The 216,832-nt window shown below is 25.8% G+C and overlaps 49 protein-coding genes across 49 annotated transcripts; 38 read left to right on the top strand and 11 right to left on the bottom strand.

Annotated features, from left to right (window-relative positions):
- Positions 1-1,637: 1,637 nt before the first annotated feature.
- Positions 1,638-3,000, bottom strand: OCT59_012727 (uncharacterized protein; the record flags this gene model as incomplete). The annotated part of the gene is made up of 3 exons (XM_066140317.1): positions 2,596-3,000; positions 2,164-2,503; positions 1,638-1,763 (listed from the first exon to the last, which is right to left on the bottom strand). Exons 1-3 carry the CDS (start codon positions 2,685-2,687, stop codon positions 1,638-1,640), a joined length of 558 nt encoding a protein of 185 aa, XP_066001203.1. The 5' UTR covers positions 2,688-3,000.
- Positions 3,001-12,412: 9,412 nt separating this feature from the next.
- OCT59_012726 (uncharacterized protein) lies at positions 12,413-13,169 on the top strand (the record flags this gene model as incomplete). Its single annotated transcript, XM_025331214.2, has 3 exons — positions 12,413-12,857; positions 12,929-13,045; positions 13,114-13,169. 3 exons carry the CDS (start codon positions 12,413-12,415, stop codon positions 13,167-13,169), a joined length of 618 nt encoding a protein of 205 aa, XP_025169896.2.
- Positions 13,170-21,686: 8,517 nt separating this feature from the next.
- Positions 21,687-22,594, top strand: OCT59_012725 (uncharacterized protein; the record flags this gene model as incomplete). Its single annotated transcript, XM_066140315.1, has 8 exons — positions 21,687-21,783; positions 21,863-21,874; positions 21,950-21,991; positions 22,062-22,130; positions 22,198-22,251; positions 22,330-22,365; positions 22,432-22,500; positions 22,584-22,594. The coding sequence occupies 8 exons, from the start codon at positions 21,687-21,689 to the stop codon at positions 22,592-22,594; spliced, it is 390 nt and encodes a 129-aa protein (XP_066001202.1).
- Positions 22,595-24,570: 1,976 nt separating this feature from the next.
- Positions 24,571-26,061, top strand: OCT59_012724 (uncharacterized protein; the record flags this gene model as incomplete). Its single annotated transcript, XM_066140314.1, has 1 exon — positions 24,571-26,061. One exon carries the CDS (start codon positions 24,571-24,573, stop codon positions 26,059-26,061), a length of 1,491 nt encoding a protein of 496 aa, XP_066001201.1.
- Positions 26,062-27,227: 1,166 nt separating this feature from the next.
- On the top strand, positions 27,228-28,724 carry OCT59_012723 (uncharacterized protein; the record flags this gene model as incomplete). Its single annotated transcript, XM_066140313.1, has 1 exon — positions 27,228-28,724. One exon carries the CDS (start codon positions 27,228-27,230, stop codon positions 28,722-28,724), a length of 1,497 nt encoding a protein of 498 aa, XP_066001200.1.
- Positions 28,725-30,129: 1,405 nt separating this feature from the next.
- Positions 30,130-30,647, bottom strand: OCT59_012722 (uncharacterized protein; the record flags this gene model as incomplete). Its single annotated transcript, XM_066140312.1, has 1 exon — positions 30,130-30,647. The coding sequence occupies one exon, from the start codon at positions 30,645-30,647 to the stop codon at positions 30,246-30,248; it is 402 nt and encodes a 133-aa protein (XP_066001199.1). The 3' UTR covers positions 30,130-30,245.
- Positions 30,648-35,302: 4,655 nt separating this feature from the next.
- Positions 35,303-37,531, bottom strand: OCT59_012721 (uncharacterized protein; the record flags this gene model as incomplete). The annotated part of the gene is made up of 8 exons (XM_066140311.1): positions 35,303-35,520; positions 36,017-36,108; positions 36,177-36,351; positions 36,430-36,560; positions 36,657-36,867; positions 36,939-37,022; positions 37,253-37,388; positions 37,466-37,531. The coding sequence occupies 8 exons, from the start codon at positions 37,529-37,531 to the stop codon at positions 35,303-35,305; spliced, it is 1,113 nt and encodes a 370-aa protein (XP_066001198.1).
- A 1,845-nt stretch (positions 37,532-39,376) lies between these two features.
- OCT59_012720 (uncharacterized protein) lies at positions 39,377-41,005 on the bottom strand (the record flags this gene model as incomplete). The annotated part of the gene is made up of 1 exon (XM_025332595.2): positions 39,377-41,005. One exon carries the CDS (start codon positions 41,003-41,005, stop codon positions 39,539-39,541), a length of 1,467 nt encoding a protein of 488 aa, XP_025169891.1. The 3' UTR covers positions 39,377-39,538.
- Positions 41,006-46,250: 5,245 nt separating this feature from the next.
- OCT59_012719 (uncharacterized protein) lies at positions 46,251-47,273 on the top strand (the record flags this gene model as incomplete). Its single annotated transcript, XM_066140310.1, has 2 exons — positions 46,251-46,805; positions 47,070-47,273. 2 exons carry the CDS (start codon positions 46,251-46,253, stop codon positions 47,271-47,273), a joined length of 759 nt encoding a protein of 252 aa, XP_066001197.1.
- Positions 47,274-49,068: 1,795 nt separating this feature from the next.
- OCT59_012718 (uncharacterized protein) lies at positions 49,069-49,443 on the top strand (the record flags this gene model as incomplete). Its single annotated transcript, XM_066140309.1, has 1 exon — positions 49,069-49,443. One exon carries the CDS (start codon positions 49,069-49,071, stop codon positions 49,441-49,443), a length of 375 nt encoding a protein of 124 aa, XP_066001196.1.
- A 160-nt stretch (positions 49,444-49,603) lies between these two features.
- Positions 49,604-50,113, top strand: OCT59_012717 (uncharacterized protein; the record flags this gene model as incomplete). Its single annotated transcript, XM_066140308.1, has 1 exon — positions 49,604-50,113. The coding sequence occupies one exon, from the start codon at positions 49,604-49,606 to the stop codon at positions 50,111-50,113; it is 510 nt and encodes a 169-aa protein (XP_066001195.1).
- A 2,793-nt stretch (positions 50,114-52,906) lies between these two features.
- Positions 52,907-54,501, top strand: OCT59_012716 (uncharacterized protein; the record flags this gene model as incomplete). The annotated part of the gene is made up of 1 exon (XM_066140307.1): positions 52,907-54,501. One exon carries the CDS (start codon positions 52,907-52,909, stop codon positions 54,386-54,388), a length of 1,482 nt encoding a protein of 493 aa, XP_066001194.1. The 3' UTR covers positions 54,389-54,501.
- A 2,409-nt stretch (positions 54,502-56,910) lies between these two features.
- Positions 56,911-58,576, top strand: OCT59_012715 (uncharacterized protein). Its single transcript, XM_066140306.1, has one exon. It carries the CDS (start codon positions 56,988-56,990, stop codon positions 58,470-58,472), a length of 1,485 nt encoding a protein of 494 aa, XP_066001193.1. The 5' UTR covers positions 56,911-56,987; the 3' UTR covers positions 58,473-58,576.
- A 969-nt stretch (positions 58,577-59,545) lies between these two features.
- On the top strand, positions 59,546-61,069 carry OCT59_012714 (uncharacterized protein; the record flags this gene model as incomplete). The annotated part of the gene is made up of 1 exon (XM_066140305.1): positions 59,546-61,069. The coding sequence occupies one exon, from the start codon at positions 59,546-59,548 to the stop codon at positions 61,067-61,069; it is 1,524 nt and encodes a 507-aa protein (XP_066001192.1).
- Positions 61,070-63,263: 2,194 nt separating this feature from the next.
- On the bottom strand, positions 63,264-63,793 carry OCT59_012713 (uncharacterized protein; the record flags this gene model as incomplete). The annotated part of the gene is made up of 2 exons (XM_025327701.2): positions 63,264-63,562; positions 63,700-63,793. The coding sequence occupies 2 exons, from the start codon at positions 63,791-63,793 to the stop codon at positions 63,264-63,266; spliced, it is 393 nt and encodes a 130-aa protein (XP_025169889.2).
- An 11,230-nt stretch (positions 63,794-75,023) lies between these two features.
- On the top strand, positions 75,024-76,928 carry OCT59_012712 (uncharacterized protein; the record flags this gene model as incomplete). The annotated part of the gene is made up of 6 exons (XM_066140304.1): positions 75,024-75,218; positions 75,307-75,360; positions 75,441-75,545; positions 75,626-76,031; positions 76,144-76,194; positions 76,276-76,928. The coding sequence occupies 6 exons, from the start codon at positions 75,024-75,026 to the stop codon at positions 76,926-76,928; spliced, it is 1,464 nt and encodes a 487-aa protein (XP_066001191.1).
- A 254-nt stretch (positions 76,929-77,182) lies between these two features.
- Positions 77,183-78,716, top strand: OCT59_012711 (uncharacterized protein; the record flags this gene model as incomplete). The annotated part of the gene is made up of 7 exons (XM_066140303.1): positions 77,183-77,222; positions 77,433-77,545; positions 77,611-77,710; positions 77,787-77,986; positions 78,052-78,229; positions 78,309-78,473; positions 78,541-78,716. The coding sequence occupies 7 exons, from the start codon at positions 77,183-77,185 to the stop codon at positions 78,714-78,716; spliced, it is 972 nt and encodes a 323-aa protein (XP_066001190.1).
- Positions 78,717-80,785: 2,069 nt separating this feature from the next.
- Positions 80,786-81,061, top strand: OCT59_012710 (uncharacterized protein; the record flags this gene model as incomplete). Its single annotated transcript, XM_066140302.1, has 1 exon — positions 80,786-81,061. The coding sequence occupies one exon, from the start codon at positions 80,786-80,788 to the stop codon at positions 81,059-81,061; it is 276 nt and encodes a 91-aa protein (XP_066001189.1).
- Positions 81,062-81,286: 225 nt separating this feature from the next.
- Positions 81,287-82,816, top strand: OCT59_012709 (uncharacterized protein; the record flags this gene model as incomplete). Its single annotated transcript, XM_066140301.1, has 1 exon — positions 81,287-82,816. The coding sequence occupies exon 1, from the start codon at positions 81,335-81,337 to the stop codon at positions 82,814-82,816; it is 1,482 nt and encodes a 493-aa protein (XP_066001188.1). The 5' UTR covers positions 81,287-81,334.
- Positions 82,817-83,978: 1,162 nt separating this feature from the next.
- OCT59_012708 (uncharacterized protein) lies at positions 83,979-85,463 on the top strand (the record flags this gene model as incomplete). The annotated part of the gene is made up of 1 exon (XM_066140300.1): positions 83,979-85,463. The coding sequence occupies one exon, from the start codon at positions 83,979-83,981 to the stop codon at positions 85,461-85,463; it is 1,485 nt and encodes a 494-aa protein (XP_066001187.1).
- A 1,209-nt stretch (positions 85,464-86,672) lies between these two features.
- On the top strand, positions 86,673-88,166 carry OCT59_012707 (uncharacterized protein; the record flags this gene model as incomplete). Its single annotated transcript, XM_066140298.1, has 1 exon — positions 86,673-88,166. One exon carries the CDS (start codon positions 86,673-86,675, stop codon positions 88,164-88,166), a length of 1,494 nt encoding a protein of 497 aa, XP_066001186.1.
- A 1,375-nt stretch (positions 88,167-89,541) lies between these two features.
- Positions 89,542-91,329, bottom strand: OCT59_012706 (uncharacterized protein; the record flags this gene model as incomplete). The annotated part of the gene is made up of 7 exons (XM_066140297.1): positions 89,542-89,552; positions 89,675-89,749; positions 89,835-90,119; positions 90,569-90,680; positions 90,829-90,988; positions 91,201-91,226; positions 91,327-91,329. 7 exons carry the CDS (start codon positions 91,327-91,329, stop codon positions 89,542-89,544), a joined length of 672 nt encoding a protein of 223 aa, XP_066001185.1.
- Positions 91,330-108,997: 17,668 nt separating this feature from the next.
- On the bottom strand, positions 108,998-109,446 carry OCT59_012705 (uncharacterized protein; the record flags this gene model as incomplete). Its single annotated transcript, XM_066140296.1, has 2 exons — positions 108,998-109,011; positions 109,152-109,446. The coding sequence occupies 2 exons, from the start codon at positions 109,444-109,446 to the stop codon at positions 108,998-109,000; spliced, it is 309 nt and encodes a 102-aa protein (XP_066001184.1).
- A 5,111-nt stretch (positions 109,447-114,557) lies between these two features.
- Positions 114,558-114,821, top strand: OCT59_012704 (uncharacterized protein; the record flags this gene model as incomplete). The annotated part of the gene is made up of 1 exon (XM_066140295.1): positions 114,558-114,821. The coding sequence occupies one exon, from the start codon at positions 114,558-114,560 to the stop codon at positions 114,819-114,821; it is 264 nt and encodes an 87-aa protein (XP_066001183.1).
- Positions 114,822-115,371: 550 nt separating this feature from the next.
- OCT59_012703 (uncharacterized protein) lies at positions 115,372-116,877 on the top strand (the record flags this gene model as incomplete). Its single annotated transcript, XM_066140294.1, has 1 exon — positions 115,372-116,877. The coding sequence occupies one exon, from the start codon at positions 115,372-115,374 to the stop codon at positions 116,875-116,877; it is 1,506 nt and encodes a 501-aa protein (XP_066001182.1).
- A 2,505-nt stretch (positions 116,878-119,382) lies between these two features.
- On the top strand, positions 119,383-120,861 carry OCT59_012702 (uncharacterized protein; the record flags this gene model as incomplete). Its single annotated transcript, XM_066140293.1, has 1 exon — positions 119,383-120,861. One exon carries the CDS (start codon positions 119,383-119,385, stop codon positions 120,859-120,861), a length of 1,479 nt encoding a protein of 492 aa, XP_066001181.1.
- A 1,546-nt stretch (positions 120,862-122,407) lies between these two features.
- On the top strand, positions 122,408-123,931 carry OCT59_012701 (uncharacterized protein; the record flags this gene model as incomplete). Its single annotated transcript, XM_066140292.1, has 1 exon — positions 122,408-123,931. One exon carries the CDS (start codon positions 122,408-122,410, stop codon positions 123,929-123,931), a length of 1,524 nt encoding a protein of 507 aa, XP_066001180.1.
- Positions 123,932-127,377: 3,446 nt separating this feature from the next.
- OCT59_012700 (uncharacterized protein) lies at positions 127,378-129,089 on the top strand. The gene has a single exon (XM_066140291.1). It carries the CDS (start codon positions 127,452-127,454, stop codon positions 128,937-128,939), a length of 1,488 nt encoding a protein of 495 aa, XP_066001179.1. The 5' UTR covers positions 127,378-127,451; the 3' UTR covers positions 128,940-129,089.
- A 2,670-nt stretch (positions 129,090-131,759) lies between these two features.
- Positions 131,760-133,512, top strand: OCT59_012699 (uncharacterized protein; the record flags this gene model as incomplete). Its single annotated transcript, XM_025326393.2, has 3 exons — positions 131,760-131,976; positions 132,263-132,351; positions 132,415-133,512. The coding sequence occupies 3 exons, from the start codon at positions 131,760-131,762 to the stop codon at positions 133,510-133,512; spliced, it is 1,404 nt and encodes a 467-aa protein (XP_025176341.2).
- A 1,967-nt stretch (positions 133,513-135,479) lies between these two features.
- OCT59_012698 (uncharacterized protein) lies at positions 135,480-136,045 on the bottom strand (the record flags this gene model as incomplete). The annotated part of the gene is made up of 2 exons (XM_066140289.1): positions 135,480-135,959; positions 136,028-136,045. The coding sequence occupies 2 exons, from the start codon at positions 136,043-136,045 to the stop codon at positions 135,480-135,482; spliced, it is 498 nt and encodes a 165-aa protein (XP_066001178.1).
- Positions 136,046-137,368: 1,323 nt separating this feature from the next.
- On the bottom strand, positions 137,369-138,947 carry OCT59_012697 (uncharacterized protein; the record flags this gene model as incomplete). Its single annotated transcript, XM_025330446.2, has 4 exons — positions 137,369-137,409; positions 137,486-137,539; positions 137,603-138,446; positions 138,540-138,947. 4 exons carry the CDS (start codon positions 138,945-138,947, stop codon positions 137,369-137,371), a joined length of 1,347 nt encoding a protein of 448 aa, XP_025176340.1.
- Positions 138,948-142,600: 3,653 nt separating this feature from the next.
- OCT59_012696 (uncharacterized protein) lies at positions 142,601-144,166 on the top strand (the record flags this gene model as incomplete). Its single annotated transcript, XM_025326392.1, has 1 exon — positions 142,601-144,166. One exon carries the CDS (start codon positions 142,601-142,603, stop codon positions 144,164-144,166), a length of 1,566 nt encoding a protein of 521 aa, XP_025176339.1.
- Positions 144,167-145,514: 1,348 nt separating this feature from the next.
- OCT59_012695 (uncharacterized protein) lies at positions 145,515-146,990 on the bottom strand (the record flags this gene model as incomplete). The annotated part of the gene is made up of 1 exon (XM_066140288.1): positions 145,515-146,990. One exon carries the CDS (start codon positions 146,988-146,990, stop codon positions 145,515-145,517), a length of 1,476 nt encoding a protein of 491 aa, XP_066001177.1.
- Positions 146,991-151,075: 4,085 nt separating this feature from the next.
- Positions 151,076-152,065, top strand: OCT59_012694 (uncharacterized protein; the record flags this gene model as incomplete). The annotated part of the gene is made up of 6 exons (XM_066140287.1): positions 151,076-151,206; positions 151,345-151,363; positions 151,435-151,476; positions 151,626-151,667; positions 151,822-151,863; positions 152,012-152,065. The coding sequence occupies 6 exons, from the start codon at positions 151,076-151,078 to the stop codon at positions 152,063-152,065; spliced, it is 330 nt and encodes a 109-aa protein (XP_066001176.1).
- Positions 152,066-154,094: 2,029 nt separating this feature from the next.
- On the top strand, positions 154,095-155,600 carry OCT59_012693 (uncharacterized protein; the record flags this gene model as incomplete). Its single annotated transcript, XM_066140286.1, has 1 exon — positions 154,095-155,600. The coding sequence occupies one exon, from the start codon at positions 154,095-154,097 to the stop codon at positions 155,598-155,600; it is 1,506 nt and encodes a 501-aa protein (XP_066001175.1).
- Positions 155,601-156,918: 1,318 nt separating this feature from the next.
- On the top strand, positions 156,919-157,511 carry OCT59_012692 (uncharacterized protein; the record flags this gene model as incomplete). The annotated part of the gene is made up of 4 exons (XM_025310979.2): positions 156,919-157,044; positions 157,178-157,228; positions 157,359-157,431; positions 157,504-157,511. The coding sequence occupies 4 exons, from the start codon at positions 156,919-156,921 to the stop codon at positions 157,509-157,511; spliced, it is 258 nt and encodes an 85-aa protein (XP_025176336.2).
- Positions 157,512-159,349: 1,838 nt separating this feature from the next.
- OCT59_012691 (uncharacterized protein) lies at positions 159,350-165,193 on the top strand (the record flags this gene model as incomplete). The annotated part of the gene is made up of 4 exons (XM_066140285.1): positions 159,350-159,748; positions 160,905-161,378; positions 161,447-161,679; positions 165,175-165,193. The coding sequence occupies 4 exons, from the start codon at positions 159,350-159,352 to the stop codon at positions 165,191-165,193; spliced, it is 1,125 nt and encodes a 374-aa protein (XP_066001174.1).
- Positions 165,194-167,301: 2,108 nt separating this feature from the next.
- Positions 167,302-168,357, bottom strand: OCT59_012690 (uncharacterized protein; the record flags this gene model as incomplete). The annotated part of the gene is made up of 1 exon (XM_066140284.1): positions 167,302-168,357. The coding sequence occupies one exon, from the start codon at positions 168,355-168,357 to the stop codon at positions 167,302-167,304; it is 1,056 nt and encodes a 351-aa protein (XP_066001173.1).
- A 2,534-nt stretch (positions 168,358-170,891) lies between these two features.
- On the top strand, positions 170,892-172,361 carry OCT59_012689 (uncharacterized protein; the record flags this gene model as incomplete). The annotated part of the gene is made up of 1 exon (XM_066140283.1): positions 170,892-172,361. The coding sequence occupies one exon, from the start codon at positions 170,892-170,894 to the stop codon at positions 172,359-172,361; it is 1,470 nt and encodes a 489-aa protein (XP_066001172.1).
- Positions 172,362-175,775: 3,414 nt separating this feature from the next.
- OCT59_012688 (uncharacterized protein) lies at positions 175,776-177,583 on the top strand. The gene has a single exon (XM_066140282.1). The coding sequence runs from the start codon at positions 175,907-175,909 to the stop codon at positions 177,392-177,394; it is 1,488 nt and encodes a 495-aa protein (XP_066001171.1). The 5' UTR covers positions 175,776-175,906; the 3' UTR covers positions 177,395-177,583.
- A 670-nt stretch (positions 177,584-178,253) lies between these two features.
- OCT59_012687 (uncharacterized protein) lies at positions 178,254-179,336 on the top strand (the record flags this gene model as incomplete). The annotated part of the gene is made up of 8 exons (XM_066140281.1): positions 178,254-178,288; positions 178,493-178,519; positions 178,573-178,579; positions 178,661-178,706; positions 178,774-178,796; positions 178,967-178,998; positions 179,198-179,244; positions 179,317-179,336. The coding sequence occupies 8 exons, from the start codon at positions 178,254-178,256 to the stop codon at positions 179,334-179,336; spliced, it is 237 nt and encodes a 78-aa protein (XP_066001170.1).
- A 1,830-nt stretch (positions 179,337-181,166) lies between these two features.
- Positions 181,167-184,010, top strand: OCT59_012686 (uncharacterized protein; the record flags this gene model as incomplete). The annotated part of the gene is made up of 7 exons (XM_025318378.2): positions 181,167-182,181; positions 182,311-182,619; positions 182,836-182,914; positions 183,077-183,315; positions 183,395-183,570; positions 183,633-183,706; positions 183,776-184,010. 7 exons carry the CDS (start codon positions 181,167-181,169, stop codon positions 184,008-184,010), a joined length of 2,127 nt encoding a protein of 708 aa, XP_025176334.2.
- Positions 184,011-187,365: 3,355 nt separating this feature from the next.
- Positions 187,366-188,853, top strand: OCT59_012685 (uncharacterized protein; the record flags this gene model as incomplete). The annotated part of the gene is made up of 1 exon (XM_066140280.1): positions 187,366-188,853. The coding sequence occupies one exon, from the start codon at positions 187,366-187,368 to the stop codon at positions 188,851-188,853; it is 1,488 nt and encodes a 495-aa protein (XP_066001169.1).
- A 4,533-nt stretch (positions 188,854-193,386) lies between these two features.
- OCT59_012684 (uncharacterized protein) lies at positions 193,387-194,877 on the top strand (the record flags this gene model as incomplete). The annotated part of the gene is made up of 1 exon (XM_066140279.1): positions 193,387-194,877. The coding sequence occupies one exon, from the start codon at positions 193,387-193,389 to the stop codon at positions 194,875-194,877; it is 1,491 nt and encodes a 496-aa protein (XP_066001168.1).
- Positions 194,878-196,849: 1,972 nt separating this feature from the next.
- On the top strand, positions 196,850-198,346 carry OCT59_012683 (uncharacterized protein; the record flags this gene model as incomplete). The annotated part of the gene is made up of 1 exon (XM_066140278.1): positions 196,850-198,346. The coding sequence occupies one exon, from the start codon at positions 196,850-196,852 to the stop codon at positions 198,344-198,346; it is 1,497 nt and encodes a 498-aa protein (XP_066001167.1).
- A 1,284-nt stretch (positions 198,347-199,630) lies between these two features.
- OCT59_012682 (uncharacterized protein) lies at positions 199,631-199,867 on the top strand (the record flags this gene model as incomplete). The annotated part of the gene is made up of 1 exon (XM_066140277.1): positions 199,631-199,867. The coding sequence occupies one exon, from the start codon at positions 199,631-199,633 to the stop codon at positions 199,865-199,867; it is 237 nt and encodes a 78-aa protein (XP_066001166.1).
- Positions 199,868-203,836: 3,969 nt separating this feature from the next.
- OCT59_012681 (uncharacterized protein) lies at positions 203,837-204,755 on the top strand (the record flags this gene model as incomplete). The annotated part of the gene is made up of 8 exons (XM_066140276.1): positions 203,837-203,909; positions 203,998-204,009; positions 204,092-204,136; positions 204,204-204,254; positions 204,324-204,377; positions 204,477-204,536; positions 204,606-204,665; positions 204,745-204,755. The coding sequence occupies 8 exons, from the start codon at positions 203,837-203,839 to the stop codon at positions 204,753-204,755; spliced, it is 366 nt and encodes a 121-aa protein (XP_066001165.1).
- A 6,937-nt stretch (positions 204,756-211,692) lies between these two features.
- Positions 211,693-211,977, top strand: OCT59_012680 (uncharacterized protein; the record flags this gene model as incomplete). Its single annotated transcript, XM_066140275.1, has 1 exon — positions 211,693-211,977. The coding sequence occupies one exon, from the start codon at positions 211,693-211,695 to the stop codon at positions 211,975-211,977; it is 285 nt and encodes a 94-aa protein (XP_066001164.1).
- Positions 211,978-212,665: 688 nt separating this feature from the next.
- OCT59_012679 (uncharacterized protein) lies at positions 212,666-213,010 on the top strand (the record flags this gene model as incomplete). The annotated part of the gene is made up of 1 exon (XM_025330442.2): positions 212,666-213,010. One exon carries the CDS (start codon positions 212,666-212,668, stop codon positions 213,008-213,010), a length of 345 nt encoding a protein of 114 aa, XP_025176330.2.
- Between the last annotated feature and the right edge of the window lie 3,822 nt (positions 213,011-216,832).

The following is a 216,832-nucleotide window of genomic DNA, read 5'->3' as shown; positions in this document are numbered from 1 at the left end:
ATAGAAATCATTTCTATGTAGTTATTAACGTCAAAATCTTTAATTATTATGTCTCAATTCAAATATTTGTTTGTATTATTTTTGAGATCAATGCAATTAATAATTAGAAGATATAATAAAATTACAAATAATTGTATATTTATGATATTTATGTATATTTAACCAGGAATCAAGTTGGCACGCCCTTTAATATTTTTTCAGTTAATATGTTATTTATTGTGAGTTGTATATTTATGTTTTTGTTTGTAATAATGTAGAATGAATATATTAAGAAAAAGAATCTGTTTATGGATTTTTTTCACATTATTATCAATTCTAATTCTCTCATTCGCTTTTAAGTATCTACATTTTATATTAAATTTGCCAGCAACATTTCCCTTTCCAACAAATTCATTAATATTAAGTTCAATACTTTTAAATAAATCATGTACTTGTCTTATAACGTAACCAATGAGAAAAACACTAATCGTCAAATGATCACTTGCATTAGCTATCATCTAATTTATTTTTTTATTTTTTAATTTTTAAAAAAAGAATTAACAATTATTTTCTTTGGGTATTTTTTTTTTTTTTACATAAATAATTAAAAATTACCTCCAAAATATCATCATGGGGAGGCTCCTTATTGAGAGAAAATTTTCCTGTAAACCTAACTACATCACAGATGTAAAATGGGAATCCTGATGGATTTTTTGGAAAAAGGAAATTATTTTTAAATTCATTGTTTTATTATCTTCTTTTCTTATAATACCAATAGTTTCTTTTATAATTAAATTATTATTACTTTCTCGTTCAACAATTGAATGAATTACACAAATTAAAGTGAGCTTTGCTGGTATAGTATTTATTTATTTAATTTAATATGAAATAATTTATTTTATTTATTTTTTATGTAAGAAATAGATATTTTTTTAATATATTTTTCTTAATCAATTTTTTTTTTCCTTTTTTCGCTCTTTTTTTTTCGAAAAAAAGAGATACTTATTAAATATTTTTCATTAAATTAAAAATGAAGTCAATATTTCTTCATAAATAGAGTCTTTTTTTCTTTATGATTAAATATTTTTTGATGTAATTATATTTGTATCTTGTAAAAAAAACTATTTTTTTTATAGATGTGCCAATTCTATATCATTTGTCCGAATTTTTTAACTTTTATAATAAATTTTTCCTTTGTTAAAAAAAAAAAAAAAAAAAAAAAAAGAAAATATACAAAATTGAACTAATCTAGTTTAAATACAAGATCGAATAAAAACTAATAAAAAATTTGGTGACTTAAGAATATGTGTTCAAAAGAACTATCTACCATCATGCCTGCCCAAATACTTTCACATGCATAAAACATCCTACCGGTATTTGTACATCCTTTGGTGACTAGCTCAAAGATATTTCTCTATAAAAAAAAAATAAAACTATAACATAAAACAATTCTAAAACCTAAAAAAATCTAGTATATCCTAAATTAATTTACGTAAAACATCTAAAATTTCCGCTAAGACCTTAGATCGTGATGTTTTACGGGACTTATCTTTTTTCTGCTTTTTATGCTTCTCAGATTTTGTCTCTTGTGGTTTCTTTTTAGAATTCTTAGAATTCTTTTGACTTTTATCAGTCTGTCGACTTCCTGAAGTTCTTTTCTAATCCTTGTTGGCATTATTGCCAAATGACCTTGTTCGTTGCATTGGAGGATCATGTCGATTCCAAGACAGGTGCTGTTGCTCCCAATCATATTGATTATCTAATGCTGTACGCATATCAACCCACTTTTCAAAATAACCAATAAGCTTACGATCCCCTTTTGCTGTTTGTACAATTTTAAAGCTTTTCAAACCATTAATTGCAGTAAGGAATGAATGTGGGCGATGGTCTTTCCATAAGGTTGCTACTGTCATCGAATCTGGAATTTTTCGAATTGTAGCTTGAAACTTCTCACGTTGTTTTCTTTCTTTGAGTGTCCACCTTGCTGGAAACCACTGAACTGGTATCCCCCTAAATCCGTAGTCCAAACTGGACCATCATTACCTTCAAACTGGGCTAGACGAAAGGAAGTTAATTCTATCTTCAAACGAACTGTCTGGTATTTCTTTTGTTGTTTCGTTTGTAACGAGATAATCTTTCCCACAGAGTTAACTGTTGCAGAATTTCTTCTGGTGTCAAGGATACTGGAATATCATAAACCAATATATCTCTAATCCATGATGTACCATCATCATCTGGTTTATGACCTGTAATAACTTGCTGAATAATATTTTTATTTGACTTCTTTTTTTTATTCGAAGATTTTGTCAAATTAGATGAATTGTCAACTGGTTGTTTTACAAGTTGCAGCTGAGGCGTTACATCCAGTTCAGAAATAGGTTGTACTGTTGAGATGTCCATATCAATATGTTGATCAACATGTGATTGTGATCCAGAGGCATCCGCAATCGACCGATTTATAATAACATCTTGATCAACACCCAATTGATCATCATCATCATCAGTATTTCTCATTATTCTACATCTGTAAGCACATCAGAATCGGAATCTTCAGATTGGTGTTTTTTCTTCTTATTTTTTTTAGCCTTCTTGCCCTTTTTAGACTTTTCCTCATACTTTCTCACTAAACGTAACATTTGCTTTCTTCCTTCACTGCGCTCTTTTATTCCAGAGTATACTGCGTTAAAACCCTGAGAAGCAGAGTACATAGCAACATGTAAAAAAAAGAAAAACTTTGAGGTGTCATTTTATAGCGAGCGGCTCTATTCTCCCAACTGAGTATTTCTTCATTTGATAGACCAAAATTTGCTTTTAAAATATTATTTTGAACTAGAAAAAAATGAAGTAAAAAGACTTTCACAATATTGAAAATAATGTGTATATGTAAAATGTAAAAATCTATGTTCTTCGCCAGTTCCATAAGGAAACCTATTTTCGGCTATTTGTATATTTCTACTATCTTCCATATTAATAAAAACGAGAGTAAAAAATTTATTTTTTACTGCGGAATTATTATGTTTTTAAGAAATTGAGGAAGAAGTTTTTTTTTTACATCCTGAATTTTTTAACTTTAAATGGTACATAATGATTGACATTTGAAATCTTCCATGTTTTTTTTATTTAACTGATAATGGTAAAAGAATATTTTTTTTTTAATTAAAAAAAAAGAAAAAAATAATTTATTTTATTTATTTGTGATATTATCTTATGGTAATAAATTTTTTTTTCAATAGCTTTCATAGTACTTTTTTTTTATCATAGTAAATAAATTATTAATAAATAATTTGAAAAGAATATGTCTTTTTTTTTTAATTTTCTTCTTTTTTTAAAAAAAAAATACATATTAACCTGCTATCCGTAGAGAAGCTAATTGCGGATCCAATACTTGAAGCTTAAAGCTTGAAGCTTATGCTTAAGCTTACACTTAAGTATATGCTTCAAGCTTCAAGCTTCAAGCTTAATATAAAAAATGCTGGAAAGTTTAAGCTATATTTGGCCATCAAACTAACCATATATTGAATTTCATGGTTAGTACGATCAACAAATTTATTAAAATTAAAGCCAGACACATTACACGGGCTTTTGAATTTTATCGCTTAAATTTATTATTAGTTTTTAGTCTTGGTATTTCTTTTAATTCCATTTTTTTTTTTGTTTTGTTTTATTTGTTTTATATTAATAATCTAAAATTTTCTTTAGTTTGGTATTTTTTAATTCCATTTTTAACTTTAATTTTTAGCATTTTTTTTTATATAATCATATAATATTCATATATAACATAAATTAAAAGGTTTTTAACTTTAAAAAAAAGTATATAGCAGAAATTTGTTTGAAGTGTTTTCACTTTTTTTCATTAGTAATATTAAATAAAAACATTTTTTGAAAATCTACTATTTTAAGTAATAAATAAAAACTGGGGATTGCTAAACGTCACCTGGGCTGGGGTTTTTTTTTTTTCAAATACGTCATATGATGTAAACTCTTGATCGGTTAAACTTAAATTTTATTGCAAAAGACATTTTTAAAAAAAATTCTTACTTAATGAAATTTTATTTGCAAATATTAAAATTTAAGTCACACATTTACGATTTTAAAGAAAAAAATAACCATATTTATTTTATTGAATTGATACAAATAAAAAAGATAAGTAAATTACAATGATCAAGGAGAAAGATGCTAATAAAAAAAATGAAATAACAATGGAGTAGTGGAAAGTAATAGAAGATGAAAGGGTGTAAAAAAGAGTAATGAGAAGTGATAGGAAACAAAAAGGAGAAATAGGATATGATGAGAGATGAAAATGAGTGATGGGAGACGACAGAAGTGATGGGAGACGAAGAGAAGTGATGGGAGACGAAAAGGAGTGATGGGAGACGAAAATAAGTGATGGGAGACGAAGAGGAGTGGTTAGAGACGAAGAGAAGTGATGAGAGACAAAAAGAAGTGATGGGAAGATGAAGAGGAGTGATGGGAGACGAAAAGGAGTAACGAGAGACAAAAAGATAATGGGAAGTAAACAGGAGAGAAAAAGAGATAATGGAAAAAAAAAACGATGTAATAGAAAATGATGGAGACGAAAGGATGGAATGATGAGAAGTAATGAGAAAAATGATGAGAGACAAAAAATAAAAAAATGATCATGATAGGAAGCCAAGTAAAAAATAAAACCATAAAGTAAAAAAAAAATGAAGTTAGTATGAAACGAAATATAAGATAGAAACGAAATAAGTAAAAAATAAATAAAAAATAAAAAAACATGCCTTTATTAATTGTAGAACTGAAAGAACTAAAATATCTAAAAAAAAATGAAATAAAATTAGTGAAAAACAAAATATGAAACAGAAACAAAATAAATAAAAAATAAAAAAATGAGTAAGAAACGAAACGTAAAGTGAAAAACAACTGAACCTTAATTGCAGAACTGGAAGGACTAAAGGACCTAAAAATAATGAAATAAGTTAGTGAAAAACAAAGTGCAAGAGAAATAAAAATAAAAGAAAAAAAGAGAAAAAGAAATATACCTGGAGACCGAAAGAACGAAACGAACCTATGACACGATCATGTGGCCAATTTGGCCAATCAAAAATATTAAATCTGTCACGTGATCGAAGACCCTCGCCCAGCAATTCACTTATATGAATATTATATGATTATATAATAAAAAAATTGTAAAAAATTTTCATGAAATTAAGAAAATATTAAATTAAAAAAAAAATGCTAAAAATTAAGTTAAAAATGGAATCAAAAATACCAAACTAAAGAAAATTGTTTAATAAAGTAATTTTTTTAAAAAATACCATAAAAATAAATTTTATAAATCTAAAATTATTAAATAAAACAAATAAAACAAAAAAAAATGAAATTAAAAGAAATACCAAAACTAAAAATTAATAATAAATTTAAGAAAATAATTATAAAGATAAAATTGATAAAATTAAAAAGTATGCTAATATAGATCAAAAAGAATATTAATTATATTAATTAAACAAAAAAAATACAGTACTATGAAATAAAATAAAAATTAAAAAAAAAACTGAATCATATACCTAGAATAAAATTAAAAAAATATTAAATTACATTAATAAGGTTAAGATAAATTTAAGAAAAACTATGTTAGAATCCTAAATAGTATAGTAAATTAAGCAAATTTTTATATACTACTAGCGAACCATAAAAATTTATAAATTTAATAAATAAATTTTCAATAAAAAAAAGATCTCTAATGAAATTCTTTATTAAAAAAAAAATTTCAAGCCAAAATTCTCGATACCCTTATTAAAAAAAAACTATTTTCAATAAAATTTTCTATTAAGATTTCTAAACAAAATTCTCCATCAAAAAAAATAAAAAAAAATTTCAACAAACAATTCTCTAATAACATTCTCAATCAAAAAAATTATCCCCTATTAAAGAAAATTTCTAACGAAAATCTCCCGTCAAAAAACACATTTTCCCTATTAAAAAAAAATTCAAAGGTTCTTATTAAAAAAAATTCTCAAAAGAATTTCTTATATCAAAAAAAACTCCCCTCCTACTAAAAAAAAAAATCTTTACCGAAATTCCCTATCAAAAAAAAATTCTCCCCTGTTAAAAAAAATTTACTAACGAAATGATCCATCAAAAAAAAATATTTTACCAATTAAAAAAAAAATTCTATCAAAAAAAAAAATTCTCAGCGAAATTATTTATTTTCCTATTAAAGAAAAACTCTTTAATGAAATTCTCTATCAAAACAATCCACCTATTAAAAAAAAATTCTCTAATAAATTCTCCGTCAAAAAATACTTTCACCTATTAAAAAAAAATTCCCAAAAGAAATTCTTTATCAAGGAAAATTCCCTCTTATTAAAAAAAAAAATTCTTAACGAAATTCTCTATCAAAAAAAATCTCACTTGTTAAAAAAATTTCTGACAAAATTAGGCATACAGTATGTCAAAAAAAAAAATCTTATTAAAAAAAAAATTCTCCAATGAATTTCTATCAAATAAATTTTTTAACGAAATTATCCATCAAAAAAAAAAACTCAGAAATGTCCCTATCAATGAAAAAAATATCTAACGAAATTTTTTATCAAAAAAATCTTTTTATTAAAAAAATTCCCAAAGAATTCTATCAAAAAAAGCCTTTGCCTATATTAAAAATAAAAATTCTCTACAAAAATTGTTTATAAAAAAAAGCCAATAAAAAAAAAATTTTTTTAAACTACGCTAAACTTAAAAAATGTGATCTACAAATTACAAAATATCAACCCTGTGCTGACAAACTAATTTTTGACAAAGATAAAATTATCGAGTATAGTTGGACACAATCAAACACAGTGTTAGACAAAAACATCAAGCACAGACGGACAAAATATCAAGCACAGATGGATAAAAACATCAAGCACGGACGGATAAAAATGTCAAGCACGTGATAGATAAATATCAAACATGAACAGATAAAAATATCAAGCACGTACAGAACTACAGATGAACATCAAGCATAAACAGGCAAATGTCATGTCATAGATTAATGCATTGCATCACTCCTGCATGTATGAAAATCCATAATATTTACCTGTGATTATTATATAATTTGTTTGCCAAAATATTTTTTACCCACAGTATATAACAACTTTTCATCTTTTATTATTTTAAATCTGTTTTATTAATTTATAAAAGTCTTATGGACACATTAATTAAAAAACTAAAACTTGATAAGAAATGCAAAAAATGCAAATTTAAATGTAATGCAATATATTTTCAACAAAATTTCAAAAATTGGACAAGTGGTAATGAATATATTGATAAATTCATTCAAGGTACTCAGCTATCGGCTCATTATAACACAAAAGGGGCATTGGAATGGATACCTTATGATAGATTTCGTGATATTAAATATATTGAGGAAAAAAAAGTGTATAGAGCAAATTGGATTGATGGATATATTTACGAATGGGATAATGAAAATCAAAATTGGAGAAAAAATGGCGAAAATATGTCAGTAGGTTTAGTAGACTTAAAAAGTTCAAATAATCCAAAAAATATTAAATTAGAATTAACTAACAAGGTACTATAATAAATTTATTATTTTTAATTAAATTTTGAAAATTTATAATTTTTCATTTTTGCTGTGTATTATATTTGTAGGTTAACAGAATTTATGGTATAACACAAGATCCTCAAACAAAAAATTATATGATGGTTTTGAGTGACAATTGTAAATTATGTAATCATGTATGTAGTTCAATTCACTTTCAACAAAACTTTGAAAGTTGGACTAGTGGTAATGATGAAATTGATAATATTATTCAAGATACTCAGCTATTATCTCATGATACTCTGCTATCATCCCATTATATTGATATAAAAGGAGTATTAGAATGGATACCTTATGATAAATTTCATGATATTAAATATATTAAGAAAAAAAAAATGTATGGAGCAAATTGGATTGATGGATATATCTATAAATGGGATTATGAAAATCAAAATTGGCTAAGATATGGTAAAAATATGTCAGTAGATCTGAAAAGTTTAAATAATCCAAAAAGTATCAAATTAGGATTTACTGATGAGGTATAATAAATTTATTATTTTTTAATTAAATTTTTAAAATTTTTAATTTTACTGTGTATTATTATATTTGTAGGTTAATAGATTTTATGGAATAACTCAAGATCCAAAAACAAAAAATTATATGATGGTTCTGAGTGATATATGTAAAAATTGTAAGTTTGTATGTAATGCAATATACTTTCAACAAAACTTTGAACGTTGGACCAGTGGTAATGATAATATTGATAAATTTATTCAAGATACTCAGCTATCATCTCATTATAGTGACATAAAAGAAGTATTAGAATGGATACCTTATGACAGATTTCGTAATATTATATATATTGCAGAAAAAAAAGTGTATAGAGCAAATTGGATTGATGGATATATCTATAAATGGGATAGTAGAAATAAAAATTGGAAAAGATATGATAAAAACATGTTGGTAGTTTTGAAAAGTTTAATTAATCCAAAAGATATTAAATTAGAATTTAAGAATAAGGTAAAATATGTTATTTATTTAGAATTATGAAAAGTCTAATTTTTGCTAATAATGACTTATACTCGTAGATTAATAGGCTTTATGGAATAACTCAAGATCCACAAACAAAAAATTATATGATGATGATGGTTTTAAGTGATAAATGTAAATTATGTAATCATGTATGTAGTTCAATTCACTTTCAACAAAACTTTGAAAGTTGGACTAGTGGTAATGATGAAATTGATAATATTATTCAAGATACTCAGCTATTATCCCATTATAATAACATAAAAGGAGTATTAGAATGGATACCTTATGATAGATTTCATAATATTAAATATACTGTGAAAAAAACAGTGTATAGAGCAAATTGGATTGATGGATATATATATGATTGGGATAATGAAAATCAAAATTGGAGAAGAAATGACGAAAATATGTCAGTAGGTTTGGTAGACTTGAAAAGTTCAAAAAATATTAAATTAGAAATAACTAATAAGGTATTATAATAAATTTATTATTTTTAATTAAATTTTGAAAATTTATAATTTTTCATTTTTGCTGTGTATTATATTTGTAGGTTAACAGAATTTATGGTATAACTCAGGACCCTCAAACAAAAAATTATATGACGGTTTTGGGTGATAAATGTGAAATATGTAATTATATATGTAATGCAATACACTTTCAACAAAATTTTGATAGTTGGACTAGTGGTAATGATGATATTGATAAATTTATTCAAGATACTCAACTATCAGCCCATAAATATACTTCAAATGTATTAGAATGGATATTTTATGATAGATTTTGTAACATCAAATATATTGAAAAAAAAAAAGTTTATAGAGCAAATTGGATTGATGGATATATATATGAATGGGATAATGAAAATCAAAATTGGAAGAGAAATGGTGAAAATATGTCAGTAGATTTGGTAGATTTGGAAAGTACAAATAATCCAAAAAATATTAAATTAGAATTAACTAATAAGGTACTATAATAATAAATTCATTATTTTTAATTAAATTTTTAAATTTTTAATTTTTATATTGTATTATATTTGTAGGTTAATAGACTTTATGGAATAACTCAAGATCCAAAAACAAAAAATTATATGATGGTTCTGATTGGTAAATGTAAAGAATGTAATTATTTATGTGGTGCAAAATATTTTCAACAAAATTTTAAAAGTTGGACTAGTGGAAATGATGTTATTGATAAATTTATTCAAGACACTCAGCTATTGGCTCATTATAGCACAAAAGAAGCATTAGAATGGATACCTTATGATAGATTTCATGATATTAAATATATTGAAAAAATTGGAGTATATAGAGCAAATTGGATTGATGGATATATTTATGAATGGGATAATAAAATTCAAAATTGGAAAAGGTTCAACCAAAACATGTTGATAGATTTGAAATATTTAAATGACCCAAAAAATGCTACATTGGAATTTATGGATAAGGTATTATTGAAATTTTGAAGTTTTAATTTTGCTATTTTTGCTAACATGTTATATTTTATAGCTTAAAATAGATTATATAGTTTATGGAGTGACTCAAAATCCACAAACAAAAGATTATATGATGGTATTGAATAATAAATGTAAAGAATGTAACCGTGTATGTTATGCAATACACTTTCAACGAAATTTTAAAAGTTGGACTAGTGGTAGTGATGATATTGATAAATTTATTCAAGACACTCAGCTAATGGCTCATTATAGCACACAAGGAGCATTAGAATGGATACCTTATGATAAATTTCATGATATTAAATATATTGAAGAAAAAAAAGTGTATAGAGCAAATTGGATTGATGGATGTATTATTTATTGGAATAGTAGAAGTGAAAATTGGAAAAGACATGATAGAAACATATTGGTAGTTTTGAAAAGTTTAAATAATCCAAAAAATATTAATTTAGAAAGTACTAATGAGGTAAAATAAATTTACTATTTTTAATTAAATTTTTAAAATTTTTAATTTTTACTATGTATTATATAATTGTAGATTAATAGACTTTATGGAATAACTCAAGATCCAAAAACAAAAAATTATATAATGGTTCTAATTAATAAATGTAAAAGGTGTAATTATGTATGTAATGCAATACACTTTCAACAAAACTTTGAAAGTTGGACAAGTGGTAATGATGATATTGATAAATTTATTCAAGACACTCAGCTATTGACTCATTTTAGCATAAAGGAAGCATTAGAATGGATACCTTATGATAAATTTCATGATATTAAATATATTGCAGAAAAAAAAGTGTATAGAGCAAATTGGATTGATGGATATATTTGTGAATGGGATCATAAAAATCAAAATTGGAAGAGAAATGGTGAAAATATGTCAGTAGATTTAGTAGATTTGAAAAGTTCAAATAATCCAAAAAATATTGAGTTAGAATTGACTAATAAGGTACTATAATAAATTTATTATTTTAATTAAATTTTGAAAATTTATAATTTTTCATGTTTGCTATGTATTATATTTGTAGGTTAATAGAATTTATGGTATAACTCAGGACTCTCAAACAAAAAATTATATGATTATTTTGAGTGATGAATGCAAAAAATGTAATTATATATGTAATGCAATATACTTTCAACAAAATTTCGAAAGTTGGACCAGTGGTAATGATGATATTGATAAATTTATTCAAGGAACTCAGCTTTCAGCTCATTATAGCACAAAAGGGGCATTGGAATGGATTCCATATAATAGATTTAATGATATTAAGTATATTGAAAAAATTGGAGTGTATATAACAAATTGGATTGATGGATATGTATATGATTGGGATTATAAAAATCAAAGTTGGGAAAGAAAAGATCAAAATATATATGTGATTCTGAAATGTTTTAACATTATAGAAACTATTGTATCAGAATTTGAGAATAGTAAGGTATAATAAATTTATTATTTGTAAAGTTTTAAGTAATTTGATTTCACTAATGTACTATATTTGTAGACTACAATACATAAAATTTATGGAATAACTCAGGAACCACAAACAAAGAATTATATGATGATTTTGAATAATACTTGTAAAAAATGTAATTATGAATGTAATGTAACACATTATCAACAAGATTTTAAAAATTGGACTAGCAGTAATAATGATATCGATAGATTTATTCAAGATACACAGCTATCAGCCCATAAATATACTACAAGTGCATTAGAATGGATACCTTATGATAGATTTTACAATATTAAATATATTGCAAAAGGTGGATTTAGCAAAATATATAAAGCAAACTGGATTGATGGGTATATTCATAAATGGGATAAATATAATAATAACTGGGAAAGACAAGATAAAAATATGTTTGTAGCTCTGAAAAATTTAAATGATTCAAAAAATATTACATTAGACTTTATGAATGAGGTATGAATACTTATTACTTAATAAAATTTTTAATAATTTTAATTTTCTAATATCATTTTTCATGCTTTTTATATGTACTAGTTGATATTTCATCATGAAGTAGAATTTGATCATGGAAGTGTCAAATTTTATGGGATAACTCAAGATCCAGAAACAAATAATTATGTAATGGTTTTGGAATATGCAGATGATGGAAGTTTACGAAAATATTTAGACAAAAATTTCAATAAATTAAATTGGAAAAGTAAAATTATTTGCTTAAATGAAATTATAACTGAACTTGAATTTATTCATGAAAATGATTTGATTCATCGAGACTTGCATATTGGCAATATATTAAAGTTTCAATATAAAACTGCTATAACTGATATGGGATTGTGTAAACCTGCAAATTGTGATATGCAAAAAAATAACGTATATGGTGTTTTGACTTATATAGCTCCTGAAATTTTACAGGGAAAAATTTATACAAAAGCTGCAGATATCTATAGTTTTGGTATAATTATGTATGAAGTAATTTCTGGATTACCTCCATATCATGATATGAGACATGATGAATGTTTAGCAATAAAAATTTGTAATGGAATTAGACCAAGGTTTAATATTAAAGTACCTCAATTAATTGTGCATTTAATTAAAAGATGCTTGGATGCAAATCCATCAAATAGACCAAAAGCGGAAGAAATTAGAGATATTTTATACATATGGCAATATAAATCAACTAACAAACAAACGATAGAATTACAAGCACAAATTAAAGAAGCAGATGTAGTAAACAATAATTCATCAAATAATATTAAACTTGCAACTTGTTCAGGATTATCATATAAAACACACTCGGAAGATACTTATACAAGTAGATTACTTAATTTTAATAATCTTCCTGAACCAAAAAATTCTGATGATTATTATAAACAAAATGATAATATAATTAGCATTGAAACTGCAGGTATTGTTTAATAAAAAATATTTAAAATAATTATAAAAGAATGCTAATAAAATATTATTTATTATAAATAGTATCATTATCTCAACGAAATGATGTTTCTCGATTGAACATTAGTGATAATAATCTTTCTGAACAAAAAAATTCTGTTTACGAACAAAATGATGACATAATAAGCATGGAATGTTCAGGTAACAATTAAATATTTATAGAATATATTGAGATTTATAAATATTAATAAATTTGTTTTGTTAAATAGAATCTTTACAGATTGATATTTCTCAATTGAATAATAACAAAGATGGTAAATTGTAAGTGATAACGGATGAAAAAAATCAGTATAGGATAATTATACGTATTATTTACATTATTTAGCTATTTTTTAATAGTATTATTTTTCGCATTATAATTTAAATTCTATTTAATGCTTAGTTTTTTTTAGCACTATGATTTAGAATTTGGTGTATTTTTTTTTCTTTGCTTTTCAGCATTAGCAATTTTTTTTTTCTAGACTAGATTGAGGATAAGAGTAGCATTAAATAGAACTTTAAATTGTAATGTTTTTTTCAATTAAATAAAATATTATATTTATATTATAAAAATGTAACAAAATGAAATATATGATAGATTCCGTTCTTTGTACTGTATATAAAAATTTATTTGTGTTAGTATGCTGATATGAAAGATTCCAATGCAAATTTCCCTTTGTATTTAAGGTTTTTTTTTTACCAGAATTATGATGCTTATTTAATCGGTCTAGTTATCCCCGTATGTATCCGAGGTGGGCACATCGCGTCGTACTGATCGAAATTTTAGGGCGGACTATCGACCACAGACAGATTTGGTACGAATTTAATCGATCGTGATAATAGCGATAAAATCATAGTCGTTGTTAAAATTCTTTGATTTAGTACAGTTTGTTATACAGTATGTATATTTTATTTTTTTTAAAAAAATTAGTTAGATTTAGTCATAATTTCTTAGAAATAAAAATACAACCCATCTTTCATAAAAAAAAAACATGTTATTTTACTTTTTTGAATATTTTTTTTGACCAAATCAATTGAAAATATTTAAAATAATTTACTAAACTATTTTATAAAAAGGGTAAATTTAGATCTCGCACCCATATGTGATGTTTAAATCTCGCCTTTATTCCAAAAAAGGATATTTTGTATGCCGATCATTTAATTCTGACCAGAATTAAATACGTCACGTGATTTAACGGGGAAAGACCCGAAAAAAAAATTTTGTTAAATAAGTCAAAAATGACATTCAAAGCCATCTTTGATGCTTTAAGTAAACTTGCAGAGCAGGGGAAAATACACATAGTAGACATTTTTTAAAAAGTTTGTATATTAAATTTTCTTTTTTTGTTACAGAAAGCGAGATTTTAACATCATACAACAGGGGGGCGAGATATACATTTTCCCTTATAAAAATACAATTTATTTTTACTTTGAAGATAGAAGGTATTTTAGTGAAATTTTTTCGATCAAACTATTTGAAAAAACATATTTAAAATAATTCATTCTATGTTTAACTTTGAAAATAGATTGATCCGTTAATGAATTATAAATTATCAGTAATAAATTTAATGACTTTAAGACTTAAATCTCGTGATTTTTTTCTTCTAGTTTATAATAAATAGGTTAGATTGTCAAATTACCTCTTGTTATTTTAATTTTACGTTAAAACTATTAGAAACTTATAAGATAGTTAAGATCACAAATAAAATAAAATTATGATCTTCAGTTATAATCCTAATATTAGATCAGAATTTTTTCATTAAGATTAGAATAATAAGATTTCATATATAAATTTCTTAGCTTATAATTTGTTATCAAATAAATTCTTTTTTGTAATAAACTCTTAATGAATTAGTAATTACTAGTAATATAAATTATTCAAATTTTTTTAACGTTGATTTTGATTTTTCTATTATAATAAGAAACAAGATAAATATTTCGATAATAGTACAAATTTACTTGCTAAAGTTTAGATTCGTGTATTCAATAAAATTTATTTTTTCAAAAAAAAATCAATAAATACTAGTAGTAGGAACTGTTGGAGCGTCCGAAGCGTTATATTCAAATAACCATCTAAAAAAATATATTACTAAAAAATGCAACACTAAAAAAAAATTGCTTCCCTAAAAAATGTATAGTTAAATAATCGATAAAAAAAGTTTCTATTTATTTTTATTTTATATCGTAACGTAACACAATTTTTATTTTACCCAGAAATACTAGTTGACAATTTGGTATTATATGGCCAAATTTTGAGGAATCATAGAGATTAACCTTAAGTTTATTCATCTCTGTTCGAAACTTATACAGAAGTTCTCGATCAGTTTCGGAAAGCTGCGGGTTGATAGCATCCTGATTCTGGTTTTCATTCTGTCTATTGATGTGGTCATTATCATTTTTTGAAACACCCCTCATTCTTTTACTACACTTTCATTCACGTTCTCTTCTCAGTCGTGCATCACGCTAATCTGGTGTTTCTGATGAACTTTTCATTCGTTTATTTTCTCGATCTTTTTAATGGCGTATCACGATGTTCAACGGTTTCATTTTCTCTGGACTTACGTTTATGAAGTGTTGATAGGTTTGTCATCTGTTCATTTTATTTTTGCTATTTTGATTGATTTGTCGAATTGTTTATTATGGGCCCTATAAAAAATTTTTATCCGAATATTTCCATTATTTCTCCGTGTCTTCCGTAAAAATTCCGTGAAAATGATACATTCACGGATATCCGTGTTAGCGAGATGAAAATTTCCATGATTTAAGGTTATTAATTCCATGAAAATGATACATTTACGGAAAAAACATGGAAAGATAAAACACGGATCAGATTTTTTACAGGGGGGTTTTCATCAATTTTTTTTTTTGAATGTACAATTTATAGATAGACTGACACTTTAAAAGTAATGGTTTATTTACTTATTTTCGAATTTTTATTTATAAAAAAAAAAAAATTTTACTTAAAAAATCATAAAAATATTAGTTTCTTAAAAATTATGTAAACCCGATTTCTTTAAATTAATCTATTTTTAAAAACTATTTTAAGATTTTTTTTGTGTTGATTCCATTATATATTCCTAATGCAGTAGTATCGATCCCATTATATTTTCCTAATACAATTTTATAACATTAATACTATAACTAAAAGTAATAATATAATCACTATTTTATTATTGCCTATGATACAATTAAAAAGGTTTGACGCAACAACTTCCCCTGCCATACATGGGTAATTAATTGACTTGATATTTCCCTGATAGTATTATTATGGTCATTTTTCTAGACTATTTTTGGCTGCTTTCCAAGCTTGATACTTTCGTGTAAATCTTCATGCTAAATTTAGATATCTAGCCTTAATTCTAACTCGTTTTGCGACCAAAACATTTTAAAGTTAATTTAATTCCCGAATAACAGAGTTACGTTTCTAAATTTGAAATATCTTACCAATTAATGAAAAAATAACCTTCTTTTTACTCAATATTAGTATAGATAGAGGTTTTACAGGGCATTGATTTTAAAGATGAATAATAATACAAAAATAACCAACGTAACTTTGTCAGAGATATGTATGAGAATGGATATTTATAAAAAAAAAGTAATAAATAATAAGATAATAAATAATAAGAAAGTTCACTCTAGACGTCTAAAAATTCGCGAACTATTCTTTTATTGTTGTCTATTGTTACGCAAGAATAAGTTCATGATCACATGATGTCGATCTATGATAGTGGATAAATGCAATATATTAAATATGATTCATGTAGTTTATATATTTCATATAGTTTCATAAATTTCATACAGTTTATACATTTCATATAATATATATATTTATATATTTTATATAGTACATATATAGCATATATTCAATATATTGTTATTAGTGTAAATTTTATTATAAATATATTCGCAAGGTTGAATAAAGGCGCGCACTCATGCCATGTATTAAGGGTCAAAAATCCTAAAGTTTAATGATGATAATAAAGTCTATATTCTAAATATACACCTTGTCCTTGAATTATGTCTTATACACTTTATTTCTTATTTCTTATTGTTTATTTTTGATTGTTTGTAAATCCTTCATTTGCGTCTGATCGTATAGGCTAATTGAGAAGCTATACTTTATTTGCACCTGGTCGGATTTGTTAGAATTGATTGTTTTGTATAAGATTTATGTTAATCATCTTAATTACTGACCTCTCCGATCCTTCTGCTTAATACATTTTTAATTAAATTTACTGCTTAATTTTTTTAAGCAACTAAAGAACTGACGTTAACACTATGTAAAAGAGACTTTATTAAGTATTTAAAAAATTCTTCTATTAATAGTTTAATTAAGCTACCTGATAGTTTTGATTTACATAGTTGACCGATCACCCCAACGCAGCATGACAGACGGACATTGCATGGCTCGCTTCAGACATTTACTAATATAATGTTTGACTTTAATTTCAAGCTTACTGACATAGGGTTGACACAAATCTCTGCATTTACTGACATGAATTTTTTTTTTTAATAATTAGATTTATTAATTATTTGCCTAACATTATACAAGAACCATAATTACATCAAGAAATACATAGAGAAATAAGTACCTGCCCTTATAACTAATCATTTATCTAATAAGCGAAAACAAAAACAACTACAAAACATTGAAGAGAAAAAAGAAAAGAAAAAAAAGTTTGTTTGCGCCAATTTTCGTATTCCTCAACGAAAGATACTCATAGCATCATCGATGTACACATCAACTAGCGCACAACCACGAACTTCAACGTGTCAGACCTCTGCTTCCTATTAGGTTTGGTCCCAGCAAAGACCGGTCCTGTATCGGTTTTGGGACCGGTCTTCATGGTCTTCAGTCCGAGATTTGAGGACCGGTCCGGACTGGGACCGATTATACAAAATTTATCATTTAATATAAGAATGTTAAATTATATATTATTAATAAAGTTTTCAATTTCGAAATATCAAAATTTTCATATTTTGGTATTTTGTAATATCAATATCATTTGATTTCTCATTGATGCTTTAAAATGTTAAAGTACGATATACAATTATTTTGTGTTACTTGATCAGCATCAATTATAATTTATTTTTATTCCCATTCTTTCATATTTTTGATAGTCGTATAAGGCTTTAAAATTATATCTAGTATTTTTACTCTTAAACTTTAAGATTTTATATATTTGGGTCATACTTAGTTTACAATGACAACAAAGGTAACTGGTAATAAATAATAAATTAATGTCATAATTTTTAGTGCGACCTGCATTTCATTATCAACCCAACAATACCGCTATTATAAATAATTTAAAAAATTTTAAGGACCGGTCAAAAGACCGGACCGGTCCGGTCCTGGCTGAAAGACCGGTATTTTTGGGTCCAGGCCAGACTGGACTAATCAACCCTACTTCCTATGCTATGCATTTGTTATAGAGTAATAATTCTTTTTTTCAACGTTAAACTTACCAATTCTTTAAATCCACAATTCCTTGAACCATTAGTAGACCCTAAACAGTCTCCACTCTCCAGACATACTATGGGGCAAGTACCATCAGACAGCAGTTCCGAACATCGTACAAGAATCCATTAATCCTAAGAAAAAAAACTGAGGGTAGAAAACTTTCCGAAATCTAAATCCTCTATGAAAGCGTAATCGAAATTGGGCGAAGATTCTTCTCTCGTCCACGCATCTAATATCCCTTTACTGGATTCAATTCCAATTAATTTTCCACAGGTTGTATATTTGGTTTCAATTTCCACAATCATAATCCTCTAATTAAACTAAAAGAGACTTTATATTTATTTACTTTTGAACATTTTTTACATGAAATCATCTTTTTCCAAGGACGTTAGCCTAACTCCCTCGAAAATTAAATTCAGACCACCATAAGAATAACGATCTGCCGTAGCTACAGTGTTAAGCCTACAATTTAAATCTTTACGTGACGATTGCTGCGGTCATTTGTCATCAGATTCCGGAAATTTTTTTGCCAAATTGTGTACCACAATATCATCCAACCGCGTGCTGAATTTTTACTGCGCCGATCGAAAAAAACAAGGCAACGAAAATTCCAAAAGACCGAAAAAATCCTCAAAATAAAGCTCATAGTCGTCTTTTTTGTAGTCCTAAACCTCTGTTACTTCTTCCTCTTAAGCACTGACACCTAGCCCTCCTTGACACTTTTTTGAGTCTACACTTTTGGCAACGCATACGAGCTGAGATAACTTTTTGGAAAAAAGATTTCAAATTACTATTTACTAACGTGAAAATTTTATATCTACAAAACAGTTCGTGATGTCGAAATGCGTTAAAAATGTAAACTCTACATACTTTTTTGAATTCTTCTTTTGTTACATCCTAAAATTTTTGGACATGATGATCAGCGGAAAGAGTTCCCCTATAAAAAAAATTTCCAACTCCAATTTTACAATTCACATTTCTGTTTCACCAAAAATTAATAATATTTTAAGATTTTTCAATTAAACACCTTTTTCAACAATAAATTAATCTTATAAATTTTTCTGAATGCATCAATTACTTGATGCAGAAATTCCTCAAAAAATTTCTCATATTAGTTTTCTCAAACAAAAATCTATATCAAAGATTTTTTAAAATGAATTTTATTAAATAAAAAGATTTTAGATTGACATTTAAAAAATAAATATCTTAAATTGAGTCATAACCCTATCTGTTATTTTATTAACTAAAAAAAAAATCTTTTAACGTTTAAAATAGTCTCCATATAAATAAATAATTTGAATTGTGTAACACGAAACCCATGATTATTTAATATTACACTAAATTGTTTTAAGTACATTATGACGTAATAATTTCTTTCATTTATTCAATTCCATTTTTTTTTTAAACCATATATTTTATTCAATATTTGCGATCCTTAAAAAAGAAAGTAATAAAGAAAATAATTATAATTCTACAAAATGCTTCTCTTAGAAATAATAAATTGAATAGTTTCTATAATTTTTCATTTTCATTATTAACCACGTTGTTTATTTAAAATAAATTCAACTGAAAATGACTAAAGAAAATTGGCTTTTCATCAATCATATTTACATTGATTTTTAAGTGAGATTTAAAAATAACTGCAAATTATTACAAATTAATAATTTATTGAATAACAATCATTGATTTTTGTTTATCAAATTATTTGAAAATTAATAATATAATCAAGAATACTATCTATTCAATATTAAGTTTGACAATCAAATTTGTTAAACATAAATTGTATTGGAAAAAAAAAAAATAATTTAAATTATCATACTAAATAAAATTGAAATAGTTAAATGGTTTTCTTTTTTTGGTTACGAGGCGTAAAATATTACGCCTCAAGTTATGTGGGCACAACATGAAGTTTTGATCATCAATTTGCATTTTACTAATTTATCACGGAATTCAAGTGAACCGAACTTAAAATAATTCATTCATTATGTCCACTCTTCGATATGAATTAATTCATGCAACAATTAATAGAGCAATGACATTAACAGATACTAGTATTTACAATGATATACACAAACAATTTCAAAAGCAAACAGTCTTTGCCGATAAAATTCTTACAAATGATGAAAAAACTTATGCAATAAGATGGTTAACTAAAAGTTATGATCGAGATAAAGTTAGCTATAATTCAGGAACAAAAAGAGTTTGTGAAAATTGTAAGCAAGAATGTTTAGCCACATTATATTGTGAATATTGTGTTCGAAATTATTTAAAAGAAGATTTTTCAAATTGGACATCTGGAAATGATGATATTGATAATTTAATACAGAAATGTCAAATGGAATCACTTAATCCACAAACGATTGTTGAATGGATCCCATATAGTAATTTAGAAGATATTAAATATTTAACAAAAGGTGGATTTTCTGAAATTTATACAGCAGGTTGGATTGATGGACATTATGATGAATGGGATTCTGAAAAAAAACAATTAACGAGACTTGGAAATCGTGCTATAGTGCTTAAAAAATTAGAAAATGTTGAAAGTGCAAATCAAAGTTGGTTTGAAGAGGTTTGTATTATTGTATTCTATATTTTATAAAATTGTTGTAATTTTTTGTATTAACACTTGTATCTTTACAAATTATTATCTTTTAGGCTAAATCACATTTAACAATAAGTAATAAATGGCCGAGAGTTATTCAATGTTTTGGTTTAACGCAAAATCCATCAAATGGAAATTATATGCTTGTAATGAATGAAATGAGTGTAGATTTAAGAAAATATTTACAACAAAATCATAAACAACTTACATGGAAAGATAGAATGATAATTATTAATGAAATAATTTGTGCACTTTATTTTATTCATAAAGAGAAAGCAATTCATAGAGATTTGCATTCTGGAAATATATTATATTCTCAACTTAATAATTCCTGGCGTGTCAGTGATCTTGGATTTTGTGGACCTGCTGATAAACCATCAGAAAGTATATATGGAAATCTTCCTTACATAGCACCCGAAGTTATTGTTGGAAGAGAATATACTTTTGCATCTGATATTTATAGTATTGCAATTCTTATGTGGGAAATTTCATCTGGACAACCACCATTTGTAAATTATGAACATGAAAATGATATTGTAATGAATATTATTAACGGTATAAGACCAAAAATTGTGCCAGGAACTCCATTAGAATATAAAAATTTAATGAAAGAATGTTGGGATGCTGATCCATTAAAAAGACCTGACGCTTATACACTTTGTAAAAAAATAGAAAAAATTAATTTATATTATCAAAATATGTCAGATGAATTATTCAAATCAGAAATGGATAATTTAGAAATGAATAAAGTAGAAGAAAATTATACGAGTAGCAGATTATTTACAAGTAAAATTCATAACTTTGGAAATCTACATGAACCAAGAAATGCTACAGAAGGTACAAGTGTATATATTTTATTAATGAATATATTTATTTTAAAATACATTATTAATGTTATTTTTTTTTATTATAATAGAAGAACAAGAAGGTATAACCGTACAAATAATGATTTCTACCATTTTTTGATTTACTATAATAATTTAGTTTATTTTACTACTAATAGTGTTTCATAGTAAATCGTATGATTTTAACATTCCTAACAATAGTAAGTATTTAATAACATTATAGCGTTGAATTATCATATAATGATGTTTAATAATTAATTTTTATTTTAGTTAACGACTTTAATAAATCGAATGAGCAGAATAGTAGCAAATCATCAAAAGTAATTACTATTTTTAGAGGTAATATATTTTAATTATTGATGAATCGAGATTGATTTATATATTAAATCTATATCTTAATATTTAGATAGTAATAAAAAATTATCTAAATTATTTAAAAAGTTGCAAATAAAGTCTAATAGTAAGTAAATTACTAACAAATAAAGTTACCATATATATCAATTTCATTTATTAAACGTGACTTTTATTTAAAATTTAGATGACAAAAAAGAAAAAACTCAAAAATATGTCGATGGTAGGTGAATATTTTACGTAATTACGAACGATTTTTAATACTGTTTTAATTTTTTTTCTCTTACAGATGATGACGATTTATATAATAATCCAAACCTTCATTCAAATGAACAAGATGAATTGGAAATTCCTGATGGTAAGCTCTTAAAATAAAGTAAAAAATGAATTTCTTTACAAAAGCAAATAAATAATCTATAATTTGTTATTTTTTATCTTTAGATGGATTTTGAATAATCATTTAACAATGTTTTTTTTATATTTTAAATTGTTATCATTTATTTATTTATTTATTTATTTATCATGGATTATTTAAACACTAAGACTAGAGTAGTAAATGTTTTACAAAATTCTTAGTTTGTAATTTAAATAATTTTAATAAATTTATTCAAATTATATGTATAAATACCGTATTTTGATTTGGGCGAAAATTTAGCCTTGACGTAAATTATGACAGATTATTCCATTCGTTATACATGAATTTATTAAAACAAGTTGAAAGAATAATCAAGCTTTTATCAACATGTCATCTTTAATCTCATGAAAGTATGACAATAAAATATTGTACACACGTTCTATGTCAAAAAATTTATTCTATTTATAATAAATAAGTTAGATTGTCAAATTTTTTTACAATAACCTCTTGTTATTTAATTTTACGTTAAAATTATTAAGAAACTTATAAGATAGTTAGGATTAAATTAGTAAACAAAATAAAATTATGATCTTAAGATGCAAAACAATTCACATAACAAGTAACGAAACATTTTTTATGAAAATCACGATAATCCTAATATTCAATCGGAATTACTTGATGCAAATGATAAAAAAATTTTTCAAAACATTTAGATACCGAAAAATTATCTTCAACACTAAGATTAGAATAATAAGATTTCAAATATAAAATTTCTTGGCTCATAATTGTTATCTGATAAATTTTAAGTTACGGTATTAGTAAATATACAGTATTGTAATAAACTTTTAATGTATTAATATACTATTTACATTATTCAAATTTTTTTAGCGTTGTTCTATTATACTAAGAAAAAAAAGATTAATATTCGATGGTAGTACAAATTTACTAGCTAAAGTTTAGATTCGAGTATTCAAAAGATTTAATTCTTCAAAAAAAAAAGAAAAGACAAGAAAAAAAATCAATAAATATTAATAAACAATGCTTTTAAATTATCGAGCGTTCTCTAATCTTATTACAATTTATTACAATTTATTCACGATATTAAACTTTAACTATGATAAAGATGATTTTAAAAATTTGTAATTAAAATTATTAATAATATTATTACATATGATAATAAAATTTGCTAGTATAAATCTAAAAAAAAGTTCTTCCCGCATGACAGATTATTTTTCTACACGTTTTTTTCTCTAAGTGATGGACAAATATCTCAAAAGAAATTCACAAGTATATATGTATAGTCATAAGAGGGGACAAAGTCCCCTAATAAATGTATTTCTAGCCAATTTACCATGCTGATTGATTTTTTTTTTTTGAAATATCTATTTGTTACATTTCACCATAACAAGCCACTAAAGAAATTAATTAGATTCAAATAGGAGGATATTCAGCGCGACACGATTTTGCAAATCATTATGGTACAGTTGATCATACTGATACTGGTGCTATTTGCCTTGATGCAGATCGTATTCGATAGCTTGCTGGGTTTCAAAATAGTAACGTACTGAATATTCTCCTAATGCTTAAGAATATATGTATATTCATTCTTAGGTAAACCTCCACTTTTCATACTTACGATTATAACAAAATTTAATAAAAATAATTGCTTGATCGAAGAATTTAGATTCGAACTTACCGTAATGGACTTAAAACATAAAATAAATACTAAGCACATCTTCAATAACGTCACAAAAAGTATTTTATTAGAAAGTAATGCTCATCACTAAAAATTCACCGGATAAACATCTTTACATGGGATTGTAAGACCCCCGTTATTTTGCGTGATAATTGTGAAACATTAGTTATATTGATCGTCATCACACGGTCGCACGGTCATACAGTCGCACGGTCACACAAAACAATCTAATTTGACCGGGAATTAATTCCGCCGTTTATTATTAATTCTTTTTTTTCCTAAAAAAAAAAAAATTTCGTCATTTTTATTATAAAATTATTCTAAAGTTTCCTTCTTAAAAAATATTTTACTTATTTTTCATTATTTTTGGATAAAGAATGTCAAAACTCAATAAAGATATTCTATTCTTATTATTCGAAGAATTACGAGATGACTCAAAATCCCTCTTTTCATGTCTAATGGTTAATAGACTTTGGTGTGAAACTGTGATTCCTGTTTTATGGAGGAATCCTTGGTGCTATGATATTAACTATCATAATAAAAATTATTTATTTACAATTATTGCTTCTTATTTATCTGATGATATTAAAGAATCCTTAACGAGACAAGGAATTCAATTACCGTCATTTTCATATCAACAATTTTTGTTTGATTATTTATCCTTTTGTAGAAGTATTAATATAGCTATTATAAACATTATAACTTCTATTGGATCACCGTTATCATATAATCAATTTATTTTGCAACAAGAATTTTATGGCCTCTTTATGAAAAAATTTCCAGAGTTAAAGTATTTGGATATGAGATCAATTGAACATCAAATATTTTATTTTCCGGACGCTAAGATTCGTTTTGAATCACTTTCTGAATTAACTTGTGATACATCAATAGATTCTTCATATTTTTATGGATTAGCACAGTTATGTCAATATATACAGAGGCTTATTATTATTAATGTAGACCCGACTGATTATCATTCAGTTGCTAAATTAATTGGAGTTCAGAAAAATTTAAATTATTTTGAATGGAAGGATGATCATGATATATATGCTCCTGGACCGGACCGTGATTCTTACAAAGAGATTCTTCTTGCTTTAGAAAAAAATGCAAATATTATCAATCATTTAAATATTTATTTTATATTTATTAGTCGTACATCACCAAAGGTACTCCCAAAATTTCATAAACTAAAATCATTGATAACCGATTTTTGGCCTTTTAGTGAAGAACAATTAAAAATGTGTGTTTATCGTGATCTTGAGATTCTTAAAATAAATTATTATGAATTAAAAGCAGCTTCTATTATAATTGAGAATAGCGAAGGTCATTTGAAGAAAATTTTTTTAGGACCAACTTATGAACTTGATGAATTTTATGATTATATAGATAATTTTAATGATGATTCTCTTATTTTTATTTGTAAAGTTTATCAAAAATGTCTTTTGATTGAATATTTATCTCTTACATTTCCACCATCAAAACAACATTTTGATGAATTTGAAAGATTATTAAAAATTTGTCAAAATTTGAAATCATTATTATTAGCTATATATATGAATGCATATGATGTAGAAACTGAAGAAAAATTAGAAAATGGAAAAAAATTATTGGAATTATTAATTAGATCAGCACCAACTAATTTAAAAGAAATTAGATTTCTTTATGATGTTGAATTTTCTTTGGAAGTTTTAGAAGAATTTTTTGAAAATTGGAGAGGTCGACCTGCAATTACCATACTTACATGTAGATTTATTTATAAAGAAGAAAATTATGTAAAATTGATTAATAAATATAAAAATGATGGAGTAATTAAAGATTTTAGATGTGAATCTTTTGAAAATGTAGTAAATGGGGATTTTAAGATATGAATTTACAAAGTTAATCACATTTTGTTATAATATCATGAACATTTAAATTAATTGTTAGTTTTATATTTTTATTTATTTTTATTAGAAATTATCATTTTATAGTAATGTATTTTATTTATTATATAATAAATATCATTTTTATTTAATATAAAAAATTCAATATACCATATATACCATATAATTATAAATTATTTAAATAATATAATTTAAATTACTAAATATATAACTTAACTGTTAAACCTTATCATATGAGTAATTAGATATTATTTCTTCTACAGTTCTTTATAAGATACTATACATCAAAAATCAACTACCATAATAACAAAACCACTTAATTTATTAATATTTTTGAACTAGAATAATCATTTGTTTAACCTTATCTGTTATGATGTATGTTTTAATTGATTCTAATATTTTTCCTCCGAGAATTTATTATCTTCGTGACCTTGAGATCTTTAAAATGTTGTACTGTGGATTAGGATTATCTGTTATATTTCATTAATATGCAACTTATAGTATAACGGAAGTAAGTTTTATCTATTTTTATTATGTATGTATCGAAGTCTATAATTGTTTTTTTGTATGTACAATTTATTTTTTTTTGTGACATAAGTATAATAGTAATAGCATATCAGATTATATCCTGAATAACCCGGCTATCGACAACCCTCGAGTGTCCGTATATTTTGAATTTTACTGTAAAGACTCGACTGACTCGTATGACCCAACCTGCATGACCTAACCTGTTGGTGACCCAGGTCAACCAGGTGACCTGGATGACGTATCTTTTCCAACGATAACAAGTATTAATTATCACAAATTTCTCTTAAATGTGGCAAATTTATAAATTTAAATGTTTATCACTTTTGTATTCGCTTTCGTGGGAATATTTTATTTGGCGTAATATTGTGAAACATTAGTTATTTGATTGGTTACATGGTCATACTGTCGTAAATGATCACACAGTCGCACAATCATAGTTTCGAAATTATACAGAACAATCTAATTTATCCGGAATTTAATTCCGCCATTTAGTATTATTATTATTTTTTTTTTAAAAAAAAAAATTTCGTTGTTTTGTAAAATCATTTTTAAAGGTTTTTTTTTTTATTAAAAAAATATTTTATAAAAGATTCCTTTTTTTCATTATTTTTGAATAATAAAAAATGTCAAAGTTCAATAAAAATATTCTCTTCCTAATATTTGAAGAATTTCAGAATGATTCAAAATCACTCTTTTCATGTCTAATGGTAAATAGACTTTGGTGTGAAGTTGCAATTCCAATTTTATGGAGGAATCCTTGGTGTTATGATATTAATTATAGTTATAAAAGTTATTTATTTATAATCATTGCTTCTTATTTATCTGATGATATTAAAGAATCCTTAACGAAACTAGGAGTTCAATTACCATCATTTTCATATCAACCACTTTTGTTTGATTATTTATCTTATTGTGAAAGTATTAATACAGAAACTATGAATACTATAACTTTTATTGAAACATCTTTAGCTTATAATCAATTTCTTTTGCAACAAGAATTTTATCGTCTCTTTATGAAGAAATTTCAAGATTTAAAGTATTTGGATATTAAATCCATTAAACATCAAATATTTTATTTACCAGAAGCTAAGCTTCGTTTTGAATCACTTTATGAATTAAAATGTGACACATCAATAGATAATTCATATTTTTATGGATTAGCACAGCTATGTCAATATATCCAGAGACTCATCATTTTAAATGAAAACCCAATTGATTATCATGGGATTGCTGAACTAATTGGAGTTCAGAAAAATTTAAAGTATTTTGAATGGATAGATGATGATTTACTTACACCATTTTCAAATAATGTTCCTGAACCAGACCATTACGAAGAGATTCTTTTAGCTCTGGAAAAAAATGCAAATATTATCAATCATTTAAATATTTACTTTGTATGTATTAGTCGCACATCACAAAAGGTACTCCCAAAATTTCATAAACTAAAAACTTTAAGAGTTAGTTTTAATAAGTTTAATGAAGAACAATTAAAAACGTGCGTTTATCATGATCTTGAGACGCTTGAAATAAAATATATTGAATTAAAAGCAGCCTCTATTATAATTGAAAATAGTGGAGGATATATAAAGAAAATCCTTTTAGAATCATATGAAATTGATGATCATTTCATTATTGAAAATTTTTATGATGATACTCTATATTTTATTCATAAAGTTTATGAAAAATGTTCTTCAATTGAATATTTGTCTCTTGTATTTCCACCATCAAAACAACATTATAATGAGTTTGAAAAATTATTAAAAATTTGTCAAAATATGAAGTCATTATGTTTTGCTATATATATGGATAAATATTTAGTGAGTAATAAAGAAAAATTAGAAAATGGAAAAGAATTATTAAAATTATTAATTAGATCAGCACCAACTAATTTAAGAGAAATTAGATTTCCTTATGATATGGGATTTTCTTTGGATATCTTGGAAGAATTTTTAGAAAAATGGAGAAGTCGACCTAAACTTTCTATACTTACATGTAATAATTTTATTTATGAAGAAGAAAATTTTGTAAAGTTGGTTAATAAATATAAAAATGATGGAGTAATTAAAGATTTTAGATGTGAATCTTTTGAAAATGTGATAAATATGGACTTTAAAATATGAATATTATTGTTATCAATCATTTGAATGTTAAACATTTTTAATTGTTAATTATATTTTATAGTAAATGTATTTCATATTAAATATTTAAATAAAAAAACATTTTTTTTAACTTAATATATGGTAGTTATTTGTGATTGAAACTTCTAATATTATCTTTCAGTTATTTTTCAATTTTTGCATGTACAATTTATTAATAAATAATGGTATAGTATATTATTGTGATTATTGTGAAAAAAAAGTTCCTTCTTTTTGAATTTTAAAAACTTAATTTAAAGAATTTTAAATAAAATATCACATGATACAAGAAAGCAATTAAAAATTTTTTTTATCAAAAACAGTATTCTAAACCCTTTTGATATACTACTAAGTAAAACTGTAAGCAGACAGAAATACACATACTATATGATTTTTAAAAGTGTGACAATAGGTACATAAAGATTTGTGCCAAAAATGTTGAAAAATCAAAAAAAAAAAATATTGAGAATTGTAGGGAGCGATATATCGCATATGCGAGAAAAATGTTAAATCCTTATTTTATATAGATATACTTATATCGGAATTCTGATATAAATAATAATAGCCTAGTTTTTATTATTGTCGCAGCAAAAGATCTGGATTACCAAAAGTTCGAAGTCGCAGTAACTGGTTGATCAGTTTGTATTACCAGTGAATAGATTTCAATAGAATTAGCTAGTTTTTTTTTTATTGTATTTTATTATTTTTTTATTATATTGTTTATTAGATAGCTTTTTTTATTACATTAAATTTTATTGTTTAGTTTATTTTTTTTATTACATTATTTTAGTTTTACAATTAATGATTAGATGGCGGATGATCATAATTATGTAAGCTAAATAATTAAAATAAATTGTCCCAATTTACCGGTGTACAAGTTGACCTATGATCAAATCGACTCCATTGGGTTTTTCACTATAAATGTCCTTCAGGATTGAGGAAGGAAACCAGTAGTTTTGCATAGTTTCTAGATAGTCCTTTTGTTTTACAAATTTTTATTTCGAGAAAAATTTGACAGAATATTTTATTTGTGCTTGTGAATAATAATAATATTGGATTTATTACAGAGCCGAGTGAGAAAGTAATAAAAATTATAGTATAAAATTTCGGATCCACTCATTGTAGACGTATAAACCACTATCTTTTTGATCGTTTATTTTCTGTTACAACTAATCCAAGTTAAGCACAGGGTGATAACAATACAAACCACGTGCGATGACACATAACGTTAAATTTATCTATATGGAATATATTAATCAAACGAAAACATGAAAAATAAAATGAGAGAATTACAATAGATAAAAACTGTGGGCGATAGTGGGTGATACTTTTAAACAGTTAAAGTTTGTCGTATTATTTAGTTTAGTTTAATAATATGATCATCCAATAATATATATATTTTATTTCAAAAAAAGAACTTTATAAAAATGGTTTTGTAATAAATTATTTAATGCACTCCCCAGAAGATAAATTTATCTATGATACTTTATGTATATTTTATTATAATTACACGTCAGGTGTCTTAACCGCATGTTCGTAGAAATCCATATCAACATAGTATTTTGCAAGCAGGTTTCTTAGCTCAGTAGATTGATTGGAGAGACTATTCGTTTCGATAGTATTATCTTCTTCCCCTATTTCTAAATTACTTAATTTTGAACTCCTATCATTTTTCATTTTATCTAATTCCTTACGAAGTTTTGCCTTATCCTGATTTATGAATATAAAGTCTGACACAAACCCGAACGGGTTTGCCTTTTTAACACCAAAGAGAAAGCCGAAAATTGCCCAGATGGAAAGGTAACCACCGACATTACTTAAAAGGTCAGCTAGTGTGAGGGATGGGTTTTCAACCTGTGCTATGACGTTTGTCGGTGCGATGAGTCCAATCCATGTTGATGACTGCATAGGGTTATCATCAACAGAAACTAAGTCAAATAGAAAATTTCCTATAGAGGTGATTTGGAAACCTCGATAGTTAATTCCATTTAAAGCTTTATGCCAAGTTTCTGTATATTGGAAAATACCACTACTACTGGCAAGTAGAAACCCTACATCACTAAATTTGTTCCCTTGAGGCATGGGTAAGTTCCAGTTCATCTCATTGTTTGTGTCACCAATGTAAATACTAATGATGCTGGCACTACCACTCATACCATTAAAGAGCTCTAATAAAACTTTACTAAAACCAAGGAGATAAAATCCTCCAGGATTATCCATTGTCATTGTACTATTAAAGAAAGTACAATTACCATCACTTTCTCTTTGAAAAAGTTTAAAATCACCGCTTAAATCAAAGTTTTGCTTAGGATAATTAACAAAAGAATTAAAACTGTTATAATATCTGACCGTATTAAACGTTATATCATCGGATTGGCAAATAAGTATAGATGGAGGTTCTTTACTCCTTTCTACAGTCACTAAAAACTTTGGGGGATCATTTTTCATTTTGTAAACATTGTATGAGATGACTCCTATCAAGCCGGCAGCCAAAAGCAAGAAAATGATCGTCTTAAGTATCCTTGTGGGAATGCTTTGAGTATTGTCATGCTGCCAATACTTTTGACGGAGGTGGGGAAATTGAAAAATTCGTACAATAAATATGACAATTATAATGATCCCAAAAAACATGGTTGCTGCGATGGCGAATAAGCCGGGTAGGCGATTGAGGGTTTCATACAACTTATAATCCATATTGTAAACTTTATATTATACTATAAAATTTGTGGATCTTTATATTTTGGATTTTTTTTTTTGCACAAAAAAAAAAAATGGAAAAAATGAAATAGTGAAAATATTTTTATTTTTTATTTCTTAATTTATACAGCTAATTTCTACGATATGGTTTTTTCTGTGTTCATAACGTTTTTATTAAAAAAGTAGATTATATTAAGTTATTTAACGACTTTTATATATTATGAGAAAAGTTCAGATCTTTCTCCTAAAGAATCTTGAATATTAGAAAATAGTGAAAATAGTGAAAATAGTCAATTTAGTTTGTTTGTCGTTTTCGAGATAGTTGAAATTGATGTCGATCATGTAAAAAAAATCAAAAAAATTGCGCAACCGTGATAAAAGCAGTAAACTATTTTTATCACAGGATGGATTACCTGCTCCGGGATTAACAGAATTAACTGCTTCAAAAAAATCTTTTACCATTTATAAAATAGATGCAAAGCCACAAATGATCAGCAATCCCGTGAATTAATCAACATTATTCTCTGTTGATAGAGCTGATAGAGCTGCGACCCGTTTTACAATTCGGGTATACTCGGGTATTTCCGAGTATCTGGTTATGGAATAACAATGGTAGTATCTTTTTAGTTAGTCTAAGGTTGTAATTTTTATTCTTTACATCGTATTGACTGAATTGTTATTAATAAAATTGAGTAAAGTTCTCTGTGATATTTAAGGATTGGCAGTTTTGAAGCATTATATTTTATTTAATTGTAAATAAATTTCTATATTTTTTTTTTATTGAAATAAAGATCTAAATACAGAATATTGCAATATAGCGTGAATGAGAACATGATAAATTTATTAATATAAATTTATTTAATACAAAAACGAATATTGAATTCATTTAAACGATTTAACAATGATTCAACTAAAATATTCCACTCTTTGTTTTGTTATAATAATCCAATGAGATGTAGGAATTTACATACTGCCGCAGACCACTTCTACACAAAAGGCCAAGATCAGAAAATCTAACAAACCTTAAATATATTTTATATTTCGTCTTTTTATCAGTTCTTTCTTTCCTTATATTCATCGTCGTAATTTTGCTGAGCAAGAAAATTTTATATAGTTCATGTAATTTCATTAGAAACTACAATAATTAATAGTCCTTGTTTAATTATTATTATCCTTGTCGAACCTAACAATGCTATCAATACATTTAACGTCGTCACTTTCTCATCCATCTTTTTATTCATTTTTTCACCAAACAATTAAAATCATTTTCAGACTTAATTAAAAGCGTTTTACTGCTAATAAGAATAACTTCATTATCTTTTATTTTATTTGATAATGAAAAATCTAAAATTAAAAATGTATTAGTAAATTTTTTTAAATTTTTTGAAATATAGTATATAACTTTTAACTATATTTACATTCGGATAAATCTGCTAATAATTTTTAATTAATAATATAATAGACATAATAGATAAAGATTACAAACACTAAAAATATAAAAGATAAAAATATTAATCATACTACATTAATATATAGTAACTTGCAATAAATAAATAAATAAAACAAAAAGGCATATTTAATACCATTCAGCACGTAAAGAAAGAAATATATTATTGGAAAAATCACGTGAATTCAACAAAGAAATTTCATGTGACAATAATGTTAGGTCCATTTTGACCGTAGACTGAGTTACAAGATCTACAAATTTTAAAAGAAGTAAATGTTACCTTCCTTGAGTTAGCTGATCAACAGACAAACACCAATGAAATTCACCTTAAAATACACAAGAATGACTATCATCATATAAACACCACAAGCAAACATATCAATCACAATTACCAAACGAGTAAATTTTCTCACGATTTGCATTTCTGTTAACCAATCTAAAAACATCATATACTTATACAAGTGTTACATCTAAGGAATTTAATATCTGAAAGAGCATCTTTCTGAATCAGGGATAAGATGTATTTTGTGTGTAAATATTGTATTTCATTAATAAAAGGATTGTGTATTTCTGAATTATTTATCAATTGAATCAATTGTATTTAAATTATTCAAATCTAAAAGTCTACTGATTAAAAATGTCTTCCTATATGATTAAGTTAAAAATCAAGTAACTTAATTTTTTGATCCATCAAAAATTATGTTTAAAAATTTAACTTTTTTTGGGTGCTTTAGGGAATTCCAAGTAGGATTTTTCTATAATGTTAGGAGTATAATTACACAAAATATTCCCATCAAATTTTCTAGTAAGCATTTACAACAATCAAGATAATACTTATGCAATATATTTTTAGACAAAATTCATAAACATTGTGATATTGTGTCATGATAATATTTGAATTACCTCCATACACCACTTTTATATATGTAATGCAAATGTTCTGTAATTATCTGTTATAAGAAAAAGGTTATTAGTAGTGTGTCAAAATTTTTATTTAGTGATTAAAGAAGGTACATAGCCAATTCCTCCTCCAGAATTAGCAGACTTTATCAACAACAAAGTAGGGCGCCTGAATTGAGAGCTTGGCTTGGTGACCAAGTGTGCCAATGCAGTAATTCTCCTAAATCAAACAGGAAATTCCTCAGCTAACTATTAAAGTTGTCCAACATAGTAAATTAACTCAGAAATTCCTCAGCTTGCTAATAAGGTTGTCAAATAAATGTCAATATAATCAGTCCAAAAGTTCCTCAACTTGCTGTTGGTTACCAGGGTTATCAACATGATAATTATCTCAATCAAACCAGGAATTCCCACTCGCTTAGGAGTTACCCTACTTTGCAAAATAAAAATTAAAAACACACCTTTTCTTTTAAGACTTTAATCAGGTCTAACCTTTCCACTTGATTAATTTCAAAAAAATAAAATAGAATATATATTTTTAGAATTGATTAATTTCAATATATATTTGTAGAATTAAATTTCAAAAAAAAGAATAGAATATATACTGTATTTGTAGAATTTAATTAATTTCAAAAAAAAGAATAGAATATATACTGTATTTGTAGAATTTAATTAATTTCAAAAAAAATTAAATAGAAAGGAAGATATACTATATATATAATAAAAAAAGATTTTTTTGTAGGCTGTATGACTTGGATTGACATATTTATGCAATAAGTAAATTGTATAACTGTATCAGTAATAAATGAACTTTTGACACATCAATGAGTCAATTCAAGTCATCAAAACTTATTTAGTAATTAAACTGATACATTAAATCAAATAATAACAAGGCAATTAGTCACAATTATAGTTAATATGATAGATGACTATGAAAAAAAATTGACTCATTTCTACCAAAAAAATAGACATTATGAAATGGGCTGACACATTGATGCAAATAAAATCGGTATTATTTAAATAGTTACGGTATCATCGATTGACTCTGTTACAGTATGATCATTTTTTTACCGGTATGAAGATCCATTTGTGCATCATACTGTACTTACACCTTTGGTTGTATAATATTAATACAACCAAAGTTACAGGTACGGTACAAGCTGCCATACAAATATCGTACCTGTATTGTAAATATTGTAAACCGCAGTAATACAATAAATCTTGCCAAAAAATAAACATGTTGAAAAGTCTAAAAGGAAAAATGAAATTAAAATCTATGTAAAAACTAATAAAAAAGATTTCGATTTGTATAAACAGTTGCTAATTTATGTATTAATTATTTTATTTACATTTATTTTACAATATATTGTTACATTAACTATTTTGATTTTAATAATTATCATTCTTCAACTGTAGCATATTGAAATTTGAAATATTTTTTTTTTAAAAAAAGCTCTACATATTATATTATACATATCAAATCTTATACAAATTTTTAGCATAGTAATAATAGCATATTTCATTGATTATTATTTAATTCCATTTCCAACTTTTTAATCTGCAACTCTTTTAATTTTAGATCAATTTCATTCTGTTTGAATTGCATTTTCCTCTCTTCTAATGCGATCTTGCACTCTTCAATTTCCATTTCAGTGTCGTCATCATCATAATCAATCTTTGCCTTTTTTGAAGCGCGTTGCTTTCCTTTACTGGTTGCTCTTTTGGATAGTTTTCTAACTATTTTTTTTTATAACATTAAAACATGATAATACCCATCATAAATAGCAATCAAATCATAAGGTTTATTACTTTACCTGATCTTTTATTAGCTTGCATTTTTTTACCATAGAGGTTGGAACCGACCAAAAAACCCTTAATCGATTAATAATCGATTAACCAAGGGCCCTAATCGATTAATAATCGATTAATATTAAAATATTAAAAAAATTTTTTTTTTGACCGCAGATTGCACCAAATTGTTTTTGATCATACATTTAGTTATAGGAAAGTCTTATTTATTATTATTATCATTAAAAAATTAATACAAATTCTTCCAAGTTCAGAGAACACGTGACCAAAAATTCACAGCTCTGGGCCGCATTAGATAATTTGACCAGAATTATGGGTTGATAATTTTAATCGATTAACCAATTTTTGAGATACCTTAATCGATTAACCGTCTTAGTCGATTAATTAATCGATTAACCTTAATCGATTCCAAACTCTATTTTACCAAAGTCACTTTTATCTTTACTAGACATAAGAATGCCTGTTTGTTGATGTATTTTTATTCTTTTATAGATGCACTCGTCATGTTTCCATCCCCTAAATATAAAAAATAAAATAGGTATTAAATTATTTATTATATAATTATGCAGATAATAAAAAATTACCTTAGAATTGCAATTTTTAATTTCAATGATTTGCCTGTTCGATTAATCATTGCATGAGCACTTTCAGCAATATTAGTATCAAATGGTGTTGTCTGCCAATCTTCATATGACATTAAGGAATAATGATATGTTAATGAACCCAGAACCCATGGTTTCTGATAATATTCTAGCCAATCTAAAAAAAATAAATTGACATAAATTAATATAATTAATATGATTAATAATCTAATAAAGCAAAACAATATATACTTACTTTGTATACCATCTTCATTACGCATTTTAATTTGTCCAAATATTTGATTAATTTCTTCAGAAGAATTTGCTTTAAGAATTTCAAGCATATCATGTTTTGTATCTGCACAATAAGGGTAATGGTCAACATTTCTATAAAATTATAAAATTATTAGCAAAAGTTATATTATTAATTTAAAAAATATAAAAATCTTACCTTTTATAATGGATACGACATGATTTAAATACATATTGTAAATGTTCTTTAGCTTTCGTGTAGGATGACTAGGATCCATCTTTTTCATAGCCTTTCCTAATCCAAGGGCTTGGGCTTGATCTAAATCAGCTAAAACACAAACCCAACCATCGCCATGTATATGCCGAAAATGGGAAGGCTTATTAGATAATTTATTTGCCTCTTTAGTTGCAATATTAGTAAAAATTCTACAAAATGTTAAAACTATAAAGAATGCATTTAAATTAATTAAGAATTATTAATAAATCAAATTGAAAAATTAAAAGTTAACTTACTAGTCCTAGATTTTTCTTCATATGTATTAAACTCGAATTCATTAATGTCACCATAAACACGTTTAAATGAAAGATCAACTTCGACTATTTAAATTCAATGCATTTTGCTGCTTGTTCATTAGTCATACATAAAATCATTATATGACCATTATTAAAAAAGCCTAAAAATATATATTAAATTATTTTATATTATGTGTAAAGTAAATAATATATATATTAATAACATTTTTACTTACTAATTTTTTGGATATAATTCTTTATTTCTTGAGTATTTTGATAAAAATCATATACCACTCCAAGAATCCCTTATATACGCAACTCCTTCTTCTGATGTTTTGGATATTCAATTGGAACTAAAGAGTGTCCAACATCTTTGATTTTAGTATCCCTTGTAAATACTGCTATTTCAGATTCTGTATCATCTTCTGCATCTAAGTTAGTTTCTGATGTCTAAATAAAATGTATTTATTATTTACATCTATTACAATTTTTTTATATAATGATAATTTAATATTAATTAAACTTACAAATGGATCAAAGTTTAATGGCTCATCAAATTCATCTAAATTTATATATTCATATGGTGTAGTCATTTTATTAAAAATTTAGAAAAAATGATAAAAAATAATAAAGTTAATAAGTTGGGAAAAAATTAAGGACGAAGAAGAAAAAGTTTAAATCAGCAAAATCATTATCGAGATTTAAGAAATCTAATCATTTTTGGTACTACATCTGCAGAAATGTTTCACAAATCGAATAAGAGCTAAGAGTACAGGTATTATTTGATTAACAATACCTAGAGGTTTGAAATTTTCCATTGTATATCAGTATGATCAGTATGATTAGCATAATTTTGTATCGTACCTATATCTTATCAATCGTACCTTACCTATCATATAATATAGTACCATAACTAAATACTATATACTCAAATAAAATAGTCTACTATTAGATGTATAAGTCTAATTTACATTTATTATAAATTGAACTATATATTATAATTTACTTTGACATAAAGTTACTTTATACTGGAATATTATGACTAAAGTCTTTTATACGTCATCAATTGATAGCTGACACATATCAGATATAGATTGATACCTGAAATGTATCATGACTATCCGTGCCAAACCATTCCCTATAAAAAATTTTGTCCGTTATTTCTGTAAAAACTCTGTAAAAATGAGCCTTTCATGATATAAAGTTATTAATTCCGGAAATATGAGCCTTTTGCGGAAAAAGATGGAATAAAAAAAACGGATAGACTTTTTTTACAGGGATTTTTGATCAAACATTTTATTGTGTTATCGGTAGCACATTATGATGAATACAGGGATTGGATAGGAGTATTCAATAAGAAGCTAAAAAATAAACTAGGAAGCAATACATTTAACAAATTAGAAGTTTTACTTGTAATACCCTTACATTAAAGATTTAGAGAAGATTTTAAAGAAGGTCAAAATGTTATTTGAAGAGTTTAAAATATTGTATGGAATCAGCGATGAAAATCTATAAAAGACACCAAGGAATGATTGAGGTAAGATTTATTTCCGGACGACCAAAAAAACTCATTGGTCCGTTATGTAAACTTTTTGATGCTTTAGAAGCATGACGTCCTATGTCTAGTTAGGTTTTATTTTATGGACTGTTTAATAAAGTTATGGTGATTATGTCATGTACAAAAAAATATATATATATATTTTTTATATATTCTTTTCATTATGCTATGTAATATTTATTACCATTAAGAAATTGCTAAAATAGCTGATTCCTTACAAGTTTAATTAAAAAGTTAACTACTTTATAATGATTAAAAATATAAGCTAATAAAATTGTAATAACTGTCAATGAAATGAAAAGCATCACAACATAATATATTTATGTTATACATCATACAATTTTTTGTGATTTATTTAATATGAAAAATTATACTTTTGGTGATAGATATTCTTTAAGATTATTATGCAAATGGACTGATTTCTGAAACGACAATACGTGAAACATTAAAGTATGTATTGCAATATATTTTTAGACAAAATTTATAAACACGGATTAGTGATATTGACATAAATAATACTTTACCTGCTTATATTATGATATGGGGTAATCCAAATATTACTTTAACAATTAGGATTTAGTTAATATTTAAAGTGATTCAATTGTAAAATAAATCAATTTACGATTTATTAATCAATATCTCTGTGTATCTATTTATACAGATGATGGTAAATGCGACTATATTTTTAATTAAACAAATTTTTCATGAATTAATTTAACATATATCTATTTTCAATAAATTATATTGTAATTATAAGGAAATTTTACGTATTTATTTAAAGAATATATTGAAATACAATATAAGGAAGAGTGAATTCTGTGAATTCTCATAAACAAAAAATTGCTTTGATATTTTAAATATAAAGAAAATTTTAGGACAATAATTTTTAATCTAATCCACCAATCAAATACATGAATAAAATTAATTTTACAACAGTTGACATTAATTTCTTGTTGTTTAGATATTTTTAAAATCAATTGTAATCAATTCAATTTCTTCTTACAGAACATTATCTATACATAATAATAAAGAATACTTATTTTTATACGCTATAACAACCAAAGAAATATTTTTTAATTATTCCTTTTGCTTTATATTCTTCAACTAAATCTTCTAATTGCTGCTCTATTTCATTACTAATAGAAATCCGTTGATACATTAATTTTAGTAACATAGGATTTCTGTCTTTCCAATTATCAAAAAATAATTTTATATCATCCGAATTAATCCTATAATCAATAAATTCAAACTTAAATAAAGTAATTGGTGAAAATTTAGTCAATAATATAAATAATTTATCCATATCAAAATTATTGAGTGCGTCAATAACCAATTCATTTAAAAATTGACAATTAATCAATAAATTTTCCAATTCCGAAATAAGTGATCCAATCTCACATAATAATTTAAGATATTGAAGATTTGAGCAATTTTGATATATTGCTTGTATAATTTTTTCAATTCCATTATCATGATAATCATCATAATCTAAACAAATTTCAGAAAGGTGTCCCTTTGTGTTTTCGATTATATTTATCACAATATTAGGAGAAACTAGTCGAACTTTTAAAGCTTTTAAAATAGGTAATGTTAAATTTTCTTTATCTGAATCGTCCCAAAATTTGTTAAATACAATTTCTAACCTTAATAAACTTACAAAATATGAAAGAAATTTTTTAAGTTTCAAAATAGGTATACGATTAATTTTCAAACATTGAATAGTATCTGCATGCTTAATCAATGATTCTTCAAGATATCTTATAAATAATCGATTATTGAAACGTACAAATTTGGAGAAATTGACATCAATTAAGTTTTTTTGTACTTCAATTAATTCAATGATTCCACTAGTAGTATTTTGGCAAATAATATCGAATTTCAATTCCTTAATTGATTTGCATATTTTCGCTAATTCCTTTAAAATATCCTGATTAAAATAATTATTACAATGAATAGATTCAAGTTTTGAAAAGCAACATTCAAATCCTGAAATAAGATGTGGTTGATAATCTAAATATATTGGAACACAAGTTAAATGATTTAAAATAGTAAGATGAACAAAATTTGTATTTTTGTTTATGAATAACTTTAATATCTCATTTTTTATAATAGATACTTTGGATTTATCAATTCCACTATCATAAATCAAATCTCTCATAAATAGGAAATTCAAATATTTCCAGTAGTTAATATAATTAAATAAAGGATGCTTATATTTTTCATCAATATTAATTCCTTGATTCTTCAAAATATCTCTAGATTCTTCCGATAAATGTAAAAGTATTGTATTAAATAAATTTCTCGGTTTACTGTAATAACAAAAGGAATTAAAGGTATGATAAATTAACGATGAAGGGAGAAAATAATAATGATGGTTAGGATTTCTCCATAAAATTGGTACAGTTATTGCGCACCAAAGTCTGTTAACTAAAAGACATGAATAGAGAGAATTTTTATCATCTTTTAATTCTTTAAATATTTGAGAAAGTACGTCTTCGTTGAGAGACATTTTTTTTTCCCTGGAGAAAAAAAAATTTTTTATGTGATTTTAGCATATTGTGTGACAAATATTACGTTTGTTTTAGATACTGCTGGGTGATCATTTCCATTATAGATTTAAAATATTATCTACTATTAACTAGATTAGGCAAGTCCTGTTACGTGACTTAATGATTTGCGTCAGAATATATGGGCGTGAGTTCGTTTTCAAAAATGAAAAGAATTGGTCATCTCCTTGTCGTACGTTTGCTAAATAAATCAATGACTGACAAATAATCATCTTGCTGCATAACCATCAGGAGCAAATCGAGGGGAAACACTTCTAAATAACAAAAAATATATATATAAATAAAAATAAAATAAAACATTAAGTAATAACATATTGAAAAAATCATTATGAATATGCATAAATTTTTTTTTGAATATATATTCAATAATCTACAATTTATAATCAGGATGCATTATTTTTCTATTCCATGTCGCTTGAAAAATTGTTTTATTATGATAATATTCTACTTCATTAACCATTTTCTTTATTCCGTTCCAATTGGATTTTACACTTTTTATCATTTTAAAGCATTTGAATTATCATCATTCATACTAAGAATATATCTTGCATTGTCCAATTGTCCATTAATAAAATTAATTTAAATTTTTTTTCTTCTTTTTCAGCATTAACAGCATCTGTTCCCAGGTTAATGTTTAGATCATTTGTTTCTTCAAATTCGTATTGTGTATTTTGCTCAACTGGTTCAAAAAAGTCTTGTTGCAAATTAAAAACTAAATTAAATAGATTAATATCGTCATCATAAATGAATGAATATTTTGTATTTCTTTTCACCTACTAGTGTTTTATTATAAGAAAAAATTAGAATATCTTTAAATATTATTTGGCGACCAAAGGTCACAGGCTCTGAAATGATTATAATATCTAATTATTTTGGAGCCTTTTGCTATTAAATCAAATTAAATACCTTTTAAAATAATTTGTATAAACCGCACTTACAAGATTTTTTTTTTTGTGGCAGTCTTGAAAAATTAAAATAATTGTACAACTAAAAAAATTGGGTCATATTTAGATTATCCCGTATAAATAATTTGAATTGTGTAACAATAAAAAGTGTGATATTCTTACGTCCAATCTATTTCGTATTTACATGTCATCATAGTTAATTAAAATTTTAATTTATTCTAATGGATTAATTACTAACAAAAAAAAAAATAATTTTTTTTACCACAACTAACCATTTCTATTATTGCCGTTTTCAAAATGGTGTACGCAGTTTATTTGTGATTGTATATTCGAATAGTATTCGAATACCAATATTCGCCCGGTTTTCATCCGTTTTTTGTCCATATTACGTCCGGTTTTCGTCCGGTTTTCGGTTTTCTTTTTTTTTATTCAAATTTAACTGCGTACATCATTTTGAAAACGGCGATAAATAGACAATAATAATTTTTTTTTTATTTTTCAGTTTTTATCGTAAAAACCGAAACTACCTTTTTAGTCTTTTTTTATTAATTTTTTTTTAACCCAAAAAATATTGTTTATTCTTTTTTGGTTTGGGTCAAGACTATAATCAGATTAGAACTATGTCCTACGGCTTTTTCGATATTTAGTGAAATTTTTTTTTAGTCAATGATATTGTTTCTGACTAATAAATTTGCGTGAAATTTATGATTTAGTGAGAACTTTTTATATTAATAACAATATTAATAATTTTTTAATTAAATAAATTTTTTGATAAATCTATATAACTAAAAAAATTTGTCTGACATTTGGATTAGTCCCGAAAAATAATTTAAATTGAATAACTTGAAATCTTATGCCATATAATTAATACCCATAACATGCCTCTACCTGATCTATTTATTCGATCCGACGATCCGTGTACATTTCGATCAACTAATACAATTTCAGTTAATGAAATTTTTTTTTTGATTAATTTTTTTTTTCAAACCGAAAAAAATTTTTCTCCCTTTCTTCTTTTGGTTTAGTTTTTTTCAAACTGAAAATTTTGTTTTTTCTCATTCCCTTTTGTTTTTTTTTTATTAAATAATCCTATTATTTCGGTCTTTTAAAACCGAATTTTTTTTATCGATCTTTTTTTTCAGACTGTATTGTTATTTGTTTTTAAAAAAGTTTTTTTTTCACTCTTTTTGGACCGAATTATTGTCCTTTTTTTTCGGAATTTTTTTCGGTACTTATTTTTTTTTCAGATTCCTTTTTTTTCAGAAATTTCCCTTTTTTGAACCAATTTCTTTCTTTATCCTTTTTCTTTCCCCCAAATTTTTTTTTTCTTTCAATTTTTTCTTATTATTAAACAAAGAAATAAAATATTATATTAAATAATTATATTTACAAATCAATATAACATTAGGAAAATTGACCGACGTTGGTAGAAAGATGATTAAGATTTTCAATTATTTTGAACGCCGGATAAATAGTTTTGATTCTTAAATTCATTAAAATCAAAAAAAAATTAATATTTTTACAATATTTTATAATTAATTAATTGAAGAAATTGTTAATTTAATAATAGACTATTATAACCAAATCCATATCCAAAATTCTCTAAATAATCACCAGATTTTTGAATAAAAATTTTAATTCAAATGGTTTGGTTATTAGATTACCTGTGTATGGAACAACACTTCAGTAGTTTGATTTAAATTATTGTAAAGATTGCGTAAAGATGATGTAAGTTTATCAGCAACGGAAGATCCACTTGTGAACCTATGTAAAAGTAAAACATAATGATGGAAATGTAATTGAAAAAACTTAAGTAAAACCAAAATATGAATAATTGTCGGTTATCAATTATTTCTTAAAATAAATTTACGTTTCAAATCATAAAATCATTTTGATTGGTTCTAGTAATTCTTGCAATCAGGTGTTCTTTAATACTTATTGCTTTCTTTACTTCAGTTATTATAATTATATACTTCACAATATTTTCAATTTACTAGATATCCAGAAAATAAATTTTTTTTGTTAGATCAATATTTTTATTTTATTATTATTAGTTGGTACATTATTTGTAATATATATATATATATGTAGATATTTATCCCTGTTTCTAGAAAAGTCTTATAAATGATTATTTTTATGGATTTTACTATTCCAGAAAACTTGTATATATAATCAACTAATAATAAAAATTTTTTATTGAATATAATTAAAAAATCATATTTTGTGCAAATATTTTTTACATAATCAATTATCAAATGTGAAGGCGTTAAGATTATTAAGATTTATTTAAAATTAGCTTACGAGACAAAGATAACCTCTATCTGAATTGAATAAGTAAATGTAAAATTAAATACTTTGTTGTAACTTAGATATGCTTAACATTTTCCATATGCATCTTTATTAAGAAATGTTAATATGATCTGAAGAAGAAAATTCATAATAAATTCATAAATGACTACTGAAATAATTTACAAATACTGTAAACAAAAAGTTCTAAAAAATATTTTATGATTTGACCATTAGACTACCTGTCAGTACTTATTGTAAAGGTAAATTTAATTATGTATAATTATGTATAATATCATCTTAATAATATAATTTCTTAAAAAGATAATTGCAGATTTTAAATAATATTATTAAGAAAAGTTGTGGGTGGAAAGGAAGTAGTAATTCTGCTCGGTGCCAACAGCAATTTGAAAGTTCCAAGAATGATAATGCACAGAAAAATCATTTATCGAATCGCTCGAAGAAATCGTCTAGCAAATAAGGAGGGGTCGAAAGACGCGTTGCAGGATTCTATGGTGCGGCGCATCTATACTCATCAACAGTCCAAAAATTTATTTTAGGCCGATCTTTACCAAATTAAGTAATAGTTTAGCCTTATTTGGTAACATCCCCATTGATCATTGCGTGATTTATTAAATTAGATTTACCTGATTGGCTCAAATCGTAATCACGTGGAAAATTGATTCCGAAATTTCACTATTTTACATAGACTTATATAAAAAATACTCCAACTTAAAAAGCTAATAACTTTTAATCTATAAAAGTTAGAGGAAATTAAATCCGATAAAATGAAAGAGAATCCTTTAATCTATAATTGTATCAGTTTACTTTTTCAGTTTAACATAAAATTTTAATGAGTTATTGAAGTTTAAAAATACCCAATTTTCATTTGATGAGTATAGATGCGCCGCACCATACCATGCTGAGAAAAGCTTATTGAGGAGTTGAATACATTACCCAGTTCTGTTGAGAATGTTTCAAAATCACAACCCAAAGCCCCAGGAAATTTTACTGAATTGTGTAATGCAATTATCAAAGCTGAGGAAAGAATTGGGAGAAATTATTAGAGTTAATTATTTGGTAAGGAACTTGAACCGCCTATAAAAAAAGTATGTATAGAGTGAGAACGATGAAGTATCAAAACAACTTCCAAATGATCTCTCTAAAAATGCAATTGAGAATAGCGAAGAAGATTTATAATCTTCAGTGGTATCGGGGTTGATAAAATATAAGGGTAAAAACTTGTTCCGCATTAAGTTGAGAGTAGCTTTATTGTATTAATGAAAAATTAATAAAAGCTATACATTTCATTTTCTGCCTCCATTTTATCAAAATATAATCAACCTTCGTATGAATCATTACATGATTGTGTTGCTGTCAAATCTAATGATGCATCAAAAAAAGGTATATAGAAATCAATTAGCATTCCTCATCAAAACTAAGTGGATCAACAAACTAAAATTAAAGAAACAATGGTATAAGTATGATACGAAAAATTGATTAACAATTAAACAATAAAGCAACAAAGTATTATTTACCTGATTCTTTGCTGTACTATCGTGCAATATATCAACATATGAAAGTTTTTGCGGCAACGTACTTACTTACTAATTTTGTGTCTTAATATTCTATTTGTAGAATCAATTGAAATTACGCTTATATGTTAATGATTGATGTAATCATTAATGATCTTCCGTCATAGAAGATATATAATAATGGGTATTTATTTACTTTTTCAACAAAAATACGTCCATCTCATCTCTTCTGGCGAAAATAATTGAAAGTTTTCCTTAAATACAGAAAATTTTATTGAAACCTAATCGCCAGTTTATAAGTAACGAAAAATTAATATTTTTGTTAGAAGATATAATTCCTGTAAAAGATTTATTCGTAATTACGTCATACATGTGGAGTAAGTAAGCTGGTCATTTGTGTAACGTAAAGTCATATAAATCACAAAAATTCTCTCACTGTATTAATCATGAACTTCATCAAAATGTCTAACAAACCAGAAGAAAAATTGGTGCCTGTTAAGTGGTCTAAAGAATCAGATGAAGAATTGAAAAGATTGATAGAGGAGTCGAAAGCCACTGTTAATTGGACTGAAGTAGCCAAGTGGGAAGCGAAAGGACGACCGTACGAAATAGACGAAGAAATCTTGCTGTTTTATAAAGATGAGCTTACTAACTTGGGATCTAATGGTAAATCTACTAATTTATATTCTACCTCATGTACATGTATATGTTTGACGAGCTTGTTAATTTTTAAGGAACCGGGTCTTGTGACATTAACGGAAGCAGAAAACAGATTCTTGGAGATGCTTCTTACACAAGTTCCAGGAAGAGAAGTTATTTATCCGGGAAAGGATGCGATTACAAACCTTCCACCAAGAAATCCACCACCACCGAAAGTTACCCTCGTCAATATCGTAATAAAGTTGTTGGATCCCATCAAATTTCCAGTTCAATCGCAAAACGCAAGAGGAATGATTAATGAACTGAGTATTTTAAGTTTCTTACATGGTGTGATTGGTTTAAACGTGATGGGAAGGGTTAGGGTCTTTAGAGACTTAGAACAATGCATTGTGCTTCAGGAAAAGTTTAAAAATATAGAAAGTTGAATTAGAAGATGAATTTTACTATAATTTCTGTTTAAATACTTTTCCCAAAGATACAGAAAAATATTATGGTACAAACTAGAAGGGTAGGTAATTATGTTTTATTATATTTTTCTATATAAAGTAGCTGTAAATATATTTGTATCTCCAGTATTAGCAGAATTCTATATTGCATAAATATGTCTGAATCAATTTAAGTGTAAAACTCCAACTCCAACTCCAACTGTGATTCCTTGTTGTCAACCTGGGAATCCTGGATTTAAAACTTCTGGCGAAATTCATGCCTTTTCTTCTCTGGATACTATAGAAACTATTGAAAATACAACTCCAGAAAAATGTTATGAAGAATCTTTTAATAAACCTGATTGTATTGAGCTCCTAATATTAATCAATGTCTTATGAGTACTAATAAAGATACTTGCAATAACAATATTATGATACCTATTAATAATATTACATTTTCTCATGGTGGAATTATGCGATGTGTGAAGCAGATGGTTGTTTGAAATCGAAATCGAATTAATCTGTTTCTAAATAATATTACGTAATATTTATCTTAAGATTTGTTTAGAATTTTAGTTTTTAGATATCACGTATATATTAAATAGGGGTTGTATCTTGTAGAATCCTGATACTTATAAATAAAAAATAGATCATTTACAATGTCTTAACTATGACATTTTGCTTATAATTCATTCACATGTTTCAAAGAATTTGGTAACGCATATTATTTTAAAGCAACGAAAATTTGAAAATTTGACGTAATTATTAATATCAAAAATTTTCATTTTCCGAAATGCAATGTCGTTATGAATGGATTGTTATATATTTAAATTGTAACAAGTCAAAAGAATATAAAAAAGTATCACAGAAAGGAGCGTTATTCTAACGAATTGAAACTAATTGCATCAATGAGACAAATGAGTAAAATATCAATACACACATATATTTCTTTTATATTAGTATTAAACATTTCTTTTCTCTAGACTCGTTGACAAGTTTAATATTCAACCCTATAAAAATTTATTCCGTGAATCTGTGTTATTTTATTCCATCGTAAATGTATCATATCATATTCACGGAATTCTTACAGAAATCACGGAATAAAATTTTTCATAGGGCAACCAGTACAAAAAAATCAGAAGGATCTAATTGATAGAGCGTCATGTAATTTTTTTTTTTACAAAAAAAAGCATTTTATTTAAATTAATTTATTTTTAGTTTAAAGAATTCAAAGGTATAAAAGAGATTTCTTATTTGTATTTAATTATATGATATTCTCTAATAAAGTTATTCAAGTATAATATACAGTATAATGTTTATGTCACAATGCCTTATTTTACATCGCCAATATTTAAAGAAGTAATTAAAATTTGAACATTTAAACATAATTATTTTTTTTATATTACAACATTTTTGTACACAATTTAAAATCAAGAAATTCTTTCATAACAAGAGTGGAATCGAATTTAAAAAAAAAATGGTTATGTATAATATAATTATAAATATATTAAATATATATTTTTTTATATGCATTATTTTATTTAAAAAAAAAAATTTTTTTACTTATAAAGAACATTTTTATTTGGCTTTTGCTAATAATGTAACAGTCTTTTTCTCTTTATTATTTGCAAATTTATTTATCCGAATGATAATGCATCATATGAAAGTCAACCTGTAACGCTCAACCCTGTGGTGTGGGTCATCACCACGTTGAGTCGTTGACAAAATATTTCTTTATTCAATAATAAAGTAACTATGCTATACAATAATATCATGCTATAATATTCTATCATAAACTAAATTTAAAAATCGAATTTCTAAATTCTCCCTTCATATACGTTCTATCAATCTTAAATTAATTAAGGAGGCACTTTTTCATCATAAGAAAAAGGCAAAAATAATCGAAATATAATAAAAATGGGTAATAGAATTATCTTCAAATGTTGAACAAGTTTAAGTTGAAATTAAAGAAGTTGAAGCAATATTAGAAGGTGTTAAAATATCTAGAAAGAAACATGATGGTGGTGGTGACAATCCTAGTCCTTTAGGTAGTGGTGTTATCGAATTATTAATGACATTTCTGTACTGGTGTGGTTATTTCATCATCTTTATTAGATAATGGTATGCCAAATTGTCGCAGTTGAAGAATTGGTTCAATATGTATATTCTAAAGAAATTATAAGTTTTCATTATCATGAAAGATTTCGTTCCCCAAAAAGATTTATTCGATCATATTAATAATATTATTAATAATGTCGTACCTGAATTAAAAAGTAATGTCACTTCCGAAAAACAAGCTTTAACTCACGATCGTCGTATAGCAAGATGGTTCGATGCCGCTAATTATGCTGATAAATCGATCAATGTTACTTTAAATCGATTGAAACAAATAAAAGTACCTGATTTTATTAATAAACGCGAATGGACCGATGAGGAACAAAATCTTGCATCTATAATTGATGATAAAATAAATGACATAAATCGATTTATCCAGAATCTCAAAAAAAGATCAAATCTTATAAAATTATTGATCTCGATAAAAAAGCCAATGAAATTATTACTACAATAAAAGATTTAACTGATAATGAAGATCAAACAGTTATTGATTTAATGAAAAAACAATTAAGAAATCTTAATGTTCGTCTTACAAGATTGGATAATTGTATTAAACTACTTTCATCACAAATTACTATTGATCGTTATTCTGTGTATTAAAGTTACTCGGTTCAATGGAAAGTATGCGTAATCAGATAACTCAAATAAGGAAGACACTTATTGAACATAATGATGCTGATTTGGTCATGGGTGATGTTATAGATGTTGAATCTCAAATAACTGAATTTGAAAGTGATCTTTTAAATGATGATTCCGCACTTGCGAAAGCTTTAAAGCAAAAGCATGCTAAATTACTACTAACAATTCAAAATATACGTGTTGCTTTGATCGAAAATAAACTTCACATTGCCGCATATTCAAGTCCTTCGTCTCTAAATTCTCCTACTTCTGCTGGTTCAAAATTTGATCGGGTTATCGTTAAAAATAATTTAGAAAATTTTTATGCACGTTTAATTTCTCCTCCAACTTACTATATGATTGATACAGAAAATGAAACTGAAGAACCTGAACGTATACATGGTCTTACTTGTAATGATGATCATGTTGCTGAAATTACTGAACGTTATGATAAGATTGAATCTGAATTAACTTCTTTTGAGAGAACCCTATGGGTCGAATTTTGATTAAAGGGTGATCCCGCAAAAAAACCACGTGATGAAGAAGTCGTCAAATTAATTGATAATTTAGAGAAAAAATTAGTTGAAATTAAAAACCTTATAAAAGATAGGAAAAAAGGCCTCGTTACTTATAAAAGAAGGAAGAGAATTTGCAAAAGGCATAAATTCTATATGTCTTCCTATGAGGAAATGTTCAGATTTGAAGTAATTGGACATAAGAAAAATGGAAAGACTATTAACTGAAGAAATTAATTTTAGAAAATGGGGAAAAATTATTAAAGGATCAGATTTCTTTATAGTTTTAAATTCTTTTTGCAAGCTTTGGATGAGTTCCTAAAAAAAATGGAAGGATTGTCCACTTTTAATATTTACAATGGACAGTACTTAATTAAGAGGAAATTATGCAAAATTATTTAATAAATATAAAAATAAGTCAAATTCATGCATTCTAGAATGTATTAGTACTAGAATAATTTGCACTTAAAATTATGGATAATTGAACCAAACAATTAGAAGATATAAATAATTGTGAAAGAACAAGATTACTAAATATTCTTCAGCAGCAATGGCCGAATTAAAATTATTATAGCAATTGAGTTAGGATTTTAAGAATAATAAAAAAATGGTCTATAAAAACTCTTTGATATTAAATATTAATTTTCAGATTATGATTTAATATTTAAAAGTTTAATATTTTTAACAAAAATTTTTGATAAGATATTTATAAGTCAATATATGTAATTAATATTTTATTGAAAATATTTTTCGATCTCTTTAATAAATATAAAAAGAAATTTGTAAATGTATAAATGAAAAAAGCGCTAAAAAATATAATTTCAAACTTATAATTTACTTTAACATATCTATTTTTAATCAGATTTGATTTCCTTCTGCCTTATTTTCATTCATTCTTTCATTCACTTTCCGCTATGGCCCATTATTTTATCATTTGCAATTTAATATATTTTTGGCGAAAATGTTTGAAAAAAATTATTAAAGTATTTGGCGACAAAAAATTAACATTTGGGAAATATAATAGGCGAACCTGGTACAAGAGTGCGGGGATTCCTAAGTATTGAATATGATCAAACATCATTAATTAGACTAATAATAATTTTAAATATTAATGTTGGAAATAAATAGTCTCGCAAATTTAATTCGAAAATTACAAAGTATCATAAATAAATAATTTCCATTGTGGAATTATGAATTTAACTTATACATAGACATTAAATTTATTATTAACAATTGTAAAAATATTTCAATGAAATTATTTATAAATTTTTCGAAAGAATTTTTTTTTCGCAATAGGTTTCGCCTGGTTCAAATTTTACAGACTGGAGTTAAGTAAAACTAAATCAATTCACTTTTATTAATATTAATGAATTAAAGTTTTGAATTTCTTACGTCTGCAATTGTTTTGGTGTAACCATGGCTCTCATCTTTATGACGTTTATCTTTACTCACCGTATATATAGATTGCTTTTATTTTTATATTTATATTTAGATTCCACGTGAACAAAGCCACGGAACAAATTACAAGGACAAACTATGCGTAAGCCAAAAGCAATTTACAATAACCGTGAGCCAAACCGTCAAAATCGACAGCCCCACCCTGGTGTGCTAAACTAAAGAACCAATGGAGGACCACTCCGAAAAGGACTCGCCCACACTAGAGAAAAAAGCTACAAGAAAATAAATAACTATAGGAACAAAAATGAAAAAACTCTACAATTGAAACCCGGACGCAGAACAAATTTCTATCATTTATATTGCGTAAAATAACTATATAAATTTTATAATAACTACCATCACGAAATAAAAAAGGAGGCCGAGAGCCGCCGATATTTCACGAGGGACTCTGTGATGGGTGTGTAGTTATATTGCAGGTTGGATTGTCGTAAGTGCAGTAGTCGAAGCCAGTGTCGCAATTCGCACAGAATCGGTTTTCGTGGTATGTAAGTTTAAATTTATCACGTGGTTGTCGTTCTGGAAGATTCTTTTTGTTGTATAAATTTTTACCTAAATGGGAGATTTCAAAAATGTCAGCGTGTGATTCAATTGGTTCTACTTGAACCCAAGGTCGATCAAATAGCGATGGTAGATTTCCGTTAAAAGTAGATTGTCATGATGTGCACGTGACCATGCTGCGTGCAAAGATGTTTGTCGAAGGTATGAACGAACGTGTTAGCTAACCAGCCGTCAAGGTCAGGAGGTATCGATATAGACTACTTTTACTCTTTTTTGGTAAACCAATATAGTTTAGTCGAGCTTGTTGTTTATGTGAACTTTGTGGATAAGTAATAAGTCATTATAGGTGTCGGTGCCTGGTAAGTAATTTTCAAAAGGCGGAGGGTCGTGAATAAGAAAGTCACCAAGAAAGTGAAACTCTTCTGTTCGAAAATATTCTAGAGAAGGGACCCAGTGGTGCGGTGTGTTCATCTTTCCTTAAGGTCTTGATGTTAATGTGGAGTGTTTCCCGTCAGAGGCCACCCCGTGGTCCTCTCTCCTCGAAAAAATATTTTTGTGTTTTCGAATATATATGTTACTGCGGAATTTTAATAAAAGTGACGAGTTTTTTTTTTGTATGCTATTCAGTGTCATGTACCACAATATGTAGCACATGATGTAGATGATATAAATACTAGCCAAATCAAGTTTTTGGCGTAAAATTTGAAACATTCACATTTATTCTAAAAAGAAACTTTTTTTTTTTTTACAATTAAATATTTCAATATTACGAAAAATTATAATTGAGGATACAAATTAATTATAAAAGACTAATTATTTTGATAAAGAATGTCCAAACTCGATAAACATATTCTTTTCTTAATATTCGAAGAATTACAAGATGATCCTAAATCTCTCTTTTCATGTCTAATGGTAAATAGACTTTGGTGTGAAACCGTGATTCCAATTTTATGGAGAAATCCTTGGAGTTATAACGATATTAATTATGATAATAAAAGTTATTTATTTACAATTATTGCTTCTTATTTATCTGATGATATTAAAGAATTCCTGACGAGACGAGGAATTCAATTACCGTTAGTTTCATGCCAAACTCTTTTGTTTGATTATTTGTCTTTTTGTAGTAGTATTAATGTAAATACTATAAACACTATAACTTCTATTGGGTCTTCTTTAATTTATAATCAATTTCTTTTGCAACAAGAATTTTATCGTCTCTTTATGAAGAAATTTTCAGAGTTAAAGTATTTGGATATGAAATCAATTAGACATCAAATATTTTATTTTCCGGAGGCTACACTTCGTTTTGAATCACTTTGTGAATTAAAATGTGATACGTCAGTAGATTCTTCATATTTTTATGGATTAGCACAGCTATGTCAATATATACAGAAACTCATTATTGCTAATGTAAGAATAAACAATTATAATGGTATTTCCGAATTAATTGGAGTTCAGAAAAATCTAAAGTATTTTGAATTGAGAGATGATAGGTCTCTTTTATATTCTTCTGGATCGGACCGTTACAAAGAGATTCTTTTTGCATTAGAAAAAAGTGCAAATAATATCATTCATTTAAATATTGTCTTTCAATTTATTAGTCGTTCATCACCAAAGGTATTCCCAAAATTTCATAAAATAAAATCATTGATAGCAAATTTTGAGTCCTTTGATAAAGAACAATTAAAAAAGTGTGTATATCGTGATCTTGAAATATTTATGATAGATTATGGTAATTTAGGAGCAGCTTCTATTATAATTGAAAATAGTGGAGGACATTTAAAGAAAATCTTGTTAGAACCTTATGAAATTGAAGATTTTGAAGATAACTTCAATGAAGATTCTCTTACTTTTATACGTAGTATTCATAAATTTTGTCCTTCAATTGAATGTTTATCACTTATGTTTCCACCATCGAATGAGCATCTTTCTGAACTTAAAAAATTACTAAAAATTTGTCATAATTTGAAATTATTAATATTAATTATGGTTGATATAAGCTATGAAGACATAACTCAAGAAATCTTTTTAGAAAATGGAGAAAATTTATTAGAAATATTAATTAGTTCTACGCCGATCAATATAAAGGAATTTAGATTTTGTGGTGATTTTGATTTCCCTTTGGAAACTTTAGAGAAATTCTTAGAAACACGGAAAGGTTGTGCACTTTCCTTAGTACTTACACCCGAATCTATTTATGAAGGAGATGATTACGTCACATTGATTAATAAATATAAAAATAATGGAGTGATCAAAGATTTTAGATATGATTCCTATACAAATATAGTAAATATGGACCTTAAGATATGAATGACATCTTAATAGTGTCAATATTTTAGAATTAACGTATTTTTTGTTAGAAACACAATATGTAAACACTTTATTGAGTTTAAAAATTTAATAAATGATTTTAACTTTCAAAATTTCACTTGATATACAGTACATTACAATTTGTAGGTTTAAAGTTCTTGTATTTGATTAAACACAAACATCATTCAACCATTATTATAGTCGCACAAAACAATTTAATTTGATTGGAGTTTGGTTCCGTTCTTTATTATATAAGAAATAGTAACCCTGTTCAAAATCATCAGTTATTAGGAATAAAGCAATCTTATTGGTAGAAAAAGTTCGATCCAAAAAACCTAAAAAATAGCCCTGTTCAATTCTAGATCGACCGGATTGATTGCAAAATGTGCCCCTAAATGATTGGTTACAAAAAACAATCAGCGGTCAGTCAAACCGATCCATCGATTTTGATTAACGTGACGCGTGCCAGCGACCAACAATATTTATTTTTTATGATATGATCCGATCGAGCTATACAAATTGTGCTCAATTGTAACTGCGGTTTGATCGGTTAATTTTTTTTTCCGATCTGAGCGATACGATCTTGAATTGAACAGGGCTAATATTGGTCTAAAAGATCGGTCGCGCAAACAAATGCAAGCAGTTCCGGCCAATCAAATTAAACCACAACCGACTAAAAAATGCGATCGAATAGGGCTAGTTTCTTTCTTTTTTTAAAAAAACAAACTAAAAATACCCATTACAATTATAAAGATTAATTATAAAATAGTTCATTATTAAAGAATGTCCAACTCAATAAAGATATTCTTTAAAGAATTACATAACAATACAAAAATCTCTTTTTTCATGTCTAATGGTCAATAGATTTTGGTCCGAAATATAGGGGTCAGATGGTGAAAATTTTCTTATTATATGTATAATTGACACCCGATATTGAAAATCCTGCAAAAATATGCAAATAAAATTTCAGAATTCAGACAATGATTTATTTTATTATGTCTTCTCTAATATCAATAATATTTTTCAAAATAATTTAAGAAAATTTCCTTCAATTAACGCTATATATTACAATACATATATATATATATGAATAATATGATTATCAAAATTTAAATCAACAAAGTAAAATTTTGATAAAAAATACATAACCTGATGGCCTAACTATGGACGAAAAAATTTTATTCCACTCTGCTCTTCATCTTTCCATCACGCTTCTTCATCATCTCATCACTCCTTTTCGTATCCCATCACTCCTTTTCATCTTTCCATCATCTTCCCATTATCTCCCATCATTCTTCTTCATCTTCCCATTACTCCTCTTCATCTTCTCATCACTTTTTTCGTTTCCCATCACTCCTTTCGTCTCCCATCACTCCTTTTCGTCTCTCATCACTCCTTTCGTCTCCTATCACTCCTTTTCGTCTTCCATCACTCCTTTTCGTCTCACATCACTCCTTTTCGTCTCCCATCACTCCTTTTCGTCTTCCATCACTCCCTTTCGTCTTCCATCACTCCTTTTCGTCTTCCATCACTCCTTTTCGTCTTCCATCACTCCTTTTCGTCTCCCATCACTCCTCTTCATCTACCATCATGCCATATTTATTCTTTTTGTCTCCTATCACTTCTCACTACTCTTTTTTACTCCCTTTCATCTTCTATTACCTTCCATTACTTCATTGTTATTTCATTTTTTATTAGCATCTTTCTTCTTGATCATTGTAATTTACTTATCTTTTTATTTATTGTTATTGTTTCTTTTATTTGTAACACTTTATTAAAAATATGATGATTTTTTTCTTTAAAATCGTAAATGTGTAACTCAAATTTTAATATTTGCAAATAAAATTTCATTAGATGAGATTATTTTGAATAAATATGTTTGCAAAATTTTTTTTTTTAATATCTTTTGCGATAAAATCTTAAGTTTAGCCGATCAAAAATTAGCTAAGTTAAAAAGATCCGATTAATAAATTTTGCTCTATATATTGTACATCATGTGACATATTTGGAAAAAATCCCCGCCCAGGACACGTTTAGCAATTCCCTTAAATTTTTGCTATTTTACTATTTTAACTTATAATAAACCGAAATCTGCCATTTCTCTATACTAAATTTACTCATTATAAATAGAAAAAGTCTTCATTTTATTTAAGAAAAAGCTGGATTTAAAAAAAAATTTTATTTTAACGAAACTTATTTATAAAGGAGAGATCAACAATTTGAATATTTATAAATTGAAGTCATTTTTTTTTTTACAATAACATCACTTAAAAGATCTTTTATACAATTTGCTTTGTTATTGCACTTTATTTAATAAAGAAATGCGTTTACGCTTGTAAAAAAAAAAAAGAAAAAATTACGTCATGACTTTCATATGCTACAGCATGTAACACATGATGCAGGTGATACAAACATCTGTTAAATCAAGTATTTGGCGTAAAATTTGCTCATTGTGAAACATTACTTAATGTACTTAATGTTCACATTTATAATTTTGTTAAAAAAAAAAAATTTTTTTTTTTACAATTAAATATTCCAATATTACGAAAAATTATAATTGAAGATAGAAACTAATTATAAAATATTATTTTGATAAATAATGTCCAAACTCAATAAAGATATTCTTTACTTAATATTTGAAGAATTACAAGATGATTCAAAATCCCTCTTTTCATGTCTAATGGTAAATAGACTTTGGTGTGAAACCGTGATTCCAATTTTATGGAGAAATCCTTGGAGCTATAACGATATTAATTATGATAATAAAAGTTATTTATTTGCAATTATTGCTTCTTATTTACCTAATGATATTAAAGAATTCTTGACGAGACGAGGAATTCAATTACCATTAGTTTCATGCCAAACTCTTTTGTTTGATTATATGTCTTTTTGCAGTAGTATTAATGTAAATAATATAAGCGATATAACTTTTATTGGGTCTTCTTTAGTTTATGATCAATTTCTTTTGCAACAAGAATTTTATCGTTTCTTTATGAAGAAATTTTCAGAGTTAAAGTATTTGGATATGAGAACAATTAGTCATCAAATATTTTATTTTCCAGAAGCTAGCCTTCGCTTTGAATCACTTTGCGAATTAATATGTGATACGTCAGTAGATTCTTCATATTTTTATGGATTAGCACAGCTATGTCAATATATACAGAAACTCATTGTTAATGGTGATGCAAAAGCAAACGATTATCATGGGATTACTGAATTAATTGAAGTTCAGAAAAATTTAAAGTATTTTGAATGGAGAGATGATGGGCATCCTTCACATAATCCTGGATTGGAACGTTACGAAAAGATTCTTTTTGCATTAGAAAAAAGTGCAAATATTATCATTCATTTAAAAATTTTCTCTTTATTTCATAGTGACTTATCACCAAGTATATTCCCAAAATTTCATAAACTAAAAACATTGATAGCCAATTTTGATTCCTATAGTGAAGAACAATTAAAAATGTGTGTATATCGTGATCTTGAGATATTTATGATAGATCATTATAATTTAAAAGCCGCTTCTATTATAATCGAAAATAGTGGAGAAAATATAAAGAGAATCTTGTTAGAATCTTATGAAATTGAAGAGTATGAAAATTACTTCGATGAAGATTCTCTTATTTTTATGCGTAATATTCATAAATTTTGTCCTTCAATTGAATGTCTATCGCTTATATTTCCACCATCGAATGAGCATCTGACTGAACTTGAAAAAATACTAAAAATTTGTCATAATTTGAAATCATTATTATTAATTATGCTTGATACAAACTTTGATGAATTAACTCATGAGGGGATGTTAGAAAATGGAGAATATTTATTAGAAATATTAATTAGTTCTACACCGATCAATATAAAGGAATTTAGATTTTGTGGTGATTTTGTATTTCCTTTGGAAGCTTTAGAGAAGTTCTTAGAAACACGGAAAGGTTGTGCACTTTCCATGATACTTACATCCGAATCTACTTATAAAGGAGATGATTACGTAAAATTGATTAATAGATATAAAAATAATGGAGTGATCAAAGATTTTAAATGTGGTTCTTATATAAATGTAGTAAATATGGAGCATATGATATGAATAATAGTGTCAACATTTTAGAATTAAAGTATTTTTTTTTAGAAACACAATATATAAACACTGTATTAAATCTAAGAATTTAATAAATGATTTTAGCCTTCAAAATTTTACTTGATATATTTGCAGTACATTTCTATTGCTTATTAGTTTCTTTCTTTTTTTAAAAAAAAAATTAAATACAATATAAAAATACCCATTACATTATAAAGATTAATTTTAAAACAGTTTCATTACTTTTTATTAAATAATGTCCAACTCAATAAAGATATTCTTTAAAGAATTACGGAACAATACAAAATCCCTTTTTTCATGTTTAATGGTCAATAGATTTTGGTCTGAAATATAGGGGTCTGATGGCAAAAAAAATTTTTATTATATGCATAATTGACACCTGATATTGAAAAACCTGCAAAAATATACAAATAAAATTTCCTTTTCAAAGCTAAGAAAATTTTCTTCAATTAACGCTAAATATTACAATGCAATCGGCCAAAAAAGTACATTAGATATAAATGTATATATGATTAGCAAAATTTAGGTCAACTAAGGCCGCTCCAATTGTTTAACGTCCAGAGTTTGAGTCTACAATAAAAAACAAATTCGGAAAATTCTGGAAAATCAAAATTTAAATTTAGAGGGGGGTATTAAACATATTTATTAGTATATATTTAATAGAATCCTAAAAATAGAGGTATGTTAAACAAATAATTAAATTGGAGCGGTTTAAGCAAAATTTTGATAAAAAATACATAACCTGATGGCCTAACTATCTATAGACGAAAAAATTTTAAATCAAAACCTTACTAATTCCAATCTGATGATGATTCATCTGTATACCTGCTCCTACATATATATTCCTGCGTCTTATTAATAGAATAAATCCCTTCCTTGTGAAAATTACAGTGTCATGACTGTCAACACATGATGCAGGTGATACAAACACTAGGATAAATCAAGTATTTGGCGTAAAATTTACTCATTGTGTTAAAAAAACTTTTTTTTTTACATTTCAATATTACGAAAAATTATAATTAAATATACAAACAAATTATAAAATATTATTTTGATGAAGAATGTCCAAACTCAATAAAGATATTCTTTTCTTAATATTTGAAGAACTACAAGATGATTCAAAATCCCTCTTTTCATGTCTAATGGTCAACAGACTTTGGTGTGAAAATGCGATTCCAATTTTATGGAAAAATCCTTGGAGTTATAACGATATTAATTATAAAAATAAAAATTATTTATTTACAATCATTGCTTCTTATTTATCTTATGATGTTAAAGAATCTCTAATGAGATACGGAATCCGACTGCCATCATTTTCATACCAAACACTTTTGTTTGATTATTTATCATTCTGTAGAAGTATTAATACAGATACTACGAAATCTATAACTTCTATTGGAATATCTTTAGCTCATGAGCAATATCTTTTGGAACACGAATTTTATTATCTCTTTATGAAGAAATTTCCAGAGCTAAAATATTTGGATATGAAATCAATTAGACATCAAATATTTCATTATCCAGATGCTATGCTTCGTTTTGAATCACTTTGCGAATTAAAATGTGACACATCAATAGATTCTTCATATTTTTATGGATTAGCACAGCTATGTCAATATATACAGAAACTCATAATTGCTAATGTAAACGTAGTAAACGATTATCATGGGATTGTTGAACTAATTGGAGTTCAGAAAAATTTAAAGTATTTTGAATGGAGAGATGTTGGGTATCATTCATATATTCCTGGATTGGACCATTACAAAAAGATTCTTTTTTCATTAGAAAAAAGTGCAAATAATATCATTCATTTAAATATTGTCTTTCAATATATTTGTCTCTCATCACCAAAGGTATTCCCAAAATTTCATAAACTAAAATCATTGATAACATATTTTGATTCCTTTAGTAAAGAACAATTAAAAAAGTGTGTATATCGTGATCTTGAGATATTTATGATAGATCATTATAATTTAGGAGCAGCTTCTATTATAATTGAAAATAGTGGAGGACATCTAAAGAAAATCTTGTTAGAACCTTATGAAATTGAAGAGTTTGGAGTTAACTTCAATGAAGATTCTCTTACTTTTATACGTAGTATTCATAAATTTTGTCCTTCAATTGAATGTTTATCACTTATATTTCCACCATTGAATGAGCATCTGACTGAACTTAAAATATTGCTAAAAATTTGTCATAATTTGAAATCATTATTATTAATTATGGTTGATACAAGCTATGAAGACTTAACTGAAGAAAACTTTTTAGAAAATGGAGAAAACTTATTAGAAAATAGAGAAAACTTATTAGAAAATGGAGAAAATTTATTAGAAATATTAATTAGCTCTGCGCCGATCAATATAAAGGAATTTAGATTTTGTGGTGATTTTGATTTTCCTTTGGAAACTTTAGAGAAATTCTTAGAAACATGGAAAGGCTGTACACTTTCCATATTTACATCCGAATCTATTTATGAAGGAGATGATTACGTAAAATTGATCAATAAATATAAAAATAATGGAGTGATCAAAGATTTTAGAATTGATTCTTTTATAAATGTAGTAAATATGAACCATAAGATATGAATGACATCTTAATAATGTCAACATTTTAGAATTATTGTATTTTTTTTAGAAACACAATATATAAACACTATTAAATCTAAGAATTTAATAAATGAATTTAACCTTCAAAATTTCACTTGATATACAGCACATTACATACACTTTGTAGGTTTAAAGTTTTTGTATTTTATTATTCAACCATTATTATTGTTGCACAAAACAATTTAATTAGATCGGAGCAAAGGTCTGCAAACGGGACCCGGAACCCGGAAACCCGGAAACCCGGCCTGGACCCGGATTCGGGATAAGGCCGGCAAGTTTTCTTTCAAAATTCACGCATATAATTTTCCGTTAAACCGGATTTTCGTAATTCTGACCCAAATTAAACTGGTCAATATTAAGTTGGCCAAAATTAAGTTGACCGATTTTTTTTTGTATTACAAAATAATAGTTTTGGTACGGTTCGGGCCGGGCATTTTAGGTTAATTTCCAAGTGCAGGCCAGGCCGAGTTGTAAAATAGGGGTTAATGCAGACCTCTAGCAAGCTTACAGCTTCATAAAAAAATTTTTTTTTACCGAATCCTCTAAATGATCCTTAAATGATAATAAACCATCAATTTTGATGTTCTGAGCCTATTGGTTTATTAATTTTATTATTGCATTTTGAAAGTAAATTAGCCTACAATTTTTTAGAAACTGTAAATTTTTTCTTTATTAGTCATAATTACAAAAGTATGTTATAAGAAGTTTACCCTAAAAAAATCAAGAGAGCGATTATCACGAATTCACGATCAAATAATTTGGAATTAAGGCGCAGTAAAGATATAAATTTTCGGTGAAATGGCAAGTTTGGTAATTTTTCTGTCCTAAGGATAAACCAAATTGCGATCTAAGAGAAAAAACAGCTTATATACTCGACGTTCTTGAAATTGTCCAGAAAATATTCTGTAAATTGTAGAATAAAATTAGAACTTAACATACTTTAAGCGTTAAAAAAATTCATAGTTATTATATAAATGAAACATGTTTGATGCATTAATTACTTCACGGACAATTGATTCAACTGTGACATCGTTGAAATCAAAAAAAAAATATTTTAATGCATGATTTTTGTGAGAATTCGCATGATAAACTTTTCCAAAGCTTACAAAAATTTTCAAACTTATAATATTAAGTTTTATTTTTTTAGAAATAGTTGCTTCAATCCAATTATTCCAATCCTGATCATTCCATTTATTAAAAAATTCAAAACTTCCATAATTGTTTATAATGATAAATATAAACTTATTCAAAGCGAATACTTTAAAAAATTCAACTGTATTTAAATAAGTAAATTAAAAGTTTTTTTAAATTAAATTCATCTATTTTAAACTTTTCTGGTTCATATTAATCCTGCTAATTATCATTGGCTTGAGATCGAATACATAGAGAAGAGATTGAACTTCCAGTTATTATTTGATTAAAATATTTGGGTTGTATTTTGAAAAAAAGTATAACTGATAATATAATGTAGTTTAAAAATGGAACTTTTATACAATTGTTTCAGTTGTCAGTATGTGAGTATGAATTTAACTTAGATATAGTGATAATTTTTATTAACAAATATAAAATTTTTCAATGAAATTTTTTATAAATTTCGTCAGAATTTTTTTTTTCGCAATATGTTTCGTCTGGTTCAAATCAATAAACTAGACTTTACAGACTGGAGTTAAGAAAACTAAATCAATTCGTTTCAATTTAATAACAATTGTTTTGTAAAAGTATTTTTACAAATATTATATCTATGATTTTATTTCCAATTTTAGAATTATTAGAATTATTACATAACTGATTAATAAATAATACAACTGACGTTTATCTTTACTTACTGTATATATAAAATTGCTCTATTTTATATCATTTTATTTAGTAATTCAAAATTGCAGAATAGTCAAAAAACTAGCCAAATCAAGTATTTGGCGTAAAATTTGAAACTTTTTTTTTTCTTTATTTAGTTTTGAAGAAAATTACAAAAGTAATCAATACATTGTGTTAATAAAGTATCTATCTAATACAAAATTTGAATCTATACTAAAGCTAATTTGAAACTCGTCTAATATAGTACTAAAATTTACAGTGTTAAAATCTTTATTCGTTATCATCCTCACAATCCGCTAGTCACCTGATCTAACGCTACACGATTATTGTTTTCATTTACAATCCCTCCATCTTTCTTTTATTTTGATACCTTACCCGTTGACACCCTGTGATTGTCGTTAATTTCATTAATTCTATCAATTCTACCACTAAAAACCTCGTTCAAATTGTTAAAAGTTGCAATCTTGTCATTTCCAAGTTCCTTCTGATTCCGTAGACTATTCCTTGTATCGTGAATTTGTTCGTCTTTGAACTTGTCCGACATCCCGTTGTTTGGCTTCGTCTTGTGGATCCTCCGAAACCTGAAAGTACCGTCCTTTCCTATAAGTTCATCTTGACTTTTTAATTGTAATCCTTTTCCTAACTCATCTTCCGTCCCTGATTTATCATTTATATATCGCGTTCGTCATATCATTTTCGTTGTTAAAGTATATTAAGATATATTCATTTTGTTAATCCTAATAACTTTACCGAAAAAGTCTACGTATTTTATATTATATTCTTTCACAATTTACCATCCGTTGTCTTATTTCTTATAGAAATTTGCTTGCACGCTTGCCAACAAAATTTTTTATTTATCTCCCGTGGTGTTAACTTAAAATCAAACATTCTGAAGAAATATTGATGATCGTTCTTATTAATTGTTATCTTGGCCCCTCCTCGCTTATAAATTTCTTCATAGATTATTGTGAATCAAAGTTTAGCCTTGACCGTCTTGTATTTATAACTTCGTTTGATGCTCATTTTCTCCACGTGACCTACACTTCTTAATTTGATCTTATATTTCCAATACCAAGGAAAATCGTAAAATGTAACCCAACGTGATGCTGCGGCATAATTACATTCCGGCCATTTCATCGGATTTGTTACGTCAATCGGAATTTCCACCCCATTCGCCTGATCGGCAAAGGATATAACCTTATCCATCGTGTCTCAAATGCATAGGTTATATCCTCCATGGAAACCACGGTTTTTATTGGCCAATACTAAGCAGTGATCATGTGACCTTATAAGTGTAGACATTTTATCCTCGTAACTTAAGGACATTATTGTCTTAATAAATTTGAGGACATTTTTGTCCTCATAATTTTGAGGGCATTGTTGTCCTTGTAAATTTTGAAGAGATTTTTGTCCTCATAATCTTGAGGACATTGCTGTCCTTGTAAATTTTGAGGACATTTTTGTCCTCGTAATCTTGAGGACATTGCTGTCCTTGTAAATTTTGAGGACATGTTTGTCCTCATAATCTTGAGGACATTGTTGTCCTTGTAAGTTGAGGACATGTTTGACCTCATAATATTGAGGACATCGTTGTCCTTGTAAATATTGAGGACACTGTTGTCCTTGTAAATTTTGAGAATACCATTGCCCTTGTAAATTTGAGGACATTTTTGTTCTTGTAATTTGAGGACATTCTTGTCCTTATAATTTTGAAGATTTTGCTGTCCTCAGGACATTGTTGTCTTTGTGGATTTTGAGAACATGCATTGTTGTCCTTATAAATTTGATGTCCTGACATATTTGTCCTCATAATTTTGATAATATTATTGTTCTCGTAATTTTAATGATATTGCTGTCCTCTACTGTTCTTATAAGTTTGAGGACATTTTTGTCCTTGTAATTTTGATAATATTGCTATTCTTATAATTTTGAGAACATTGTTGTCCTTGTAAATTTTGAGAACATACATACATTGTTGTCCTTGTAAATTTGAGAACATTTTTGTTCTCATGATATTTTGTCCTCATAATTTTGATGATATTTTTGTCCTCATAATTTGGATGATATTGTTGTCCTCATAATTTTGAGGACATTTTTGTCCTCATAATTTTGATGATATTATTTTCCTCATAATATTAATGTTATTGCTGTTCTCATAATTTGAGGACATTTTTGTCCTTGTAATTTGAGGATGTTGTTGTCCATATAATTTTAATGATATTGCTGTCCCCATAATTTTGAGACATTGTTGTTTTTGTAGATTTAGAACATACATTGTTGTCCTTATAAATTTGATGTCCTTGCAATTTAAGGACATTTTAGTCCTCATAATTTTGATAATATATATTATTGTTCTCATAATTTTGATGATATTGCTATCCTCATAATTTTGAGGACATTTTTGTCCTCATAATTTTGATGATATTGCTATCCTCATAATTTTGAGGACATTTTTGTCCTCATAATTTTGATGATATTGCTATCCTCATAATTTTGAGGACATTTTTGTCCTCATAATTTTGATGATATTGCTATCCTCATAATTTTTAGGACATTTTTGTCCTCATAATTTTGATGATATTATTGTCCTCATAATATTAATGTTATTGCTGTTCTCATAATTTGAGGACATTTTTGTCCTTGTAATTTGAGGATGTTGTTGTCCTTATAATTTTAATGATATTGCTGTCCCCATAATTTTGAGACATTGTTGTTTTTGTAGATTTAGAACATACATTGTTGTCCTTATAAATTTGATGTCCTTGCAATTTAAGGACATTTTAGTCCTCATAATTTTGATAATATATATTATTGTTCTCATAATTTTGATGATATTGCTATCCTCATAATTTTGAGGACATTTTTGTCCTCATAATTTTGATGATATTGCTATCCTCATAATTTTGAGGACATTTTTGTTCTCATAATTTTGATGATATTGCTATCCTCATAATTTTGAGGACATTTTTGTCCTCATAATTTTGATGATATTATTGTCCTCATAATATTAATGTTATTGCTGTTCTCATAATTTGAGGACATTTTTGTCCTTGTAATTTGAGGATGTTGTTGTCCTTATAATTTTAATGATATTGCTGTCCCCATAATTTTGAGACATTGTTGTTTTTGTAGATTTAGAACATACATTGCTGTCCTTATAAATTTGATGTCCTTGCAATTTAAGGACATTTTAGTCCTCATAATTTTAATAATATATATTATTGTTCTCATAATTTTGATGATATTGCTATCCTCATAATTTTGAGGACATTTTTGTCTTTATAATTTTGAGGACATTTTTGTCCTTATAATTTTGAGGACATTTTTGTCCTCATAATTTTGATGATATTATTGTCCTCATAATATTAATGTTATTGCTATTCTCATAATTTGAGGACATTTTTATCCTTGTAATTTGAGGATGTTTTTGTTCTTATAATTTTAATGATATTGCTGTCCCCATAATTTTGAGACATTGTTGTCCTTATAAATTTGATGTCCTTGTAATGAGAACATTTTAGTCCTCATAATTTTGATAATATATATTATTGTTCTCATAATTTTGATGATATTGCTGTCCTCATAATATTGAGGACATTTTTGTCTTTATAATTTTGATAATATTGCTATCCTTATAATTTTGAGAACATTGTTGTACTTGTAGATTTTGAGAATATACATTGCTGTACTTGTAAATTTGAGGCCATTTTTGTCCTTGTAATTTTAATGATATTGCTATCCTCATAATTTTGAGGATATTTTTATCCTTGTAATAATTTGAAGATATTGTATCCTTGTAACTTGTGTTTTCATAATTTTAAAAACATTTTGTCTTCATTACTTGAGTTGCCTCACATTTTTGGATTTAATTATTAGAGATTATTTTTATCTATATGTTGTATCTTAATTAAATAGACTACATTCATATATCATTTTCCATAATTCATATTAATCTTATGATCATTTACGTAGGTAACAGTTGGATTTGCATTTTTGTTTGCCGATCATTCATTAATATCATATAAAGAGATTATCTTAATAATTGATCTTTTTCGATTTTTTTTAATTAATAAAATGTCAGATTTCAACAAAGTATGTTTTAATAATGTTAAAAATAATTTATGAATACTAATATAAACATCTTTATTTATTAAATTTAAGGTTAAAGAGATAAATTCTATGAATTTTGAGAAAAATACTCTTAATACTAAAACAAAAAAAGGTCAGTCAATATAATTAAAGTTTAAATTTTTTAAGATGTAATAACAATTTTCCGCTTTATTTTACATTTAAAGGACCAAAATTTTATAGACCTTATAGAGTTTCCTTTAATAATAAAGATGCTGGAAGAGTTATAAACAATAAATTTTCTAAAGGAATAAATAAGTATAAAGCATCCAGTTATACAAAACTTCAAGTTAAGCAAATTTTAGAAGCAAAGAATGATGAATATGAAAATACTGGTGAAATAGAATTTGCTGATAATAATTCCAATCACAAAAATATTAGTTATCAACAAAGACAAATTACACTTTCAACAAATTGGAAAATGGGGATGGATGATATTTATAATATTATGTTAGAAAATGAAGCAATTCCAAGCAATGCAACTTGCATTAATTGTAATAATTTGGCTGTATTAAGGTGCTTGGATTGTGGAACAAAAATATTTTATTGTAATTCATGTTTTAATATTTTTCATCACAAGGTCAATTTATTTCATCGTACTCTTATATTTGAAAATTTTCAAATTCAATCAAATGATGTAAAATTGCCACAATTATGTGAAGGAAATTGTGAGCATTCTATAATTAGAATTTTAACAATTACATTAAAAGGTAACTAAAGTAACTTTAATTTTTCTAAACTTCAGTTATTTAATAATTTATAATTCTAATTGTTTATATTTTAGGATGGTTTTATATTCAGCTTCCAGCATGTGATGGAAATGTAAATTCATTAATCAAAAATGGATTATTTCCTGCAACACCTTGCAACCCTTCACTTGCTTTTGATTTTGAAGTATTTGAACTTTATTATAAATTACTTTTTGAAGCACATGTGCCATATTTGGCATTTTGCAAAGTTTTAGAAGCATTACAAAGTAAACAAATTATAACACAAGTAAGTTTTTCAGCTTTATATATTAAAATTTTATTGTAATAATTCTAATTTTATATAATTTGTAGAATATATATCATTCATTTATTTCTTCATTTCATCAATATCTTGGATTGAAATCAAGAATTCAGACTAATTTTAGAAAAGCTTATAAAAATAATGATAATGAGTTTGGATGTCCTGCATGTCCACAAGTATATTTTTATTTTTACTTATTTATAACAAAATAAATAATTCATATTTATAGTATAAAAATATTATATTCATTCTTTAGACCAATATTTTATTAAAACATTAATCAATATAATTAATAAAAGCTAACTATAATATTTTTACAACTTTTATTTAGCCAAATGAAGAAAATTCAAATACTATTATAGCATTTGATGGAAACTTTCAGCTAAAAAGATTAAAAAGTGCGGGAAATGATGTTGAAAATCGATTAGTTAATGATAGATTTATTATTTCTGAAGATAATTTTAGATGTTGGTTGTTATCAAATAATCAAGCTTCAACTACTAATATTCACTTAATGAATAATAACAATAAATCCGAGGTAAATATTAATTTATTTATAAGCTATATAAGTTGTTAATATATTTATTAACATATATAAGATTTTTAATTTTTATTTATTTATTTATTTATTTATTTTAAAAAAATAGACCGGGCCAACATCATGTGAATCCAATTTTAAGGCCACTAACCAAATAAAATCTCTTCAAAAATTTAAACATTTAGATGATACAGGAATATTTGGAAGTACATGTCGGCATGGAATTCCCTTAAAATTTTTAAATTTGCGTAATATGGGTGAAAGGTAATAAATAAATTTGACTATTATAATATTATTATTCATATTAATTTAATAATTATTAAATAATTTAATTAGATATGTTCTAGCAGAATGTTTAATTGATCATTTTCAACAGCAATTTTCAAAATCAAATCAGAAATTTATATTTTTATATGATATTGCTTGTTTTCTTGATGCTCATATTGCCAATCCAAACAATATCCTTTACCCTTATCATGAAAGATTTACATGGGCAGTTTCTATATTTCATGCATATGCCCATACATCAAAATGCCAACAAAAATACCATCCAAGGGTAATTAAATCAGTAGGTCTTACTGATGGTGAATCACTGGAGAGATTGTGGTCTTACCTTGGCAAATTTGCCAAAACTACTAAATATATGAAATTTGGTCATAGATTGGATATTATAGGAACAGCACTTGAATTTCATTATCAAAAATCTGTAGAAAAATTAGGTTTGAAATGTATATTATCGATTATAATTATTTTCTAAAAGTAAATTACTAATTATTATTTATTTATTATAGCAAATAATCTGTTCAAGAGATACAAAAATGCAAAAAAAGTAGAACATGAATCATTAGAAAAATTAAGTCTTCTAAATCAACAACATAATATAGATTTCAAGTTAATTGAAGAAACAATAGAAAAACAAAAGACTTCTGAATATGGTACAGTATAAATATTATTATTAAAATATGTTAGATTGTATATAACTAATATTTTTTTACCATTAGCATTTAAGCATCATTTAGAAGGAGAACATGCATACTTTGAATTATTAATGGAATTAAGAAGTATTAAGTTAGTGTATTGCATTATATATTGTAATAATTTGCAATTATTAATAGAATACTAAAATTTTATAATTCTACTATTAGCATTGAAACTACAAAGATTAATAATATAAAGAAGAAAGAACTTTTAAGAAAAAAACATGATAATATACTTAAAAAAATTGAAAATTATGAAATATCATTAAGTATACCTAAAACACATCGGTGGGATCCTATGGATTCAAAATATAGTGCATATCTTGAATTTTATTGTATTAATCAACTATCTAAATTTATTGATGGATTGAGAAAAGAAAGAAATGAATATTTATTCAATTCATCTTATTTATATAATGAATTTCACAAAGGTAATAAAATTTTTTTATATGTAATGTATAAATTGTTAATTATATATTAATTATAATATTATTTTTAAAAGGTCAAAAGTTAGCATCAAAAATTAAAAATTTGAATGCTAATGCATTAACCAATATAAATAAGACAATTGAAAATTATAATCAAACAAGAGAATTTTTATCGTCTACACAAAAGAAAAAATATCTAACAGCATCAATCAAGAATGTTTTAGATAATCAATCTAATTTTTGGATATCACTAGATATTATTTTAGATGAAAATTGCAATATACCACGAATTATTATGTACAATGCAATACAAAATTTCAATAACCTTAATAGAAGTAAAGAAGAGCAAGAACTTGTCAAATCTGAAATTACAAGACTTGTTATTTTTTGGTTAGAACAAAAGGAACTCATTGAAAAAGCTATTAAATTTCAGGAAAAAAAGGTAAATAAATTTATATGATTGAATTACTTTATTAATAAATTAATAAATTTTATTATTTTAGGATGGAATATATTGCAATTTAATGAAAGAGTTAGATAAGATATCATTAAATTTAGAAATAGCTAAAAATATGAAAAATAAGATTTTTGGAGACGATGATAATAATCAAAATATTATTTATGATGAGGATTTTAACTTTATTGAGGAAGATGAAGAAGAAAGATATGAAGAAGAGAATGAGGAAGTAGAGGATAAGGAAGAAGAAAATGAAGAAGAGGAGAGTGAAGAAGAGGAGAGTGAAGAAAAAGAAAATAAAGAAGAGGAAAATGAAGATTAAGATAAAATTAAAGAACAGAAAGAAGTAATAATATAATGATTATAAAAATATTGAAAGAGGTGGATACCAGAACTTTTACCTCAGTTGGACATTTTTACTTTTTCATTTTGTGATTTATTTGAATATTTAGCATAGTATACACAACAATAAATTTATACATATTATTGTATTATATATTATAAAAAAAGAAAATTTTGTATGAATTTTTCTTGCATACCAGTTTATACTATTAGAAAAAAAAATTAAAAAAATTTCAATAATGATTATTATTATGTGAACTCATTGTTATTAATTATTATTTGTTAAAAAATACTTAGAAAAAAATTTATTTAATGATATATCTGTATAATTTATTTTTTTAAATGATGGCATTCAAATGCCTTTTTTAATTAATAAAAATAAAAGATCAAGGTTTTAAATTTTAATGGGTACTAGGAATTATAAGAAATTCCTTGATGTGTCAAGAAAATACCATCTGATTGGTCAAGATCAATACTTTTGCATCCAAGCTAAAGCAGCCATATTTTAGATAACAAAAAAAGTAAACTTGCTATAAAACTCAAATTTAGATATATTTAATAAACTTTTATCTATTTATTAAATAATAATTATCAACTGATTAAATTACTAGTAATTATTGTATGAAAAATATGCTTTTAACACACTAAATAATATGCATTTAAATTCCTAATATTCAAATTTAAAATACTAATTTTTTTTCCTTTAATGTTGATTTTTTTATTATGAAGATATTAGTATTTTTAAAATTATTAAACAGTAAATAAATTTAATTAAATAAAATTAAATAAATGGAGTTAAAAAAATAAAATAAAAGTGTCATAAAAATAAAAATAAAAATGCTAAAATAATTTAAAAGAATTATTCAGGTAAATTAACTATAAATTTAAGAAAATAATAAATTACAAATATAATAAAATTAGTAAAATTAAAAAAAATCTGAAACTAAATAATACAAAAAAGGTTATTAATAATTAATTAAAGATAAATTAAAAAATATTATTATGAAATAAAATTAAAAAAAATCTGAAATAGATAATGAAAATAAAATTAAATTACATAACAGATTAACTAAAGATAAAATTAAAAGAATTTAAGCTAAAATAGAATTCTAATAAATAAGCTATATGGACAATAGACAATTTGTCTTTGCTTTTTTTATTGTGGTATATAAAGATATCAATTACAAAATAGATAGCAGAAACCTTTAAAAAGATTAGAAGTATAACAATAATTGCTATAAAAAGCATTTTTTTTACTCATTACAAACTGTTTTTAAATTTGTATCCTTTTTTTGATTTTTTCACATATTAGTAATTTATTTTTTAATATTTATTAAAACAATAATTAAAATTATAAATTTATTCAAATTATAAAATTTATCTTCTGACAAAAGAACTATTAGTAAAACAAATTCCTAAAAAAATTCCAATGAAATAATTCTTAAAAAAATTCTCTAACAAATTTATTAAACAAAACCATACTACCCTAATACTTATTAAAAAAAATAAAAGCCTGGTTAAAATTTTTTAAAAAGGATTGACTAGAAAACTTATAATCATATGCATTAGTATTAATGTTGTCTATTTTAAGCATAAAGAAAATATGCATTATATAGTGACCAATGTATGATGATGTACAGTAATGTATAATAATATGCAATACATTTTATAAATATACAATTAACAAAAACCTATTTACATTCCTCAAAAAAAGTATTTAGAAATTAGAATTACAAAAAAAAATGCAAAAAAATAAAAAACTGGTGATTAGGGCTTCTTCAAATTTTATAAATTTGTTATTAAATATACAAAGTTACAAACTTTATGTGTATAAAATTTCAACCTTCTATCTTGAAAAAAAATTTGTTAAAAATTTAAGCTATGAAAAATATTAAATTTTTATAAAGCATTCAATTTGCCAGTTTATTAAAAATTGAATAATTAAAATTTTGATTTATACTATCAATTTTATTAAAAAAAGTTTAACACTTTATTATTTGATAGTTATTGAAAATATCATGATGATCAACATTTATATTTAGTTTTAATCAATAATTTTCAAAATAAATAAAAAAAAAATTATTAATTTAAGTTTAATATATTAAAATTAATCATGATGATCAACATTTATATTTAGTTTTAATCAATAATTTTCAAAATAAATAAATAAAAAAAATATTAATTTAAGTTTAATATATTTAAATTTATCTTAATTTTAAAAATTTAAATTTTGAGTCAATTTTAATTTTAATTTAATAAAAAACTAGCAAAACAAATTTTTCAATAAATTAACCCTTTATGTTTATAGTTTTTTTAATAAAAATATAGGCAGATTGACAATATTTAAGTAAGTATTTAAGTATTTTTTAAAATTTTAACAAATTTGCAAAATTTAAAGGTATTCTAATTATGATTCTTTATTTTTTGCATTTTTTATAGTTCTGATTACTTTTTTTAAGAACTGTATATATGAATAATATTACTATACTAATAATATTATTACTTATTTTTATTTTATTGTAGCTTTCACGTTTTACAATGAATAAGAAATGTAAATAAATAATAAAAAATTAAAAATAATAATAATAAATTTGAGAAAAAAATTAATAAATGATAAAAAAAAAAAGGCCTAAGGAGGGGGTCTGGGGGGTCTTCAGACCCCAGAAAAAAATTTTTTTGTGTTAAAATTTTTTATATGTTTTTGAGCGAAATTTTATTAAAAATAAAAATATTTTAATTAATAAAAAATGCGAAAATAGTGATAAGGTAAATCAATGATATAGACACTAATATTATAGCTATTTCAGTAATTCATTCATGCATTTACATTTTGATAAACATTTATTTAGAGATAATTTAGAGTACTGGTCAAATTATATTTTTTTAATGTAATATTAAAAAAAAAAATGATTACTCCCAAAGATGAAGAACAACAAAAATCACATTCCAAAGATAAAAAATAACAAGATTAAAAAGTAATTATGTCTAAAAGGTAAAAGAACAATAAAATTCACATGCTTAAATTCTGTAGTCCTACAAACATTAGCTAACTTTTCATTCAAAAACAAAAAAACATTTTGGTATATACCTTTTAAATGTAGAAATACATATATAGAAATGTTCAAATATAAAATAAAATGTTATTTGACATTCTATTAAAAGAAGCAACAAAAAAAAATATTTTAGTCTAAATTCTTTCAAAATGTCAATATTGCTTCTAAAGAAATACCTAAAATCTAGAAAAAAAGAAACATTAGCAATATTTTGTTAAAATAATCATTTAAAAAGCTGTACAAATGTCTACAAAAAATTTACCATGTTTGCAGATTGGAATATGGAGTAAATAATTTTACACCTGTAATAAAAATAGTTTACTAATTTTAGTATCATCTCAAATAAATCTAATAAATCTGGGACAAGTTTATTGTCTGATATCTAATTAAACATGTTTTTTCAATACTAAAAATATAAAAATAGTCTCAAATGTTTATTGAGTTAAACGCGTTTTTCAATATTAAAATAGTAAACTGTTTTTAGTATTATCTCATTATTGAATTAAACGCGTTTTTTCAATATTAAAATAGTAAACTATTTTTAGTAGTATCTTAAATGTTTATTGAGTTAAACGCGTTTTTCAATACTAAAATAGTAAACTATTTTTAGTATTATCTCAAACGTTTATTGAGTTAAACGCGTTTTTCAATATTAAAATAGTAAACTATTTTTAGTATTATCTTAAATGTTTATTGAGTTAAACGCGTTTTTCAATACTAAAATAGTAAACGTTTATTGAGTTAAACGCGTTTTTACAATACTAAAATAGTAAACTATTTTTAGTATTATCTTAAATGTTTATTGAGTTAAACGCGTTTTTCAATACTAAAAATAGCAAACTATTTTTATCACAGGTGCGTAATGCTTCAGAATATGTATCATTTTGTGAAACATTTAAGAATATAAAATAAACATCACGTCTATTTTTTTTTGCTCTATTTGACCATAAACATCACGTCTATTTTTTTTTGCTCTATTTGACCATAAACATCACGTCTATTTTTTTTGCTCTATGCTCTATTTGATTAAAAGTTCAAAATAAAAGCTAAACTGGTAAGCTTTATATTTTGTATTGTGGATATGCATTATATACATAAAACCAAAAATTTTTAAAAGGAAATACTATGACCTTATTTTTTCTTAAGAGTATTATAAGCAAGTCTGTATTATTGATAACAAAAATATGGCAGAAATATTTACCTTAAGTGAAGATGACATAACTCAAATTAGCAAGGCATTATCACTAATTTGGAGAAGAACTAAATATCGGTTACGTAATGTTACTATAACAGATAATATTGCAAATATTTCTTATGGTAAACGTATTGACAGGATAACAGTTAACCTTGAAGATTCCAATTATATTATAACCGATCAGGTTCATATAATTAATATTTTAATTATATATATTGTAATTTTTTAATAAAAGTATTAAATGGTAATCATTTTAATAATTTAACTTCTAGGATTCTGAAAAAAATTGCGATGTTGAGCATGTAAAGAAAATAGATCAATTGCAAGTAAGGTTTACATATATAATAAACCTTGTTTATTAACGTTAATTTAAGCAGCTTATCTTTATAATTTAATTTTATATTAGGAAAAGTTGCTAATTGCCGAAAAAACTTATGAAAAATTAAAAATAAAAAATAAGCAACTTAATGATGAGTTAAATTCATTGCAAATTTATAATCATAATCTTGAGGTAAATGTAAATGCATATTAGATTTAGTTTTTACGTTTTAAAGATTAATTCAATTTAATGAAATTCTTAATTGCAAATAGAAAAAAATCAATAAGTTCAGAAGAAAATCCGACCAAATTAATATGTCAAAAAGCTCTTCAACAATAGTTTCTAGTTCAGATAGTGAAGATGAGGATAATACTTCACTACAAAGAAATAATGACCATATTAATATACTTGTAAATGATTTACATCAAATGGGATTTACGATAGAAAGCAATCCAGATGATGTTTGGGAGTCACTAAATAAACGTTGTCATGAAAAATTTGGTTTTGAAGAACTTATTAAAGAATCAACTGATATAGAAGAATTACGATGGGCAGAAAAAACATTACCTTCTTATACAATTTGGGATAAATTTAATCAATATTATTTACTTGTTGAACTTTGGATTAATAAAGTTAATATAACTCTTATGAAAAAAAGGAAGAAGGTAAGAATTTCAAGTAGCAATAATATTTATTTATATGGCTTATATTAATTTATTTGTTTTATTAAAATATATTGATATTATAAATTTACCATAATTAATCAATCTATATTCTTATATTAAAAAAGGTCGTAATATGGTAGTTGAAAATTTTGAGAAAAAAGTTATTGCTAGCAAAGGTAAATGACATTAAAATATTGATAATTCTAAATTTATTTTAATTTTTATAATTTGATTGAATTTTTTAAATTAAATAACAGAATCACAAGAAAGTGAAAAGAAAAAAAAATATTCTAATTTTGGAAAAAGTCTAAATAGTTTGGTAGTAAAAACCATTGAGAACAAGACTTTAGTAGAAATTAAAGACTACCAAATTCGCACAAATTTTAACCAGGCTTTAAAAGTTATGACTTCAGAACCAATTCAAATTACAGATGAAGAGTCTGCTAAGGAAAGAATTACGCAATGGGTCGATCAAAAAAATCATTCTAAACAAGTTGAGCTTGCTACTAAAGCTTATAAGCTTTATCATCGAATGTCACTTGTTTATATTTACAATGATTTACATATCATTTCAGTGGAAAAACATCCAAATGATGAGAGAGAACAAAGAAGATTTGAACGAAACTTTATGTGCACCCAATTAGGTATTCATACTAGAACTGAACGGCGACAAAAGAAAAGTGCTTTTAGAATATATAAATTAATTAATATTGGGATTACGCTTGATCAGTTAGTAAATACTGGTCTTAACATTTCAAATTTTGAAGTTACAGATTATTATTACGATATATTTTTGACTGATTTAAAACTAGGAACGATCAAAAATTTATTTCAAAATCCTAATATGCAAGATAATATGGATCTAGATACGGAAGATAGTGAAAGTAACGAAAGCAATGTTGCAAATTAAAGTAGTTAGACATTATTATTTACTTTTTTACATGTACTTTCTCTTTTTGTTTTATTCTATCTTGTTATTAAATAAAATCAATAAAATTTGGTGGATTTACTATGAGATAATACAATAAATTTGTTTAGATTGTAAATTTACATTAAGATATATAATTTTTTGAAATAACGTTTTATCACCTGACTGATCGGCAAATATATATATGTTATATTATGACGCATTGTTACGCGTTATTCTTGGCTTCGTTCATTGAGATGGAAAATAATAACTTTGACTTAGATTCTGACTTAAGTGGTAAATATTTATAAAATACAAGAATATATGCTAACAAAGAATAGAAAAATAGAATAAAAAAACTAAAATATATTTTTGGCTAAACAGTATAATGGGTTGATATACTAGATTTTATTAAATGCAAATTTTATAAATTTAATTTAATAAAATATTTTATTTAGTAATTTTTTTTAAAAAAGGAATAAATACTAATAATTTAACAATTTATAGTTTCAGAATTAAATGTAGAAGCATTTGCAAAAATTAAAAATTTGCAGCAACAGCATGATTCTGAAATTGAATTATTAGCTAATGAACTTAATGTGCATTCATATTTTATAAAGGTAGGCAAACTTAATAATGTTTAATCCTTAAAAATTTGATATTTAAAATGCTCATTTTATATTAGAGTGTAATGAAAGATTATAGAGAACCTGCTATTAGAAAACAAAGAAAAATCAGTGGATTTAATATTTGGCAATCTAATTGGTGGGCAACACATGGAAAAGGTGTGTATATATAAACTGATTTATATTACTTAAAATTTAAATTTCAATGTTTTAACAATTTTACTTTATTTTAAAGGCTTAAATATTAAAGATAAAGGGTCCCAAAAACTCTGTGCAGATGCATGGAATGCATTAAATAATGATACACGTAAATATTATGAAGAAGAAGCTAAAAATGCTGCAAATTTACGTGTTAAAGAGCAAAACTCATTTATTACAAATGCAAAATCACGAAAAACACAACTAAATAATGGAATTCAAGATATCCGAAAAATGGTAAATTAATATTATCTTGGTAGTATCTATCTAATTTTGTAATAATAATAAATTACAACTTGTAGTTTCGAACTTTACATGTTACTTGTGGCATGGAGTTTATTACATTGGCTGTATCCAATTATGATGAGCTTAGAAGTCATTGGTTTGGATCAAATATTGGTGAAGAATTTTATCAGACTTATAGCAACTTAAGTGATGCAATCATTCCATTTCGTTGTTTCTCTATTTTAAAAAAAAAAGGTATATAATGTTCATATATTATTATATATTACATTTGATTTTTTAACAACAACCTGTATGTATTTATTCTGTATATAAGAAAATGAAGGAGTAATCAAATCTGTTGCTGAAACTAAGTCATCTGAAATTTTGCCAGATGAATCTGAAACTGGACATACTTTTAATCTATCTGCTATCAATATTTCAAAACCTAATAGCATTGAAACAAGAAATAAAGTAAGATTTATTTTGCGGCAAAAGTTTGGTAAGTATTCAATTAATTTTAATTCAAGTTTAATTTAAAAATAACATTTACTGTAATTATATTATAGAACAAGATGTAAAAGGTAATAATATACCATATAAAAGATGGAAAACACAAACTTCATATAAAGTTATAGGATGGCCATTAGATGTTGAATTTCAGGATTATTCTAATCTTAAAGAAGAAGAAAGAATTAAAGTTCTGGATTCACTTTATAACATTAGATTTGAACAAAATGAATAGGATATTGGTGAACTAATTAGTGCAATAAGAATAATAATATTAATCAATAATAAATAAAATACTCAACAAGTTTAATTCATGTAATCAAATCTGTTGCTATATTATAATTTAATCAATACATTTGAATTAATTAATTTTTCATTAATAAACAGATGAAAAGAAATAATAATCTTAAAGATTGATTAAATAATCATAAAATTGATTTCCGCATTTCTTACATTACAGGTTGTTTATAAGAACAAATTTTTTTGCATTTATAAAGTCTTATTTTATGTAATATTTAGAGCTTTTCATATATATATGTGTATATATATGTGATATGTCCATTAAATCCCAGTAAATAGTTTTTGTATAAATTTATACCAAACGGGCTCATTGGCTCGAAATTAGCTCAAATTTATGCAAAAAATAATCCAAATTTAAGCCAAATTATATATGGATGAGCCCATTTGGTACAAATTAATACAAAAACTATTTACTGGGAATAATATTAATACATTTTAACATTTTAAATAATGAAATAAAAGTTAATTTTAAATTACCACTATACAAAAAATATGAATCATGAGGACATAAAAAAATGTCTCAAATTTACTAATGTCCTAAAATTTACAAGGACAACAATGTCATCAGCCCTATAAAAAAGGTTTGTGCTAAATTTGTGCCAAATGGGCTAATCATGCAATATTTATTCGAAATTTGTACTAAAAATTATATAAAATTCAAACAAATTCTAAATAAATATCATATGATTAACCCATTTGGCACAAATAAAGCACAAAATTTTTTTATAGGGCAAGACTACAAGGACAATAATGTCCTCAAATTATGAGGATAACAATATCATTAAAATTACGAGGACAAAAATGTCCTCAACTTATGAGGACAGCAATACCATCAAAATTACGAGTACAAAAATGTCTGTAAAATTATAAGGACAATAATATCCTTAAATTTACGAGGGCAACAATATCATCAAAATTATGAGGACAAAAATGTCCTCAAATTATGAGGACAGCAATATAATTAAAATTACAAGAACAAAAATGGTCTCAAATTTACAAGCTCAAATTACAAGTATAACAATATCATCAAACTATGAGGTCAAAAATGTCCTCGAAATTATGAGGACAAAAATATTCTCAAATTATAGGGACAATAATGTTCTCAAATTACAAGAACAAAAATGTTTTCAAATTATAAGGACAAAAATGTCCTCAAATTTATAAGGATATAGTGTCCTCAAAATTTACAAGAACAATCAAAATTATGAGAATAGCAATATCATCAAAATTACGAGAATCACAATTTCAAAATTTCTCAAAATTTACAAGAATAACAATGTCCTCAAGATTACAAGGACAAACATGTCCTCAAAATTTACAAGGACAACAATGTCCTCAAAATCTACAAGGACAGCAATGTCCTCAAGATTACAAGGACAAACATGTCCTCAAAATCTACAAGGACAGCAATGTCCTCAAGATTACAAGGACAAACATGTCCTCAAAATCTACAAGGACAGCAATGTCCTCAAGATTACAAGGACAAACATGTCCTCAAAATTTACAAGGACAACAATGCCCTCAACATTACAAGGACAAACATGTCCTCAAAATTTACAAGGACAGCAATGTCTTCAAGATTACAAGGACAAACATGTCCTCAAAATCTACAAGGACAGCAATGTCCTCAAGATTACAAGGACAAACATGTCCTCAAAATTTACAAGGACAACAATGTCCTCAAGATTACAAGGACAAACATGTCCTCAAAATTTACAAGGACAACAATGTCCTTCAAGATTATGAGGACAAACATGTCCTCAAAATTTACAAGGACAGAAATGTCCTCAAGATTATTACGAGGACAAAAATGTCCTCAACATTACAATTTACAAGGACAAACATGTCCTCAAAATTTACAAAAACAGCAATGTCCTCAAAATTTACAAGGACAGCAATATCCTCAAGATTACAAGGACAAACATGTCCTCAAAATTTACAAGGACAACAATGTCCTTCAAGATTATGAGGACAAACATGTCCTCAAAATTTACAAAAACAGCAATGTCCTCAAAATTTACAAGGACAGCAATATCCTCAAGATTACAAGGACAAACATGTCCTCAAAATTTACAAGGACAGAAATGTCCTCAAGATTATTACGAGGACAAAAATGTCCTCAACATTACAAGGACAAACATGTCCTCAAAATTTATTAAGACAATTATGTCCTTAAGTTACGAGGATAAAATGTCTACACTTATAAGGTCACATGATCACTGCTTAGTATTGGCCAATAAAAACCGTGGTTTCCATGGAGGATATAACCTATGCATTTGAGACACGATGGATAAGGTTATATCCTTTGCCGATCAGGCGAATGGGGTGGGAATTTCGTTGATCTTCCCATTTGGGTAGTTTTTTTTTTTGTGTATCCGATTTTTACGCCTTTTACTTAAAGAATTATTTTTCTTTGTTTGACAAATTTGAAACATTACTTTCACATTTATTTTAAAGAAAAAATTTTTTTTTTTTTACAATTAAATATTTCAATATTGCGTAAAATTATAATTGAAGATACAAACTAATTATATAAGATTATTTTAATAAAGAATGTCCAAACTCAATAAAGACATTCTTTTCTTAATATTTGAAGAATTACAAGATGACTCAAAATCCCTCTTTTCATGTTTAATGGTCAATAGACTTTGGTGTGAAAATGCGATTCCAATATTATGGAAAAATCCTTGGAGTTATAACGATATTAATTATAATAATAAAAATTATTTATTTACAATCGTTGCTTCCTATTTATCTTATGATGTTAAAGAATCTCTAATGAGACAAGGAATCCGACTGCCGCCATTTTCATACCAAACACTTTTGTTTGATTATTTATCATTCTGTAGAAGTATTAATACAGATACTACGAAATCTATAACTTCTATTGGAACATCTTTAGCTCATGGGCAATATCTTTTGGAACACGAATTTTATTATCTCTTTATGAAAAAATTTCCAGAGCTAAAATATTTGGATATGAAATCAATTAGACATCAAATATTTCATTATCCAGATGCTATGCTTCGTTTTGAATCACTTTGTGAATTAAAATGTGACACATCAATAGATTCTTCATATTTTTATGGATTAGCACAGCTATGTCAATATATACAGAAACTCATAATTGCTAATGTAAAAGTAAGCGATTATCATGGGATTGTTGAACTAATTGGAGTTCAGAAAAATTTAAAGTATTTTGAATGGAGAGATGTTGGGTATTATTCATATACTCCTGGAACGGACCATTACAAAGAGATTCTTTTTTCATTAGAAAAAAGTGCAAATACTATCATTCATTTAAATATTTTCTTTGAATTTATTAGTCGCTCATCACCAAAGGTATTCCCAAAATTTCATAAAATAAAATCATTGATAGCAAATTTTGAGTCCTTTGATAAAGAACAATTAAAAAAGTGTGTATATCGTGATCTTGAAATATTTATGATAGATTATGGTAATTTAGTAGCAGCTTCTATTATAATTGAAAATAGTGGAGGACATTTAAAGAAAATCTTGTTAGAACCTTATGAAATTGAATATTTTGAAGATAACTTCAATGAAGATTCTCTTACTTTTATACGTAATATTCCTAAATTTTGTCCTTCAATTGAATGTTTATCACTTATATTTCCACCATCGAATGAACATCTAGCTGAACTTGAAAAATTACTAAAAACTTGTCATAATTTGAAATCATTATTATTAATTATGTTTTATACAGACTATGAAGAATTAACTCATGAGGAAATTTTAGAAAATGGAGAAAATTTATTAAAAATTTTAATTAGTTCTACGCCGATCAATATAAGGGAATTTAGATTTTGTGGTGACCATTTTGAATTCCCTTTGGGAACTTTGGAGAAATTCTTAGAAACATGGAAAGGTTGTGCAATTTCCATACTTACAACCGAACCTATTTATGAAGAAGGTGATTACGTAAAATTGATTGATAAATATAAAAATAATGGAGTGATCAAAGATTTTAGAAGTGATACTTATACAAATGTAGTAAGGACCTTAAGATATGAATGACATCTTAATAGTGTCAACATTTTAGAATTAATATATTTTTGTATATATAAACACTATATTAAGTCTAAGAATTAATAAATGAATTTAACCTTAAAAATTTTACTTGATAAACGTACATTACACTTTGTTGGTTTAAAGTTCTTGTATTTAAGCTCACCACTTAGCAGAATCATTTTCGCTCTTTTATTTTTAATCACTTTATCATAATAAAAAAAATATATCAATTTCAAATGGAGATCCTAATTGAATAATGGAGTTGGATAAAAAATTATTAATAAATTTGTAAAGATAATTAACAAGTTTATATTTTTACCTTTAAGTTAAAGTACTATTATATTATATAAATGTGATGTTACATTTGACAATTTTAATTAACGAAATTTAGGCCGGTATTATTAATAAGCACAAACATTATTCAACCATTACTATGATTGCACAGAATAATTTAATTAAATCAGAGTTTGGTTCCGTCGTTTATTATATAAGCAAATTGTTTTTTTCTTTTTTTTTTAAAAAAAAATATCAAATGAAATATAAAATATCCTATTATTATAATTATGAAGATTAATATTAAAGTAGTTCATTATTAAAGAATGTCCAACTCAATAAAGATATTCTTTAAAGAATTATAAAACAACCTCTTTTCACGTCTAAAAGTCAATAGATTTTGGTCTGAAATATTGGGATCAGATTGTGAAAAATTTTCTTATTATACGCATAATTGACACCTGATATTAAAAATCCTGCAAAAATATGCAAATAAAACTTCAGACAATGATTTATTTTATCATGCTTCTAATATCAATAATATTTTTCAAAATAATTTTTCAGACCTAAGAAAATTTCCTTCAATTAACGCTAATACTGTATTACAGCCAAATAAGTGCATAAATATAATTCCACTATCTAGTACTAACAATGTCATGTGCTATAGCATGTCGGTAGCACATGATGCAGATGATACAAACATTAGCTAAATCAAGTATTTGGCGTAAAATTTGCTTATTGTGAAACGTTACTTGTCATTCACATTTATTTAGAATGTAATTTTGTCAAACCAAAAAATTTTTTTTTCTTACAACTAAATATTTCCAATATTACGAAAATTATAATTGAAGATACAATCATACAAACCAATTATAAAAAATTATTCTTATAAAGAATGTCCCAACTCAATAAAGATATTCTTTTCTTAATATTTGAAGAATTACAAGATGATTCAAAATCCCTCTTTTCATGTCTAATGGTCAATAGACTTTGGTGTGAAATTGTAATACCAATTTTATGGAGAAATCCTTGGTGTTATGATATTAATTATAGTAATAAAAGTTATTTATTTATAGTTATTGCTTCTTATTTATCTGATGATATTAAAAAATCCATAGCAAAACTAGGAATCCAATTACCATCATTTACACATCAATCACTCTTATTTGATTATTTATCTTTTTGTAGAAGTATTAATGTATATACTATAAGAATTATAACTTTTATTGGATCTTTTTTAGCTCATGATCAATTTCTATTACAGCAAGAATTTTATTATCTCTTTATGAAGAAATTTCCAGAATTAAAGTATTTAGATATGAGATCAATAAGACATCAAATATTTTATTTTCCAGAAGCTAGCCTTCGTTTTGAATCACTTTGTGAATTAAAATGTGATACGTCAATAGATTCTTCATATTTTTATGGATTGGCACAGCTATGTCAATATATACAGGAACTCATCATTATTAATGTTGATCCAACTAATCTTCATGGGGTTGTTAAATTAATTGAAGTTCAGAAAAATTTAAAGTATTTTGAATGGAAGGATGATCATAGTATGTTTGATATAGTACATGCTTCTGGTCCAGATCAAGATTTTTATAATGAGGTTCTTTTTGCACTAGAAAAAAATTCAAATAATATTACCCATTTAAATTTTTACTTTATATTTATTATTTATTCATCACTAAAGGTATTCCCAAAATTTTATAGACTGAAAACATTGATGACCAGTTTTGATTCCTATGATGAAGAACAATTAAAATTGTGTACATATCGTGATCTTGAGATATTTAAAATGAATAATTGCAATTTAAAAGCAGCTTCTATTATAATTGAAAATAGTGGAGGACATTTAAAGAAAATCTTGATAGAACCTTATGAACTTATAGAGTTTATAGATAGCTTCAGTAAAAATTCTTTTGATTTCATACGTAATATTCATAAATTTTGTCCTTTAATTGAATTTTTATCTCTTATATTTTTCCCGTTGGATATGTATTTTGCTGAACTTGAAAAATTATTGAAAACTTGTCATAATTTGAAGTCATTGCTATTATTTAGTATGCCTTATGGAGTATTATCTCGTAAGGAAATTTTAGATTATGGAGAAAATTTATTGGAAGTACTAATTATTTCAACACCAATCAATTTAAAGGAACTTAGATTTTGTGGTAATTTTGAATTCTCTTTGGAAACCTTAGAGGAATTCTTAGAAAGATGGGAAGGTAGTACACTTTCCATACTTATATCCAATGATACTTGTGAAGGAGAAGATTATAAAAAACTGATTAATAAATATAAAGACAGTAAAGTAATCAAAGATTTTAGACGCGAATCTTATGAGAATGTAATAGATATGGATTTTAAATTATGAATAAAATCTTAATTATAGCATAAAATAATAATAATAATTATAATTACATTTTAAAAGACCTTTGGTTAACTAAACTAAGTCAGGTTAAGAAACATTTATCAATAAAAAACATAATCTAAAACAATCCATAATATTTTTTTTAAAAAATTTTATTTAAAAAAAATAATCCTTTTTTTAGTTAAAACAGATGGTAAAGGAAATTTGTGGGCTTAAATCCAGTAAGCCAATTTTTAATTATAATTCAACCCTATATTAAAGCAAGCAGATAAACTAAATTTTCTTTTATTAATAAAATGATTTTTTTTTAGTATTTTATTAACAATTTCTTTTTTTTTTTTGAGATATTAGACCTGAACATCACATAATACAAATCCGGATTTTAGTAATTCCATAAAAATTAATAATATTAAATGATTTTAAAAAGCTTTTTGATATTCCCACTATAGAGAATTAATAATATATTGGTATGAATAAAATATAACTTAAATTGAAAAAAATAAACATATCATACTTCATTTAATAATTCATTGACTTATGCATTATATATAGTACTAAATCTTCCATTATCAAGATATTCAACATTTTTAATTTATTAAAAGAAATCCATTTTAATTTTTTTTTTTAAAAAAATAAATTTATCTTCCATTTCTTCCAAATCTACAAATTTAAATAAATAAAACCAGAATAAAGTTTATATAAATCTTATATTAAAATTTTTTTTAAAAAAATAATACAAATACTTACCAAATTTGATCGCCAGAAAAAGAAAGGAATGCACGCACGATCAACTAACAAGTAGTAATCCCAGACTGGAACCAAACTGATTCATCTCTAAAAAAATATACTATAGATGTCGGTGAGATGATTCTATTAGTAACATTAATGCTAATTAATCAAAGATGCTAATCTAATTCTGAATGTCTGTAATTTTATTAAATTAATTCAAAACTACGAAATTACCAGTTACGGTGCTTAAACAGTCACATGAAATTTCGTAATTAAAAGACTGCGGCATCATGTGCCATATCACATGACGTGATGAAATTTCGCCAAATCAAATGTTTGGCGTAATATTGTTTGTTTTTGTGAAACATTACTTGAGCATCATTCCGTCATTTCATTACACAAATTCATTGCTTTTTTAAATTTGTGCGCAATCAAATATTTTAAGAATAATCTTTAAGCCATAAGAAATTGTTTTAACAAAGAATGTCCAAACTCAATAAAGATATTCTTTTTTTAATATTTGAAGAATTACAAGATGATCCAAAATCTCTCTTTTCATGTCTAATGGTCAATAGACTTTGGTGTGAAAATGCGATTCCAATTTTATGGAAGAATCCTTGGTGCTATAACGATATTAATTATAATAATAAAAATTATTTATTTATAATTATTGCATCCTATTTACCTGATAATATTAAAGAATCCATATCAAAGCTAGGAATTCAATTACCATCATTTTCATATCAATCACTTTTATTTGATTATTTATCTTTTTGTAGAAGTATTAATATAAATACTATAAATACTATAATTTGTATTGGATCACCTTTAACCTATAATCAGTTTCTTTTACAACGAGAATTTTATGATCTCTTTACGAAGAAATTTCTAGAATTAAAGTATTTGGATTTGAAATCTATTAAACATCAAATATTTTATTTTCCAGAGGCTAGTAGATTTCGTTTTGAATCACTTTGCGAATTAAAATGTGACACGTCAACAGAATCTTCATTCTTTTATGGCTTAGCACATTTTTCTCAATATATACAGAGACTCATCATTGATAATAATATATTTTCAAAAGTTGATTTTGGAATTACTAAATTAATTGAAGTTCAGAAAAATTTAAAGTATTTTGAATGGAACGATATCTCTACCAATTCTAATGTTAGAAAAAATCCTTATAAAGAAATTCTTCTTGCATTAGGAAAAAAGGCAGATAATATCAACCACCTAAAATTATTCTTCATGTATCCTGATTGTACATTGCAAAAGGTATTTCCAAATTTTCATAAATTAAAAACGTTGATAATCAACCGTTTTAATGATTTTAATGAGGATCAATTAAGAATGTGTGTTTATCGTGATCTTGAGATTTTATATATAAATCATTATGAATTAAAAGCAGCTTCTATTATAATTGAAAATAGTGGAGAACATCTAAAGAAAATTTATATCGACCAAAATTATAATCATAGATTCCATCATGATAACTTTGAAGAGTACTCTCTCATTCTTATTCGTAAAATTTATAAAAATTGTTCTTCAATTGAGTACTTGTGTCTTCCATATTATCCATCAATGGATCATTTCATTGAAATTGAAAAATTACTGAAAGTTTGTCAAAATTTGAAGACATTATTAATATATAAAATTATGAATGAAATAGAAACTGAAGGAAAACTTTTAAATAATGGAGAAGAATTATTAAAAATATTAATTAAATCAACACCAACTAATCTAAGAGAAATTGTATTTCTTTATGATTTTAATTTTTCTTTGGAAGTCTTGGAAAAATTCTTAGGAAAATGGAAAGGTCATGCACTTTCTATACTTACAATTACTAACCCTGCTTATAAAGCAGAAAATTATGTGAAATTGATTAATAAATATAAAAATGATGGAGTAATTAAAGATTTTAGACACGAATCTTATAAAAATGCAGTAAATATAGTAAAAATTAACTTTAAAATATGAATACTATGTTACCACAATTTACAATGTTAACATTTTAATTGTTAATTAAATATTTTATCAAAAATAATTATTTTATAGTAATGTATTTCATTTTAAAGTATTTAATAAAAAACATTTTGTAATAAATAGAAATGATCATAAGTTTATATCGTTAGAAATTTTTTACTTAATAAACGGTATGGTTATGGTTTATGAACTTTTAACACCATCCTTCAATTATTCAATAAAGCTTTTTTCCTTGAAATTAAGTCCAGGATTGGGTTACGGCACGATTTTTTCAACATCCATCTTCCTAACCTTTTCTGGTAATTTCTCGACATGACAATTTCCCGAAATCAAATTACAAAAATGATTTGCAAAAATACTTGATTTTACTGCAAAAAATAAAAATAAAAATAAAAATAAATAATAAATTAATGATCATATGAAAACTTTTCAATCAATTCTTTATGGAATAATATTACGGCTAAAAATTTCATGAAATTTATTATAAATTATTTACAGTTTAGGAATATTATTGTCAAATTAATATAAATTTGAAATATTATAAATATAGCTAGACAATTTTTTTTATTTCACATGATATTCTTAGCTAAAACGATTGAATCACGTGATATTGAGATATTTCTCGATAAATACTTCTCATTTTTATCACCTAATCATCACTTAGTGCGACCATATATTATTTCATACAATATATATATGACGTCATTTATAACATATACACGTTAAATTTTCAATAAAATGTATACAAATTGTGATCATTTCTTATATTTTAATAGTTTTGTCTGTTTTATTCATGCTTCTATTGCTTTTATTCATTTATTTATCATTCGTTTATTGTTTGCTCATTTATTTCTTTATTCATTGATTTGTTTGTTTATTATTAATGATTTCTCAATTTTTTACACATAAAAAAAAAAGTATTAAGAATACTAATTAAAATAATAAATATTGAAAAAATAAAGTATAGGAAAAATTAAAAATCATATGAAATGAGGTGGGTCACCATGGTGACAAGGTCGCCAAATAATAATAGCCTTATATTATTATTTTGATAATTTATATCTCATAGTAATTGGAAAAGTTATAAAAATGATTTATTTAAATTACAAACTAAGAAACTTGTAAAAAATTTACTACTCTAGTCTTAGTGTTTAAATAATTCTAAGTATAATAAAAAAAGTGAAAAGCTAAAAAAAAAATGAATTATTTAAATTACAAACTAAGAAACTTGTAAAATATTTTACTACACTAGCCTTAGTGTTTAAATAAATCTAAAAAGAATAAAATAAAGAACAATTTCTTTTGAATGCGTAATATCAAATATCACTTAAAAAAAACCATAAATTTTTTAAAAACAAACAATGATTAATTAATTTTCATCTGTTTTAATAATTAAATATTAAATAAAATTAACATAAATAATTTGCAAGATTAACTCATTTATATATCATAGTACTGTACATACCTAATGACTTCAAATCCTTAATTATATAATCACTCACTTACTAGTATTTCATTTGCTGCTTGTGAATCTTCACTTTCAAGAATTTCATCCAACTTATCAGTATTCTCAACTGCTTTAATAATTAAGTAAATTAGTTAATTTCATATAAATAATTTGCAAGATTAAAATTTTATATATTATAGTACAGTATATACTACCTAATGTTCTCAAATCTTTAATTGCACAATCATTCAAATTTTCACTTTCAAGAATTTCATTCAATTTTTTACTAGTAAAATCAAGTAAGCGACTTGTATAACATGCATTAGGATGAGATTTAGTAGCAAGATTGTTACGCCCAATTGATGCATTTATAAATTCCATAATGTTGCTTTTTAATTCTTCATTAATTTCATCAGGACGGAAAATCCAATCATCAATAACATCTTTCACTTCTGAAGTAGATGGCCTTTTTAATGGATCTTCATTCCAACACTTTTTTACTAAATTTACATAACATTGTGGAGTATTTTCAATAATTTCAGGTCGTTCACCTTTACAAATATTTAAACTAAGTTGAAGATCATGTGCTCTATTATTAAATGGTGGTATCCCAGATGTAAATTCCCACATAATCATAGAAAACTATATATATCACTAGCTGGAGTATAAGATTTGCCTCTTAAAACTTCAGGTGCCATAAATGGTATAACACCATAAATATCATATTTTTTCAAAAACGATTTTACAGGTTGACATAATCCTAAATCACTAATATAAATTTTATCCTTATCCTTATCATTATGATTTAAAATATTACCATCATGAAAATCACAATGAATAAGATTTTCTCCATGTATTTCACTAAGTCCAGAAATAATTTCATATAACATAAATAACTTTTGATTCCAATTATTTTTGACTATTCTTGTTAAATTTTCTCTTAAATTACCTTTATTTGCATACTCCATTACTACCTTATATTTTGAAGTATTTGGATCTTCTGTGAATCCATAAACATCTATAATATCATTTGAAGTCAAAACACTTGTATGACATATCCACTATAAAAAATAATAATTATTATTAAATATAAAAAAATTTTAATTTAAATTAATAATAGAAAATAATATACTATCATATTTCTTTTAAAAATTCATTTAAATTTTCATTTAAATTATCATTTAAATTCTTGGGACATTTAAGAATTACTTCTTTATCTCCATTATCCTTTAACCAAGTAGCTTTGTATATAGTAACAAATCCTGCTTCATCAAGATATTCAACATTTTTAAATTTGTTATAAGGAATCCATTTTAATTTTTTTTCAAGAATAAGATCATCTATAATTGCATTTCCACTTTTCCCAAATCTATAAATTTAAATAATTAATGTATGTTGTATTATAATTTATACAAAATAAATTATTACTTACTCTAAAATTTAAATAGGAATTTAATGTAATACAAGTCTTAGTTTTTGGATAAATACATTAATAATCTATAATTTACAACTTACCAACTAAAGTAATAGATATTTTTTAAATGAAAGAATTAAATTAACAAATAAATATATAAAATATACAGTATAACAATAGAGATACTTACAGGCTAAATAATAAATAATTTTTTATATAAAGAAATTAGTTAGATTAAATTATATGTAAATATTATAACAATAAGTAATAATAGAATTAAATAAATAACTTACCATCTATGAAATAATTTTTTAAATAAAGAAATTAGATAGTTTAAATTATATGTAAATAAGTAATATAGAATTAAATAAATAACTTACCACCTATATTATTTAATAATGTTTTAAATAAAGATATTAAATAGTTTAAATTATATGTAAATATTATAACAATAAGTAATAATAGAATTAAATAAATAACTTACACCCTATATTATTTAATAATTTTTAAATAAAGTAATTAGATAGTTTAAATTATATGTAAATATTATAACAATAAGTAATAATAGAATTAAATAAATAACTTACACCCTATATTATTTAATAATTTTTTAAATTAAGAAATTAGTTAGTTTAAATTATATGTAAGGCTGCTCCAATTTAATAGTTTGTTTAACGTCCTAACTTTATATAAAAATTGAGGGGGGGGAGGGGGTCAAATTAAGTAAACATTTAAAAATAAACATAGTTTTTTCTTTATCACTCAATGCATTTTTACTAAAAATACATCTTAATTTATTACAGATAATGCAATTAATAAGTTTACATATATTACTTTTATTAATTATACCATTTTCTTTGGTAGATTCAATTATACTGGAAAGAAATTCTTTTAAATATTATACAGATCGGTGATGTTATTATAAGTCACGTGATATAACATATGTTTGTTTATTTTTAAAAATTTTTCAAAAATGAGGGGGGTGGGGTACGTTAAACAAACTATTAAATTGGAGTGGCCTAACTATTACAACAGTAAGTAATAATAAAATTAAATAAATAACTTACTCCCTATATTATTTAATAATTTTTTAAATAAAGAAATTAGATAGTTTAAATAATATGAAAATATTATAACAATATAAAGTAATAATAGAATTAAATAAATAACTTACGAACTAATAATTTTTTAAATAAAGAAATTAGTTAGTTTAAATTATATGTAAATATTATAACAATAAGTAATAATAGAATTAAATAAATAACTTACAGTACCCTATATTATTTAATAATTTTTTAAATAAAGAAATTGGATAGTTTAAATTATATGTAAATATTATAACAATAAGTAATAATAGAATTAAATAAATAACTTACTCCCTATATTATTTAATAATTTTTACATAAAGAAATTTCATAGTTTAAATTATATGAAATATTATAACAATAAGTAATATAGAATTAAATAAATACTTACTCCCTATATTATTTAATAATTTTTTAAATAAAGAAATTAGATAGTTTAAATTATATGTAAATATCATAACAATAAGTAATAATAGAATTAAATAAATAACTTACCATCTATGAAATAATTTTTTAAACAAATAAAGAAATTTAGTTAGATTGAATTGTACAAATAATATAAATATAGATATCATATAACTTACACCCTGTAGTATTATTAATTATTAATTATGGGCCGGTGCAAAAAGATTGGTACCTCAAATATTGCATCGATAAAAAAAATTTTATTTTATAAATATTTTTTTTATTATTTAAATATTATCTGTATGTATTAGGAAAGATATGATATAAATATTACGTCATGTCATGTGATCCTCATCGGAACTGCTATAAGCATCTTCGAATAATTGTATATTTTCATTGGACTCAAATTATTCCTTAGCATTTTTAAGAGCTCTTCTCCAAAGTCCTACAATAACCTTTGAAGAAATTTTTTCTTTAAATGCATTTAGAAGTGTATTCCTAATAGATAAAAGGTTTGGGTGTGGTCCTGAGCGCACAACTTCACCCTTTACAACTGACCAAACACCTTCAATAGGCTGGAGTTCGCAATGGTAAGGAGGGGTAAAATTAACTTCATGTCCATATTGTTCTGCAATTTTAACACAAGAAAATGGAACCTTTTCTTTATTTATTTTAACCAGCTCCAAAAGTTCTGGTTTTCTTAATTCATCAGAAAAAGCAATATCATGTGCATTTAACCATTCAATAATTTCTTGCTTTTTTGTGCTTGAAGTTGGAATACTTTCAACCCATCGTTTGTGATAGCTTGCTCCATCCATGTGAATACATACGGACCCATATTTTTCATAAAGTGTTTCGCAAAGAGTTGAAAAAAGGTCCTCAAAAATTTCTGCAGTAAAATTCCCATGATAATCTACTTGGTTAGGAACAATATTTGCTTCTTTAACTACATTGGGAATATCGTCCCATTCTTCTGCATTATTCCTTTTTCTCCTTCTATTTCCTGGAGGTTTAATTGTTGGATCCCAGATGTGAATAGAATTAGGAACAAGCTCACCACTTATCTTGTTAGAAGACGCATTTCGGAATACAATAATTGCTCCAAAAATCACTACTAACAGACCATGCCCAGGCATTAAAACAACACCATGATGAGCAGATGAGGAACCCAAGTATTGCGAGCATTATGGTGTAAATGACAGTAGGACTCATCAAGAAAAACTTCTGGATGGCGTGGAACATCATTTTGGCCTTCTAAATTTGCAAAACAAAAACGTAGGTAGTGACTATGGAATGCAACATTGTTAGGTAACTCATGAAGAATATTTCTCCGTTCTCCTTGACCATAATAAAAGCCCAATTTATGTAACACCCGAAGAAGTTTCCATTTAGAAAAGTTATACCCCTTTTCAGCAAGAAACTGTTGTAAGGTATGTGTAGAAAGAAGCTCGGCTGCTTTATTAGCATTTAAGATTTTTGTACGTAAAAGTTCTGAAATGACTTCATCAAGTTGTAATTTAAGACGTCCGAGCATTTTGTGTGGTGTAAAAGTATCATCTCCGCAGCTCTTGCAGTCTGAAATTACCCTCCCAATTGTACTTTCCCTATGCCCAACGCCTCAGCAACACGCTTGCGTAGTGTAACATTTGGATGATCCTCCTTTTTAAAGTTATCCCCTGAAAAATAATTGTAAACGCTAATTATCATCAACTTTTCGTTAGTGGTTAGTGGTGCGCCACTTCATTTTGTGGAGGAACTATCCATGGTAGAATAAAAAAATATTAATAAAAAATGTTAATTCGAAGTCATTTTAATACATATTTTTTTTTCAGCCCATTTTGTTTTGGTTACACATCATTTTTCTTGGCACAAATCTTTTCCTTTTGGGCGAGATACCAATCTTTTTGCACCGGCCCATAGTTAGATATAAAGATAATATAAAAGTAATTACTATAAATTATATGCACATTACTTACAATCTAGTTATTTAAATTAAGAATATAATTAGTTGTTATATAAAATATTAAACATGAATTGTTATAAACAAAAACTTAATATTTCACTAATTTCAGCTTGTTTGGCATACCTTTAATATGTTGGTCCATTACTATATCAAAATTATCTCTAATCGGAAAAGATAAAGTAAATATCTTTTTTTCTTTTTTTTTATTATTGAGTACCTTTATTAGAAGAAATTTGTATCGTTACATTATACCTCATGTCTCTTTATGTCATCTAATAAAAAATATCAAAGTAATTTCATATCTAATATACAATAAAAATTGATCTTTACCTATTTAAAAGTAATAAAGTGGGTGTAATATAAATAAATATGGTAACAATATTTATGCAAAATACATTATGTGCAAAAATAGTGATCACAAGTGCAAGCATTGCATCATTGCATATATGTCAAACAAACCAGAATGTAGATCAATTATTACAAAATATCAGTAACTGGTTCATCAGCAAGTTTTAAAAGTGTTAATTGATACTAGTATACATGTTGATCAACACTAGCTAGTTGTTCAATGTGATTTACAATATTAATCAACACCATATACTGGAGTATATCAACGCATAATGTTAATATACACATCATTTAACTCTTATGTGTAGTTCAACATATTATGCATTGTTGTTCAATGCCATATATTAATACATACTATATATATTTTAATTAAATTAAAATTATATTTATTTTTACTCACTTTAGGAACTGAACCAAACACCTCAAAACTTACACTATTAATTATCTCATGATCTAACAACTGTACTATTTAATTTAAGTATATATTTATATATATTAAAATTAATATTTAAAAAAAAAATTATTTTGGCAATACTAAGTATTGCGTAATGTATTCTATATCACGTGTATCATGTGATACTGGAGTAATAATTACCACTGTGGCTGCAATATAGCAAAAAAAAATTAAGCTTTTTCTGGCAAAGCTTAATTTTTTTTTGCTTTTTCCTCTTTCGTTCTCCTTTTGTTCGCCTCTTCCTTCTCCTTCCTTTTGTTTTCCTATTACCTTTTGTTCTTCCCTTCCCTTTCATTTCATTTCTCTTTCTCCCATTTCCTTTCAAAGTTTTATCTATTATTTCTGTAAAAACTCTGTAAAAATGAGCCTTTTCCGGATCCATTCATGGAAAATGTAAAGAATTTGATAAATTTTGTAATATAAGGTTATTGATTCTGAAGATATGAGCCTTTTACAGAAAAAATGAAATATTATCTTTTCCTTTCATTCTCCCCTTCCCTTTCATTTTTCCATTACCCTTTCGTCTTATTTTTCCCTTTTACTTTTTCCTTTCACTTTCCCCTTTCACTTTCTTTAACAAAATGTCAAAAAATGTTTTGAAAATTATTTTTTTCATATTTTTTCAATCAGAACATTGGCCAATATTCTGATTTTTCATTAAAATTATTAATTAAACATTTTTTAACATTTTGAAATAATTTTTTTATTTTTTTTTAATCAGAACATTGGCTAATGTTCTGATTTACATTTTTATTTCATTTTTTAACAAAACATTTTTAACGTTTTGAAAATAATTTTTTTCATCCTTTTTAATCAGAATATTAGCTAATGTTCTGATTTTATTATTTTTCTTTTTTTTAACAAAACGTTGTTAACCGATTTAGTACATTGAATAGATTAACTATGATTTGCAGTCAGAAAGTTTAAGTACATTTAACTATGACTGAAATCCAATCAAACAAGACACGCTTAAAATAGGGAGTTCGTTTATAGTGTAAAAGGTTATACTTTATTATAAAACTTTATAATTACAAGAATAAGAACTAAAGAAACTAAGATAAACTGAAGGAACTTCACTTATAATGAAGGAAAATACCAACGTTATTTATATAAAAGTTACTACATATAAAGATATAATAAATATAGTAGATATAAGAAATATAATTAATATAATAAATATAACTAATATAATAAATATAATAAATAAAATAATTATATTGATTATATAAATTATAATTAATATAATAAATATAATAGAAATAATAGGCTAAGCAAATAGGCTGCGGCTAGGTTGGCTTAGCACAGTTGGGTACAGTAGATCCTAATTTTCCACATGATCTTCTGGTGTAGTAAGTTGTAACTCTACACATGACTAGGAGTAACAGGTTCCTCCTCTTAATTTGCAGCTCCTGCGAATATCAATAAATTATTTCTAAGTCTCCTTATTTGAGGTCTAATAATTTTTCTAATAACCTGGACGTCTAGTTTCATCATCCTTAAGATTTGTTCTGGAAAAAACTCAAAAATATCAAAAGTTTTCTCTACAATTGTTGCATAATGTAGTGACATCTTATGCTTGTATTTCAATCGTTCACTAGGAGTTGATAGTTAGTCTAGGAGTTATCCTAAATAGAAAGAGTTAATCATCGCCAATTGTGTGTCTTTTAGTCATATTGACTTCGTTACACTTCTTAGAGTTACAGAAAATTTAACTTGGAAATCTTCTTCTTCCATGTAGGGTGGCGGTGGATAATTAATTTCTTCTGAAGTAGTTTGTTGAATATCTTCTAGTATTTCTGAAAAATCCATTTTTCTTCAAGCGGTTTAAACTCTTTTGTCAACTTATCCACATCTATATATATATTTTAAATTTCTGTAGATCATTTGGCTGATTAGATTTTTGTTTATTTCTGATGAGATTTTTGTATTACTGGTTATGTTTCACCATATCCATCAATTATTTTTAACGCTTAAATTATTTAACCACGTTTTTCTATTTTAAGATTATTTTCCTTGTTCTAAAAATATCTTCACATTTTTCTCTAGAACTTTCCAGAAATATTTTCAAAAGTGATTTTTGCATGTTGTCACCCATGTCTGCCACCTGTGAGTAAACACAATTTCTTATATTCACTTTATTATGCTTGGTTTAAGATTTTATAATTCCTTTACTTTCTTTCTGTTATATTCTTTTTCATGTATAATGCTTCATTCCTTTATAAATTCATAATCTTAACTTACAAACTACAATAGTTTCTCCTTACATTAAATAAACTTCACATAATAACTTTAATTTCACTCTGGACTGATATTTTCATATTGGAATCATTAATTATTAATCGTTGTTCATAGTGAAACCACTATGATAACTCTTTATTAATATCAATTTCATCCTGAGTCAAGACACAAAATCGAGACTGCGGAATTCCTTCTGAATTCCACTTGTATTTATACATTTTAAGAAAATCATTTCTAATATTATCTTTAATCTATGACTCAACTTGAATAATTATGACTCATAGATTATCATCTTTCCATCTGATTCCATCTATTTCCATCTAATCTTTGAGTCACACTAAACTATTTATAACCAAACTAATAATAACTAAACTAAATATAACTAATCTAAATATAAATAACTATAAATAACTAAACTATAAATAAATATTTATAAATAAATATTATATAATAATAACATCATGTTCTCTAATTATCTCAGTTAAATATTCTTCCATCGGCTAAATGTTTATCCATGTTCCATTCAGTCCTTTATTTATCCGATAACATGATTATCCCAATTTCACAGGTTACCACTTTTTACAGGTTATAGCATCTTACACGTACACATTTTTCATGATTTTTCGCATCATGATTTTTCGTGATATTTTGTTGTGCCTGATCTTAACGTGTTTTCGCGTCATGCCTATTTCTTATATAAGATCTAAATTTTTCCCCTTATCTTCACATAAAATCTTTGATATTATCCCAAAATTTTTCCAAAATTTTCTTTGTCAACCTATCTATCTATTTACCAATCTATCTATCATGACCTGTCATCAATCTAATACCTCACGTCAGAAATCTCGAGCAAGATTTCAAAGATTTAAAGAAGCACACAAAATGAAAGTTCATCAACTTAAAGGTGGGTATTGTACGCAAGATTCTTAAGATGTCTCTTGAATGGTATGATTGCCTGTAGACAGGGTTTCAGCCTTATATCCAGTTCTTGAAAAGTTGATTTTTGCGCAGCTTGTAGACAGGGTTAGTGTTTCGATCCGTTGCCGGGTTCAACCGGATAAACCCGGATAATTTTTTTTTTTAGGTATCCGGATAATTACGGTTTTTACCCGGATAAATATCCGGATAAAAAATGGTCGGATTGACCCGGAATCCGGATAAAAAATAAAAAAAAATTTTAAAAAAATTTAAATCATAACATTTCATATATTTTCAGATGAGTTAAAATATTATATATGATTACTTTAAATATTTTTTTTTATTGTTTTAATTATTCGTTAACCACAAGGAAAAATTTTAAGTTATGTCACAAGATTTGTCACATAATTTGAATTTAATATATTAAATTCGCGGCATTTATTATTGATTTGTTTTCAGATATAATGTGTTCTGTGGGTGGTGTTATTCCATGCTTAACAACAGATCCATCATATTTATAACTTTTTGTACATTTTCTCCATTATCTGATATAAACTGACAATATGCACGTATTTCTCCATTTTCACTTTGTTTTCTAACAAAATATTCCCATACCCAACTCACTTTTGTTTGTGGTTTAGTCATTGTAGTAGTTAGTTTAAAGGGATTTGGATTATTTGATATTTGACTTGTTAATTCAAGTATAGTTAACTTATTTTACTAGCACTTATCATCCTTTATTTTCCAAGTGTCCTAGATAATTTTTTAGGTCATCCTCTTTTTAGTATTAGAGTAATTTCTGTAACTTCATCACTGGACTCTTCATTTTCACTTAGAGTAATATAATCTTGAACGTTACTGTTTTCCATAATTTTATGAATTATTTTCCACTATTCAAAAATATGTTTCAAGTGAAATTACAAAAAAATCCAAGAAAATGATTACAGTATTTATTTATTTTGGTTAGGGCTTAGGACTACATTAACTAACTGTACTTAAATTTATAAATAAAAAAATAAATGCTATAAATAAATTTTTATATCAATCCCACGAAATTTAATTGTCATAAATTTAATAAATGCCACAAATTTAGTAGTTAATTAAATGCCATATATTTAATTAATTAAATGCCACATTAAATTAAATGAATGCCACGAATTTTATTTATTAAAAATGATCTACAGTAAAAAAAATTTAAATAATTTTATCTGGATTTCGGTTTCTACCCGGATATATCCGGATTTTTATCCGAGTCGGATAATCCGGATAGAAACCGGATATTTTTTTTAATTTATCCGGATGACGGTTTCTGCCCGGATCGAAACACTAGACAGGGTACTTGTACTTCTAGGATATTTAAGTCTTGAAAGGCCTTTACCTATAGAACTTTTTTGTACTATTGACCTTATTCACTTAGTTTTTAACTAACTTGGAGTGACCATAAATCTCCATTTTTATTTCTAATAGAGAACCTTATGAAAGCTAAGAAAGAAAATGAAGATCTTCAAGAGAAATTTGAAGGCTTCCTTGAAATGGGGACTCATAAGAATCTCGATACTGAGTTCCATAATAAAATCTGGGCTGAAGAATAACAAAAATTATGGGAAGCCCAAAAATTAATCATTGATCAGTGATGAACGATAGAAGGTCTTGAAGAGGGAGTATGTCAATTAATTGCACATAATATGAGGTTGGAAAGTAGCAAAGGTCATGCTGAAGCAGCATTTGAAGAAGCGAAACAAGCGCTTTTTGAGGAATGTAATATAATTTTGTCAAACATTTCTACTTTTGATCCTAGTATTGAAGAAGTTGATTAAATAAAAATTTTCTTCTTTTTGATTTTTTCTAAAATTTTCTAATATATTTTGTAACAAATTTTCATTAAGTTTTTCACAATAAAATTTCTAAAATTTTTCATCTTGTTAATAAATTTTTCTGGGACATTGAGTCGCAAATTCATTTTGATCGTCTGTAACACTTGTAAATCGTACTAAGTAAAATTGACTTTTTGCCACGAGTTGTAGATCTTAATCGTAACTAATTATACTACAATTATTGGTTCCCAATTTTGTCAATCATGATACAATTTTAATAAACTTCCATTTACAGGAGTTCATAAGACTTTTCCATCTATAGTTTGTAATTTGTACGCTCCTTTTTCTCCAACTTGATGAATATAGTATGGTCCTTTCCATTTTGGATTTAGTTTTCCAGTCCATTGCTTTTCTTTTACTGCGTCATAATATAAGACTTTATCTCCAATAGAAAATTTCATTTGATGATGTAATTTTCTATCATGTCGTTCTTTTTGTTTTTGTTGAGATATTTCAATATTTGTCTTAGCTATTTCAATTTCTTGAGGTAGTTGATCAACTAAGTTTTCTATATGATTTATTAAAGTTGGAGTTCCATTATTTTCTAATGAATCAGTTGGTAGTTTAGCATCTCATCCATATAATAAAAAGAAAGGTGCAATTTTTGTAGTTGAATGTTTTGTAGTACGATAAGCAAATAAAATTGGTGCAATATAATTATCCCAATTATCAATATGATCTGTTGATAATTTTGCTAAAGATTCTGATAAAGTACAATTAAATCTTTCTACAAGTCCATTTGTTTGAGGATGGTATGGCGTTGAAAATAAATGTTTTATCTGAAATTTTTCCATTAATTTTTCAATTATTTGATTTCTAAAATGAGTTCCTTGATCTGATAATATTTTTGCTGGACATCCATGTCAACAAATTATTTCTTCATAAATAAAATGTGCAGCTTGTTCTGCAGTAACTTCTTTTACAGATTGTGCTTCTAGCCATTTTGTTAAATAATCCATTGCTGTAATTATATATTTGTTTTCATTTGTAATTATAGGTAAAGGTCCTACAAAATCTATTCCTATTTGATAAAAAGGACTTTCTACTGGAATAGGATGTAAAGGTAACTTTGTCTTTTGTTTTCCTCTTCGTTGACAAGAGTCACATGACATGACATAAGATCTGATGTCATTGTACATTTGTGGCCAATAATATCTTGATTGAATTTTGTCAAACATTGTATCAACTGAAAAATGCGCAGCAGTAGGATCATTGTGGAACATAAAAAGAACTGGTACTAATTCATGTCTTCTGATTACTTGTAATAAATTATTTTGTTTCTTTTTATCTTTCTTATAAATAAAATTATTTTTGATAATAAAATATATTGATTGTTTTTGAATTTGTTGTTGTTGTTGGTTATTTAATGTAGAAGGTAATTGAATAATTATATATGTTATTGTAATGTTTGATATCCATTTTTGAAAATTTAGGCTGTCTCGTCATGATGCGGACACTTTCGCTTTCACTCTTTGAAATTTTGTTAATTATAATATGTAAAAGAGGTGGACTTTTAGTCCAAATTGGCAATGAAAGGTTCTAAAGATACTTTGTGAACTGGTAAATATTCATTAATCGTTTGATATATTTAAGATAATTGATATTATTTTCAAGTTGTACTGCTTGAGGTTCTTTCCACCATTGATTATTAATAAGAAATTTGGGATTCATATCTGGCTTAATTTTTCCTAAAGTGAATCCAATGATACAGTCGTGTATAGTAATTCCATAAAATAAATTCTTCTTGCACATTGTACAGTATGTATGCACGTGATGATTTTCTGTATCACATTCCATGGTACAACAACTTCCACCATGATTGATTGGTTAACCAGCAATTACTTGTTTAATTTTAATATTTTTGGCATATATGTTCTCTAAAGCTTGACGGTTCATGCCACACATGGTCCAGGTGATATATTCTTCAATATTGATCTGATTTTCTTCTGAATAATCAGAGAATACATTTCCATCTATTTGTCTTTCCCAAGAATTATTATATTCTTCTGTATCAATTGAATAGTTATCTTCATTACACTGACAAATAATCTCATTGCAGCAACTATATGGTAATGGTGAACGGGCTGGAGGAGGTTGGCAATCTTTACAAATACAATCTTCTGGATGGGGTCCATTGGGGTTAAGGATGGCAACGGTTGGTCATGTCGGTCATCGGTCAGTTATAACCAGTCAAGAACCTTTGACCGACTGACCGACTGTTTGACCAACCGGTTAACTGACCGTTTAACCGATCCTGAAAACATTTGCGAAATGTAATTTAATAAAAAAATGTTTGAAATACTTAATAAAAAATGTTTTCACAACATTTTCTATTAAAATAATTAAAAAAATGTTTGTGAAACATTTTTTTATTAAATTACGTTTCGCAAACATTTTCAGGATCGGTTAAACAGTTGGTTAAACGGTCGGTTAACCAGTTGATCAGACCGGTTGGTCAAACAGTCAGTCAGAAGTCTATGACCAACCGATATCGGTCACGGTCATGACCAGTCATAACCGGTTAATGACCGTGACCGTTGCCATCCCTAATTGGGGTTATCAAAATCATATCGAATTCCTGAAATAATATTGATAGGAGAACTATTTTCTGATCGTTCTTCAATGTAGCTTTGCATATCGTATAATAAATTATCACAACAATTTAACAAATCGATAGCTCTTTGAGCAGGTCTATCAGTATAATCATCTTCAGAATCTGCATCATACTCTTCATGTACTAGAGTAGAGCTTTCATTTACATTAGTTTGTTTTTCTTTTTCAATAGAAATCATGAAACAACTAAGAGTTTGGTTATCTTCTTCAAACATTTTGGATAATGCGTCTGCATTTGCATTTGCTTTTCCCACTCAATGCTTAATATTAAAGTCATACTGTTAAAGGTCCATGACCTACCTTGCATGGCGGCCTTTTGGATTTTAGATGTCTTTAACCATTTTAGAGCAGAGTGGTCGGTAACAATTGTAAAAGGTTTCAATCCTAAGTAGTGTTTAAAATGTTTGATAGCCCATACTATCGCAAAACATTTCTGGTCAGTTATAGGGTAATTGCATTCAGCCTTATTTAAAGATCTGCTGGCATAAGCGATTATATGTTCTTTTCCATCCTCTTTTATTTGTGATAACACAGCATCAAGTCCAGTACCAGATGCGTTTGTATGAATAATGAAGGGTTGTTCAAAGTCAGGGTATGTTAAGATCAGAGATTTAATTAGTCTTTCCTTCAAATAATCAAATGCAGTTTGCTGTTTCTCAGTCCAATGAAAAGGAGTTTCCTTCTTTAAAAGTAATAACATTGGTTTAGCTATTTTTGAGAAATCTTTGATGAACTTTTGATAGTAGGAGAATAAGCCTAATGCTGAGCGAAGTTGTGTTAGGTTTGTTGGAATTGGAAAGGTTCTAATTTTCTCAATTTTTTCTGGATCAGGTCTAATGCCTTCTCGTCCAACTATATATCCTAAGAAATGAATATTTCCAAGACAGAAGTAACATTTCTTAAGTTTAATTTTCAAATTTGCTCATCTAAGAGTTTCAAATACTTGTCTAAGGTAATCCAAGTGTTGCTCTAAAGTTCCTTTCGAGTAAATGATTACATCAGGGTGGGCTTCCTGATTCCAAAGAACAGAAAAGAACCAAGTATATACAAATCTTGATTTTTTTTTTTTATTATGAACGGTTGCTAATAACCATTCCTTTCTTTTTTATAGGTTCAGATGGACTTTGGACAAATGGAAGAACCAAGATTTGTAAATATAAGTACAAATCTTGGTTTTTGTTTTATTTATTATTATTTTAGAATGGTTTACTAACCATTCCTTTCTATTTTTTATAGGTTTGGGTGGTCTTCAGACAAACAAAGGAATCAAGATTTGTAAGTATAAATCTTGATTTTTATTTTTTTATTATTACAAATGGTTTATTTACTAACCATTCTTTTCTTTTTTATAGGTTCAGGTGGACTTCAGACAAATAGAAGAACTAAGATTTGTAATTACAAGTACAAATCTTGGTTTTTGTTTTTTTTATTATTATTTTGGAACGGTTTACTAACCGTTCTTTCTTTTTTTTTATAGGTTCGTGGGCTTCCAAATAATGAAAAATCCTGAAGATTAGTAAGTATGAATCTTTACTTTTTTTTATTTTTTTATTATTACAAATGATTTACTAACTGGTTTTTCTTTTTTTTTATAAGATCAGGTGGATTTCCAAGTTTCAAAGAACGGAAAAAAAACTAAGATTCATAAGTAAGTATGAATCTTAGTTTTATTCTTTTTGTTTTTTTTTAATTTTATTCTTTAAAAACATTCTAACTGAATATTTCTCTTTTTTTATAGGTTCAACCAATCTCTGAGACTTGGAATTTTGGATAATGGTAAGTTTTGTACATTTTGTTACGAAACTTCCATTTTTTTTGTTTTATTCTTTAAGAAATGTTCTATTAAACTGAATGTTTATTTTTTTTGTAGGTTAGGCTTCTAGAAATTTAGAAATTAGGAAAAATGGCAAGTTTTATACGTTTCATTAAAAAACTTCCATTTTTTTGATTTTACTTTTAATTTTTATGCTTTTTTTATTTGAAACTTTACCTTGTTATGGTTGTATTACTAGGGGCACTTTGTCAATGGAAATTTAGTACATTGATCACTTAAAAATCTGCAGCAATCCAATTATAATAAGAGGAATTAATTTTACATACAATTCTACATTAGATAATGTATTCAATATAAAATACATATGTTAATAATATACAATAGAATATATGTTAATAAATTAATACATACATATTATTGGATGGGGGAGTAGCTATATTGGTCACAGGACTGAATGATTGGATGAAAATGGGCCATGTAGTGGCCATTTTCACCAGGACCCCGGATATCTAATATAAAGGTCATAATGGACTTTTGGCCAAAAACACCCCTTTTTGCTGAAACTCAAAAAATCGTTTTTTGTAAATATCTCAGCATCCAGTAATTCAATTTTAATGAACGTTTTTTTATTTTGTAGCCCTCATTTAGCTCTACAATTTAAAAAAGAGTTCATCAAAATTGGACCACTGGATGCCGAGATATTTACAAAAAACGATTTTTTGAGCCCCTGAAAAATGGGCCAATCTGCCGAAAGTGTGACTTATGACCTGTTTTGGAGATATCCGGGGTCCTTTTTCACCAATCAATGAAGGGCTCTGTGACCGATATAGCCCCACATCCAATAAAAGTGTTATCATTCTGACGTTTTTGATCATGCATTAATTAATAACATCATAAATAAGTTTTCTATAAATTTCATTTTTATAAGCTTAATTTAAACTTTTCCTACAGAATATTCATTTACGCCATTTTTTTACTCCACTTTATTATATCAATATTTTGTTATTGCTATGGCTAATAAAAATATCGGTCTATGAAAATCTGCATGATCCTATTTGGCTGAACGATAATACAATGTAATATATGTTAATAAATTAATACTACAATTATACCATTGCTATATGCATTTTAATAGATATATATGTGTTTTTATACATTATTATACACATTTTTAAACTATCATTGATTTACTATGTGTAGCTTAGCTTTACACTTAAATTGGTGTTATTTTGTGCGTTTTTAAACATTTTTAAATGGTGTTGATTGACAAAGGGTTTGCATTTCTACACTTTTTGGCATTGAGCAACACATGGCATTTTTCAACACTTTATATGCCTGTATAAAACTTCCTGATGTTAATCATTTCATCTTAGGTAATTATTAAGTACCAATGAAATAATTATCATTCACTTTTATATAAAACTAGGGATTGTGATCATATGGAGGCTTTGTCTCCCATTTGTTAGCTATGCTCATAGTAAAATTTTTAATTATAATAATGTAATGTATTTAACTTTAATAAAAGTTGTATAGATATAAGTTTTGATATAATATATATGAAATTTGTGTGGAATTTAATCCTGACATTTTAAATAGATAATTTCTTCTAACCTAATATATTCTTTTTTGACTTTTTCATCTGCTTTAAATGCATCCAGTGTAAGAAAAAGAATTATTACATCATCCAAAAACCTACATCTGCTTATTGCAACTGATATGCCTGATCTGGTGCAAATATTTGGTCATCTAAATGAAGTGATGCTTTGTTAATGTTATTGCTTGTATTTTATGAACTGTTAGGCAAAAGTATTTTGTAGTGGAAATTGGATTCTGCATGCAGGTGTTCCATTAATGTTAAAATATACTAACTCTAGATATATTTCAACATCAACTATTCCTCTATTTATACAAAATGCTACTCTTACTATTTCTTGTTCCTTATTCATATCTGTGACAATACCAATTGTACCATTACAGATTTGTTTATCAATATATTTATTATTAAGGAACATCACTCAACAGCCTACTTGTAACCTTACAATAAAAGATAAGTTTGTTTTATATTTCATCAGATATTCTGAATTTTCATATTCTTGCACCTCTCCAATCTTCATTAATAATATCTTTTGAATGTGAAAGTAAGTATTTTTCAATTTCAATTGGAAGAGTATTGTAAATTTGAAAATTGATTTGCTCTGCTATTTCCCTATATCCAACAATGTGTGTTATATCTAGTAACATCTTTTAATGACAAATTATTTGTGCTTTCTTGAAGTTTCTTGTATAATAATTTTTTTGATGATTCTAAAATGTTTCCAAATCTTACTTCTTCCAATAATTTAAAATACTGAGGGTCATATTCTTGTCTTTTTGATTGTCTTAGAAAAAGTGGATAAAATAATTTTCATACTGGTAATTCAAAAACATAATTTTCATTTACTGGTGGTAGTTGAAACAAATCATCAAGAACTATAACACTTATTCCTCCAAATGGTTGAGAGTTTGAATGCAGTCTACACAGGTTGAAAAGTGAAAAATCAGGTATCAATCAGTCACCAATCGGCATTTTCACCAAATACCGTTACCAATCAGGCAGTTTGCTAACTTTTGATCTAGTGATCAGAAAAGAATGAAATATAGCTCATTGGAATCGACCAAATAGTCTCAATAAGACGAATCTAATAGTAGTAAAATCACATTTCTAGGATTAATACTTGATGAAAAATTAAGTAAAATATAAAAATAAAAAAATATCATTTATATTTTATTTAATTTTTTATTAACTATTAATCCTAGAAATGCAATTTTATTACCATTAGATTCGTCTTATTAAGACGATTCCAATGAGCTATACTTTATCTTTTTCTGATCACTGGATCAAAAGTTAGCAAACTGCCTGATTGGTGGCAGTATTTGGTGAAAATGCCAATCAGTCACCGATCAGTCGCCAATAAGCTACCTGATTGGTGGCTGATTTGTGACTGATTGATGCCTAATTTTTCACTTTCGACCTGTATTAGAAACATTTGAAAGATAACTGAATAGTTGATCTGAAACCATTATTTCATCTATTATAAGAATTTTTATTCTTTTAAGACTTTCTTTAAATGTTTTATCATTAAATGCCAATGTTTGAAAACCACCTGATGTAGCATGTATTTTTAGAACTGAGTGTATTATAGAACCTTTAACATTTTATGCAACTACTCCAGTTTGTGCTAGTAAAAGAGAAGGATCATTCCTCTTTTCAAATTCTTTTAGTAAAAAATATGTGACAAATGATTTACCAGTTCCTGCAGATCCAGTTATAAAAAAGTGTGGTCCAAATAGGACCCAGAAATATACATATAGGGGTCAGGTGGCGAAAAAAAAATTTACTATGAGCTGTACGCAAGGGTTTTTTATATGAACGGTACGCAAAATTGACACCTGATATTGAAAATCCTGCAAAAATACGCAAATAAAATTTCAGACCTCAAGATCACATGATTTATTGTATTACGAATTTTATCATTTACAAAAACAACCTATTTTACCATTTTTTCAATAATATCTTTTCTGCCAAAATAATCAAAATAATATTGTTTTCCATCTCCAACTAATCTTAGAAAATTTCCTTCAATTACTACTCTATTCTGTTTAATATGATATATAATGTTTGAAGGAATATGATGTGTGAGTATATAACAACCCTCTTTAACCATATCGGTAAATAATTCTAAATGTAAAGGAACAAATACATGTAATGAAATATATGAAATATCGTTCAAATCCTTAATAGGCATATCAGTATAACAATGGTGATTATAAGCCTCAAAATATAAAGCTTCTACTCGTCCGATGCACATCTGAGAACCATATCGAACAAATAAATAATCTCCCTTTATTAATGGAAATTCTTCAGTTATATTTGCAGTTTCAATATTTGGAACTATTTTTAAAATGTATGTTAATAGTTTAAACATAAATTTCTTTAATAAACTAATATAAAAAACTTACTTTTAATTAAACTTTCTTGGACATTTTTTTTATTTAATTTCTTTCTATTTTTAGATTTGGCTAATTCTTGATCGTGTAACTGTGCTAATGTTGTAGCAATATTTTTTCGATTATCCTTCCATCATTTTTCCCTTTGAGTTATGAATCTTTGTTCTGGATTTTCATTTTTAATGAAATATGCAACAAAATGACTGGCCATATTTGGTTGAATTGAATTTGGATCTTCTGTTATTATTCTTGAATTTGCTCCAACAATTTTAAATTTTCGTTCAAGAGGTCTTGAACTATATGATTCATGGAATTTTCGCTGATTATACAAGAATTCAAAATCCAATTTATTGAAGGATAAATACCGACATGATAAATCAACTGTAGTAAATATGGTAATATTAATATTAAATGTAATATAAATATAATTTTTATATTCATTGTTAATATAAAGCTTACCACTATCCCCATCATTTAAAATATACAAATTTTCAGGAGGCTTAGCAATTCCATCCAACTGTGAACGGCCTTCAGTAAAATCATCATTGAATTCACACCCATTATCATCACTAGTTTTAGCAATTTGTTTCATTTCTAAAGAAGCCTCACCAATAGCAGTTGATAAATTGTATTCATCATCATTATTATCATGGGATTGCTTGTCAACATCAGAACTTGAAATATCAATTTCATGTGATTCAATAAGGATCTGTGGGGTATCAATATCAACAGAGATATCAAATGGTTGAATCATGCCAACATATTCTGCAAGATCTTGAGCGAGATGATATGAATGATGAATAGTATCTGATATTTGCTTGTCATTAGGCCATAAGCGAAGTTTTTCTAAAGATAGCTTATCCAATTCAGAAGTATAGTCAAAAAGGTAGCCTAAAAATTTTTTTTTTCAGTTATTATTATTAATAATTAGAATTATAATACTAATTATAGTTAAATATATATACCCTCACGTACTGATCTTTCCTTATCAAAATTTAACTTTCCATTCCGTAGAGCTTTTGTGTATTGTGAAATCTTAGGCAACATTTGAATAAGTTCAGCAAAATCAAAGTCCGGATTTATCTGCCTTGCTACACCAAAGAAATGCTCGCATGACTCTGATCTATGCAACCAAGGAAGAAAAGGTACTTGAGAATAATAGTCTCGATGAGTTTTTACAAGTAATACCATTGATTCACAGAGAGAAGAAAAAATAGCAAAACTTTGGTCGGCCAGGAAATTTTGTTTAATAGATACAAAGTCCAGATATTTTTGGTGTAGAGTTGTAATGTGAAAGCGCCATAAATGAAGAAAAAAGTAACCTGTCATTGCCATACGTACTCTTTCAATTGGTGAAATAGTACGATTTAAATAGCAATCTACAATTTCTCCTAATTATGAAAAGTTAAAAAATTAATTAATTTAAAATAAAAATTAATTTAAATAATATTAATTATCAATTTTAATTTAATTTGTTTAATATTACGTACCCATGATAAATAAATATATTATAGTTCCTTTCATTCCTACTTTTACTTGAAAATCATGTGTAAGACATTGCTTAAAATTTGCAGAACAAAAAGTTCGATAAGCAGCAGCATCGTCTTGCTTATCTAATTTGATTACATCATTTTTGTACATAATTGAATCGTGCTGTTTAATTAAAGTAAGAAGATGATCATATCGGACTGAAGATATTCCAAAAGTTAAAAGCTGAGCTCCAGATATTATCGCATTTCTTGCAGTTTTTTTTGCGTGTTTTGGGTCTTGAACCCGAACTACTGGACCAATCTTATCAAAAATGGGGCAGGAAAAATTAATATTTAATGTTGGTTCACGAATAAAAAGTCTTTGGGAAGTTTGAATATCTATTATTGATTGTTGTGCTTGAAATTCAGTAATAGCACCATCAGAACCAATGGATAATATATGGATTTCAAGCTGAAAAGCAATTTCTTGAATAAGCTTCTTATGCAATTGACTAATGGTTTTTGAATTATCATTTCCTTTATTTGGTATTATTTCGACGGCGATAGGTGGAAATTTTGGTAAAGGAATCTATTACCATTAGAATATTAAATTAATTTTCTTATTAAATTTAAAAGAATAAAATTTAAACATTTTAATAATACCTGTAACATGTAAGCACGAACATCTTTAGCAATAGCCTTTTCATTTTTAATTTTACTAATTATATTGGGAATATCAGCATACACATTAATTTTTGTCTCTTCTACAGGAAATACGGATCCAATAATACATCCAAAAGTAGGTGAATATCGAAGACGAGATTTTAACTTGGTATTATCAGTCATCACTACTACTGGACCATTATATTGAATTGAATCAATTAACTGCTTAAACCTAGCAACATTTTCAAAACACAAATCTGGATTGGTTAAATGGTCTTCACTATTCCTTCTCAAATGTCTATAAACATGAAATTTAAAATCAAAATTATGTAAGATTAACAACATGCATATAAAATGATTTTCTTAACGTATCCATATATAAATTTGCTATTTACTGGAGTTTAAAAAAAAAATTAAAAATTAATATACCGGATTGACTGAATCGTTCTGCCTTCTAAATTTTGGCGAAACAAATCCAAGGCCCTTGTACTAAATCCTCCTAATATGACTAGAAAACTTGTAAACTCTTCACTATATTTCAAATTTCTTTTGCTTTTGTTTTTCATTTTTCTCTCAATTGCATTGCCCATTACTTCACAAAGACCAGTAAATACCGGTGTATCCTTAAAAGCACCTTTTAATGCCTTATCAGCAAGAACAATCCATGGGTTTTCTGGTACATTTTCTGATTCATTATTAAGTACATTCCACATATCACGAAGATCAAGATTTTGGAGAAAATATTTTAGAGGATTATCTTTCCAATAGTGTTTCGGAGTAAACTTGACATTAATAGGTAATGGTGAGGGACGAACAATTTTATTGCATAAAATTTGATTGTATCGAATAGCAAAGCATTCAGCACACACATTATCTTTTCCAGAAATTCCAGTACAACTTTTTGCACGAACAGCATTACCTTATTTAAAAGGATTGTTAATAATAATGTATTAATTATGACAAATAGAATATAATGCATACTTGCTCGATCAATTTTCCACACAGATTCTGCAAATAATGTACGATTCAATAGCTTTTTTTGTTTTGCATTCAATTTTTTCCTACTAAATTTCTGTGAAAATAAATTTGGAAAAAGTTCACGTGCAATAACCTCAACATGACGAGAACCACCAAATTGTGCAGGAGTTCGCTGAATATATCTTGATATTTCTGCAGATCGGAGACCAATACAATAATATCTTTTTTTAGTATTTTTTTCATTTATATTTAAAGTTTCGATAGCTGATAATTCTTGCATTTGATCTTTGCTTAATGTTTCATCAATTTGGATTAGATCATCATCATCCATATTATCATATACGTCAGAATCATATTCTTCTTCTTCATCAACATCTTTAGCTTCTTCAATTTGTCGCTCTTTTTTTGGTTTAAACCAATTATAAAGTGTCCTTTGTCCTTCATCAGCTTTACATCCAGAATGCCGAACATGACGGTCAAGATAATCTTCTTCCCATTTTCGGTTGAGTGTTATTGTTTTACCACAAATGCATATTACTTTCTTGGGATGTATAATATGTGCAACATATTTGTGTTTAGAAAGTCTTTCAAAATTATATTTCCAATTTGTCATACTATTTACATGTACAAACTAGAATAAAAAAATCTGAAAAATTTTTTTTCTTTTTGAAAAAGAACAAGAATGTCGCAATCAGTTGATTTACATTTCAATTAAAGTAAATATTACAATGCAGTTTGCCAAATAAGTACATGATATACTATATATATATGTGATCGGCCAAATATAGGCGAAAATATGCAAACTAAATCTCTTACATATAAAAATTTTGGTAAAAAATACGCAATCTGATGACCTAACTATGGACAAAAAATCCTAAATTATACGCAAATCAAAACCTTACTCTGCCCAACTCCACTATGATGGCGACTCATTGGTAAACCCTACCCCTATATATATATTTCTGGGTCCTGTCCAAATTTCAAAAAATGCAAATTCCACATTTTCCTGAAAAATGGTGGGAAATTGTGGAAAATGCTGCATTATGCTAAGCAATTTTTTGGAATAGTATTGTTACAACATTGTTCAATTTAGCAAATTTTAAGAAAATTTGGGAAAATGCTGCATTATACTTCAAATGTAATATATTATAACATTTCACAACATTGTTATACCACATTAACACTGTCAATTAAAATCAAATTTTGCTTTTTTTTGTCAAATATTCTGATTTTCTTGCAAATGGTGCATTTTTATGAAAATTCTACATTTTACCTCCAATGTAATAACATTTCATAAAATTGTTATAACATTGTCAATTAACAAGAGGTTATTTTCATGGGGAAGCTTGATATGCTTTTAAAAGATCTTTTAAGTGAATGTTATTGTAAAAAAAAATGACTTCAATTTATAAATATACAAATTGTTGATTTCTTCTTTATGAATAAGCTTTGTTAAAATAAATAAATTTTTAAATCCAGTTTTTTCTTAAATAAAATGAATAGACAAATGATTTTTTCCTATTTATAATGAGTAAATTTAGTATAGAGAAATGGCAGATTTCAGTTTATTATAAGTTAAAATAGTAAAATAGTAAAAATTTGAGGAAATTGCTAAAACATATCCTGGGCAATTGTCACCTGGGGGTTTTTTCCAAATATGTCACATGATGTACAATATATAGAGTAAATTTATTAATCGGCTGACAGCTGATTTTTTTAGCTTAGCTAATTTTTGATCAGCTAAAAATTTTATCGCAAAAGATATTTTAAAAAAAAAATTTTGCAAACATATTTCTTCAAAATAATCTTATCTAATGAAATTTTATTTGCAAATATTAAAATTTAAGTTACACATTTACGATTTTAAAGAATAAATCACTGTATTTTTAATGAAGTGATACAAATAAAAGAAACAATAGCAATAAATAAAAAGATAAGTAAATTATAATGATCAAGAAGAAAGATGCTAATAAATAATGAAATAATAATGAAGTAATGGAAAGTAATAGATGATGAAAGGGAGTAAAAAGAGTAGTGAGAAGTGATAGGAAACAAAAAGGAGAAATATGGCATGATGGTAGATGAAGAGGAGTGATGGGAGACGGAAAAGAGTGATGGGAGACGAAAAAGAGTGATGGGAGACGAAAAAGAGTGATGGGAGATGAAAAAGAGTGATGAGAGATAAAAAGGAGTGATGGGAGACGAAAAGGAGTGATGAGAAGAAGAAGAGGAATGATGGGAAGTTAAAAGTCGAAAAGGAGTAATGGGAAGATAAAGAGGAGTAATGGAAAGATGAAGAGGAGTGATGGGATATGAAAAGGAGTAATAAGAAGATGAAGAGGAGTGAGGAGTGATGGGAGATGAAAAGGAGTGATAGGAGGTAATGGGAGACGAAAAGAAGTAATGAGAAGATAAAGAGGAGTGATGGGAGATGAAAAGAAGTGATGAGAATATGAAGAGGAGTAATGAGAGATGAAAAGGAGCGATGAGAGACAAAAGGAAATGATGGGAAGTAAACAGGAGAGAAAAGAGAAAATGGAAAATGAAAAGATGTAATAGAAAATAATGGGAGATAAAAAGTAATAGAATAATGAGAAGTAATAGGAGGTGAAAAATGATGAGAGACAAAAAATAAAAAAAGATCATGATAGGAGGTTGGGTAACAAAAGATAGTAATGATAAGAAACCAAGTAAAAATAAAACTATGAAGTAAAAAAAAAAATAAAGTTAGTAAGAAATAAAATATAAGATAGAAATGAAAATAAACAATAAAAAATATACCTTTATTAATTATAGAATCAAAAAAGAAGGAAATGATAATGAAGAAAATAATAGAACGGATATTGAAGAAGAAAAGAAATATTCAAAAGAGTTTACAAAATTATATACAGAATTATCTCAAGTAGAAATGGGACAAGTCAATGGAATAGAAGAAGAATATGAAAATGAAATATACCGTATAGATAAAAAGCTATACTGGATAAAAACTATACTATATAGATTTTCGTCGTCAAATTGATACTGGTATTTTTATAGTTCCGTGCTGAATATACATATAATCATTAGATACCTAAGAGGAATTCATAGGCGGTAGAAGAATATTCAGTACGGGTATGCACAGTTGATCAAATTGATTGAATATCCCCTTACCGCATAAGAATATATATATACTCATTCTTATGAAACAACCTCCATCTTCCACACTTACTGCAAAAAATTGAAAAAATAATAGCGTTAGTTGTCATAGTCGAAGTATTTAAATTGGAATCTATCGCATGGACTTAAAAATCTAAATACTAGACACATCTTCAATAACTGGACGTCACCAACTTTACATGGGACTGTAAGATCTCGTCATTTGGCGTAATAATTTAGTTATTTGATCATCATCACAGTCGCACGAACAATCACATAAATGTCGAAAATTAGTTTTTTTTTTATTTTTTTCTTAAAAAAAAAGAAAAAAAATTTTTTTTGTTGTTTTATTAAACCATTTTTAAAGTTTCCTTTTTAAAAAATATTTTATAAGAAATTTATTCTAAGCCTTTTTCATTATTATTGCATAAAGAATGTCAAAACTCAATGAAGATATTCTTTTATTAATATTTAAAGAATTACGAGATGATTCAAAATCCCTCTTTTCATGTCTAATGGTCAATAGATTTTGGTGTAAAACAGTGATTCCAGTTTTATGGAGGAATCCTTGGAACTATTATATCAATTATAATAAGAAAAAGTATTTATTTGTAATCATTGTTTCCTATTTATCTGATAATGCTAAAGAATCTCTAATGAGATACAGAATCCGACTGCCGTCATTTTCATACCAAACACTTTTGTTTGATTATTTATCATTCTGTAGAAGTATTAATACAGATACTATGAAATCTATAATTTCTACTGCAACATCATTAGCTCATGCGCAATGTCTTTTGGAACAAGAATTTTATCATCTTTTTATGAAGAAATTCCCAGAGTTAAAGTATTTGGATATGAAATCAATTATTAGACATCAAATATTTCATCATCCAGAAGCTATGCTTCGTTCTGAATCACTTTGCGAATTAAAATGCGACACATCAATAGACTCTTCATACTTTTATAGCTTAGCACATATTTCTCAATATATACAAAGACTCATCATTGTTAATACAAAAGCAAACGGGTTTCATGGGATTGCTGAACTAATTGGAGTTCAGAAAAATTTAAAGTATTTTGAATGGAGAGATGTTGGGTATCTTCCAGTTATTATTCTCGAACCGGACCTATACAAAGAGATTCTTTTTGCATTAGAAAAAAGTGCAAACATTATCATTCATTTAAATATTATCTTTCAATTTATGAGTCGCTCATCACCAAAGGTATTCCCAAAATTTCATAAACTAAAAAGATTGAGAGTTGGATTAAATAGTTTCAGTGAAGAACAATTAAAAATTTGCGTTTATCATGATCTTGAGATTCTTGAAACAGATTATTATGAATTAAAAGCAGCTTCTATTATAATCGAAAATAGTGGAGGACATTTAAAGAAAATTTATCTTTACCGTCACCATGATATTGATGATGTAGACCATCATGAAAAATTTAATGAATACTCTCTCATGTTTATTCGCAAAGTTTATGAAAAGTGTCTTTCAATTGAATATTTGTCTCTTGAATTTCCATCATCAAAGCAGCATTTTAATGAATTTGAGAAATTATTAAAAATTTGTCAAAATTTGAAGTCATTAATATTAGCTATATATACAATGGATAATGTAAAAGGTGATGAACCACTTTTAGAAAATGGAAAAGAATTATTAAAATTATTGGTTAGATCAGCACCAACTAATTTAAGAGAAATTAGAATTCTTTTTGATGTTAAATTTTCTTTGGGCGCCTTGAAAGAATTTTTAGAAAAATGGAGAGGCCGACCTGCACTTTCCATACTTACATCTACTAGTAATGTTATTTATAAAAAAAATGAAAAAACAAAATTTATAAAATTGATTAATATATATAAAAATAATGGAGTAATTAAAGATCTTAGATGCGAATGTTTTAAAAATGTAGTAAATTTGGACTATAAGATATGAATACTATGTTACCACATTTACGATGTTAACATTTTAATTGTTAATTATATATTTTATCAGAATTAATCATTTTATAGAAATGTATTTCATTTAAGCATTTAATAAAAAACGTGTTATAATAAATAGGAATGATTATAATGTATGTTAGTATTTAGTAATGGTGTAATATGTCATTATGAAAAAAAAGTTCTTTTTTGTAGTATAAAACTTAATATAAAAGAATTTTATATAAAAAAATATCACATGACACGAAAAAGTGATTAATAGATATATATAAAGATAGAGTAATCATTTTAAATTATGTGTTTACCATGTCATTAGGATTTAATGTATTCCTTGTTATAGTTTATTGTTTCAAAATTATATATATTTTAAGGAAAAAAATTAGGTGATACCAAATTATTCCATCGGTATTATTTTTTTGTAAATTACTCCACCGGTATAAAAAAAGTATAAAAAATTATAAAATCCATCGGTGCGATGTACAATAAGATAAGTCTTTTATTTCATGGATATCTAATAAATACTCCATATACACTACTTCGGGGGGGCCTCAAGTCATCGGTGAATATTTCAGATACCTATGGAATAACAAGTATTTAGGCAATCCTGATGACAGAAATGATTTTATATGAGTTCGCCAATAATGATAAAACAGTTCAGTAACATTTGCCCTTGATAATATGATTAAATTGCTATTCAAAGGACAAAAAATGGAGTATTAAGAGAGAGGTTTATCTAAAAAAAAGATTCCTATTCGAATGCTCAAATGTAGCAATTATCATATGATCGTGATTATTACTGAATTTTTTTAAGACCATAAAAATAACCGAAGGTATAATATTTCAATGGCATAAATAAAGCTGTAATGTTAATAAATACAAATTTATTTAGTGAATTTAGTTTGGATAGATAGAATTAAGTTTTGTTTATTTGTGTTAAACTATATAAATTATAGACTAATCACGTTAAGAAATAAAATAAGAGAAAAACGTACTAAACATCATGTATTCTTTTTAAACTCTTCGCTACCTGCTACCATTTTCGCCTCAATAATTCTTATGCTTATTACTTGTCGCATAATGATATAAATTCTTTATCTAATAAGGTTAATAATGAATTTGTAACATTTTTTCTGTCTTTAACTTACGTCGATTCTCTTTTCACCCTCAGCCTGTTTATTTGCTAAACCAAGTTTCTGAAATTCTTTGTAACTTTGTTTAACAATCAAATTCCTTCGTCTTTTATCAATTTCTCAATTGCTTGCGTCATTTTTCTTTGTCTTTAAAATATCCCAAAAATATTTGTTTACCGTTAATTTCAAGTTTCAACAATCTTCGAAATGATCACGGAATGGTTTTTGTCAAAAAAAAAAAAAAAAAAAAAAAAAAAAAATCGTTCAGTTCGATATACAATGCATTAAGCATACCAGTAAGCATCCCGTTTTGCAATACTGCTTACAAAGATTATGACAGATATTAGTTGCAGACACTTGAAATTTTATGGTTACGTCTCTTTTTTCAGCGTCAGCGTCACATTTCCATGTGACTTCGCAAAATAACTTAAGCTAAAACTCCTGATGTAAAATGCCTTAGACATTTGAACTTTTAACATGAAATTCTTTATAATTATAAACTTGATACGTGTGTTTTCAAGTTTAATTTTTTTATATACTGCCATGATAATAAGAAAACAGACACTAATCTTCCTCTTACTCAATTAGAAACAAACATAAATATTCAATTAATGCTAATAGAGAGGATGATGATAATAGTATGGATTTCAATCCAATTAATTCAGTTATTAATGTTTTAAATAAATTAGAAGAATGAGCTAAGGAGATAAATATACTAATTAAGGAGGAATATATGCAATAAAAAAAAATGGAATTTATTTTTTAATACATAAAAATAAATAATAATTTTCGACTTAAGATACGTCTAGTCGTCTAGTCACGTCAATTAAGTAACACAATATGGCGCAACTTGAAATACGTCACTAGTTACAGTCTCAAAAAATAATTTAAAAGTATTATTGGCCAATACAAGCATTGAAACTCTTCAGGTGGTTCAAGCCACACTGTATGTATGATGCACTCTGCGTTAAAGTCATAGCTCTCATCCTTTGTAATATTCTTTATTTTCATGCATAATTTATTACAATATACCGTACATAATATATTATATGCATATTCCTATCATGATTGTAAAATTGCAAATAGACACGACTGCAGTATCATGTGGTACAGTATGCATATCACATGATATAAATAGTCAAAACACTAGTAAATTACAAAATTTTGGCAAATCAAATGTTTGGCGTAATATTTGTTTGTTGTGAAACGTTACTTGTGAATGATGGAATTTTATTCCCAATTGTATTTCATTATTTGGAATTTGTTTTGTGAAACTTAAAAATTTTTCTTTTTCTTTTAATTGTTGAAAAATTTTTTAAAAAGTTATTTATTATAATAACCATAAAAATAAGAAATTATTTTGCTAAAGAATGTCAAAACTCAATAAAGATATTCTTTTCTTAATATTTGAAGAATTTCAAGATGATTCGAAATCCCTCTTTTCATGTCTAATGATTAATAGACTTTGGTGTGAAACTGTAATTCCAATTTTATGGAGAAATCCTTGGTGCTATGATATTAAGTATAGTAATAAAAGTTATTTATTTTTAATCATTGCCTCTTATTTATCTGATGATACTAAAGAATCCCTAACGAAACAAGGAATTCAATTACCATCATTTTCATACAAACTACTTTTGTTTGATTATTTATCTTATTGTAGAAGTATTAATACAGATACTATGAATTCTATAACTTTAGTTGAAATATCTTTAGCTTATAATCAATTTCTTTTGCAACAAGAATTTTATCGTATCTTTATGAAGAAATTTCCAGAGTTAAAGTATTTGGATATTAAATCCATTAAACATCAAATATTTTATTTTCCAGAAGCTAAGCTTCGTTTTGAATCACTTTATGAACTAAAATGTGACACATCAATAGATATTTCATATTTTTATGGATTAGCACAGCTATGTCAATATATACAGAGACTCATCGTTGATAACGTAGACCCAAATGATTATCATGGGATTGCTGAATTAATCGAAGCTCAGAAAAATTTAAAGTATTTTGAATGGAAAGATAGCCATGATTTTTATATTCCCGGACTAGATTCTTACAAAGAGATACTTCATGCATTAGAGAAAAATGCAAATACTATCAACCATTTAAATGTATATTTTATGTTTGTTAATAATCCAACATTGTGTAAGGTACTTCCAAAATTTCGTAGATTAAAAACATTGATAACAAGTTTTTGGCCTTTTAATGATGAAGAACAAGTAAAGATGTGTGTTTATCATGACCTTGAGATCTTTAAAATAGATTATTATGGATTAAAAGAAGCTTCTATTATAATTGAAAATAGTGGAGGACATTTAAAGAAAATTTTCTTAGAATCACAATATGAAATTGATGATTATATAGATAATTTTAATGATGATTCCATCATTTTTATTCGTAAAGTTTATGAAAGATGTCTTTCAATTGAATACTTGTCTCTTATATTTCCACCATTAAAAGAGCATTTTGACGAATTTGAAAAATTACTAAAAATTTGTCAAAATTTGAAGTCATTATTATTGGCTGTATATTGGAATGATGTAGAAGGTGAAAACTCACTTTTAAAAAATGGAGAAAAATTATTAAAAATTTTAATTAGATCAGCACCAACTAACTTGAGAGAAATTAGATTTATTTGTGATGTTGAATTTTCTTTAGACGTCTTGGAAGAATTTTTGGAAAAATGGAGAGGTCGACCTGCACTTTCTATACTTACATATAAGTCTATTTATAAAGAAGAAAATTATGTAAAATTGATTAATAAATATAAAAATAATGGAATAATTAAAGATTTTAGATGTGAATCATTTATGAATGTAGTAAATATGGATTTTAAGTTGTGAAACATTATTTTATCAAATTTTTTTATCGAATTTGTTATAATATTAGAATTTTTTAATTATTTATTTATTATATGTATATTTTATTATCAGAAACATAAACATTTTTGTATCTAGTAGTGATGTATTTCATCTGTATTTAATAGGAAATATATATTATAATAAATAGAAATATTATAAGTTTATATTATTATAAATTTGTTACTTAATAAGCATTATATAATTGAACCATTCTAATATCGTTCTTATTGTCCAATTTTCACATGCACTGCTTATTAATAAATCTGATACAATGACGCAATATACTTTTTGTTGATAATTAGTAGTATACAACATAAATAAATTAATAAAACATCACATGATACGAGATGATTTTGAAAAATTATTTATTAAGACGGAAATAATATTGAATGATTCGTTTTTATAAAAATTAAAACACTAAATAATAAAAGACATGATTTATTTGAATTATTTTGTTATTTAAATGTCGACGCATTTCATTCTGTTGATTCACCGTTCTTTTATATATTTTATATAGCACGTATCTGACAATATATAAAGATTTCAAAAACTAGTAATCATAAAAAATTAATTTCGGAAGAATTAAAAGTATTCTAAATGAAAAGGTCAGCTCGAAGATCATTAAAATCTTATTATGAAAGAATTTTTGAACTAAAAAATAACGAATAATTTGATAAAATACTCTCAAAAACTTATAAATTAAGAAAATTACTATTAATTCAACTACTAAATTGATAATTTATTTTGTTTATCAAGAATCGTTAATTTATCGTGCGCTTGAGATCTCTAAAATAGATTATATTTCATTAAATGTGGTTTCTAGTATGATTAAAAATTGCGAAGGCAATTAAAACCTTATATGTTAATTATTGAGGTGATGATAGAATGAAAGTTTTCTTATTTTTATTCACAAAATTTATGAAACTATCCCCTCAAGGGAGCGTTTTGTGAATTTTAAAAATTTATTAAGGGCCTGTCAAGATTTAATCATTGTTATTTGTTATGAACAATGATGAATAGAAACAAACTGATGAAAAAAGGAAGAATTTTGAAACTAATTTGATCGACATCAATAATTTAAGAAAATTAGTTTCCCTTAGAGGAATTTTTAAGAAAATAGGAAGATCGACCTACACTTTTCATACTGAAGAAATAAATAAAATTATAATTTTTGTCTCAAAAATTGCGGAATTTTTCGAATGTAAAATAAATATCTCCAAATTCCTTATAATAAATATCAAACTTTACATGGGATTGTGAAAACCCTGCTATTTGACGTAATGTTGATTTTTCATGTGAAACATTATTTGATCATCGTTATGGTCGCATGGTCTCACGGTCGCACAGAACAACCGGAGTTTGATTCCGCCATTTATTAATAATTTTCATTTATTTATTATTTTTTTTTTTTAAAAAAAAAATATTTAACCGTTGTTGTAAAATTATATTTAAGATTATTTAAAAAACATTTTCTATTATAAGATATTTAATCCTTTAAAACATTTCTCTCATTATTTTTTGGATAAAAATGTCAAGACTCGATAAAGATGTTCTTTTCTTAATCTTTGAAGAATTAAAAGATGATTCGAAATCCCTATTTTCATGTCTAATGGTCAATAGACTTTGGTGTGAAACCGTGATTCCAATTTTATGGAGAAATCCTTGGTTTCATGATATTAATTATTATAGTAAAACATATTTATTTGCAATTATTGCTTCTTATTTATCCGATGATACAAAAAAATTCCTAATGAAACAATTACCGTCAGTTTCACATCAATCGCTTTTATTTGATTATGTATCTTTTTGTAGAAGTATTAATGTAAATATTATGAAATCTATAATTTCTGTTGGATCATCTTCAGCAAGTAATCGATTATTTTTGCAACAAGAATTTTACAATCTCTTTATGAAGAAATGTTCGGAATTGAAGTATTTGGATATGAGATCAATTGAACATCAAATATTTAATTTTCCAGAAGCAAAACTTCGTTTTGAATCACTTTATGAATTAAAATGTGATACTTCTATTGACTCTTCATACTTTTATGGATTAGCACATATTTCTCAATATATACAGAAGATTATCGTTGTTAATAATGCAAAAACAAAAGCTAATTTTGGAGTTGTTAAATTAATTGAAGTTCAGAAAAATTTAAAATATTTTGAATTGATAGATGAATTTTACACTTATAGTTCTTCAATTTATTATGTACCAGATAAAAAAAAGGCAGCTAATTCTATAGATCCAATTCTTCTTGCATTAGAAAAAAAGGCAGATATTATCAATCATTTAAAAATATACCTTGTATATATTGGTCAGACATTACACAAGGTACTTCCAAAGCTTTATAAATTAAAAACCTTAATAGTTAATGATTTTAGGTATACTAATGAAGAACAATTAAGAATGTGTGTCTATCATGATCTTGAAATCCTTAAAATAGATTATTGTAATTTGAAAACAGCTTCTATTATAATTGAAAATAGTGGAGGACACTTAAAGAAAATTTTATTAGGGACTTATGAACCTGATCATATAGATGACTTTTATGATGATTCTCTTACTTTTATCCGTAAAATTTATCAATATTGTCCTTCAATTGAATATTTGCCTCTTGCATTTTCACCATCAAAGGAGCACTTCGAAGAATTTGAAAAATTATTAAATGTTTGTCAAAATTTGAAGTCATTATCATTAATTATGTGTGACATGGAAGAGCAAGTAACTGAAAAAAACCTTTCAGAAAATGGAGAAGAATTATTAAAAATAATCATTAAATCAGCACCAACTAATCTAAGAGAAATTAGATTTCTTTATGATTTTAAATTTTCTTTAGGAACCTTTGAGGAATTCTTAGTAAAATGGAGAGGTCGACCTTCACTTTCCATACTTACATATAAACCTATTTTTAGAGAAGAAAATTATGTAAAATTGATCAATAAATATAAAAACAATGGAGTAATTAAGGATTTTAGATGTGAATCTTTTATTAATGTAGTAAAATATGGATTAAGTTGTGAATATTATATGTTACCACATTTGTTATAATGTTAACATTATGAAATTAATTTTTAAATTTTATATTTTTTATTAAGAAATTAATTCTATGTCTTATAAATCTTTATATTGTAATAAATTATTTTTATCAAATATATTTAAATAGGAAGTATTAACATTCAAAAAAATATTAAAGCGTTTTCCTTGTTATCCAATGTTTTATAATGATGTAAAAATATCATACTACAATATTATGAAAAAAATTTTATTTTCTATAGATCGTTCGGTCCAAAATTTTTGAGAAAAAGTAAAAGTCTCGGAGTTTTAAAAAAATATTATCGAAATAGACAAAAATTGAAGTCTTATCTGACAAGAATATAAACTTTTTTAACGAAACGAAACTGCACTTTTATTAATAAAAATTTCAAAATATTGATTTAACTTCAAAAGAGAGGTTGAAAAAGATATATATGAAACTTTCACATTTTCACGTTGTTAGCGAAGAATACGAAGAATACAGATCTTAGCTGCCGCAGAGTTATTAAGAATGGTCACGTGTCATTTGGGGTCATTTCAACATTAAATGACAAATGACCTATTCATTTCTAAATTCTTTCGAATAAAAATTGTAATTCGGGTTGGCTTCATAAATTTGGCCAGTATTAAATCTAAATGACTTAAACGACAAATGACCTGAATGGCTAGGTCATTCGAAAGTCATTCAGGCAGGGGTCGTTTCAAAATGGCTAAATGACCTTTTGCCATTACATATATATATAAATAGCATATTGAATAAGAAGGACACTGCTGCATTACGCTATTGGTTGAAGCAAGCGAATAAAGAATTGACAAAAAAGGATAATCAGATTGAGAAGTTGGAACGAATCGTTTTGCAGACAGATGAAGTCATAAAAAAAATCGGCTAACAAAAATAAGAAAACGAAACGATGATCAAAAAGAAGGACCCGGGAAAAATGGATCAACGAGTTACCGGATCCGGGAGTACTTTGTTCCGAGTCACATGAGATCCTTATATACGAATGTTCGGGAATCCCGAAACTCGAAATCCCGAAGGTACGTTATCCCAATCCCGAAATGTCATAATCCCAAATTTTAAATGTTCCGATTAATAGCTGTATCAAAATTTTTAAAGTAAAAAAAAACAACATAAGTGCGTTTCCATAAAAAGCTAATATATATATTTATCACGATAAAGAATTTGATAAAGCGGTTTGGTTTCATCTATAAAGAATAACATCTAAGTATTGCGTTGGTTTGCAGTAGAAAAAAAATTATTGGAAATATGTAATATACTCAAATGGACTGTATATAAAAAGGTTCCGGATGATTCTAAAAAGTTATCTTTCGTAGACTTATACAAGGAATACAAAAGAGATGTACTGTATAATTTTATTTTTTTTCAAATCGATTTTACAGAGGATCTAGGGACGAACAATTTTTCAAAGTTTAGAGAATGGAGATGTAGATGAAACGTGGATAATTCTGCCGAAAAAGAATAATTTTAATGGTTTTGTAGTAGATATGGGGAGAAAAGAATGTTACAACGTTACGAAAAGATAAGGAGAAGTTAGAAAGTCAACTACCGAACGAGGACGAGGTGGTCAACTTGGTGAATAAATACAGGTTGGTGAACAAACTCCAACGAATCCATCGGAAAAAATAAACTAGAATACAGGTCCTGAGAAGTAGTGGACGTTATAGAAGAATTCAAGAAGAAATAGTTAGAAAAGACTCCTAAACAAGGTGCTAAAGAGGTCAAACAGAAGCTGGAGTGATAATTACACCAAAGGGATCGGAAAACAAAAACCCTACAATGGAAAGATTGAAGGGCTTTTCAGAAGTTAACGAAGCTTGCTCGACAAGACTTCCTAACAAATCGGAAAAGGAAGATTCTAAGAATCCTAGGGCAAAACGCGTTAAAACTGGAAAGAACAAGCAGAAATTTAGAGGAAAGAATAATAATAACCGTGTACCAAAAGTAATTAATAAAATTTTTTAAGGACAACGCTTCGCATTACAAGAGGCGTTAATTCTGGATGAAAACATCGGGAGTTTTGAGTATATCGATATCAGTCGGGATGTCTTATTTCTTTGAATATGAATTAAGATAAAAAATCTTTAATAAATAATAATTTAGTTTTTTTCGTGTGAATCTTGCTACGACTACAAAAATGTAAATAGTTTTGTAGTTAATTACAAAAAGTTCTTATTTAGTAGTTAAAAAATTTTTTCATTGTATTTTGTTTTATTTTTTTTAGATAGGAAACTTTTGAATACATCTGTAAGGTATTATTATCGAACGAGTTTCGATAAATAAAATAACATAAAAAAAAAATATATATTTTTGTCAATAAAAAAAAGGATAAAAAATAATTTCAACCCGTAAAACTCTAATAACAAAATTTTAAGTATATACGAATAATTAATCGGAACGGAAATGTTACTATTGAATAAGTTTTTTTTTACAACAATTAAACCTTAAATATTTTATTAGTTTCGTTTTTTTGAATTACTTGTGAATTTAAAATGAGGTGCACTTTAACCCATACTTTATGGATTAACACGTATCTGTCGATATATATATATATATAACATTTCGTACAAAAGTTGATTATAAAATCGGTAAACAAAGTATTTTGAATGGAAAGGTGAATTCAAAGATGCCAAAAAACTCTTATTAAGAAAGTCTTCTTGAATTTGAAAAAAGGCAGATTACAAACAAACAAAATTTATGAATTAAAAATGATATATTGATCTTTACAAAAAATTTATTAAACATGTTGAAAACTTTTCATTAAATATGACTTCCAGTATAGCGGGTCATCTACATAAATTTTATCAAATATTACGTATACACATGTGTATTATGTATTAAATAACGAAATAAAGTAATCTTGATGACGCAAAATTTATGAAACTATCAATCAATTGAAAGTTTATCACTATCGTTAAGGAAAAATTTCACTGAATTTAAAAAACTACTAAAATCTGTCTAATAATGAAACAAAAAATTGATTAAATATTAGTCACATTTTCAATAACGTTAAAATTTTAGTGTATTTTTTGTTAAAGTTAACTGTTAATATTCACGTCCCATTGATTCTGGTCCGATTGATCAACATCTGAAATTCTTTGATTTGTAATCATTTGTAATCATCCGGTCCCATGTCTTCTGGCGTCATTACATCGGATCCAATGGGAACCTGGCGCGAAAAATACCAAATATACAATCAAAGACATGTGTATATGTGATATTCTAAATACATGTGACCATGCCAATATTTACTACTATAAACAAAAAAATTAAAGCATCAAACTTTACATGGATTGGTAGATCACCATCATTTGGCGTAATGTTTGATTTTGTCATATGAAACATCATTTGATCTTCATGGTCGCACAGAATAAATTTAAATTGTCCAGAAAATGATTCCGGTATTTAATTTTCCTTTTTTTTAAAAAAAAAAAAAAAAATTTTTTTTTGAACATTTTTGTGAAAAAATATCTAAATTTACCTTTAAAAAAATTTCAATTATTTTTTGGATAAAAGATGTCAAAACTAAATAAAGATGTTCTTTACTTAATATTTGAAGGATTACAAGATGATTCGAAATCTCTCTTTTCATGTCTAATGGTCAATAGACTTTGGTGTCAAACTGTGGTTCCAATTTTATGGAGAAATCCTTGGTGCTATGATATTAATTATTACACTAAAAAATATTTATTTGCAATTATTTCTTCTTACTTGTCTGATGATGTTAAAGAATCCCTAACGAGACAAGGAATTCAACTATTGACAGTTTCACGTCAACTACTTTTGTTTGATTATTTATCTTTTTGTAGAAGCATTAATGTTTATACTTTAAACGTTATAACTTCTATTGGATCATCTTTATCTTATAATAAATTTATTTTACAACAAGAATTTTATGGCATCTTTATGAAAAAATTCCCAGAATTAAAGTATTTGGATATGAGATTCATTAAACATCAAATATTTTATTTACCAGAAGCTAAGCTTCGTTTTGAATCACTTTGTGAATTAAAATGTGACACTTCGATAGATTCTTCATATTTTCATGGATTGGCATGGCAATGTCAATATATACAGAGACTCATTATTGATAATGTAGATTCAGAAAATGATTATCACGGGATTGTTAAATTAATTAAAGTTCAGAAAAATTTAAAGTATTTTGAATGGAATGATGATTATGATACTTTATATGTTCCTGGGCCAGATCAAGATTCTTACAAAGAGATTCTTTTTGCAATAGATAAAAAGGTAGATACTATCAACCATTTAAAATTAGACTTCTTATTTAGATGTCCCACATTGTACAAAGTACTCCCGAAATTTTATAAACTAAAAACATTGATAGTTAATATTGAGCCTTTAAGTGAAGAGCAATTAAAAATGTGTGTTTTTCGTGATCTCGAAATCTTTAGAATAGGTTATTACGAATTAAAAGCAGCTTCTATTATAATTGAAAATACTGGAGGTCATCTAAAGAAAATTTTTTTAGGATCACCCTATGAGCTTGATGAATATGTAAGGAATTTTGATGATGATTCCCTCATTTTTATTCGTAAAGTTTATGAAAAATGTCTTTCAATTGAATATTTGTCTCTTATATTTCCACCATCAAAAGAACATTTTAATGAATTTGAAAAATTACTAAAAATTTGTCAAAATTTGAAGTCATTATTATTAGCCATACATATAAATGATGATGTACTACCTGAAGAAGAACTACTTATAGAAAATGAAGAGATATTAAAAATATTAATTAGATCATCACCAACTAACTTGAAAGAAATTAGATTTATTTGTGATGTTGAATTTTCTTTGGAAACTTTGGAGGAATTTTTAGAAAAATGGAAAGGTCGACCTGCACTTTCCATACTTACATCCAATTATATTTATAGAGAAAAAAATTATAAAAAATTGATTAATAAATATAAAAATAATGGAGTAATTAAAGATTTTATATGCGACTATTTTGAAAAAATAGTAAATATGGACTTTAAGATATAAAATATTATGTATTACATTTTGTTATAAAAATATTTGTTTGATTATATATTTTATCAGAAATAATTACTTTGTAATTTGTTATTTCATTTTAAATTACTTAATATGAAATATATTTTAATAAATAAAAATGATTATAAGTTTATATTGTTCATTATTATATTTGTGGTTTATTATGTAATTGAGACATCTCGCTCTATCCTTTTATTAATAAGCTGTACAAGTGAAAAAAAAAAAGATTAAAAGTGTTGATAATAATACATACCCATTATGAAAAATTTTTTTTTTTGCCAATAATAAGTATGAAAATAATTTCAAATCATAAAACTTAATTTAAAAGGATTTAATTAGTAAAAATCATATAACACGAGAAAAACATTGAATGAGTTTGTTTTAACGAAAATTAAATACCAAATATTAAACTTAGGCTTCACTTGAATCACTATTTGCAAATTTAAAATGTATGCATCATAGTCTCCATAATTTTATGTAGCACGTATCTGTCAAACAGTATAATGAACTTTAGTTGTCATCACCAATGCAGAAACAAAAATTAATCATGAGTCGAATATTTGATTTGAAATTTATTATATATTAACAGAAAACTATTAGTAGATTGTAATTCTTTGATCAGATAATCTCAATCTTCTACAAACAAATACTCACAAAATTTGATAGTTCTTATCGAGAATTGGTTAAACATGCTAATCTATCTGTCTTATATTTCATCAAATGCGAATTTTATTATGATTAAAAACAGCACGCGAAAACAATTACGTAGCTATATAATGGATAAAAAGTATCTATTCAATGTGAATTTATTTTTATTTTCTTGTTGAAAGATAATTCTATATGAAGGCGGACCATATTATGATTGGATCTTCCTAAGATCAATCATATGTGAATTTTCGGCAGTTGACTCGTGGAGACAGTTAAAACCTTATGTATTATTATTGAATTGAAGATAATTTAACGAAGGTGAATTATAATCCTAACATTAGGAAAATCTTGCTTGGAATTAAAGCACCCAAAAAAAGTTAAATTTTTAAACGGAATTTTTGATGAATCAAAAAATAAATTAAAGGTACTTGATTTTTAAATTTACTCGTATAAGAAGACCTTTTTTTAATTAGTAAACTTTTGTAAACTTTTAGATTTAAATAATTTAAATAAAATTGTAAAATATCCAAGTATAAAAATGTTATTTGGATTATTTGATTATTTAAAAGCCAATTATACATTTCTTGTGAATTGTGATTACGATAATATGTTGCTTTCTTACAATATATATATATAGAATAATTAATCCTATTGATAAATAATTCAAAAATATACAATCTTTTTATTAAAGAAAATACAATATTTACACACAATTTGGAATCCAAAATACATCTTATTCCTGATTCAGAAAGATGCCCTTTCAGATATTAAATTCCTTAGACGTAATACTTGTATAAGTTATTACGTTTTAGATTGGTTAACAGAAAAATGTAAATTGATTGATGAATTAAAATTTATTGTTGATATGTATGTCCAAAAATAGTAATTACGTTTTTCTAAACTTGGTTAATATTTGTTACATAAAACAATTATAATAACTATTTTTTTATGATAATCCATCATTTTGCAAAATTTTTTGTTTAAGCTTACTTGTATAAGTATTGGCCAAGCCTTAGATTGCAGATTGAAAAAATAAATTTAAATGGTCGATCTAAGCTATTTACAGTCAAGGAAATTTTTCTTTCTGGAAACGGAATTTTATAAACAATAATTATACAGTATATTAACTTTAAATATGCGTAAGCTCATTAAAAGTTTTTAATCCACTTAATTTCATCATAAGCTTACATTAAGTAATTAAGCTACCAAATACCAATTATACTATATCTAATAAATAATAGTATTTAATTCACTAAATCATCAACCTTACTTTCACCGTCAATATATCTAAATATAATATCAGCAATATAAATATTATTTAAAATGTATAGTATAATATCAAATTATGTTTAATATAGTACCTCTGTATTGAATTAGATACTTCCAAATCGATTAATTAAGAGTCAAACTATTAAATCAATAAAAAGTTAATTAATAGTTATTTAAGTAAGAATAAAATTTTAAAAATAGAAAATACCTTCATTATTAACACATGATGTAGTACATAACAAACATAATCTCAAATTTGTATACTATATTCTTTATGTACTTAGATCCACTTTAATTTTTCCAGATCTACCTTTTTTAGGACTTCATACTATCCTAAATGTTGTATAATTATAATAAGGGGATATGTGTAGGGTTGGATTATTCTGGTCCGGTTCAACATCCCACCATAAATAATCTTAAATCTCAATTGCATATATTTGATGAATATCTAGTTGAAAACTTCCACAGCTTAGTCCGAAAGAATACATCTGGAAAAGTGACAGCTGGAGAATGGTTAAGGCGTAATGCAATTTTTATTGATTATAATCGATAATAATGAATTTGCATGGTCTTTTGCATCCAAAAGATCATATCCATATACAAAAAAGAATCTGGATTTGATGATATAACGTGCAGCAATATTACTTCTACAATTTTTTGAGAAATTTGGATTAATCAAGGAAAGGCAGAAAGAAGAATAGAAGAAGCAAGAATCAAAAAAATATACTATTATATTCCACCATTTGCTAAAAGATTACCTATTGAAGCGCTACCCATGGCTATAGTTCTTTTCACACACAAATTCAAGACCAATTTTGTGATTACTGTAATAATAATTTTAATAATTATGGATAAGTACTCAACTGCGGACATGCATATCATCAAGAATGTTTTATGAAGTTGGGATCAAAATGCATCTATTGCTATGAATATTTATCATCATCTATTGATAAATTAACAAGATCATTTAATGAACGCTTACAAATAGAATCTGACATTGAGAATGAATTCGACATACCATCTTCTGATGATATTTCACTTGAACAGGCAGAAAAAGTCGAATGTAACAATAATAAAGATATAGATAATAAACTAGAAGAAACAATTTCAGGTATTAAATAGTAATTATATATATGTTTAACTAACTTGAAATTGTCTTTATAATTATAGAAAACTTATAGAATTTGTATTTTATAGAATTTTGTATACTATAGATTTTTTTTACAATAAATGTATTGATTTTGATTGACTCATTATTCACGTGAAACCTTGTCATGTGAAATCTGACCAATAAATGGGATTTTTAACTATGCTATAATACTAAGTCACTGCCTTACTGGGGTGATTTTTTTTTAGTATTTGTCTTTTTTTTTTTAACCTGAAAAGCATTACTGTAGTTATGGAACTACTTAAAGAAACTTTTGAGGATGAGCGAAAATTTGAAAATTTTATACAAGACGTTTCTAGTACCTTACACTCCTTACAGGTATGGTTTAAATATTATGCCATATTTTATGTCACATTAATATATATTTGTATGATATTCCAGAGATTACCAACAAAGAATTCCAAGACGTCAGAATGGGAGTCCAAAATGTTTGGAAATGAATATAAACAGAGTGACAATCCCAGTTGCCACTATATGGAATGCTCTTGCCCTCTTCTATACGATCAACATTGGCAAACCTCTGAAATATTTGACTTCTCTCAATCAGCAGACAAAATGGCTGTTTTAACATCAAAACGAGTTGTTGAAGTGGATAATGATTTTAGAGCCAATACCCAAGGACCTGTTACTCAAGAACCTGCCACTCAAGAAACAATAATGGCCGACAGTAATAAGTGTATCATGGAAGTCGAAGTGCCAGAAAATTGTAAAGTCCTCATTCAGAGCATCGCTAATAGGAAACAAGAGTGCCAGAAAACAATTAATAAAGCCACATCAGAAAGTCAATTTAGAGAATTATCATCTCTTTCCTCAGAATGCGAATGGGAATTTGAAAAAGAATCAGAAGCCCTGGCAGTTAGGGTGTTGTGCCAAGATGTGCACATTGTTCCAACTAGCATCACAGAAACCCAAGCTACCAATCAAAACACATGCAATAATGACAACAACACAAGAAATGCAACCAATTTGCATGAATTGCCTCATGATCATGAACCACAGCAAGATCTGGTTTCACTTCTTAAGTTACTAAATAATAAATATCCATATCGCATTGAAACAAACAAAAATGTTTTGACTAATGTTGAGATCCGACTCTTTGCTGGAATGTATGGCATTACTGATTTTCATCTCATTCTTGTAACATGTGATTCTTCAGTCTTTTGGCTAGAAGATCCTGACAGCATCATTTATTTTTGGTCTCGCATAGATGATAGCATGATACGCGGAGGAAATAATCTGAAAGATGCTTTAACAAATTATCTTTTTCATCAGGAAAATCTTTATTATGTTGATGAGATTACTCATGAATTGGTACCAATAAATGCATATGATAAAGAAGCTGAAGAATGGGCAAAATCACCCGAAGCTTATTTTGATATTGATGAAATTAAGGCATCACTAAAGTATGAATCAAAAATGGGTGGAAAAAGGAAACAACAAAAAAAGAAAAAGAAAAAAAAGAAAAAAAAGAAACATTGACATGAAAATAATTCCGGTTTGTTTGATTTTAACACTTATTATACAATTAAATCTCATATATTCATGTATCTTATCATTTGTAGAGTAGGTTTTATTGGTAATTTGTATAAAAGCACTGTACAAGTAGTATTTGAAAAATAATAAAAATGAATGCAATTTATTAGAATTGTAGTAAATAATATATGTTTTATCCTTTGCAATTAAGAAAGGATAAGCAAAACATATGATGTTATCAAAGAAGGAGGGAGAATGCAGATCCTAGGCCATTCCCAGCATCAAGTTATTTCTTTGCTCTCTCACATTTATGTAGTATCTGTAATTTTTTTCTATCACTATATCTAACTACAAGATTCCCAAATACGAAATAACCTATATTTACAAGATCCCGCCAATATAAATCACTCTTACCAATACAGATTATATAGTAATTTTCAATTTTAGCTAAGTTCCGCAAGACAATTTTCAAGAGATTGAATAATTTCAAATCTACAGCATAAATTGGAAGATTAGCAACTGATGTAAAAAAGTAACTAATGTAATGTTACTGATTCACACTTACCATTACTTCTCATTGATTTTTAAGAAATTTGATGCATAATTTTTATCACCAGTATGATATTGCAAAGAATTTTGCACATGAAGATGTTTATATTTTTTGATGTACTGCGCAAGGCTTTTGCTGTGCCATTGCATGAGATGAGATTCATCATTTATGTGAATAATTTTACTGTGCTATTATACACATGATATTGTCAAGGAATTTTTCAGTGATCAAAATGCTGATATATAACAAGAAGAGTAATATGTCCATTTTATTTTGAAACATCTATAGAGATAGGAAATCGATTAACATCATAATGACATGTCTCAAGAAGCTAGCCAAACAATAAACCAACTTACATTATTATTATTTTACAGAAAATACAAGTTTGATTGATTAGAGATATTGTTGATGCAAATAATGGTAAGTTAGATTGGTTTGATTAGACTTGTTTGATTTATTTTACTTGCATGAGGCAGATAAAGGATTTACTAGTTGGGATACCTTTTTATACAATTTGCAGGATCAATCTTGGAATACACTTTGGGAAAAATTATGTTAATATGATCATATCACAAAAATCTGATCAATGGATCCCCTTAATTTAACAATAAAGAATTTAATGCTATCCATATATAAAGATCATCAAGGGGCTATACATAATTTTGAGAATGTGTAAGAAAGTTTGAGAATAAATTATTTCGAGCAATTACTTGTTTCCATAATGATTACTATAATATAACTGTACATTGATTTATCAAGTTATAATAAAACTTGTTCAAAAAATAATAGTATAAAACTTGTTTCATACAATCCCACAACCAACTTCATGCAAAAAAATTATAAAATGTCTGATAAATTTGCACCATTTCTTTATTGATCAAATTATCCAAGCCTCAAAGGACATTCACATCACTTAAATATTCCTTCTGCGACCTTTTTGCACCTTTTGCAATACAGATATGAGTAATGATCATATTCTTCACAAACCTTACAACCACGCTTCCATCCCCTCATTTTCAAATTAGTTCTGCTAGCACTCCTCCCTTGATCTGTTGATCTGCTGGAGATGACTTACCTAATAACTTTTCCTGATAGCATATCCTATTGGTTTTTTTTTTTTCAAATGTATATGAGAAAAAAACTTAATAAAGTCACAATTTTTCATGTACAGTATAAATAATAAGCAAGAAAACAAGGGTTAAATTGTTACTTGCCATGTCATTTGATAATCATGAAGGCTCTTCACAATAGAAGCAGAATAAGCAGAATCATAAAGAGTGGATCTACTGATGTTAGTGATATATCATCAATCAATCTGCAGGGTAAGAAAGAAAAAATCTATGATCCATTACCTCTGATAATTTTAACAGATTTTCTATGATATAATACTGTACATTTCAGGTGATCGGACCACATGACTGGTTCATGCTACAATTGCAAACTTGAGTTTATTGCTTGCAGTGTTGCAGGTAAGACAATATTCCAACTTATCTTGGGATAGTAACTTTGCTAACTTGGGATCATAAGGAAGCTGTTTCCCATTTTTGCAGTACCATGAGCCATGTAATCCATAATTCCCATGTTTTCCATCACAAATAGGGCATAGTGAGCTCCACAGCTGAGGCAATATGAAATTATAATTATCAATCCCTCTAAAACTATTTTGGAATTCCAAGTATGGGAAGTGCTCTAAGACTGATTTTATAATTAATTCTGGATCAGGTTTGACTTCAAAAGTGATAGGCCCTTTTTCTTCACATTGTTCAGAAAAAGATAAATAGGATACTTTGTTTTCTGGCCTCGGATTTATGAGAAGGCTGGCTTCTGATGCATGTGCTTCTGATAATTGCCATGGCTCATGTCCAGTTTCTTTTTTATATTTTCTATATAAACTGGAACGAATCTTGTCTGTCAAAACACTTGGTAATCCAGTTAATTTTGCTTGCCAATCCAGATACTCAGGGTTAATACTTTATCGGACTTGCTCATATTGCCTATTATATGACTGTAAACCTATAAATTCTAATTTAGTTAAGTTTTATAGTTTGTGATAATTATTGTTTTTGGGTTCTACAGCATATTAAGCTTCTCTAGTATTGTGTAGGATCGTTTCTATTGTGAAATTCGAGGAGAACAATTAATTGAATTGTGCAGTTCTATGGTAATATCATCTTTTTCAATAAATTTTTTCTTTTTTTCAAGGGATTTTTCAATGTAAAATAAAGTTACATTATTAAAGCATATATTCTATTTTTCAGGACTTCTACTAGTATCTAAAGATCGAATGCAAGTTGATTCCATTAATACTACTAAATAGATTTATTTTCTTTAGCGAAGGGATTTTCTTTTAATAAATTATTTCTGAATGTTATTATTTGACTCAGCCTTTCGAAAAAGTGTTATCAATAATTTCATGAGATCACGTCGTCAAATGTTGTATAGTACTAAATTGTTAACTGCGTAGTAACAAATCACAGGCTTCTGCAAAGTGCAAATTGATTTCATTTTTATTATTAATTTTAGGCGCCCTAATCTATTTCGGTCAAAATGATTTTGTTAGCTGCCAGGATTATTATGTGTACCGACGTACTGGTGACCAATCTTTTTTAAATACTTTTTTTTACCATTTCTTATAGAATAAAAATTTTTCTGATAATATTTTTTTTTATTTTTCGGTTCTTTTTTTTCAAAACTGAAAATTTTATTTTGATTTTCAGTTTTAATACCGAAAATAATTTTTTTAAATTATTTTTTCAGTTTAAACCAAAAAATAATTTTTTTAATTAGTTTTATTTTCAGTTGCTGAAAAATTTTTTATTATCATTTATTTTTGATTTTGTGATCTTTTTCTTATGTTAAATAGATTTTTTTATTATTATACATTTTGTTGAATTTTTGTTTATTAATTATCAATAATAACTAATAATGTCAATAAAGAAGGATTTTTTATTATTACGTTTTTTATTGTTCATTTTTTATTGCAATTTTTTTTTGTTACTATCTCCATTCTCTAAAAAGTTGTAGTAAATTTTAATGATATAAATAAAAAAATTTGATTATATTGATTATAAATTATAAATCGGATATGCTTCCATAATACTAATGTAATACAATATATGAAAGAAATATGGCAACTGCTTGAACAGTGCAAAAAAGATTATGTAAAGTAAGATAAGCCTGTAACAGAAAAAGAAAAAAGGCCATGGGTATAAATTTGTATATTACCATAAATTAATCCTATTGTAACGCAATAGGTTACAGCAGCTAGTGCATTATAGAGTAATTAAGCTATCAACTATAGCTAATAAATATTTAATTCACTAAATCATCAACCTTACTTTCATCGTCAATATCTAAATATCAGCAATACAAATATTGTTAGAATATTTAAAATGTATAGTATAATATTAATTATGTTTAATATAGTACCTCTTAATTGTATTGAATTAGATACTTCCAAGTCGATTAATTGAGAGTCACAAACTATTAAAACAATAAAGTTAATAATAATTTAAGTAAAAATAAAAATTTTAAAAATAAAAATACCTTCATTATTAATATATGATGTGATAATGGATGAATTAACAGGTTTTGATAATAAATTGCTAAATGTAAACGCTCTACTAGTAAATACAGCATCAGAATTCTTTTCATATGAAGTTGAGATGTTTGGTATTTCTTTATCAGCTTCTTCAAATGCTGCTTTGATTTCTTTTCCTTTATAACCGAATTTTTCTACTACACTATAACTACCTTCAATAGAATTTTTCCAAAACTTAAATATATCGTATAATTCAAAAGCTGTTGGTCTTTCATTTGGATTAGCATTCATGCATTTATAAGCTAATTTCTTGTAAAATTCAGGAGTTCCTTTTCCAAATTCTGGTCTGAGTCCATTACATATGGCTAATGCTAAGCTTAAATCATGTTTTTTATTGTAAAAAGGTGGTTTTCCTGATGATAATTCAGCCATAATTACACCTACACTATAAATATCAGATGATGATGTATATGGTTCTCCGTTTAAGATTTCTGGTGCAATATATGGCATTACTCCATAAACTTTACCATCTGATTTTTGTTCATTTGCTGGTCCTGATAATCCAAAGTCTGAAATATAAGTAGCGCTAGCTAGTAAAATATTCCCACTATGAAAATCTTTATGGCAATATCCTAATTCATGTAAATCATCTACGTCTATGAGTGCAATATATAAATACATAATTTTTGTTCCCCACATAATTTTGTTAAAGTTATTTGAAAGAGTACTTCTCAAATTTCCTTTATCAGCAAATTGTATAATCATCATAAATTCTTTAGTTTCTGGGCATTTAGTTAATCCATAAAATTTTAATCCATGTTTATTAGAAATTTCCCAATGTATTTTAAGCTATATTTTAATAAAATAAAAAATAAAATGATTTAATATTAAACACCTAAATGAAATAAATTAAATAAGATACAAAATAGTATAAAAACGTACTTCATTTAAATATTTATCTGACATATTCTGTGATCCATTCAGCCTTTTCAAGGCAATTTCCATAGATTCGGGTTCTTTTTTTTTCCAACTTCCATCATAATTTGATTTACCATCAATCCAAGTTGCAGTATATACTTTGGCGAATCCACCTTCACCAATTTCTTTTATATCTGTAAATCTATCAAATGGTACCCATTCAAGAATATTATAACTATATACTTGCTTATACATTGTATCTTTTATAAACTTATCAATATCTGAATTTCCACTGGTCCATCCTTCTATTTTTCTAAATGGGTCACATTCTTTACACCATGATTCTTCAGTAAAAGGTTTGTTACAATATGAACAACTTTTGTGATTGGAATCTTCACCTGAGATATTTAATTTACTAAATTCGGTTTCCATTAGGTTATTTTCGTAATATACAGTATTCAAAAAAAAAGAACTTTTTTTTTGAACGAAAATTTTTTTTTTTTATATTTACAAAGAGTTACTAAAAAAGATCAAAAGCGGGATTACTCCGATCATTGCACCAGGTGATCAGTTATTTCGGGCCGTAATTTTTCCGATTCATTGATCTACCTTTTTTTAGATTTCGAGACGTCATCAAAAATTCTATTATTATTTATAATTCTAAAATTTTTTTTATTATAATTTATAATAGTTTATTTATGAAAGCAACAGCGCGATCGTAAATGTTAATTCAAATTTGAAAAAAATAAAAGTTCTAGTCAACCTTATAATTAGGGAGTAAACTAAATTGGTATTTTTATTTTATTTTTTTCTAAAATTCTTGAGCAGTAAATATTGTTTATATATGAGTAAATATGAAATAAAGAATAATTACCAAGATCATATTAACATATTTTATGAAAGAAAACAAAAAATTACGTAATTAACTAAATTTACACAGGATATCTAAACCAAATTTTGTAGTTTCACATGTTTAAAAATTTTCTATTATGGTTATGTCAGCTGTGTGTCAATATCATCATAATTTGTGCATTATTTTTTTGCTCTTTTGTTATTATTTTTTTTTACTAAAACTTTGTACTCTTAATCATATAACAAGACGTCTAATGAAGTTTCTTTCTTGAACAATATCGATATATTGTCAACATTTCTTTTAATAATCAAAATTTTTGCTAATATTTCAGATTCACTTTTGTTCTTTTTTTGCTTTATATGCTCTTCAGTTACATGACATATTTTAAAAGTAGTCTAATCAAATGAATTTATTTTCTGTCCTCATAGTAGGCTTCTAAATTAAACTTATCAAGACAATCATCGCTGTACTTTAAATGGCAAAGTTGAGATAGTAATAATTTGATGGGACGATACTTAGTAATTGATTGGGAATCAACTTTTTGACATTTTATAAACAATGGAATCAAATTTCAAATTTCAAGAAACAAAGTAAAAAAAAAAATAAGCCAACAATTGAAACAAATGAAAAATTTCTTGTTTATCTGTAATAAAATAAAAAATTAGCAAAAAAAAAATATATATTTTTTTCTATTGTGAAATTAGGTAAATTCTGTTTTGTGATAGTGGTGGTTTTTTAGCATGATACTAAACAAATAACGTTCTATTCTTTTCTAGGAATAATGGCTTTATTATTCAAATCTAGAAGTTACGTGTAGATGTATTATTTTCAGAAGGTTTTACAGTAAAGTATCGTGTTTTTTTTTTCTTATTTAGGAATAAAATACACTACTTTGTTATTTTTAATGGTAATGTTTTGTTAGAAGTTATTAGTTGCTACAATAAATTATTTAACTAGGTACGGTTCTATCACTCACTTCTATGTGAAATTTAGGAAGGCTACTTCGGTATAGTTACGGTAAAGTTACTAAGGGTTATTGTTTTTTTTTTACATTATTTTTTTCAATTTAATAAGCTTTTTTTTCTTCCTTATAAATTCATGAGGAATATTTTAAAGCTTATATTGAAAAGATTTAAGGGAAAATATAACAAAGAAGCAGAAAATGGAAACGAAGAAACGCTATATAATTTAAGTACTTACAAATTGGGAGAGAAGAATTGAAAAAAAAATGAATTTAAAACTTTTTGAATTTTATTTTTTATTATATGTGAACGAAAAGGTTGGATTATTTTAACAATTTATTCAAATCAATATTTTTTATAAATTTTAATAATTTAATGAAGGAACTTATTAATTATTATATACGGACATGCGAACATTTCATCTTTATAAATAAAATTGCGAGGTTTTTTATTATTCATGGTAAATTGATAATTTCACGTGTCTTATTAATTTTATACTTTACAATTTAACTATCATGTAAACAATTGAATTTCCCAAAGAATAAACTAGTAATTATACAGACATGTGATTACTGACATGTGACTTATATATTAGTTGCGCTGTAAATAATTTTTTTTTTAAAAAAAAAAAAATCTTTATATTGTATAACCGAAAAAATATAAAATTATAATTTCAATTATTATCGTTATGAATCTTATAAACTTTAACTATAAAATTCCATTATTGAAATTTAAATCCATACAAATTTGGGTAATTTAAGTCGTGAAATATCAGGTATTGTTTTCTTAATCTGCGATTACCACCACCACGGCCTTTAAAATTTTTATTATGGTAAAGTATTTTAGTAGTTTCTCTATATATAACTCAAAATTGGCATTTTAACCTATCTTTAATCTTTTTTTGTAATTAATAAGAATTGTATAATGATAAAAAATACATATCAGTAATTCTAAAATTTTTGACACGCAAAACGCCCAATTTTTTAACATTTCTCTATTATATAACTTAAAATCGGCATTTTTAACCTATCTTTTATAATTAATAAAAATCGTAGAATAATAAAAAATACATATAATTCTAAATTTTGGGATTTATATAATAAATGTATCATGTACACGCCTAATTTTTATATCCAATTGTAACGATTTTGACAGTATCTCTATCACTCTATGTACAACTCAAAAAATCGGCATTTTTATCCTATCATTTATAATTAATGAAAGTTATAGAGTTGACAAAATAACTTATAATGATTGACTATAAAAGGTTTAACTTATGTAATACTGAAAATATTAAAAAAGTATAGAAAAGTCAAAAAAAGTCTCGTGTTACATAAATCATTGCTTCTAATTAGAGATCTACATGATGCATTTTCTTCGATTTCATATGAAAAAAAAAGCACTAACAGCTAACATCACTTTTACCATTATACTAACCTCATTTTTTAACAATTAAACTTTTTATTATTTTAATATATTAAATTATATCATGTTTTATTCTTTTTTGAAAATATCATTATAATTACAATAATGACGATAAGTTTAAAGTATCTTTCGATAAAAAGAAAAATAAAAATTTTTGTGGCACAGCAATTGTTGTTATCTGATTGGTACAATTATTATTATTACCGACAAAAAAATCCATTTTCAATAAATAATAGTTTGATTACTAAAATAAATTTGATTATAAATCGTTATTATAATTAAATTTTTAGAAACTCATTTTATTATGTATCATAAAATTATTTTTTTTCCGGTACATCACATTTCAAAACATCGTCGATAAATAATAATTTTATGATTAAAAAAAATAAATTTTCATTTTAAACTAAAATTGAAACTAAAATTGGTTAGTATTAAATTTGATTATCACTAAATAAAAATTTGTCTGGTAAGATTTACGGCATATCAAATTTCAAATATCGTTGATGAATAATAATTTTACGATTTACCAAATTAAAAAAAAAATTTGCTTTAACTGAATTTGAATGAATTTTCATTTTAAACTAAAAATAGGTTAATTTTAACATTAAACGCCAATTACTTTTTCAAAATGAATACTTGAACAGTATGATATTACGTTAAACTATATTCGGTGTATTTTTAATTTTGACCGGAATTAAGATTATCGAATTTTAATACTGGCCAAAATTAAGTTTACCAACTTAATTAATCATGTGTTCAATAATTAGGCGCAATCACTATCAACATAATATGTTGTCACAATTGCCGATATTATACTTTCTAACTCTCCCTTCGATATCAACGATATGTCTTGTTCAAAAATATTTTCAGGTGATTTACCTGAATTAATATATGAAATCATAAAATATTTTCGGGATGATTATTCAACTTTACATTCATGTGTTTTAGTTAACAGGTTATGGTGTCGTTTTGCGATTCCATTATTATGGGAAAATACATTTTCATTTCCTACAAAAAATTATAATGTTGTTGAAATTTATTTTCATAATTTAGAAGATGATTTAAAAACAGAATTAAATGAATATAAAATTAATAAAAATCCATTACCTTCAAATACATTATTTAATTATCCTAGTTTTTTAAAATATATGAATACAAGAAAAGTTATTTCTTCAATTGGAATGTGGAGATTTAAAAGAACTTCAATAGTTGGAAATAGATATTTTTCAAGAGATAATTTTAGAAAATCAATTTCTATGGCATTATTTAAAATATTTATTGATAATGAAATAAATTTACATACTTTTGAAATTGAGATAAATGCTTCTTTTGGTACATATTGTGATAATGTTCTTGAATTAATTTTACAAAATCCAAATTTTATTCATAATATTAAAAATTTAAACCTTTCTATCATTTCTTTAAATACACAAATTAAAAATCGTATATCACAAATAATTAATTCTCATCAAAATCTTAAAAAAATTATGTTTAGACGTGATTTTTCATCTTTATATCAACCTTTATTATTATCTAAATGTTTTAATTGTTCTAATACTTTAAATACAATCATTTTTTATTATATTGATTTTAAGAATATAAATAATTTAGATAATATATTTGAAAAATTATGTGTATTAGAATCTGTTCATATAATTTATTGTTCTGGTTTTACTCAACAAATTATTAATTTAACTAGACCATTTAAATTAAAATCTTTATTATTAGATAAAAGATCACAAATTGATGATTCATTATTATTATTATTACAAAAATCTGGTAATTATTTAGAAAATTTTGGTTTTAGTTCTGGTTATAATTTATCTTTATTATTTAAACAACAATTAATTAATTTATTTGAATTAATACCAAAATATTCTAAAAATATTAAATTTCTTAATTTATGTAAAATTGAACCTCATATTAATTCTTTAATATTTAATTTAATTGAAAGTATTAAAAATAATTTAAATTATCTTTCAATTTATTTTTGTTTACCAAATTATAATGTTGAATATATTAGTTCAATTATTTTACAAAATTTAGGTCAAATCCTTCCTTTTAAATTAGAATATTTAAATTTGGCTCTTAATATTAATATAATTGATTTTGAAATTTTCTTAAAAAATTCTCAAAATACTTTCTTTAAAAAATTATTAATTAATAATATAACACCAAAATATTGTCATGATATTGATATTTTACCTTTTATAAAAGAATATATTATGAAAAAGAAAAAAGTTAAAAATTTAGCTATTAAAAATACTTTTACTTCTGAACATCATATGAAAAGTGGTGATTTATCAAATTCAAAAGATGAATTGGAAGAATTTAAATTTTATAATATTAGAGTACAAAGTTATAATGAATTATTTATTGATATTAATACTTTTATAATGGATATTGATTAAAATTGTATTAAAATATAGGAACATTTCAATTTTTTATAAATAAAAAAAAATAATTAATAATTATGAAAATTTGGTAGAAATTTTGTGATTTTATAAATTTAAAAATCAGTAAAAAGTGGAGTAAAAACAAAACTTGTTAGGGAAGCAAAAAATTATTAATAAATTCATGTTATACAGTAATTGGATGAATATGGAGAAAGAGAAAACACTTTACTACACCTTTATCACATTTACCTTTTCCTCATATACTGTAACAAGGATAAGGATTTATCAGGTAAATACAAATTAGAAGCATTAAAATTAGAAGTTTTTTAATGATAAATATTTCAAATTTAATTGTAGTTACGCTTACGTAAATATAAATGTGACATAATGTTATAAAGTATAAACGCGAAAAAAATACTTATGTCTTGAAATAAAATAAATGTACGAAATCACAACAGCTTTCATGATATCACATGTAATAAACCCATCTTATAAGAACAGGTAATATCATATGTATATCTAATACAACTAAAAAAAACTACTTTTTAAATGTTACTTGATTTTTGTGAATACCGTATACACGTATACATAGTGTCTTGATAAAGTCCTTTCATCTCGTTAGGAAGATCAACTGTTCTGCTTGATATTCATTACCAATAGTAAAAGAATAATCAGCTTTTAATAAATCACTCCTTTCTCTTGTTGATTTTCTAACTAAAAGATTTAAATTATTGTGATTTTAATATAAAAGTGAAATAAAATGACAAATATACTGACCTTATTTCTTGTTTGTATAATGTGGATATAGAACCTCTTTGCTAGTTTCTCTAATCGTCTCTCCTACAATTTCATCCAAATAATAATTGGGACGTTCATTTATAACTCCACGTAAAATCTATAAAATAAAAATAAAAACATATAAATTTAATATTATTCCTTATCGCTTCTATATAGCAGACATGAAGTGAAAAAACAAAAAAGACAACCTTTATATGTTCATTAATCCGGTTCGTCCTCTTAATGGATTTACTATACATTTCCATTGCTGGTAAGTAAGTTTATAGTGTATAAAGGAACTTTAAAATCGAAGTATATATATTTTTATTTAATAATTTTACGTTTCATATACACGAAAATTGTGATAATTGTGGCTTAAAAAATTTTATAATAAAATCGGATCAACTAAAAAAACGGTATTTTTGGTATGTTTGTAAAATTATTTATTAATAAGAAAAATTAGATAATACAATTGCTATACACAGTAAAGCACGTTTATTTATCATAGAAATTATAATCAATCAACCCTATCTACTATAATATATATCCCTACTAGTTAAAATTAAAACAAAAAAATATTTATATCTCATATATTGAAGTTAATATTTACTACATTCATAAATGATTCACATCTAAAATCTTTAATTATTCCATTATTTTTATATTTATTAATCAATTTTACATAATTTTCTTCTTTATAAATAGGTCTACATGTAAGTATGGAAAGTATAGGTCGACCCCTCCATTTTTCTAAAAATTCTTCCAAAGCTTCCAAAGAAAATTCTACATCATAAAGAAATCTAATTTCTCTTAAATTAGTTGGTGCTGATCTGATTAATATTTTTAATAATTCTTCTCCATTTTCTAAAAGTAATTTTTTTTCAGGTTCTACTTCATTCATATATATTATTAAAAATAATGATTTCAAATTTTGACAAATTTTTAATAATTTTTCAAATTCATTAAAATGTTCCTTTGATGGTGGAAATACAAGTGATAAATATTCAACTAAAGGACAACTTTCATAAACTCTACGAATAAAAATACGTGAATCATCATCAAAATTATTTATATAATCATCAAGTTCATAAGATGATACAAAAAATATTTTCTTTAATTTCCCTCCACTATTTTCAATTATAATAGAAGCTGCTTTTAATTCATAATAATCTATTTCAAAGATTTCAAGATCACGATAAATAAAAAATTTTAATTGTTCTTCACTAAAAGGTCCAAAATCAGTTATTAATGTTTTTAATTTATGAAATTTTGGAAGTACCTTTTGTGATGTACGATCTTTATATATGAAGAATAATTTTAAATGGTTGATAGTATCTACCTTTTTTTCTAATGCAAGAAGAATCTCTTTATAAGGATCTGATCCGGTAGTGGGTAACCCATAATCATCTTCCCATTCAAAATATTTTAAATTTTTCTGTACCTTAATTAATTTAGCAATCGCATGATAAACTTGTGGGTTTACATTAACAACGATGAGTCTATGTATATGTTGACATATCCATGCCAGCCCATAAAAATATGAAGGGTCTATTGATGTGTCACATACTAATTCATAAAGTGATTCAAAACGAAACTTAGCTTCTGGAAAATAAAATATTTGATGTTTAATAGATTTCATATTCAAATACTTTAACTCTGGAAATTTCTTCATAAAGAGGCTATAAAATTCTTGTTGTAAAAGAAATTGATTATAAGTCATATAAGATCCAATAGAAGTTATACTTCTTATAGTCTTAACATTAATACTTCTACAAAAAGATAAATAATCAAATAAAAGTACTTGATATGAAACTAACGGTAATTGACTTCCTTGTTTCGTTAGAGATTCTTTAATATCATCTGATAAATAAGAAACAATAATTGCAAATAAATAACTTTTATTATAATACTTAATGTCATAACACCAAGGATTCCTCCATAAAATTGGAATTACAATTTCACACCAAGTTCTATTAACCATTAGACATGAAAAGAGGGATTTCGAATCATCTTGTAATTCTTCAAATATTAAGAAAAGAATATCTTTATTGAGTTTTGACATTTTTTTATCCAAAAATAACGAAAATTGATTTTTAAAAATAAATCTTCTATAATTGAAAATTTTTTCGGGTATTTATTATTACAAAATGTTATACAATAATTTTTCTTTCTTTTTTTTTAAAAAAAAAATAAAAAAGAAAGAAAAAAATTTCAAAAAAAGGAGTTAATAATAAATAGGCTCCCTGTGCGACCATTATGATGATCAGACGTTCCACATGACGTTCATGATCCAACTTCGGTTAAAAATATTAACATCTTTAATAAGGAAGTTTATCTTTAATATTTTAACTTAAGAATATTGATTTATTTAATTAATTGAATTAATAAATCTAATATAATCATTAAAAAATAATCATTATTATTTTTTACAATTATTATTGCAAATAATTTTATTACAGGCAATTTTATTTTTGAAAAATATATGTAATTAGAAAATTATGTAATCTTTATGGTGACATCGTTAACAATTCTAATACGTTCATTATTATCATCATATAATCATTATTACATATATTTATAATTGTCAAATGTTTTTGGTTCTAGCTCATATTTTGGTTCTTGCTACATCGGATGATCATTAATCGACGTAGCACCATATTATTCGAGTTCCGAACTCATTGTTTCCGGAACCGTTCCCCTGAGTATTGTTAAATAAGCATAAAAATATATAGAATAGAACGACACTTAATATAATAGAAGACATGAATCTGTAAATCTATAAACCATGATAAACTTGTGATACTGAAAGATAAGCTTAATATTTTTTTTTTTCAAAAAAAAATAATAGACTAATATAATAGTCTTTCAATACTGCATATACATGTGATTTATTTATACGATATGATGTGATAAGGGAATCATTCAAAATTCCGACGATCAGAATCCCGTTATTACAATTCCGACGATCAGATTCCCGTTATTACAATCCTGACCAAAAATTTAAAATCTCACACTCATTATCCCGAAATTTATTATCATTCTTTTTTTTTAAAAAAAAAAAAATTTTCAAACGTAATAATGTTATAACTATTAATATTTTTTATTGGTATGTAATAAATTTGAATGTTTCGCAAGAATTAACGTTTTTTATTTGTAAAATTTAAAATTTTTATATTAATACGTCATAAAAAATAAAGTAACAATTAAAAATATTTTTATTTTTTTTTATTTAATATTAAATATTTTAATAATTTTAATAATACTTTTGCAAATTTTAATATAATTTTTTTAAAATTTTTGTATTCATGAGGATATTATTGTCGGAAATGTCATGACTCGTGACTTTGAAATTTTGTGAAACGTCAGGTTTTGGGATTCCTGATCATCGGGATTTCGTAGTAAATCCGCAATAAGTAAGGTACGATGTGATCATAAATTTTGATCTTTGAGTATCATGTACAAACTTCCACAGCGTAATCACGAAAATTGTCCGGAATTATGACATTTTACCGGCACTAAGAAATCAACTATATGACAAATTATCGGCTTATAGAAAGTTGGTCATATGTCGGAATAAAAACTAGAAAAATGATCATTTATCGGAGTTTTTTCCAAAAGATTTTTTATGAGCGCGTGATTCACACTCCGTCCCCAGAATTTATAATAAAAATTAAAAAAAAGTGTAGAATGTGATGCAGCGTAATTTTATTAGCGTGATTTTATTACTCAGCAATATTAAATTTATTTTAGTTTAAATTCTGGCGGGTATGATCTTATGTAGATGGTTTCGTAACATACCTGCTGTAAATCTCGAAGTAATACAAAAAATATTTTAAAATTGTTTTGGCCAGATGATTTGACAAAATTAAATCCTGTTAATATAATTGACTGAAATAATCAATTTTTTAAAAAATAAGGCATTATGGTCTGCAAATAATTATCGTACATTCGTACCGTAAAATCGTACCTGATAAAAAAATACATAACAGCGCACTAAAATGACAAAACTATACCGTAACTAAAAATAGAATAACTCGAAATGAAGTTTCTGTTTGAGATTCTATTAGAGTATTTTTTCCAATGATATCCTAATAATAACCAGATTAAATTAATACATACTTATAAATTTTTAGTAATATGATATTTAAGTTAAAAATTTCAACCGTAGTGTAGAATACCATTTACGGCATTAGTAACTTTTACATTTTTTTATAGTATTTCCCAAAAGGTACAATCACATATTTACTAAAATATTGTGTCGAATATAACAAACTTTGTCTACAAATACTAAATCGGAAATCGGAACCTCAAATTGTGATTTTGATCAGTTAACAATTTCCTATTATAATTATACGCGACGCGTAACAATCATGAGTCATCTTTATGGAAAAACTTTTATACTCTATAAATTTATAAAGTATAAAAACTATAAAAACCCTCTATCCCTTTTCACTTATCACTTGTCCTTCTTCCTTCTTATTCTTTCTACCTTTTGCTCTTCTCTCTCTCACCTTTTTCCACTCTTGTTGTCTAGAACCACGGCTCTTCGGACGCCTCTTGGACAGGTAAACTTACGAAATTCTTTTTTTTTTTGTTTTTTTTTTTATTTAGTGAAACGTTTACTAACGTTACGTTCGGCTTTCTCTTTTGTAGGTTACGGACGTCGTCTCTCCCCTTTCCTCTAGCCCATAGTCGTCCTTTTCACCGTCTGTCTATGGAAATATTTAAGTAGACTTCTAGGTATTTTGTTGGGACCATATTAACTTTTTTTTTTTTTGCAACAATAAAATTAATACGAGTACATATATAATATTTAGAAATATTTAGAGACGCCAACCAAATAGTTGTGCGACTCTATAGCACGAACAAGCAAATAAATAAATCTCGTTTTCTCACAATAACTATAACAAAAATTAAAAATTTATTTATTTTTTTTTTTGTGCGTGGTTGTACCTAACGTGAAGAAATCTCAAAAAGAAAAAATTAAAATCAGTTCACAACCAACCCTAGCCCTATAAAAAACCCGTATCTGGAGAAAGTGTGATCAAACCAGACAAAATTACCAAACGGTTTACTCGCCCAGTTTTATCCCTCTTCTTTCTCACGGCCTTCCCTACAAAAAGTAAATCAATAAGTTTGTGAATTCTAAACTAATCAAGAACCACTATGTTAAACACTAAGCTAAAAGCAGTTCGACGCAATGATATGGTTGGTCTGGGAGGGTCGTCAATCCAAAATCCAGTTACTCAATTCTGCACCCTAATCATCGTCGTACCCGCATGAAATTTTGTTATCGGAAACTTTTTTTACGTGAAATCACGTGACTTCTATTGCGAGATCTCCTTCTTTCTGTCTTTTCTTTTCTCTTTCTCTCGCTCTCGAATCTCTCATCGCATTATTCTAGCTACTGCCGCTAGCGCTTCTGGACTGTTATAGGCTCCCTGTCTTAGGTCATTTTTCTCCTACCTCTCTCAAATCGTCGTACTAATCTCGTCTTTGAGTCATTTTGTGAAATAGTCGTTCAACATGGTGTATTCTTGCGAAATTTCACTTTGTTCCGCTTTTATAACCCATCCTCAAGAAGTTGTTATGTTTCATAGCCAGTCTTTCATCTGATCCAGGCTTCCTAGACCTTGTTCTTTGCTCAACGTGTACAAAGCCTCTGTTCTAATATGTTGCCATTCCATATCATTGGAAGTTGTTGTAAAGATCTCTTCCAGTTCCGTTAGCTTCGCTTTTACCTTCGAATTCCTTGCTGGACGCTTGGTATCGCACATACTCTATCTTTTTGGCCGCACGATAATACTTTATGACCTCCACAACTTTTTCTGGCGTAATATTATCTTATTTTAAAGGTGTTTTGGTCGAAGCTTCAGCCTTAACTACTCCCCATATTTGCTAACTCCATGTATATTCTGTCTGGAGGTGTCAGCGGCGTAGAAATGTTTGCCGATTAGTCAACTGGTGTTTGCATATCAGATGTTTTCATCTTCTTCTTTGAAACCCTTATATCATTTTGAAATTCTGCACCTTATATATCAGATCCGCACTATCTTTTTTCAGTGAAGTACCCACCGCCGTCTCCATCATTTCAGTAATTGCTCAGTAAAATACGCTATCACCTTCCAATTTTCCGTTATTTTAATGATGAAAGCTGCTTGGTCTTTATTAACTTTGTTTTCATCATCATACTTTAAACGTCTGGAAAGTAGTCTTTCGGGTATTTCGATGGAGCAGCATGATGCTATGCATGGGTGGGAGCATAGCATGCTTACTTTGTAAGCCTGTGAGTACCAGCTTTTGCTGCAGTCTCACAGTAGGGCTGGTTGGGAACTTGGAGCGGTATAGTACTATGCGAGGGTTGGAGCATAGACGCTTACTTTTAGTAAGCTCGTGGGTACCAGTTTTTGCTGCAGTCCTGCGATAGGACCGAAGGTAAGTGCACTTTTTTGTTATTTTTCAGTTTTTTTTCATCTTTATTTTTTATTTCTTCATTATATTTTTAGCTTTGGGTATTTCTTTTGGAGCAGCATGATGCTATGCGTTGGGTGGGAGCATAGTGTGCTTACTTTGTAAGCCTGTGAGTACCAGCTTTTGCTGCAGTCTCACAGTAGGGCTGAAGGTAAGAGCACTTTTTTATTTTTTCAGTTGTTTTTTATTTTTTTTATGATTTTTTTTATTTCTTCATTATTTTTAGCTTTGGGTATTTTTATTGGAGCAGCATGATGCTATGCATTGGGTGGGAGCATAGTGTGCTTACTTTGTAAGCCTGTGAGTACCAGCTTTTGCTGCAGTCTCACAGTAGGGCTGAAGGTAAGTGCACTTTTTTGTTATTTTTTCAGTTGTTTTTTATTTTTTTTTATGATTTTTTTTTATTTCTTCATTATTTTTAGCTTTGGGTATTTTTATTGGAGCAGCATGATGCTATGCGTTGGGTGGGAGCATAGTGTGCTTACTTTGTAAGCCTGTGAGTACCAGTTTTTGCTGCAGTCTCACAGTAGGGCTGAAGGTAAGTGCACTTTTTTATTTTTTCAGTTGTTCTATTTTTTTTTATGATTTTTTTTATTTCTTCATTATTTTTAGCTTTGGGTATTTTTATTGGAGCAGCATGATGCTATGCGTTGGGTGGGAGCATAGTGTGCTTACTTTGTAAGCCTGTGAGTACCAGCTTTTGCTGTAGTCTCATAGTAGGGCTGGTTGGTTGTGGTATGGCATGGTGCTATGCGTAATTTCATGGGAGGAGCATAGTGCACTTCTTAGGAAGTCCCTTGTGGCAGGGCCATAGTATAAATTAAATCATATAAATATAAATGATCATTTAAATAGCTGAAAATAAAGATATCTTTGAGTTATATATTATTTATTAAGAAATCTTATTGTAAACCAACCTCTACTGTATAATGATAATAAAAATACTTTTATTTTATGAAGTCATTATTTTGTTATTTTTTTATAATATTTGTGTAATATTGTGTTATATTATGTTATTTTTCTTATATTTCTTTCATATTCTATACAAGTATTTTATCAATATTTATTGATAAATTTGTTTATCAAAATTTTAATATGCTTACTATTGCTTTAATTTCTTTTTTTCTCTTTCTTTTTTTCTCTTCTTACAAATATAACTCTAAAAAGTAATTTACTGTAGACATTTGTGAATAAGTATTTTTTAAATTTCAAATAAAAGTATAAAAAAATATTTTTTTTATTTAAAATGATCAAAAAATCCAGCAAATTTGTATAAAGTTGTATATAGTTCACTAGTAATGGGAACCTGAAGGCTGAAACATTATAAATACATAATCACTTATGTTAACATGATCCCAAAATTTTTCATTTACCATAGGCGCAGCATGACAGAAGATATTATATGATCTTGAATGAGCCCTGCTAGTATGCTTCGGACAATGGTTATTTTGATATTCATAATATTTTTTTTTTTAACAAATTGTTAAAATTATGACTTAGCAAATATTACTATTTACAATGTAAATCCCAAATAAATACATGTAATAACATGGGTTTTACTATTATACAATTTGTTGAATTTTTATTTATTAATTATTAATAACTAATAATGTCAGTAAAGAAGGATTTTTTTGTTATTATGTTTTTTATTGTTCATTATTTATTGCAATTTTTTTTTTTGGTTATCTTTATCCTCTAATAAGCTGTAGTAAATTTTAATGATATAAAAAAAAATTGATTATATTGATTATAAATAATAAACCAGATATGCTTCCAAAATACTAATGAATAATATATGAAAGAAATATGGCAACTACTTAAAAAGATTATGTAAAAAGTAAGATAAGCCAGTAGCAAAAAAAAGGAAAAAGGCCATGGGTATAAATTGGTATAAACCTACTAGTAGTCCTACGCACTGTGTAATCCGGCATAAATTATCCTGTTGCAACGCAACAGGTTACAGCAGCTAGTACATTATAGAGTAATTAAGCTATCAATTATACTATAGCTAATAATTAATTTAATTCACTAAATCATCAACCTTACTTTCATCGTCAATATAATGGCAAAGTCGAGATAGTAATAACGTGATTGGATTATATTTAGTAATAATTGATTGGTTAAATTCTCATTTCTAATTGCATTTGCAAATGTTCACAATTATAATATACTATTATAGGTTATATTATTACCAAAAAAATTCAATAATGGTGTTTTTTTCAAATATACTAGTTGTAACCTGTTGCTTTGTACCAGAATTGGTGGCTGGGAATTATATGATCGGCGTATGAATTTCGCTTTTTTGAGTTTGTTTAACGTCACATAATAAACTGGCCAATGGAAGTAAGGTTGAAAAATTTAGAATTTATTTATACAGGTAATTTAAACGTTACAAAAGTTTTTAAATTTTTTTAATTATATGGATTTTAATAACCAATCACATGATGTTGATGGTTTATTAATTTTCGCTGTTGTGGAACATTACTTGTGTCATTTGATTAAATTAATGGTCACACAGAACAATCCAATTTAGCAAATTGATCGGAGTTGGATTTCCGGTAATATAAAAAAGTACTTTTATTTGTATTTTTTTTTTGTACTTGTAAAAATCATTTTGAAAATACTTTAAAGTTTTAGTTGTAAAAAGATTTTTTTTTTAAGCTATCTTATTTTTATTTTTTTTTCTGAATTAAGAATGTCCAAACTCAATAAAGATATTCTTTTCTTAATATTTGAAGAATTACAGGAAGATTCTAAATCTCTCTTTTCATGTCTAATGGTCAATAGACTTTGGTGTGAAACTGTGGTTCCAATTTTATGGAGGAATCCTTGGCGCTACAATGGTATTAATTATAATAATAAACGTTCTTTATTCATCATTATTTTTCACTATTTATTTGATGATATAAAAGAGTTCATAACAAATCAAAGAATCCAAATACCTTCAGGTTCAAACCAGTCACACTTGTTTGATTATTTTTCTTATTGTAGAAGTTTCAATGTAAATACTATTAATAGTATAATTTCTATTGGATCACCTTTGGTTTATAATCAATTTTTTATGCAACAAAAATTTTATTATTTCTTTATGAAAAGATGTCCAGAATTGAAGTATTTAGATATGAGATCAATTAAGCATCAAATATTTTATTTTCCAGAAGCTAAGGCTCGTCTGGATTCACTTTGTGAATTAAAATGTGATACGTCTATTGATTCTTCATACTTTTATGGATTGTCATCATTATGTCAATATATACAGAGTCTTATCATTATTAATACGGACCCAAAACCCAATCACGGAATTGTTAAGTTTATTGAAGTTCAGAATAACTTAAAACATTTTGAATGGAAAGATTATTTTGATGATGATATTCTTACAGAAGATCCTTATGAAGAAGTTTTTTGTGCGTTAGAAAAAAAGGCAGATAGTCTCAATTATTTAAGAATATATTTCCAATATGTAGATAATATTGAAGAGACATCACTTCAAAAGATACTTCCAAAATTATATAAATTAAAAATATTAACGCTTAATGATTATCGTTTGTTTACTAATGAACAATTAGAACAATTGAGAATACAGGTTTATCATGATCTTGAAATCCTTAGTTTAGAGTGGAATAGTTTTAGTGTAATTCCTAGTATGATTGAAAATAGTGGAAGATGTATCAAAAAAATTTTATTTAAACCCGAAAATGCTATTGAATATGAATGTAATAACTTTAATGAAGATTCTCTCAATTTTATTCGTAAAATTTATGAAAATTGTCCTTCAATTGAATATTTGACAATTACATTTCCACCATCAGAAGAACATTTCGCCGAATTTGAAAAATTATTAAAGATTTGTCAAAATATAAAATCACTATTAATAATTATATATAATGTGGATAAAATTGAAACTAGTGAAAAAATTTTGGAAAATGGGAAAATTTTATTAGAAATATTAGTTAGATCAGCACCGACTAATTTAAAAGAAATTAGGTTTTATGAGGATTTTAAATTTTCTTTAGAAAACTTGGAGGATTTCTTAGAAAAATGGAGAGGTAGACCTGCAATTTCCATACTTACATCTGATCCTATTTATGAAAGAGAAAATTATGAAAAACTGATCAATAAATATCAAGAATATGGAGTAATCAAAATTTTTAAACATAGTTTATTTGTAGATGAAATTGACTATCATTTTATGTATATATGAAAGAAGTTATAATAGGATCATGCAGATTTTCATTCATAGATTGATATTTTTATTAGGCATAGCAATAATATATGATTGATATAGTAAAGTGGAGTAAAAAATATGGTGTAAATGATATTTTATAAATAAAACTTATAAAGTGGATTAAAATAACATAAAAATGAAATTTATAGAAAGTTAAATAAAGCTTAATTATGATGTTCTAATTATTAAATGCGTCAGAACGATAACATTTTTATTGAATACGAGGCTATATCGTCACAGGGCCCTTCATTAAGGCCACTAAACCATTTTATCCAATCATTCGGACTGTGACCGACTGACCGCACTCCCCGTTCAATAATATATACTGTATACAAAATATTATTTCAAATTAAACACGAGCTATTAATATATTTATTATCGAGTTCAGATTTTTGTAAATATTCTATCAAATTGAAATATATAATCAGTTCCATTTAATTAATAAATTTGTTTTCATTTTGGATTTTCCTATTTTAGAAAAATACTAGGTTTCTTTCATAATATCACTTTTTCAAACTTTTTAGCTTTTTGCATAACTTTTTTTTTAAAAAAAAGCCAGAATGGAAAATTATTTAATAATTTGATCAAATAAATTATTTTATCGATATTATAATTCTTTGAAGACTCTTGTAATTAATTTATCAATATACTTTTAAACTTTAATTTTATTTTGTATATAGTAAATCTTAATAAATTATTTCATACTAATGTCATTAGACATTAATAATAATAATTTTACTAAAAACTCCCCTGAGGAAGTGTAAGTATAACTTTTATATATTTCTTCTTCCTAATCTTAACTTAGATTTTTGTTATTGGAGTGAAAAGGAATGGATTGCTGCACAAAATATGGGAGATCTCCACCATGTTTTCTTAATTTTTATTTTCTTATTTCTGATCCTTGATCGATTACATATTTTTTCCGTTAGATTCAATATCACTGATACTTCGTTAAGGCAAAGTGACTTTTAGAATAGACTAGCAGATACATTGACTGAGGTAAATCTAAATAAAAAATACAGAAATTTTTCTATTATTATTTGTCAGTAACTACGGTAATAAAAATATTTTTAATTCATGTCTTTAGCGTCAAAATTGAATGAAAAGATTAAAATAGATCTGCGGTAATTTAGATCTTTTTTTATATTTATTTAGGACTTTATCCCTTAATTGCCGGTCCGTCACTCAACGGTACAAAATTAATTTGTAGATCCGGCGCAGATTTTATATGAATTACGTTAATTGGCATATTTTGATGTTGATTTGTCCCACAAGGTCACGTTTAAATGTAACGATGACTCGCCAATCAATAACATTAAACGTGAATAAGCCACAAAAAAAAATTTTTTTATTGTTCGATATAAAATTTAACAAGTTTACCTTGGAGGAAGTCACCATTCCACCTTATATTTTAGTTAAGGTAAGATTTTTTATACACGAATTTTGCAAATTTTACGAGGTTTTTTTTACACTATTGAAAAATATATATTATTTTCTTTACCAAATTAACAAAATAACAAAAAAAAAATATATTTTTTTATTTTTCTTTTTAGTTTTTTTTTTTGGCACACCATGATCCTACCGGGTTTGGAAAATACACCCAGGTAATGTAATACCTTTTTCTAGTAAATTTTTGAAGTATTTATGTTGTTGTGACGTGTTTTTAAGATAGTGCAAACACCATTCCAGAGCAATAGTATTTAATATATAAAAGTCCGTCGAAATTAATTATAGATTGCCGATCATTTTGTACCGTTGAGTGGCGGACCAGCAATTAATTATACAGCTCCTAGTGAAAATAATGGTGGTATGAATAACACACGTTGTTTTGGCATTTTCCAGTTTAAATTAAAACTAATTATGCAAATTTGATCCTTAGAATACTAATTTGAAAAAAAGCAAATAAAAAAAGATGAAAATTCTATTTATCGTTTTTATCTATTATACAGTCGGACCTCTATGTACCGATACTGTTGTTTTGGGGAAAATATATCGGTATATCAAATTATCGTTACATAACCGTCATCAGTGAATCATAATGCGGGCCAAAATCCAATTCTTGCCAGCATTATGTAAACTCCAATATATTAAAATGTCATGTGATTTGGATGGAACCTTTATGTTAACTCCGGCCAAATTCATAGTGTTGACCCGAATTAATGCCAGTGTAACCTAAAGTATCGGTACATCTTACTATGTATTAATTATAAAGGGGCAAAGAAAAGTATCGTTACATCGTGAAACCATATATAATATCGGTACAACGAGATTTTTTTATTAATTGTGAAACGGGACATAGAAAATTTATCGGTACAGGCAATTATCGGTACATAGGATATCGGTACATAGAGGTCTGACTGTATAAGTTTAATAATATCGAAGCCTAAGCAATTTGCTATGAATTTCACTCAATTTTTTTTTTTTAAAAAAAACTATTTACATTTATCTATCTTATATTGCACCCTCATTTTGATGTATTATATCATTATTTTACTATTGAAAAGTGCTATTAACAAATTTTACATTATTTTTCATTTTTAATAATAAAGAGACTGATTGTTTTATATTTTAATGGAAAAATCATTTTTTTGATCGTTTTTAATAAAAGAGACCAATTTTATTTATCCTATTTAATGTTTGAGTAAGACCAAAACCTTTTGGCAGGCGAAACCCCCGAAACTTGGTGAAATTAGTTTACCGTCGATCAAGTATTGCCCGACTCCATAACGGGTATTACTCGTTTATACCCGTTTGCCTTTTTATCAGATATGACTCGAATAATATCCGGGTATTACCCGGATAAATATCAATTCTTTTTTACAATAAATATACAAATCTTGAATTTAGATATTGTTTAAACTTTGAAAAATAAAAAAAAAATTATAATTTCATTCGGATGAAAATCCATATAACCCTTTATAATTCTGGCCGGCATTAAAATTCTGGCCAGAGTTAACATCTTAACTCTGGCAAAATTTTCGGTTGGAGTAATTATCCCGAGTAATACCCGGGTATATGTGTATCAACACAAAACGGATACAAAATGGGTATTTACCCATTTTTGCCCATTTGCTATTCCATGACCCAGATACTCGAGTATACCCAGATATGTACCTGTGTAAACGGGTAACGGGTCGCAGCTCTATTTTGCACATCCGAAACTTCGAAAACTCCCTGGGGGCATTTTTTTTATGAACTAAGCTTACCGAAATTTCCCGTAACCTAAAAAGTAATTTGATTGGCAGATATTTCTATTACACCGTATTAATATTAAACAATTGAGTAATACATTAAATTTAGATGCAGAGACGTTTAACAGAAATTACTGATGCAACGTGAATTTTATGATAATAACACGATAATTACAAAGTTAATACCGCAACCATTTTAACACATTTTGTGTGTATTTCTAATATTTCCGGAGATTACGGAAGTTTGGGCACGTTTCAGAAGTTTGATCCAAGTTCCGGAATTTGTCTTCAAAAGGCGAAATTGTTTCGCCAATCATAAAACAGTTTCGTCTAGAATATTAAATTCTCCATTCATCCTCTTTTCAGTTCTATTTGTCACACAAATAAATTGGTGTAAATGTGAACAAAAGCTATTAATCATTAATTTGTTGATCAGTCGCACATCACACGAAATTTGTATGATGCAACTTCATTTTTATGCCGATCATAATACTAAACATATTTCTCTCTCGAAAAAAACAACTCGAAATCACAATGTCATCTCAAGATGATATTACATGTAGAAAATGTGGTGAGATATACACAGAAATTAACTATAAATGGTGCGAACCATGTCAAATAAATGATTTAAAGCAAAATTTTACAAACTGGACCAGTGGTAACGAAAAAATTGATGAATTAATTCAAGAAATGCAACTAAAAATTGAAAATTATGATGATATGATAGTTGAATGGATACCATATAATCAATTTAATGGTATTAAAGAAATGGACAAAGATAATTATAATATAATAAATTCAGCATTATGGGTTGATGGTCCATTAAAATTTAATTATGAGAAAATAGAACGGAATAGGATTCCTAATAAAAAGGTTGTTTTAAAATATTTAGTTGATTCACAAAATAATATTATTAATGAATTTTTAAGAGAGGTAAGAAATTTTTTTTTTGAAACTTTTATAATTTAATATAATTTAATCTGTTTTTATATTAAAGTAATTATTTTATATTTTAACAGGCTAAATCATATACTATTGAAAATGACGATCATAGTAATATGATTACTATATATGGAATATCTCAAAATATAGATACAAAAGATTATATCATGGTACTTCAAGATTGTTATTGTGACAACTGTGGTAAAATTTATACAGATATAAAGCATAAATGGTGTAAACCATGTCAAATAAATAATTTAAAACAAAATTTCGTAAATTGGACTAGTGGAGACGAAATAGTTGATAAATTGATTCAAGAAATCCAGTTAAAAATTGATAATCTAGATGATACAATATCTGAATGGATACCATATGACCAGTTTAATTATATCAAAGAAATAGGCATGTCACTATATTCAGCAATTTGGATGAATGGACCGTTATGCTACAATTATGATAAAATGGAATGGAAAAGGAAACCTAATGAAAAAATTAATTTAATAAATTTTGGTGATTCTTTAAATTATAATGAGGTATGAAAGTTTTAATTGCTACTTATTATTCATTTTAAGTACTTTATTAATTTTTTATATATTTTATCAGGATAAACCAAAGTTTATTGAAGATTATATTATTAAATTATATGGAATATCTCAAAACCCAGATACAAAAAATTATATTCTCATACTTCAAGATTGTTATTGTGAATACTGTGGTAAAATTTATACATATGTAAGATATAAATGGTGTAACCCATGTCAAATTAATAATTTAAAACAAAATTTTGCAAATTGGACTAGTGGAAATGAAAAAATTAATGAATTAATTCAAGAAATGCAATTAAAAATTAATAAACATGATGATGTAATAGTTGAATGGATACCATTTAATCAGTTTAATGATATCAAAAAACTTAATAAAGATAATTCCACTCCATTATATTCAGCAATATGGACAGATGGTTTATTAGAATATAATTATGATAAAATGGAACAAGAAAGAATGCCTAATAAAGAAATTGCCTTAAAATTTTTGAGTAATCAACAAAATAATGATATGACCAATAAATTTCTAAATGAGGTATAAATTTTAATCTTTCGTAATTTATTTTACGCACTTTTAATAATATTTTTATATATTATAATAGATTAAATCCTATTTTGTTGAATATGATGATATTATTAAAATATATGGAATATCCCAAAATCCGACTACAAGGGATTATATTATGGTACTTCAAAATGGTTATTGTGAAATCTGTAACAATATATTTAGTAGTATAAGGTATAAATGGTGCAAACAATGCCTAATAAATGATTTAAAACGAAATTTTACAAGCTGGACCAGTGAAAGTGAAAAAATTGACGAATTTATACAACAAATGCAATTAAAGATTGATAAATTAAATGATACAATAATCGAATGGATACCATTTAATCAGTTTAATAATATCGAGATGGAGGTGTTATATGAAGATGCTAAATTGTATTCAGTAATATTTATAAATGGTCCATTATATTATAATTATGATAAAATGAAATGGGAAAGGAAGCCTAATGAAAAAGTTACTTTAATAAGCTTAAATACTTTACAGTATAATACTGATAAATTTTTAAATGAGGTATGATTTCTGGTTTCTTTATCAATTTATTTACTTACTAATATTAATGATTTTCTTATATTTTACAGATAGAAACATATATTAATGAAAAACGTATACGTAATAAAGTTATTAGTGCGAGTAAATTATTTAATAAACATATAGAACTATCTAATATTGAAAATCATGAAAATTATGGTAATAATATTATTAAAGTATATGGAATTTCTCAAAACCCAGACTCAAAAGATTATATTATGGTACTTCAAGATTGGTGTTGTGAAAACTGTGGAATGTTGTATAAAGATAGAAGTTATAAATGGTGCAATCCATGTCAAATAAATAATTTAAAGCAAAATTTTGTAAATTGGACTAGTGGAAATGAAATAATTGATGAAGTTATCCAAGATATGCAATTAAGAATTAAAGAGCATAATAATAATGTAGTTGAATGGATACCATATAATCAGTTTAATAATATAGAAAAAATAATCCAAGGTGATTTTTTTACATTATATTCAGCAAATTGGATGAATGGTTTGTTAGATTATGACTATTATAAATGGAAAAGAATTCAGAACAAAGGAGTTACTTTAAAATACTTACATAATTCACAAGATATTACCAGTGAATGTTTAAATGAGGTATGAAATTTCAAATTTATTTATGATTCAATTTTAATACTTTACACATATAGTAAAAGTCTTTTATATTTTAGCAAATTAAACCATATGATATTGTAATAGATGAGGATAGTTATATTTATAATCCTCCTAAAATATATGGAATATCACAAAATCCAAATACAAAAAATTATGTTTTAGTTCTTGAAAACGAAAATCATTGTGAAACATGTGGTGAAATATATACATCAATATATATCAAATGGTGTGAATCATGTCAAATAAATAATTTAATAATGAATTTTAAAAATTGGACTAGTGGAAGTAAAATAATTGATAGATTCATTCAAGAAATTCAATTAGAACTTAAAAGTAATAATGATATAATAGTTGAATGGATACCATATAACCAATTTGATAATATCAAAAGAATAGGTGAAAGTGATTTTGCTATACTATATTCAGCAATATGGGTAAATGGCCCATTAAAATATAATAATGTAAAGTGGAAAAGAATGCCCAATGAAAAAGTTGCTTTAAAATATTTATGTAATTCACAAAACATTACCAATGAATTTTTAAATGAGGTATATAATTTCTAATTTCTTTGTATTTCAAATATTTTTAATATAATAATTCTTTATATATTTTAGGAAACTAATGTTTCTAAAATGTATGGAATATCTCAAAATCCAGATACAAAAAATTATATTTTGGTTTTTCAAGATGGAATCCTTTGTGATAAATGTGTTAAAATATATACTAATACTAGCAACGAATGGTGTAAATTATGTCAGATAAGTAATTTAAGGCAAAATTTTGCAAATTGGACTAGTGGGAATAAACAAATTGATGAATTGATCCAAGATATGCAATTAAAGATTAATACTAAATATGATGATATAGTTGAATGGATACCATATAATAAGTTTAATGATATTAAAAAAATGGGCAATTCTTCTGCATTATATTCAGCAATGTGGATAGATGATTCATCTGAATATAATTGTAATAAAATGAAACAAAATAGAATGCCTGATAAAAAAGTTACTTTAAAATATTTTGATAATTTACAAAATAATAATGAATGTTTAAATGAGGTGTGAATTTTTAATTCCTTTCAAACTTAAGCTCTTTTTACTATAAATAACTGAACTTCTTTATATTTTAACAGATTAAATCATATTTTATTGAATGTAATAATATCATTAAAATATATGGAATGTCTCAAAATCCAGATACAAAAGATTATATTATGGTTATTGAAAATGGAAAACATTGTGAAACGTGCAGTGAAATATATACAAGTATATGGGGAAAATGGTGTAAATCATGTCAAATAAATAGTCTAAAAAATAATTTTGTTAATTGGACTAGTGGAAATAAAAAAATTGATGAACTAATTCAAAAAATGCAATTAAAAATTAGTAAACAGAATGATACAATAGTTGAATGGATACCATACAATCAGTTTAATGATATTGAGAAAATAAGCAATAATGATTTTACTATTTTATATTCAACAATATGGATGGATGGTCCATTAAAATATGGAGAATGGAAAAGAGTGCCTAATAAAAAAGCTACTTTAAAATATATAAGTAATACACAAAATGTCAACAATGAATTTCTAAATGAAGTAAGAATTTCAATTCTTTGTAATTTAATTTAAGCACTTTAATTTTAATAACACTTTATATATTTTTATTAGGTTAAAACATATTTTATTAATGCAAATAACTTACAATTAAATCCTAAAACATACGGAATTTCTCAAGATCCAAATACAAAAGATTATGTTATAATTCTTGAAGATTGTTATTGTAAAAAATGTGGCAATCAATATACAGTTATTGAACATAAATGGTGTAAACAATGTCAAATAAAAGATTTAAAAAACGATTTTGCAAATTGGACCAGTGGAAATAAAAAAATTGATGAACTAATTCAAGAAATGCAGTTAAAAATTAATAAATGGAATGATATAATTGTTGAATGGATACCATATGATCAATTTAATCATATTATGAAAATAGGAAAAGGTGGTTTTTCTACAGTGTATTCAGCAATATGGGAGAATGGTCAATTACGATATAGTCCAAGTTACGAAGGGTTGGAAAGGGTCCATGGTATCAGTGTTGCTTTAAAATGTTTAAATAATTCACAAGATATTTCAGATGGGTTTTTAAATGAGGTAAAAATTTCTCTTTGAAATTAATTAAATTAATTTTTAATATAACTAATGTCTTATATTTAATTATTTTGATAGGTTAAAAATTACTCTATAAGTAATGATAATATTCTTAAGATATATGGAATATCCCAAAATCCATATACGAAAGATTATATCATAGTTCTTGAACTTGCAAGTAAAAATTTCGTTAATTATAAATATATCAAAAAACCTTGGTATTGGATTGAAAAATTATGTATCTTAGATAAAGTTATTGGCTGTCTTAAAAGTATTCATGACAATCAAATGGTCCATCGTGATTTACATACAGGAAATATATTAATATTACCTACATTTGAAATTTCTCTAATTGATTTTATTAGCGTTAACGGTTCTCGTATTGCTAACGTTAATAAAATATGTATTTCAGATATGGGATTAAGTAGAGAAGTAGGTAATATAAGTAATACAGAAGAAACAAAAGTTTATGGAGTTATGCCTTATGTAGCTCCTGAAGTATTGAGAGGAAAACCTTATACGCAAGCAGCAGATATATATAGTTTTGGTATGATTATGTATTTTGTAGCAACTAGAAAACAACCTTTTGCCGATTGTGCGCATGATGATATTTTAGCATTAAAGATATGTAATGGAATTAGGCCTGAAATTAATGGGCAGGAAGCACCAAAATGGTACATTGAATTGATGAAAAAATGTTGGAATTCAAATGCAAATAATAGACCAAAAGCAATTGAAATCAAAGAGGAAATTAATAAGCAAATCGAAGTAATAAAAAAAAATAGGAAATATAGATTTTTATACATTGGAAGTAATCAATCAATTCATCCAAATGCTTGTTATACTTCTCGATTACTTAATCCATTTACAAAGGATCTTCCAAAGTATGATAATATTAACAACGATTCAGTGGAAATTATTGATTTTACAAAGTAAGTTACAGTACCTTTATTGAAATTTTGATGATTTAACAAAGAATTTATTAGATTAAATTATTTAATAGGTTATCATCAGAAGAATAAAATGAATTTTAATTTGCCATTTTATTCATTATTTTTTATTTTTCATATTTGAGAATTAGGATATTAATTATAGGGTATTTTTACATAAATAAAAGATTGAATGATATTCAGTTTTATAAATTATTATGAGATTGCATGATGCAATTTTTAAATGTTGATATTTAACCTCAATTTTTAAAATATTTTTCCTGCATATCGTTAATAATAAATAAATTTAGGCTAAATTTACAAAGAATGTTAGAATATTATCCTCGAAAAAATTTAAAATTTTTTAAATTTTTTATTAACTCAGGCCAAAATTATAATTTACGGCCAGAATTAAGTGATGGATTGATGGTCATCATAAGTAATGCTTATTCTGTGAGACTTTTTTTTATTTTTAAAGTTTAAACAATATAAACAATATTAAAGTTTACAAATTCATATTTATTGAAAAAAAATAATTATTTTTATCCGAGTAATACCTGATATATTCGAGTCATCTTTGATAAAATGATAAAATGGTAAATGGGTAAAAAATGAGTAATGCCCGTTATGAACACTTTTTTTGTTTAGGGATCCAGAAATTCTGACGGGTCGCAGCTCTACGGAACGTAAAATATTTCTTACTACCAATATGAGAATCTTTATGGTAAAATGTATAAATGAGGCTGGTTAGTACTATAAATTTCTAGTATTCACGTTTACAACTTGTTATTCCCAAAATATTTAGCTCGTTTTGTGATTATAAACACATACAATTAATAATCTAATTATTTTATTGGAATATTACCTTTTCGGTTTGCAACCAAATCTAATATATAAGATTACGTTCTAAATAATATTTAATAGTTAATAAAAAGAGATTTTTATTATATGATTTCATTGTCCGGAGCGAAGCGAAGGACTATACTTTACAGAAACTTCAAGATAGTAGCGATGGCTTAATGCGCAGTAACTGCGTTATAAATACATAGTGACCACATTATGTAATCGTAAAGAAATTACATATATGTAGTTACTGTGCATTAAGCCATCGCTACGATCTTGAAGTTTCTGTAAAGTATATGTCTACGCACTATGGAAATAACGTGTAAATTTTCAATCACGTGAGTTTCTCTGTCCAGGAATTCCAAGGCGTTATGCTGCTAATTAGTACATCTTTATTTATTATACCTCACTCCGGACTTACAACGGTTCCCGTTTCCTGGTATATAATACATCAATCTTTATTGTTTGTGGATTTATTAAAATTTTTTCACATCTTTTCAAGATATAATTATTTATTTATTTTGTTTTTATTCACGATTACATTATATTACTGTCACTTGACGAAAACGAAGGGGACGTACTAGAAATAATTTACTTATATAAAGTGACTACGTCACGTTTAGTCAATCAGCGGAAAGTAATGATATTTTTATTATACGGCTTAAAAGAATATAATAAGTATTAAATGAAAGAATATTACATTGACAGTTGTATCTTACTAATTTATATAACCGGTAATTCGGTAATGCTAATTCACTTATCTGTATAGTTGTTTATTTATTTAAAAATTTTTTTTCACTTAACGGGTTAAAAATATTAGCTGTATTTATATTTATACTTTAAGTCTTTTAATTATACTATAAATAAAATATTAATTAAATTAATCTTGGAATCTTGGAACTTTAGAAAGTTGGATGACCTTTTAGCGAATTAAACTTATTGGTACAAATGTACAATTGTGATACCTTGATATCATCTTTAGATATCTAGATATCGTATAAAACTTGTAGTTAACTAATTTTGGACTTAATTGAAGAAGGGTTATTTCAAAATTTGAAAAAATTTTGGATACACTTCAAATAAATCTTTGTTATAAGAGTACATGTAAGAAGAAAAAAACCAAGAATCCGTTCTACTTAGAGTTTTATTAGTCATACTACCATTCATCATAATTACTACCTACAGAAACTTAACTACATATACTTTAATTAAACAAATAAACTTAGATTTCGATAAACTTAATTCAATGTCCCAGACGCAAAAATATGTTTGTTATAATGTTGCTCGCCATATTACAACTTACTAGGCGTATTTCTTGATAAACTAAAACTGTAATAATTTAAGATATCTTATAAATTTCAAATCTTAAAATCCATATTTTCTACATTCATTATAGTTTCAACTCTAAAATCTTTAATTACTCCATCATTTTTATATTTATCAATCAATATTTTATAATTTTCATTTTCATAAATATAATCAGTTGTAAGTATAGAAATTGCAGGTCGACCTCTCCATTTTTCTAAGAATTCTTCCAAGGCTTCCAAAGAAAATTTTAAATCATTAAAAAATCTAATTTCTCTTAAATTAATTGGTGCTGCTTTAATCAATACTTTTAATAAATCTTCTCCATAACTACTACTTTTACTATTTTTTATAACCAATAATAATGATTTCAAATTTTTACAAATGTTTAATAATCTTTCAAATTCAATTAAATGATCATTATATGGTAGAAATTTAAGTGATAGATATTCAACTGAAGGACTATATTTATAAACTTTACGAATAAAATTGATAGACTTTTCATCAAAATCAAAATAATCTTCATAATAATCAACAGGTTTTAATAAAATTTGTTTGAGATGTCCTCCACTATTTTCAATTATTTTAGAAGCTTCTTCCAATGTAATATAATTTATATTAAGAATTTCAGGATCATTATAAATTAATACTTTCAATAAATCTTCATTAACAAAACTAAATTCATTAATTACTAAGGTTTTTAATTTATAAAGTTTTGGAAGTAACTTTCTTGGAAATGTGTGTATTGTAGAATCATCATCCCAAAAAAATAATTTAAAATGATTAAGAGTATCCGCTTTTTTTTCTAATTCAAGAAAGATTTCTGTATAAGGACATTCTGTATAATGATTAAAATAATCATCATCAAATCTATCAATCCATTCAAAATATTTTAAATTCTTTTGAATTTCAATTAATTTAGCAATTCCATAATTTGATTTTGATTTTATATTAATAATTATAATTCTTTGTATATATTGACAATAACGTGCTAATCCATAAAAGTATGAAGGATCAATAGATGTATCACATTCTAATTCAATTAATGATTCAAAGTATGTACTATTAGCTTTTGGAAAATAAAATATTTGATGTTCAATTGATTTCATATCCAAATATTTTAATTCTGAACATTTATTCATAAAAAGATTATAAAATTCTTGTTGTAAAAGAAATTTATTATAAGTTAAAGGTGATCCATTAGAAATTATAAAATTTATAATATTTATTTTAATACTTTTACAAAATGATAAATAATCAAATAAAAGTGATTTGAATGAAATTGTAGATAATTGAATTCTTTGACTTATTAAAAATTCTTTAATATCATTAGATAAATAGAAAATAATAATTGCAAATAAATAACTTTTATTTTTATAATTAATATTGTAACGCCATGGGTTCTTCCATAGAATTGGAATTACAGTTTCACACCAAAGTTTACTTACGAAAGAATCGAGCGAGGGATCTTGTAATTCTTCAAATATTAAGTAAAAAATAACTTTATTGATTGGTCTTTTTATAAAAATAAAATACTTGAAAAATATTCCAATTTGGTATTTTTTTGTGCAATATTGAAATTATTTAATTGTAGGAAAATTCATGATAATATGAACTTGATCATATGACAGTAATTATCCAATCGTGTGGCTAATTTATTACAAGGAGTACAACTAGTACAACTACCCTGGAAAAAAAGCACTGTGTTACACGTGCTATATCACGTGATAATGTACCGAAAAAAATTATAAAAAATCTTGAAAAGTTTCTTGAGTGTGTCAATATGTCTCATTCCTTCATAGAATTTTCTCAAATAAAAATGTATTGAATTTTTTAAATTTCAGAATAATCCTTATTTTATTAATTAGTTAATAGTTATATCTCGTATTACCTTTCCGATTTTTGTAAACGTTGATATAACTTAATTTCCATAATTTTTTCAACACTTTTGGCCCATTTAAAATTTCTATTAGTTTATATCTAAATTGTATTTTCAGTAGCTGCAATTAATTGATTGAATAAATATTCACAATATTTATAATCATTAGGTTTATTTCCCGATGTACTTTTCAAAATGTTTGACCAAAAGTCCAAAACTTTTTATTGATTCTTTGGGGACTCAAAAAATAAAAGAATAGGAATTACTACCTTCCATTTTTTTGTTTAACCAAAATGTTTACATAAAAAAAAATGGCTCGCCAAAAAAATGTCAGCATCCATAAATCCAATTTGTATTTCCATAATACAATTTTCCAATGTAGTTTTCCATCCCAGGTTATCTGTTCAAAAATTTCCTTTTTGATGTTTAATTACTTTTTTGTTATTAATATATATCACTAAATAAAGTCATTGTACGAAAAAATTATGTTAGTTAAAAAGAGCGTGTTAATTCTGGTCAACGTTAGTGATTTATTCGCTAGTAAATTTTATTATCTCCTTTGCTTAATCATAGTTAAAAATAATTCTATTATTAATAAAAGATTACGTGATATTTTTTTTTAAAATAGCTGATGGCTGTAGTACAACCTAGTAATAAAAATTATGAACCTACTGTAATCTTGACCTATCAATTTTAAAATTACGAAACTATAAATTAATATTTATGAAGATATCGCTCAGTGATTGAGACTAATACGGGAACTAATTCTATTAATACTAATAATAATAATTAACAAAACCAAAATTCTTTTTATGGCCATAAAAACTAAGATGCACAAAGTTTTGGCGTAACTATACTTTGTTGCTGCGAAACTTAATTTGATCATCATTGCATAGCGGACATGCTTTATATATCCACTTTGCCAATCATTTGCCGATCACATTTTTCTTATTATTAAAAAAACAATTAAAAAAGTATATATATTTAGCAAAGTAAAATTCCTAAACAAAATAAATCATAAGTGTGGCACCTTAATTGTTACACAACTTAATTACATAATTTTAATAATTTTTGTATATTATACTATTATTAATATGTGATAATTTGAAATTTCGGCCGATCACCGGACAACCAGATCCGAATATGCAAACTTAAAACTTTGCACAAACAATCCTTTTATAATATATAATTTATAAAAAAAAATAAAACAGGGTTTGGCCTATAGTACAGGTTTTTTGTTTATAGAGAATTTAGCCAATTAATTGTTATTAATGAAATTTTAATAAAAGAACCAATTTTTTTTGTATAGATCTTGGAAATACAAGAGTAAATTATTTAATTTAATTTTTTTGCCATATATTAAGAAAATTTTTCCGGTCGATAAATAACGGTATTTATATAATGTGATAAGATCAAATAAATGATCGACAAATGATCGACAAAATTGTGATAAAATAGGGATGTCCGCTATGCTCATTATGGTCGTACAGAATTAATAAATAAGGATCACAAAAACACAAATAGATAATCACTAACCGAAAAAAAACACCAAGCCTTAAACAATGACACATATATTACGATTATCACGTAATTAATACTCCGCCTTAAATTAATTTGGTCAATTTTTAATTCCGAAATTCCGGAAAATCCTCCACAATTAAATATTTAAATACCCGGTATTGTGAAAAAATTATTTTTTTAAAAAAATATCATAATTATAAAAGATCTTTAAACATTATTTCGTAATTTATTTATTATTTAATAATGTCTAAACTCAATAAAGATATTCTTTTCTTAATATTTGAAGAATTACAAGATGATTCGAAATCCCTTTTTTCATGTTTAATTGTAAATAAACTTTGGTGTGAAACTGTTATTCCAATTTTATGGAGGAATCCTTGGCGTTATAATATTGATTATAGTAAAAAAAATTATTTATTTGCGATTATTTCTTCCTATTTAACCGATGATATAAAAGAATCCCTAATGAAACAATTACCATCAGTTTCATGTCAATCACTTTTGTTTGATTATTTATCTTTCTGTAGAAGTATTAATGTAAATATTATGAAGTCTATGATTTCTATTGGATCATCTTCAGAATATAATCAATTTCTTTTACAACAAGAATTTTACAATCTTTTTATGAGGAAATGTTTGAGATTTAGATATTTGGATTTGAGATCAGTTAAACATACAATATTTCATCTTCCAGAATTCAGACTTTGTTTTGAATCACTCTGTGAATTAAAATGTGACACATCAATAAATTCATCATACTTTTATGAATTAGCAAATATTTGTCAATATATACAGAAAATCGAAATTGTTAATTTAAGTTCAGAGTCCAATTATGGAATTGCTAAATTAATTGAAGTTCAGAAGAATTTAAAATATTTTGAATGGACTGAAGATCATTTTAGAGTAAATCCTTGTAAAGAAATTTTTCTTGAATTAGAAAAAAAGGCAGATCATCTCAATCATTTAAAATTATTTTTTCAATATTTCAACCATTTTGATTATACAATAATTCAAAGGTTATTACCAAAACTTCATAAAATTAAATCTTTAATAATTAATGAATTTAGTTTTATTAATGAAAATCTATTGAAAAGGTTAGCTTATAATGATCTTGAAATTCTTAATATAGATTATATTACAATAAATGAAGCTTCTATCATAATTGATAATAGTGGAGGTCATCTTAAAAGGGTTTCATTAAAACCTTGTGATTTTTTAAAATGTGGAGGTGATTTTGATGAAGATTCACTCATTTTCATTCGTAAAATTTATGAAAATTGTCCTTCGATTGAATATCTATCACTTGCATTTTCACCTTCAAATGATCATTTCGTAGAATTTGAAAAATTATTAAAAGTTTGTCAAAATTTAAAGTCATTATTATTAATTTCACCAAATATTTATAGACATGGAACTGAAGAAATAATTTCAAAAAATGGAGAAGAATTATTAAAAGTATTAATTAGATCAGCACCGAATAATTTAAGAGAACTTAGATTTTTTAATGATTTTAAATTCTCCTTGGATGTTTTGGAAAATTTCTTAGAAAAATGGAGAGGCCGGCCTGCACTTTCTATACTTACATCTAATCTTATTTATGAAAATTATAATTATAAAAATCTGATTAATAAATATAAAAATAATGGAGTAATTAAAACCTTTAGATATGAACCTTCTATAATGAATATAGAAAATATGAACTTTATTATATGAGTACTATATGTTGTCATAAATATCACCAAATTTAAATTTTAAATATTTTTAACACAATATAGTATATACTAGTACATAATGTATTATTTAATAGAAAATGTCTGTAATTATGATTTAACATTAATAAATTGAAGACTTTACCTACGAGAGTTTTATTACTATGACTGTAATAAAGACTTCCATGGCTTTTATTTATCCAATTTTTTTATACATGTAATATATATAATTTTATTTAATAATTTTAATACAGTTTCACAATTTTATTATATGATTTTGGTTTTATTTTACGCAGTGAATTTTTAATAAATCAATCTATTGACTCAAATCTAATTTATTAGGCATACTGTATTCTAAGATCATATTAATGATAAGTGATTAATAAAATAAATAAATTCAATTTGCTTTAAAGCAACCTGTAAATTTTTGGTGATTTTATACGAGTAAAGATACCAGTCGCCGCATTATTATTCCTTTTTTTTTTTAGAAGTTAAAGTTCATCATAAAAATCATAAAAAATGGAGAATGATACCATGTACTTTATACGAGTCAAATATTTTAACGTTTAGATCATCACATCTTGTCATAATACTTAACATCTTCCAAAACTACAATGTAAATTTGACTTAACCTTAAAAAAATTTGTAAGTGGCATCAAGCGTATGTTATGTAAAAAAATTTAACAATGACGTACTCATACTAATGAATTAATAATTCTAAAACGATTATGTACTGTACGTATATGAAAATAAATATATAATTAATTTGCAGATGCAAATTTTATTATTATTACAGCTGCAATTTCTTAGAGCTGTTTAATTGGCTGGTTTTCTTCAATTTTGTAGAAATCATATATGATATTAATTATTAACTACCCTTCTCGCGTATTTTCAAAAGCAGAAAAAGGACTTGTCACTTAAATAGAATTTAATTAAGTTAGACCTGTCATGTATTAGTCTAAACTTAGAGTTAAAAATATCCAAAAAATCTACCCAGTTAAAAATAGGTTACTTACCGGTTGATATTAAAAATTTTTTTGGCTGCAATTTGTATCATTTGATTTTTACTGATATAATGCTAATTCGCTAAGATTATTTTATTAAAAGATAAAGAAAAAACAGCATTAAAATTTTGAGTTTAGGAGCATGTAACTAAAATTGCATATCTTAGCCAGATTAATGAATAGGTTTGGATGAAAAATAATGTTAGGTCCTGGAACGTTAGTAAAAGAATTTTGTTTGGAAAAAAAATACAGAGGGTTTAAGCCTAAGAATTATATGCACAAAATACTTTAAAAACCCTGTTAAATTGTTACTGCTTTATTTGTAAGACAGACTTATAAAATTGTATAATTTAGTAATATGGTGATACATAAATTGAAAATAAAAAATGTTTATAGTAAAATATTATACTATATGTCTATATATACTATAATACTGGTAATATCAACTAAAATTTGATGTGACTTTTGTCAAAACTTTTCCTTTTTGTATAATTTTAAATTCGTTATTTGGACCTAAAGAAAACAAACAAAATAACATTTAATCATTAGCAAAAAATCTTATTAATCCATTAATCTTGTAAATTAAAATTTACATTTTAATTATTGACTAATAATATTCAATTGAGAAACATCAATTTGTAATGATTCTATTTAATAAAAAAAAATTAATTATCATCTTTAATAATTGATTCATATAATAACAAACTTATTAATTAAAGCAATTTACCTGAAAATTTCATGCTTATAATATTATCATTTTGTTTGTAATAATCATCGGAATTTTTTGGTTCAGGAAGACCATGACATTTCCGATTTTGATTTTTTAAAATATGGAAAAAAATTTAACTAATCAATATATCTAATAACAGATACTAAAGTAAGAGTTAAAATATAAAATTCCTAATTAAATTTTCGCAAAATAATGGTTAAATATAATATAAGAATTAAAATTTTGTTTTAACTCAGTTAATAATTCAACTTAACTTTTGATACAAAACTTTTAACTTTGATGTTGTTTTGAATAAATGTTAAAAAGCTGTTTATAATGACAAATTATATCCGTATATGTAAAAGATATAATTTGTCATTATAAACAGCTTTTTAACATTTGATTATGTAATACAGAAATCATACACATTTTATAAAAGAAAAGAACTTACCTATAAAGCAATGACTGAGTATCTATATAATTAAAAATTGAAACTCGGAATATGTCTGCGCCTGATCTTAGAATAGTTTGATTGACTGTCGAGGTCGAATCGAATTTATTTATTTTTTCTTATTAAAACTGAATTTTTTTTTTTGGTTATTTCACGGTTAAACCGAGATAACAGTTAATCCAAACTAAATTTTTTTTTCTTAAACCCAGATTTTTTAAAAAAATTTTTTTTTTCTTCCTTTTTCCATTCACCGGATTTTTAGTATATATTTTTTTATTTTTTCCTTTTTTATTTTTGTTCTTTTCCCCTTCAGGTTTGGATTGACGCTGCAGTGTCATGATGAGCTTCCATTTTTTATTTATAATAAAATTTTTTTTTTTTTAGCTTTTTCACCTTTTCGGTTTGGATCAGATCGAATAAATTTTTATTTGAATTAAATATAATTTGTAATATCTTTTTTTAAGCCAAAAAAATTTTTTAATTTTTTAATTTTTTATTTTTGGTTTTTTAGCTTAATGCCTATCTTTATGATTATTTTTTATTTTTTCGGTTCAAACCAGCAAAATAAATATTTTTTAATGGTTTTTTCAATTATTATTATACATTTCGTTGAAAAACGCTAACAAAAAAAAAGACTTTTTTTGCTAATATTTTTTTATTGTTCATTATTTGTCTCCATCCTCCATAAGTTGTAGTAAAATTTTAACTGTAACAGAAAAAGGAAAAGGCCATTTTATAGAGCAGCATATTAGTATATATTAATCCAAGCTTGTATGAATACGTCATCGTATCACCTGAGTTCAGTCGGCACTTAATCATTTGGATAGAATAAGAATTATAATGTCTAATTTTTAATATTATATACACAATAAGTTTAATCTCCAGAATTTACGTATATTATTTAGGAGAAAGACTTATAACTTTTCAAGTGAATACAAGACAAATAAATGCAATATTTCAAAGAAACATCAAAGTTAATTGAAGGTTAGTTACAAAATTAAGTTGAACTATTATGTCATTACGTTAAGATTAAATTACGATATTCTTATATTACATTTAAAGAAAATTTCAAACTAGGATTCTAAAATTAAAGTTTATTACATGGGATTGTGAGGTCCCCTGTTATTTGACGTAATGTTTGATTTTTTTGATCGTCATTATGGTCGCATGGTACCACAGTCGCACAGAACAATTTAATTTGTCCGGAATATTTGGTTCCGGTATTTATTTCTTTTATTTTACTTATTTGTTCTCTTATTATTATTTTTTTTTTTTAAAAAAAATAATTTTAACATTTTATAAAATTTTATTTAAATTTACCTTAAAATAATTTCAATTATAAAAGATTTATTCTAAACCATTTTTCATTATTTTTGGATAAAAGAATGTCAAAGCTCAATAAAGATATTCTTTTCTTAATATTTGAAGAATTACAGGACGATTCAAAATCTCTCTTTTCAAGTCTAATGGTCAATAGAATTTGGTGTGAAACGGTGATTCCAATTTTATGGAGGGATCCTTGGTGCTATGGGATAAATTATATTAATAAAAATTATTTATTTATGATAATTGCTTCATATTTATCTGATGATATTAAAGAATTCCTAACAAGACAAGGAATACAATTACAACCAGTTTTATTTCAACCACTTTTATTTGATTATTTATCATTCTGTAGAAGTATTAACGTAAATACTTTGAATATTGTAATTTCTATTGGATCCTCCTTAGCTTATAATCAATTTCTTTTACAACAAGAATTTTATTGTCTCTTTATGAAGAAATTTCCAGAGTTGAAGTATTTTGACATGAGATCAATTAAGCACCAAATATTATATTTTCCAGAAGCTAAAACTCGTCTTGAATCACTATGCGAACTAAAGTGTGATACATCTATTGATTCTTCATACTTTTATGGATTAGTGAGTATTTGTCAAAATATACAAAGACTCATCATTGTTAATGTAATATCAAAGACTAACTCTGGAATTGCTAAATTAATTGAAGTTCAAAAGAATTTAAAATATTTTGAGTGGACTGATAATTTTTATGATGATTTTTTTAATTATTCTCCTTATAAAGAAATCTTTCTTGAATTAGAGAAAAAGGCAGGATTTCTTAATCATCTAGAACTATTTTTCCTATGTTTTGAAGGTTTTGATTTTACAATAATGCAAGGATTACTTCCAAAACTTCATAAAATAAAAACTTTAAAAATTAATGAATTTGATTTTATTGATGAAAGTCTATTGAAGACATTAGTCTATAATGATCTTGAAATCCTTAATATAGATTATATTACAATAAATGAAGCTTCAATTATAATTGAAAATAGTGGAGGTCATCTTAAGAAGATTTCGTTAAAACCTTATGATTCTGTATATTATGAAGATAATTTTAGTGAAAATTCTCTCAATTTTATCCGTAGAATTTATGAAAAGTGTCCTTTGATTGAATATCTATCACTTGCATTTTTACCATCAAAAAATCATTTCATCGAATTTGAAAAATTATTACAAGTTTGTCAAAATTTGAAATCATTATTATTAATTACATCAAATTTTTATATGCAAAGAACTGACGAAAAAATTTTAGAAAATAGAGAAGAAATATTAAAAATATTGATTAAATCAGCACCAACTAATCTAAGAGAAATTAGATTTTTTGATGAATTTAATGTTTCTTTGGAAGTCTTGGGAGAATTCTTTGAAAAATGGAAAGGTCGTCCTGCACTTTCTATACTTACATCTAATTCTATTTATGAAGGAGAAGATTATAAAAATTTGATTAATAAATATAAAGATAATGGAGTAATTAGAAGTTTTAGATATGAATCTTACGTGAATGTAGAAGATATGAACTATAGGATATGAGTTTTAATATTTTTTAATAATATCAATATTTAGAAATTAACTATCCTTCAAACATAAATCATAATAAAGTATTATTAAATAGAGATTTGTGATTGTGATTTAGCGTTAAAAATGAAAAGATTTTATTATAAAAGTTTCATTGATTTCTATCTATCTCATTCAATAAATTTATTTTTAAATACTTTTGTCAATTATTATAGAATTTTATATAAGTAATATCTTACTTGTTAATAATCTTAATACAGCAGTTATGGCTTCTATAACAAATACTTTATGGTCATATAATTTGGTTTTATTTTACACATGAACCATTTTAATGCATCAATTTATTTAATTTAAAACTGGAGATATATTTTATACTTGAAATATAAACTATATCATATAAATTTTGGTTGACTACTTATTTAAGTTTACACAGTGGTTCATTTTCATTTTTTTAGTCTTTGGACTTATGAGATTTCATTTTTGGTAAGTTTTTTACTATTTTAATTTATTTATTCTAACTAAAAATATGTTAACATATATCAAATTTATCCTTTTTATTTAGACGGGCCTGGGACACTTGGATTTCATATTTCAAATTTTGGTGAACTATATTTTTTTCTTAATGAAACATTTCTCACATTTCATTTTCTTATTTTTTAAATGGCTAGGAAAGTTTTAAAGATGGGATTTTGGCAAGTAAAACAAAAAATTTTTTTTCAATAAATTTTACTAATAACAGTTTTTTTTCCCTCTTTTTAGGTAACTTTTCAATTCTTTGAATACGTGAGATAGGAGTTCATTCAGATTTTTTGACACGTTAAATTCTGTGGGTGAATTTCTTCTTTTTAATTTACAGTAACGAAACGTTTTACTAATGTTTCAATTTTTGGATGAGCATGTATTATTTTGGTAAGTGCTTAAATATATATATTTTTTAATTTATTTCTTTAGTGAAACATTTTCCAATTTTCTCTTTTTTTAGATGATCATGTCCCTGGGCGTGTATTGTCTCAGTAATTTCTGAAAAAAATATTTTTTTTCTTTTTAATTTATTTTATTAGCAAAATGTTTTACTAATGATTTCATTTTTATTGTTTTTATTCTTTTTTTAAGCAATTCTTTAGACATGCAGCTTAAGGTGTTGTTTATACTTAATTTGAGTTTTCTACTAGTCTCTTTGGATATGGATATAGAAATTTGGCAAGTGTTTTTTTCTAATTCTTTTTTATTATTAGTTTAATGAACAATCGCTAACTTTCATTTTCTTTCTTTTTTTTTTAGATGGTTCTTTCAGATTTCTCTGGATATTGCCATATTGGGATTTTTGGTAAATGTATGATTTCATTTTTTTTTTCTTTACTGCGCCTTTTAATGAACTGTTACAGTTTTTTTAGGTGATTCTCCAGATCTCATAAACGTAGATTTTGGTGAGTGGTGTTTCTTTTATTTTAAATTAACTCTTTCAACGAAACGTTTTTTAACATTACAGTTTTTTTCTTAGGTGATTCTTTCAAGATTCTCCCTTTTTTTCTTGAATTTTTTTTTTATTTTAATGAATAGTTTCTAATTGATTATATTTTTTTTTAGGCGTTTCTTTGGATTCTTGGATGTAGATTTTGGTGAGTATATTATTTATTTAAATTCTTTTATTTCCGTCTTAAAATGGTTACTAAATTTTATTTTCTCCTTTTTTAGATGGTATGAACACATAGGATCTTGGTTTAGATGAGTCTAGGCGCTTAGAACAGGCAAGTTTTGAAAAAGGAATTGTAACTTTTTTTATAAAAGTTTTTTTTTATTTTTTCTCCTTTTTTGTAGGAAAATCAGCTCAGGAATCAGCTCTGACGTGAGCACCATATTTCCAAGTGAGTTTCGAAAAAAGAAATTTGAAACTTTAACAAAACATTTTTTTAATCTTTTTTTTCTTTTTTTTGTAGGAAAATCAACTTCGACTTAGAACCAGATTTAAGATAAGTTTCAAAAATGAATTCAAAAGTTTAAAATTAAAATCAGTTTTTAATCTTTTTCCTATTTTCAGCTATAGAGAATCAGCTCTGATTTAAAACCAGGATCCCAGATAAGTTTCGAAAAAAAAAAATATTCAAAACTTGTAATATAACTCACCTGGAAATCTGTTGCCACCGATTTCTCTACATATTAATTTTTGATTCCACCGTTGAGTGATTTACCGCACCAATAAAAACTTGAACAATAATAGTGACATTAATATGAATTGTTAGAAGTATAATTTTTAGAGAAAAATGGAGGACCTGTACTTTCCATAAAAAAATTGATTAATAAATAAAAAAAAATAATGATAATGGATGTAACCAAAGAATTTTGATTTAAACTTAAATAAACACTGTATAGATTTTAAAATATAAAATCTTCGATAATAAATTTCTACAATCACGTGTTTAATAAACAAGCATCACATGATATTGTATGACTGTTTGATTAGGACCCCGGATAATTATAATAGAGGTCACATCCGCAGTACTAATTAAAAATTCAATGAAATATACATAATTTTTGCCGTTTTGATATACATTTTTATCATATGACCTTTATACGTATTAAAAATATCCTTTTTTATCATATGACTTTAATAATATTTTTTTTTACAATATTATATTTCATATTAAATTTATTCAGCATCATCATTTAATCGACTTTGTAGCAATAATCAATTGTAATTTATCTATAATTGAATTAAAAAAATTATAGATTGCCATTTCTTTTTTTCCTACAATTAAAAATCCCATATTTTCAGTAATATTTTCGCAATTTCCTAAATAATAATGATCAAATAACTAGGAATATGTAAAAACAAAACATATTTTGGTTCATCCATTGGAAAACATCCAAAAATATTTGGAATCTGTTCTATATAAACATGTACTGAAATATAAGAAAGTGAATCAATACAGCTAGTACTATCAACATAAGAATGATAATTTGTTAATTTATGATACATAGCCAAAAATTGAACAAGTCAAATTTTTAATCCCAAAAGTGCAAATGCATAACCACCACGATTGGTGGAATTTTCCAAAGTAACATTTGCAATGCTAATGCTTAGCAAAGCTAAATAAATTATAATATAAATTATAAATTAATATAAATTTGCAAACAATAACCAGTGAATTTTACCTGAGGCATTTGATATCTTTCCAATACTTCTAAACATGTTCTATTTTGCCATCTTTTAGTTTTTAAATTTCCAGTTTTTGTGCCATCATTTTGAGCCAAAGCAACTAAGTAAATTTGATAAATTATGATAAATTTATCTAATATAAAATGTATTTTTCTCATTTGCTATTTATATTGAAAATTGATGTAACATTGCATATGATATTTCCTAAATATACGCTTTTATTAGAAAAATCACATGTGACCTTAAAATTTTGTCTAAAATTATATACTTTTTTTACTGTGACCTAATTTGGCGGTACTCTATTTTGACATGTAACTTTTTTTTAAAATACCCGTTTTTTCATATGACCTTTCCATTAAAAATGCAAAATTATATACTTTTTTTGCATATGACCTTTATTATAATTATCCGGGGTCCTGTTTGATTATGGTCGCATGGTACCATGGTCGCACAGAACAATTTTAATTTGTCCGGAATTTGGTTCCGATATTCCTTTTATTTGTTTATTTTATTTTATTTTATTTTTTTTTTAAAAAAAAAAATTTTAACATTTTGTAAAATTATATTTAAAGTTATTTCAAAAAAATCCCAATTATAAAAGATTTATTCCAAACTATTTTTGGATAAAAAATGTCAAAACTCAATAAAGATATTCTTTTCTTAATATTTGAAGAATTACAAGATGATTCAAAATCTCTCTTTTCAAGTCTAATGGTTAATAGAATTTGGTGTGAAACGGTGATTCCAATTTTATGGAGAAATCCTTGGTGCTATAATATAAATTATAGTAATAAAAATTATTTATTTATGATCATTGCTTCATATTTATCTGATGATATTAAAGAATTCCTAACAAGACAAGGAATACAATTACAATCGAATTCATTTCAACCACTTTTATTTGATTATTTATCATTCTGTAGAAGTATTAATGTAAATACTTTGAATACTATAACTTCTATTGGATCCTCTTTAGCTTATAATCAATTTCTTTTACAACAAGAATTTTATTGTCTCTTTATGAAGAAATTTCCAGAGTTGAAGTGTTTAGATATGAACTTAATTAAACATCAAATATTTTATTTACCAGAAGCTAAAACTCGTCTTGAATCACTATGCGAACTAAAATGTGATACATCTATTGATTCTTCATACTTTTATGGATTAGCGAGTCTTTGTCAAAATATACAAAGACTCATCATTATTAATGAAATATCAAAGTCTAACTCTGGAATTGCTAAATTAATTGAAGTTCAAAAGAATTTAAAATATTTTGAATGGACTGATAATTTTGATGATGATTATTTTAATTATTCTTCTTATAATGAAATCTTTCTTGAATTAGAAAAAAAGGCAGGATTTCTTCATCATCTAGAACTATCTTTCCTATGTTTTGACGATTTTGATTTTACAATAATGCAAAGATTACTTCCAAAACTTTATAAAATAAAAACTTTAAACATTAATAAAATTAATGAATTTGATTTTATTAATGGAAGTCTATTGAAAATGTTAGTCTATAATGATCTTGAAATACTTAATATAGATTCTATTACAATATATAAAGCTTCAATTATAATTGAAAATAGTGGAGGGCATCTTAAAAAGATTTCGTTAAAACCTTATGATTCTATATATTGTGAAGGTGATTTTAGTGAAGTATCTCTCACTTTTATCCATTAAATTTATGAAAATTGTCCTTTGATTGAATATCTATCGCTTCCATTTTTACCATCAAAAAATCATTTAATCGAATTTGAAAAATTATTACAAGTTTGTCAAAATTTAAAATCATTAATATTAATTACATCAAATTATTATATACGTGAAATTTACGAAGAAATGTTAGAAAATAGAGGAGAAATATTAAAAATATTAGTTAGATCAGCACCAACTAATCTAAGAGAAATTAGATTTTTTGATGAATTTAATGTTTCTTTGGAAGTCTTAGAAGAATTTTTAGAAAAATGGAGAGACCGACCTGCACTTTCTGTACTTACATCTAATGATATTTATGAAGGAGAAGATTATAAAAATTTGATTAATAAGTATAAAAATAATGGAGTAATTAAAAGTTTTAGATGTGAATATTTTATATACGTAGAAGATATCAACTTTAAGATATGAATAGATATGAATACTGTATATTGTCACATTGTCACATTTCTTTAGAATTTTAAAATTAGATTCTTTATATTAGAAATTAATATGTAGAACATGTAATGTGTTTAATGTATTGGGTTCTTAATAAATTTAAATGAAAGGATTTTAATGCTTGATTATTTCCGCTGAGTCTAAGACTACAGTGGGATTGCTTATGTGCTTTCAATTTATGCTTCTATTTATTGGCTTCAAACAAATAATAAGAACAATAATAAGTATCTAATTTAATTGCTTTCTTTTTCATGCTTATTTTTGGATATAAAATTTTTGTTATTTTTTAGATCATTTGAATATTTTGGTGTATATTTTGCAATAATTATTAGCGTTGGAAAAAAGATTTTTTCTTTTTTATTAGTTTTATTCATTATTATAATAAGTTTTGCACATGCATTTTATATTTTATTATCACCAAAATCTGAAATTTCACTTGAACAATATAATACAAATAATAATGATGATTCAAATAATCCTTGGAATTTAGCTCCTAGTTATAGTCAAATTGATAATAATGGAAATATAAATTCCAATCCACTTATGATTCAAATTCCTGATAAAAATACAAACATGTTTATAGATATTAGAACTTCTCTTTTCGCTATATATTTATTTTTAATAGGTATATTTAAATTTTTCATAATTATGTAAATATACATAATTATTTTCTAATATTTTTAAGCAATTCTTTTTATCAATAGGTGATTCAAGTGCATTATCCAATTGGCCTTATACAGAAAATCCATCAATTGCAGTATTGATTGTTTTATTTTCCCTTTTAGTTGTTGTATATCTTATGAACTTGTTAATTGGATTACTTAATATTGCAATTGAAGAAGATAATAATAGAGTCTCATATTTGATGCAGAAGGCAGAGGTAAATAATAATATTATTAATTATTCATTTCTGTAAATATACTAATATATCTCAACTTTTAGATTTTGGCTGAGATTGAGTTATTTTATCTGTTACCAAATCAGAGACGTTGGCAAACATGGTTTCCTGAAGTAATGTATGTAATTTTACTTTTAAAACAAAACTTTGTTATGATTTTATTAATTATTCGAATTTATTTTTCAAGACATTATTATGCTGATGTTGATAAGACTCGAGTAGAAATTAAAAGATTGATTAAAGAGGGTGAATGGGATACTAAGGAATTCATAGAGATGCGGAAAAATTTATTCAAAGTACTTCAAATTGAACATAATCCTGTTGACAATGAGGTAGTATTGGAGAAATTAAAATCTCATGATGAAAAATTAGATAAATTAGAGGAATTAGAGAGATTATTGAAAGAAATACGTGCAAAATAATTTTATCATTAATATTATGTTAGTTTTATAATTCAGTTTGTAATTTAAAAATAATTCTTTTTTATATGGCTTATCCAAATATTAAATATATATATTCTTTTTTTTTTTATTTAGAATTATTTAAACACTAATATTAGAGTAGTGAATATTTCACAAAATTCTTAGTTTGTAATTTAAATAAATCTTGATTTTTTCTTAACGTATTCAATTATTAAATATAAATTATCAAAATGATGTATAGTACATTTCCAATGTGCGAAATCAAAATAAATAATGTAAAATTTTTTATATTCATCTTCAAGGCAGTGCTATGACATTAAAGTAACTAAAACTTTATTGGCTCCATAATTTCTAAATTAAGTAAAAGCTTATTGAATTCATAAATAATGACAGATTGTTAACATAAAAATCTCAGGTTAATTCCATGGTTGATTTTAAATATACATCTTTTTTTGAGTAGCCACCATAAATATTTAATATATCACGTAATAACGTAATAAGAGGTTGGAAAAATATATTTATTAATTGCATTTGTTAGTAATAGAATTATTATGATTTAGGGGAATCAGTTAAATCAAAAAAAAATTTTTATGAGGAAAAGTAGAATACCTTTACTATTTTATAAATTTTTTATTCTTTTTTATTTATTATTTTTATTTTTACAAATATTTATAAATTAATTTATTTTAAAAATAATAAGAAAATTAAACAGAAATAAAGATTAGAGTAAGGCCAGTTAATTTTCAAATTCCAAATATATATCAACCATACTTAATGCTATGCTAAAGGATAATCAAATGACTAATTAACAGAAACAATTAAAATCGGCTAGGAATAGAAGTTGCTTTTTCTCGAAATTCTTGGTGTTGTGTTTAAGGTTTATAATATGTAAATGTTCTATTATGGAATATTAATAGATCGTCGATTACTGGAGTTATGATTGATTGAAATAAATGAATAATCTCAAAATATTGTTATTTCCTCTGTACTTTGGTCAGATAAGAATAGATCATTTTTTTATTAAATGTTCTTACACTTCAAAAATAAAAGATTCATTTTTTCATTCAAGAAGATTATTTTTTCACTTGATTATAAAGAATTACGTTTTTAATTAATAACATAATAAAGGGTTTGTTTGCCAATTGCCAATTTAACATGGAGAAAAAAAAATTCTATTTGAATTTTTTCAAAAAGCCATAAATATTCATAATACATGTTCAAAGATCATTTTATATTATATCAACTGATTCATTCATTTATACATTATGGAAATTTGAACAAATATGGAATTAATCAAATGCCAGTGCCCACGCTGATAACATCTTCATCAAATATTGCCGTAAGTAAAGAGATAGTTGAAGAATTTACAAACTTAAATGAGGATTTAGTAAAAGATTGCCGTTAAGACCGTTAGTGTCAACGAAACCAAAAGATTATAGTCTAAGTTCAGATGACTTGGATGAGGCGAAAGAAGATAATAAAAAAAAACATAAGAAAAAGAAATCAATAACACGTGGCGATGTAGAATCGGAATCAGATTAGTTTGCATAGTTTACTGAAATCATTAGTTGATAGAGTTAATATAAAATATAAACTCACGTTGCCTATTATAGAGAATTTAAATAAAAAGCCGCAATTGCCAAAATTAAATAAATTTTGCCACATTTTTATAACTAAAGCAATTTTAGTTTAACGTTATTTTATTACATTTGTCACACACTCATGCCGATCCGAAATTCGAAAAAAATTTTGTTCCGAAGCACAAATTGTAGTAAATTTAGTAAATTTTTAAGTTAGACAAATAACTTTATTAACTTCTTTATATAATTTTATTACAACTTTCAATTTTTATTATAGGTTACGTTTAGTAGATTAGTTTAGCATAGTTTAGCCTTTTTAGAATAGACTGTTTAGTTATAGGGTTAATCAATTTTTATTGATTATTTCTAAAATTAAATGTAATCTATGTCAAATATGAATACGTTACTAAATTTATTTTTTAAAAATAAAAAAAAAATACTAAAGCCCTTAATTTAAAAGAATTTAAATAAAAACATTACGTGATACGAGAAAGCAATTGAAAATTTTGAAAAAAAGAATTTGTAAAAGCGTAACAATATTGAACGAACTCGTTTTCTATATTTTTCCGAATTTAAAAACTTTGAAACATACAAGACAAGACTAGATATTTAAAAAAAAAAAATTCACAGAATAAAATATCTAAAAATATAATTAAGGGGAGCTTATAAATAATATTAATTTTTGGAATGTCTAAATCTGGAAAATGTAAAGAAAAATCTTTAATAACCTAATGGAACAAATTATCCCATAGAATTTTCAGTATTTGAACAAGAATATCAATGGTTGATACTTGGTCTTTTTATTAAAAGACTTACAATGTTGAAAAAACTTGATGCTTATTCTGGATAGATCTAATTTAGTGACAAATAAAGAATCAATCTAAAGCGTGATTAACAATATCGTAATATAAATGTGTGATAAATCACATTATGTTGCACAAAATTCTTGCACGAAATTTTTCTTTATCATATCAATTTAAAAAGTTAAAGAGACAGTCTGTCCTTCATCACAAGATGAAGAAACAGTTAGTATATCCATTATAAAATTATTTGTCAAAAATTCAATAACGTACGGTTTATTTAATGACTTCATTTAAAATTGATAAAATTTCAGAATTTTTTTGGTTTTATAAAATAGAATTTCTTATAACACTATGAATGATTCTTAAATATCTCGAACCTTGAGATTGAAAATTTGACTATAATAATCCTTATAAACAATAAAAAGAATTTATAATCTATTATTTAATATTAAAATTAGATTACATGTTATTTTTTGATTCCGCTGTTGAGTGATTTATCGTACCAATAAAACTTGAACAATAATACTGTAATAGTAACATTAACAATTTAAAATTTAAATGATGTAAATTGTTAGTATCAGGTATAATTTTTAGAGAAAAATGGAAAGATCGACCTGCACTTTTCATAAAAAAATTGATTAATAAAATAATAATGATAATGTTAAATATTCATTACTACAATCACGTGTTCAATAAATAAGCATCACATGGTATTGTAAGACCCTGTTTGATCGTCATTATGGTTGCATGGTACTACGGTCACACAGAACAATTTAATTTGTCCGGAATTTGGTTCCGGTATTTATTAATACTGTAGTTTTCATTTCTTTTATTTCACTTATTTGTTTACTATTTTACTTATTTTTTTTTAAAAAAAAAATAATTTAACATTTTGTAAAATTATATTTAAAGTTATCTCAAAAAAATTCCAATTATAAAAGATTTATTCCAAACTATTTTTTGGATAAAAGGATGGCAAAACTCAATAAAGATATTCTTTTCTTAATATTCGAAGAATTACAAGTCGATTCAAAATCTCTCTTTTTTTGTCTAATGGTCAATAAAATTTGGTGTGAAACGGTAATTCCAATTTTATGGAGAAATCCTTGGTGCTATGATATAAATTATAGTAATAAAAATTATTTATTTATGATCATTGCTTCATATTTATCTGATGATACTAAAGAATTCCTGACAAGACAAGGAATACAATTACCATCAGTTTCATTTCAACCACTTTTGTTCGATTATTTATCATTCTGTAGAAGTATTAATGTAAAAACTTTGAATACTATAACTTCTATTGGATCCTCTTTAGCTTATAATCAATTTCTTTTACAACAAGAATTTTATTGTCTCTTTATGAAAAAATTTCAAGAGTTGAAGTATTTAGATATGAAACTAATTGAACACCAAATATTTTATATTCCAGAAGCTAAAAATCGTCTTGAATCATTATGTGAACTAAAATGTGATACATCTATTGATCCTTCATATTTTTATGGATTGGCTCGTATTTGTCAATATATACAGAGACTCATCATTGTTAATGTAGTATCAAAGTCCAACTCTGGAATTGCTAAATTAATTGAAGTTCAAAAGAATTTAAAATATTTTGAATGGACCGATGATTTTGATGTTGATTATCTTACAGATGATCCTTATAAGGAAACCTTTCTTGAATTAGAAAAAAAGGCAGGCTTTCTTAATCATCTTAAACTATCTTTCCTATATATGGATAGTTTTGATTATACAATAATGCGAAGATTACTTCCAAAACTTCATAATATAAAAACTTTAAAAATTAATGAACTTAGTTTTATTAATGAAAGTACATCGAAGACGTTAGTCTATAATGACCTTGAAATCCTTAATATAGATTATATTTCAATAGGTGAAACTTCAATTATAATTGAAAATAGTGGAGGACATCTTAAAGAAGTTTCATTAAAACCTCATGAATTTATATATTATCAAGAATATTTTAGTGATGAATCTCTCATTTTTATGCGTAAAATTTATGAAAATTGTCCTTCGATTGAATATCTATCACTTGCATTTTTACCATCAAGAAATCATTTCATTGAATTTGAAAAATTATTACAAGTTTGCCAAAATCTGAAGTCATTATTATTAATTACATCAAATTGTTATATATACGAAACTAAAGAAGAAATTTTAGAAAATAGAAAAGAAATATTAAAAATATTAATTAAATCAGCACCAACTAATCTAAGAGAAATTAGATTTTTTAATGATTTTAATGTCTCTTTGGAAGTCTTGGAAGAATTCTTAGAAAAATGGAGAGACCGACCTGCACTTTCTATACTTACATCTAATTACAATTATGAAGGAGAAGATTATAAAAATTTGATTAATAAATATAAAAATAATGGAGTAATTAAAAGTTTTAAATGTGAATCTGACGTGTATGTAGAAGATATGAACTTTAAAATATAAATCATTGTGACACTTTTAGTTGATTCTTTTATATTAGAAATTAGTATGTCATCAGGAGAATAAAATAAGCGTAGATCTACAAAATAATACACGTGTGAAAAAACTACGCAAATCTACACCACTCGCGACGATATACGAGTGTGAAAAATTTAGAGGAATTTTCAATAGTATAAAATGGTGTATTTTTAAAAATGACGAAGTTTTTTTAATAGTGAAAAATAATGTAATAAAAATTTTCTCTTAATTTTTTCACATTTTATATTTATTATTTTTTTTTACTCACATTAAGGAGTTAAACTGAATACATTTTATTATTTTTTACTTAGTACACTAAGAATCGAACCAATACCTCATAATTAATTACATTTTATTTATTTATTTTTTTTACTTATACTAAGGAATCGAACATAATTAATTACATTTTATTTATTTATTTTTTTTACTTATACTAAGAATCGAACCGAATACCTCGAGATAAACTATTAATATCGATATTAAGTCGACCACTACACTATTTGTTCTTTTTTTTAATTATTAATATTATATTTCATATTTATCTTAGAATAAAAATGTATTTATATAATTTTTTTTTACATTTGCTAATTTTCCTTGACTCAGTGTTAAAAATATTTTTAATTGTTATCATATATTATTAGAAATTTTTTTTTTAGCGTATATATATCTATTTGTGTAAATTTTAATCAACTTTTTTAAATAAAAATTTTTCAAAATATTTTAGGTTACATTTTCGCGTGGGTTATGCAAAATCATGTATTTATGCAAATTTCGAAAGTATAGATTGCTGAAACTATCTACTTATGTAGAATTTATGAAACTTTTTAATATACAAAATCAACGAAATATTTTTTTAAATTGTTTTTTTGTGTAGATTACTTAAATTACATGTTCAAGAAGTTATTTCAAGGTATAAAACTTCAAAACTACCTATTCGCGAAAATTTTATGACATTTTTTAAGATACGCCTTATTAAATAACTATGTTTTAAGTGTAAATTATGCAAAATTGTATATTTATAGATTTTTACGGAGCATAAATTTCCAGGGATTATACATATTTGACAACTCTACGCTAATATTCGCCTCATATAATCTCCTGATGGTAGAGTATTAAGTTCTTAATAAATTTAATAGACTAAGATGTTTTATTAGATCTTTTTTTAATAATAGTTGTGGGAATCAATGATATTGAGCATTGAATTATGTACTAGTACATCGTGAGTAATAAAAATTATGTATTTCATCCACAGAAAAAAAAATATCTGTTAATTTTGAAATTAAGAGGGTCATACATGATACATTTATAAAAATTTTTTCCAGAAGATAGTACTGAATTATTAGTTTCTTTCTTAATTCGATTTTTCAAATATTATCATGCCATAGTTCTACATAGTACAATTAGTACATGTACTTGAATAAAATACGTAACTTGTTATAAAATTTGATACTATAAAAATGACATTTAACACAGTTCACTTCGGTTTTTTAAGGTTTATCACATGCTTTCTCATATGATTATGTACTACGGTCCTACCACAATTAAGAAGTGCACTATATAATGACAATTACAACAAGCTTACAAAAAGTAGACACCTATGTCCCTCACATAGTATTATAACGCTCCAAACAATTTTCACACCACGCACCTAAACCAAGATTAGTGATTAGGGAAAGGGAAAAGTGATTAGGGAGCAATAAAGGAAGAATTAAGGTAAAGAAATTTTGTAGAAATATAAAGAAATGTAGAGGAATAGAAAAAATAGTTTTATAGAACAAGTAATGTTGTGAAAGATTTTTATAAATATAATTATGTAATAGAAGTAAAAAAATATACAAAAAAAAATATTTTAAGATTTTCCCACAGTTTTGAAAAATAAGTTCTATTGAAACGCGAAAAACAATCAGCCTCATTACTCAGATAGAAACCGGTGGTTATTGCAATATGAGTAAAACACAATTACTTTAAAATCTGTCACATATTAACAATCTTATGACTATTGAACCAATTTCACTTATTTTATTCATCCACGCCACTTATACTACAAAATAACCACGGCATCAATGAATTGGTAAATTCATTCAGTTAAAAAAAAAAATGATCTGCTAATTTAATAACAACATAACAGATAAATATTTTATTTTATATAAATTAAAAATTTACTGATGGTATTTCTCTATTAGTGTATATTATTAATTAATGAATAATAAAAAAAATTGAAACCAATTAAATAAATTTTTTTTAACTGAAAGAACTGGAAAAAAAAGTGGTATTTTTTTTTTCAAAAAAAAAATTTGACCTATAAAAATAAAAAAAAGGTAAAAAAAATAAAATTTCCAGTTTATAAAACCTGAAAAAATAAATATATTAAAAAAGTCCGTTATACTTTAGCTGCTGATGATATTAAGGATTCCTGACAAGGAAAGGAATCCAAATATCATCAGTTTCATTTCAACTACTTTTGTTTGATTTATTTTCCTGTAGAAATAATAATAATATAAATGCCGTGAATACTATAACTTCTATCAGATCCTCTTTAGCTTATAATCAATTCCTTTTACAACAAGAGTTTTATGGTCTCTTTATGAAGAAATTTCCAGAGTTGAAGTATTTAGATATTAGTTCAATTTAGGGATTGGAATCGATTCTGCGATAGTCTAATTAATCGAAAATCGATTCTGAATCGAATAATCGAAAATCGCATGAATAAATCGAATCTGACGCCTAAACAATTTTTTACCTTTTATGATTCGTTTCCATTGATGTTTGGCCTGAAGTACTAATATAAAAAATTTAAGTTTTTAACGATTAAATAAAATTCTAATTCCGGCCGAGCTTTAATTCCGGCCGGAATTAACTTCGTGTAACCTAAAAGTTTTCGACTTTTTTTTGGTTACAAGGTGGTATAAAACTTATACCAATACGTGTTTATAAGTGAATACTGTCAGCTATGTAGTCAAAATTTGTGTAATGTTACTGCACAAAGAAGGCCTTTGCTTAAGTGAAACTATTTCTAATGGTTAAAAGTGGTCAATTTGACTTAGAAAGTGGTCGATTTGACCTATTGAATGAAAAGTCATGTTTATTAGCTACTTCAAGGCTAGCTAGAATTAACCAGTGACAATGATGTAAATATTAAAAGAATAAAAAAAAATCGATTTTACGTAAAAACCATGATCATCTAAGTTGTGACACCCCAAATGTCATGATTTTTATGGTACATAATATCGAATTAGAATCGATTAATCGAAACCGAAAATCGAATTTTTAAATCGAATCTTGAGATTCAATTAATTGTGGTTAGTTGATTCTATAATCGATTCTCAAAATTAGAATGATCGCCTTGAATCACTCTGTGAATTAGAATGTAATACATCCGTTGATTTTACATACTTTTATGGATTAGCACGTTTTGTCAATGTATACAAAGACTCATCATTTTTAATGTAAACCAAAAAGACGTTCATGGAATTATTAAATTAATTGAAGTTCAGAAGAATTTAAAGTATTTTGAATTGAATGATAATTTTGAAGATATTGATTACTATTTTACAATGATCCTTATAAAGAAATTCTTCTTGAATTTAAAAAAAAGGCAAACATTCTTAAGCATTTATAAATGTACTTTAAATATGTAAATTTTAATTATAAGCACAAAATGCACTTCAAAACTTCTTAAACTAAAAACATTAGTAAATAGTACTTTATTTCATTATTTTTTGAAGAACTAGATGTAAAAATGTTGGTGTTTAATGATCCTGAAATTTTTAATGTAAATTAACATTAGCTTCTATTAATATGATCGAAACTAGTAGAGACCATGATCTCAAGGAAGTTATATTAAAGTTTTATGGTTCTTATATTTCTGATAATTAGTTTAATGAAAGCTCTCTTATTTTTATTATTCATAAAGTTTATAAGAATGATTGTCTTTCAGTTGAATGTCTATCACTTACATTTCCGCCATCAAAGGAGCATTTTAATGAATTTGAAAAACTATTAAAAATTGCCCACCGTTGAGTGGTTTATCGCACCAATAAAACTTTAAAAATTATACTTCTAACAATTTATATCACTTAAATTTTTAAATTATTGTTATTATTATTGTTCGAGAAAAGTGGAGAGATCGACTAATAATGGACTAACAAAGGAATTTAGATTTGAACTTAAATAAATACTGTATAGATATTAAAATATAAATACTAGGAATATTCATTACTACAATCACGTGTTCAATAATAAGCATCACATGGTATTGTAAGACCCTGTTTGATCGTCATTATGATTGCATGGTACTACGGTCGCACAAAACAATTTAATTTGTCCGGAATTTGGCTCCGGTATTTTATTATTAATAGTTTTCATTTCTTGTATTTCACTTATTTGTTTACTTATTTTGCTTATTTTTTTTTTTTTAAAAAAAATAATTTTAACATTTTGATAAAATTATATTTAAAGTTATCTCAAAAAAAAACACAATTATAAAAGATTTATTCCAAACTATTTTTGGATAAAAGGATGGCAAAACTCAATAAAGATATTCTTTTCTTAATATTTGAAGAATTAGAAGTCGATTCAAAATCTCTCTTTTCTTGTTTAATGGTCAATAGAATTTGGTGTGAAACGGTGATTCCAATTTTATGGAGAAATCCTTGGTGCTATGATATAAATTATAGTAATAAAAATTATTTATTTATAATCATTGCTTCATATTTATCTGATGATATTAAAGAATTCCTAACAAGACAAGGAATACAATTACAACCAGTTTTATTTCAACCACTTTTGTTCGATTATTTATCATTCTGTAGAAGTATTAATGTAAATACTTTGAATACTATAACTTCTATTGGATCCTCTTTAGCTTATAATCAATTTCTTTTACAACAAGAATTTTATTGTCTCTTTATGAAGAAATTTCAAGAGTTGAAGTATTTAGATATGAAACTAATTGAACACCAAATATTTTATATTCCGGAAGCTAAAAATCGTCTTGAATCATTATGTGAACTAAAATGTGATACATCCATTGATCCTTCATATTTTTATGGATTAGCTCGTATTTGTCAATATATACAGAGACTCATCATTGTTAATGTACTAGTATCAAAGTCCAACTCTGGAATTACTAAATTAATTGAAGTTCAAAAGAATTTAAAATATTTTGAATGGACTGATGATTTTGATGTTGATAATCTTACAGATGATCCTTATGAGGAAACCTTTCTTGAATTAGAAAAAAAGGCAGGCTTTCTCAATCATCTTAAACTATCTTTCCTATATATTGAAAGTTTTAATTATATAATAATGCGAAGATTACTTCTAAAACTTCATAATATAAAAACTTTAAAAATTAATGAGCTTAGTTTTATTAATGCAAGTACATTCAAGACGTTAGTCTATAATGACCTTGAAATCCTTAATATAGATTATATTTCAATAGGTGAAACTTCAATTATAATTGAAAATAGTGGAGGACATCTTAAAGAAGTTTCATTAAAACCTCATGAATTTATATATTATCAAGAATATTTTAGTAATGAATCTCTCATTTTTATACGTAAAATTTATGAAAATTGTCCTTCGATTGAATATCTATCGCTTGCATTTTTTCCATCAAGAAATCATTTCATTGAATTTGAAAAATTATTACAAGTTTGCCAAAATTTGAAGTCATTATTATTAATTACATCAAATTGTTATATATACGAAACTGAAGAAGAAGTTTTAGAAAATAGAAAAGAAATATTAAAAATATTAATTAGATCAGCACCAACTAATCTAAGAGAAATTAGATTTTTTAATGATTTTAATGTCTCTTTGGAAGCCTTGGAAGAATTCTTAGAAAAATGGAGTGACCGACCGGCACTTTCTATACTTACATCCAATCCTATTTATGAAGGAGAAGATTATAAAAATTTGATTAATAAATATAAAAATAATGGAGTAATTAAAAGTTTTAAATGTGAATCTGGCGTGTATGTAGAAGATATGAACTTTAAAATATGAATCATTGTCAACTTTTAGTTGATTCTTTTATATTAGAATTAGCATCATGTCAGTAGAGTATTAAGTTCTTAATAAATTTAATAGGCTAAGATGTTTTATTCACTAGTAATTTATTCGGCAGATCTTTTTTCAATAATAGTTATGGGAATCAATGATATTGAGCATTGAATTATGTACTAGTACATCGTGAGTAATAAAAATTATGAATTCATCCACAGAAAAAAAAATATCTGTTAATTTTGAAATTAAGAGAATAATATCTTTACATACATGAATATTATCATGCCATAGTTCTGCGACAGCGTTACATAGTACAATTAGTACATGTGCTTGAATAAAATACGTAACTTGTTATAAAATTTGATACTATAAAAATTGTTAAGGTTTATCACATGCTCTCTCATATGATTATGTACTACGATCCTACCACAATTAAGAAGTGCGCTATATCATGACAATTACCACATGCTTACAAAAAGTACTAGACACCCATGATGTCCCTCACATAGTACTATAACGCTCTAAACAATTAAGGAAAGGGAAGAGTGATTAGGGGAGCAATAAAGGAAGAACTAAATTAAAGAAATTTTGTAGAAATATAAAGAAATGTAGAGGAATAGAAAAAATAGTTTTATAGAATAACTAATGTTTGTTGTGAAAAATTTTTATATGAAAAATATAATTAGGTAAAATATGATCGAAAATAGTAGAGGGCATCTCAAAGAAATTATATTAAAGTTTTATGGTTCTTATATTTTTGATAATGAGTTTAATGAAAGTTCTCTAATTTTTAGGCCACACAAATTCGATTTTCGGTTCACTTCACCCGGCCGGGTCACTTTTTCAAATTTCAATAAAAAAAGTTTATGTATAAAAAGCTTATCACGTGATCATAACGCAATTTTATTGGCGGTTTATCACGTGGCTGAGAACTTCTGGAGCGAAAATCAATTCTTTAATTACCCCGCTATCAAAACGAAATGTGTTGAATTTGTTTTATATTTGCGCTCATGTGTAATAAATGTCTAAAAAAGCACCATTATGTCATATTACAAAAAAACAAAAATTAAACAAAATGGCACTTTTTTAGACATTTATTACACATGAGCACGAATTTAAAATAAATTTGACACATTTCGTTTTTATAGGGCCCTCCCCTTTAAAAGTCAACCAATCAGATGTCACGATTTTATATATAAACTTTTTTTATTAATAAACAATAAACCCTGGGTCCCGGGTCGATTTTAAATTTCAATGTTACGTGAACTGAAAAATTGAATTTGTGTGGCCTTATTATTCGTAAAGTTTATAAGAATTGTCTTTCAGTTGAGTGTCTATCACTTAAATTTCCGCCATTAAAGGAGCATTTTAATGAATTTGAAAAATTATTAAAAAATTGTCCGCCATTGAGTGGTTTATCGCACCAATAAAACTTGAACAATAATAATAACAATAATTTAAAAATTTAAGTGATATAAATTGTTAATAAATTTTTAGAGAGATCGACCTGCACTTTCCATAAAAAAATGATTAATAAATAAAAACAAACCAATAATGGCGGAGTAACCAAAGAATTTAGATTTGAACTTAAATAAATACTGTATAGATTTTAAAATATAAATACTAGGCACGTAAGGCACGTCTTCGATAATGTTAAATATTCATTACTACAATCACGTGTTCAATAATAAGCATCACATGGTATTGTAAGACCCTGACTGTTTGATCGTCATTATGGTCGCATGGTACTACGGTCGCACAAAACAATTTAATTTGTCCGGAATTTGGCTCCGGTATTTATTATTAAATAGTTTTCATTTCTTTTATTTTACTTATTTGTTTACTTATTTTGCTTATTTTTTTTTTTTTTAAAAAAAAATAATTTTAACATTTTGATAAAATTATATTTAAAGTTATCTCAAAAAAACCCCAATTATAAAAGATTTATTCCAAACTATTTTTGGATAAAAGGATGGCAAAACTCAATAAAGATATTCTTTTCTTAATATTTGAAGAATTACAAGTCGATTCAAAATCTCTCTTTTCTTGTTTAATGGTCAATAGAATTTGGTGTGAAACGGTGATTCCAATTTTATGGAGAAATCCCTGGTGCTATGATATAAAGTATAGAAATAAAAATTATTTATTTATAATCATTGCTTCATATTTATCTGATGATATTAAAGAATTCCTAACAAGACAAGGAATACAATTATCATCAGTTTCATTTCAACCACTTTTGTTCGATTATTTATCATTCTGTAGAAGTATTAATGTAAATACTTTGAATACTATAACTTCTATTGGATCCTCTTTAGCTTATAATCAATTTCTTTTACAACAAGAATTTTATTGTCTCTTTATGAAGAAATTTCAAGAGTTGAAGTGTTTAGATATGAATTTAATTAAACACCAAATATTTTATATTCCGGAAGCTAAAAATCGTCTTGAATCATTATGTGAACTAAAATGTGATACATCTATTGATCCTTCATACTTTTATGGATTAGCTCGTATTTGTCAATTTATACAGAGACTCATTATTGCTGTTAATATAGTACCAAAATCCAACTCTGGAATTGCTAAATTAATTGAAGTTCAAAAGAATTTAAAATATTTTGAATGGACTGATGATTTTGATGTTGATTATTTTATAGATGATCCTTATAAAGAAATCTTTCTTGAATTAGAAAAAAAGGCAGGCTTTCTTAATCATCTTAAACTATCTTTTCTATATACTGATAGTTTTGATTATACAATAATGCAAAGATTACTTCTAAAACTTCATAATATAAAAACTTTAAAAATCAATGATCTTAGTTTTATTTATGAAAGTACATTCAAGACGTTAGTCTATAATAATCTTGAAATCCTTAATATAGATTATATTACAATAGGTGAAACTTCAATCATAATTGAAAATAGTGGAGGACATCTTAAAGAAGTTTCATTAAAACCTCATGATTTTATATATTATCAAGATAATTTTAGTGATGAATCTCTCATTTTTATACGTAAAATTTATGAAAATTGTCCTTCGATTGAATATCTATCGCTTGCATTTTTACCATCAAAAAATCATTTCATTGAATTTGAAAAATTATTACAAGTTTGTCAAAATTTGAAGTCATTAATATTAATTACATCAAATTATTATGAAACTGAAGAAACTGAAGAAGAAGTTTTAGAAAATAGAAAAGAAATATTAAAAATATTAATTAAATCAGCACCAACTAATCTAAGAGAAATCAGATTTTTTAGTGATTTTAATGTCTCTTTGGAAGTCTTGGAGGAAGAATTCTTAGAAAAATGGAGAGACCGACCTGCACTTTCCATACTTACATCCAATTCTATTTATAAAGGAGAAGATTATAAAAATTTGATTAATAAATATAAAAATAATGGAGTAATTAAAAGTTTTAAATGTGAATCTTACGTGTATGTAGAAGATATTAATTTTAAAATATGAATCATTGCCACGGCCACGCTTTTAGCTGATTCTTTTATATTAGAAATTGTTATATAGAGTATATAATGTATTAGCCTATTAGGTTCTTAATATCTAATAAATTGAGATTATGATATGTAACATTGTCAAAGTTAACGAGACTAAGTGGTTTTATTCGCTAGTAATTTTTTAGCAGCTCTTTTTTTTTTTATGTAATAGTTGGCGAATCAATTTTTTAGCATTGAATTATGTATACGTCGTGAGTAATAAAATTATGAATTGATCTACAGAAAAAAAAAATTCTGTTAATTTGAAATTAAGAGGGAGTTGGATCGCTCTTCATTTTACATACATGATAAATTTATAAAATTTTGGCGTAAACAATTATTATTTGGATTTGTAAATGATCTACAAATGATCTGCAATTAATCGATAATCATAAAGATTATTTTAATATCCGTATTTTGTAAAAATTGGAAATACTGGTCAAGATATTACATTAAACATAAGTTTTTATTTACTATTTTATATGATATTTTTATACAATAAAACGTTTATAAATCTGCCTGATTATGATGAATATTTAGTGTAAATTTCACGAAAAATAAGGCAATATTTACCAAATTATTGCATTTTAAAGTTGAGTTCAATTATTTTTGTTCCACACTGTATATTAAAAATCACGTGATTTACTATTTTACGATATTCCGAAGAGGTGGAACGATAATGATATATGCACAGCTCTCTTCAAGTTTGGAATAATAAAATCGCTAAGTGTCAAACAAGCTTACAAATAGAAATCAGTTAAAGCAAAAATAAGGTTAACACGAAAAGCGGATAAAAATTTCGTGAATGGGGGGGCATCAATACCATGTTAATGAAAGATAATTCGAAAATTTTAGCAAGATAGTTTAGTGGAAGGATACTGGCTTACAAAATCAGACAACGATTTTCCTGTAAGCAACTTTAAAATTGAAGGAAATGAGTCTGAAAGAACAGGAAGTCGATTGTGTAATAAAGTACATCAAGCTCTACAAAGCTATGCTCGGAAATGCAATAAGACCGCATGGTTCGAAGTATATTTTATTGTGAAAATAAAAAATGATGGAAACGATATACAAATCAGCGATGGTAGAGGACATAGGATCATCATTACAGATGAAAAGTCAACGAGAATTATTTGGGAAGAATGACAAATATATTTTTAATGGATCGAAGAAAAAAGTTTGACAAATACCATGCCTTCACAACAGTCGGAAAGACGATTTAGATTGTACCAAGTCTACCAAGTCATACTTTGACGCGATGGACCAGATAGAAGTGGTGAACCAAGGAACGCTCTCGCCGATAACTTCTTCATCACATATTAGTAATAGTAAAGAAATAATTGAAGAATTTATAAATCTTAATGAAGATTTTAGTAAAAAATTGTCACTACAACCGTTATTTTCAACGAAACCAAGAGATAATAATTTAAGTTCGGATGATTTGGATGAGACAAAAGAAATAATAAGAAAAAACGTAAGAAAAAGAAAGCTATAACGCGTGGGAAATATAGAATCGGAATCTGATTAGTTTACATATTTTATTAAATTTTTTTCAAGTTAACAGAGTTAATATAAAATAAACACAAATGATAGTAAATCTTAAAATTTGACAAAACTTTATTACTTTGTTAAATATTTCAATAATTTTGTAGCAATTTTATTTTTTCTTATTATTACAGTAGATTAGTTTAGCATAGCTTCGTATTTTAGAATAGACTGTTTAGTTATAGGGTTAATCAATTTTCTTTGATTGGGTAAAGAAAAAATAAATCCTTTGATAACTGATAATTATTACTAGATTAATTACGTCCATTTGATTGATCAATTTTACCATCGAATTTTTTTTTATGGATTACAATAACTCCCATAATTCCCAATGAAAAATTACTTACTAATAAAAAAAACAATTTCTGTCATTTGAAACATATAACGATAAAAAAAAATTCTTTGATAATATTAATTATCATTTTTTAATGTTAAAAAAAATTTTTTTTATAGACTATAATAACTCCCAATAAGATAATTACTTAATTACTGATTTATAAATAATCAAAAAAAATTTAACAAATTTATATATAAAATTTTTAATTGTTTTTAATTATAAAAAAACTAAGCTTTTAAAGTTGCCTAAAATTATCTATCGTCAAAATTACTATTTAAAGTTAGTTTAAATTACTATTCCACATTTTTTGCAAGAGAAAAATATCCATAAAAACGCCTGCTGTCAGGTGGGTGGTAGACTGGTAGGGGTTGACTGGTTTCATTTGTATATGTGTGTATTTAATAAGCATCATTATTACAATATGTAAAGATTTACTTGTTAATAAATAATCTTAATTTTGACCAACAATTGCGGACAAAATTAAAATGAAATTTTAGGAAATTAGCAAAAATTTACTATTAGCTCTACGCATTTTTTCAAGGCCGGAATTATGATAATGTCAGTCACCTACTAAAATAAGTAAACCAGAAAATCGAGAATCATTGTCGAGTATAGAGTATAGACTTCCGTACAAAACTCTTCCTCAGCGCCGTCATTTTTATAACAATTCCGCAGCAACAAAAAAATTTTAATTATTTTAAACACTTTTACTAAATAAAAAGAGAGGAGAGAGGACCACGGGGTGGCCTCTGACGGTATGCACTCCTCGATACCCAGACCTTATGGAGAGTTGGTGTCTCAACGACGTTTACGAGCACTACTTCTATGCTCACATCATAATGATAAGTGATATTTTTGATGATATTGTAATGAAATTGTTTAGATACCATTTACAATAACTAAGGTCGTTAAGATGATCTTAATGGTTTGAAATTTTAGGGCTTCAGTAAAGTTGTTACTGCTCGCTTTATTTTTAAGCCAGATTTATAAAATTTTATACTATATACGGTATTATTAACGTGATAGCTATATCAACAGAACTTTTCTAAATACGCTTCAACTTCTTTTAGATCGTTAAGGTAATTCAATATTGATTTTAACATACTGTAAATTACAAATAAGGTATGCTAATTTTCGCAAAAGAATTTCTCGTAAATTAAGTAATTTAAAACCTATAGTATAGTGTAAATTTTGGAGATTAGTGATGAGATAAAAAAAAACATGCAATATTTCCATTCTATATTAATTTGCCTCATACTGCATTTTTTGTGTTCAGGCGATTTTTCTTTCGCAAGTACGATTACATTAAAGAATTCAGTATATACTATAATGAGAATTTATTTATGATAATATATATAGTGATGGTCAGATTTTCTCAGTGAAGATTAAAATGCTGATTAAATAACAAGAGTAATATATCCGTTTCATTTTAGAACATCTATAAAGGCGAGAAAATTGATTAATATCGTGATGACATGTTTCAAGGAGCTAAACGAACACCTACCTTATTAATACTTTGTGGAATGTACGAGTTCGTTTGGTTGTAAATATCGATGATGCAAATAATGGTATGTTTGAAATTTTATTAAAATTTTCGTTTTATTTTTCGCCCAGTAAATAGTTTTTGTATAAATTTATACCAAACGGGCTCATTGGCTCGAAATTAGCTCAAATTTATGCAAAAAATAATCCAAATTTAAGCCAATATAGAGCCAATTATATATGGATGAGCCCATTTGGTACAAATTTATACAAAAACTATTTACTGGGTCGCCTGATTTTTTCTTATATTCGCACAAGATTGAATAACCGGAGTGGAGGAGTGGCATTTTTTTATATATTTCGCAGCGAAAGTCGAAATTAATTAATTGATTTTATCATCAAATCCTAACAAATTAAATATAATTAATCATTTAATTCATTAATTCGCAGAAAATAATTTTAAAACTTTTTTTTTCTGTACAATCTTTAATATTATTGGTGCCTTTGTATTTTTACATCAAGAAATAAATAAACAATTTAAATGAACCTTTATTTAATTTGCTTATGATCAGATGACAATGTAGCACATGACAGGTAGATCAGTTGACAATACTAAATTTTGTTGGTCGCACCAGTTTTACCGTCAATGGAAACTTTATTTATTTATTTTTTTTTTTACACTATATTATTATTTATACTATTATTAAAAAAAAATTTTTTTTTTTTACAAAAATGTCTAATAAACGAATGAATTTAATAATTAACGCACTTACGAGAGCGCATAAGTCAATTGATTATAGTATTTGTGTTGGCTTTCATAAACAATACGAATTTTGTGAACAAAAAATTCTTAATGATGATTCTCTTACAGAAGAAGAAAAAACTGAAGCAATAAGATTAAATAATAGAGCTTATGACCGAGATAAAATTTATTTTAATTCAGGGACAAGAAGAATTTGTGAAAATTGTAACCAAAAATGTTTAGCTACATTATATTGTGAATATTGTGTTCGAAATTATTTAAAAACAAACTTTTCAAATTGGACATCTGGCAATAATGATATTGATAATTTAATAAAAAATTGCCAAATGGAGACATTTAACCCAGATGCAATAATTGAATGGATCCCATATAATAATTTACAAAATATTAAATATCTAACAAGAGGTGGATTCTCTAATATTTATACAGCAAATTGGATTGATGGAAGATATGCAGAATGGGATTCTAAAGAACAACAATTAATAAGATTAGGAACCCGTGTTGTAATACTTAAAGAATTAGAAAATATTGAAAATGCAAGCCAAAGTTGGTTTGAAGAGGTTTGTAACTTAAAAAAATATTTAAAGAACTTAAACTTAAATTTAATTATTGATAAAATTTATTGCTTTTATTAGGCTAAATCACATTTAACTTTAAGCAACAAAAGTCCAGATATTGTTCAATGTTTTGGTTTAACAAAAAATCCATCAAATGGAAATTATTTACTTGTAATGAGTAAGTTTGATATGAATTTAAAAGAATATTTACAACAAAATCATAATCAACTTACATGGAAAGAAAGAATTAGAATTACTTTTGAAATAATTGAAGCACTTTATTATATTTATAAAGAGGATTCAATTCATAGAGATTTGCATTCTGGAAATATATTATATTCCCGGTCTAATGATTCTTGGCGAATTAGTGATCTTGGATTTTGTGGTCCTGCAGATAAACCATCAACTACTAGTATTTATGGGAATCTTCCTTACATAGCACCTGAAATTATTATTGGAAGAGAATATACTTTTAAATCTGATATTTATAGTATTGCAATGCTTATGTGGGAAATTTCATTTGGACAACCTCCATTTATGAATTATGAACATGATTGTATTCTTGCAATTAATATTATTGATGGTATAAGACCAGTAATTATATCAGAAATTCCTTCAAAATATAAAAGTTTAATGGAACAATGTTGGGATGCTAATCCATTAAAAAGACCTGATACTAATGCAGTTTGGAAAACAATCAGAGAAATTAAAACATATTATCAAAATAATCCAAATGAATTACCTCAATTAATAGCAAAAGTAGATAAAGAAAAAATTAACATGAATAGTAAATCATTTACAAGTAAAACTTATAAATTTGACAACCTACCTAAACCAAAAAATGCAACAGAAGGTATAATTGTTTCATATATATTATTAATTAAATCTTTTTTTAATATTCAGTATTATTAATAATATTTTCTTTTTATAAATAATAATAGAAGAACAAAAAGGTAATATAAAGTTAATAATGTTTTAGTATAAGTCCTTTATTAATTAATAAATAGTGATAATCTCTTTTTTTAAAAAAAATAGCATTTTATATCAGAAGATCATATGATTTTAGTATTTCTAGTAATTGTAAGTATTTATTAAAATTATATTGAATTTTATGCAATAAAATATTAAATGATTCATTTCATTATAGCTAGTAATCTTAGTAATTCGAGTAATCAATATATGCCAATTAGTTCCAATGGTAATTTATTCTTATTAGTGTTTTATAATAAATAAATATATACTAATTTACTGTATATCTTAATTTTAGATAATGATAGTAAAGAATCACCCAGATTATCCAAAAAATTAAAAATAGAGAATGGTAAAGCCTTAAAATATTTATTTATATGTCAATTCTAATTTTCTTATAATATTTTTGTTGATGAGTATATTAATATATTTGATTTATTGATAATAGTAGATGTTCAAAATGACTATGTGAGAGAATTCATGCAACAACAATCAAATATTGGTACTAATGGTAAGCCATATTTATTAAATTATTTATAATATAAATTAGTCATTATTCTAATTTATTTTACTTTTACAGATGAAGTACAAAATAATCCAAGTCTTCATTCAGAACAAGATAAATCAGAAATTCTTGATGGTTTGTTTATTATTTAGTATTTTTAATAATATATTAAAATAATAAATTATATTTATTTACTAATCTATCTATTTTATAGATGAATCTTAAACTAATTTACAATTTGACAATTTGAATGCAAATTCATTTTTATTATTTATTTTACGTTGAATTATTTAAACACTAAGATTATAGAGTAGTAGGAAGATTCTTAGTTTGTAATTTAAATAATATAGTCATTCTTATTTTTTTATAGGGTTGCTCAATTATTAAATAAAGAAATTATTATTATTATGATTTTATAAATTTATTTCATCATTATAAAATATCATATACGAGTGATTTTTTGTATAAAATTTAAGTGAGTAATAAGAAAAATTATTTTGATTGCATCAGGAAGATAAATAAGCGTGATCTTCAAAATAGTACGTGTGAAAAAACTACGCAAATCAACACCACTCGTGATGATGTACGAGTGTGAAAATTTTAGAGAAATTTTCAATGGTATAAAATAGTGTATTTTTAAAAATGATGTAGTTTTTTAATAGTAAAAACCAGAAGTAGCCCGTTGCTTCACACCAGGATTAGTAAGTTGTTTTAAATTAATGAATAATGAAAAGGAAATTCTAATTTATGTTTAGAAATTTTAAAGTATTTTAATTAGAAATTTAAGGGGTGTAAATAAACAAAAATATAAAATATTAAAAACATTACTAACAATTGAATTTTAAGACATCATACAATACAAAATATATAGTAAATTATACTTACAATATTAAATACTTTGAAAGATTTTATTTTTGCTTTTGAATGTAGTATACGCCCTATTTCTGATATATATAATGTTTTCATTTGGTCTGAAAGTGATGCACGTGCTAAAGATTGTTATAACCACTTATATTTTTGTGAATGAATTTGATTCAGAACTTGATGAAATATACAAATTTAGCAAATATGATGGTGGTTTAAGTAAAGGTGGTAACTGATTTTGCCACCAGTACAGCATACAGCAAAAGATGGTGAGGTTTTGCAACTATCATGATCTTTTTCTTCTATTCAAAACTTGGCACCACAATGGATACAGTTCTGATCCATTCTACCAAGTTCATGACGCTTTATGTAAATGATATTTTGTCTGGATTTTTGTCTTTTTCTGTAATGAGCAGCTTAATGTTCACTATTTAAACTTCTTTTTCTGTTGTTTAGGTGTTTCCCTTTGAAAGGTTCTCTGAAAAGAAGCTATATTAATTTCACTATATGTAAGTAGATGTGTTATATTGATGGAAATTTGATGCACATCTTATTATTACACGAAGGTGGTGTTGCAGTATTAGTATAGAATTTATGATTTATTTATGTGTGCTTTTTTACTTTTTTTTTTCTTTTGCTTCTCTTTTACTTTACATTTTTTTTTCTTTTTCTTCCTTCTTATTTTCCTTTTCTCCCCCACTTTTATTTTCCTTTTTTTCCTTCTTCTTTTTTACCTTTTTTGTTTTTTTTCTTTCCTCTTTTTCGTCTCTCTTTTTCACCCTTTGCCTCATTTTCCTACTTTACTTTTTATCTATTTTGCAAAACTTATACTACGCAAATCGTCTAGCTAATTGTGCATGATGGTACGGCCTTCTTCCACTTCTCTTTAGGCATGGCATCCATAACTGATAACTCCATTTTGGCTTTAAGGTGTGTCTTTTTTTTTCTTTTTTTCTTTGCTCTTGTTTTTTATTAATTTCATTATATACTTTTTTAGGCGCCATTATCTCCTTTCTTTAAGATAGTTTCTATTTCAATAGAATTTAGGTAAGTTCCTAGTATATTTCTTTTTTTTCGTTTTCCTTTACCTTTGCTAATTCATTTTTCTCCTTCCTTTTTGTCTTTTGCTTCTCTCCCTCCTTTCGTCTCTTTCTCTTTTTCTTCCTCTCTCTTTCCTTTTCATCTTCTTCACTCATTCCTTTTCGTCTCTCTTTTTCGTCTTCTTATTTTCTTCCTTTGTCTTCTTTTCTCTTTCTTTAACTTTTGTCCTTACTTCTTCCTTTTTACCTCTCTCCTTCTTTCCTTTTTATCTTCCTCCTTTTTTATTTTTCTTTTCACTTTTTCTTATTTTTTTCCTCCTCCTTCTTTATCCTCTATTTATTTTTATATGAATCGGTTTCACGTGATTGGATTGCTGATCGATTGATTTAGGCCTAGTAAATTCATTAATTGTGAGGCGCAGTATTAAAATTTAAACTTAGTGTATAAAATTTATGAATTTAAAATGTAAACTCCTGGGTCACGAGTATAAACTGATTCATATGTAATGTTTAGTATTACATAATTTTTTTTATCATTTTATAATTTTTAGAAATAATTAATTTGATTGGTTCTTTAAAAAGGGGATTTACAAGTGATTATGAAATTACATCATAAGTCACGTTGATCACAATATAGAGAATGATACTCAAATAATTATAAGAAGAGAGATATTTCCGACGTTGTAGACACCATTATACGAATGAATATTGCCCAGTCCAAGGTAATACCAACCTAGCGAAAAATCTACGCTTCTATAAAGAACAAATAGAGTATTAAACTTCACGATACGCTGTCAGTAACGGCCTGAACGTTAAAAAAGTTCACTCTCAACGCCTAGGCGGTAGTTATAACATCACAAAACGAAAATACAAAACCTACGACGGTCTTAAAAATCCTACGTTACAACAAATTATGGAACACCGAAAACTCAACAAAGACCAAACTGTTGAAAGTGAACGAATATACTAAAAACAATACCACAACCTCAAATTCGATGTTGTACGCTCCCACAACAAGTGGAAAGATGGAACAGACTTACGCATAGCATTCTCCATCAAGAACATCCGTATCAAGGATTTCACAAACCCTATATCATTAACGGCCTGCTCCAATCCGACCTAAACAATTACAACACCTGCCTGTTAAATACGCGATGCGTCCAAAGAGTCCTTATATGGCCGATTATGTGAAAGCAAAACGGTGTAAGAGAAACTGGTTACGCCGTGTTAAAAAACGCAACAAAAAGAAAAAACCTTTACCTCCGCTACCATCAGGAACACCTGGCGACCCGCGCTTATATTACCTCACGACTTATAATTTCAACCTCTTCCAATATAAAATTAGACGTCAGCTCCATCCGTCAATACAGCTACGGCTATAAATACGCCTGCCAAACATGGCGTCGTCACTTACAATATGTGGCGATTCATACATCGGACGTTACGTCCAAAGCCAATACTAACGCTCGTTACGTCATCTCAAAACAGGATCAGATCATTCAGATGGTCCTTAACACTCCGGATGTCTTTCTTAGACGAACACCACCTCCGGACAACGTTTCCGCCTCAACGATGAGTGATTTATCATACACCTCCGCCGTGTCCACACCTGACACGATAATGACTCCAGCAGCGCATGAATAATTATTAATTCACTTCATAAATATAACATTACGGACCTTTACTTAGATCACACCATTCTATACATGACAGCATTTACGTATAGTATCTAGTTTTAGATAAAAGAAAAATACGTGTGACATTAGGCCTGTTCAAGATCGGGTTTTGAATTGATAATGAAATTGTGTGACCTGATCAACGATCCGAACTTTCCGAACAACAAAATTATGGTATCATTTTGATCACTTTTTTTTTAACGTGTCTGGTGTCTAGTGAAGTTTTAATAGGCCCCCTCAAAAAGTTTAATATACCTTTACAATATTGCTTATTTGCCATTTTTAAAAAAGGAAAATATTTTATTATACGAAAAACAAGGTGACCAAGATTAACCGTTCAATAAGCCGATCAAAGTACTCAATTTTGATTTTGATCACATGATAGAATTGGTTAATGGATTTTCGATCAAAAAACCCGAACGATCAGAATTGAACAGGTCTATTGATACGTTTGAACTCCTTTTTTTTTCTGTTCGCTGTTCTTTTTCATTGTCTGGTTATGCCCGGGATTCTTATGAATAAGAGGGTAGACGGCTCCTATCTAGCGTCTTGGGTTGGACGAACTCGCATTAGCTTAGTTTTGTTTCGTTTTCTTTGTATTTCGTTCTAGTATTTGCTTGTAGTCCTGGATCTAGAGTCTATATAATAAAAATAAAATAAAAAAGAGAGATATTTCCGCAGAAAAGAAAAAAAAAGAGAAGAAAAATATTGTTTTAAGAAAATGAATATTGAAATTAAAAATCTCGCGGGAAAGTGATGAAAAGAAACAACTTTTATTAATATCGAAATGGGAGAAAATCAAAATTAGGGGAATTTAATTATAAGAGAAGGGAATAATTGAAATATTTCGATTTTGCTATCGTAAGTAAAAGATTCTTTGAAAAAATACGTGTTAATGTTTAATTTTCAGATCAGAAAAGAATATGGTTATCATACATAATCATGCATTTTGACCAAGTCAAGAAAGTAATACGAGGAGGGTAATTTTTGGGATCCTATTAAAGATCACGTGGAGTGAAAAGAAAAATGATTTTTATGAATTTTATTAGATGAATTTAATTTAATTTCATGAATTTATATGAGAGATTTGGGAAATTATTATTATTTTTACATTTTTATTGGACGAATTTCATATTATTTTGTTATTTTTATTTATTTTAAGTGTGAATATTTATATTTTTATTAGAGGAATTTCATTATTTTGTTATTTTTATTTATTTTAAGTGTGAATATTTTATTTTTGATTTAATGTTATATGTATCTCCTGTGGGGAGATATTAAATAAGAAAATTAATATTTTATTTTTGTTAATATAAATTATAATAATAGTCTGTAAAAAATATCAACAATATATCATCTGGTATATATCATGATTATTATTTGATACATTTTTCTTTTTTGCTTGGTTATATCATTAGTTTGTTCTAGATTAATATAAAAAAAAAAAGTTTAATATTTTATTTTTGTTAATAAAAGAATTTATGTAAGGTGAATATAAATTATAATAATAGTCTGTAAAAAATATCAACAATATATCATCTGGTATATATCATGATTATTATTTAATACATTATGATACATATTTTTCTTTTTTGCTTGGTTATATCATTAGTTTGTTCTAGATTAATATAAAAAAAAAAAGTGTAAAATTACAGTTCTATTTATTCAATATGAGTCATACATATATCTAATAAAATTTATTTCATTTCATTATTACATGAATTGCATATATTGCATATACAGTTTATAATCTTCTGCAATAATGAATCTGGTTGACAATATTTCGTGTTAATGTGTCTGAATCATATTATTTTTTTTAATATTTAAGATCTCTAATTTCTCTCAAACATTAAAAATTACTTTTTGCTTTTACTATTACAAATACAAAATCAAAAAATTGGACTTACTATGGATTTTGAGCCATAACTGAGATATAATCATTGGTTTCACTAGCTCAACTAACTAGCACTACATTTACATCAGCCAAATGGCAAAGCCTTGATGTTGCCTGGAAAAATCGTTTTTTGGATGAAGCAAATGTATTATTAGATTCAAATACTTTTGCTGAATTAAAGAAAAAGGTGTGTTTGTTTTTATTTTGCAAAGTATTGGGTAACTCCTAATACTCCCCGTGGTCACTTAGTGAGAATTACTGTCTTGACATCCTTGGTAACCAACCCAAGACTCTCATTTCGGGCACCCATGCTTTGTCGTTGATAAAGTCTGCTAATTCTGGAGGAGGAATTGGCTATGTACCTTCTTTATTACTAAATGAAAATTTAATGCACTACTAATAATCTTGTAAAATAAAACAATTATAGGTAAATAATGGTATAAGTCAATTGGAATCAGATAAAGTGAAATCTTTCATAATAAAAATAACAAAATTACTTTTATACGAATTAACCAATACCTCTCTGTTCAATCAGAGTCATATGCTAAATAATCATAGTTATAAAAGCCATCATGATAATTGAAATCATCATCAGAATCATAATAAAAATCATCATAAAAATCATCATAAAAATCATGATCATCATAAGCATCAAAATCATCATGGCAATTGTTGTTGAAATAATCAGATTTTTGAAAAATGCCTACATAAAAAGTTATAGGCATTTAAAATCAAGTGATTTTTATATGATCAGAAACAAAAAATCATGTGATTGCAGTTATACTTAGCCAAAATTTCGTAATTGGAATTGACATTTAATTTCTGAACGCCATTCCAAAACTCAGTATATTAAAATTTATCTCAAAATTTGCTCTCTCAACTCGTTTATAAAAGGATCGAACAATCAGACACCAAATTGTTGCAACCTTTGGTTCTTATTTTTTTGATGATTTCCTTTATATTCAAGATCATGTCTGATTTTTCGCTTTTCTTATAATATAGAGAGTCGTTATTTGCTACTCACGTGATGAACCAGAAAATCGAGAATCATTGTCGAGTATAGAGTATAGATGTTCCATATTAAAAAACAAAGATATAACTACAATTGCATATCTTAACCAGATTAAATAAATATACTTAGATGTTAATAAAGAAACTTTGTTTGACATAAAAATACTGAGGATTTAAGCCTAAGAATTATAAATAATTTAAAAACACTTATTAAATTCTTTACAGAAATCTCATTATTTTAAACGATATCATTTCAATATCAAAATAATATCATTTTGATAATATCACAATATAGCTACTATACAATATCAAAATAGAGGAGACTGCGAATAGAAACTCTTCCTGACGATCTTTTGGCCAAAATTTTTACAAGAGAAAATTTTAAATTTTATTATACAAAACATATACAAAATACATATAAAATACAGGAAGAAGTTTTAAAACAACTTATAACGGAGTTTTATAGAGGCTTTGCAGGTTTTGAGGTAGAATACACAAAAGATTTTTATCTAGCTTTGAGGAAAATTGAAAAATTAGACTTAGCAGAATACGAAAAAACACATTTGGAAGAAGACCTGGGTTTTCAGATACATAAGGCAGTTCTCTCAGAAAGACGTATAATAGGACTAACAGGGGTAACTGACTATGATACCTTGGTAAAAGTTGCTGTCTTTACAATGAAACTTGGAGGAGAAACTTTCAAGAGAATAGTAGAGAAAATGCTTCGTGAGAATTCTGCAGTACAGGGTGACACAACAAGCAATGAAAAGGAACCAATAGAAAAGCCTTACAAGAAAAAGCTGCCTTTTGGACGCTCTGAAAAAGCGGAGGACACAATTATGGAAAAAAATGAGATAATACAAGAAAATGTAGATAGATTAACGGAATGCAAAGAATTAAAAAGGATAGCTGAAGAACGAATAAGAACTCTGGAAAATGATTTAAAGATAGAAAGAGAATGAATAAAATCTTTGGAAAATGATGCAATAAAATTAAACGAAGAAATGAAGTAAAAGACAACGAGCAAGGTTGCCACATCTAGTAAGCATAAGAGTAAGACAAAAAGCCACGATCAATGCAGAAAATCAAAAAAAAGAAATCATCGACGCAGGAAATCAAAAAGGGGAAAATCGCCGAAATTCCTGTTCAAACGATGATTATTTGGAAAAACATTTTGCCGAAAAATCACGTGATTTAAAATTTTATGATTTTCCTGCTTATTGGAAGGACAATGATATATACGAAAGTAGGATACGTAGAAAAATTAGAGGTCAGATAGAATTACAAATATAGAACCGTTCAGGCTAGGATCCGCTTGACAAAAGAAATGGAAGAAAAATTTCTTAAAGGAGGATCCAATATAGTCATAGCAAGAAACGATCGGTATTATTTTTTTAGGATGTTTGACGCAAAAATGAACACTTCAGCAATCAAGAAAAGATATGAATGGCAAGCTTTTAAGAAATTAAATGAAGAAGAAAGCAATAAAACAGAATATGTATTACTTAAATTATTCAATTTAAAATATGGTGGGCACTTTTCAAAAATAATTAAAGTAAACAAAATAAAATATATTTTGATGTATTTTAACAATGAAAGTGACCTATTAAAAGCAATTTATAAATCGAAGACGTGGGAAAAGGACTTCAAATGAAAAGCCAAGATGAATTAATAGGCGACGAAGGAACATACAAGAAACGTTTTGGAATCAACAGATTTAAATTACCACAACAAATGGCAAAGAATAAATTTGTTGACGCAAGAACTGATCAAATATCAACAATACCAAGAACATTAGAAGAACATGAAGAATTAGATGCATTGAATAGCAGTTTTAAAGGAAGACTAGAGGATATTGCATCAGGATCAAGCTTGCCATCAGCAAAAGGAAAGAAGAAGGTGGAGGATATCGATGAAAATGAAGAGAGGATCAATAAAAACAAAAAGCGTATAGTAAGTAAGCAGGGAGAAAGGGAAAATTCCAATAGCGAATAAACAAATTATCCCAAAAATTTTTTCACAAATTCAAAAAATCTTCTAAGTAACCAATACTGGAATCTGATCGAAGAAACTTAGGCAACAGAGAGTTTTGTACTAAATTCTAAGATATTTTCTATGTAGTGTAGTTTTCTTTAGATTATTTTTTCGATGTAATAATTTTAATAGCTTAGATTTGGGTGCTTTTATATTATATAGTTTTTATTTTTCTTTCAATTCATTAATAGTGTAGAATTATTTAAAAATAGCAAAGTCTCAAAACATACAAAAATATTAAAAAAATCAAAAAACATAGTAAAATTAGAAGATAGTAACGTTGGGGTGGTAGATATACTAATTAAACCAAATATATGTATAGTCTTATAATCCAGATTTTTTTACTATATTACTGAATTCGAAATAGTGTTAGGAAAATTATACAGGGTATCCGGATTTTTGGATACTAACATTTAAATTATTTATTGACGGTATTATACATTTTGAAATATAAACTTCATCTATATAATTAAAAAAATTTGTAACGTTTAGATTACCTGTATAAATAAATTTTAAATTGTGCAATCGTATTTCCATTGGCCAGTTTATTACGTTGACGTTCAACAAAAATGAAATTTATATGATTATTATTATTCCATTCAGCCAATCCTGGTGCGAAGCAACGGGTTACAACTAGTATTATTTATTTAAAAATTTGTGATAGCCATTTGCCTATTAAAAAATCCGAAATCTTTAAAATTTGAGAAATCATGTTATATTAACTTTTAAGAAATACTAGAAATACAAACGGATACACAATAACTTGGAAAAAATGAAAATAGAATGCTTTTTTTGAAATTACTCAAGAAAAAAAGAATTTTCCTATAAAGAAGCAGTTCTTTTAAGAAAATCAAACTATTTCATGAAAGAGATGGTGTTTTAGAATGTTTTTGCAGAATTCAGAGCGAAAAATGAGAAGAATCCAAAGTTGTGAAAGTTTAAAAAATATCAAATTTAATTGAAAGTTTATTATAAAAAACTAATTTTAAGCTTAATATGTTGATCACGAAAATAATAAACTTTATATGAGACTATACATATATTTGATAACTAGTATATCTACCAACCCCATAGTAATGTAGTTTAGAAAACAAACAATATTAATTTTTAATTTAATCACAATATTTAGTTAAATTTTAAATTAGCAACTTTGATACCGAATACTTAGTTATAGGGTTGATAAAGTTTATCTTTATTGGCTCTAGGTGCTTTTGTAGTTAATTATCCTGATCTTTGAGATCGTATATAATTAATAAAGCGCGTTACTATTTAAAAAAAAAAATACAATATCAAAATAATATTGAATAATATCTTAACAATATCAAATTGATATCATTAGTGATATTGTTAACAATATTGTTAAGCTTATAAATGTTAATGACTTTATTTTGATATTTATTATATCATAATGATAAGTGATATTTTTAGTGATATTGCAATGAAATTGTTTAGTTACCATTTTAATATTGTTACAATTTCAAATAGGGTCTTTAAGATGACCTTAATGGTTTGAAATTTTAGGGCTTCAGTAAAGTTTATAAATTATATAATTTAATAATACTACTATAGAGATCTGCATTGACCCCTATTTTGCAACCTGGCCCAGCCCGCACTTGGAAAATAACATAAAGTATCTGGCCCGGCCTAGCCCAGACTCAATATATTAAAAACCCAACCGGACTTCTATTATATCATTTTGTTGTAAAAACAAAAAAATCGGCCAAAGTTTAATTTTGGCCGGAATTAAGACGATTTTGGCCAGAGTTACAAAAATCCGGATTTAACGAAAAATCATGTGCCAGCCTGGACCTTGCCCGGGTGAATTTTGAAGAAAGTTTTCCAGCCAAAACTCAGATCTGGGTCCGGCCAGGTTAGGGTTTCCGGGTTCTGGGTCCCATTTGCAGACCTCTATACTACTAGTGACACATGAAATATAATGTTTATAACAAAATATTATACTAAATATAACTATATTTTCTACTTTATACTGCTCTTTAGCTTCATGGGTTTTACTCTTTAACATTACTGATTTTGCTCTTTAATTTCGTGGGATTTGCTATTACGTTCTTTTAACTCATCAATGTTTGTTCATTATCTTCATCATGGGTTTGTTCTTTATATCTATCATGGTTCTGTTCTTGGATCTTGATTTCATTTTTTTACTTTATTGGTTTCATTTTTTACTTGTTTTTCCTTAATTTTTGTTTATCTCCTTTCGACTTCCTAAAAATAACAATCAAAAATTATTATATGACCATCATGCACATGCTGTACAGTTATTTTACACATCACTTAATATAGCGCACATCGTTCATATTTATAAAATAAATTGTATTTTTTTACATTATTTGTTAATAACTATAAACAAATTATTTATACTAATTTAATATTAAAATCGGAGTCTGTTAATACACCACTTTTAATTATTTTTGCTAGTTTCGTCTTGAGAAATTGTAAGCTGAATTTTTTTTGTAATTTCGTAGTAACTCTCAGAAGATTCAGAAGTTTCATTATCTTTTTTTAAATTTTTATAAACTGTAAAATCAAATTAGCATAATTGCTACTAATTAACAAAAAAGATATTCTAAATATACCTTGCGATGCTCGTTTAAATGTACAGTTCACCCTCGCTATAGTGAATTTTTATATAGTGAATAATTTGCTATAGTAAAGAAAAGCTCAGGTACGGATTTTCTATATAAATAATAATTCTTAATACAGTTCACCTTCGCTATAGTGAATCCCTTACTATAGTGAATCTTAACCTTCAGCCCATGAGCTTCACTATAGCGAGGGTAAATGTTATTATCAAATTCTGAGGTTTCATTTGAAATGTTTAAATTGGTTGTAATTTCTTGAAATTCTAAAATATAAAATAGAAATAAATATTGATAGAAAATTGAATAAAGCTTTTCAATAAAATGATAAAATAAATTTTATAAATACTACTTTATTATCATTTCCAGTTATTTTTTCCGCTAGATTTTCCATCATACGCAGTTGATCTTTTTCACCTGTTGGAAGATATGGTCGTAAACTCTCATCACTTTTATGACGTGATTGCTTTCAGATATTGAGAGTAGATTCTCCAATACTTTCTAAAGCTTGTACCATAGTCTTTCTACCAGTATGTGGAACAATTTTTCTGTTGCTAATATTAAGACCCACGCTGATACAGATCGTTCTCATAAATGATTTGAGTCGATTAAATCCAATGTGATTTCTTTTAAACCATATACCGGATGAGAGAGCTTAATAATTATTTAGTTAGTTACATATTCTATCTTTTGTTTTTTTTAGAATACAGAATTTTCAATTATTTAATGATCACTTACCATCTTCTTCACCCATTTCTTGCAAGTAAAATTCTGGATCTGCATCTTTTGGACGTAATGAAATATATTTGTCATAATGTTGAATTATTTCTTCATTATATGGTATGAGGATTTTGTCTGCTTTTCCTCTACTTCCAAATGCTCCCCTCTGGTTCGTTTTACTACGATAAATATATACTGTGAAACCTCCATCTTCTCTTTTTTTGAAATCTTCTAATAGAAGTACAGAATGTTCTTTACCCCAGATACCTAATAATAGTGCGTTATAAAAGTAAATACGATATAATAATCGTTCTGATGTTGTACTATCTAATGTTTTATGATTAAGTATTATTGAGATTTCATCCATAGATAGTGCATCAGCACCTTTTGCATCATTTAGTCCCAAGTCAGAAAAAAATTTTAGCTTTCCATTGGTGACTTCCCAAAAGGCTGGAAAGGTTGCTTG

The sequence above is a fragment of the Rhizophagus irregularis genome, chromosome 20 (assembly GCF_026210795.1).
Source record: "Rhizophagus irregularis chromosome 20, complete sequence".
Classification (NCBI taxonomy): domain Eukaryota; kingdom Fungi; phylum Glomeromycota; class Glomeromycetes; order Glomerales; family Glomeraceae; genus Rhizophagus; species Rhizophagus irregularis.
Note: the sequence above shows the minus strand (reverse complement) of the source record. Positions and strands in the feature narration are given on the sequence as shown.

What these genes read in the sequence shown, in the direction of transcription:
- OCT59_012700 (XM_066140291.1), top strand. Translation starts at nt 127,452, where the DNA reads ATGTCAAAACTAAATAAAGATGTTCTTTACTTAATATTTGAAGGATTA.
- OCT59_012688 (XM_066140282.1), top strand. Translation starts at nt 175,907, where the DNA reads ATGTCAAAGCTCAATAAAGATATTCTTTTCTTAATATTTGAAGAATTA.
- OCT59_012715 (XM_066140306.1), top strand. Translation starts at nt 56,988, where the DNA reads ATGTCCAAACTCAATAAAGATATTCTTTACTTAATATTTGAAGAATTA.